The sequence below is a fragment of the Anomalospiza imberbis genome, unplaced genomic scaffold (assembly GCF_031753505.1).
Source record: "Anomalospiza imberbis isolate Cuckoo-Finch-1a 21T00152 unplaced genomic scaffold, ASM3175350v1 scaffold_62, whole genome shotgun sequence".
NCBI classification, from domain to species: domain Eukaryota; kingdom Metazoa; phylum Chordata; class Aves; order Passeriformes; family Viduidae; genus Anomalospiza; species Anomalospiza imberbis.
Window position 1 is genome coordinate 42,774 of NW_027100233.1, and position 282,339 is coordinate 325,112.

The window sequence follows — 282,339 nt, forward strand, 5'->3', positions numbered from 1 at the left end:
ATCTGGAAGCTCCCCATGGACAGGGAGTCCCCAGCTGCGCTCCTTGCACAAGCTCCAGGAGCCCAGGGCTGCCATCTCAAGTCCCTGCTGGCCCTGGGGGCTCCCAGGTGCCTCAGGCTGCTGTGACACCGCTGCACAAGGGAGGCAAGAGTGGCAGGGGCTGTGCTGAAAGTCAGCTCCACGTGCTGCTGCTGCTGCTGGGGGTCATTTGTCCAGCCCTGCCCAGGAGTCAGGGATCAGATCCAGGCCCTGCTGCTGCTCCCTCGGGATCAGCCCCACTTTGGGTGTTGCTGTCAGGGCCAGCAGAAGCAGTGGCTGGAGCAGCGGGTGCTGACGGTGCCCCAAGCCCCGGGGCTGGAGGGGTCCCTGGGCTGGGGCTGGCAGGGAGCTGCTCCAGCCCGGAGTGCACTGCTGAGTGCTGTGCTCTGGGGCTGGGGCTCCCCGCACAGGGGACTGGACTGGTGAGCCACAGGAGACAGAGAAGCTGCAGCTTCAGCCTAACTGAGGTGGGTGCGTGGGCTGGGAAGAGTGGGGAGGCTCAAGGGGATTCACTGAGCTCATCCTCCTGCAAGGACGAGGAAAAGGGAGTGGGAACTCAGCAGTGAGGAGAGCTGAGGGCTGGAGAGCAGCTCTGAATGACACTAAAATCCCACTGGAGCTCTGAGACATTGCTGCTCCTCAGCCAGTGACAGGATGAGTCCCTAAGCCTGGGGCTCGGCCTTCCTCATGGTGAGGGGCACCAAGGAAGGCAACAGTGTGATGGAGACTGCCATGGGCTGGGAACTCACTGGGGGACAAGAGGGAGCAGTTGGGAAGTACAAGGCAGGTGGGGGAGAGAACAGTTCAGAGAAGGGCTGAGCTACAGCTTGAGCAAGTTGCAGAATATCATTTGGGGCCATCCCAGATTGATTTCATTTCAGAAGTTATTGAACAAGTTTAATTTTTGGGTGGTGTCATGTTTGCCCTTGGAGGTGTACACTCTGCACACTTGAGCTGTGTTGCTGAAATGCTCCAGCAGGTCTGTGCTGCAGGTCACCCCATTTCTTCTTTGGCTGATTGCGGCCCGGTGCTGAGCTCCAGCAGAGCCCTGGCAGAGCCCAGAGCAACCTCAGCACCCGCAGAGCCCGGCTGCAAGGAGAGAAACCAGAAAGCGCCCGTCAGCTGAAGGCTCCTGTCCCCTTGTCCCAGCCGCCCGCGGTGCCCAGGCCATGCTGGCCGTGCCCAGAGCTGTGCCCAGAGCTGCCCATCCCTGCTGCCTTTGGGAGCAGAGCAGGAGGGCAGGACATGTGCCCAGCCTGCAGCCAGCCGCGGCACATCCAGCCCTCAGCAGCTGCCCAGAGCAGGATGCTCCTGTGCTCGCTGCCATCTCCCCAAAGCTCTGATCCCACCATGCCAAGCAGACAAGACCCACATCACGCTGGAAGAAAAGCTGGTCCCAAACGATGTCCTCAGCCTTCTCCAAGGGCACGGCCCATCCACGCCACAGCTGCTCCCAAGCACTTCCCCATCCAGACTGGACCCCACCTGGAAAGCTTCCTCTAGAAAAACACACAACAAATGATTGAAAATAGATTACAGACAAAAAGGGGAACAAGAAAAAAGGTCAAAAATCTTATCTCTGTCAGGGGCTTGAGGAAGGCCCAACCCCTGCATGCCAGGGAAAAACCCACCCACAGGTGAGGGAAGCCCAGGCTTGCTCCCTTCCCCCCTGCACTGCCCCCCAAAATAACGGTGATCCCAAGCAAACAGGGGCAGTGGAGCAGCCCAAGCCCTTCCTTGCCTGCAAAGCAAAGCAGCCCCTGCACAGGTTCTGGAGTCCCACCTCTGCTCCCACCATGGGGGTTTGTTTGTGTCGGGCTGGCTGCCCCAGCCCCAGCCCGGGGCACGGTGGGTGCTGGGGCTGTTGGCAGGGCCAGGAGCCCACTCCCATTTCATCAGCACCCCAGCCCATCCCCGCAGCCCTGCCAAAAGCAGCCTGGCAGCCGACTGAAGGATCAGCTGCATCTGCCCCAGCAAAGGGGGGAACCTTTGGTTCCCGGCCAGGCTGTGCAATGCCCAAATCTGGGAGCATCCCCCTGCGTGTGGACTCATCTGCACATTCCCTGTGCAGCCTGGCTTTGGAGAAGGTGCCAGAATCAAAGTCCATCATCCTCAGCTGCCGGTGACCAGGTGGAGGAAGAGGTTGTCATCCTTGATGTCATCCTCCGTGTCCCCAGCAGCAGCAGCCCCACCTGGTACAGCTTCTCCAGGGGCTCCTTCTCCTTCCCTGGGGTGAGCCCAGGCTGTCAGGGTTCTGCCCAGGGCCCCAGCTGTCAGGGAACCAGGACAAGCAAAACCAGCTCGGATGGTGGCCACCAGTGCTAGGCAGAGCAGCTGAGCTCCAGCACAAGGGCTGCGTGTTCCCATCTGATGACCCCTGGGCAGTGACACAGGCAGGACAAAATGTCTGGGTTCCTTTGCTTCTCATTGCCAAGGCATGTGTGGAGCTGTACCTTACCAGGGCCTTGCATCAAAGCGTGCCTGTGGCTCTCTCCCTTCTTCTAGGGCAGATCAATATCCTGCAGCCAGGGATCACAGAACAGCTCTTCTAAAGAGGGCCTGTCCAAGTCCAGCATGGATAAACACCGCCTGATCAGATCTTGGCACTCTGGGCAGAGAAACCAGAAACCGCCGGTCAGTTGGAGAAGGCTCCTGTTGGCTTTGCCCCACTATTCCCGTGCCCAGGCCATGCTGGATGTGCTCAGAGCTGGGCCTAAACGTCCCCATCAATTCCCTGTTTTGGAGGAGAGCAGGAGAGCAGGACATGTGCCATCTCCTCAGCAGCTGCCAGAGCGGGGTGCTCCCAAGCTGCTGCTGTCTTCCAGCACTGGTATTGCCCCCGTGGCCAGAGATGAGGATCCACCTTGAGAGAGCCGTTGTGGCAGCGAGAGTTGATGGTCCCAGCTGATGTTCTGGCTCCTCCTGAAAGGGTGCTCCCCGCAGACCATCTGGTGCAGCAGGATGCCCAGGGACCAGATGGTAGCTGGCTTGCCGTAGTACCAGCCAAATTGGGTCCATTCTGGTGGGCTGTATGACCGTGTTCCTATGGAATACAGATGGGGTTCATCAGGGGGACGCTGCTGCTCCCTGAGCCTGGCCCCAGCATCCCTGGGTGTGTGGGGGCTGCCCCAGTGGCACACGGGGTGACCGCTGCCCTCTCGCCAGCACCTGGGACTTGTGTACAGACTCGGGGATGGAAAAGAAGCCACTGGTGCTGGAAGAGGGCAGCAGAAGTCCTGTCAAGGCCCGACCATGACAGGAAAAAACCCACTCATTGCTTGGGAAAACCATGCCCTCATCCTCCCTGCCTGCACTGCCCCAAAAACATTATGAATCCAAACCAAACCAGGTGAGTGGAGCAGTCCAAGCCCTTTGTCACCTGCACACCAAACCGGCTGGGACACAGGTTCCGGCCCCCCTCTCTGCTACCCCCACCCACGGGTGTTTTGTCAGGCTGGCTGCCCCAGCCCCAGCCCCAGTCCTGGGCAGAGTGGTGGGCAAAGGCTGCCAGCAGGGCTGGAAGCTGGCTCCCCACCCAGCCCTGCTCAAAAGCAACTCAGCTGAAATCTCAGTGCCATGAAGGGCAGCAAAAGGGAGAATCCCCGCTGCCACACCCAGCTTGGGCTGTGAGGTGTTGGGCCATGAGATGACGGGACTGAGAGCACACCCCTGCGTGGGCTCACCTGCAAAACGAGTGTAGGCTGTGTCTTGCAGGTAGGTGCCGCAGCCAAAGTCAATCAGTTTGGCCTGCCCGGTGGCCAGGTCAACCAGGATGTTCTCTGGTTTGATGTCTCTGTGCAGGACCCCGCAGCTGGTGCAGTGCCGCACGGCCTCCAGCACCTGGCGGAACAGCTCCCGCGCCAACTCCTCAGACAGGAACCCCCGTTCCTGAATGAAATGGTGCAGGTCCTGGCAGCTCTCCGGGCGTTCCAGCACCATCAAGACGTCACTGGGGAGCTCCTTCCACTCCAGCAGCTGGACGACACCGGGGAAGCCAGTGGACACCTTGGCCAGCAGCACGACCTCCAGGGGTGCGCTGGTGCCGTCGGGCTGCAGGAGGAGCGCGATGCCGTCAGTGGGGCTGATGCCGTGCCGGGGGTCGGGAACCCCTCACCCGGCCCGGGATGCTCTGCGCCTTGCGCTGGCCCCACGCCTGCTCTCCCTCGAGGCGTCCTGGTGGCTTCCAGCCTGCCGGGCCTCGGCTCATCCCCGCCCAGCTTCTGCCGCTGGCCCCGCTCACTCACCAGCTCGCCCCAGTGCCGGACGCGGTTCCTTGGCACCCTTTTGATGGCCACCTGCAAGCCAAGAGCAGCAGCGGGCTGAGCTCGCCACCTGCCCTGCCCAGCACCATCCTCCCCCTCCTTCCCTCCTCCTCCACCTCCTCCTCCTCCTTCTTCCCCTCCTACCCCTCCTCCTCCTCCTCCTTTCCTTCCTCCTTCTCCTCCTCCTCCCCCTCCTTCCCTTCCTCCTCCTCCTCCACCTCCTCCTCCTTCTCCGCCCCCTCCTCCTGTGCCCGCCGCCGGCCCCGCCGCTCACCGGGGCGCCGTCCGAGAGCCGCGTGGCTGCGAAGACGCTGCCGAAGCCGCCTCTGCCCAGCAGCGAACCCAGCCGGTACCCGCTCCTTCAGGCCCTGCTGCGACTTCCCTGCGGGCGGGACGCGGCTGTCAGCGCTCGGCCCGGGGCCAGGAGCGGCCCCCGAGCACCCCCCGAGCACCCCGGGCCGGCCCCCCTGAGGCGTTCTGTCCCTGGAACGGGACAGCGGCAGCTCGGGGCCGGCGGCCGCGCTGCCGAGCGGCGGAGCTCGGGCCGGGGAAGCCGCAGCGGGGGCGGCGGGAGCGGCCGCGCCGCGTGTGTCCTCCGCGGGGCCCGGGAGGAGCCGGGGCCGGGGCCGGGACTGGAGCCCACGTCGGGGCCGGGGCCGGGCTCGGGCCAGGCGGAGCCAGAGGGCGGCGATGCCGCCCCAGCCCCAGGCACTGATGCCCGCCCAGCAGCGCCACCGCCATCACGCCCAGAGCCGGGCGGAGGCGAGACCCCGGCGCGACGGCCGGGGACGGGGACGGGAACCGGGGCGAGGACGGGGCCGGTGACGGGCTGGGGACATGGCCCAGGCCAGCAGGGGAGAGGGAGACTGGGAGAGGAGGGGACACCGTGAAAGGGAGAGCAGGAGAGGGTGCGGGACAGCAGGAGAGGGAGAGGAGTGCGAGGGGGTCGATAGACTATCTGCTTTCGCTGCTGCCGCTGCTGCCGCTACTGCTGCTGCTGCTGCCGCTGCAACTGAAGCTCCGGGGCCATTTGTCCCCGTGTCCGTTTTTCCGTTGCCCGCTCGCTCCCGCGCCCAGCCCATGGGAAACCTCCCAAAAATGGGGGAGGGAAACCCCTATGGCACCCCCTCCCCAGAAAGCCCCCTCCCCCGGTTCAGGAATAGCCAAACTCAAGAAAATGTAAACCAGGCTTGACTTTCCAGAAATTATTTTTGGCCGGGTTTAGCTGCATCCTCCAGGCTCAGGATCACCGGTGTATTTGCAGGTTTTGCTCTGCATCATCAGCCTGCCCAGACTCTGCTTGGTGTTTCACAAATGGAGAAGACAATGGATATTGTGCCAAGCTTCCTTGCAAACAGCAACACCTGCATCAGCATGACAGAAAAGAAGGAAAAAAAAAAAGAAAATATTCACCGGTTAGAACAGAGCCAGTGTCCCACCATCTTCCCCTCCACTGTTATTATAGAGGCAAACCTGGGCCTAAAGCTTCCACCTCTCAGTTCCTGATGCTGTTTGACTTCAGCCTTGACTCCCCCTGATCTACCTGACTGCTGTCCAAGTGGGGCTGGGGATGCTCAGCCTGGAAAGAGGAGACACTGGGGAGGCCTCACTGCAGCTCTGCAGGACTGGAAGGGTCCCACAGGAAAGACGGGGACAGTGTTCAGCCGGGCCCGTGGCAACAGGACAAGGGGGGATGGCTTTCAACTGCAGGAGGCTGATTGAAGTTGGATCTGAGGAAGCTGCTCTTTTACACTGAGGCTGCTGAGGCACTGGCCCAGGCTGTGGATGCCCCATCCTTGGCAACAGGGCTGTGAGCAGCATGGGCTGGGGAAGATTGCTCAGCTTGGAACAAGATGCTCTTTAGATCCATTGTGATGTCACAGATGTGATGTTCCAGCAGGAACTTCCAGCGTCCAGCAAAGAGCACAACACAACCACTGGCCCTTGTGTCAGCCCACCCTGTGCCAGCCCTTGTGTCAGCTCACCCTTCACCATGCTCCCTGTCACCCTTCTTGTCACCTGCGCCCTGATGCTCCCATCAGTCCTGAAAGCTCTCTGTTGCCTGGATTTTGTCATCCGTCCCTGCAGGATGCTCACATTTGTCCTGAGGAAGGTACGGTGCCATTCCATGGAGGTGGACACCCCCCAGCTGCCCGGCTGGGCTGGAGTTCTGTGGGGATGGGGTGGGACAGGGACCCCACTCTGATGTGTTGCTATCTCTGCAGGCTGTCACAGACAGAGAGGACGAGATGGAGGTGGACATGCAGGCTGATAGAGAGGAGGACATGGAAGTGGATGGGGAAGAGAGTGGAGACAAAGAGATGGAGGTGGACATGGAGATTGATACCGAGGAGGAGATGGAAGTGGATGGGGAAGAGAGTGGAGACGAAGAGATGGAGGTGGACATTCAGATTGATACCGAGGAGGAGATGGAAGTGGATGGAGAATAGAGTGGTGAAGAAGAGATGGAGGTAGATGTGGAAGAGGAGATGGACGTGGAAATGGAAGAGTACCTTGAGGACATGGACATTGATGAGAAAGATGAGGAAGAGGCCATGATCTTGGGATGAAGACCAATACCAGCAGCAGGACAGGCATGTGGTCCCCACAGGCAGAGCGGGTCCCCTGCTGCCAGGCTGGGACTGGGCTGGGTGGTCCCTGCTCAGGGATGTGGGACCCGGTGCATTGGGTTCTGGTGGCCATCCCCAGCCTGTGCTGCGCTTGCTGGGCCAGCCTGGGGGCACATGGAAGAGCCCTCTCTGCCTGATTGGAGTGACTGTGCCTCTTGCTTTTCCTCAAGGATGAAGGAGATCCCGGACAGAGATGCCACCCTTTTGTACATACGTTGTGGAGTTTGTTGTTGTCTTTAGGCTATAGGTTTTGGGGCTTCTTTTTGGCTTCTGTAAATACGTTTCATAGACTTTTGTTAGATATGTTCTTGGGTATATACGTTCCATAGATAGTTGTTGTTACAAATATTCTTACAATGTAAATGTGTTCTGTGTTTTCTTTGCTGTTTTTCTGAAAATAAACAAGCTTTATTTTTCACACCCCAGTTCTCTTTCCATTTGCTTCAGGCACAGGTAGCATTTGCAAAGTTGTGGTTTCCGCTTGCTCCAGGTTCCCAGGGCTGGAGGTCGTTGGGGGAGCTGGCACAGCCACAACCATGTGCTGCTACCCAAACCAGGGTAAGCTGGACCACATGGTGTCGCTTAACGAGGTTTCTAGAGCAGCACACAAAAATTAGGTTCCTCAAGAACTGTTATTCCCTTTTCCTCTCGATGCCCTCGGGCTGCAGGTTGGGCACCAAAATCTGTCTTGGTTTGAAAAGACAGGTGTCTGCTAAGGAAGGCAGGAGCCTTCCTGGAAATGGAAAATGTAAACCCCCTCCCTCCAAATTATTATAATTTTGAAAGTAAAAGGCTCTCAGGCAAAGATATGGGAATAGGAATAACAGTTCTTTACTAGAAAAACTTAAAAATAACTGCAATAATACAAACAAACAAAAAAACCAAACTGCTGACAGAGTCAGAACACGACCTGACCCGCTGTGGGTCAGGGTGTTGGTAGCAGCACCCCAAACCCAGCTGGGGGAGCGGAGGTTTGGGGGGAACAATTGGAAGGGGGTGGGAGAGGGGGCACAGGGGGAGGTGGGACCCACTGAGGCTCCCCCAGGTCACCCCAGGACCCCCAGGCCCCGTCCCAGCCCCCCCAGTTCCCTCCGCAGCCCCGGCTGAGGGGGGCTCAGCCCAGGAGCCGCCGTCGTTCGGGGCTCCCCCGAGGGCAGCCAACGGGAGAGCTCCCGGCTCAGAGAGGCCCCAGCAGAGGAGGGGATCTTGTCCCTCCTCGAGGGCCCTGAAGGGTCTTCAGGCCCCTCTGAAGAGGAGTTTTTCTCTTTTTAAGGATTTTTGGGGGGACCTCACCATTTCAAGGGTGTTTTTTCCTCCCCATTTTCAGGTGTTTGTGGGGCCACAGCCCCACAAGCCCCTTTTCAGGGGTGATCATGACGGCTTTAAGTGACATTTTTCTGGGGGACTCACTCCAAGCCGCTGTAGGGGATGTTTTGCCCCCCAGGGTGGATTTTTGGGGTTTAAGGGCCCCCGCTCTGGTCGGGTCCCACTCTAACTCCCCTGAAGAGGCGAACACCACTCCTGTTGATTCCGGCAGCGGAGCCCGGGGAGGGTTGGGAGTCCTGGGAGGATTTAGGGGTACCTGGGAGGGTTTGGGGGTCCCAGGAGGGTTTGGGAGTCCCGAGAGGATCTGGGGGTACCCGGGTGATGCCAATGATGGTGATGGGGACCCCGTGCTGAGTATAAACTTCCCTGAAGAATTCCTGGGGGGGTTTTGTCTATCTCCAGGGTTTTTTGGGGCCTGGTGGATTTTGGGGGGATTCCCAGGGGGGTTTTAGGGATTCCCAAAGGGGGGGATTGGGCAATCCCAGGGCGAACCCAAGGCTGGTTTGGGGTACCTGCTGGTGACAGAGATGGGGAACCCCTGCCAGGACCGAACCTTCTCAGGGGGGTCTGGGGCGTGCTGGGAGGTCTTGTGGGAATTCTGATGTCCTGGGAGGGTTTGGGGGGTGTCTGTGTGGGGTTTTTGCGGTCCTGGGGAGTTTTTGGACGGCCCAGAAATGGTTTTGGGGTCCCGGGGAGGTCGAGGTGTCCCGGGGGGTTTGGGGGTCCCAGGAGGGTTTGGGGGTTCCTGGGCGATGCCGGTGACTGAGCTGGGACCCCGTGCCGGGTATGAACCTTCTCACTGCGCACGGGCAGTGTCAGCGTGTTCAGGGAGATCCTGGGGGGCCCGGGGGTCACCCCAAAACCCAGGGGACCCCAAATGCTCAGGGACCCACCCAAACTCCCCTCCCCGCTGGATCTGCTGCAGGCAGGGGGGCACCAGCACTCGGCCCCTACCCCCACCATCACAGGGGGCTGTGGAAGAAATCTGGGGGTGCACGGACAGGTCAGGGGGACCCCCAAAGTCCTGGGAAAGGGTAAAAACAGGGGAACTCCCAGGAATCCCCACTGGGGGCTTAGGGGAGATCCAGGAGGAGTTTGGGCGAGCTTAATTGTGTCACTATCGTCAGCAAAGGGGACTGCAAGGTCCCCGGTGTCCCCATTCCCAGCAAAAGGTGGGAAAACCCAGGCTGGCTGGGAATAGGGGTCTCAGATGTCCTCGGTGTTGAGGAAAGGAGGGGCTGGGCGCTAGGAAAGGCAGGAATAGGGGTCCAGGGGGTCTCTGGGTGAAGGAAAAGGGGGCTCTGGGTGCCTGGAGGGCCGGCATGGCCAGGAAAGGGGTGCAGGGCTCCCGGGGCCGCCAGGGGCTGCTCCCAGCAGGAGCCCAGTTGCTGCCAGTCACTCCCCATTATGATACAATTTGCCCCCAGCGCTGTCCCCGTTGTTCCCAGTGCCATCCAGTGTTTTCCCAGTTCTCCCAGTTGCCCCTAAATTAGTCCCAGTCACTCCCAGTACGATCCCTGTATGAGTCCTGTATGATCCCAGTCTCTCCCAGCAGGGCCCCAGTCACTCACCCTTGTCCCCAGTTGCCCCCAGCGTGGTCCCAGTTACCCCCAGCACATTTCCAGTGGCTCCCAGTGTGTCCCAGTCCTAGTGCTTGTTCTGGTGCTTTCCATGAACTGACTGAACTCTTGATTTATGAACCAATGCACTAGATGTGGAATCCTCTACACTGAACTCAGAAACAAATGCCCTCTGTCAGAGCATTTTCATCTTCTAGATCACTTTCAAGATGCCCATGGGGATGTTGCAATGATTATCACACAGCTCTCCATTTCTGGCTGCAGGCTCTGCAGATTCTTTCTCTGCATTCAGTCCGGCTTGCATTCCCTGACAATTCCTGGTAGCCCCTCATGGTTTCTTAGGGTAAAACAGTAACAATGAAAACCTTACCAATGGCACAACTGCCCAGCCCACAAGGAAAAGAAAGAACAAGCTGTCAAATCCTTCAAACATTTGCCCTGCTATGCTGCAAGAGTTGAGCTGCACACACGTTGTGGAAAGCCATGAGAAAGTGCGGCTGGTGGCACATCTTGTGACAGAAGCTGCACCTCGTTCTCCAGGAAAGGTTCTTGGAAAGAGCAAACAGGAGTGTGAAGAAGATTCTGGGAAAACTGAAACAGCTTTTAAGAAATGAAATGAAAATGGCAAGAAACAACTGAAGATGTTTTTCTCTGTTTTTTTTATGCTCCTCCTTTCCATCTTGAACTACTGCTCCATCCCCTTAATCCAAATAGATCTCATCTCTAAGATTCATTACTTGGCGAATTTTAGACCCTGTAAAATACCATGAGCTACACACAGTTTCACAGTTTGCCTTCCCCATTTTCGTTTTGGTTTTTTTGGGGTTTTTTTGGAGGTTTTTTTTTTTTTTGGGTTTTTTTGTTTTCTTTTGGTTTTTTTTGGTTTTTTTTTTGTTTTTTTAATCATTGCTGGAGAGGTAAGTGCAGTGCCTGGGTAAGGTACAAATTCTGCATTCAGGGAATGTGCTCCGATAGGGTTTGATCCTCAGCGGGGACAAGGCACAGCAGCGCTCAAGGGGATACCTATGCCCCCGTGCAGGAGTCCAGACTCTGGGTCTGGGCTGAACAGGGCAAAGTTCCCGTGTTTGGACAGGCTCAGGGGCTGCCCCTGGGGAGCGGGGGGCTGGGCGCGGGGGCGAGCGGGCAACGGAAAAACGGACACGGGGACAAACGGCCCTGGAGCTTCAGTTGCAGCGGCAGCAGCAGCGGCAGTAGCAGCGGCAGCAGCGGCAGCAGCGAAAGCAGATAGTCTATCGACCCCCTCGCACTCCTCTCCCTCTCCCGCTGTCCCGCACCCTCTCCTGCTCTCCCTTTCACGGTGTCCCCTCCTCTCCCAGTCTCCCTCTCCCCTGCTGGCCTGGGCCATGTCCCCAGCCCGTCACCGGCCCCGTCCCCGCCCCGGTTCCCGTCCCCGTCCCCGGCCGTCCCGCCGGGGTCTCGCCTTCGCCCGGCTCTGGCCGTGCTGACGGTGGCGCTGCTGGGCGGGCATCAGTGCCAGGGGCTGGGGCGGCATCGCCGCCCTCTGGCTCCGCCTGGCCCGAGCCCGGCCCCGGCCCCGACGTGGGCTCCAGTCCCGGCCCCGGCCCCGGCTCCTCCCGGGCCCCGCGGAGGACACATGCGGCGCGGCCGCTCCCCGCCGCCCCCGCTGCGGCTTCCCCGGCCCGAGCTCCGCCGCTCGGCACCGCGGCCGCCAGCCCCGAGCCGCCGCTGTCCCGTTCCAGGGACAGAACGCCTCGGGTGGGCCGGCCCGGTGCGCTCGGGGGGTGATCGGGGGCCGCTCCTGGCCCCGGGCCGAGCGCTGACAGCCGCGTCCCGCCCGCAGGGAAGGCGCAGCAGGGCCTGAAGGAGCGGTACCGGCTGGGTTCGCTGCTGGGCAGAGGCGGCTTCGGCAGCGTCTTCGCAGCCACGCGGCTCTCGGACGGCGCCCCGGTGAGCGGCGGGGGCGGCGGCGTGCACAGGAGGAGGGGGCGGAGGAGGAGGAGGAGGAGGTGGAGGAGGAAGGGAAGGAGGGGGAGGAGGAGGAGAAGGAGGAAGGAAAGGAGGAGGAGGAGGAGGGGTAGGAGGGGAAGAAGGAGGAGGAGGAGGTGGAGGAGGAGGGAAGGAGGGGGAGCATGGGGCTGGGCAGGGCAGGTGGCGAGCTCAGCCCGCTGCTGCTCTTGGCTTGCAGGTGGCCATCAAAAGGGTGCCAAGGAACCGCGTCCGGCACTGGAGCGAGCTGGTGAGTGAGCGGGGCCAGCGGCAGAAGCTGGGCGGGGATGAGCCGAGGCCCGGCAGGCTGGAAGCCACCAGGACACCTCGAGGGAGAGCAGGCGTGGGGCCAGCGCAAGGCGCAGAGCATCCCGGGCCGGGTGAGGGGTTCCCGACCCCCGGAACGGCATCAGCCCCACTGACGGCATCGCGCTCCTCCTGCAGCCCGACGGCACCAGCGCACCCCTGGAGGTCGTGCTGCTGGCCAAGGTGTCCACTGGCTTCCCCGGTGTCGTCCAGCTGCTGGAGTGGAAGGAGCTCCCCAGTGACGTCTTGATGGTGCTGGAACGCCCGGAGAGGTGCCAGGACCTGCACCATTTCATTCAGGAACGGGGGTTCCTGTCTGAGGAGTTGGCGCGGGAGCTGTTCCGCCAGGTGCTGGAGGCCGTGCGGCACTGCACCAGCTGCGGGGTCCTGCACAGAGACATCAAACCAGAGAACATCCTGGTTGACCTGGCCACCGGGCAGGCCAAACTGATTGACTTTGGCTGCGGCACCTACCTGCAAGACACAGCCTACACTCGTTTTGCAGGTGAGCCCACGCAGGGGTGTGCTCTCAGTCCCGTCATCTCATGGCCCAACACCTCACAGCCCAAGATGGGTGTGGCAGCGGGGATTCTCCCTTTTGCTGCCCTTCATGGCACTGAGATTTCAGCTGCGTTGCTTTTGAGCAGGGCTGGGTGGGGAGCCAGCTTCCAGCCCTGCTGGCAGCCTTTGCCCACCACTCTGCCCAGGACTGGGGCTGGGGCTGGGGCAGCCAGCCTGACAAAACACCCGTGGGTGGGGGGTAGCAGAGAGGGGGGCCGGAACCTGTGTCCCAGCCGGTTTGGTGTGCAGGTGACAAAGGGCTTGGACTGCTCCACTCACCTGGTTTGGTTTGGATTCATAATGTTTTTGGGGCAGTGCAGGCAGGGAGGATGAGGGCATGGTTTTCCCAAGCAATGAGTGGGTTTTTTCCTGTCATGGTCGGGCCTTGACAGGACTTCTGCTGCCCTCTTCCAGCACCAGTGGCTTCTTTTCCATCCCCGAGTCTGTACACAAGTCCCAGGTGCTGGCGAGAGGGCAGCGGTCACCCCGTGTGCCACTGGGGCAGCCCCCACACACCAGGGATGCTGGGGCCAGGCTCAGGGAGCAGCAGCGTCCCCCTGATGAACCCCATCTGTATTCCATAGGAACACGGTCATACAGCCCACCAGAATGGACCCAATTTGGCTGGTACTACGGCAAGCCAGCTACCATCTGGTCCCTGGGCATCCTGCTGCACCAGATGGTCTGCGGGGAGCACCCTTTCAGGAGGAGCCAGAACATCAGCTGGGACCATCAACTCTCGCTGCCACAACGGCTCTCTCAAGGTGGATCCTCATCTCTGGCCACGGGGGCAATACCAGTGCTGGGAGACAGCAGCAGCTCGTCAGCATCCCGCTCTGGCAGCTGCTGAGGAGGTGGCACATGTCCTGCTCTCCTGCTCTCCTCCAAAACAGGGAATTGATGGGGACGTTTAGGCCCAGCTCTGAGCACATCCAGCATGGCCTGGGCACGGGAATAGTGGGGCAAAGCCAACAGGAGCCTTCTCCAGCTGACCGGCGGTTTCTGGTTTCTCTGCCCAGAGTGCCAAGATCTGATCAGGCGGTGTTTATCCATGCTGGACTTGGACAGGCCCTCTTTAGAAGAGCTGTTCTGTGATCCCTGGCTGCAGGATATTGATCTGCCCTAGAAGAAGGGAGAGAGCCACAGGCACGCTTTGATGCAAGGCCCTGGTAAGTTACAGCTCCACACATGCCTTGGCAATGAGAAGCAAAGGAACCCAGACATTTTGTCCTGCCTGTGTCACTGCCCAGGGGTCATCAGATGGGAACACGCAGCCCTTGTACTGGAGCTCAGCTGCTCTGCCTAGCACTGGTGGCCACCATCCGAGCTGGTTTTGCTTGTCCTGGTTCCCTGACAGCTGGGGCCCTGGGCAGAACCCTGACAGCCTGGGCTCACCCCAGGGAAGGAGAAGGAGCCCCTGGAGAAGCTGTACCAGGTGGGGCTGCTGCTGCTGGGGACACGGAGGATGACATCAAGGATGACAACCTCTTCCTCCACCTGGTCACCGGCAGCTGAGGATGATGGACTTTGATTCTGGCACCTTCTCCAAAGCCAGGCTGCACAGGGAATGTGCAGATCAGTCCACACGCAGGGGGATGCTCCCAGATTTGGGCATTGCACAGCCTGGCCAGGAACCAAAGGTTCCCCCCTTTGCTGGGGCGGATGCAGCTGATCCTTCAGTCGGCTGCCAGGCTGCTTTGGGCAGGGCTGGGGGGATGGGCTGGGGTGCTGATGAAATGGGAGTGGGCTCCTGGCCCTGCCAACAGCCCCAGCACCCACCCTGCCCCGGGCTGGGGCTGGGGCAGCCAGCCCGACACAAACAAACCCCCATGGTGGGAGCAGAGGTGGGACTCCAGAACCTGTGCAGGGGCTGCTTTGCTTTGCAGGCAAGGAAGGGCTTGGGCTGCTCCACTGCCCCTGTTTGCTTGGGATCACCGTTATTTTGGGGGGCAGTGCAGGGGGGGAAGGGAGCAAGCCTGGGCTTCCCTCACCTGTGGGTGGGTTTTTCCCTGGCATGCAGGGGTTGGGCCTTCCTCAAGCCCCTGACAGAGATAAGATTTTTGACCTTTTTTCTTGTTCCCCTTTTTGTCTGTAATCTATTTTCAATCATTTGTTGTGTGTTTTTCTAGAGGAAGCTTTCCAGGTGGGGTCCAGTCTGGATGGGGAAGTGCTTGGGAGCAGCTGTGGCGTGGATGGGCCGTGCCCTTGGAGAAGGCTGAGGACATCGTTTGGGACCAGCTTTTCTTCCAGCGTGATGTGGGTCTTGTCTGCTTGGCATGATGGGATCAGAGCTTTGGGGAGATGGCAGCGAGCACAGGAGCATCCTGCTCTGGGCAGCTGCTGAGGGCTGGATGTGCCGTGGCCGGCTGCAGGCTGGGCACATGTCCTGCCCTCCTGCTCTGCTCCCAAAGGCAGCAGGGATGGGCAGCTCTGGGCACAGCTCTGGGCACGGCCAGCATGGCCTGGGCACCGCGGGCGGCTGGGACAAGGGGACAGGAGCCTTCAGCTGACGGGCGCTTTCTGGTTTCTCTCCTTGCAGCCGGGCTCTGCGGGTGCTGAGGCTGCTCTGGGCTCTGCCAGGGCTCTGCTGGAGCTCAGCACCGGGCCGCAATCAGCCAAAGAAGAAATGGGGTGACCTGCAGCACAGACCTGCTGGAGCATTTCAGCAACGCAGCTCAAGTGTGCAGAGTGTACACCTCCAAGGACAAACATGACACCACCCAAAAATTAAACTTGTTCAATAACTGCTGAAATGAAATCAATCTGGGATGACCCCAAATGACATTTTGCAGCTTGCTCAAGCTGTAGCTCAGCCCTTCTCTGAACTGTTCTCTCCCCCACCTGCCTTTTACTTCCCAACTGCTCCCTCTTGTCCCCCAGTGAGTTCCCAGCCCATGGCAGTCTCCATCACACTGTCGCCTTCCTTGGTGCCCCTCACCATGAGGAAGGCCGAGCCCCAGGCTTAGGGACTCATCCTGTCACTGGCTGAGGAGCAGCAATGTCTCAGAGCTCCAGTGGGATTTTAGTGTCATTCAGAGCTGCTCTCCAGCCCTCAGCTCTCCTCACTGCTGAGTTCCCACTCCCTTTTCCTCGTCCTTGCAGGAGGATGAGCTCAGTGAATCCCCTTGAGCCTCCCCACTCTTCCCAGCCCACGCACCCACCTCAGTTATGCTGAAGCTGCAGCTTCTCTGTCTCCTGTGGCACACCAGTCCAGTCCCCTGTGCGGGGAGCCCCAGCCCCAGAGCACAGCACTCAGCAGTGCACTCCGGGCTGGAGCAGCTCCCTGCCAGCCCCAGCCCAGGGACCCCTCCAGCCCCGGGGCTTGGGGCACCGTCAGCACCCACTGCTCCAGCCACCGCTTCTGCTGGCCCTGACAGCAACACCCAAAGTGGGGCTGATCCCGAGGGAGCAGCAGCAGGGCCTGGATCTGATCCCTGGATCTTCGGCTCGTCTTTGGAGCCCTGCCAGCTCCAAACATCCCCCCAAAAAATCCCAAACTCAGGCACCCCCCAGGATATTTGGGCCGAGCTCCCCCTCCCCGGGCACCTGCGGGATGGGGGCGATGCTCCCGGGGTGCTGCGAGCTCAGGCAGCGCCAGGGCCATGCGATTCCTTCCCTCCTCTCCTCCGGCTGCTCCCTGCTGCCGCTGCGCCTCTTCCTCCCTCCCTCCTCCTCCTCCCCCGCTCCCAGATCCTGAACCATGAGGGGAAAGGAGCGAGGAAAGGGCAGAACCGTGAGGGGAAAGGAGCGAGGAAAGGGCGGAACCGTGAAGGGAAAGGGCCGGGGCCAAGGGGACGCACTGTCCTAAAAAAGCCCGGTTTGACCCAAAATCACCCAAAAGGGCATCAAATGCAGCCTACATCCACATGGTTTGGCCTGACATCAACCAAATGGGATTAAAAGTATCCAAAGGGCTCTAAAATCCAACCCAAGGGGCTTAAAACTGCCCCAGGTGTTTTATAACCCTCAAGAAATGGCTTAACATCACCCGTAAATCTTTCAAATGTGACTAAAATCCACCCTGAAAGTATCTGGTCCAGCCTAAAATCATCCAAAGGTATCTAAAATCACCAAAATGTCCCTGACACCAACACAAGAAGACCTAAAATCACCCTAAAAAGGCTTGGTTCAAACTAAAATTGCCCAAAGAAGCAAAAAACCCTACTTAAACGGGCCCAAAACACCCAAAAAAGGGACCTAAAATCACCCACACAGGATTAGGATTCACCCATATGGGCCCAGTTTTTCCTAAACTCACCCAAATGGGCCCCAGCCCCACCCCCATGGGCCTAAAATCATCCAAAGGGGTCTGAAATCCCCCCTAAACCCCACCAGATTCGGCCTCAACTCAGCCACAGGGGCTGAAAATCCACCCGAAAAGGCTCGGGATCCCCGCAAGGGATCTGAAGCCCACCCTAAACCTGCCCGGTTCGGCCCAAAATCCCCCAAAGGGGCCGAGCCCGAGGCCGAGCCCGGGATCGGCTCCGGGGTCGCTCCGGGACCTCCGCTCTCGCTCCGGGCAGTTTTGGCCGCGGCCCCGGACAGGCCTGGGCGGGACCGGGAGGGACCAGGGAGGGCTCGGGAGGGGTTTGGGCATTTGGGGCTTTTTTGGGCTTTGGGGAATTGTGTTGGGAGTTTACAGGGAATTGTTGGGGTTTTTGGGGAGAGTTATTGGGTTTGGAGGCAGTTGGGGGATTTTGGGGAGTTTGGATTTTGAGGGGCTTTATTGGTGCTTTGAGTGGGAAGTTGTTTTCCTGGGGGTATTTGGGGGTTAATTGAAATTTTTTGTGTTTTCTTTTGAATTTTGGAAGGTTTTACTGGGATTTTGTGGGGATTTTGTGGGATCCTCTGGAATTATTTCTGGGGTTTATTGGGATTTTTAGGGGATTTGGAGGCATTTTATTGGAATTGTGGGGGCATTTAGTGGGATTCTTTGGGGATTTGGGTTTGTTAGGAATTTTAGTGGGGATTTGGATGGGGTTTGTGGGTTTTTTTGGGTGTTGCCAAGATTTCTTTGGGTCTCGTGAGGATTTTGTGGGGCTTCTTGTGGTTTTGGAGACATTTTTGGGGGGGGATTTGTGGGGTTTAATTGGGATTTTGTGAGCTTTTATTGGGATTCGAGGGGGTTCTAATGGGAATTTGTGAAATTTAATTGCAATTTCACGGGGTTTATTGGGATTTTGGTGCCTCTCAGCCCTTCCCCACACCCTGGGACAACTCCAAAGCCCCCCAGAATTCCTCTAAAACCCTCCCAAAATCCCCCAAAAATCCGAATATAAAACTCCTAAACACCAAAGAATCCCACAAAATCCCAGTGGAACACACCAAAATTAAAAAAAAAAAAAAAAAAAACACTCCCAAAAATTTCAATAAACCCCCCAAGAAATAACCACCCCAAAACCCTAAAAAAATCCCCAAAATCCAAAATCATCAAATCCCACAAAACCCCCATAACCCCACAAACCCAGTAATTCTCTCCAAAATCCAATATTTCCCCCTAATCTCCCAACAAAATCCCCCAAAGCCCATAAATGCCGCCAAAATCCCCCCAGAATCCCCCCTGAGCCCCCCAGACTCACCGGGGGCCGTCCTGGATCAGGGGGCACCAGCCGGTGGAACAGGAGCCGCTTCAGGGGGCCCGCGGAGCTTTTTGGGGAGGGGGCACCACGGGAGACCCCCCAAAAACGGGGGAGGGGAACCCCTGTGGTACCCCCTCCCCAGAAAGCCCCCTCCCCCGGTTCAGGAATAGCCAAACTCAAGAAAATGTAAACCAGGCTTGACTTTCCAGAAATTATTTTTGGCCGGGTTTAGCTGCATCCTCCAGGCTCAGGATCACCGGTGTATTTGCAGGTTTTGCTCTGCATCATCAGCGTGCCCAGACTCTGCTCGGTGTTTCACAAATGGAGAAGACAATGGACATTGTGCCAAGCTTCCTTGCAAACAGCAACACCTGCATCAGCATGACAGAAAAGAAGGAAAAAAAAAAAAAAAAGAAAATATTCACCGGTTAGAACAGAGCCAGTGTCCCACCATCTTCCCCTCCACTGTTATTACAGAGGCAAACCTGGGCCTAAAGCTTCCACCTCTCAGTTCCTGATGCTGTTTGACTTCAGCCTTGACTCCCCCTGATCTACCTGACTGCCGTCCAAGTGGGGCTGGGGATGCTCAGCCTGGAAAGAGGAGACACTGGGGAGGCCTCACTGCAGCTCTGCAGGACTGGAAGGGTCCCACAGGAAAGACGGGGACAGTGTTCAGCCGGGCCCGTGGCAACAGGACAAGGGGGGATGGCTTTCAACTGCAGGAGGCTGATTGAAGTTGGATCTGAGGAAGCTGCTCTTTTACACTGAGGCTGCTGAGGCACTGGCCCAGGCTGTGGATGCCCCATCCTTGGCAACAGGGCTGTGAGCAGCATGGGCTGGGGAAGATTGCTCAGCTCGGAACAAGATGCTCTTTAGATCCACTGTGATGTCACAGATGTGATGTTCCAGCAGGAACCTCCAGCGTCCAGCAAAGAGCACAACACAACCACTGGCCCTTGTGTCAGCCCACCCTGTGCCAGCCCTTGTGTCAGCTCACCCTTCACCATGCTCCCTGTCACCCTTCTCGTCACCTGCGCCCTGATGCTCCCATCAGTCCTGAAAGCTCTCTGTTGCCTGGATTTTGTCATCCGTCCCTGCAGGATGCTCACATTTGTCCTGAGGAAGGTACGGTGCCATTCCATGGAGGTGGACCCCCCCCAGCTGCCCGGCTGGGCTGGAGTTCTGTGGGGATGGGGTGGGACAGGGACCCCACTCTGAGGTGTTGCTATCTCTGCAGGCTGTCACAGACAGAGAGGACGAGATGGAGGTGGACATGCAGGCTGATAGAGAGGAGGAGATGGAAGTGGATGGGGAAGAGAGTGGAGACGAAGAGATGGAGGTGGACATGGAGATTGATACTGAGGAGGAGATGGAAGTGGATGGAGAAGAGAGTGGAGAGGAAGAGATGGAGGTGGACATGCAGATGGATACAGAGGAGGAGATGGAAGTGGATGGAGAAGAGAGTGGTGAAGAAGAGATGGAGGTAGATGTGGAAGAGGAGATGGACGTGGAAATGGAAGAGTACCTTGAGGACATGGACATTGATGAGAAAGATGAGGAAGAGGCCATGATCTTGGGATGAAGACCAATACCAGCAGCAGGACAGGCATGTGGTCCCCACAGGCAGAGTGGGTCCCCTGCTGCCAGGCTGGGACTGGGCTGGGTGGTCCCTGCTCAGGGATGTGGGACCCGGTGCATTGGGTTCTGGTGGCCATCCCCAGCCTGTGCTGCGCTTGCTGGGCCAGCCTGGGGGCACATGGAAGAGCCCTCTCTGCCTGATTGGAGTGACTGTGCCTCTTGCTTTTCCTCAAGGACCGATGGAGATCCCGGACAGAGATGCCACCCTTTTGTACATACGTTGTAGAGTTTGTTGTTGTCTTTAGGCTATAGGTTTTAGGGCTTCTTTTTGGCTTCTGTAAATACGTTTCATAGACTTTTGTTAGATATGTTCTTGGGTATATACGTTCCATAGATAGTTGTTGTTACAAATATTCTTACAATGTAAATGTGTTCTGTGTTTTCTTTGCTGTTTTTCTGAAAATAAACAAGCTTTATTTTTCACACCCCAGTTCTCTTTCCATTTGCTAAAGGCACAGGTAGCATTTGCAAAGTTGTGGTTTCCGCTTGCTCCAGGTTCCCAGGGCTGGAGGTCGGTGGGGGCGCTGGCACAGCCACAACCATGTGCTGCTACCCAAACCAGGGTAAGCTGGACCACATGGTGTCGCTTAACGAGGTTTCTATAGCAGCACACAAAAATTAGGTTCCTCAAGAACTGTTATTCCCTTTTCCTCTCGATGCCCTCGGGCTGCAGGTTGGGCACCAAAATCTCTCCTGGTTTGAAAAGGCAGGTGTCTGCTAAGGAAGCCAGGAGCCTTCCTGGAAATGGAAAATGTAAACCCCCTCCCTCCAAATTATTATAATTTTGAAAGTAAAAGGCTCTCAGGCAAAGATATGGGAATAGGAATAACAGTTCTTTACTAGAAAAACTTAAAAGATAACTGCAATAATACAAACAAACAAAAAAACCAAACTGCTGACAGAGTCAGAACACGACCTGACCCGCTGTGGGTCAGGGTGTTGGTAGCAGCACCCCAAACCCAGCTGGGGGAGCGGAGGTTTGGGGGGAACAATTGGAAGGGGGTGGGAGAGGGGGCACAGGGGGAGGTGGGACCCACTGAGGCTCCCCCAGGTCACCCCAGGACCCCCAGGCCCCGTCCCAGCCCCCCCAGTTCCCTCCGCAGCCCCGGCTGAGGGGGGCTCAGCCCAGGAGCCGCCGTTGTTCGGGGCTCCCCCGAGGGCAGCCAACGGGAGAGCTCCCGGCTCAGAGAGGCCCCAGCAGAGGAGGGGATCTTGTCCCTCCTCGAGGGCCCTGAAGGGTCTTCAGGCCCCTCTGAAGAGGAGTTTTTCTCTTTTTAAGGATTTTTGGGGGGACCTCACCATTTCAAGGGTGTTTTTTCCTCCCCATTTTCAGGTGTTTGTGGGGCCACAGCCCCACAAGCCCCTTTTCAGGGGTGATCATGACGGCTTTAAGTGACATTTTTCTGGGGGACTCACTCCAAGCCGCTGTAGGGGATGTTTTGCCCCCCAGGGTGGATTTTTGGGGTTTAAGGGCCCCCGCTCTGGTCGGGTCCCACTCTAACTCCCCTGAAGAGGCCAACACCACTCCTGCTGATTCCGGCAGCGGAGCCCGGGGAGGGTTGGGAGTCCTGGGAGGATTTAGGGGTACCTGGGAGGGTTTGGGGGTCCCAGGAGGGTTTGGGAGTCCCGAGAGGATCTGGGGGTACCCGGGTGATGCCAATGATGGTGATGGGGACCCCGTGCTGAGTATAAACTTCCCTGAAGAATTCCTGGGGGGGTTTTGTCTATCTCCAGGGTTTTCGGGTCCTGGTGGATTTTGGGGGGATTCCCAGGGGGGTTTTAGGGATTCCCAAAGGGGGGGATTGGGCAATCCCAGGGCGAACCCAAGGCTGGTTTGGGGTACCTGCTGGTGACAGAGATGGGGAACCCCTGCCAGGACTGAACCTTCTCAGGGGGGTCTGGGGCATGCTGGGAGGTCTTGTGGGAATTTTGATGTCCTGGGAGGGTTTGGGGGGTGTCTGTGTGGGGTTTTTGCAGTCTTGGGGAGTTTTTAGACGGCCCAGGGATGGTTTTGGGGTCCCGGGGAGGTCGAGGTGTCCCGGGGGGTTTGGGGGTCCCAGGAGGGTTTGGGGGTTCCTGGGCGATGCCGGTGACTGAGCTGGGACCCCGTGCCGGGTATGAACCTTCTCACTGCGCACGGGCAGTGTCAGCGTGTTCAGGGAGATCCTGGGGGGCCCGGGGGTCACCCCAAAACCCAGGGGACCCCAAATGCTCAGGGACCCCCCCAAACTCCCCTCACCGTTGGATCTGCTGCAGGCAGGGGGGCACCAGCACTCGGCCCCCACCCCCACCATCACAGGGGGCTGTGGAAGAAATCTGGGGGTGCACGGACAGGTCGGGGGGACCCCCAAAGTCCTGGGAAAGGGTAAACACAGGGGAACTCCCAGGAATCCCCACTGGGGGCTTAGGGGAGATCCAGGAGGAGTTTGGGCGAGCTGAATTGTGTCACTATCGTCAGCAAAGAGGACTGCAAGGGTCCCCGGTGTCCCCATTCCCAGCAAAAGGTGGGAAAACCCAGGCTGGCTGGGAATAGGGGTCCCGGATGTCCTCGGTGTTGAGGAAAGGAGGGGCTGGGCGCTAGGAAAGGCAGGAATAGGGGTCCAGGGGGTCTCTGGGTGAAGGAAAAGGGGGCTCTGGGGCCTGGAGGGCCGGCATGGCCAGGAAAGGGGTGCAGGGCTCCCGGGGCCGCCAGGGGCTGCTCCCAGCAGGAGCCCAGTTGCTGCCAGTCACTCCCCATTATGATACAATTTGCCCCCAGCGCTGTCCCCGTTGTTCCCAGTGCCATCCAGTGTTTTCCCAGTTCTCCCAGTTGCCCCTAAATTAGTCCCAGTCACTCCCAGTACGATCCCTGTATGAGTCCTGTATGATCCCAGTCTCTCCCAGCAGGGCCCCAGTCACTCACCCTTGTCCCCAGCTGCCCCCAGCGTGGTCCCAGTTACCCCCAGCACATTTCCAGTGGCTCCCAGTGTGTCCCAGTCCTAGTGCTTGTTCTGGTGCTTTCCATGAACTGACTGAACTCTTGATTTATGAACCAATGCACTAGATGTGGAATCCTCTACACTGAACTCAGAAACAAATGCCCTCTGTCAGAGCATTTTCATCTTCTAGATCACTTTCAAGATGCCCATGGGGATGTTGCAATGATTATCACACAGCTCTCCATTTCTGGCTGCAGGCTCTGCAGATTCTTTCTCTGCATTCAGTCCGGCTTGCATTCCCTGACAATTCCTGGTAGCCCCTCATGGTTTCTTAGGGTAAAACAGTAACAATGAAAACCTTACCAATGGCACAACTGCCCAGCCCACAAGGAAAAGAAAGAACAAGCTGTCAAATCCTTCAAACATTTGCCCTGCTATGCTGCAAGAGTTGAGCTGCACACACGTTGTGGAAAGCCATGAGAAAGTGCGGCTGGTGGCACATCTTGTGACAGAAGCTGCACCTCGTTCTCCAGGAAAGGTTCTTGGAAAGAGCAAACAGGAGTGTGGAGAAGATTCTGGGAAAACTGAAACAGCTTTTAAGGAATGAAATGAAAATGGCAAGAAACAACTGAAGATGTTTTTCTCTGGTTTTTTATGCTCCTCTTTTCCATCTTGAACTACTGCTCCATCCCCTTAATCCAAATAGATCTCATCTCTAAGATTCATTACTTGGCAAATTTTAGACCCTGTAAAATACCATGAGCTACACACAGTTTCACAGTTTGCCTTCCCCATTTTCGTTTTGCTTTTTTTGGTTTTTTTTAGTTTTTTTGGGTTTTTTGTTTTTTTTTTTTTTTGTTTTGTTTTCTTTTGGGGTTTTTTTTTTGTTTTTTTGTTTTTTTAATCATTGCTGGAGAGGTAAGTGCAGTGCCTGGGTAAGGTACAAATTCTGCATTCAGGGAATGTGCTCCGATAGAGTTTGATCCTCAGCGGGGACAAGGCACAGCAGCGCTCAAGGGGATACCTATGCCCCTGTGCAGGAGTCCAGACTCTGGGTCTGGGCTGGACAGGGCAAAGTTCCCGTGTTTGGACAGGCTCAGGGGCTGCCCCTGGGGAGCGGGGGGCTGGGCGCGGGGCCGAGCGGGCAACGGAAAAACGGACACGGGGACAAACGGCCCCGGAGCTTCAGTTGCAGCGGCAGCAGCAGCGGCAGCGGCAGCAGCGGCAGCAGCGGCAGCAGCGAAAGCAGATAGTCTATCGACCCCCTCGCACTCCTCTCCCTCTCCCGCTGTCCCGCACCCTCTCCTGCTCTCCCTTTCACGGTGTCCCCTCCTCTCCCAGTCTCCCTCTCCCCTGCTGGCCTGGGCCATGTCCCCAGCCCGTCACCGGCCCCGTCCCCGCCCCGGTTCCCGTCCCCGTCCCCGGCCGTCCCGCCGGGGTCTCGCCTCCGCCCGGCTCTGGGCGTGCTGGCGGTGGCGCTGCTGGGCGGGCATCAGTGCCTGGGGCTGGGGCAGCATCGCCGCCCTCTGGCTCCGCCTGGCCCGAGCCCGGCCCCGGCCCCGACGTGGGCTCCAGTCCCGGCCCCGGCCCCGGCTCCTCCCGGGCCCCGCGGAGGACACACGCGGCGCGGCCGCTCCCGCCTCCCCCGCTGCGGCTTCCCCGGCCGGAGCTCCGCCGCTCGGCACCGCGGCCGCCGGCCCCGAGCCGCCGCTGTCCCGTTCCAGGGACAGAACGCCTCGGGGGGGCCGGCCCGGGGCGCTCGGGGGGTGCTCGGGGGCCGCTCCTGGCCCCGGGCCGAGCGCTGACAGCCGCGTCCCGCCCGCAGGGAAGGCGCAGCAGGGCCTGAAGGAGCGGTACCGGCTGGGTTCGCTGCTGGGCAGAGGCGGCTTCGGCAGCGTCTTCGCAGCCACGCGGCTCTCGGACGGCGCCCCGGTGAGCGGCGGGGCCGGCGGCGGGCACAGGAGGAGGGGGTGGAGGAGGAGGAGGAGGAGGAGGTGGAGGAGGAAGGGAAGGAGGGGGAGGAGGAGGAGAAGGAGGGGAAGAAGGAGGAGGAGGAGGTGGAGGAGGAGGGAAGGAGGGGGAGGATGGTGCTGGGCAGGGCAGGTGGCGAGCTCAGCCCGCTGCTGCTCTTGGCTTGCAGGTGGCCATCAAAAGGGTGCCAAGGAACCGCGTCCGGCACTGGGGCGAGCTGGTGAGTGAGCGGGGCCAGCGGCAGAAGCTGGGCGGGGATGAGCCGAGGCCCGGCAGGCTGGAAGCCACCAGGACACCTCGAGGGAGAGCAGGCTCGGGGCCAGCGCAAGGCGCAGAGCATCCCGGGCCGGGTGAGGGGTTCCCGACCCCCGGCACGGCATCAGCCCCACTGACGGCATCGCGCTCCTCCTGCAGCCCGACGGCACCAGCGCACCCCTGGAGGTCGTGCTGCTGGCCAAGGTGTCCACTGGCTTCCCCGGTGTCGTCCAGCTGCTGGAGTGGAAGGAGCTCCCCAGTGACGTCTTGATGGTGCTGGAACGCCCGGAGAGCTGCCAGGACCTGCACCATTTCATTCAGGAACGGGGGTTCCTGTCTGAGGAGTTGGCGCGGGAGCTGTTCCGCCAGGTGCTGGAGGCCGTGCGGCACTGCAACAGCTGCGGGGTCCTGCACAGAGACATCAAACCAGAGAACATCCTGGTTGACCTGGCCACCGGGCAGGCCAAACTGATTGACTTTGGCTGTGGCACCTACCTGCAAGACACAGCCTACACTCGTTTTGCAGGTGAGCCCACGCAGGGGTGTGCTCTCAGTCCCGTCATCTCATGGCCCAACACCTCACAGCCCAAGATGGGTGTGGCAGCGGGGATTCTCCCTTTTGCTGCCCTTCATGGCACTGAGATTTCAGCTGCGTTGCTTTTGAGCAGGGCTGGGTGGGGAGCCAGCTTCCAGCCCTGCTGGCAGCCTTTGCCCACCACTCTGCCCAGGACTGGGGCTGGGGCTGGGGCAGCCAGCCTGACAAAACACCCGTGGGTGGGGGTAGCAGAGAGGGGGGCCGGAACCTGTGTCCCAGCCGGTTTGGTGTGCAGGTGACAAAGGGCTTGGACTGCTCCACTCACCTGGTTTGGTTTGGATTCATAATGTTTTTGGGGCAGTGCAGGCAGGGAGGATGAGGGCATGGTTTTCCCAAGCAATGAGTGGGTTTTTTCCTGTCATGGTCGGGCCTTGACAGGACTTCTGCTGCCCTCTTCCAGCACCAGTGGCTTCTTTTCCATCCCCGAGTCTGTACACAAGTCCCAGGTGCTGGCGAGAGGGCAGCGGTCACCCCGTGTGCCACTGGGGCAGCCCCCACACACCCAGGGATGCTGGGGCCAGGCTCAGGGAGCAGCAGCGTCCCCCTGATGAACCCCATCTGTATTCCATAGGAACACGGTCATACAGCCCACCAGAATGGACCCAATTTGGCTGGTACTACGGCAAGCCAGCTACCATCTGGTCCCTGGGCATCCTGCTGCACCAGATGGTCTGCGGGGAGCACCCTTTCAGGAGGAGCCAGAACATCAGCTGGGACCATCAACTCTCGCTGCCACAACGGCTCTCTCAAGGTGGATCCTCATCTCTGGCCACGGGGGCAATACCAGTGCTGGGAGACAGCAGCAGCTCGTCAGCATCCCGCTCTGGCAGCTGCTGAGGAGGTGGCACATGTCCTGCTCTCCTGCTCTCCTCCAAAACAGGGAATTGATGGGGACGTTTAGGCCCAGCTCTGAGCACATCCAGCATGGCCTGGGCACGGGAATAGTGGGGCAAAGCCAACAGGAGCCTTCTCCAACTGACCGGCGGTTTCTGGTTTCTCTGCCCAGAGTGCCAAGATCTGATCAGGCGGTGTTTATCCATGCTGGACTTGGACAGGCCCTCTTTAGAAGAGCTGTTCTGTGATCCCTGGCTGCAGGATATTGATCTGCCCTAGAAGAAGGGAGAGAGCCACAGGCACGCTTTGATGCAAGGCCCTGGTAAGTTACAGCTCCACACATGCCTTGGCAATGAGAAGCAAAGGAACCCAGACATTTTGTCCTGCCTGTGTCACTGCCCAGGGGTCATCAGATGGGAACACGCAGCCCTTGTGCTGGAGCTCAGCTGCTCTGCCTAGCACTGGTGGCCACCATCCGAGCTGGTTTTGCTTGTCCTGGTTCCCTGACAGCTGGGGCCCTGGGCAGAACCCTGACAGCCTGGGCTCACCCCAGGGAAGGAGAAGGAGCCCCTGGAGAAGCTGTACCCGGTGGGGCTGCTGCTGCTGGGGACACGGAGGATGACATCAAGGATGACAACCTCTTCCTCCACCTGGTCACCGGCAGCTGAGGATGATGGACTTTGATTCTGGCACCTTCTCCAAAGCCAGGCTGCACGGGGAATGTGCAGGTGAGTCCACACGCAGGGGGATGCTCCCAGATTTGGGCATTGCACAGCCTGGCCAGGAACCAAAGGTTCCCCCCTTTGCTGGGGCGGATGCAGCTGATCCTTCAGTCGGCTGCCAGGCTGCTTTTGGCAGGGCTGGGGGGATGGGCTGGGGTGCTGATGAAATGGGAGTGGGCTCCTGGCCCTGCCAACAGCCCCAGCACCCACCCTGCCCCAGGCTGGGGCTGGGGCAGCCAGCCCGACACAAACAAACGCCCATGGTGGGAGCAGAGGTGGGACTCCAGAACCTGTGCAGGGGCTGCTTTGCTTTGCAGGCAAGGAAGGGCTTGGGCTGCTCCACTGCCCCTGTTTGCTTGGGATCACCGTTATTTTGGGGGGCAGTGCAGGGGGGAAGGGAGCAAGCCTGGGCTTCCCTCACCTGTGGGTGGGTTTTTCCCTGGCATGCAGGGGTTGGGCCTTCCTCAAGCCCCTGACAGAGATAAGATTTTTGACCTTTTTTCTTGTTCCCCTTTTTGTCTGTAATCTATTTTCAATCATTTGTTGTGTGTTTTTCTAGAGGAAGCTTTCCAGGTGGGGTCCAGTCTGGATGGGGAAGTGCTTGGGAGCAGCTGTGGCGTGGATGGGCCGTGCCCTTGGAGAAGGCTGAGGACATCGTTTGGGACCAGCTTTTCTTCCAGCGTGATGTGGGTCTTGTCTGCTTGGCATGGTGGGATCAGAGCTTTGGGGAGATGGCAGCGAGCACAGGAGCATCCTGCTCTGGGCAGCTGCTGAGGGCTGGATGTGCCGCGGCTGGCTGCAGGCTGGGCACATGTCCTGCCCTCCTGCTCTGCTCCCAAAGGCAGCAGGGATGGGCAGCTCTGGGCACAGCTCTGGGCACGGCCAGCATGGCCTGGGCACCGCGGGCGGCTGGGACAAGGGGACAGGAGCCTTCAGCTGACGGGCGCTTTCTGGTTTCTCTCCTTGCAGCCGGGCTCTGCGGGTGCTGAGGCTGCTCTGGGCTCTGCCAGGGCTCTGCTGGAGCTCAGCACCGGGCTGCAATCAGCCAAAGAAGAAATGGGGTGACCTGCAGCATAGACCTGCTGGAGCATTTCAGCAACACAGCTCAAGTGTGCAGAGTGTACACCTCCAAGGGCAAACATGACACCACCCAAAAATTAAACTTGTTCAATAACTTCTGAAATGAAATCAATCTGGGATGACCCCAAATGACATTTTGCAGCTTGCTCAAGCTGTAGCTCAGCCCTTCCCTGAACTGTTCTCTCCCCCACCTGCCTTTTACTTCCCAACTGCCCCCTCTTGTCCCCCAGTGAGTTCCCAGCCCATGGCAGTCTCCATCACACTGTCGCCTTCCTTGGTGCCCCTCACCATGAGGAAGGCCGAGCCCCAGGCTTAGGGACTCATCCTGTCACTGGCTGAGGAGCAGCAATGTCTCAGAGCTCCAGTGGGATTTTAGTGTCATTCAGAGCTGCTCTCCAGCCCTCAGCTCTCCTCACTGCTGAGTTCCCACTCCCTTTTCCTCGTCCTTGCAGGAGGATGAGCTCAGTGAATCCCCTTGAGCCTCCCCACTCTTCCCAGCCCACGCACCCACCTCAGTTATGCTGAAGCTGCAGCTTCTCTGTCTCCTGTGGCACACCAGTCCAGTCCCCTGTGCGGGGAGCCCCAGCCCCAGAGCACAGCACTCAGCAGTGCACTCCGGGCTGGAGCAGCTCCCTGCCAGCCCCAGCCCAGGGACCCCTCCAGCCCCGGGGCTTGGGGCACCGTCAGCACCCGCTGCTCCAGCCACCGCTTCTGCTGGCCCTGACAGCAACACCCAAAGTGGGGCTGATCCCGAGGGAGCAGCAGCAGGGCCTGGATCTGATCCCTGGATCTTCGGCTCGTCTTTGGAGCCCTGCCAGCTCCAAACATCCCCCCAAAAAATCCCAAACTCAGGCACCCCCCAGGATATTTGGGCCGAGCTCCCCCTCCCCGGGCACCTGCGGGATGGGGGCGATGCTCCCGGGGTGCTGCGAGCTCAGGCAGCGCCAGGGCCATGCGATTCCTTCCCTCCTCTCCTCCGGCTGCTCCCTGCTGCCGCTGCGCCTCTTCCTCCCTCCCTCCTCCTCCTCCCCCGCTCCCAGATCCTGAACCGTGAGGGGAAAGGAGCGAGGAAAGGGCGGAACCGTGAGGGGAAAGGAGCGAGGAAAGGGCGGAACCGTGAGGGGAAAGGGCCGGGGCCAAGGGGACGCACTGTCCTAAAAAAGCCCGGTTTGACCCAAAATCACCCAAAAGGGCATCAAATGCAGCCTACATCCACATGGTTTGGCCTGACATCAACCAAATGGGATTAAAAGTATCCAAAGGGCTCTAAAATCCAACCAAAGGGGCTTAAAACTGCCCCAGGTGTTTTATAACCCTCAAGAAATGGCTTAACATCACCCGTAAATCTTTCAAATGTGACTAAAATCCACCCTGAAAGTATCTGGTCCAGCCTAAAATCATCCAAAGGTATCTAAAATCACCAAAATGTCCTTGACACCAACACAAGAAGACCTAAAATCACCCTAAAAAGGCTTGGTTCAAACTAAAATTGCCCAAAGAAGCAAAAAACCCTACTTAAACGGGCCCAAAACACCCAAAAAAGGGACCTAAAATCACCCACACAGGATTAGGATTCACCCATATGGGCCCAGTTTTTCCTAAACTCACCCAAATGGGCCCCAGCCCCACCCCCATGGGCCTAAAATCATCCAAAGGGGTCTGAAATCCCCCCTAAACCCCACCAGATTCGGCCTCAACTCAGCCACAGGGGCTGAAAATCCACCCGAAAAGGCTCGGGATCCCCGCAAGGGATCTGAAGCCCACCCTAAACCTGCCCGGTTCGGCCCAAAATCCCCCAAAGGGGCCGAGCCCGAGGCCGAGCCCGGGATCGGCTCCGGGGTCGCTCCGGGACCTCCGCTCTCGCTCCGGGCAGTTTTGGCCGCGGCCCTGGACAGGCCTGGGCGGGACCGGGAGGGACCAGGGAGGGCTCGGGAGGGGTTTGGGCATTTGGGGCTTTTTTGGGCTTTGGGGAATTGTGTTGGGAGTTTACAGGGAATTGTTGGGGTTTTTGGGGAGAGTTATTGGGTTTGGAGGCAGTTGGGGGATTTTGGGGAGTTTGGATTTTGAGGGGCTTTATTGGTGCTTTGAGTGGGAAGTTGTTTTCCTGGGGGTATTTGGGGGTTAATTGAAATTTTTTGTGTTTTCTTTTGAATTTTGGAAGGTTTTACTGGGATTTTGTGGGGATTTTGTGGGATCCTCTGGAATTATTTCTGGGGTTTATTGGGATTTTTAGGGGATTTGGAGGCATTTTATTGGAATTGTGGGGGCATTTAGTGGGATTCTTTGGGGATTTGGGTTTGTTAGGAATTTTAGTGGGGATTTGGATGGGGTTTGTGGGTTTTTTTGGGTGTTGCCAAGATTTCTTTGGGTCTCGTGAGGATTTTGTGGGGCTTCTTGTGGTTTTGGAGACATTTTAGGGGGGGGATTTGTGGGGTTTAATTGGGATTTTGTGAGCTTTTATTGGGATTCGAGGGTGTTCTAATGGGAATTTGTGAAATTTAATTGCAATTTCACGGGGTTTATTGGGATTTTGGTGCCTCTCAGCCCTTCCCCACACCCTGGGACAACTCCAAAGCTCCCCAGAATTCCTCTAAAACCCTCCCAAAATCCCCCAAAATCTGAATATAAAACTCCTAAACACCAAAGAATCCCACAAAATCCCAGTGGAACACACCAAAATTAAAAATAAAAAAAAAAAAAACCTCCCAAAAATTTCAATAAACCCCCCAAGAAATAAACACCCCAAAACACTAAAAAAATCCCCAAAATCCAAAATCATCAAATCCCACAAAACCCCCATAACCCCACAAACCCAGTAATTCTCTCCAAAATCCAGTAATTCCCCCTAATCTCCCAACAAAATCCCCCAAAGCCCATAAATGCCGCCAAAATCCCCCCAAAATCCCCCCTGAGCCCCCCAGACTCACCGGGGGCCGTCCTGGATCAGGGGGCACCAGCCGGTGGAACAGGAGCCGCTTCAGGGGGCCCGCGGAGCTTTTTGGGGAGGGGGCACCATGGGAGACCCCCCAAAAACGGGGGAGGGGAACCCCTGTGGTACCCCCTCCCCAGAAAGCCCCCTCCCCCGGTTCAGGAATAGCCAAACTCAAGAAAATGTAAACCAGGCTTGACTTTCCAGAAATTATTTTTGGCCGGGTTTAGCTGCATCCTCCAGGCTCAGGATCACCGGTGTATTTGCAGGTTTTGCTCTGCATCATCAGCCTGCCCAGACTCTGCTCGGTGTTTCACAAATGGAGAAGACAATGGACATTGTGCCAAGCTTCCTTGCAAACAGCAACACCTGCATCAGCATGACAGAAAAGAAGGAAAAAAAAAAAAAAAAGAAAATATTCACCGGTTAGAACAGAGCCAGTGTCCCACCATCTTCCCCTCCACTGTTATTATAGAGGCAAACCTGGGCCTAAAGCTTCCACCTCTCAGTTCCTGATGCTGTTTGACTTCAGCCTTGACTCCCCCTGATCTACCTGACTGCTGTCCAAGTGGGGCTGGGGATGCTCAGCCTGGAAAGAGGAGACACTGGGGAGGCCTCACTGCAGCTCTGCAGGACTGGAAGGGTCCCACAGGAAAGACGGGGACAGTGTTCAGCCGGGCCCGTGGCAACAGGACAAGGGGGGATGGCTTTCAACTGCAGGAGGCTGATTGAAGTTGGATCTGAGGAAGCTGCTCCTTTACACTGAGGCTGCTGAGGCACTGGCCCAGGCTGTGGATGCCCCATCCTTGGCAACAGGGCTGTGAGCAGCATGGGCTGGGAAAGATTGCTCAGCTCGGAACAAGATGCTCTTTAGATCCACTGTGATGTCACAGATGTGATGTTCCAGCAGGAACCTCCAGCGTCCAGCAAAGAGCACAACACAACCACTGGCCCTTGTGTCAGCCCACCCTGTGCCAGCCCTTGTGTCAGCTCACCCTTCACCATGCTCCCTGTCACCCTTCTCGTCACCTGCGCCCTGATGCTCCCATCAGTCCTGAAAGCTCTCTGTTGCCTGGATTTTGTCATCCGTCCCTGCAGGATGCTCACATTTGTCCTGAGGAAGGTACGGTGCCATTCCATGGAGGTGGACACCCCCCAGCTGCCCGGCTGGGCTGGAGTTCTGTGGGGATGGGGTGGGACAGGGACCCCACTCTGAGGTGTTGCTACCTCTGCAGGCTGTCACAGACAGAGAGGACGAGATGGAGGTGGACATGCAGGCTGATAGAGAGGAGGACATGGAAGTGGATGGAGAAGAGAGTGGAGACGAAGAGATGGAGGTGGACATGGAGATTGATACCGAGGAGGAGATGGAAGTGGATGGAGAAGAGAGTGGAGACGAAGAGATGGAGGTGGACATGGAGATTGATACCGAGGAGGAGATGGAAGTGGATGGGGAAGAGAGTGGAGACGAAGAGATGGAGGTGGACATGGAGATTGATACCGAGGAGGAGATGGAAGTGGATGGAGAAGAGACTGGAGACGAAGAGATGGAGGTGGACATGCAGATGGATACAGAGGAGGAGATGGAAGTGGATGGAGAAGAGACTGGAGAGGAAGAGATGGAGGTGGACATGCAGATGGATACAGAGGAGGAGATGGAAGTGGATGGAGAAGAGAGTGGTGAAGAAGAGATGGAGGTAGATGTGGAAGAGGAGATGGACGTGGAAATGGAAGAGTACCTTGAGGACATGGACATTGATGAGAAAGATGAGGAAGAGGCCATGATCTTGGGATGAAGACCAATACCAGCAGCAGGACAGGCATGTGGTCCCCACAGGCAGAGCGGGTCCCCTGCTGCCAGGCTGGGACTGGGCTGGGTGGTCCCTGCTCAGGGATGTGGGACCCGGTGCATTGGGTTCTGGTGGCCATCCCCAGCCTGTGCTGCGCTTGCTGGGCCAGCCTGGGGGCACATGGAAGAGCCCTCTCTGCCTGATTGGAGTGACTGTGCCTCTTGCTTTTCCTCAAGGACCGATGGAGATCCCGGACAGAGATGCCACCCTTTTGTACATACGTTGTAGAGTTTGTTGTTGTCTTTAGGCTATAGGTTTTAGGGCTTCTTTTTGGCTTCTGTAAATACGTTTCATAGACTTTTGTTAGATATGTTCTTGGGTATATACGTTCCATAGATAGTTGTTGTTACAAATATTCTTACAATGTAAATGTGTTCTGTGTTTTCTTTGCTGTTTTTCTGAAAATAAACAAGCTTTATTTTTCACACCCCAGTTCTCTTTCCATTTGCTAAAGGCACAGGTAGCATTTGCAAAGTTGTGGTTTCCGCTTGCTCCAGGTTCCCAGGGCTGGAGGTCGGTGGGGGCGCTGGCACAGCCACAACCATGTGCTGCTACCCAAACCAGGGTAAGCTGGACCACATGGTGTCGCTTAACGAGGTTTCTATAGCAGCACACAAAAATTAGGTTCCTCAAGAACTGTTATTCCCTTTTCCTCTCGATGCCCTCGGGCTGCAAGTTGGGCACCAAAATCTGTCTTGGTTTGAAAAGACAGGTGTCTGCTAAGGAAGGCAGGAGCCTTCCTGGAAATGGAAAATGTAAACCCCCTCCCTCCAAATTATTATAATTTTGAAAGTAAAAGGCTCTCAGGCAAAGATATGGGAATAGGAATAACAGTTCTTTACTAGAAAAACTTAAAAGATAACTGCAATAATACAAACAAACAAAAAAACCAAACTGCTGACAGAGTCAGAACACGACCTGACACGCTGTGGGTCAGGGTGTTGGTAGCAGCACCCCAAACCCAGCTGGGGGAGCGGAGGTTTGGGGGGAACAATTGGAAGGGGGTGGGAGAGGGGGCACAGGGGGAGGTGGGACCCACTGAGGCTCCCCCAGGTCACCCCAGGACCCCCAGGCCCCGTCCCAGCCCCCCCAGTTCCCTCCGCAGCCCCGGCTGAGGGGGGCTCAGCCCAGGAGCCGCCGTCGTTCGGGGCTCCCCCGAGGGCAGCCAACAGGAGAGCTCCCGGCTCAGAGAGGCCCCAGCAGAGGAGGGGACCTTGTCCCTCCTCGAGGGCCCTGAAGGGTCTTCAGGCCCCTCTGAAGAGGAGTTTTTCTCTTTTTAAGGATTTTTGGGGGGACCTCACCATTTCAAGGGTGTTTTTTCCTCCCCATTTTCAGGTGTTTGTGGGGCCACAGCCCCACAAGCCCCTTTTCAGGGGTGATCATGACGGCTTTAAGTGACATTTTTCTGGGGGACTCACTCCAAGCCGCTGTAGGGGATGTTTTGCCCCCCAGGGTGGATTTTTGGGGTTTAAGGGCGCCCGCTCTGGTCGGGTCCCACTCTAACTCCCCTGAAGAGGCGAACACCACTCCTGCTGATTCTGGCAGCGGAGCCCGGGGAGGGTTGGGAGTCCTGGGAGGATTTAGGGGTACCTGGGAGGGTTTGGGGGTCCCAGGAGGGTTTGGGAGTCCCGAGAGGATCTGGGGGTACCCGGGTGATGCCAATGATGGTGATGGGGGCCCCGTGCTGAGTATAAACTTCCCTGAAGAATTCCTGGGGGGGTTTTGTCTATCTCCAGGGTTTTCGGGTCCTGGTGGATTTTGGGGGGATTCCCAGGGGGGTTTTAGGGATTCCCAAAGGGGGGGATTGGGCAATCCCAGGGCGAACCCAAGGCTGGTTTGGGGTACCTGCTGGTGACAGAGATGGGGAACCCCTGCCAGGACCAAACCTTTTTAGGGGGGTCTGGGGCATGCTGGGAGGTCTTGTGGGAATTTTGATGTCCTGGGAGGGTTTGGGGGGTGTCTGTGTGGGGTTTTTGCAGTCTTGGGGAGTTTTTGGACGGCCCAGGGATGGTTTTGGGGTCCCGGGGAGGTCGAGGTGTCCCGGGGGGTTTGGGGGTCCCAGGAGGGTTTGGGGGTTCCTGGGCGATGCCGGTGACTGAGCTGGGACCCCGTGCCGGGTATGAACCTTCTCACTGCGCACGGGCAGTGTCAGCGTGTTCAGGGAGATCCTGGGGGGCCCGGGGGTCACCCCAAAACCCAGGGGACCCCAAATGCTCAGGGACCCCCCCAAACTCCCCTCACCGTTGGATCTGCTGCAGGCAGGGGGGCACCAGCACTCGGCTCCCACCCCCACCATCACAGGGGGCTGTGGAAGAAATCTGGGGGTGCACGGACAGGTCGGGGGGACCCCCAAAGTCCTGGGAAAGGGTAAACACAGGGGAACTCCCAGGAATCCCCACTGGGGGCTTAGGGGAGATCCAGGAGGAGTTTGGGCGAGCTGAATTGTGTCACTATCGTCAGCAAAGGGGACTGCAAGGGTCCCCGGTGTCCCCATTCCCAGCAAAAGGTGGGAAAACCCAGGCTGGCTGGGAATAGGGGTCCCGGATGTCCTCGGTGTTGAGGAAAGGAGGGGCTGGGCGCTAGGAAAAGCAGGAATAGGGGTCCAGGGGGTCTCTGGGTGAAGGAAAAGGGGGCTTTTGGGCCTGGAGGGCCGGCATGGCCAGGAAAGGGGTGCAGGGCTCCCGGGGCCGCCAGGGGCTGCTCCCAGCAGGAGCCCAGTTGCTGCCAGTCACTCCCCATTATGATACAATTTGCCCCCCAGCGCTGTCCCCGTTGTTCCCAGTGCCATCCAGTGTTTTCCCAGTTCTCCCAGTTGCCCCTAAATTAGTCCCAGTCACTCCCAGTACGATCCCTGTATGAGTCCTGTATGATCCCAGTCTCTCCCAGCAGGGCCCCAGTCACTCACCCTTGTCCCCAGCTGCCCCCAGCGTGGTCCCAGTTACCCCCAGCACATTTCCAGTGGCTCCCAGTGTGTCCCAGTCCTAGTGCTTGTTCTGGTGCTTTCCATGAACTGACTGAACTCTTGATTTATGAACCAATGCACTAGATGTGGAATCCTCTACACTGAACTCAGAAACAAATGCCCTCTGTCAGAGCATTTTCATCTTCTAGATCACTTTCAAGATGCCCATGGGGATGTTGCAATGATTATCACACAGCTCTCCATTTCTGGCTGCAGGCTCTGCAGATTCTTTCTCTGCATTCAGTCCGGCTTGCATTCCCTGACAATTCCTGGTAGCCCCTCATGGTTTCTTAGGGTAAAACAGTAACAATGAAAACCTTACCAATGGCACAACTGCCCAGCCCACAAGGAAAAGAAAGAACAAGCTGTCAAATCCTTCAAACATTTGCCCTGCAATGCTGCAAGAGTTGAGCTGCACACACGTTGTGGAAAGCCATGAGAAAGTGCGGCTGGTGGCACATCTTGTGACAGAAGCTGCACCTCGTTCTCCAGGAAAGGTTCTTGGAAAGAGCAAACAGGAGTGTGGAGAAGATTCTGGGAAAACTGAAACAGCTTTTAAGGAATGAAATGAAAATGGCAAGAAACAACTGAAGATGTTTTTCTCTGGTTTTTTTATGCTCCTCTTTTCCATCTTGAACTACTGCTCCATCCCCTTAATCCAAATAGATCTCATCTCTAAGATTCATTACTTGGCGAATTTTAGACCCTGTAAAATACCATGAGCTACACACAGTTTCACAGTTTGCCTTCCCCATTTTTGTTTTGTTTTTTTTGGGTTTTCTTTGGGTTTTTTTTGTTTTTTTGTTTTTTTTTTTTGTTTTGTTTTCTTTTGGGTTTTTTTTGTTTTTTTTGATTTTTTAATCATTGCTGGAGAGGTAAGTGCAGTGCCTGGGTAAGGTACAAATTCTGCATTCAGGGAATGTGCTCCGATAGGGTTTGATCCTCAGCAGGGACAAGGCACAGAAGCGCTCAAGGGGATACCTATGCCCCTGTGCAGGAGTCCAGACTCTGGGTCTGGGCTGAACAGGGCAAAGTTCCCGTGTTTGGACAGGCTCAGGGGCTGCCCCTGGGGAGCAGGGGGCTGGGCGCGGGGGCGAGCGGGCAACGGAAAAACGGACACGGGGACAAACGGCCCTGGAGCTTCAGTTGCAGCGGCAGCAGCAGCGGCAGCAGCAGCGGCAGCAGCGGCAGCAGCGAAAGCAGATAGTCTATCGACCCCCTCGCATCTCCTCTCCCTCTCCCGCTGTCCCGCACCCTCTCCTGCTCTCCCTTTCACGGTGTCCCCTCCTCTCCCAGTCTCCCTCTCCCCTGCTGGCCTGGGCCATGTCCCCAGCCCGTCACCGGCCCCGTCCCCGCCCTGGTTCCCGTCCCCGTCCCCGTCCCCGGCCGTCCCGCCGGGGTCTCGCCTCCGCCCGGCTCTGGGCGTGCTGGCGGTGGCGCTGCTGGGCGGGCATCAGTGCCTGGGGCTGGGGCAGCATCGCCGCCCTCTGGCTCCGCCTGGCCCGAGCCCGGCCCCGGCCCCGACGTGGGCTCCAGTCCCGGCCCCGGCCCCGGCTCCTCCCGGGCCCCGCGGAGGACACACGCGGCGCAGCCGCTCCCGCCGCCCCCGCTGCGGCTTCCCCGGCCCGAGCTCCGCCGCTCGGCACCGCAGCCGCCGGCCCCGAGCCGCCGCTGTCCCGTTCCAGGGACAGAACGCCTCGGGGGGGCCGGCCCGGGGCGCTCGGGGGGTGATCGGGGGCCGCTCCTGGCCCCGGGCCGAGCGCTGACAGCCGCGTCCCGCCCGCAGGGAAGGCGCAGCAGGGCCTGAAGGAGCGGTACCGGCTGGGTTCGCTGCTGGGCAGAGGCGGCTTCGGCAGCGTCTTCGCAGCCACGCGGCTCTCGGACGGCGCCCCGGTGAGCGGCGGGGCCGGCGGCGGGCACAGGAGGAGGGGGCGGAGGAGGAGGAGGAGGAGGAGGTGGAGGAGGAAGGGAAGGAGGGGGAGGAGGAAGGGAAGGAGGGGGAGGAGGAGGAGGAGGAGGTGGAGGAGGAGGGAAGGAGGGGGAGGATGGTGCTGGGCAGGGCAGGTGGCGAGCTCAGCCCGCTGCTGCTCTTGGCTTGCAGGTGGCCATCAAAAGGGTGCCAAGGAACCGCGTCCGGCACTGGGGCGAGCTGGTGAGTGAGCGGGGCCAGCGGCAGAAGCTGGGCGGGGATGAGCCGAGGCCCGGCAGGCTGGAAGCCACCAGGACACCTCGAGGGAGAGCAGGCTCGGGGCCAGCGCAAGGCGCAGAGCATCCCGGGCCGGGTGAGGGGTTCCCGACCCCCGGCACGGCATCAGCCCCACTGACGGCATCGCGCTCCTCCTGCAGCCCGACGGCACCAGCGCACCCCTGGAGGTCGTGCTGCTGGCCAAGGTGTCCACTGGCTTCCCCGGTGTCGTCCAGCTGCTGGAGTGGAAGGAGCTCCCCAGTGACGTCTTGATGGTGCTGGAACGCCCGGAGAGGTGCCAGGACCTGCACCATTTCATTCAGGAACGGGGGTTCCTGTCTGAGGAGTTGGCGCGGGAGCTGTTCCGCCAGGTGCTGGAGGCCGTGCGGCACTGCACCAGCTGCGGGGTCCTGCACAGAGACATCAAACCAGAGAACATCCTGGTTGACCTGGCCACCGGGCAGGCCAAACTGATTGACTTTGGCTGCGGCACCTACCTGCAAGACACAGCCTACACTCATTTTGCAGGTGAGCCCACGCAGGGGTGTGCTCTCAGTCCCGTCATCTCATGGCCCAACACCTCACAGCCCAAGATGGGTGTGGCAGCGGGGATTCTCCCTTTTGCTGCCCTTCATGGCACTGAGATTTCAGCTGCGTTGCTTTTGAGCAGGGCTGGGTGGGGAGCCAGCTTCCAGCCCTGCTGGCAGCCTTTGCCCACCACTCTGCCCAGGACTGGGGCTGGGGCTGGGGCAGCCAGCCTGACAAAACACCCGTGGGTGGGGGTAGCAGAGAGGGGGGCCGGAACCTGTGTCCCAGCCGGTTTGGTGTGCAGGTGACAAAGGGCTTGGACTGCTCCACTCACCTGGTTTGGTTTGGATTCATAATGTTTTTGGGGCAGTGCAGGCAGGGAGGATGAGGGCATGGTTTTCCCAAGCAATGAGTGGGTTTTTTCCTGTCATGGTCGGGCCTTGACAGGACTTCTGCTGCCCTCTTCCAGCACCAGTGGCTTCTTTTCCATCCCCGAGTCTGTACACAAGTCCCAGGTGCTGGCGAGAGGGCAGCGGTCACCCCGTGTGCCACTGGGGCAGCCCCCACACACCCAGGGATGCTGGGGCCAGGCTCAGGGAGCAGCAGCGTCCCCCTGATGAACCCCATCTGTATTCCATAGGAACACGGTCATACAGCCCACCAGAATGGACCCAATTTGGCTGGTACTACGGCAAGCCAGCTACCATCTGGTCCCTGGGCATCCTGCTGCACCAGATGGTCTGCGGGGAGCACCCTTTCAGGAGGAGCCAGAACATCAGCTGGGACCATCAACTCTCGCTGCCACAACGGCTCCCTCAAGGTGGATCCTCATCTCTGGCCACGGGGGCAATACCAGTGCTGGGAGACAGCAGCAGCTCGTCAGCATCCCGCTCTGGCAGCTGCTGAGGAGGTGGCACATGTCCTGCTCTCCTGCTCTCCTCCAAAACAGGGAATTGATGGGGACGTTTAGGCCCAGCTCTGAGCACATCCAGCATGGCCTGGGCACGGGAATAGTGGGGCAAAGCCAACAGGAGCCTTCTCCAACTGACCGGCGGTTTCTGGTTTCTCTGCCCAGAGTGCCAAGATCTGATCAGGCGGTGTTTATCCATGCTGGACTTGGACAGGCCCTCTTTAGAAGAGCTGTTCTGTGATCCCTGGCTGCAGGATATTGATCTGCCCTAGAAGAAGGGAGAGAGCCACAGGCACGCTTTGATGCAAGGCCCTGGTAAGTTACAGCTCCACACATGCCTTGGCAATGAGAAGCAAAGGAACCCAGACATTTTGTCCTGCCTGTGTCACTGCCCAGGGGTCATCAGATGGGAACACGCAGCCCTTGTACTGGAGCTCAGCTGCTCTGCCTAGCACTGGTGGCCACCATCCGAGCTGGTTTTGCTTGTCCTGGTTCCCTGACAGCTGGGGCCCTGGGCAGAACCCTGACAGCCTGGGCTCACCCCAGGGAAGGAGAAGGAGCCCCTGGAGAAGCTGTACCAGGTGGGGCTGCTGCTGCTGGGGACACGGAGGATGACATCAAGGATGACAACCTCTTCCTCCACCTGGTCACCGGCAGCTGAGGATGATGGACTTTGATTCTGGCACCTTCTCCAAAGCCAGGCTGCACGGGGAATGTGCAGGTGAGTCCACACGCAGGGGGATGCTCCCAGATTTGGGCATTGCACAGCCTGGCCAGGAACCAAAGGTTCCCCCCTTTGCTGGGGCAGATGCAGCTGATCCTTCAGTCGGCTGCCAGGCTGCTTTTGGCAGGGCTGGGGGGATGGGCTGGGGTGCTGATGAAATGGGAGTGGGCTCCTGGCCCTGCCAACAGCCCCAGCACCCACCGTGCCCCGGGCTGGGGCTGGGGCAGCCAGCCCGACACAAACAAACGCCCATGGTGGGAGCAGAGGTGGGACTCCAGAACCTGTGCAGGGGCTGCTTTGCTTTGCAGGCAAGGAAGGGCTTGGGCTGCTCCACTGCCCCTGTTTGCTTGGGATCACCGTTATTTTGGGGGGCAGTGCAGGGGGGAAGGGAGCAAGCCTGGGCTTCCCTCACCTGTGGGTGGGTTTTTCCCTGGCATGCAGGGGTTGGGCCTTCCTCAAGCCCCTGACAGAGATAAGATTTTTGACCTTTTTTCTTGTTCCCCTTTTTGTCTGTAATCTATTTTCAATCATTTGTTGTGTGTTTTTCTAGAGGAAGCTTTCCAGGTGGGGTCCAGTCTGGATGGGGAAGTGCTTGGGAGCAGCTGTGGCGTGGATGGGCCGTGCCCTTGGAGAAGGCTGAGGACATCGTTTGGGACCAGCTTTTCTTCCAGCGTGATGTGGGTCTTGTCTGCTTGGCATGGTGGGATCAGAGCTTTGGGGAGATGGCAGCGAGCACAGGAGCATCCTGCTCTGGGCAGCTGCTGAGGGCTGGATGTGCCGCGGCTGGCTGCAGGCTGGGCACATGTCCTGCCCTCCTGCTCTGCTCCCAAAGGCAGCAGGGATGGGCAGCTCTGGGCACAGCTCTGGGCACGGCCAGCATGGCCTGGGCACCGCGGGCGGCTGGGACAAGGGGACAGGAGCCTTCAGCTGACGGGCGCTTTCTGGTTTCTCTCCTTGCAGCCGGGCTCTGCGGGTGCTGAGGCTGCTCTGGGCTCTGCCAGGGCTCTGCTGGAGCTCAGCACCGGGCTGCAATCAGCCAAAGAAGAAATGGGGTGACCTGCAGCATAGACCTGCTGGAGCATTTCAGCAACACAGCTCAAGTGTGCAGAGTGTACACCTCCAAGGGCAAACATGACACCACCCAAAAATTAAACTTGTTCAATAACTTCTGAAATGAAATCAATCTGGGATGACCCCAAATGACATTTTGCAGCTTGCTCAAGCTGTAGCTCAGCCCTTCCCTGAACTGTTCTCTCCCCCACCTGCCTTTTACTTCCCAACTGCCCCCTCTTGTCCCCCAGTGAGTTCCCAGCCCATGGCAGTCTCCATCACACTGTCGCCTTCCTTGGTGCCCCTCACCATGAGGAAGGCCGAGCCCCAGGCTTAGGGACTCATCCTGTCACTGGCTGAGGAGCAGCAATGTCTCAGAGCTCCAGTGGGATTTTAGTGTCATTCAGAGCTGCTCTCCAGCCCTCAGCTCTCCTCACTGCTGAGTTCCCACTCCCTTTTCCTCGTCCTTGCAGGAGGATGACCTCAGTGAATCCCCTTGAGCCTCCCCACTCTTCCCAGCCCACGCACCCACCTCAGTTATGCTGAAGCTGCAGCTTCTCTGTCTCCTGTGGCACACCAGTCCAGTCCCCTGTGCGGGGAGCCCCAGCCCCAGAGCACAGCACTCAGCAGTGCACTCCGGGCTGGAGCAGCTCCCTGCCAGCCCCAGCCCAGGGACCCCTCCAGCCCCGGGGCTTGGGGCACCGTCAGCACCCGCTGCTCCAGCCACCGCTTCTGCTGGCCCTGACAGCAACACCCAAAGTGGGGCTGATCCCGAGGGAGCAGCAGCAGGGCTTGGATCTGATCCCTGGATCTTCGGCTCGTCTTTGGAGCCCTGCCAGCTCCAAACATCCCCCCAAAAAAATCCCAAACTCAGGCACCCCCCAGGATATTTGGGCCGAGCTCCCCCTCCCCGGGCACCTGCGGGATGGGGGCGATGCTCCCGGGGTGCTGCGAGCTCAGGCAGCGCCAGGGCCACGCGATTCCTTCCCTCCTCTCCTCCGGCTGCTCCCTGCTGCCCCTGCGCCTCTTCCTCCCTCCCTCCTCCTCCTCCCCCGCTCCCAGATCCTGAACCGTGAGGGGAAAGGAGCGAGGAAAGGGCGGAACCGTGAGGGGAAAGGAGCGAGGAAAGGGCGGAACCGTGAGGGGAAAGGAGCGAGGAAAGGGCGGAACCGTGAGGGGAAAGGGCCGGGGCCAAGGGGACGCACTGTCCTAAAAAAGCCCGGTTTGACCCAAAATCACCCAAAAGGGCATCAAATGCAGCCTACATCCACATGGTTTGGCCTGACATCAACCAAATGGGATTAAAAGTATCCAAAGGGCTCTAAAATCCAACCAAAGGGGCTTAAAACTGCCCCAGGTGTTTTATAACCCTCAAGAAATGGCTTAACATCACCCGTAAATCTTTCAAATATGACTAAAATCCACCCTGAAAGTATCTGGTCCAGCCTAAAATCATCCAAAGGTATCTAAAATCACCAAAATGTCCTTGACACCAACACAAGAAGACCTAAAATCACCCTAAAAAGGCTTGGTTCAAACTAAAATTGCCCAAAGAAGCAAAAAACCCTACTTAAACGGGCCCAAAACACCCAAAAAAGGGACCTAAAATCACCCACACAGGATTAGGATTCACCCATATGGGCCCAGTTTTTCCTAAGCTCACCCAAATGGGCCCCAGCCCCACCCCCATGGGCCTAAAATCATCCAAAGGGGTCTGAAATCCCCCCTAAACCCCACCAGATTCGGCCTCAAATCAGCCACAGGGGCTGAAAATCCACCCGAAAAGGCTCGGGATCCCCGCAAGGGATCTGAAGCCCACCCTAACCCTGCCCGGTTCGGCCCAAAATCCCCCAAAGGGGCCGAGCCCGAGGCCGAGCCCGGGATCGGCTCCGGGGTCGCTCCGGGACCTCCGCTCTCGCTCCGGGCAGTTTTGGCCGCGGCCCCGGACGGGCCTGGGCGGGATCGGGAGGGACCAGGCAGGGCTCGGGAGGGGTTTGGGCATTTGGGGCTTTTTTGGGCTTTGGGGAATTGTGTTGGGAGTTTACAGGGAATTGTTGGGGTTTTTGGGGAGAGTTATTGGGTTTGGAGGCAGTTGGGGGATTTGGGGAGTTTGGATTTTGAGGGGCTTTATTGGTGCTTTGAGTGGGAAGTTGTTTTCCTGGGGGTATTTGGGGGTTAATTGAAATTTTTTGTGTTTTCTTTTGAAGTTCGGAAGGTTTTACTGGGATTTTGTGGGGATTTTGTGGGATCCTCTGGAATTATTTCTGGGGTTTATTGGGATTTTTAGGGGATTTGGAGGCATTTTATTGGAATTGTGGGGGCATTTAGTGGGATTCTTTGGGGATTTGGGTTTGTTAGGAATTTTAGTGGGGATTTGGATGGGGTTTGTGGGTTTTTTTGGGTGTTGCCAAGATTTCTTTGGGTCTCGTGAGGATTTTGTGGGGCTTCTTGTGGTTTTGGAGACATTTTTGGGGGGGGATTTGTGGGGTTTAATTGGGATTTTGTGAGCTTTTATTGGGATTCGAGGGTGTTCTAATGGGAATTTGTGAAATTTAATTGCAATTTCACGGGGTTTATTGGGATTTTGGTGCCTCTCAGCCCTTCCCCACACCCTGGGACAACTCCAAAGCCCCCCAGAATTCCTCTAAAACCCTCCCAAAATCCCCCAAAATCTGAATATAAAACTCCTAAACACCAAAGAATCCCACAAAATCCCAGTGGAACACACCAAAATTAAAAAAAAAAAAAAAAAAAAAAAAAAAAAAAACACTCCCAAAAATTTCAATAAACCCCCCAAGAAATAACCACCCCAAAACCCTAAAAAAATCCCCAAAATCCAAAATCATCAAATCCCACAAAACCCCCATAACCCCACAAACCCAGTAATTCTCTCCAAAATCCAATAATTCCCCCTAATCTCCCAACAAAATCCCCCAAAGCCCATAAATGCCGCCAAAATCCCCCCAAAATCCCCCCTGAGCCCCCCAGACTCACCGGGGGCCGTCCTGGATCAGGGGGCACCAGCCGGTGGAACAGGAGCCGCTTCAGGGGGCCCGCGGAGCTTTTTGGGGAGGGGGCACCATGGGAGACCCCCCAAAAACGGGGGAGGGGAACCCCTGTGGTACCCCCTCCCCAGAAAGCCCCCTCCCCCGGTTCAGGAATAGCCAAACTCAAGAAAATGTAAACCAGGCTTGACTTTCCAGAAATTATTTTTGGCCGGGTTTAGCTGCATCCTCCAGGCTCAGGATCACCGGTGTATTTGCAGGTTTTGCTCTGCATCATCAGCCTGCCCAGACTCTGCTCGGTGTTTCACAAATGGAGAAGACAATGGACATTGTGCCAAGCTTCCTTGCAAACAGCAACACCTGCATCAGCATGACAGAAAAGAAGGAAAAAAAAAAAAAAAAGAAAATATTCACCGGTTAGAACAGAGCCAGTGTCCCACCATCTTCCCCTCCACTGTTATTATAGAGGCAAACCTGGGCCTAAAGCTTCCACCTCTCAGTTCCTGATGCTGTTTGACTTCAGCCTTGACTCCCCCTGATCTACCTGACTGCTGTCCAAGTGGGGCTGGGGATGCTCAGCCTGGAAAGAGGAGACACTGGGGAGGCCTCACTGCAGCTCTGCAGGACTGGAAGGGTCCCACAGGAAAGACGGGGACAGTGTTCAGCCGGGCCCGTGGCAACAGGACAAGGGGGGATGGCTTTCAACTGCAGGAGGCTGATTGAAGTTGGATCTGAGGAAGCTGCTCTTTTACACTGAGGCTGCTGAGGCACTGGCCCAGGCTGTGGATGCCCCATCCTTGGCAACAGGGCTGTGAGCAGCATGGGCTGGGGAAGATTGCTCAGCTCGGAACAAGATGCTCTTTAGATCCACTGTGATGTCACAGATGTGATGTTCCAGCAGGAACCTCCAGCGTCCAGCAAAGAGCACAACACAACCACTGGCCCTTGTGTCAGCCCACCCTGTGCCAGCCCTTGTGTCAGCTCACCCTTCACCATGCTCCCTGTCACCCTTCTCGTCACCTGCGCCCTGATGCTCCCATCAGTCCTGAAAGCTCTCTGTTGCCTGGATTTTGTCATCCGTCCCTGCAGGATGCTCACATTTGTCCTGAGGAAGGTACGGTGCCATTCCATGGAGGTGGACACCCCCCAGCTGCCCGGCTGGGCTGGAGTTCTGTGGGGATGGGGTGGGACAGGGACCCCACTCTGAGGTGTTGCTACCTCTGCAGGCTGTCACAGACAGAGAGGACGAGATGGAGGTGGACATGCAGGCTGATAGAGAGGAGAAGATGGAAGTGGATGGGGAAGAGACTGGAGACGAAGAGATGGAGGTGGACATGGAGATTGATACCGAGGAGGAGATGGAAGTGGATGGAGAAGAGAGTGGAGACGAAGAGATGGAGGTGGACATGGAGATTGATACCGAGGAGGAGATGGAAGTGGATGGGGAAGAGAGTGGAGACGAAGAGATGGAGGTGGACATGGAGATTGATACCGAGGAGGAGATGGAAGTGGATGGAGAAGAGACTGGAGAGGAAGAGATGGAGGTGGACATGCAGATGGATACAGAGGAGGAGATGGAAGTGGATGGAGAAGAGAGTGGTGAAGAAGAGATGGAGGTAGATGTGGAAGAGGAGATGGACGTGGAAATGGAAGAGTACCTTGAGGACATGGACATTGATGAGAAAGATGAGGAAGAGGCCATGATCTTGGGATGAAGACCAATACCAGCAGCAGGACAGGCATGTGGTCCCCACAGGCAGAGCGGGTCCCCTGCTGCCAGGCTGGGACTGGGCTGGGTGGTCCCTGCTCAGGGATGTGGGACCCGGTGCATTGGGTTCTGGTGGCCATCCCCAGCCTGTGCTGCGCTTGCTGGGCCAGCCTGGGGGCACATGGAAGAGCCCTCTCTGCCTGATTGGAGTGACTGTGCCTCTTGCTTTTCCTCAAGGACCGATGGAGATCCCGGACAGAGATGCCACCCTTTTGTACATACGTTGTAGAGTTTGTTGTTGTCTTTAGGCTATAGGTTTTAGGGCTTCTTTTTGGCTTCTGTAAATACGTTTCATAGACTTTTGTTAGATATGTTCTTGGGTATATACGTTCCATAGATAGTTGTTGTTACAAATATTCTTACAATGTAAATGTGTTCTGTGTTTTCTTTGCTGTTTTTCTGAAAATAAACAAGCTTTATTTTTCACACCCCAGTTCTCTTTCCATTTGCTTCAGGCACAGGTAGCATTTGCAAAGTTGTGGTTTCCGCTTGCTCCAGGTTCCCAGGGCTGGAGGTCGGTGGGGGCGCTGGCACAGCCACAACCATGTGCTGCTACCCAAACCAGGGTAAGCTGGACCACATGGTGTCGCTTAACGAGGTTTCTAGAGCAGCACACAAAAATTAGGTTCCTCAAGAACTGTTATTCCCTTTTCCTCTCGATGCCCTCGTGCTGCAGGTTGGGCACCAAAATCTCTCCTGGTTTGAAAAGACAGGTGTCTGCTAAGGAAGGCAGGAGCCTTCCTGGAAATGGAAAATGTAAACCCCCTCCCTCCAAATTATTATAATTTTGAAAGTAAAAGGCTCTCAGGCAAAGATATGGGAATAGGAATAACAGTTCTTTACTAGAAAAACTTAAAAGATAACTGCAATAATACAAACAAACAAAAAAACCAAACTGCTGACAGAGTCAGAACACGACCTGACACGCTGTGGGTCAGGGTGTTGGTATCAGCACCCCAAACCCAGCTGGGGGAGCGGAGGTTTGGGGGGAACAATTGGAAGGGGGTGGGAGAGGGGGCACAGGGGGAGGTGGGACCCACTGAGGCTCCCCCAGGTCACCCCAGGACCCCCAGGCCCCGTCCCAGCCCCCCCAGTTCCCTCCGCAGCCCCGGCTGAGGGGGGCTCAGCCCAGGAGCCGCCGTCGTTCGGGGCTCCCCCGAGGGCAGCCAACGGGAGAGCTCCCGGCTCAGAGAGGCCCCAGCAGAGGAGGGGATCTTGTCCCTCCTCGAGGGCCCTGAAGGGTCTTCAGGCCCCTCTGAAGAGGAGTTTTTCTCTTTTTAAGGATTTTTGGGGGGACCTCACCATTTCAAGGGTGTTTTTTCCTCCCCATTTTCAGGTGTTTGTGGGGCCACAGCCCCACAAGCCCCTTTTCAGGGGTGATCATGACGGCTTTAAGTGACATTTTTCTGGGGGACTCACTCCAAGCCGCTGTAGGGGATGTTTTGCCCCCCAGGGTGGATTTTTGGGGTTTAAGGGCGCCCGCTCTGGTCGGGTCCCACTCTAACTCCCCTGAAGAGGAGAACACCACTCCTGCTGATTCTGGCAGCGGAGCCCGGGGAGGGTTGGGAGTCCTGGGAGGATTTAGGGGTACCTGGGAGGGTTTGGGGGTCCCAGGAGGGTTTGGGAGTCCCGAGAGGATCTGGGGGTTCCCGGGTGATGCCAATGATGGTGATGGGGACCCCGTGCTGAGTATAAACTTCCCTGAAGAATTCCTGGGGGGGTTTTGTCTATCTCCAGGGTTTTCGGGTCCTGGTGGATTTTGGGGGGGATTCCCAGGGGGGTTTTAGGGATTCCCAAAGGGGGGGATTGGGCAATCCCAGGGCGAACCCAAGGCTGGTTTGGGGTACCTGCTGGTGACAGAGATGGGGAACCCCTGCCAGGACCAAACCTTCTCAGGGGGGTCTGGGGCATGCTGGGAGGTCTTGTGGGAATTTTGATGTCCTGGGAGGGTTTGGGGGGTGTCTGTGTGGGGTTTTTGCAGTCTTGGGGAGTTTTTGGACGGCCCAGGGATGGTTTTGGGGTCCCGGGGAGGTCGAGGTGTCCCGGGGGGTTTGGGGGTCCCAGGAGGGTTTGGGGGTTCCTGGGCGATGCCGGTGACTGAGCTGGGACCCCGTGCCGGGTATGAACCTTCTCACTGCGCACGGGCAGTGTCAGCGTGTTCAGGGAGATCCTGGGGGGCCCGGGGGTCACCCCAAAACCCAGGGGACCCCAAATGCTCAGGGACCCCCCCAAACTCCCCTCACCGTTGGATCTGCTGCAGGCAGGGGGGCACCAGCACTCGGCTCCCACCCCCACCATCACAGGGGGCTGTGGAAGAAATCTGGGGGTGCACGGACAGGTCGGGGGGACCCCCAAAGTCCTGGGAAAGGGTAAACACAGGGGAACTCCCAGGAATCCCCACTGGGGGCTTAGGGGAGATCCAGGAGGAGTTTGGGCGAGCTGAATTGTGTCACTATCGTCAGCAAAGAGGACTGCAAGGGTCCCCGGTGTCCCCATTCCCAGCAAAAGGTGGGAAAACCCAGGCTGGCTGGGAATAGGGGTCCCGGATGTCCTCGGTGTTGAGGAAAGGAGGGGCTGGGCGCTAGGAAAGGCAGGAATAGGGGTCCAGGGGGTCTCTGGGTGAAGGAAAAGGGGGCTCTTGGGCCTGGAGGGCCGGCATGGCCAGGAAAGGGGTGCAGGGCTCCCGGGGCCGCCAGGGGCTGCTCCCAGCAGGAGCCCAGTTGCTGCCAGTCACTCCCCATTATGATACAATTTGCCCCCAGCGCTGTCCCCGTTGTTCCCAGTGCCATCCAGTGTTTTCCCAGTTCTCCCAGTTGCCCCTAAATTAGTCCCAGTCACTCCCAGTACGATCCCTGTATGAGTCCTGTATGATCCCAGTCTCTCCCAGCAGGGCCCCAGTCACTCACCCTTGTCCCCAGCTGCCCCCAGCGTGGTCCCAGTTACCCCCAGCACATTTCCAGTGGCTCCCAGTGTGTCCCAGTCCTAGTGCTTGTTCTGGTGCTTTCCATGAACTGACTGAACTCTTGATTTATGAACCAATGCACTAGATGTGGAATCCTCTACACTGAACTCAGAAACAAATGCCCTCTGTCAGAGCATTTTCATCTTCTAGATCACTTTCAAGATGCCCATGGGGATGTTGCAATGATTATCACACAGCTCTCCATTTCTGGCTGCAGGCTCTGCAGATTCTTTCTCTGCATTCAGTCCGGCTTGCATTCCCTGACAATTCCTGGTAGCCCCTCATGGTTTCTTAGGGTAAAACAGTAACAATGAAAACCTTACCAATGGCACAACTGCCCAGCCCACAAGGAAAAGAAAGAACAAGCTGTCAAATCCTTCAAACATTTGCCCTGCTATGCTGCAAGAGTTGAGCTGCACACACGTTGTGGAAAGCCATGAGAAAGTGCGGCTGGTGGCACATCTTGTGACAGAAGCTGCACCTCGTTCTCCAGGAAAGGTTCTTGGAAAGAGCAAACAGGAGTGTGGAGAAGATTCTGGGAAAACTGAAACAGCTTTTAAGGAATGAAATGAAAATGGCAAGAAACAACTGAAGATGTTTTTCTCTGTTTTTTTTATGCTCCTCTTTTCCATCTTGAACTACTGCTCCATCCCCTTAATCCAAATAGATCTCATCTCTAAGATTCATTACTTGGCGAATTTTAGACCCTGTAAAATACCATGAGCTACACACAGTTTCACAGTTTGCCTTCCCCATTTTTGTTTTGGTTTTTTTGGGTTTTCTTTGGGTTGTTTTTTTTGTTTTTTTTTGTTTTTTTGTTTTTTTTTTTGTTTTGTTTTCTTTTGGGTTTTTTTTTTTTTTTTTTGATTTTTTAATCATTGCTGGAGAGGTAAGTGCAGTGCCTGGGTAAGGTACAAATTCTGCATTCAGGGAATGTGCTCCGATAGGGTTTGATCCTCAGCAGGGACAAGGCACAGAAGCGCTCAAGGGGATACCTATGCCCCTGTGCAGGAGTCCAGACTCTGGGTCTGGGCTGAACAGGGCAAAGTTCCCGTGTTTGGACAGGCTCAGGGGCTGCCCCTGGGGAGCGGGGGGCTGGGCGCAGGGGCGAGCGGGCAACGGAAAAACGGACACGGGGACAAACGGCCCTGGAGCTTCAGTTGCAGCGGCAGCAGCATCGGCAGCAGCAGCGGCAGCAGCGGCAGCAGCGAAAGCAGATAGTCTATCGACCCCCTCGCACTCCTCTCCCTCTCCCGCTGTCCCGCACCCTCTCCTGCTCTCCCTTTCACGGTGTCCCCTCCTCTCCCAGTCTCCCTCTCCCCTGCTGGCCTGGGCCATGTCCCCAGCCCGTCACCGGCCCCGTCCCCGCCCCGGTTCCCGTCCCCGTCCCCGTCCCCGGCCGTCCCGCCGGGGTCTCGCTTCTGCCCGGCTCTGGGCGTGCTGGCGGTGGCGCTGCTGGGCGGGCATCAGTGCCTGGGGCTGGGGCGGCATCGCCGCCCTCTGGCTCCGCCTGGCCCGAGCCCGGCCCCGGCCCCGACGTACGCTCCAGTCCCGGCCCCGGCCCCGGCTCCTCCCGGGCCCCGCGGAGGGCACACGCGGCGCGGCCGCTCCCGCCGCCCCCGCTGCAGCTTCCCCGGCCGGAGCTCCGCCGCTCAGCACCGCAGCCGCCGGCCCCGAGCCGCCGCTGTCCCGTTCCAGGGACAGAACGCCTCGGGGGGGCCGGCCCGGGGCGCTCGGGGGTGCTCGGGGGCCGCTCCTGGCCCCGGGCCGAGCGCTGACAGCCGCGTCCCGCCCGCAGGGAAGGCGCAGCAGGGCCTGAAGGAGCGGTACCGGCTGGGTTCGCTGCTGGGCAGAGGCGGCTTCAGCAGCGTCTTCGCAGCCACGCGGCTCTCGGACGGTGCCCCAGTGAGCGGCGGGGCCGGCGGCGGGCACAGGAGGAGGGGGCGGAGGAGGAGGAGGAGGAGGTGGAGGAGGAAGGGAAGGAGGGGGAGGAGGAGGAGAAGGAGGGGAAGAAGGAGGAGGAGGAGGTGGAGGAGGAGGGAAGGAGGGCGAGGATGGTGCTGGGCAGGGCAGGTGGCGAGCTCAGCCCGCTGCTGCTCTTGGCTTGCAGGTGGCCATCAAAAGGGTGCCAAGGAACCGCGTCCGGCACTGGGGCGAGCTGGTGAGTGAGCGGGGCCAGCGGCAGAAGCTGGGCGGGGATGAGCCGAGGCCCGGCAGGCTGGAAGCCACCAGGACACCTCGAGGGAGAGCAGGCGTGGGGCCAGCGCAAGGCGCAGAGCATCCCGGGCCGGGTGAGGGGTTCCCGACCCCCGGCACGGCATCAGCCCCACTGACGGCATCGCGCTCCTCCTGCAGCCCGACGGCACCAGCGCACCCCTGGAGGTCGTGCTGCTGGCCAAGGTGTCCACTGGCTTCCCCGGTGTCGTCCAGCTGCTGGAGTGGAAGGAGCTCCCCAGTGACGTCTTGATGGTGCTGGAACACCCGGAGAGCTGCCAGGACCTGCACCATTTCATTCAGGAACGGGGGTTCCTGTCTGAGGAGTTGGCGCGGGAGCTGTTCCGCCAGGTGCTGGAGGCCGTGTGGCACTGCACCAACTGCGGGGTCCTGCACAGAGACATCAAACCAGAGAACATCCTGGTTGACCTGGCCACCGGGCAGGCCAAACTGATTGACTTTGGCTGCGGCACCTACCTGCAAGACACAGCCTACACTCGTTTTGCAGGTGAGCCCACGCAGGGGTGTGCTCTCAGTCCCGTCATCTCATGGCCCAACACCTCACAGCCCAAGCTGGGTGTGGCAGCGGAGATTCTCCCTTTTGCTGCCCTTCATGGCACTGAGATTTCAGCTGCGTTGCTTTTGAGCAGGGCTGGGTGGGGAGCCAGCTTCCAGCCCTGCTGGCAGCCTTTGCCCACCACTCTACCCAGGACTGGGGCTGGGGCTGGGGCAGCCAGCCTGACAAAACACCCGTGGGTGGGGGTAGCAGAGAGGGGGGCCGGAACCTGTGTCCCAGCCTGTTTGGTGTGCAGGTGACAAAGGGCTTGGACTGCTCCACTCACCTGGTTTGGTTTGGATTCATAATGTTTTTGGGGCAGTGCAGGCAGGGAGGATGAGGGCATGGTTTTCCCAAGCAATGAGTGGGTTTTTTCCTGTCATGGTCGGGCCTTGACAGGACTTCTGCTGCCCTCTTCCAGCACCAGTGGCTTCTTTTCCATCCCCGAGTCTGTACACAAGTCCCAGGTGCTGGCGAGAGGGCAGCGGTCACCCCGTGTGCCACTGGGGCAGCCCCCACACACCCAGGGATGCTGGGGCCAGGCTCAGGGAGCAGCAGCGTCCCCCTGATGAACCCCATCTGTATTCCATAGGAACACGGTCATACAGCCCACCAGAATGGACCCAATTTGGCTGGTACTACGGCAAGCCAGCTACCATCTGGTCCCTGGGCATCCTGCTGCACCAGATGGTCTGCGGGGAGCACCCTTTCAGGAGGAGCCAGAACATCAGCTGGGACCATCAACTCTCGCTGCCACAACGGCTCTCTCAAGGTGGATCCTCATCTCTGGCCACGGGGGCAATACCAGTGCTGGGAGACAGCAGCAGCTCGTCAGCATCCCGCTCTGGCAGCTGCTGAGGAGGTGGCACATGTCCTGCTCTCCTGCTCTCCTCCAAAACAGGGAATTGATGGGGACGTTTAGGCCCAGCTCTGAGCACATCCAGCATGGCCTGGGCACGGGAATAGTGGGGCAAAGCCAACAGGAGCCTTCTCCAGCTGACCGGCGGTTTCTGGTTTCTCTGCCCAGAGTGCCAAGATCTGATCAGGCGGTGTTTATCCATGCTGGACTTGGACAGGCCCTCTTTAGAAGAGCTGTTCTGTGATCCCTGGCTGCAGGATATTGATCTGCCCTAGAAGAAGGGAGAGAGCCACAGGCACGCTTTGATGCAAGGCCCTGGTAAGTTACAGCTCCACACATGCCTTGGCAATGAGAAGCAAAGGAACCCAGACATTTTGTCCTGCCTGTGTCACTGCCCAGGGGTCATCAGATGGGAACACGCAGCCCTTGTGCTGGAGCTCAGCTGCTCTGCCTAGCACTGGTGGCCACCATCCGAGCTGGTTTTGCTTGTCCTGGTTCCCTGACAGCTGGGGCCCTGGGCAGAACCCTGACAGCCTGGGCTCACCCCAGGGAAGGAGAAGGAGCCCCTGGAGAAGCTGTACCAGGTGGGGCTGCTGCTGCTGGGGACACGGAGGATGACATCAAGGATGACAACCTCTTCCTCCACCTGGTCACCGGCAGCTGAGGATGATGGACTTTGATTCTGGCACCTTCTCCAAAGCCAGGCTGCACGGGGAATGTGCAGGTGAGTCCACACGCAGGGGGATGCTCCCAGATTTGGGCATTGCACAGCCTGGCCAGGAACCAAAGGTTCCCCCCTTTGCTGGGGCGGATGCAGCTGATCCTTCAGTCGGCTGCCAGGCTGCTTTTGGCAGGGCTGGGGGGATGGGCTGGGGTGCTGATGAAATGGGAGTGGGCTCCTGGCCCTGCCAACAGCCCCAGCACCCACCCTGCCCCAGGCTGGGGCTGGGGCAGCCAGCCCGACACAAACAAACCCCCATGGTGGGAGCAGAGGTGGGACTCCAGAACCTGTGCAGGGGCTGCTTTGCTTTGCAGGCAAGGAAGGGCTTGGGCTGCTCCACTGCCCCTGTTTGCTTGGGATCACCGTTATTTTGGGGGGCAGTGCGGGGGGAAGGGAGCAAGCCTGGGCTTCCCTCACCTGTGGGTGGGTTTTTCCCTGGCATGCAGGGGTTGGGCCTTCCTCAAGCCCCTGACAGAGATAAGATTTTTGACCTTTTTTCTTGTTCCCCTTTTTGTCTGTAATCTATTTTCAATCATTTGTTGTGTGTTTTTCTAGAGGAAGCTTTCCAGGTGGGGTCCAGTCTGGATGGGGAAGTGCTTGGGAGCAGCTGTGGCGTGGATGGGCCGTGCCCTTGGAGAAGGCTGAGGACATCGTTTGGGACCAGCTTTTCTTCCAGCGTGATGTGGGTCTTGTCTGCTTGGCATGGTGGGATCAGAGCTTTGGGGAGATGGCAGCGAGCACAGGAGCATCCTGCTCTGGGCAGCTGCTGAGGGCTGGATGTGCCGCGGCTGGCTGCAGGCTGGGCACATGTCCTGCCCTCCTGCTCTGCTCCCAAAGGCAGCAGGGATGGGCAGCTCTGGGCACAGCTCTGGGCACGGCCAGCATGGCCTGGGCACCGCGGGCGGCTGGGACAAGGGGACAGGAGCCTTCAGCTGACGGGCGCTTTCTGGTTTCTCTCCTTGCAGCCGGGCTCTGCGGGTGCTGAGGCTGCTCTGGGCTCTGCCAGGGCTCTGCTGGAGCTCAGCACCGGGCCGCAATCAGCCAAAGAAGAAATGGGGTGACCTGCAGCACAGACCTGCTGGAGCATTTCAGCAACACAGCTCAAGTGTGCAGAGTGTACACCTCCAAGGGCAAACATGACACCACCCAAAAATTAAACTTGTTCAATAACTTCTGAAATGAAATCAATCTGGGATGACCCCAAATGACATTTTGCAGCTTGCTCAAGCTGTAGCTCAGCCCTTCTCTGAACTGTTCTCTCCCCCACCTGCCTTTTACTTCCCAACTGCTCCCTCTTGTCCCCCAGTGAGTTCCCAGCCCATGGCAGTCTCCATCACACTGTCGCCTTCCTTGGTGCCCCTCACCATGAGGAAGGCCGAGCCCCAGGCTTAGGGACTCATCCTGTCACTGGCTGAGGAGCAGCAATGTCTCAGAGCTCCAGTGGGATTTTAGTGTCATTCAGAGCTGCTCTCCAGCCCTCAGCTCTCCTCACTGCTGAGTTCCCACTCCCTTTTCCTCGTCCTTGCAGGAGGATGAGCTCAGTGAATCCCCTTGAGCCTCCCCACTCTTCCCAGCCCACGCACCCACCTCAGTTAGGCTGAAGCTGCAGCTTCTCTGTCTCCTGTGGCACACCAGTCCAGTCCCCTGTGCGGGGAGCCCCAGCCCCAGAGCACAGCACTCAGCAGTGCACTCCGGGCTGGAGCAGCTCCCTGCCAGCCCCAGCCCAGGGACCCCTCCAGCCCCGGGGCTTGGGGCACCGTCAGCACCCGCTGCTCCAGCCACCACTTCTGCTGGCCCTGACAGCAACACCCAAAGTGGGGCTGATCCCGAGGGAGCAGCAGCAGGGCCTGGATCTGATCCCTGGATCTTCGGCTCGTCTTTGGAGCCCTGCCAGCTCCAAACATCCCCCCAAAAAAATCCCAAACTCAGGCACCCCCCAGGATATTTGGGCCGAGCTCCCCCTCCCCGGGCACCTGCGGGATGGGGGCGATGCTCCCGGGGTGCTGCGAGCTCAGGCAGCGCCAGGGCCACGCGATTCCTTCCCTCCTCTCCTCCGGCTGCTCCCTGCTGCCGCTGCGCCTCTTCCTCCCTCCCTCCTCCTCCTCCCCCGCTCCCAGATCCTGAACCGTGAGGGGAAAGGAGCGAGGAAAGGGCGGAACCGTGAGGGGAAAGGAGCGAGGAAAGGGCGGAACCGTGAGGGGAAAGGGCCGGGGCCAAGGGGACGCACTGTCCTAAAAAAGCCCGGTTTGACCCAAAATCACCCAAAAGGGCATCAAATGCAGCCTACATCCACATGGTTCGGCCTGACATCAACCAAATGGGATTAAAAGTATCCAAAGGGCTCTAAAATCCAACCAAAAGGGCTTAAAACTGCCCCAGGTGTTTTATAACCCTCAAGAAATGGCTTAACATCACCCGTAAATCTTTCAAATGTGACTAAAATCCACCCTGAAAGTATCTGGTCCAGCCTAAAATCATCCAAAGGTATCTAAAATCACCAAAATGTCCCTGACACCAATACAAGAAGACCTAAAATCACCCTAAAAAGGCTTGGTTCAAACTAAAATTGCCCAAAGAAGCAAAAAACCCTACTTAAACGGGCCCAAAACACCCAAAAAAGGGACCTAAAATCACCCACACAGGATTAGGATTCACCCATATGGGCCCAGTTTTTCCTAAACTCACCCAAATGGGCCCCAGCCCCACCCCCATGGGCCTAAAATCATCCAAAGGGGTCTGAAATCCCCCCTAAACCCCACCAGATTCGGCCTCAAATCAGCCACAGGGGCTGAAAATCCACCCGAAAAGGCTCGGGATCCCCGCAAGGGATCTGAAGCCCACCCTAACCCTGCCCGGTTCGGCCCAAAATCCCCCAAAGGGGCCGAGCCCGAGGCCGAGCCCGGGATCGGCTCCGGGGTCGCTCCGGGACCTCCGCTCTCGCTCCGGGCAGTTTTGGCCGCGGCCCCGGACAGGCCTGGGCGGGATCGGGAGGGACCAGGCAGGGCTCGGGAGGGGTTTGGGCATTTGGGGCTTTTTTGGGCTTTGGGGAATCGTGTTGGGAGTTTACAGGGAATTGTTGGGGTTTTTGGGGAGAGTTATTGGGTTTGGAGGCAGTTGGGGGATTTTGGGGAGTTTGGATTTTGAGGGGTTTTATTGGTGCTTTGAGTGAGAAGTTGTTTTCCTGGGGGTATTTGGGGGTTAATTGAAATTTTTTGTGTTTTCTTTAGAATTTTGGAAGGTTTTACTGGGATTTTTTGGGGATTTTGTGGGATTCTCTGGAATTATTTCTGGGTTTTATTGGGATTTTTAGGGGATTTGGAGACAATTTATTGGATTTGTGGGGGCATTTAGTGGGATTCTTTGGGGATTTGGGTTTGTTAGGAATTTTAGTGGGGATTTGGATTGGGTTTGTGGGTTTTTTTTGGGTGTTGCCAAGATTTCTTTGGGTCTCGTGAGGATTTTGTGGGGCTTCTTGTGGTTTTGGAGACATTTTTGGGGGGGGATTTGTGGGGTTTAATTGGGATTTTGTGAGCTTTTATTGGGATTCGAGGGTGTTCTAATGGGAATTTGTGAAATTTAATTGCGATTTCATGGGGTTTATTGGGACTTTCAGGGGTTTAAAGCAGATTTTGGCGCCTCTCGGCCCTTCCCCACACCCTGGGACAACTCCAAAGCCCCCCAGAATTCCTCTAAAACCCCCCCAAAATCCCCCAAAAATCCCAATAAAAAACTCCTAAACACCAAAGAATTTCACAAAATCCCAGTGGAACACACCAAAATTAAAAAAAAAAAAAAAAAAAACCTCCCAAAAATTTCAATAAACCCCCCAAGAAATAACCACCCCAAAACCCTAAAAAAATCCCCAAAATCCAAAATCATCAAATCCCACAAAACCCCCATAACCCCACAAACCCAGTAATTCTCTCCAAAATCCAATAATTCCCCCTAATCTCCCAACAAAATCCCCAAAGCCCATAAATGCTGCCAAAATCCCCCCAAAATCCCCCTGAGCCCCCAGACTCACCGGGGGCCGTCCTGGATCAGGGGGCACCAGCCGGTGGAACAGGAGCCACTTCAGGGGGCCCGCGGAGCTTTTTGGGGAGGGGGGCACCATGGGAGACCCCCCAAAAACGGGGGAGGGGAACCCCTGTGGTACCCCCCTCCCCAGAAAGCCCCCTCCCCCGGTTCAGGAATAGCCAAACTCAAGAAAATGTAAACCAGGCTTGACTTTCCAGAAATTATTTTTGGCCGGGTTTAGCTGCATCCTCCAGGCTCAGGATCACCGGTGTATTTGCAGGTTTTGCTCTGCATCATCAGCCTGCCCAGACTCTGCTCGGTGTTTCACAAATGGAGAAGACAATGGACATTGTGCCAAGCTTCCTTGCAAACAGCAACACCTGCATCAGCATGACAGAAAAGAAGGGAAAAAAAAAAAAAAGAAAATATTCACCGGTGTTAGAACAGAGCCAGTGTCCCACCATCTTCCCCTCCACTGTTATTATAGAGGCAAACCTGGGCCTAAAGCTTCCACCTCTCAGTTCCTGATGCTGTTTGACTTCAGCCTTGACTCCCCCTGATCTACCTGACTGCCGTCCAAGTGGGGCTGGGGATGCTCAGCCTGGAAAGAGGAGACACTGGGGAGGCCTCACTGCAGCTCTGCAGGACTGGAAGGGTCCCACAGGAAAGACGGGGACAGTGTTCAGCCGGGCCCGTGGCAACAGGACAAGGGGGGATGGCTTTCAACTGCAGGAGGCTGATTGAAGTTGGATCTGAGGAAGCTGCTCTTTTACACTGAGGCTGCTGAGGCACTGGCCCAGGCTGTGGATGCCCCATCCTTGGCAACAGGGCTGTGAGCAGCATGGGCTGGGGAAGATTGCTCAGCTGGGAACAAGATGCTCTTTAGATCCACTGTGATGTCACAGATGTGATGTTCCAGCAGGAACCTCCAGCGTCCAGCAAAGAGCACAACACAACCACTGGCCCTTGTGTCAGCCCACCCTGTGCCAGCCCTCGTGTCAGCTCACCCTTCACCATGCTCCCTGTCACTCTTCTCGTCACCTGCGCCCTGATGCTCCCATCAGTCCTGAAAGCTCTCTGTTGCCTGGATTTTGTCATCCGTCCCTGCAGGATGCTCACATTTGTCCTGAGGAAGGTACGGTGCCATTCCATGGAGGTGGACACCCCCCAGCTGCCCGGCTGGGCTGGAGTTCTGTGGGGATGGGGTGGGACAGGGACCCCACTCTGAGGTGTTGCTATCTCTGCAGGCTGTCACAGACAAAGAGGACGAGATGGAGGTGGACATGCAGGCTGATAGAGAGGAGGAGATGGAAGTGGATGGGGAAGAGAGTGGAGACGAAGAGATGGAGGTGGACATGGAGATTGATACCGAGGAGGAGATGGAAGTGGATGGGGAAGAGAGTGGAGACGAAGAGATGGAGGTGGACATGGAGATTGATACTGAGGAGGAGATGGAAGTGGATGGAGAAGAGAGTGGAGAGGAAGAGATGGAGGTGGACATGCAGATGGATACTGAGGAGGAGATGGAAGTGGATGGAGAAGAGAGTGGTGAAGAAGAGATGGAGGTAGATGTGGAAGAGGAGATGGACGTGGAAATGGAAGAGTACCTTGAGGACATGGACATTGATGAGAAAGATGAGGAAGAGGCCATGATCTTGGGATGAAGACCAATACCAGCAGCAGGACAGCATGTGGTCCCCACAGGCAGAGTGGGTCCCCTGCTGCCAGGCTGGGACTGGGCTGGGTGGTCCCTGCTCAGGGATGTGGGACCCGGTGCATTGGGTTCTGGTGGCCATCCCCAGCCTGTGCTGCGCTTGCTGGGCCAGCCTGGGGGGCACATGGAAGAGCCCTCTCTGCCTGATTGGAGTGACTGTGCCTCTTGCTTTTCCTCAAGGATGAAGGAGATCCCGGACAGAGATGCCACCCTTTTGTACATACGTTGTGGAGTTTGTTGTTGTCTTTAGGCTATAGGTTTTAGGGCTTCTTTTTGGCTTCTGTAAATACGTTTCATAGACTTTTGTTAGATATGTTCTTGGGTATATACGTTCCATAGATAGTTGTTGTTACAAATATTCTTACAATGTAAATGTGTTCTGTGTTTTCTTTGCTGTTTTTCTGAAAATAAACAAGCTTTATTTTTCACACCCCAGTTCTCTTTCCATTTGCTAAAGGCACAGGTAGCATTTGCAAAGTTGTGGTTTCCGCTTGCTCCAGGTTCCCAGGGCTGGAGGTCGGTGGGGGCGCTGGCACAGCCACAACCATGTGCTGCTACCCCAAACCAGGGTAAGCTGGACCACATGGTGTCGCTTAACGAGGTTTCTATAGCAGCACACAAAAATTAGGTTCCTCAAGAACTGTTATTCCTTTTCCTCTCGATGCCCTCGTGCTGCAGGTTGGGCACCAAAATCTCTCCTGGTTTGAAAAGACAGGTGTCTGCTAAGGAAGGCAGGAGCCTTCCTGGAAATGGAAAATGTAAACCCCCTCCCTCCAAATTATTATAATTTTGAAAGTAAAAGGCTCTCAGGCAAAGATATGGGAATAGGAATAACAGTTCTTTACTAGAAAAACTTAAAAGATAACTGCAATAATACAAACAAACAAAAAAACCAAACTGCTGACAGAGTACGAACACAACCTGACACGCTGTGGGTCAGGGTGTTGGTAGCAGCACCCCAAACCCAGCTGGGGAGCGGAGGTTTGGGGGGAACAATTGGAAGGGGGTGGGAGAGGGGGCACAGGGGGAGGTGGGACCCACTGAGGCTCCCCCAGGTCACCCCAGGACCCCCAGGCCCCGTCCCAGCCCCCCCCAGTTCCCTCCGCAGCCCCGGCTGAGGGGGGCTCAGCCCAGGAGCCGCCATCGTTCAGGGCTCCCCCGAGGGCAGCCAACGGGAGAGCTCCCGGCTCAGAGAGGTCCCAGCAGAGGAGGGGATCTTGTCCCTCCTCGAGGGCCCTGAAGGGTCTTCAGGCCCCTCTGAAGAGGAGTTTTTCTCTTTTTAAGGATTTTTGGGGGGACCTCACCACTCCAAGGGTGTTTTTTCCTCCCCATTTTCAGGTGTTTGTGGGGCCACAGCCCCACAAGCCCCTTTTCAGGGATGATCATGACGGCTTTAAGTGACATTTTTCTGGGGGACTCACTCCAAGCCGCTGTAGGGGATGTTTTGCCCCCCAGGGTGGATTTTTGGGGTTTAAGGGCCCCCGCTCTGGTCGGGTCCCACTCTAACTCCCCTGAAGAGGCCAACACCACTCCTGCTGATTCCGGCAGCGGAGCCCGGGGAGGGTTGGGAGTCCTGGGAGGATTTAGGGGTACCTGGGAGGGTTTGGGGGTCCCAGGAGGGTTTGGGAGTCCCGAGAGGATCTGGGGATACCCGGGTGATGCCGATGATGGTGATGGGGACCCCGTGCTGAGTATAAACTTCCCTGAAGAATTCCTGGGGGGGTTTTGTCTATCTCCAGGGTTTTTTGGGGCCTGGTGGATTATGGGGGGATTCCCAGGGGGGTTATAGGGATTCCCAAAGGGGGGGATTGGGCAATCCCAGGGCGAACCCAAGGCTGGTTTGGGGTACCTGCTGGTGACAGAGATGGGGAACCCCTGCCAGGACCAAACCTTCTCAGGGGGGTCTGGGGCATGCTGGGAGGTCTTGTGGGAATTTTGATGTCCTGGGAGGGTTTGGGGGGTGTCTGTGTGGGGTTTTTGCAGTCTTGGGGAGTTTTTGGACGGCCCAGGGATGGTTTTGGGGTCCCGGGGAGGTCGAGGTGTCCTGGGGGGTTTGGGGGTCCCAGGAGGGTTTGGGGGTTCCTGGGCGATGCCGGTGACTGAGCTGGGACCCCGTGCCGGGTATGAACCTTCTCACTGCGCACGGGCAGCGTCAGCGTGTTCAGGGAGATCCTGGGGGGCCCGGGGGTCACCCCAAAACCCAGGGGACCCCAAATGCTCAGGGACCCCCCCAAACTCCCCTCACCGTTGGATCTGCTGCAGGCAGGGGGGCACCAGCACTCGGCTCCCACCCCCACCATCACAGGGGGCTGTGGAAGAAATCTGGGGGTGCACGGACAGGTCGGGGGGACCCCCAAAGTCCTGGGAAAGGGTAAACACAGGGGAACTCCCAGGAATCCCCACTGGGGGCTTAGGGGAGATCCAGGAGGAGTTTGGGCGAGCTGAATTGTGTCACTATCGTCAGCAAAGAGGACTGCAAGGGTCCCCGGTGTCCCCATTCCCAGCAAAAGGTGGGAAAACCCAGGCTGGCTGGGAATAGGGGTCCCGGATGTCCTCGGTGTTGAGGAAAGGAGGGGCTGGGCGCTAGGAAAGGCAGGAATAGGGGTCCAGGGGGTCTCTGGGTGAAGGAAAAGGGGGCTCTGGGTGCCTGGAGGGCCGGCATGGCCAGGAAAGGGGTGCAGGGCTCCCGGGGCCGCCAGGGGCTGCTCCCAGCAGGAGCCCAGTTGCTGCCAGTCACTCCCCATTATGATACAATTTGCCCCCAGCGCTGTCCCCGTTGTTCCCAGTGCCATCCAGTGTTTTCCCAGTTCTCCCAGTTGCCCCTAAATTAGTCCCAGTCACTCCCAGTACGATCCCTGTATGAGTCCTGTATGATCCCAGTCTCTCCCAGCAGGGCCCCAGTCACTCACCCTTGTCCCCAGTTGCCCCCAGCGTGGTCCCAGTTACCCCCAGCACATTTCCAGTGGCTCCCAGTGTGTCCCAGTCCTAGTGCTTGTTCTGGTGCTTTCCATGAACTGACTGAACTCTTGATTTATGAACCAATGCACTAGATGTGGAATCCTCTACACTGAACTCAGAAACAAATGCCCTCTGTCAGAGCATTTTCATCTTCTAGATCACTTTCAAGATGTCCATGGGGATGTTGCAATGATTATCACACAGCTCTCCATTTCTGGCTGCAGGCTCTGCAGATTCTTTCTCTGCATTCAGTCCGGCTTGCATTCCCTGACAATTCCTGGTACCCCCTCATGGTTTCTTAGGGTAAAACAGTAACAATGAAAACCTTACCAATGGCACAACTGCCCAGCCCACAAGGAAAAGAAAGAACAAGCTGTCAAATCCTTCAAACATTTGCCCTGCTATGCTGCAAGAGTTGAGCTGCACACACGTTGTGGAAAGCCAAGAGAAAGTGCAGCTGGTGGCACATCTTGTGACAGAAGCTGCACCTCGTTCTCCAGGAAAGGTTCTTGGAAAGAGCAAACAGGAGTGTGGAGAAGATTCTGGGAAAACTGAAACAGCTTTTAAGAAATGAAATGAAAATGGCAAGAAACAACTGAAGATGTTTTTCTCTGTTTTTTTTTTGCTCCTCTTTTCCATCTTGAACTACTGCTCCATCCCCTTAATCCAAATAGATCTCATCTCTAAGATTCATTACTTGGCGAATTTTAGACCCTGTAAAATACCATGAGCTACACACAGTTTCACAGTTTGCCTTCCCCATTTTCGTTTTGGTTTTTTTTGGTTTTTTTGGGTTTTTTTTTTTTTTTGGTGGTTTTTTTTTAATGTTTTCTTTTGGGTTTTTTTTGGTTTTTTTTTGTTTTTTTAATCATTGCTGGAGAGGTAAGTGCAGTGCCTGGGTAAGGTACAAATTCTGCATTCAGGGAATGTGCTCCGATAGGGTTTGATCCTCAGCGGGGACAAGGCACAGCAGCGCTCAAGGGGATACCTATGCCCCTGTGCAGGAGTCCAGACTCTGGGTCTGGGCTGAACAGGGCAAAGTTCCCGTGTTTGGACAGGCTCAGGGGCTGCCCCTGGGGAGCGGGGGGCTGGGCGCGGGGGCGAGCGGGCAACGGAAAAACGGACACGGGGACAAACGGCCCCGGAGCTTCAGTTGCAGCGGCAGCAGCAGCGGCAGCAGCGGCACCCTCTCCTGCTCTCCCTTTCACGGTGTCCCCTCCTCTCCCAGTCTCCCTCTCCCCTGCTGGCCTGGGCCATGTCCCCAGCCCGTCACCGGCCCCGTCCCCGCCCCGGTTCCCGTCCCCGTCCCCGGCCATCCCGCCGGGGTCTCGCCTCTGCCCGGCTCTGGCCGTGCTGGCGGTGGCGCTGCTGGGCGGGCATCAGTGCCTGGGGCTGGGGCGGCATCGCCGCCCTCTGGCTCCGCCTGGCCCGAGCCCGGCCCCGGCCCCGACGTGGGCTCCAGTCCCGGCCCCGGCCCCGGCTCCTCCCGGGCCCCGCGGAGGACACACACGGCGCGGGCGCTCCCGCCGCCCCCGCTGCAGCTTCCCCGGCCCGAGCTCCGCCGCTCGGCACCGCAGCCGCTGGCCCCGAGCCACCGCTGTCCCGTTCCAGGGACAGAACGCCTCGGGGGGGCCGGCCCGGGGCGCTCGGGGGGTGCTCGGGGGCTGCTCCTGGCCCCGGGCCGAGCGCTGACAGCCGCGTCCCGCCCGCAGGGAAGGCGCAGCAGGGCCTGAAGAAGCGGTACCGGCTGGGTTCGCTGCTGGGCAGAGGCGGCTTCGGCAGCGTTTTCGCAGCCACGCGGCTCTCGGACGGCGCCCCGGTGAGCGGCGGGGCTGGCGGCGGGCACAGGAGGAGGGGGCGGAGGAGGAGGAGGAGGAGGAGGTGGAGGAGGAAGGGAAGGAGGGGGAGGAGGAGGAGAAGGAGGGGAAGAAGGAGGAGGAGGAGGTGGAGGAGGAGGGAAGGAGGGGGAGCATGGGGCTGGGCAGGGCAGGTGGCGAGCTCAGCCCGCTGCTGCTCTTGGCTTGCAGGTGGCCATCAAAAGGGTGCCAAGGAACCGCGTCCGGCACTGGGGCGAGCTGGTGAGTGAGCGGGGCCAGCGGCAGAAGCTGGGCGGGGATGAGCTGAGGCCCAGCAGGGTGGAAGCCACCAGGACACCTCGAGGGAGAGCAGGCGTGGAGCCAGCGCAAGGCGCAGAGCATCCCGGGCCGGGTGAGGGGTTCCCGACCCCTGGCACGGCATCAGCCCCACTGACGGCATCGTGCTCCTCCTGCAGCCCGACGGCACCAGCGCACCCCTGGAGGTCGTGCTGCTGGCCAAGGTGTCCACTGGCTTCCCCGGTGTCGTCCAGCTGCTGGAGTGGAAGGAGCTCCCCAGTGACGTCTTGATGGTGCTGGAACGCCCGGAGAGGTGCCAGGACCTGCACCATTTCATTCAGGAACGGGGGCTCCTGTCTGAGGAGTTGGCGCGGGAGCTGTTCCGCCAGGTGCTGGAGGCCGTGTGGCACTGCACCAACTGCGGGGTCCTGCACAGAGACATCAAACCAGAGAACATCCTGGTTGACCTGGCCACCGGGCAGGCCAAACTGATTGACTTTGGCTGCGGCACCTACCTGCAAGACACAGCCTACACTCGTTTTGCAGGTGAGCCCACGCAGGGGTGTGCTCTCAGTCCCGTCATCTCATGGCCCAACACCTCACAGCCCAAGCTGGGTGTGGCAGCGGAGATTCTCCCTTTTGCTGCCCTTCATGGCACTGAGATTTCAGCTGCGTTGCTTTTGAGCAGGGCTGGGTGGGGAGCCAGCTTCCAGCCCTGCTGGCAGCCTTTGCCCACCACTCTACCCAGGACTGGGGCTGGGGCTGGGGCAGCCAGCCTGACAAAACACCCGTGGGTGGGGGTAGCAGAGAGGGGGGCCGGAACCTGTGTCCCAGCCGGTTTGGTGTGCAGGTGACAAAGGGCTTGGACTGCTCCACTCACCTGGTTTGGTTTGGATTCATAATGTTTTTGGGGCAGTGCAGGCAGGGAGGATGAGGGCATGGTTTTCCCAAGCAATGAGTGGGTTTTTTCCTGTCATGGTCGGGCCTTGACAGGACTTCTGCTGCCCTCTTCCAGCACCAGTGGCTTCTTTTCCATCCCCGAGTCTGTACACAAGTCCCAGGTGCTGGCGAGAGGGCAGCGGTCACCCCGTGTGCCACTGGGGCAGCCCCCACACACCCAGGGATGCTGGGGCCAGGCTCAGGGAGCAGCAGCGTCCCCCTGATGAACCCCATCTGTATTCCATAGGAACACGGTCATACAGCCCACCAGAATGGACCCAATTTGGCTGGTACTACGGCAAGCCAGCTACCATCTGGTCCCTGGGCATCCTGCTGCACCAGATGGTCTGCGGGGAGCACCCTTTCAGGAGGAGCCAGAACATCAGCTGGGACCATCAACTCTCGCTGCCACAACGGCTCTCTCAAGGTGGATCCTCATCTCTGGCCACGGGGGCAATACCAGTGCTGGGAGACAGCAGCAGCTCGTCAGCATCCCGCTCTGGCAGCTGCTGAGGAGGTGGCACATGTCCTGCTCTCCTGCTCTCCTCCAAAACAGGGAATTGATGGGGACGTTTAGGCCCAGCTCTGAGCACATCCAGCATGGCCTGGGCACGGGAATAGTGGGGCAAAGCCAACAGGAGCCTTCTCCAGCTGACCGGCGGTTTCTGGTTTCTCTGCCCAGAGTGCCAAGATCTGATCAGGCGGTGTTTATCCATGCTGGACTTGGACAGGCCCTCTTTAGAAGAGCTGTTCTGTGATCCCTGGCTGCAGGATATTGATCTGCCCTAGAAGAAGGGAGAGAGCCACAGGCACGCTTTGATGCAAGGCCCTGGTAAGTTACAGCTCCACACATGCCTTGGCAATGAGAAGCAAAGGAACCCAGACATTTTGTCCTGCCTGTGTCACTGCCCAGGGGTCATCAGATGGGAACACGCAGCCCTTGTGCTGGAGCTCAGCTGCTCTGCCTAGCACTGGTGGCCACCATCCGAGCTGGTTTTGCTTGTCCTGGTTCCCTGACAGCTGGGGCCCTGGGCAGAACCCTGACAGCCTGGGCTCACCCCAGGGAAGGAGAAGGAGCCCCTGGAGAAGCTGTACCAGGTGGGGCTGCTGCTGCTGGGGACACGGAGGATGACATCAAGGATGACAACCTCTTCCTCCACCTGGTCACCGGCAGCTGAGGATGATGGACTTTGATTCTGGCACCTTCTCCAAAGCCAGGCTGCACGGGGAATGTGCAGGTGAGTCCACACGCAGGGGGATGCTCCCAGATTTGGGCATTGCACAGCCTGGCCAGGAACCAAAGGTTCCCCCCTTTGCTGGGGCGGATGCAGCTGATCCTTCAGTCGGCTGCCAGGCTGCTTTTGGCAGGGCTGGGGGGATGGGCTGGGGTGCTGATGAAATGGGAGTGGGCTCCTGGCCCTGCCAACAGCCCCAGCACCCACCCTGCCCCAGGCTGGGGCTGGGGCAGCCAGCCCGACACAAACAAACCCCCATGGTGGGAGCAGAGGTGGGACTCCAGAACCTGTGCAGGGGCTGCTTTGCTTTGCAGGCAAGGAAGGGCTTGGGCTGCTCCACTGCCCCTGTTTGCTTGGGATCACCGTTATTTTGGGGGGCAGTGCAGGGGGGAAGGGAGCAAGCCTGGGCTTCCCTCACCTGTGGGTGGGTTTTTCCCTGGCATGCAGGGGTTGGGCCTTCCTCAAGCCCCTGACAGAGATAAGATTTTTGACCTTTTTTCTTGTTCCCCTTTTTGTCTGTAATCTATTTTCAATCATTTGTTGTGTGTTTTTCTAGAGGAAGCTTTCCAGGTGGGGTCCAGTCTGGATGGGGAAGTGCTTGGGAGCAGCTGTGGCGTGGATGGGCCGTGCCCTTGGAGAAGGCTGAGGACATCGTTTGGGACCAGCTTTTCTTCCAGCGTGATGTGGGTCTTGTCTGCTTGGCATGGTGGGATCAGAGCTTTGGGGAGATGGCAGCGAGCACAGGAGCATCCTGCTCTGGGCAGCTGCTGAGGGCTGGATGTGCCGTGGCTGGCTGCAGGCTGGGCACATGTCCTGCCCTCCTGCTCTGCTCCCAAAGGCAGCAGGGATGGGCAGCTCTGGGCACAGCTCTGGGCACGGCCAGCATGGCCTGGGCACCGCGGGCGGCTGGGACAAGGGGACAGGAGCCTTCAGCTGACGGGCGCTTTCTGGTTTCTCTCCTTGCAGCCGGGCTCTGCGGGTGCTGAGGCTGCTCTGGGCTCTGCCAGGGCTCTGCTGGAGCTCAGCACCGGGCCGCAATCAGCCAAAGAAGAAATGGGGTGACCTGCAGCACAGACCTGCTGGAGCATTTCAGCAACACAGCTCAAGTGTGCAGAGTGTACACCTCCAAGGGCAAACATGACACCACCCAAAAATTAAACTTGTTCAATAACTTCTGAAATGAAATCAATCTGGGATGACCCCAAATGACATTTTGCAGCTTGCTCAAGCTGTAGCTCAGCCCTTCTCTGAACTGTTCTCTCCCCCACCTGCCTTTTACTTCCCAACTGCTCCCTCTTGTCCCCCAGTGAGTTCCCAGCCCATGGCAGTCTCCATCACACTGTCGCCTTCCTTGGTGCCCCTCACCATGAGGAAGGCCGAGCCCCAGGCTTAGGGACTCATCCTGTCACTGGCTGAGGAGCAGCAATGTCTCAGAGCTCCAGTGGGATTTTAGTGTCATTCAGAGCTGCTCTCCAGCCCTCAGCTCTCCTCACTGCTGAGTTCCCACTCCCTTTTCCTCGTCCTTGCAGGAGGATGAGCTCAGTGAATCCCCTTGAGCCTCCCCACTCTTCCCAGCCCACGCACCCACCTCAGTTAGGCTGAAGCTGCAGCTTCTCTGTCTCCTGTGGCACACCAGTCCAGTCCCCTGTGCGGGGAGCCCCAGCCCCAGAGCACAGCACTCAGCAGTGCACTCCGGGCTGGAGCAGCTCCCTGCCAGCCCCAGCCCAGGGACCCCTCCAGCCCCGGGGCTTGGGGCACCGTCAGCACCCGCTGCTCCAGCCACCGCTTCTGCTGGCCCTGACAGCAACACCCAAAGTGGGGCTGATCCCGAGGGAGCAGCAGCAGGGCCTGGATCTGATCCCTGGATCTTCGGCTCGGTTTTGGAGCCCTGCCAGCTCCAAACATCCCCCCAAAAAAATCCCAAACTCAGGCACCCCCCAGGATATTTGGGCCGAGCTCCCCCTCCCCGGGCACCTGCGGGATGGGGGCGATGCTCCCGGGGTGCTGCGAGCTCAGGCAGCGCCAGGGCCACGCGATTCCTTCCCTCCTTCCCTCCTCTGGCTGCTCCCTGCTGCCGCTGCGCCTCTTCCTCCCTCCCTCCTCCTCCTCCCCCGCTCCCAGATCCTGAACCGTGAGGGGAAAGGAGCGAGGAAAGGGCGGAACCGTGAGGGGAAAGGAGCGAGGAAAGGGCGGAACCGTGAAGGGAAAGAGCCGGGGCCAAGGGGACGCGCTGTCCTAAAAAAGCCCGGTTTGACCCAAAATCACCCAAAAGGGCATCAAATGCAGCCTACATCCACATGGTTCGGCCTGACATCAGCCAAATGGGATTAAAAGTATCCAAAGGGCTCTAAAATCCAACCAAAGGGGCTTAAAACTGCCCCAGGTGTTTTATAACCCTCAAGAAATGGCTTAACATCACCCGTAAATCTTTCAAATGTGACTAAAATCCACCCTGAAAGTATCTGGTCCAGCCTAAAATCATCCAAAGGTATCTAAAATCACCAAAATGTCCCTGACACCAACACAAGAAGACCTAAAATCACCCTAAAAAGGCTTGGTTCAAACTAAAATTGCCCAAAGAAGCAAAAAACCCTACTTAAACGGGCCCAAAACACCCAAAAAAGGGACCTAAAATCACCCACACAGGATTAGGATTCACCCATATGGGCCCAGTTTTTCCTAAACTCACCCAAATGGGCCCCAGCCCCACCCCCATGGGCCTAAAATCATCCAAAGGGGTCTGAAATCCCCCCTAAACCCCACCAGATTCGGCCTCAAATCAGCCACAGGGGCTGAAAATCCACCCGAAAAGGCTCGGGATCCCCGCAAGGGATCTGAAGCCCACCCTAAACCTGCCCGGTTCGGCCCAAAATCCCCCAAAGGGGCCGAGCCCGAGGCCGAGCCCGGGATCGGCTCCGGGGTCGCTCCGGGACCTCCGCTCTCGCTCCGGGCAGTTTTGGCCGCGGCCCCGGACGGGCCTGGGCGGGACCAGGAGGGACCAGGGAGGGCTCGGGAGGGGTTTGGGCATTTGGGGCTTTTTTGGGCTTTGGGGAATTGTGTTGGGAGTTTACAGGGAATTGTTGGGGTTTTTGGGGAGAATTATTGGGTTTGGAGGCAGTTGGGGGATTTTGGGGAGTTTGGATTTTGAGGGGCTTTATTGGTGCTTTGAGTGGGAAGTTGTTTTCCTGGGGGTATTTGGGGGTTAATTGAAATTTTTTGTGTTTTCTTTTGAAGTTCGGAAGGTTTTACTGGGATTTTGTGGGGATTTTGTGGGATCCTCTGGAATTATTTCTGGGGTTTATTGGGATTTTTAGGGGATTTGGAGGCATTTTATTGGAATTGTGGGGGCATTTAGTGGGATTCTTTGGGGATTTGGGTTTTTTAGGAATTTTAGTGGGGATTTGGGGGGGGTTTGTGGGTTTTTTTGGGTGTTGCCAAGATTTCTTTGGGTCTCGTGAGGATTTTGTGGGGCTTCTTGTGGTTTTGGAGACATTTTTGGGGGGGGATTTGTGGGGTTTAATTGGGATTTTGTGAGCTTTTATTGGGATTCGAGGGTGTTCTAATGGGAATTTGTGAAATTTAATTGCGATTTCATGGGGTTTATTGGGACTTTCAGGGGTTTAAAGCAGATTTTGGTGCCTCTCGGCCCTTCCCCAAACCCTGGGACAACTCCAAAGCCCCCCAGAATTCCTCTGAACCCCCCCCAAAATCCCCCAAAAATCCCAATTAAAAACTCTTAAACACCAAAGAATCCCACAAAATCCCAGTGGAACACACCAAAATTAAAAAAAAAAAAAAAAAAAAACCTCCCAAAAATTTCAATAAACCCCCCAAGAAATAACCACCCCAAAACCCTAAAAAAATCCCCAAAATCCAAAATCATCAAATCCCACAAAACCCCCATAACCCCACAAACCCAGTAATTCTCTCCAAAATCCAATATTTCCCCCTAATCTCCCAACAAAATCCCCCAAAGCCCATAAATGCCGCCAAAATCCCCCCAGAATCCCCCCTGAGCCCCCCAGACTCACCGGGGGCCATCCTGGATCAGGGGGCACCAGCCAGTGGAACAGGAGCCGCTTCAGGGGGCCCGCGGAGCTTTTTGGGGAGGGGGCACCACGGGAGACCCCCCAAAAACGGGGGAGGGGAACCCCTGTGGTACCCCCTCCCCAGAAAGCCCCCTCCCCCGGTTCAGGAATAGCCAAACTCAAGAAAATGTAAACCAGGCTTGACTTTCCAGAAATTATTTTTGGCCGGGTTTAGCTGCATCCTCCAGGCTCAGGATCACCGGTGTATTTGCAGGTTTTGCTCTGCATCATCAGCGTGCCCAGACTCTGCTCGGTGTTTCACAAATGGAGAAGACAATGGACATTGTGCCAAGCTTCCTTGCAAAAGGCAACACCTGCATCAGCATGACAGAAAAGAAGGAAAAAAAAAAAAAAAGAAAATATTCACCGGTTAGAACAGAGCCAGTGTCCCACCATCTTCCCCTCCACTGTTATTATAGAGGAAAACCTGGGCCTAAAGCTTCCACCTCTCAGTTCCTGATGCTGTTTGACTTCAGCCTTGCCTCCCCCTGATCTACCTGACTGCCGTCCAAGTGGGGCTGGGGATGCTCAGCCTGGAAAGAGGAGACACTGGGGAGGCCTCACTGCAGCTCTGCAGGACTGGAAGGGTCCCACAGGAAAGACGGGGACAGTGTTCAGCCGGGCCCGTGGCAACAGGACAAGGGGGGATGGCTTTCAACTGCAGGAGGCTGACTGAAGTTGGATCTGAGGAAGCTGCTCTTTTACACTGAGGCTGCTGAGGCACTGGCCCAGGCTGTGGATGCCCCATCCTTGGCAACAGGGCTGTGAGCAGCATGGGCTGGGGAAGATTGCTCAGCTCGGAACAAGATGCTCTTTAGATCCACTGTGATGTCACAGATGTGATGTTCCAGATGGAACCTCCAGCGTCCAGCAAAGAGCACAACACAACCACTGGCCCTTGTGTCAGCCCACCCTGTGCCAGCCCTCGTGCCAGCTCACCCTTCACCATGCTCCCTGTCACCCTTCTCGTCACCTGCGCCCTGATGCTCCCATCAGTCCTGAAAGCTCTCTGTTGCCTGGATTTTGTCATCCGTCCCTGCAGGATGCTCACATTTGTCCTGAGGAAGGTACGGTGCCATTCCATGGAGGTGGACACCCCCCAGCTGCCCGGCTGGGCAGGAGTTCTGTGGGGATGGGGTGGGACAGGGACCCCACTCTGAGGTGTTGCTACCTCTGCAGGCTGTCACAGACAGAGAGGACGAGATGGAGGTGGACATGCAGGCTGATAGAGAGGAGGAGATGGAAGTGGATGGAGAAGAGAGTGGAGATGAAGAGATGGAGGTGGACATGGAGATTGATACCGAGGAGGAGATGGAAGTGGATGGAGAAGAGAGTGGAGACGAAGAGATGGAGGTGGACATGGAGATAGATACCGAGGAGGAGATGGAAGTGGATGGGGAAGAGACTGGAGACGAAGAGATGGGGGTGGACATGGAGATGGATACAGAGGAGGAGATGGAAGTGGATGGAGAAGAGACTGGTGAAGAAGAGATGGAGGTGGATGTGGAAGAGGAGATGGACTTGGAAATGGAAGAGTAACTTGAGGACATGGACATTGATGAGAAAGATGAGGAAGAGGCCATGATCTTGGGATGAAGACCAATACCAGCAGCAGGACAGGCATGTGGTCCCCACAGCCAGAGCGGGTCCCCTGCTGCCAGGCTGGGACTGGGCTGGGTTGTCCCTGCTCAGGGATGTGGGACCCGGTGCATTGGGTTCTGGTGGCCATCCCCAGCCTGTGCTGCGCTTGCTGGGCCAGCCTGGGGGCACATGGAAGAGCCCTCTCTGCCTGATTGGAGTGATTGTGCCTCTTGCTTTTCCTCAAGGACCGATGGAGATCCCGGACAGAGACGCCACCCTTTTGTACATACGTTGTAGAGTTTGTTGTTGTCTTTAGGCTATAGGTTTTAGGGCTTCTTTTTGGCTTCTGTAAATACGTTTCATAGACTTTTGTTAGATATGTTCTTGGGTATATACGTTCCATAGATAGTTGTTGTTACAAATATTCTTACAATGTAAATGTGTTCTGTGTTTTCTTTGCTGTTTTTCTGAAAATAAACAAGCTTTATTTTTCACACCCCAGTTCTCTTTCCATTTGCTAAAGGCACAGGTAGCATTTGCAAAGTTGTGGTTTCACCTTGCTCCAGGTTCCCAGGGCTGGAGGTCGGTGGGGGCGCTGGCACAGCCACAACCATGTGCTGCTACCCAAACCAGGGTAAGCTGGACCACATGGTGTCGCTTAACGAGGTTTCTATAGCAGCACACAAAAATTAGGTTCCTCAAGAACTGTTATTCCCTTTTCCTCTCGATGCCCTCGGGCTGCAGGTTGGGCACCAAAATCTGTCTTGGTTTGAAAAGACAGGTGTCTGCTAAGGAAGGCAGGAGCCTTCCTGGAAATGGAAAATTTAACCACCCTCCCTCCAAATTATTATAACTTTGAAATTAAAAGGCTCTCAGGCAAAGATATGGGAATAGGAATAACAGATCTTTACTAGGAAAATTTAAAAGATAACTGCAATAATACAATCAAACAAATAAACCAAACTGCTGACAGAGTCAGAACACGACCTGACATGCTGTGGGTCAGGGTGTTGGTAGCAGCACCCCAAACCCAGCTGGGGGAGCGGAGGTTTGGGGGGAACAATGGGAAGGGGGTGGGAGAGGGGGCACAGGGGGAGGTGGGACCCACTGAGGCTCCCCCAGGTCACCCCAGGACCCCCAGGCCCCGTCCCAGCCCCCCCAGTTCCCTCCGCAGCCCCGGCTGAGGGGGGCTCAGCCCAGGAGCCGCCGTCGTTCGGGGCTCCCCCGAGGGCAGCCAACGGGAGAGCTCCCGGCTCAAAGAGGCCCCTGCAGAGGAGGGGTCTTGTCCCTCCTCGTGGGCCCTGAAGGGTCTTCAGGCCCCTCTGAAGAGGAGTTTTTCTCTTTTTATGGATGTTGGGGGGGACCTCACCACTCCAAGGGTGTTTTTCCTCCCCATTTTCAGGTGTTTGTGGGGCCACAGCCCCACAAGCCCCTTTCCAGGGGCGATCATGACGGCTTTAAGTGACATTTTTCTGGGGGACTCACTCCAAGCCGCTGTAGGGGATGTTTTGCCCCCCAGGGTGGATTTTTGGGGTTTAAGGGCCCCCGCTCTGGTCGGGTCCCACTCTAACTCCCCTGAAGAGGCCAACACCACTCCTGCTGATTCTGGCAGCGGAGCCCGGGGAGGGTTGGGAGTCCTGGGAGGATTTAGGGGTACCTGGGAGGGTTTGGGGGTCCCAGGAGGGTTTGGGAGACCCGAGAGGATCTGGGGGTACCCGGGTGATGCCGATGATGGTGATGGGGACCCCGTGCTGAGTATAAACTTCCCTGAAGAATTCCTGGGGGGGTTTTGTCTATCTCCAGGGTTTTTCGGGTCCTGGTGGATTTTTGGGGGTTCCCAGGGGGTTTTTCAGGATTCCCAAATGGGGGGATTGGGCAATCCCAGGGCGAACCCAAGGCTGGTTTGGGGTACCGGCCGGTGACAGAGATGGGGACCCCCTGCCAGGACCGAACCTTCTCAGGGGGGTCTGGGGCGTGCTGGGAGGCCTTGTGGGAATTTTGATGTCCTGGGAGGGTTTGGGGGGTGTCTGTGTGGGGTTTTTGCGGTCTTGGGGAGTTTTTGGATGGCCCAGGGATAGTTTTGGGGTCCCGGGGAGGTCGAGGTGTCCCGGGGGGTTTGGGGGTCCCAGGAGGGTTTGGGGGTTCCTGGGCGATGCCGGTGACTGAGCTGGGACCCCGTGCCGGGTATGAACCTTCTCACTGCGCACGGGCAGTGTCAGCGTGTTCAGGGAGATCCTGGGGGGCCCGGGGGTCACCCCAAAACCCAGGGGACCCCAAATGCTCAGGGACCCCCCCAAACTCCCCTCACCGTTGGATCTGCTGCAGGCAAGGGGGCACCAGCACTCGGCCCCCACCCCCACCATCACAGGGGGCTGTGGAAGAAATCTGGGGGTGCACGGACAGGTCGGGGGGACCCCCAAAGTCCTGGGAAAGGGTAAACACAGGGGAACTCCCAGGAATCCCCACTGGGGGCTTAGGGGAGATCCAGGAGGCGTTTGGCGAGCTTAATTGTGTCACTATCGTCAGGAAACGGGACTCCAAGGGTCCCTGGTGACCCCATTCCCTGCAAAAGGTGGGAAAACCCGGGCTGGCTGGGAATAGGGGTCCCGGGTGTCCTCGGTGTTGAGGAAAGGAGGGTCTGGGCACTGGGAAAGGCAGGAATAGGGGTCCAGGGGGTCTCTGGGTGAAGGAAAAGGGGGCTCTGGGTGCTGGGTGAGGCGGCATGGCCGGGAAAGGGTTGCGGGGGTTGCCAGTGCCAGATAAGGGTTGCGGGGTGGAACCCAAGCCGGGAATGGGGGTGCGGGGGGATGGCGGCGCCCGGGAATGGGGGTTCAGGGGCCCCTCGGTGCTCCGGAATGGGCGACCAAAGAGTCCCGGTGCCGGGGGTCCCCCTCACCTCTCGCTGCCCCCCCCCGGGGCCCCAGGAGCGCCCCCAGCCCCAGCGCTGGAGCCATTGCGCTGCTCCTCCTCACTCCCAGTACGATCCCAGTATGATCCCAGTAGAACTCGGTCACCCAGGAGCCGCTCCCAGTATGATCCCAGGACAGCCCAGGCACTGCCACTCCTGGCATCCGCCCCAGCCCTCTCTGCGTTCCGACCTATCCCGGCTCCATCCCCGCCCCTCCCGCGGCTGCGGGGGCTTCGGGAGCGGAGGAGGAGGAGGAGGGAGGGAGGAAGAGGCGCAGCGGCAGCAGGGAGCAGCCGGAGGAGAGGAGAGAAGGAATCGCGTGGCCCTGGCGCTGCCTGAGCTCGCAGCACCCCGGGAGCATCGCCCCCATCCCGCAGGTGCCCGGGGAGGGGGAGCTCGGCCCAAATATCCCGGGGCTCCCTGGGTTTGGGGTTTTCGGGGGGATGTTTGGAGCTGGCAGGGCTCCAAAGCCAAGCCGCAGCTGGTCCTCGGGGGAACATCGGGGGGTCCCCGGGAGGTGTTTTTCGGGGGTCCCGGTGGGCGGTGAGGGTAGCAGAGCCCCGGCGGGGGGACACCGGTTTTGGGGAGCCCCAGGAGAGCCGCGGCTGCCCTGAGCGGGAGCCCAGAGAGAGAAGAGCCCCAGAAGCCCCAGCGGGGACCCCGAGAGGGGGGGACCCCTGGCAGTGCCGGCACCCCGGCAATGGGGGGTGCTGGGGCTGGAGGGGCGGCATGGCCGGGAAAGGGGTGCGGGGCTCCCGGGGCCGCCAGGGGCTGCTCCCAGCAGGAGCCCAGTTGCTGCCAGTCACTCCCCGTTATGATACAATTTGCACGAGCACAGTCCCTGTTGCTCCCACTTTCATCCAGTGTGTTCCCAGTTGCTCCCAGTCACACCCAGTATGGGGGATGATGTGCCTGGTGTGTTCCCAGTCAGTCTCAGACACTCCCAGTATTAGTCCAGTCCTTCTCAGTATGGGCTAGAGATGAGCCCAGTGTGCTCCCAGTCACTGCCAGTATGAACCAGTTGTACCCCACATGGTTCCAGTTGCTCCCTTTCACCCTCACTTTTGTTCCAGTCACTCCCAGTCTCTCCCAGTGTACCCCAGTTCCTTCCAGCATACTCCCAGTCACTCCCAGTTCCTTCCAGCATGATCCCATTTGTTCACAACCACTCCCACTCAGCCTCAGTGTCGTTGCACTCACTGCCAATATGATCCCTGTCACCTCCAGCATGATCCCAGTTGATCCCAGTAGAAGCCCAGTTGTTTCCAGTCACCCCCAGCATGCACCCAGTGACTCCCAGGTCCTCCCACTTGCTCATAGCATGATCCCGGTTGCTCACAGTTGCTCCCAGTCAAACTCAGAATGATCCCAGTCACTCCCAGTGTATCCTATTTGCGCCAGCATGGTCTCAATTGCCCGCTGCAGGCTCCTACTCTGTCCCAGTGTGATCCCAGTATGATCCCAATATGATCCCAGTCTCCCTCGGTGTGACCGCAGTCTGGCCCCGCATGGGCCCAGCTGCTCCCAGTATGATCCCAGTAAGATCCCAGTATAAAAAAGTCACTCCCAGTGCTGCCATTCCTGGGATCCCCCAGCCCTCTCTGCATTCCCCCCTCCCGGATCTCCCGAGAGGAGCCCCAAGGGCTGGCAGTCCCCTGGCAGGGTCCCCAGCAAGGCCCAGTTTGGATGCGCAGCCCCCAGTTTTCCCAGTTTGCCTCTCCTTTTGCCCGGGCCGGGTTCCCCCCGCCCCCAGCAGGTGGGAGCAGCCGAGAGCCCGGCGCTGCCCATCCCGACCTGTCCCGGCTCCATCCCCGCTCCTGCCGCGGGCTGCCAGGGCTGCGGGAACGGGGCACCGAGGGTGTTGCTGCTCCTGGGGGAGGAGGAGGAGGGAGGGAAGAGGAGGCATGGGAGGAAGAGGAAGAGAAGGGACAAAGGAGGATCAGGGAAAGAAAAAGGAATCATGAGGTCGAGCCCTCCCTGAATTCGCAGCCCCCCTGGGACCATCACCCCCCATCCCATGGGTGACCAGGGATGGGGAGCTCGGCCCAGATATCCTGTGGGGGTCCCTGGGTTGGGTTTTTGGGGGGGATGTTTGGAGAATGAAGAACTGCAAAGCTGAGTGGAAAAGGCCCCTTGGGGGGACACTGGGGGGTCCCGGTGGCAGCTGCCGGCAGAGGCAGCCTGGAGGAGCAGAGCCCTGTGTCCCCCAGGAGCCCAAAGTGGGGAGCCCAGAGAGGGGGGAGCACCGTCATTGGCGGGACCCTCAACAGCCTGGAGAGGGGCAGGGGGGACTCCTTGGAGCCCCTGCAGCCCAAAGCAGAGAAGGAGGGGAGAAGGGACCCCGGGAGCCCAAAAAGCCCTGGCATCCTGTGCCAGGAAGGTGGACAGAGCTTCAGCCAGAGCTCGGAGCTGGTGGGCCATGAGCAGGTTCACCATGGGGAGAAGCCCTACAAGTGCTTGGAGTGTGGGAAGAGCTTCAGGCAGAGCTCCCACCTGATCCAGCACCAGATGATCCACACCGGGGAATGGCCCTACGAGTGTGGGGAGTGTGGCAAGGGCTTCAGCTGCAGCTCCCACCTCGTCACCCACCAAGGCATGCACACTGGGGAGAGGCCCTACGAGTGTCCCCAGTGTGGGAAGAGGTTTCAGACCAGCTCCAGTCTCCTCAGGCACCAGCGGATTCACACGGAAGAGAGGCCTTTCCGCTGCCCTAACTGTGGGAAGGGCTTCAAACAAAAGTCCCACCTTGTCACCCACCGGCGCATCCACACCTGGGAGAGGCCCTACGAGTGTGGGGAATGTGGGATGAGCTTCAGCTGCAGATCCCACTTGATCTGCCACCAGAGGATCCACACTGGGGAACAGCCCTATGAGTGTGGGGAATGTGGGAAGAGCTTCAGCCAGAGGTCCCCCTTGATCAGCCACCAGAGGATCCACACTGGGGAAGACAATACAAGTGTGGGGAATGTGGGATGACCTTCAGCCAAAAGTCCCAGCTGATCATCCACCAAATGATCCACACTGGGGAGCGGCCCTATGAGTGTGCCCAGTGTCAGAAGAGGTTTCAGACCAGCTCCCATCTCCTTGTACATCAGCGGATTCACACGAGGAGAGGCCCTTCTGCTGCCCCAGCTGTGGGAAGGCCTTCAAACAAAAGTCCCACCTCGTCACCCACCAGCGCGTCCACACTGGGGAGAGGCCCTACGAGTGTCCCCAGTGTGGGAAGAGCTTCTCCAGGAGCTCTACCTTGACCCAACACCAACGGAGGCACCGGTAAGGGAAATCCTGCAAATGCCTCAGCTGTGGGAAGAGCTTCGTGCCCTGCTCCAACTCCATCCCCCATGGGAGGACCCACTTTGGTCAGAGCCCTGGTGACCCACATTCCCAGTGATCCCTGCTAAGAAGACACCTGGAAGGTGGTCTCCACGTCCTCCTGGTTCCCCATAGGCACCTGGATGAACACAGGGGCAGGAACATCCATCAGGACTCTGATCTAAACTGGAAATTCACTGGCAGAAATTGATTTCTTGACTTTACACCCCAAATAAATCTCACCCGCTCTGTCCAGTTATTTCTTCTGGTGGCATCAAGCAGTGCTGCATGATCTTGGAGGTCTTTTCCATTTCAATAATTTCTTTCTTCACCCTGTCTAAACAACCAGAACTGGGTGAAAATAAAGAAATTGAGCAAAGAGATCTAAAGCTGCACCATCTACCTGGATTTGGGGGTGAATTTGGGGTTGGTTCAATAGAATATTAGGGAGGATTTGGGTGTTCTGAAGCTATCAAAGTCAGGGGACATGTCCACAATCTCATAGGTGTGCCGGCAAAAGGTGTCCACCTGAGCCCGCCTGTTCTCCAAGAATTCTAATTGTCTGTCCCAGTCCCTGGCCTGGGTCTCCCTATCCGGGATGTTCCCCCAAAGTGCCCAAATCACTGCTGAAGTGCCCGAGCTGATCCTGGCTGTAAATGTTCCTGTCCACCAAGCTCTCCTGGTCAGTGCCATGGGAGGTGGGAGTTTAGGGGCTCCTGGGGGGACTGGGAAGGGCTTCTGTCAATCCTGTGGGCATTTGTGGTGCTGGGAGGGGGCTTGGCAGGGTCTATGAGGGAGATTTGGGTCCCTGACAGGGCTGTGTGGCTTGCAGAGAATTTGGGTGGGTCCTGGGGAAGATGGAAACGGGTTTTGGTGGTTCTTGGGGTCATTTATCTTGCAGGGAGTAGTTGGGGGGGGAGGGTCCTGGCTGGGAGCTGTGGGGTGGTTTGAGGAGTCTGGGAGTGGCTGTGGGGCTGGGAGGGCATTTTTGGGTGGTTGTGACTCCCCCAGACTCCCAAAGCTTCCACCAGACCCCACCCTCAAGATACTGCCAGAGGTCAGTGGCTCCATGTTGGGGTTCATCGTCCTGGCTCTGCAGAAGATATGGGGGGGTCCCCGGTGCCGTGTGTGTCCCCCCAGAGCGTGTGTGAAACCCCCCTATCCCATCGTTTCCTTGGTGTGCCTGAAGTGTCCAGTCAGGAGCAGAGTGACTCTTGCCAAGGAACTTTGTGGTGCTGTTGCTCAATATTAAATCGGGTTTTTGCTGCTCCCTTGCCGGGGATTTTTTCAGCGCTCTCAAGCCCTCGTTGGTAACAGGGTGAAGGAGCCCTGGGCCAGGCTCTGGCCCTGGGGGACACGGGGACGCTGCCGGGGGTCCCTGTCCCCTGTCCCACCCCCCATGGCCCTGTGTCAGGCTCTGGGCTCGATCTCGTGGAACATCCTCTGGGGGAGGCTGTGGCGCCGGGGGTGGGGGGACCCGGGGGGACAGGGGACCCCGCTGTGCACGAGCAGCGTTGGACTTCTCTGGGGGAACTGGGAGGGGGGGCTGGGGCAGAGTCACCTCCCCAGTGATCTCAGACAGCCCCTGTGATGTCACACAGCCCCTGTGATGTCATACAACCTCCTGTGATGTCACACAGCCCCTGCGATGTCACAGAGACAACTCTGAGATGTCGCCCTGTGATGTCAGACAGCTGCTCGGTGATGTCACAGAAGACTCTGAGATGTCACCCTGCAATGTCACTGTTTGTTCTTTGATGTGTTGGTACAAAGGCAAAGAGAATAAATGCTTCCAAACTACCATGAATCTCTACTATGTATGGCAAGAAGTAAATCATATTTTGTTTAGCTGCATCTCACCATGGATAAAGCTGTGCATGGAAAGTGTCTCTCACTGCTAGACAATATTATATAGGCCTGGTGGAAAAGGTTATATTAATAGACCAGCAGGGCCTCTCCGAAAGGACACAAATAACCAGGAATAGAGAAAAAAGAAAAACAGAAAAATTACTTTCTACTGTCACAATTTTGTGCCAAAACCTTGGTTATGAGAAGACAAAAAAAGATGTATTGAACCACATGTTTTGCAGTTAGGGACTTCTCTGACTTCAACTCTTCAGACTGAGTTGTTCCCCAGGAGCGTATAGAAGTGACTGTGTGAAGAAAACTTTTCCAAATATTCCTAAAAATTCAGGAGTACTCTGCTGCAAAATTTCAGGCACTTCAGGGCATTTTCACTTCAAGCTTCAAGCATTTCTATGGAAATTCTTGAGAGACAGCATACTTCATATATCCAACATCTCTGTTTGCAAAAAGTTTTTATTTCACATAGGGGTATAGGAAGGACATTCTCTAAATACAGAGGGTTAAATTCAAAGAATGACACATTTCAGGCAATTTGAGAAACTTATTTTCTTTTATTAATTTCTCAAACATAGATATTCAAATATTATTTAAAAGCAGACAAGCAACTACAGTAGGGTATTTCTCTACACTAACGGTAACTTTGCAGAATAGTTATACACTGACAAGACTAAAGGGCATCTGGAAGGAATGCTAAGAAACTAGTCTAATTAAAGGTAGAGCTCATTAAATGACTACACTAAGTCCCTAACAGACTAGGTTGCTGTCATCGAGATATTTCAAGCAACCTCCATCAACTTCACAGTTCTTCCGTGAGGATGTGCAGGTGGAGTCAGTTTCTGCCTCATAGACTTTGGCAACAGCACCGTCGTAACTGGAAGGTGAAGGGCAAGGCCACTCAGAGATGTGTCTGCACAACAAATCCATGTGCTGCAGCATCTTCCTTCCGCAGGAGCAGGAAAGCAGCTTCAGGATTGCCAGTGACAAATGCAACAATTACGCAGCGTTCACGTGGCTGCCATCGGGTGTGACCCCCCCAGCACAGCTCTGTGCAGGGAACTCCTCTCAGTGGCTGGAGAGCAGCGTCCGGAGGCGAAATCGCAGCCGACCATAAGCTTTCAGTGCCTCTAGGTGGGCAGCAGGATCTCGGGCCAGGTGCTCAAAGAGGTTGAGTGGCTGAAGCCTTCGCATTGCTGGCGGCAAGCTGATCTCTGCAGGAAGCCTCCCGTTGCCTAGCACAAAGTGCTCCAGGTGTTTCAAGTGCAGGCAGCGGCGCAGGTACGCCATGACGTCCCACAGCCGCTGTGCAAATTCCCTCCTGCGCCACCGGGACAGCGGTACGGTGGTCAGCACGTGCATGACCACAGTCTTCCAGGTAGAGCTGGAAAAACCTGTGCCCCTCAGGATGCAGGTGAAGACCTGCAGGCATTTCAGGTGCAGGCTCTCGCACGGCATCTGCCTGGCGATGTGCTGCAAGAATTTTGCCTCTGCCACAGCATATGTCTCAGGCCACGCTGTGCTTGCGATGATGTTGGCCTCGGCAGGCTGACTGCTCACAAAGATGCTGGAGTTGCCTTTCTGGGCCTCTGTGGGATGGCTGACCACAAAGATGTCAGAGTCCCCTTGGCGCACCCCAAAGAGCATCTCCACCGTCAGGCTCTTCTTGCCTTTGCTCAGCTGGAATTGGCAGGACCGGCTGCAGGGCTGAAACACCAAGTGCCATGAGTATGACTGAGGCACGTGCAGCCACGAGCATCTCACCAACTGGTAGAACCAGCGGGAGGTTTTCTCCACATCCAGGTAGGAGCCGGTGCAGAGTGTCTCTAGGAGGCTGCGCTTCTGCTCCCGCCACAGCTCCTCCTGCAAGTGGTGCAGGAAGCACAACAGCTTCTCGCCCGGCCGCTCCCTCTCGCACAAGCACGCAAGCTCCACACGGACGCTGAAGGTCCTTGTTGCCATCTGCCCTGCACTGTTCAGCTCTAGGTGGAAGACGTGCCCTGGTGGGGGATTCAGTGGGACCAGCACGTGGTACACACCATCCCACCCACGGGGACTCCAGCCCTCAAAGGCACTGCCCACCCCGATGGCTTCTTGAGGCACCGGGTAGAAGCTATTGCTCACGCTGTCCACAAAGACACGCGTGAAGCTCTCCATCAGCTCAGCTACCACTGAGCAACCTCTCTCCAGGTCCTCCACAGGCCACTGTATGCCATCCACTAAAAGGATGCCTTGCTCATTCCCAGCATCCTGAGTGTCTTCTCTGTCTTCGGGTCCACCATTGCCGCTCTCTTCCTTGCCACCATCACTGCCAACTTTTTCACTGGCAGCCACGTTACCTTGTTTGTCTTCTTTTCTATCCTTGTTCTTGTTTCCCTCCACGTTCACATCACCCTGTTCTTCAACCTTGTTTCTATCATTGCCATCTTCTTCTGTAACATCCTTATTTTCTTTCTCAGGTCCAGCAAAACCATTATGGGCACTTTCATTCCCGCATTTACTGCTATCTTCCTGCTCAGTCACATCTCTGCTTCTCTGTTCACTGGCATCACTGCTTTCCTGCACCTTCACATCCATGTATTTTTCCTGTCCATCTATGTTGTCTTCACCTTCATTTATGTCATTGTTGTCGCCCACCTTTATAGTCACACTATTGTTTTTTTCTTCATTTCCATCTCCTTCTTCTTCCTTTCCAGTGTCCTTGTCTTGCTCCACCCGCACATCCTTGTGTTCTCCTTCATTTGCTTCATCTAGGTCTTCTTTATTTCCAACAACATGGCCAGGTTCTTCTTCATTTTCGTCACCACGCCTGTCTCCTGGCACATCCCCATCACTCCGTCCCTCATCTTTCTTTAAATCATGTCCATTGTCTCTGTGAACATCGCTGTCTTCCTTCACCTTCACATCGTCATTGCCTTCAATGGCATCATCACTGTCTCCTTCATCTACAGCCACAGGACTGCCTCCTCTGTCATTTTCAGTGCTGCTGTCATCTGCCTCCACAGTCACGTCAGTGTTTTCTCCACCTTCCTCTGGATCAGTGCTGTTTTCTTTCTGTTCTGTTCCTTTCTCATCTCCCAAGGTCTTGCAGGAGCTCTGGTCCTTGCTGCTGCTGCTGGTGTCACAGCTCCTTCTCCTGCAGCTAAACCACAGGCCCAAGAAGAGCAGGACGCCAGCAAGAACCCAGACCGGCCACTGCTGCAGGGCACCAAAGAGCACGGCTCCCCAGCCCTCGTCCTGCTGCTCCAGGGGCCCCCGCTCCAGCTCCTGCAGCAGCTGAGCCATCTCACGGTCCAGCAGCTCCTGACGCTCCTTCATTCGCTGGTGCGTGGCCTCATCCAGCCCATCCCCAGCTGGCTGGGGGTACTGGATCAGGCTTTGCACGAGCACGAAGAGCAGTGACAGTAAAGCCATGGTCTGCAGGAGGACACACAGAAGGGGTCCAGTGGGGCCAGAATGGAGACGGACAATGAGGGGCAGGAGCAGCAGGGATGTGGCGGCAGGAAGGAGAGGGCCCCCGGCAGCTGGCAAGGCCTGCACCGCTGCCCCAGCAAGCAGCGCGCCCTCAGCGAGGCGCTCCCGCCGGGGCTGGGCCCTGGATGCGGGGGCAGCCCCAGGTACCTGCGCTTCTCCCCCAGCCCTCCTCCAGCCCCCAGCCCCGTCTCCTCACTGCTGTGCACTCACCGCTTGCCCAGGCTCTACTGGGGCAGCGGCACCCGCTGGGGCCTTTTCTAGCTGCCCCCATTGTGACACGGCGCCTGCGATGTCACAGAACCCAGAGCGCGGCACAGGCCAGCCCCGCCCGCCGTCCCCAGCCCGGTCAGGGAACTCATCGTGGCCCTGGGCACCCCGAGCCCCAACAGACACCAAGTGCAGATCCATCCCTCGGGAACCTGGGAACACCAGAGCTTCCCTTGACAGAGCAGGCACAAGCACCCTCACACACAACCCTTGTCAAATTCAAATCTGGGTGACATGACCCATGGATGTTCTCAGTGTACAAGTGTAGGCTTTTATTTAATACTGGTGGGGGACATTTTTTATTAGTAGTATTTATACTTATTACTTTGGGGTAGGATGTCATGTAAGCTAATGCTCTGTTACAGATTTAGTGAGATTTCTTTCTTTCTGGAAGAAATCCAGGCTGCTTGGATGATGCACAGGAAGAGTTAATACCATCCTAAAAAGGCCAAATAATTTAATTACAAAATTTTGATGCCTTCAATAACCTCTTAGCTCTCAAACTCTGTGGTTCAACACTGTGCAAAATTCTGGTATAGCCAGGATTTTGTTCAGAAAGTAGAATGTCTGTGTTTTCAAATTTCTGCAAAGATGTACCTCTGTCACTCCCACCATCTTCAAAATTGTCTCCCTTAAACAGTCTTAGCCAATCTCTTTGACTGATAAAGTAACTTCTGTCTCTTTCTGCTATCTCTTTGTGTACTTATCTCCAAAGGACTGTGAGTACAGGAGAGATTATACTCCTCGACCTTTCTTTGGGGAACTCATCTCTAAATGGAACTGCAGAAATGGGGAGGGAGGAAAGGGAAGCAGGATGTGACTTGAGTACCTGCATCGTGACCACAGATGGCCACTGCTAGACAGACACTGACGTCAGGCTGATCACGCTCACCCCTTGGTGTGTAGCAGAATAATGTTGGGATGGCTAAAACTTCTCTGAATTGGATTTGCTTAACAGATGTCATTAGTAACAGTATTCCAATAAAGAGTTTTAAACTCTCTTCCGAGCTGATGCTACTTATCATGTATCTTCCCTGCATTCTTCTAGGGAAGCTGTTTTTGATGTTGTCCCTTCCTTCTTTTTACAAGGGAGCAAAAATTATTTGCCAAGTATCACTCTTCCAGATTTGTTTCCTCTCATTTTCCAAGATTTAATAAAGTGAACACTCAGCAGAATAGTTCCGTATTTTTTGAACACAATTCTTCCTTTACCCAACTGAGGCCCTTCTGTGACCATGAAAACACAAAAACTGTTGTGAGCTACAGTTTACACTTAAGAGGTTGATATGGGTCAGTTCTCCCAGGTTATTCTTAGTTCACCTGCTAAGTAAACTGTTGATGTCAGTGACTGGAAGCTGCTCTCCAGGACATTATATATGTACATATATATGATAATTATATGACAAAAAATGCAACATATAGTTGGATCTGACCTTCAAGTTCACTAGCTTAAAAAAAGAAAAAAAAAGTCTGTAAGAAATTTGCTGGTTTTTCTATTTATAAATGCCTTCACATTTATATTTAGTTTATGCACATACAAGAGCCTTTCCTTGCATGGACAGCAGTGCCCATCCATCATCAGTCTCAGGTATATTATAAGTCTCAATGATAACTGCCTCCAGAAAGCATTTTTGAGACAAAACAGGCAAATTCTTTTGCGTAACTATACAATCTTCCAGTAGTAGGATCTTCACTCTCACATAAACACTTCATGCTTTTCTGCAAAGGAATCTGAGATAGATTTTTCTGAGAGATAACAAACCACCAAAAATTAATTAAATAACAAACAAGAGGAAAACACCATTTCTTCACTCAACACACTTTCCTTGTTTTTCATAAGCATTCAGATTTACAGCTGCTGATGCTACCACAGGAGCAGGGCTTTGTCTGGTTTTGCTTCCTCTTCCAGCAGAGCAAGCACAGCTGCAAAATGCAAATTTTTTTTTTTTCCTGAGACGGCAATCAATCTTCTGGTTTGGCTATAGTCTACTTTTCCCTATAAAATAGAACCTAGAGATACACTCAGAAAATATGTATGGAAGTACCTCTCAATTAATTAAAAAATATTATTACTCAGAAGATAGAGACACGACTGTCTACACTGTATGAATTGAACTTATATGAATTAGGACACAGACTCTTCCATTCTTTAGTAACAAAACTGATGCTGTCCTGAAAATGACATTAATGAATGAGACTGGTATATGAAAACCTTCTGCATCTGCTCTAGACGTTGGAATGAGCATGTTAAATGATGCAGCAGACAAGGAGGATGCACTTCTTAGGGAAGCTGAATGTCACTTCTGTGCTTAAGGAGTTCTGCAGTTTGGATGAAGGTCACAGGCTATGTCTAGGTGCACGAAAATGAATGATAAATACACACAGTTCTCTTAGACTGAAAGCAGAGCTAGACAAAGAGTATGAAAATCAGGAATAATTCATCCCCTGGTGTTCTAAATATGTCAATCTTCTATTAGAAGACAGTTTGTGAGCTCCTCCATGTATTAAAGCTATAACATAATAATAGAAGCACCTCAAAGTTGTAGAAGTATCTAAGATGCATAGATTAAGTAAGGTCTATGCAGAGCGAGCACCCTAAAAACATCATAAGAGCAAGCAGTGACAATTTCTGGGATAGTAATTACATGAATCAGTATCTAAAAGTTAAGTATAAGTGAAGAAGAGAATTTTTCAACTAATGGATCAGGGAAAATGTGGGAACAAAGGATATGTGATTAAAGATCACAGTGTATTATATAAACAGAGGTGGAGAATATATGACTTTGATTCTGTATTACAACATATTTCAATTGAGTTGTGTGTAGCTTTAGTTTTATACATGCACAATTTTTTAGAACACATTTTTAGAGTAGGGCATGCAATAAAGGAAATGCATTGTATTGCATTGATCCCCACATGACTCCCTGGAATATTTTAACATTTCCAGCACAGATTCCCACTTCTGAAGATGAAAACCCAGAGAAGATGAAAACCTGTAACTGCCATTAAGAGAAGGTCTAAAATTTTAATTGCTGTCTGAACACAAAGGAGCTGTGACATGCTGTGGTTTCTTGAAGCATTCCTGCAGTTACAGACACATCTTTAACTACCCCACCCTCTCCCTCTTCCCCATCCACCATTGACTGATGCAGCTGGGAGATTCAGTAACTGTGGAGCAAAATCTTGCTTACTTTCAGCTCTCCTGCCCCAGCAAATGCTCAGCTCTTCTGGGAAGATGGACCTATGCCATAAACACACTGCACCTGGAAGAGAATGAAAACTTCCCTTCAAACACACACATGTGACCAGGTTTCTGGAACTGCCTGATGTTGCCAGTTTTCGTCTGTTTTCCACAAAGAAGGGAAAGAACCTTGTATTCTCCTCCTCATGATATTTCAAGTCTTAATTCCAAAAAACAGAGATGCCAGGACTTGTCAGTGACATGACTAACAATCTTATGCGAACTGGCAAGACAGCTCATTTCTCCTACATCTTACAGAAACCTTGGAATTATTTTGTCTGAAACACTTGGGGGAAGCAAGATGGACTTAATTCTGACAACTTTATTAAATATTCAGCACATCTGACATCCTGATATCAACAACAAAAATATGGTTTAATTATGATAAGCCATACTGGTATCATTTACAATACGTAAGTGTGAAAAAACTGCAATGAATTTTTTCTTGATCCATGTGGAAAAATACACACCTTCCACCCCCCCAAGAAAAGTAAGACAAGGCACAATAAATTCTCGTAATTCTCTTTCTTCTGGCTTTTCAGTTCCATCACAGCTCTCCAAATTAAGATTTATGTGCTATTTTGCATCTGTATCTGTTGTTGCTTTCCCCCCTACAGGGATATAGGTGCATAAGTTTGGACAGGAAACGGTATCCCTCAAGCCAAACTGAAAGGTTTATAAAGTTGCTAATAAAAGTTTGGGTCAGGGCCTAAATATCAATCATCTGCTCATTGTCTTTTTAAACGAGCTCAGGCATTTTCCCAACCACTCCCAGCAGGTCTCTGCCACTATTCTAAACTAAGATTTCAGACATTTCTTTTTTTCCTGTGTTGACCTCAATATTTTTTTTCTCCCCCTCTCTACCTGCCAGATGCATCCATCAGGATTTTGCCAAAGGCTATCTGCTTTTGAAGTTGAGAGGAATTCACTAATCGTGAGTGTCAAATCCACAATAAATGCCATTGCCTTATGGTATGTGCTGCTTTTGGGAATTATCTCAAAAGGCCTAGCTGTGAGAAGGCTGGCTGTATGTTAGGAGGGTTTTACTGCTAACTTTCATAACTCATGTCAGGTTTTCAGTTTCGGTATTCATTGGCTTCAGTGAGTGCAACTGTTTCCTGAATTTATGAAAATGTTGTCAAGATCCCTTGATCTTTCTTCCTTCGTCTCTCTCACAAAAACACATCCAAACACATCTCTACACAGTGGAATAGCATGCACAGTGGCATGCAAATCTAGCAAAAGAGAAGCTTGTAAATAAATAGCATGTCATTCTGCTTACTCAATAAATTCACCTGGGTGCTAAACTCATGACAAATGTATCATAAGCCCCGATGAAGGGTTTACAGCCTGTCCCATCACACCATCCTGAGTGCAATTCTGCCATGCATAGGAAGACATAAGTTTGAAAAACAGAGCAGAAATAGCTCCCGTAAGGGCAGGGTGCTGACATAGATGAAATCTAACTAACTGGAGAGCATTTGTTGTAGCTAAAGAAGACAGCATCAGTGTCACATCTCTGTGCCTGTGGAGGTGTAATCTACATTCAAAGCAACAAGAAATCTATCTCCTTTAAAAAATTGTCCATTAATACATAAATGTGTCTGTGTTGAAACTCCTCAGATACCATTCCCAACAAGAACTACACACAAGACTAAGAAATTCCACAGAGAAACACGATTTGGTGATCCAAAGAGGCAAGGAGAAAGAAAACCACATATGTGGAGTTTAACATACCAACGTAGTGATAGAAAAAGAATTACAAAAATAAATGTCAGTCCCCTTGAAACACTTGAGGCAGCGCTCTCAACCTTCTCTGATGCTCTAGGAAGATGTGAATGTCCTCCATGTCTCACATCATCCCCACCAGCCACATGGAAATATCTCCAATGCTGCTCGGAGTGTTTCAAGTATAACTCCCCTCGAATTTATGTAGTCTGTTAACATCCTCTTGGAGCAAACAGAAATAATAGTTTAAAAAGACAGCTCTATTTCAGAAACATGTGCCTCTACACGACAAAAAAACCCCAGAATTTAATACCGTCCCTAGGCAGAATTCATCCATCTTTAAGGCTTCTATTTTGTATGTCTGTTTTGTTTTCCTGGTAAGTAATACAAATGAACTGCTGGCAACATCACATCAAAACAAAAGCAGCAGAATCAGAAAAAAACACTGAAAAGTTTACCTTTGTAGGAAAGCTTCAGTCTTGGGATATTTTGTTTTGACATTCCAGTGACTGGAAGGAACAGCATCACTAAAGACAGCAGGCTGCAGGCATGTGGCATTTGCAAAGTTCTCATCCTGCTCTCTTCTTCTGCATCTTCTTTTGCACTATCTCCCCACTTTTCAAACAACCCAAGTTTTATCTGGAAGAAAAAAAGGAAAACATCTGTAGACCTGCATTACTGCATAAATAATAATTCTGTAAGCAAGCCAGACCTACCTTTAAAGAGCAGCTCATTTAATTTCTTTGCTACAAAAGTATTTTTTTCCCCAGTATAAGTAAAAATGTTTTGTTTCTTTAATACTAAATTTACACATTTTGACATTGGAAAAATATGTAAACTTTTCAACACCAGTGTCTAGCATAGCTGAAGTTCAAGCACAAATTAAATTAATACAGTATCCACACAAAGAATATTTGCCATTCAAAAGATACCACACAACTTGTTAGTTCATACCAGTCGACTGGATATCTTAATGTTTTATAACTTTTTATCTCAGTGCAAAAGCTATTTTATGTTTATGCTATGACTAGAATGAGCTGTGATGTCTCAGATGCCATGGGGGTACAAGCAGCGTTAACAATGAGTACATACCCATCAAAACTTTCATAAATAAACTAAGAAAACTGGACAGAACAAGCAGTTGTGTTTAGTTTTAATAGAAAAAAAGTCAGTGCAGATGATGGATTTAAAAGTGCTTTCAGTATGATATTTCCAGCAGAATAACTGCAACTCATCCACCAAAACGTCCTATAAACTTTAATGAGTGTTTCAGGCTGGGGTCAATAGGCTGGTATGAGATTTTGTTAGCACAGTGTGCAACTAAGCCAGCTTTGCAGCACTTTTCACTTAATAAGTGTCATTCATAGTCCATAAATCTTGAAGTGTTTTACAAATGAAAGCAATTATCACTGTCCTTATTTTCCCTATGCAAAAGCAGAACCATAAAGCTGCAGTGAACCTATTTCCTCAAGGTCACACAGCACAGTAGTTGAAAAGAAAACAGCAACAGCAATCCTGGTGTCCTTTGTACCCAGCTATCAAGGATCTCTTTTGCCCAATAACTCCACTTTTGCACATAAAATTATTTTAAATGGCGTCTTGAGTTCTGAAGGCAAAACTTGATGGTTAATAAATCACAGAGATCAGAGTATGAAAATACTTGTAAGACCAGATTCTTCCTCCTGCAAGTGCATGATGCTAGAGGTCAAGGGAGACAGCTGGTGAAATTAAAAATATCAGTGTTTGAGTAATGCTGTAAAACCAAGGAGTAAAGAAATGTTATGCTTAGTCGAGAGATTAATGGCTCATGACTTGCCATGAAAATTATTTTCTGAAAGGTACTGGAACTGCCTGATTAAAAGAGCAATCCTAGCGCCCACGTCGGCCAGCACTTGCACAGACATCAAAGGAGAGGCTCCTTACAAGCCCATGAGGGATGCAGCACAGCTCGTGGCCCCTGGTCTAGCATTCGAGCTCCTGCAGCCCTGGGTCAGGCAACTCTGAGCTACAGCAGCACCCAGAACCATGGCATGAAAGCATGGAAACAGTTTTCTCCAACAGAGGAAATCTCTCTCAGATGAAACTTGGGCTTTCTGAGCCTCCAGAACTTCTGTTAATAGTAAAAGACAGAGAAGTGTGCAAGAAGAGCACGGTGGTGAAAGAGAAAGAGGGAAATAATTTGTAAAATGCCCAAAGCGTAGCTCCTATTGCAGAACACTGAGCTTCATTCTTCTCAGTCCCCTCTTCAACACTGACATTCAGTGTCTGAATGTACTACTCTTGGCCAAGGGGAGTGCATGTTCATGAGATGACATGGCGAGAAAACAGACAAACATGAAATGCCTGTTTCATCTTTCCCTTCCCTTTATTACAGAATGAGATCTGAAGAGAAGGCCCTTACTTCTTCTGTGCCAACACATCTATTTGAGGGTGCACCACAAAAGACTGATGTGGATTGGACTATCGTAGGGTTAAACTGCCTTTAAAAAATCTATTTAGGGGGAAGAAGGGGAACAGAGGGGAGGGGAGGAGGGGGAAGAATATATGAAAGTGAGACACCAGCCCTGTCCATCTTCAGCAGGATGATAGTGACAAACCATACTTCAAAAAGAAGCAATTAAGTGGGAGCCAGTCTCACTGCCAGCATGTTGAGATGTCATGGCCTGAAGGTCTGGGCCTCAGACAACAGGGAATTCACCAAAGGATTTGGGGTTCATTTTCTTGAGGCAAATTACTGTGAAGAATTAAGACTAAATTTGACTAAAAAACCAATTTTGTCGATGCACTGTCATTTGCTGAATTGATTGAGAATCAGCACCAAACTCAGGCCTTCGGCCATAGCTCACAACCTCACTTTTTCATTTAGGCATTTTTTGCTAATGGGAACCTTCAGGTTTTTTTGGTTGGTTTTTTTTTTTCCTCTTTTCCCTTTTATTTGAATAATGTCTCTGAAAAACCATTTGCCTTCACAAGGCGGTTGATTAGTTTACACTGGAGGCAGCTGCTCTGTGAGCTCGAGTCAACCCTGCCCTGTCTTCAGATTCATTGCAATCTGGCCAGATTGTCACATATATTTTTAGTTTATGATGATCCTCTAATACAATTCCAGTTTCCACACAGAGTCCTTCCAACAGTCTGGCTCAGGTTAATGAACTTCAGGCCAACTAACTTGCCATTTATCTTCAGGAAATATCCTTCCTCTCTGTAACATAAGCAATGTCAATCAGTGTCCTGTGCTGAAAAGACCCACAGCCACACTGATCAGAAGCAAACAGTCCCATGAGCAGAAATAAAACATAAATCCTAAAAGCAAATTCTACTACCCCGTTCCTTCCTCCCCTCAAAAGTAAGAAGAATTTGGTCAGACAAGAAAAAATTACTGGTTTGTTCAGTTCTTTGATACTTGAGCTAAGGACCAACACCTTCTAAAACTTCCTCACCGTGAACAGATCCAAAATAAAAGAGGAAAAAGAGTCTGAAAAGAAAAATGCTGAGGCTAAAGATGCTTCCCCACCTTGGCTTCAGCTAGGAAATAGCACTGCACTGTGTTAATTATCACCTGCAAGACCGACCAGGGAAGGAAGCCATGCACACACCTCGCGGAAACGGGGGCATTTCCAGCGGAATAAAGGAGCTTTTATTTGCCCCATGTAGGGCGGGAGGCACAAGGCTGAGAGGGGCTGAGCAGCCTGGCTCCATCCTGCTTGAACCTCCCAGCGGGGCCCATAAATTCGGACTGGGCTGTGGGTAACACTGCCAGAAGACAGAAAGTGGAGCTGCGGGTGGGTTGCCATCCTGACAGAGAGAGGGGCCAGACCTGACTGGCACATGTGCCATGGCACGTCCCAAAACGAGGTGTCACCTCCCCGCAATTGGTCACATCTAGTGGAGCCTATAAAACAGATTGCTCCGAAGCTACTGTCTGAAACAAGAAAACCTGGGGCCAATTTACTAAACATAATTTATTCCAGGCCCTTTGTGGCAATAAACAGAGCTCTTCAGTCTTCTCAAACACACAGACAGTAAGGAGCTCTGTGCTTATGGGAGCTTTTTCAGATCGTTCAGCCCAAACCTATCTAAATGCAAAATCTTGCATTCACAAATACTGTGTAGTTTCCGACTTCTCCTGGCGTCAAGACGTCCAGAGCTGAAACGACTGTGACCCACCTGCAAACACACACTTTTTAAACTGTATTCAGGAAACTCTCAGTTAATTCTGTGAAAAAAACCTTTATGAAATTGGAGGATAATTTAAAACCTGTTTCCAGCACTATTTTTCCAAGGTCATTTTAAAATTCAGAATTTTATTTTCCAATAAAGAGTTGTGGCTCAGTTTTAGTGAATCTAATAGCAATGCTGCAAACTGTGACAACTGAAAATCTAGAGCTATAAGCTCTAGATAAAATCTAGTCACTCTAAGCTTATAAATCTAGCCACTATAGCTTATAAAATCTAGTCACTATAAGCTTATAAATGAATTATAAACCTAATGAGTAAGGTGCCTAAGCCACGTAGCTTCAATACGTAATTTTCTATCACTGATGCAGGAGTTTTTCTTTCTTCTCCTCATCTATCCTTGTTTGACATCTTGTGGTTTTATTTTATTTTGGTCAATGGAGTCAGAAGAGAGCAAAAAATGTCCCTTCCAGACATCAACAAAATAGCATGAGTGGCCTTTCAGACAAATATATTGCTTTAAAAGATTTAAAACTAACCAGCTACAATAGAAACAAAAATTACCCCACCTACGATTCATATTTATTGAAAGGTACATTATCTCTTTATCATCTCTTTATTAAGAGATAAATATCCGTTTATTTAGGTAGATTATTTTCTACTATTACAAGTAGAAAATCTATATGCACACAAATTTGAAGCACGTTATTTTAACTACAAGTATACAGATATGTGTGTCCAATGCATTATGCAGATATCTCACCTTGAAATTATCATACAAATTCCAAAAGAAAAATTACTGTGGTTGCCTACTGTGTGGTTCAAAACTGTACTATAATCATGAACTGGATATTGAATTGCCTTTGTTAGTAAGAGGGAAAACTGTAAGCATACATGGCTTAGATTAGTAACTTAGAAAGTCAAATAGACTAAAAATAAAATTACATCTTCAGACTTACTTAACAATCTTAACTTAGTTCTGCAATAACAAAGATGACATTGATCCAGAGCATAATGAAACTATGTTCTTGTACCCCTTAGATAGATGGTCTGTTTATTATTTGGCAGAAGATGCTTTTCTCTTCATTGTGAAATCTCAGTTAAAGCTAACTCCATCCAAGAACTGGTAAACAGTATTATTCATCACTATTCTCCTACTTATTAAGTAGGTCTTGTGCTGTTTTTAGTCCAGAAAATGTTCTCTTTCAGGATTCAGAAAAATACTGCTTTTTACACAAACCCCAGATCAGCATTACCTCACTTCCCAACACCAGGAGAAATTAATGAATAAAAATACAATGGTACAATCAAAAAGCATTATGTGAGCCTGCAGTAAGTGATTTGTTTTTCATTTTATGTTGCATAAATCACTGGTTTTAGTCTACCTGGTTTAGATGAGGTTTTGCCATGCAGCAGTCTTCGCTATTGTTAAATACCCAAACAATTAGCAGAGACTCCTAAGAAGCATAACCCAGCTTACACTGAGTTTTGCAAAACTATAAAGGCTTTAACTTTTACTGAGCTCCTCACAGGATTTACACACCATCCATTCAACACCAGTAACTTGGCAAGAAAAATCACTGCTCTGACTCCCACTTGAGAAAAACCAAATCGAGCAAAGAAAAATGAAGGGTCTGAGAGACAATGAGGACACAATTGAGGGAACAGAGTCAGCAAAAAAATCTTATTGCAGAGAACCATCTGATAATAAATAAAGCTCTCCAATAGAGAGAGAAAATACATTTGAGGATTACACTGGATTTTTTGTTGAGATGAACTCAAGCTCAAGTAAAAAATGGTGACTAAGGAAGTGAAATGAGAGAAGAAGGAGGAAGGAACTCCCTTATTTTGTTCACTCTTTCATACTTTTCAGCATCTTTCTGAAGGGAATCTGCTGGTGGAAGCATTTCCAACAGGCATGTAGTCTGTTTGGAGATAAACACTGGTTGAAATGGTAGAAACCTTTCAGAATGGTCTGTGTCACATTGCTCTGAAGAGCTCATCTGACCATGAAATTTACTGTTGGGCACCTAAAATTATACACATAGGAAACGAGCACTTCATCCTCAAAAGATATCAGGATCTTTTTCAGGTCAGTGTCAGTGAGGTGAGGATTGCACTCAAAAATTTCACACAGACACAGAAGTAATCTTTTCAGAAAGTGACAGATAGACAGCCATGCACACAGACATGTTATGTATCATTACAAACGGTGATTCCGAGAAATTTTATCTGTGGCATTCTATATTTTGGACATGTAACACATAAATCCAAGACTGATGATAAAGCAAATGCTATTCTCTAACCCTAATTATTTGTATATTGTGTCTCCTCAAAAACAAACAAACAAAAAACAAAAAGCCCCACCCAAAAAAACCCCAAAAAACAACCAGACTCACTGCTTTCTACATTCTGTAGGCTGTTTCTCAAACACAGTATCTATTGTTCAAGAAAAAAGATAGGATGGAAAGCAATTTGTCATCTGAAAATTGTATTTCCAAGAGGAGGTAGGGACATAAATAAAATGTCCCACCAGTCAGATGTGAAGCTGGGATCTTTGCACAGAAATATCAACATGCCTTTCACTCTATAGTTAGATGCATATGTATCTCTTATGGATTCTTTTTCCTCATTTCCTCTTGTTTCCTTTGGGGAAGGAACTATGACTTCAGGTACTACGTCCATTATAACAGCTTTCTATCCGCTCTTTATTTAGAAAGACATGAGAATGCCCTACAAGTCTGATCATTAAAAAAAAAAAACAAAAAAAAAACAAACAAAAAAAAAAACCCAAACAACAAAACCCGAACACAAGCCAAAGAAGAAAGCAGTGTAAGGCACGATTCAGCAACACATAAGAATCAAAAGGAGCCCTAAGCCAAACCTCAGTGTTACATTATTTTAAGTACAGCATGTTTCCCCAGCAGACCAAAAAAACCACTAATGCTATGAAAAGTGATTCTAAGATGAGTTTTGTAATTCTGGTATCCAAGAAAAGAAAAAAAGCAGTAGCATGAAAATTCCTAGAGACATTAATGAAAACGTAGACTAGATGGAAAACCACGTACTTTGACGTCTGAAGGGTTTCAAAGAGAGACAGAGAATTTTCCTCTGAAATGTCTGTCACCACCTGCAGCACTTGGGGTGGTTTGGCTCAGCTCTGAGTGAAGGAGACAACACTTGCAGGAAGCTCTGCCTGTGGAACAGCCTTGGCCTGCTCTTGAGAAAATACTGGAAAGCCAGAAAAATGTCACAATGGCCATCAGAGAAAACAAATGCTCATTTTAGGGAGATCTGCCTGAGCATTTAAAATCTAGCAGATGGCATTTGTCCTGCTGCAGCCTGAATTACCCTCAGGCAGCACTGTCAAGCCACCTAAACCACTGACCCTGCAACCACCATTCTTCTGCTGGAAGAAACATAAACCTACCTTGGCCAACACAAAGGAAGGATTACAATCTCATTTTCGCCTCCAGGAATTCTTGCCAGTGTTTTGCTATGGAAAAACCATTCTCTGCTATTTCCTTTCATAGGAGACCTTCCAAAATATGCAGGAGTGAAGCATCGGTCCTCTAGCAGGGACCAGAAGTCTGAACTGGCTGATATTTTTGGGCATTACCAGTAACTAGTGGCAATGGGGTATTCTACAGATTAGTTACTTGAACTTGCCCTATCATGACTTTTGTACATTTGTGAAAAACCCAGCTTGAAGGGACAGTAGTGCAGCACTCTGGTGAAATCTGTGATATATCAAATCCAGACTTACAGCTCTGCAGGACACAGCAGCAAGGTGGATAGCAGTGCATACTCTGAAAGGGAACAGCCTGTGAGTTTCTGCATGGATACATCTACAGATGCAAGTAGGTGGGGCTCTCCTGTCCTTGATCCAAGCAATCCAGACCTCAGCCAGATCCTAGTGCTGTATGGCTCCATTAATTGCACACTATACAGCAATAGATTACACATTTCAGCCATACACACATCTGAGGCACCACCAGACAGCCAACTCTGTGTGCAGGCACAACCTGCAGATCATGCACACAGTCACAACTCAGCAGACCCTACTAAATCAAAAACTCAACCAAAACAACCCTAAAACAAACCCTGCCCAAAGCAGAAAGAAATAAAGGAACAAAGATTTACATTTACATAACTATTTAAAAGGTAAATTTCATTTCACAGCTAATGCTTTATTGTACTAAAATTTGTAGCTATATTATCTCATGTAAGCATTAATGTATTGCCCAACAGTTTGTAATTTTGTGTAAATGCTTGCAGGCACTCACAGCTGTATCTAAAGTCTGTGAGACTCTCCGATAAAAACAAAATGTTACAAATGTTAAGTAGAGGCAACTGCATGTTGTAGTTGGCATCTTAATATAATAAAACATTTTTTTATTTTTTCTATTTTACAAATCCTGAAAGCATGTTTCCTTAACTGCCAGTACTATTTAGTTTATTGTCAGCTGTGTAGAAGTCAAATCATAACTTTCAAAATATTCAGGCTAAGGCAGTTTAGCAATGGTTAAAAAATGTGCACTTCATATGGCAGCTGGGCTTTGATCAAATCTGTTTGCTGTATGTCCAATGGCATATTTTACTAAAATTCCTTTCATCAACGTATGGCCTCATTATTTGATGCACTGTCAGTGAACTCTGTGCAGCACAGTCTGCAGGATTTCATGTATAAACTACACTATAGGGAAAGACATGCCAGAAAGATTTTAATTTCCACTTCCAACAAATTGATTTAATAATTCATTACTATATTCTTGAAGTCTACTGGAGAAGGGTTTTTTTAATGCATTGTCCACCTAATTTTGGATCAACATTTTGTGCAGCTAAAATGTAAAGTGATACACATATGAACATGTACACTGCAGAACAGTGATTATCTGTTGGCCCAATAACCCAGTTATTTTATTGTTAGACTGAACACATTTGCTTTCTTCCTGTTTTTTTTAAACATTTGATTTCATTTAAATTTGGAGTATATGTGACAGAGAATCAGCAGAGCCTCGATAAAAAATCCCACTTGTGGAATCTTAGGATTCCAAGGTCAGTCTTTTGTCTACAGCGCGGGTTTGCTATCAGAGTCTGGGTGGGATTATAAAATCACCAGGAGAAAAGAGCATGAACAAGTTCTGCTTTGGCAGTACCTCAGGGCTTTGAGGGAGAGGGTTTGTGGTGCTTACTTGCTCACAGGGACACACAGAAATAGTTGAAATGATAAAAATAGTCCAAACACTTTCGATATTGGAAGGAAAACATGAGTCACTGGCAGCTAGCACCTCAGAAATGTGCAGCTTTTGCTCCTATCTTCCACCTGAGAGCTTCCTAGGTGGGGGCGATTCTTCCAATTGCATCAGCGTGGCCATGGCTGGAAAGAGCAGTGAGCAGATGGATTTAGCTTCTCCTGCCAGCCCCTGAAATGCCAGTTGTCATTTGTGCGCGCTGAGGATTCTGCTTCAGACTCTGAACTTGTGCAGCTGCTCCTCGGGCGCTGCTCGCGCGCAGGCGCAGCGGTGCTGCAGCAGCTGTCCCGCACACAGGGAGGGCTCTGGAGCCTCCCCAGAGCCACCAAGGAGCGGAGGAGGGAACGTGCCTGGGATCTGCTGCAGGACCGTGAGGCTGCGGGGGATCCTTCGGTCTCTTTGATGGGCGAGGGAACGGGGCAAATGGAATCAAGGTGAGACAGGGATCAGACAGCCCCACGCCAGGCAGCGTTTTCTCCCACCTGGGCTCCTCTGAGTTGAGCAAGCTCGTGAAGCTTGCGGAGCAAATGAGACCTGGGAGTGAAGGAAAAGGCTGTCTGGGAAGGAGTCAGATAAACCCGTGTGGGCATTTCTCTTTCCAAGGGGCTCCTGGGGAGACAAAGGAGACCAGAAGGGTGTCCCATCTCACGACATTTCCTGGGATATGCTTCCGTGGTGGCCTTGGCAGTGTCAGTGGTCTCAGGTTGTTGGGAGGACTCTACGATCTTAAAGGTCTTTTCCAATGGAAACGGTTCTGCAATTTTAAACCTCCATTCCTGCTTTTGAACAATACAGTCCCAAATAGACCCCCATTTGTGTTTTTAAGGAATTTAGCATCTGCCTTTTCTTGAAAGTAATAGAAATCAGGCTTTAAATGCTCTCAAAATACTTTAATTCCTTGCTGTTAAGCTGTGTATTTGAGCTGAGGCGCTTTTGTGCAGAAAGGTTTGAGCATGGGATGAATGCAGGAAATTCAGCTGCAATGGCACTTGTTTCATCTGCTTTTCTTCTTCCTTTCCCCATGGGTGGCCGATTTGGCAGTATTTGTCTTGTACTTTGAGTTCCAGCTCAGACTTGCTGATGGATGTGCTGTAAAATCTTAACTACCCCTATCTACTGAAAAATGCTTGCAGACTGGTGAGAATTGCTAGAGACAAGGCTTACAAACCAATCTCCTCTATGATTAGCCCAGTGTCCCTGCTTAAATCCAGGTATGCTTGTACTAGAAAGGAGTGAACTATTCTAACTCACTTGCCCACTCCCCCTCCCACTTTAGTGGGGTTTTTTTGGGTTTTTTTGTGGTTTTTGGTGGGTTTTCTTTTTTTTTTTTTTTGTAGCTCTTGGGGCGAGTCCTGTATGCCATTCCAATTCTTTCTTATCAAAAGTGTGTAGGCAGGATGCTGCTGTAGCAGCAGCCTGAATTCAGTGGGAACATGTCCAAAGCACTGGGTCTCACAGCAGTGGGTATGGTGAGCGACTTGCCTTTGCTGCCATGGCCATCCAGCCATGGGGAGAGCAGCTGCTGGGGCTTCCCCCATTCTGCCAACAGCAGTCTGCCTCCAGCATGTGGACTGTATGGCCATGATTTTGGCAGAATGTGGAAAATGCATCGTTTGAATGTATTTTGATGGTGTCTGACATCACCTGACTGGAGCAGTTTGGTAGGCAGGACGCCCTGTGGGCAGGGCCATGGCAGGGATCGGTGGCTGGCACTGTCACTGGCAGTGTTATTTTTCCAGACAGGCTCCTGGTACAGCTGTGGGGAAGGGCACCAGCAGCTGTGTCAGCCCAGCAAGCAGCAGCACATGGAGGAGACCCTCATCTGCAAAGAGCCCGTCACCCTCTTTGCTGCCCCCATGGCAGCACAAGATGATTCTGCCGCAGGTGAAGGGCTGCAGCATGACTGGAGACTCCTTCAGCCAGGACTTGTTGCAATCTCGTTGCTGCAGCTGTGCCTGGAGGATGTTGGCCTGCAGCGGTGCTGCCGATGCCCAGGAATGCTGCTCGGCCCAGAGAGGCAGAGTGTGTACAAAAGCTGCGTTCAAAGTGCGGATCGCGAGACTCCGGAGCCGCTGGCAAGTGCAGCAGCTCTTCTTCATTCCATGCAGGTGAGAGCCCAGCCTTGGAGCCTTTCCCTAGGGACAGGGAAACGCTCTGAGTATAGTTCTGAATTTTCAGGGACAGTCCAAATGAGAATTGTTTTGAGGCAGAGTTGTAATGTTGGGTTGGGGTGTGTCTGCAGGAAAGAAAGTGGGGCTAAACCCCTGCCACAACGAAGGAGAACTTTGCATGGCCAATTTACACCCTACAGATCCACTGATCATACTGGCCCACTGAATACTGGGGGCATCTAATGCAGAGTGCAAAGCTTCTTTGAATAGATAGGAGAGATGAGACTTGAAGAAATGATTTTGCGGATGCAAAAAAAAAAAGGATCAGACCCATGGGTCCCATGGCTCAGGCTTAGTTGTGCCAAATCAAGCATGATTAGTTTTATCCGCTCTGTTGGAGAGTATTCAGAATGACCTGCCTATTGTGCTATTTCCATGAAGAAAATTTTGAATTGTCAGGAACTGCCAAGATCAAAAATGTTTTGAGGCAGATCATGTTTATGTTGGGTTTGGGTGTCTCTGCAATAAAGAAAGCAGGGAATAAAGCCCTGGAACAATGAAGCAGAGCAAAAGTGGAACGTTTGGATGGTCAATTTGTTCCCTACAGCTATCGGCCAGCTGAATTGTGGGGTCATCTACTGGGGAGTGCAAAGCTTCTTTTACTTCCACCGCCTGGTGCCATTGTTTGTATCCCACCACTTTGTTTGATGTGAAGAGAAATAAACAACATCCCACACCAACAAGCTGCAACCCAGAACTGAGTGGGAATTACAGAAAAAAAGGCCTTGAAAAGGAGCTTTGGAAAGGGTCTACTTCCTAGACAGTGTGAAGCCCCCAGGCCTGGCCTGGCTGGGCTTAAGGCTGCCTGCTGTGGAGTAGGGAAGGGAAAGGGATGGAGTTGGGGTGGGGTTTTTCAGCCATGGAAACCAGAGAACCACTGGCAAACGTGTCACAAAGGGGCAGCCCCACGCTGGGGTTGTGAAGGTTTTGGTTGACATGACCACAGCGGCAGGAGACGCGTCTGGCTCTGCCTCTCTGTGCCGACCGCTGGCGATTGGAGTCACCCGACCTTGTTCTAAGGCTGGGCACCAAGCTCCCGTCACTGTCTACTCTGAGAGCCTTCCCAGATTCAAACCCAGGTACTTCTGCGAGGCAGAAGCACGGGTTCAAACATGGATTTGACCAGAAAAGGAAAGACCACTGAAGGAAAAGGTGAGGATAGAAAGAAGCTGAATGGCCGGAGTCAAATGGAAAAAAATCCCACCAGATTTCAGGGAAAACTGGTCCATGGGGGTCAGTGCTGGCTCTGTGTCAGAGTAGGTGGCTGACAGATAGAAAGGATCCTGCAGGGACGCCCATGAAATCACAATATTCTATCATGAGTTTACTCTGCTTTCCCCTTTTGACAGTAGCCAAATCATTCGTACTGTCAGCCAGGACAGGGACTGTGGCCAAAGCTGACCACAGATTGGATGTGGTCAGGAGATGCAAGTCCTGTTGCTTTCATTGCCATTAATGTTGGGTCTCACTACAGATAAATTTCCCATTCTTCCTCTGCTTGCTGATCGGGGCCAACCCTGAGGATGGTATTACGGTGCTACAGAAACACCACTAAGGCCTGCCTGCTTGCTGACAGGTCTTTGTGGTTTGCAGAGCTAGCACTCACAGCTGTGTGGGTTTTTCCAATGGATTCACAAGCCGGTCTAAAGAAGGAATCTTTTTTCGGCTCTTATCATTGGAGCCTTCAACCTTTCCCTTCAGACTTGCTAACTCAATACTGCTCAGAGGAATTAAATGCAGGCTAGTTCCATGAATAACAAAACCAAAGAAATTGTCTCAATAACTAACAATTATTCCCCTTGAGTGCCACACCCATTAGATGTGCTGATGATAAAGGTGGGAGTTCACCTAAGTCACTTCTTCCCTTGTGAGCATGGCTCAGGCTCACACAGAGGTGAGGGGGGAGCTGGGCCCATCTCTGGTGGGAGGAAGGGTCTTGTGGCAGCCCAGAGAGCCTGTGCACATTGCCAGGGAACAGCTGTGCCCTGCGTGTGCCCCCTGCATGGAGCTGTGCTCTCCCAGTGCCCCGTGTAGCTGTAGGGCTGCTCAGCTGTGGGGCAGGGAGAGGAGCAGGAGGGTGCATGTGCAGCTGAGCCATTCCTGGAAAGCACAGGCCTCTGGGCTCCCTGCTGTCCCAGGGCAGCCCAGAGGCCAGGCTGTTCCTGTGGTAGCTCTGTGGAAGTGGGTCAGGGTTTTCCCCTGGCCTGCCTCCAGTGTCTGCCAGCAGGAGCATGTTTCCCTGGGCAGCTGTTTAGAAGTTGGCAGGAAATGCGTCCCCTGAAATACGGAGCTTCAGATGCTTTAGGTTTGCATTGCGGCCTCTGTTATATTTTGTGTCTCCACTTTGCAGGCCTGACTGGCTACCCTCTTGCCAAGAGGTTTTCCCTGGCCAGTCCCTCTATGCTCCTTCCCTCCAAGCCATTGCCTCCCATCCAGAAGAGCTCTCCTTCTACCATGCCAGGCCAGATATGCAGCGGAGAGCAGGAAAATGGGAAAAATGGCAGCAGCTATGATGAGGACCATAGAAAAAAACAGGAGCTGAGTTCAGAGGGAACAGGATGTAAGGTAAGAAGGCCAAGCTAAGGCCAGTGTGGAAAATTTTCAGTATGTGTGCAGTCAGCAGAGCTCTGAGAGCTTTTTCCTGACAGGAACTGACCCCTTCACTGAAGGTAGAACAGGTTCTGCTCTGGCTCTTCAGCTGGACCAGAAATGGGATGGGATATGAAGGAAGGGTGTGCATTTGCCCCTACTGCCTCCAGCCCCATTCCTGGCCATGGCATGGGGGCCCTGGAGGAACTTGGGCAGGCAGAGACCTTCCAGAGAGCAGCAGGGCAGGGAGCTCTGCTGAATTTCCTAAATGCCAGTGAGCCTGAGATGATGGATGTGTGGGGGCTGGAGGGCAGTGAGCATCCTGAGAGCTCAGCAGCATCTGGGCTCAAAGGCTGCTGAGGAACTGCAGGAGGGAAGGGCAGCAGCAGGAGAAACAAGGGGCTTGAGAAAAGCAGGTTTGGACATCCTGCAGAATGGCTTTGTGGGGACTTGGCTGGAGATCAGCACTGGCTGTTAGGTACCTTAGGGGCGGGGAGAGAATAGTGATCTAAAGCCACCCCCATGCCATCCAAAAGGCCAGTGGCACCTCAGAAACATCTTGATGTCAAACATGGGAATGCCAGCTGGGCATGTAGCAACTCTTGGAGAAAACTGGGCAGAAGGGGAGAGGTGGCAAATATGTGACAGGGGCTGTCCCTCACCACTTCCCTTTCCTAGGTCACTTTTCCCCATCCTAGGCCAAACTGCTCCATCAGTTTGACTTCTCCTGCCAGGTCCCAATTAAATGCATGGCTAAATGTCTTGAGGCATGAGTGGAGGCAAGGCTGGAGGCTTGATCTGAGCACTGTGTTCTACTCTTTCCAGACATCCTCGCCCTTTTTCACTGAAGGGGTCATGAAGAAGGGCTCATTGGGACCACCCTTGACCCCCCCCATTCGCAAGGCAATAAGTCCCCCTCTCGGCAGTGCTGCCGGATCTCCGCAAAGCTCTCTGCAGCTGGCATTCCAGGAGTCCCAGGAGATGAGGTAAGCCAAGGAGTCTGCTGCTGCAGTGTGCTGATCACCTCTCTCTTCCCATCTCGTGTGGTAATTTTGCACAGTCAGGTGTCCCATGTATTTAGGCAAACCTCTGTGTAATCCCCATTATGCCCATCTATGATGATCCAACACAATAAAAAGGCAACACCGATGTCCCAAGAGCAGAGGTGGGGGTGAGGAAGAGGAAGCAGGGCTTCAAAGCACCTCAAGATGGGTCCTCTGCTGGACTTGGCTGTTGATTCCCTCTGTAATGGTTGTGGTGTCATTTGCCAACTGAATTGCATGGGTCTGGATCCTGCAGATCTTTGCATTCTCTGATCCTTGTCTGTCAGCTTTTGCACCCCTGAGGATATGTATGGGCAAATAGAGTCTACTGGAGAGGTGTCTGCAAATTTGAATGCTGCTTCTGTAATCATCAGGTGTAACTTCATTGTGCCTGGGCCTGCACTGTGAAATGAGATCCCAGATAAGTTTCAGGGATGTATAATGCAATCAACATTTAATATTTTGATCTGCGCTTAAGATCAAAAAGAGCAAGGTGCTAGAGAAGAGTTATAGGACTGTACCTGATGGAAAGATATTGGCTTGGATATGCCTTAGAAAATGTAGCTGTCAAACATATCCGAGTGATAAAAATAAAGAAATAGACACAGAAGTAAAATTTATGTAGAAAATCTTTGGTAGGGTTTTTCAAGTGCAATCCGAATATCCTCCCCTAGCAGCTGAGTTGGAAAAAGGCTTTTTGTTCTTGAAAGAGTCAGGAGGTGTAATATCATTCTCAGGAGACAGCAGGGCTCTGACCACATGCAGCATGAGACTGTCGCCAGGGTAAGGCACGAGCAGGCAAAGTCAAGCTTTGGCAGTTGTATAAAAGTACCTGCCCTCCACTCAGACTGGTGTCCGCTCAGCAGCTCTTGCTGCTTCAGAGAGGCTGTAGGAGCCACTTGGCTCCAAAAGGAGAGACAGCAGAATTGGGGAGTTATGATGCAAGTTGAAGAATGACTGCTGGTGGTGGGCAAGAAGAGGCAGGGATTCAAAGCAGCTCAAGATGGGTCCTCTGCTGGACTTGGCTATTGTTTCACACCGAGCCTGGCCAGCTCTGTGTGACTCCAGCAATGGAAAGCTTAAGGACAATGAATTAGCTCTGCATCCTCTTAGGTTTATGTGTTGCATTTCCTCCTTCATCAGAGTGACCATGCTGAGAAGGTTTGCCTCCTTTCATGATACACCCATTCCCTCCATTCTCTTTCTACCTCCTCATATGTTTTTTTGGCCTCTGTCTTCTCCAGGCCAACATCCAGCAGCAGAAGCAAGGAGGAGAACTGTGAACATGCAGGTAGGTACAGGGCATGTCTGTCCTAAAATGACCATTGTACTCTTGACTCAGAGGTGACATTTGGAAAGCTTGGTTGAAACCCATTCTTTTTAAAATTTCTTTAAATTCATTTCAATTCCTTGATGGGCTCAGTGGACTCTCCCAGAGCCCAGGCACTGGGAGTGTTCGCTGGTGGTGCTGTGGAAATTCCTCCAGTGTGAAGTGTTGAGTGGCAGGAGCTGGATTGGTACCTTGGGGCCCTGGAAATGCAGTGCAGGAAAAGGAGACATTGCTCTCCATCCTGCACATGCTTTTTATCTCCCTGCAGCCTTTCTGGCGTCACAATTAATAAGGAAAAAGAAGGCATTTTGCATGAAATGGGAAATGTTCCCACTCCATCCTCCTGCTTTTGAAGCCAAAAACATTTCCTTGGGGCAATTTCTGAGCTGAACCCTTTGAGATCTGAAGGAGATTCATTGACATTGCCTGGTTTTGTATTGGCAGAAATAGGAAAACCTCCTCTGACAGAATGTCCTTCTCAATTTTCCAGTTAGAGAGAAAGGGCCTTCCAAATGGCTGCAGACTGTGCAAGGTCTGAGTTTGTCATCCTCTGAGAGCACAAGCCCAAAGCCACCTATGGCAGGTTCATGATGACAAATCTCTTCCCAGGCTCTCTCTGCCTGTGTCAGTGTTGCAGGCTGAGGCTGGGGGAGGAAATGCCTTCTGCCTTGTCCTCCTTCCCTGCCTTGCCTGATCCCTGACAAGTGGAATAGTGCCAGACAAAATGCGGTCTCTGGTGCATCTGGGTCAGCCAGTGCTTTCAAGTTGAAAGCCTCAATCAAAGTCTGTTGTTGTTCCTTTGCCATCTCTGGGTGTGTAATGATAGGAGAGATGAGACTTGAAGAAATAATTCTGCTGATGCAGAAAAAGGGATCAGATCCCCTGGTCCCTTTGCTCAGGGTTAGTTCTGCCAAATCCTGGGTACGAGCCCTTTGGAATGACTCCTTAATTGCTGATATGCAGCTGGAATGCTTAGTGCAGTTAGGGAGAAGTATTGCTCAGTAAGTAAGGTGACATTTTTTTCTGGGTTAGTTCTGACTAGATATGCTGCATCTCATTAAACCTTACCTTTCTCCCTTTTATTACTGATCCGAGCATTCTACAGAGTGAAGGAATCCAGTTTTAAGACAGGTATTCCTCTCAGGCATGCTTGGCTGCCATATGAATTTATCCTCTGTGAAGCTATGTAAAGAATTACTTCTTAGTTCAAACAACTCTGTTGGAGAGTATTTCAGAATGACCTGCCCCCTGCTACTTCTCTTAAGGGAATTTTGAATTTTCAGTATTAGCCAAGATAGAAATATTTTGAGGCAGATCATGTTTACTTTGGGTTTGCGTGTCTCTGCTGAAAAGCAAGCAGAGAATAAACCCCTTGAACAAGTAAGGAGAGCAAAAGTGGAACTTTTTGAGGACCGCTGTGTTCCCTACAAATACAGGCTCACAGTATCCTGGGCAGATCTGATGGAGAAAGAAGAGCTTCTTTTGTGTCACACACCCGGTGCCATTGTTTGTGTCCCAGCACTTCTTTGTTGCAAAGAGTAGCATAAAAATCCCAAAAGTGCAAAACCCAACCTAGAATTGAGTGGGACATACAGAAACAAAGGCCTTGAAAACTACTTTTGAAAACAATTACTTCCTTGACAGTGTCAGATTCTAGAGACCACTGTGAATTTCCAATTGTTTGGAAGAAAAGGGCTCCTGTAGTAGTTGGGAGGCAACGGGCAACACATGAAGTAGTAGAACCCTCCTCTCCTGGCTTGCCAGCTCCATATTGTTCAGAGAAATTAAACTGATGCTAGTTTCATGAAAAATAAAAAAACAACCAATCTTTTTGGGATTCAAATACACTTTGAATCCTTACCCATTAGATGGGTTGATGGTAAAGGGATGAGTTCAATGAATTCACTTCTTCTCTTGTACCTGAATTACAGCTTCTTCTGAGTCTACAACAAAAACGCAGAGGAAGAAGGGAAAGAGCTCATGCTGTAAGATAGGAGCTGGGATGCCTCTGCTCTCAAGAAAACTCGCTGACCTGTTCAGCTTGGAGACTCATGTGCCGAACCCCGGCCTTGGCAATGGAGGCCTCGGCCCCCGGCCGACTCAGGGGGACTTGGCCCAGGAGCCCCAGCAGAGTCAGCGGAGCAGCGCTGGCCCCAGGGCCACTGCCAGGGAGGACAAGGTGAAGGCTGAGCATGGCTCAGGCTCACACAGAGGTGAGGGGGGAGCTGGGCCCATCTCTGGTGGGAGGAAGGGTCTTGTGGCAGCCCAGAGAGCCTGTGCACATTGCCAGGGAACAGCTGTGCCCTGCGTGTGCCCCCTGCATGGAGCTGTGCTCTCCCAGTGCCCCGTGTAGCTGTAGGGCTGCTCAGCTGTGGGGCAGGGAGAGGAGCAGGAGGGTGCATGTGCAGCTGAGCCATTCCTGGAAAGCACAGGCCTCTGGGCTCCCTGCTGTCCCAGGGCAGCCCAGAGGCCAGGCTGTTCCTGTGGTAGCTCTGTGGAAGTGGGTCAGGGTTTTCCCCTGGCCTGCCTCCAGTGTCTGCCAGCAGGAGCATGTTTCCCTGGGCAGCTGTTTAGAAGTTGGCAGGAAATGCGTCCCCTGAAATACGGAGCTTCAGATGCTTTAGGTTTGCATTGCGGCCTCTGTTATATTTTGTGTCTCCACTTTGCAGGCCTGACTGGCTACCCTCTTGCCAAGAGGTTTTCCCTGGCCAGTCCCTCTATGCTCCTTCCCTCGAAGCCATTGCCTCCCATCCAGAAGAGCTCTCTTTCCTCCAAACTCAGGAGGAAGCTGCCACCTGTCTGCAGAGTGTTTGAAGAATAGGATTTATGTGTTAGGCTTCATAGTTATAGATGTACATATGTTCTGATCTTTAGATGTAGTTTTGAATAAATGTGTTTTGATTGTATCTTTAAATTTTGATGACATATTTTTAATTGCATATATTTTATTTTGATGACTAAAAAAAGGTAAATAAATAAATAAAATTTAAATAAACCAAGAGGAGAGTGTGAGACCAGGACCTGCTAGCCTAGTGATTTTGGCAGTGCAGCTCACTCCATGAGCCATTGTTTCACCACATCCTTTCCTCATTGGGCCTCTCCTCTTCCTCTTTTGCCATGTTTTCTTTGTGTCATTTGTGCTGCTCTTTGTTACTTGGCATTACAGCGGGGCCACCTGTTGACCACTTTGGGGGACAATGGATCCAAAAGATCTTGTATAGTCCAAAGTTTTCTACCTAGATGTGTTCTGTGCTCACAAAAGGCCCGAGCAAGGAAACAAAGAGAAGTGTGCCCAAATCCCAAAGCTTTGCCCCTTTGCAATCTCACACAGATCTGGCTCACAGGGGTCTTCAATCACAATTTCATAGGTAAGAAGAGGTCATGTATTTCACTGGGAAAAGATGCACTGCTTTGGAAAAGTCATCTGTAGGTATATTTACCTGGAACAGCAGTCCAACTGTGTTGTTTGCACCCTATTTGCAGAAGGATGAATGCACTGTGAGGCCAGTAACAAGTGCCAAGGGTTCCTCAAATCTATACCGCAGCCTGAGTGCCATTCAGCCCAGAGCCAGGGAGTCATTTGTTCCCATGGACCAGTGCTTGCCAGTGTCATGAATTTCTGCAGATCTGGAAGAAGCAATTCTGGATTCAGCTCCCGCTGTTGGTGGGCTGCATGATCACTGACAGAAATTATTCGGCAGTTCCTTTCATAGTCACTTGAAGCTTTTAAACTTCGCATTTCAATTTGCTTTGCCTTAGTGAAAACCACTTCTGGGCCCAGTGCAAACTGTAACCTTTGACAGCAAAGTCCTCATGCTTGCCAGCTTCTGATGTCACAGAAGAAAAGGCATGTGAATGTGTTCAGACAATTAGGTTGTCTGAAAGCAAAACTTGATGTCACCTGCTGCATGTGCTTGCTTAGCTCTGGGTCTAGTCCTGGCCTAGTAAAGCCCAGGCAGAGTGGCATGTTGCAGGGAAAACTAGTCCGTGAGCTTATGGGGTTGCCATCACCAGAGGAGTGAATGTGTCTTTTGGAGATTTCTCTGGAGACAAAATCATTGCTTGGATGTGCAGGGCTTGGAAGGGGGAAATGCTGGGGTGGGAGTAGGGACAGAGACTGATTGATTGTCAGCCATGAAGGGTCTCGATGTTCCTATCGATTCCAACTGAATGAGGAAGTACTTGGATTCAGTGTCACTTGGAGATTGCACATAGCCATGTATTAACAGGAAGAAAAAACCTAAACAGGACTAACACATGTTTTCTCACTGTCTTTTTAAAGATGATATATTCAGTTTGAATACACTTCAAGCCTCTGAAGCAGGAACATACTGGGGATGACTGGGATATACTGAGAGAGACTGGGAATCACAGGGATCATACTGGAGGCTCCTGGGGTCATGCTGGCATTGACAGGGAGCAACTGGAATCACACGGGGGGCCACTGGCATCATACTGGGAGTGACTGGGAGCAACTGGAGTTAGACCACAACTGACTGGCATCATACTTGGAGTGACTGGGATCATACCAAAAGTAGCTACAATTGTACTGGGATTGCAGTGGCTGTCAGTGGACCCTGACTGGGGTTACTGGGAGGTACCAGGCGCATGCTGGGAGCCAACTGCGCACACACTGGGAGGAACTGGGAGCAACTGGGAATGACAGGATTCATGCTGCAGCACCTGCAGTTCCCCGGTGCCGGCGCTGCTCGTTGTGCCGGCTCTGGCGGTGCCGAGATCCTGGCTCGGCTCCAGCCGCCACCCCCGGCAGCTGCAGCTCTGCCCGGCCCCGCTGGAAGGGGATCCCATCCAAGGACCCCATGGAGACGAACAGGGGGAACCCCAGGCCGGGCTCCAACAGCGCCACGGGCAGGGAACGCGGCGACAGGAGAACTGGGGGGACAAGGAGATTAGAGGGCTGGCGGGGCACGGGGAAGAGAATAGGGGAACAGGAGAGCTGAGGACGGGGTTTAGGGGTTCAAGGACTGAGAAAAGGGGAGGCTGGGGTGGGTAGAGGTGGGACAGGCGGGGTTAAGGGGGTTCCTGTATCCAGGAAAGGGAGGTCCACGGGTCCCCAGTGTCCACATTCCCTGCAAAAGGTGGGAAAACCCGGGCTGGCTGGGAATAGGGGTCCCGGGTGTCCTCGGTGTTGAGGAAAGGAGGGTCTGGGCGCTGGGAAAGGCAGGAATAGGGGTCCAGGGGGTCTCTGGGTGAAGGAAAACGGGGCTCTGGGGCTGGGAGAGGCGGCATGGCCGGGAAAGGGGTGCGGGGGTTGCCGGTGCCGGATAAGGGGGTGCGGGGTGCAACCCAGGCTGGGAATGGGGGTGCGGGGGGATGGCGGCGCCCGGGAATGGGGGTTCAGGGGCCCCTCGGTGCTCCGGAATGGGCGACCAAAGAGTCCCGGTGCCGGGGGTCCCCCTCACCTCTCGCTGCCCCCCCGGGGCCCCAGGAGCGCCCCCAGCCCCAGCGCTGGAGCCATCGCGCTGCTCCTCCTCACTCCCAGTACGATCCCAGTATGATCCCAGTAGAACTCGGTCACCCAGGAGCCGCTCCCAGTATGATCCCAGGACAGCCCAGGCACTGCCACTCCTGGCATCCCCCCCAGCCCTCTCTGCGTTCCGACCTGTCCCGGCTCCATCCCCGCCCCTCCCGCGGCTGCGGGGGCTTCGGGAGCGGGGGAGGAGGAAGAGGGAGGGAGGAAGAGGCGCAGCGACAGCAGGGAGCAGCCGGAGGAGAGGAGAGAAGGAATCGCGTGGCCCTGACGCTGCCTGAGCTCGCAGCACCCCGGGAGCATCGCCCCCATCCCGCAGGTGCCCAGGGAGGGGGAGCTCGGCCCAAATATCCCGGGGCTCCCTGAGTTTGGGATTTTTTTGGGGAGGATGTTTGGAGCTGGCAGGGCTCCAAAGCCGAGCCGCAGCTGGCCCTCGGGGGGACATCGGGGGGTCCCCGGGAGGTGTTTTTCGGGGGTCCCGGTGGGCGGTGAGGGTAGCAGAGCCCCGGCGGGGGGACACCGGTTTTGGGGAGCCCCAGGAGAGCCGCGGCTGCCCTGAGCGGGAGCCCAGAGAGAGAAGAGCCCCAGAAGCCCCAGCGGGGACTCTGAGAGGGGGGGACCCCTGGCAGTGCCGGCACCCCGGCAATGGGGGGTGCTGGGGCTGGAGGGGCGGCATGGCCGGGAAAGGGGTGCGGGGCTCCCAGGGCCGCCAGGGGCTGCTCCCAGCAGGAGCCCAGTTGCTGCCAGTCACTCCCCGTTATGATACAATTTGCACGAGCACAGTCCCTGTTGCTCCCACTACCATCCAGTGTGTTCCCAGGTGCTCCCAGTCACACCCAGTATGGGGGATGATGTGCCTGGTGTGTTCCCAGTCACTCTCAGACACTCCCAATATTAGTCCAGTCCTTCCCAGTATGGTCCAGAGATGAGCCCAGTGTGCTCCCAGTCACTGCCAGTATGAACCAGTTGTGCCCCACATGGTTCCAGTTGCTCCCTTTCACCCTCACTTTTGTTCCAGTCACTCCCAGTCTCTCCCAGTGTACCCCAGTTCCTTCCAGCATACTCCCAGTCACTCCCAGTTCCTTCCAGCATGATCCCATTTGTTCACCACCACTCCCAGTCAGCCTCAGTGTAGTTGCACTCACTGCCAATATGATCCCTGTCACATCCAGCATGATCCCAGTTGATCCCAGTAAAAGCCCAGTTGTTTCCAGTCACCCCCAGCATGCACCCAGTGACCCCCAGTTCCTCCCAGTTGCTCATAGCATGATCCCAGTTGCTCACAGTTGCTCCCAGTCAAACTCAGAATGATCCCAGTCACTCCCAGTGTATCCTATTTGCGCCAGCAAGGTCTCAATTGCCCGCTGCAGGCTCCTACTCTGTCCCAGTGTGATCCCAGTATGATCCAAATATGATCCCAGTCTCCCTCAGTGTGACCGCAGTCTGCCCCAGCATGGGCCCAGCTGCTCCCAGTATGATCCCAGTAGGATCCCAGTATAAAAAAGTCACTCCCAGTGCTGCCATTCCTGGGATCCCCCAGCCCTCTCTGCGTTCCCCCCTCCCGGATCTCCCGAGAGAAGCCCCAAGGGCTGGCAGTCCCCTGGCAGGGTCCCCAGCAAGACCCAGTTTGGATGTGCAGCCCCCAGTTTTCCCAGTTTGCCTCTCCTTTTGCCTGGGCCGGGTTCCCCCCGCCCCCAGCGGGTGGGAGCAGCCGTGAGCCCCGCGCTGCCCATCCCGACCTGTCCCGGCTCCATCCCCGCTCCTGCTGCAGGCTGTCAGGGCTGCGGGAACGGGGCACCAAGGGTGTCAGTGCTTCTGGGGGAGGAGGAGGAGGGAGGGAAGAACAGGGATGGAGGAGGAGAGCCAGAAGGGATGGAAGTAGGAGAAGGAGGTGGGCTTAGGGAGGAGGAGGAGGGATGGAAGAGGAGGAATGGGACGAAGAGGAAGAGGAGGGACAATGGAGGATCAGGAAAAGAAAAAGGAACCACGAGGTCGAGCCCTTCCTGAATTCACAGCCCTGCTGGGACCATCAGCCCCCATCCCATGGGTGACCAGGGATGGGGAGCTCGGCCCAGATATCCTGGGGGGGTCCCTGGGTTGGGTTTTTTGGGGGGATGTTTGGAGAATGAAGAACTGCAAAGCTGAGTGGAAAAGGCCCCTTGGGGGGACACTGGGGGGTCCCAGTGGCAGCTGACAGCAGAGGCAGCCTGGAGGAGCAGAGCCCTGTGTCCCCCAGGAGCCCAAAGTGGGGAGCCCAGAGAGGGGGGAGCGATACCATTGTCGGGACCCTCAACAGCCTGGAGAGGGGCAGGGGGGACTCCTTGGAGCCCCTGCAGCCCAAAGCAGAGAAGGAGGGGAGAAGGGACCCCGGGAGCCCAAAAAGCCCTGGCATCCTGTGCCAGGAAGGTGGACAGAGCTTCAGCCAGAGCTCGGAGCTGGTGGGCCATGAGCAGGTTCACCATGGGGAGAAGCCCTACAAGTGCTTGGAGTGTGGGAAGAGCTTCAGGCAGAGCTCCCACCTGATCCAGCACCAGATGATCCACACCGGGGAATGGCCCTAGGAGTGTGGGGAGTGTGGGAAGGGCTTCAGCTGCAGCTCCCACCTCGTCACCCACCAAGGCATGCACACTGGGGAGAGGCCCTACGAGTGTCCCCAGTGTCAGAAGAGGTTTCAGACCAGCTCCAGTCTCCTCAGGTACCAGCGGATTCACACGGAGGAGAGGCCTTTCCGCTGCCCCAACTGTGGGAAGGGCTTCAAACAAAAGTCCCACCTCGTCACCCACCAGCGCATCCACACTGGGGAGAGGCCCTACGAGTGTCCCCAGTGTGGGAAGAGTTTCTCCAGGAGCTCTACCTTGACCCAACACCAACGGAGGCACCGGTAAGGGAAATCCTGCAAATGCCTCAGCTGTGGGAAGAGCTTCGTGCCCTGCTCCAACTCCATCCCCCATGGGAGGACCCACTTTGGTCAGAGCCCTGGTGACCCACATTCCCAGTGATCCCTGCTGAGAAGACACCTGGAAGGTGGTCTCCACATCTTCCTGGATCCCCATAGGCACCTGGATGAACACAAGGGCAGGAACATCCATCAGGACTCTGATCTAAACTGGAAATTCACTGGCAGAAAGCGATTTGTTGACTTTACACCCCAAAAAAATCTCACCCGCTCTGTCCAGTTATTTCTTCTGGTGGCATCAAGCAGTGCTGCATGATCTTGGAGGTCTTTTCCATTTCAGAAATTTCTTTCCTCACACTGTCTAAACAACAAAAACTGGGGTGAAAATAAAGAGATTGAGCAAAGAGATCTAAAGCTGCACCATTTACCTGGATTTGGGGGTGAATTTGGGGTTGGTTCAATAGAATATTAGGGAGGATTTGGGTGTTCTGAAGCTACCAAAGGCAGGGGACATGTCCACAATCTCATAGGTGTGCCGGCAAAAGGTGTCCACCTGAGCCCGCCTGTTCTCCAAGAATTCTAATTGTCTGTCCCAGTCCCTGGCCTGGCTCTCCCTATCCGGGATGTTCTCCCAAAGTGCCCAAATCACTGCTGAAGCGCCCGAGCTGATCCTGGCTGTAAATGTTCCTGTCCACCAAGCTCTCCTGGTCAGTGCCATGGGAGGTGGGAGTTTAGGGGCTCCTGGGGGGACTGGGAAGGGCTTCTGTCAATCCTGTGGGCATTTGTGGTGCTGGGAGGGGGCTTGGCAGGGTCTATGAGGGAGATTTGGGTCCCTGACAGGGCTGTGTGGCTTGCAGAGAATTTGGGTGGGTCCTGGGGGAGATGGAAACGGGTTTTGGTGGTTCTTGGGGTCATTTATCTTGCAGGGAGTAGTTGGGGGGGGGGTCCTGGCTGGGAGCTGTGGGGTGGTTTGAGGAGTCTGGGAGTGGCTGTGGGGCTGGGAGGGCGTTTTTGGGTGGTTGTGACTCCCCCAGACTCCCAAAGCTGCCACCAGACCCCACCCTGAAGATACTGCCAGAGGTCAGTGGCTCCATGGTGGGGTTCATCGTCCTGGCTCTGCAGAAGATATGGGGGGGTCCCCGGGGCCGTGCGTGTCCCCCCAGAGCGTGTGTGACACCCCCCATCCCATTGTCACCCCCTTGTCCCTCCCCACAGGGCTCCAGCCCCAGCTCCGTCTCCCCCAGAGGGAATTTGGGGAGGGGGCAGGGGGGTGTGCAGCCCCCGCCGGGGGATGGCCCCGGCCCAGCCCCTTTGTTCAGCACCAAGCTGGGCTCGGGGCCGCAGGAGGAAGAGGCCGGTGGGAAGCAGATCCTGCAGCTGGGACAGTGCTGGGGGTCAGGGCAAGGGCCTGCCCTGCACACCTGGCTCAGGAGTGACCCTGCCCCGGCAAGGGAGCGGGACATTCCCATCCCCAGGGATCAGGGCTGGGAGCAGCACTTGGGGCACGGACATGGAAATACTGGGAGCGACTGGGAGCACACTGAGGGCGTGAATTATTCCCCCGCCTCCACCTTCTCCGGCCGCCCTGCCAGCTGAGAAATGCTCGCTGGGCCTCGGCCTTGGCCAACAGCCCCTGGGCTCAGCTCCTTGGAGCTCATCACAAACACTGTCTGCTCCAGGCACTGCTGCTGCCCAACCAGCTCCTGGCTGCTTTAGGAGCAGCCCCGGGAAGTGTTTTTGTTCCCTCGGTGGCACAACAGCCCTGTTCTCACCCTGCCAAAGAAAGCTGTGGATGCCAAGTGCGGCCAGGATGAAACATTGCTGGCACTGAAGCCCCTCTCTTGGGGCCCTACAGACAGCGCTCCAAAAGGAGCCCCTTGGAGCTCTCCTGGGCCAGCGACTCCCTCGGAGTGGGGCCTCTCCGAGCCGGGAACTCTCCCGTTTGCTGCACTCGGGGATCCCCAACAACGAGGGAGCCTGGGCCGATCCCCCCACTCCTCCAGGCTCAACCCTTCCCCCGCTGGGGAGATGCCAAAGCATCGGCAGGGAGCATTTCCCTGCCCTCAGGGGAATTTCTCACAGATGCCTTGCACTGACTCTTTCTGTCTGTGTGCACACAGGAGTGCCTGTGCTCCGGAAATGTGGCAGAAATGCTGCTCTCTGAGGGGTCTGAGTGCCTTGGATAGCTGAGCCAGTCAGGCCTGTCAGTAGGGTTAAATCACAAGGTCTAAACTAAGTTAAATTGTGCTAAGAGTTGTTCTTTGCTAAATTGTTAGGTTTAAAATATAAGCCAAGTTGAATATTGTTAAATGTTATTTCGCAGTTAAATTGCAAAGTCATAGGTTATAAGTTCGGTTTAATACTGTAAAGTGCTGTTCTTTTGCTAAATTGTGAAGTTGAAGGTGGAAGTTAAGGTCAGGTATAAGTTAAGTCCTGTTAAGTTTGAGCTCTGTAAGCTCTTGGGCAGAATCTGCTCTATGGCCTCATACCCGACTCTATGATGTCACAGTCCACTCTCTGATGTCACAAACCCTCCCTGTGATGTCATACTGCCACTCTGTGATGTCACAGCACACACTTTGACCTCACTGCCCGCTCTATGATGCCATACAGCCATGCCATGATGTCACAGCCTGCTCTGTGATGTCACACAGTCCCCTCTATCACGCCTTAGCTGCTTGATGACCTCACACAACAAACTCTGTGATGCCATAGCCCAATCTGTGACAGCAGCACCTCTGTGGCTGTGTCATGGAGGCACAGAGCAGCTGTGATGTCAGAGAGGGGCTGTGTGACAGCACAGCGTGGGTTGTGTGAGGTCACAGATTGGGCTATGACATCACAGAGTTTGTTGCATGAGGTCATCCTCACGAGGGGATCCTGCGGCCCGAGCATAGCATTCCTTTGCACTGCGCTGGCCGCCAAACGAGCCCACTTGGCCTCAAAAACCTCAAACTGCACAGAGTCAAAAAGAGCACGTGCCACAGAACGGATGTCGGAAGGTGTCAGCATCTCAGCAAGGAGCATTCCGATCGTCTGCATAACTTCAGCAGACCCGACACCATGCTGGGCAACGGTGTCACGGATTTCTTTCACCATATTAAACGATAAAGGCTGATGGGTGCTGTGAGCAACGCCCCGAAGCACAGGGAAAGCCTGGGGACCCCCTGGCAAGGTCGCATCACCTGCCGTGTCCCGTCCCGTGGGCTCCACAGGGACAGCAGCAGCCGCCTGACTGCGAGGCAGTGCAGCATCACTTGACACCACGCTCCCCGCAGCATCAGCAGAGCCAGAGGAGCCTCCTCCGCGATCCTGCAGGCGCTGCGAGGAGGCAGAGTCGCACATCTCCTCAGCCTTACCCAGGACCTCCTGCCAAAACCGCCCGCGGACCCTGGGACGCACGGTCACCTGGCAGGCGGGGAGGGTCCACAAAGCCGACGGGGAGGGTCCGCGGCCACGGGAACCCACCGGTCTCCCGCCGGCCGCGTCAGCAGCCGCGCTCAAGGTAAACAGCCCCGCGCCCCGCCGCAGCCTCAGCCCCCGCGGCAGGCGGGGGAGCGGGGCCGAAGCAGCCGGCAGCTCGGCGGTGCCGCCCGCCGCAGCGCTGGCAGAGGGCACCGCGGCGGACACAGGCGCCGGCGCGGAACGCAGACCCGGCGCGGCGCCCCCCGCCCCCGGCGCGGGGCAGGGATGGGGCGCAGAGAGAGACGCGGTGTGCGGAGCCGCGGCACCGCGGGCCGACACGAGGGAGCCCGGCACGGCCCAAGGAGCGGCGGAGCCGTGCCGCGGAGCCGCGCAGCGGGCACCGCCCCCGCCGGGCGGAGCGGGGCGGGCTGCCCGCCTGCTGGGCCGGGGCCCGACGGAACAGCGGCCAGCGCCCCGGCTCCGGCGGCTCCCACTGCCGCCGCACGCCCAGCAGGCTGCGCAGGCTCGGGAACGGGAGACGCCGCTGCCCCGCAGGACGAGCCCGGGGTCGGAGCGGGCGAGCCCGCTCCCGCCGCCCCCAGGGCTATGTCGTGGAAACATTGACATGACAGCTTTTACTGAGGATAGCTCTGTGGAAAATCAGAAGGGTGGCAGCTTCACCATTTGTTAACTAGACCAGAAACTCAAGGGGAGAATGACTTGCAAGAGAAACTGTTTTGAAGGCCCAAATAGCTGTTTTTTCACCACTCTGACCCCTTCCCCTGCTGAGCAGATTGATAGCCGAGATCCCAAGGTGCACTATTTCCACTCAAGCAGAGCCTCCTGAAGGTGTTAATGGCTGACAACGTTTTCGTGTGGAGCAAGGAGATGTCTCCTCCCTGTTAATTGCAATCGATGTACGATGTTTCTCTATCAAGCACTGAAATGCTTTAAAGAGAAGTGTTTGATTCCTGGTTTAAAGAACTGTTTCAGCCATGACCTGGGAGGCAGAAGGTGTCTCAAGGAATGCTCTGGAGTGCTTTATGTAGGAGTCAGATAACGGGATTGCAGTGGCCCCGCTCAGGGAGGAGGTAGGGTGGATGTTTGCTGCTGTTTTAAAGGTGTGAACAGGCGATAAGGAGCGGCAGAAACACGGGTTTTACAGATCCATTGATTATGCGATCACTCCATTCAGCCAAGTAAAGGTTTTTGTGATTTAGACAATTAACTTTTGAAAGGAAAAAAAAAAAAAATAAAGGTTGAAGTAGATACAGATGGGCACAAACACAGGAGAGGGGCACTGATTTTAGGGTATGGGGAGAAGCAGAAGAAGGCAGTTTGAAGGAAGATGAGGGAAGCTCTCAGGGTGTCAAGAGGCCCTTGAAAGGGACCCATCTGTCTGCAATTTCCTGCCCTCTCAGGTGGAAGGAGTGATTAATGACCAGGAAGGGATATGAGGGATGTGTAGACAGCTGAGGGTCTTTTGCAGAAGTTTGTGAAGCTTTAAGTAGTCTGCTGAGTTTCTTGCAGCAGAGAAGCTGAGCCTTGGTTGTTGGTAAGCTTTGAGAAGCTGATGTTGAGCTATCTCAATTGAAAGAAAATCTACTGTGGTCTGAAATGCTTTCTACCACTGAAGAACCAGTACTGGGGTAGAAATGTGTTCTAACCAGGTAGGAAGCTTTTCTCTTTGTGGGGCAATGTGAAGTGCAGAATGAGAGAAGACCTAGTAAAACTGGGAGGGGATAAGGCTGGAAAACTGTGTGCTGAGATGTTGATTGGAAAATACAGGGATGGGGCAGCAAATGGAAGTTGCTGTTGGAGAAGACTATTATGATTGTGTTAGAAAGCTAAGTTTTTGGGACATGGCCTAGAGACATGAAAGAGCAGGCAGAGGGAAATGTGGGAGAAGGTAAGGTTTGTGCATTGGGGCAGTACAATCCAAATAATAGGTTTTAATAGTGGTTTAAGATCCAGGACTGGCTCAAAAGTCACTCTAGAAGAAAAAGAACATTTCACTCTTTTAGATGCAAATAGCTGGATTGATTTCATGCAAAGAGAGAAACATGATCTTTTTGAGAAAGAGTGTTGGTTTTGTTCTATTGGGGATTTTGGACTTACCTGATGTAGAAGCACTGGCTGGTAACAAGAGATGCAGACAGAGGATCAGAGCCAGGATAGAAGTAAAACAGCCTGATTATGTCTTGGTAAAAGAGCTTGGTGGAGATGATAAGGAAACACATTGGCAGATATTACCACTGTTAATTAACATTCAGCCTTCATCTGCATGAAGAGCTATCTCACAGTATAATTTGGTAGTGGCAATGGAGATGAAGAATAGATGCAAGATTGGATGCAGCTGGCAAAGAGCACCCTAGATCCTCAGGATGAAGGATAGTCTGCTGGCTGTGATGCAAGGCATCAAGGGGGAGAGGAGCTGTAATAGGAGGGATCTGGCACTTGAATTAAGAGAATCAGTCAGTGGTTGGTAACTGGCCATGGTAGACATCTGGCAGCATGACTGTACAGCTGTGATCCTTGCATCTGGAGACAGTTACATGGGTTTGTGTCCTAAGCAGGAGTTTCAACAGGAATCTGAACTCAAGTGCAAAGTCATTCCTCACTGATTGATGTGTGTGCAGTAAGTCAAGGGTGCACCAGAGCAAAGCTCCCCCCTGGCTTCCTGTTCTGGCAGTTTTAGGATCATGTTGGCCAAGGGAGCAAGCCTGAGGGTGCCATCACGCTGGGGATATATCTGGCATGGTGGAGGTGGATTCAACTCCAGACCTGTCACCTGTCCCCACTCCTTGGTGATGAGCAGTGACACAGCCATGGCTTTGCCTGTGGATTTGTGACTTTCCAACCTTCCTTTGCTTGTCCTTAGAAGAAAGACAAGAGATGATTCTTGTTCTAAAATTAAATAGCTTTGTTCCATTGCCAGTGAAGAAAAAAGCAAGAGTTCATTTTTTTCATCTGCCTTAAAGGATGCCAAACATGGACTGAATTCCTCAGGGCATCTGTAGCACTGCCACTCTGTCTTCTTGTTACTCTGACCATCTTCATCACCACATTTGATGTGCAAATTTGGAAAGCAAGGCTTGGGTTTATAATGGCTAATTGCTGATTCTTTTTAACTGCTCTGCTCTATTGGAAAAGGGAAAACATGTTGGCGAGTTGTTCTTTTTTTTCCTTCCTGAGCTGCTCACAAAGTGGAGTGAGACAGATACCTCCTGGTCATACACCTCACAGAATGGTTGAGCAAATGTAAAAAGAGCTGTACATACTGACTAGGGCAAAGAAAATCAGCTCAAGCTGCTTCTTGGGACTGTCCTTATTAGTTTGAGGGTTGTCTGGACTCTGATGCTAATGGTGCACAATGTTTTGGGAAGCGTTTAGGCCAGCTGGATTAAGATACATTAGTGTTCCCAACCAATGACAGGACCAGTCTTGCTGGCACTTGCTCATCAGTTATTTCTGATTCAGTGAGATGAAAAAAAATCAGGTGATAGGGAAACCTGTAGGTTAGCTTTTGTCTTAACTAGTATTAATTATTACTGATCAAAAGAAAGATGATGTAACAAACCCATTTTGCACCATAGTATACCAATTAACAACCCATTTTGTATCATCCATGTGAATGTAAGTGCTAAAAATGAAACTAGCCACAGCCCCAGGGGCATAGGTCTGAAAAAAATTAATCTTTAACAACAAATTGGAGAAGAAGTAAGCATGGAAATGAATTTTTTGAGAAGGATTTGCTAGCATCAATATGTTATAGACACAGCTCTGGCAGAAGCACAGCTGTCCAGCTTTCAAGGTCTGCCTGCTGCAGCACCAGGCAGAGGGACCTGCAGGGAATGTGCCCTTTGTAGCAAGGGACTCAAATTACACTACTTATTCCTGTTTCTTGAAAGGGCTAATTAGCTCAAGAGTTGTGCAGAAGGGCTACCTGCCTTCCAGGGGCCTCCTCAGGCCCCTTGGTTTCACCTGAGGCCATTTGGACATAATGGCTAATTGAAGCAGAGTGGGTTCAGATACCTGTGTATCATGGAGCTTTGCCCCTAGCAATTGTCAGCTTTCAGGAAAAGAACAAACAACGAGTAATTGGCTTCACTTTTTTACAGACTGATTGTTCTAAGGGGCCTAAGCAGAGCGGTTTCTTTAAATTCAGGATGGACAGGTGCATCTGCCAGTTACTTCTCCCCTAGGAGAAGTATCCAGCAAGCACTTGTCTTTGCTCATATTGCATATTTTTGAGTAATTAATTTGGCATTAAATTTTTGGTGGTTGTGTTCTGCATACTGGTATGTGTTTTCTTGGGAAAAGCAAAACCCATATTGCCTGTTTAGGTAGTCAAATCAGAAAGTTTAACTGTGTGGCTGAGGAAGAATTGCTGTGGTGGACTCTTCCTCGTGGATAACTCTTCTTGAGTCTGCTGCCATTGCTGTCTGCATCCTTACCATGTCACGACATTGCAGTTTGATAATGCATGTGATTGTGAAAGTGGAAAAATGTGACCTTGAGAAGGATGCAGTAGGATAGGGAAAGAAATGTGGAGTTGAGGGGACAATAAAGAATTGTGAGTAAATATCAATCTTCAAAACGACACAATTTCTGCCTTGAGATTTTGTATGCATGTGCACCGTCCATGTACATCTAGCTGGTCTTTTTTTGGTTTTGGTTTTGTTTTTTTGGGGGGTATTTTTTTGGTGTTGTTTTATGGTTTTTTGGGTGGGTTTTTTTTGTTTTGTTTTGGTTTTTTTTTTTTTTTCTGTCTTATGGGCTTCAGATAGTGATTCTCAAGAGAAATAACACTGGTTGGAAACAAAATTGGTGGTCTTTGAGCTCCAGGACTGATGAGTAGTGAATAGTTATTTCATTCCATATTTTTTGTTACATTATTTTTAATCTCTTAAAACCTTACTTTGTGCTTTAAATGACAGGGGAAAAAATCAGTTATTTGGGCTGATGTTTTCCTGTAGCTTCTGATTTGGTGTATTAACCAGAGGCAAAAATGTTATGTTGTGCAAAACACTAAAAAAACAAAAAAGATGAACCTATTTCTTATGTGTAGTTGAATTAGGACAAATACAAATATTTTGATGAATGGAAACAGTGAAGAGCTCAGTCCTTTGAAAAAGATATGCTGATTTGAAACTTTTACATTTCTGATATTAAAAATATGTGGAATTGTAGAAAAGTAGAGCTGGAACACATCATGAGAGCTTATACTGCTGATTTCTTCCCTGTGGCAAGAGCAACTCAACCTGAACTATTTGGGACAGAAATGTATCCAGCCTATGCTTCAGAAGGTCTGGGCTACTGAGAACAGAAAATTTCAGGAACCTGTTCTCACACATCATTGCTATTGCTGTCAGGAACTTTTCTCTTAATACTCAGTTTGCATTTTCTTTGTAGGGACTGCAGGTTTTGATTCCTCTCCTGCCCATGACAAACCTGAAAAGAAATTTGTTCCCTTTTTGAAACAGCCCTGCTCAAACCCGTCCTAGATGGGATTAGGATAATATATTAGAATGATTTAAAGCATTTGAAACAATTCTAAATTCCTTTTTTCTTTGCAGGCTGAATACTCAGCTTTAAGAAGATGCAGTGTGGGAAAGGACAGAGAAGCACCAAGAACTGAGCAGGCTTATACAGCTCAACAAAGCCAAAAGCAGAGAAGAGCCTTCTTAACTCCAGATTTGATTCCTGGTTTGTTACACAGACCATCTTCCTTACCTAAGAAGTACTGAGCTTCTCACCAGGGACACTTGTCATTTAAAGCAGCATAATTTAGAGACATTGGTCAGTTTTGAATCCAGCTGCTCGTGGTTCCGTGTGAGCCGGTTTCCGTGAGATTGGATCAAGACTCTTTGCAGTGTCTCTGGTAGATGGGATATGCACAGGGCCACATGGTTTATATATGGTGAAGAGAAGCACTGAAAAGAGATGCTGCGAAAACCCTGAAAGCTGTCTCTGAAATTCCATCATTTTTTACTGCATAATTAAGCACTTTTGCTGACACATCCTCCCTTATGATTCCCTTTAAGTTGGAGCATCTGGCCGGGTGTTGCACAAGAGCCCAGTTTTCTTCTCCCTATACAACGGAGTTTTGATTAATTAATCATGGCTTCTGTTTGAATAATACATTCAAGAGGCACTTGAATGTTCTAGGACAAAAGTAAAATACAAAAAAGAATGCACACAAAGGGAAATACTGCTCTGTCTTGTGAAATGACACGTTCTCTTCAAATGGCAGGACTGTTCTAAATGTGTTGCTGGTCAGGCTGTATTTCTTTTCCTGCTTGTTTCTTTTCATCTCCATTTCACATGGTGATAGTCACTTGCCTCAGCAGGCTTTTAAGTCACCAAAATATTGAATTTTAACATGATATGGAAGAATGCTACAGTTAGGACAAATATGCTTTTTGAGACAATGCTTTGCTATATTAAAAAGTAAGGAATTATGAAGCTTTCATATTGTTGGCTGCTGTCCATTTTTATTCATGACTTCACAAGAGCAGCTTCGTGCTGATATGACCAGAGCAAGTTGAGTAGTTGTACTTCTACAAATTTCACTATGGTTTCAGCTCTTGGTCTGAGATTTTTTTTTTAAATACTGAGGGTTGGACTAAGCTTGCCTTCATGTAATTTGAGCTTTTTGGAGTTGCTCAGTGTTTCCTGTGCATGCTGCTGAAGCAGCATGCTGATGTTGGATCATGCATATTCAGTGTGTCTGGTAAATAGAGCTCTTTGCAATCCTGTTCTATTGACACTTTTTAAAGAGGTCTTAGTAGCAGTGACAGAAGAGATAAGGTGGTGCTGTGTGTTGAAGTGAGAGCGAGGGCCTGGCTAGCTCTTACTGCTCAAGAGCTGGCGTGTGAGAGGAGACCACTGCTGAAATCCTGGCTGTGCAAAGCTAAGGCAGCTTCTGTCCCTGGCCTAAAGAGACAAAGTGCTGCCTTTTCCCCAAATGAAGGACCATGGGGAAATCAAGGTTTCATGCAATTGTTTCTGTGTCTCTCAAGTGGTGATAGCACTAAAGCACAGGGTGCACCTGCAGCCTCATTTGGGTCTGCCTTCCTAGGTGACTGAGCACGAGAGCTTTCCAGTCTTTATATGCTGTCAGATGTGACACTTGGCCAAAAGCCCCTACTCTGAAAATGCAACAAACTGAAGCCCATATGACTGCTGAGATCTCACTAGATGGAGCAGGGAAGCACTGCTGGATGTTATCCATGGAGGCTCTTTCAAGAGCTTTTCTCCCCTTCTGCCCCCTTTAATCCATTTTCAAGCCTAGCAATGCCTCATGTTTACCCAGCAGGCCCACATGAAAAGGTCACTTCTATTTCTTTGACCTTTTTCAGCTCAGTAAACATCGGCAGCTGGAAATCCTTTCTGTAGACATGTCAGCTGCAGTGAAATGGTGCTGCAGGTAGCGACATGCATACAGAGCATCTCTGACCTCTGATGTTGTTTTCCCATCAACACAGAAGTTTTCCCAACATGTTAGTCCTTGTGACACCAATTGCTCTCAGGAGCTTGTGGAAGGGTTTTCTTTCCCTTTTCCCTTGGCATTGTTTGGGTGCTCTCCTTATTTTGAAATGAGATAGTAAATATTTGCAATCTTGAATTTGTAGATGTGCTGGTTGTCACTAATGTGTGGTCATGGGTTTTATATCCCTCAGGTGTTAGTACCAGTTTGTTGGGATAGGAGGAAAATTTTTTCCTGACAGTTTCTTTCCTAAATTTTTCTCTGAACTGGGAGACCATGTCTAAGACCTGGATGAACTAGTTTTGGTGAGGATGAAGGGGAAGGAGAACAGCAACCTACGGGCTGAATCTTGAATTGTGACCTTCTACCCAACATCCACCAGAACCAACTGCTGAAATTAATGCCCCTGCTGTGGAAACACAGACACAGTGTGTGCACCATGAGTCGAGCTTTGTCCTGCTTTGGTTTAAGAAGTTAGGTTCTAGTAGCTCTAGTCCAGCTTTGGATGTTCTTTCTAAAACAGAAGTTAAACTACAACGTGTCTCTCCAATGCCAGCCTTAAGCCATGGCCAGGTATTGCCATCAGTCTCTGCTGCAAATCCTGGAGAGTCTCATCAGCCAGAAGGCTCGTGGGAAGTGATGAAAAGCAAGTTGTCACATTGTGTTCAAATTATAAGTGTTTTTGGGTGGAGCGTTAGCTACACAATTCCCATGAGGCAGGTGATGTTTTTCTGCACATCCTGTGCAAAGCTGAACCTCATTTAATACCTTTGATTTCTGATGAACATGACTGTCTTTACTGACTGAATTATATCCAGCATTCCATCTGCAGGGTGTTTTTCATCTTCTGGAATATAGTAAAGAATTTGTTTTCATAAATTTGGAAAAAATTTTGACAAATTGTACAGCTGGATTAGTGCCGCTCAAAAACTAGGACTGTTTTTGGGAAGTTTCTGCTCTGTGTCAAATTAATGATCTGTTACAAAATTTCAAAAAGCACAATAACTGTAAAAATAATTTCTGGGTAATGATAGGAACACCACTGGGTACGCTCTAAATCCTTTTGTCCATTGTTAATACCTCATTTTGATTGTTGCATTTTGAATACTTGGATTAGGACAGTGACATGTTCTGATAATTTCTGTTGAATGCATGAACATCTGGATTAGTTGTTTTTTAGTGTAGTTTGCTGTTGGCTAGGGATGAAAGAAGAGATCAGATGGTTTGAAGATGACGTTTTTTTGTTTTTCAAAGTTGCCTTTGTTCATAGGCAGCAATCCAGGAGCTGAGCAATGGTTCTAATTGTGAGTGACAAGCCATGATGGAAGGAGGAAAATGGGAGTGGTGATCTATTGACTGTGCTAGCTCAGCAGTGAGAGAAAAAATCTGAAAATTGCTCCTTAAAATTGTCCATGCTTTGCCTAAAGGAGAGATGAGGTTGCAAAAAGAAGGTACTTTATTATGCATCGAGCAGTCTTGAGTATGCCATGTGCAGATTCGAGACCTGCTGCTTGCCCAGAAAATAAGAAGTATTTGGCACCTGCAGCCTGGTGACCCACGAAGGAGGGCATGGTCTCTCTGACCTGTGCCAGCTTAAAGGGGTAAAAAGTGAACCCCCTGTGCCCATGGATTATTGGAACCTGAGCAGAAGCCAACGCCCCATGAACAGGCCACAGTTAATAGGTTTACCCCCTTGTCCCTTCCCTCTGTTTTGAATATTTTGGGATTTCATACAGTAACTTGATGGCTATCACCTTGTGCCATTAAACAGTAATGTCAAGGAAAGGATGTTCCATGGGGTTTATTTAATGACAGGAATATTGTTTCATGCAGTGTGCTGCATGCAGCTGGCTGAGCGTTCCTTTGAATAGTTCCCACATCTCTCATGTTTGTTGGAGGGACTGTGCTGCCAGCTCTGAAGAATGGAGAGATTAATCTCTGCTACACTTGCTCTGGACAAATACCTTTTTAAATTAAAACACCTCTTCTGTGTTAAAAGTTAGAGAAGAAAAAACATCTGTACTGTAAAAACTAGTGCCTGAGCTCCTGCTAGGAGGTGATGCAACTTGCAAAGGGTGAGCCAGGAAATGTCTTGAATGTTTCTTTAAAGACCTTTCCCTCTAGGAGTGCCTCACCAATTTCCTGGTCATGTCCACATGACCAGGTTTCATTCCTGAAGTTTAGCTTAATTTCCAAGAGGTGAATTCCACCTTAGTGAATAACAACCTTCCTGTACATAAAATAATTGCAATTAAAAATGAGGCTGAAGGAGGGAAGATGCAAGTGTACCATCTCCCTGAATCTTGAAGCTGGGGTTTGGTGCCAGAGTCCTGGATGGTGCAGTGTGGTGTCTGCACACTCAAGTGCCACTCACTCCTCACCAAGGATTTGTCTTCTGTACTCTCTCTGGTAAAAGTCACATTGGTCTCAGGCTTGGGTTTTTTTCCTTCTTGTGCTTGGGGAGATTCGAACTTAACATTGACTAATGTGTGTTTGCTTCAGCTTACTCAGGAAATTCTTAGCACCTGGAGGATATTCAGTCTAGTGTTGACAAAAGCCCTCTTTCCACTCTGCATGTGGCATTGCACCATCCCCTGCTGAAATGACACAGGGTAATGCTGCTGCTAAAAGAGACAGGAGTGCACCATGTTCCCAATGCAGCAAGCAGAGAACCTGGGGGAAGAACAGAATAAACATGCTGGTGCTGTTACATAGGGATGATTTTTGTCTGCTTAGGCCCTGTTGAAACAAAGGGAGGAATTTGCAGAGGTAAATAGTTATTATCTCGGTGGGAATATGGCCAGGGCATCAGGATTACCATTAATAAAAAAATGCAGTAGGAGTGATCTTTAATGCTTCTTGGGATTAGGGCATTGGCTTGGCTTCACATCTGATCTGAAAGGTAACAATTCCTGAAGCACAGCACAAGATGGCTTGGTTCAGCACTGGATGAAAAAAATGATGCTGTTATTTTGTAAATAAAAATTAAAAAATTCTGCTGGCTGTCTTTACACTGCAGGGTACTGGAAGGAAACACCAAGTGAAGTACTGCCATGCCTTTTTGGACGTGTTCCATCCCAGCTGGCAGCTGGACATGCACGGTGCCTTTGCTCTGTCCTGCTCTTGCAGTTGCACTGTGTTCTTAGGGACATGTTTCTAAATACCACAACGTGTCTGAAGCTGGTCACCCTTGTCCTTGCAGGTGTGCCCAGTGGCTGTAGTGACTCTCCTGTCATTATTGTAAACACAAATTTGCTCCTCCCATCCGTGGGTTAGAGATGTACCAGTTCCATGATACTGGAATCATGCTGTTCAAAGTTTGCCACCCTCTCTGGGGAAAACCAAACTTGCTGAGCAGTTCATTTTCACACAGGGAGGTTCCCAGTTATTATCCCTAAGGAAACGTTTAGAAGAGCCTCAGCATCTCGGAGTATTGGGCTGCAAAACCTCAAACCTCGTCCATTGAAAGCTTCCTTGGACCTGATCAATTCATTTGTAGCCACTCTAACCATGAATATAAATGTTGCTCACCTGATTAGCCTGTTTTATAGCACTTCAAAAGCCTTGATAAGACGGGTCAATGGAATAAATACCTAATGAGTGCTGAGACTCCTTCCTTGCAAATAAATAAATAAAGAATAGCACAAACTCTAGGTAATGCTTTCAATCAATCAGCAGAAATCCTTCTTTGGCTGCAAAGATGAAGCCTGAGATGATAAAATGGAGTTGCTTTGGATGTGCTACATTGAATATGTTATTTTTTTCTCCCTCACAGTAATAAGGACAAACACAAGTCTTTTCTCTTCCAGCTTAAATGCAGTTTGCTGGTAGTTTCACATCCTCTTCTAGTCTGTAGTACTTGCAGCATTGCTATTTTAATATTTTACAGGAGTGTGGCCTGCTGGTACTGAGTTTACTGGTTTCTATTGCTTTTAACAGGTACAGTCAGTGGTGGGTAGGTTGGGACTGCAGAATGGAAAGCTTTTCTTTTTGGGTGGTTCTGTTGCCATTCCTTAACTCTCACGCCCCCACAGCCACTCACATGGAGATCTTGTTGGTACTAGCAGTTTGGTTTTGGAATGCAGATTTAGAGCCATAATAAAACATGGCAGCAGAGGATGCTGTCTTGATAATTGCTGTAGGAAAAGACTTGAGAGAATGCTGGAACTCCTAAAGAAGGGGGCACTTTAATGTTCATCCCTCTGATCTCTTCTTATTGTGGCTAAGAAAGACCAACATGGTGCAGGTACTCTAGAAGCAAAAAAAGTGTTCTCAGCACGGTTCATGATGGCTGATGGTCCACACTGCCTTTGGTCCCTCGTTTTGACCTTTCCTGGGCACTGCACTGTGCATTGACACATTTGGTTCTTTCTCGGCAGCTCAGGTTTACGGATGATCTACTGAAATCCTGTGCGTGTTACGATGAAACCACACAAGAAGTGGCTGTGCCCATTCCTGCTGGGGGTCTGAAAGATCTGCTGAATTGATCTAGGACTCTAACAGTGAGGATAAAAGCACTTGCTTTTAAGCAGAGTGATTTATATCCCATGCTTGATTTGATTCTGTTTCTCTAAACCCTTATTTCAGTAGCACAGTTAACACGCTGGCTGGGTCCATTTGGAACAATAACAAAACTGGGGAAGATTTTAAACAGATCTCAGGTCAGAGTGCAGCCTCAGCCTGTTCCCCTGTAGCCACCTGTGTACTCAGAGTGGCAAAGGCAGCAGTGAAAACACTGCACTTCCACTGAATGTGATTCAATCAGATCTTTGTGAAATCCCTGGATTTTTTTGCTGCCTAATAATGACTGTGAACCGCTTGTTCTTCATAAGCACAGAGTTTGGCCCTTTTCTCTCATCTTCAGATCTTACTGAAAATTCACTTTCAACATCCTTCTTCTTTGGCTAGGTTTGGCATAAATTAACAATCTTTTTTTCCTCCTTTTTCAGGTATAGGAGCCTTTTAAAGGTAGCAGGTATTGTCTCGAGTTTTCCTCAGCATCATAATATATGGATATGAATGTCAGGTTCTTCAAATCTTAGAACTTATGTGTAACTTCAGATGTAAAATTGCAAATCTTTTTATGACACCTTTTAGGTAATTCCATGAGTAATCCAACCTTCTGCAATATGACTAATTAAAGAATGAAGCAGCAGACTTCCAAGCTGGAAGAAAGTATTCATATTTTCCTGGCTTTTTCTAACAAGAATAGTTTTTGTCTGGCAACTCCCATGGTTTCTCAAGTTAATTAAGGTTTCGACAAATTGTTCTAAATCTCTCCACACCAGAAAAACAAAAAAGTTTTATCTTTAAAACTACAAAAAAAATTATCACTGCAGTGCTGGCAGGGAAATGAATTGTTTCAGATGGGAAAATTATTTTTTTTTCCATGAACATGGAAAGGAGGAATGTCAGTGGGGTTTGCATTGATTTAACAAGTCTTTTTTCACACACAAGTATAGATTTATATAAATGTTTTTGCATGCATGTACACATGTGCACAAGTGTCTAGACAAGTCAGCAATTGCAGGTCAAGAGTGAAGCATATCTGTCTCTAGGAAAAATATTAATGTATAGGTTGGCTTGGGTTATTCACTGCACTGAAACTAGTAGTAGGAAAAATATTCTTTTTTTGAAAAAAAAGTGTTGTTTGTTTGTATGTGTCTTTTGCCCTTTTCCTGGGAAACCATCCTGGTTAATAGCCTGCCTTTAGATGGGATGAAACCTAAGCACAGCAATGTTCTTTGGCTAACAGAGAATGTAAAGGGAAAACAAAACCCTGTCACATTGGTTGTAATCTAATGCTGAAGTTGATTCTGTTTCCAGTGCAACAGCTGCTCTCTCTTCTGGCAGAAGCTGTACCTTTAGGCAGCCTTTCCTCTGACTGGGACAATCTGCTTGTCTGGGTGCAAAGACTGTCACTGTTTGTCCTGACTGTTCTGATGCTATCCTTAACAGGCTTTGAAATGACCATGCCAATCTATAAGACAGCAGCAGAGACCGAAAACTTAGTTTCTAAAGAATTTCTTTTCATGCACTGGTGTCTTTTTTGTTTAGTTTTGTCCCAAAATGGTTTATCCGAATCCTCTGGCATGGGTTCAGGGATGTTTACAGATATTTATTTCTAGTAAATAAGCAGGTCACCAGAAGATGTTGTGGTCTGCCCTTGCCAGCTGATACCCAGCAGCTCAGCGTGGGCAACTGATCTGACAACAGCAAAGCAGGGTTGCTCCTACAGTAGTTAGGAACTAAAATGCTAGTAAACACCTGGGAATAATTTGCATCAAAAGTCTGAAGAATTGAACATCTTGGGGGCAGAATAAGTAAGGAAAAGGCCAACTTGATTAAAGCCTCCCTGATGTGACTCAGTCTGATGTCTGACAGTAGGCAGACCTGCACTGGGACACCTACTGAAAGGGTTAATGAACTGTGGGATTTCTGGCTGGAGGGTGAATTGATAGCTTAAGGACTTGTGTACCTGTGATGCCCACGCTAATAAATCAGGTTTGAGCTGCCCTTGCAGTTTTCTCTGCTGTTCTTGGAAGAGACTGTCATACAGATGCTTGGGAGGGAGCATAATGTTTTATGACTACACCACCTGCAGTCTTCTCGTGGAAGGAGTCCCCAGGAGATCCTAACCCTACAAAGCTAATGTTACTGAGCCACTGATAATATCAAGCTGCCAAGCTGAGTTACATGGATTGCTGTGGCAAGTGCCTGGCTGATTAATTTTAATTTAATGTAAACAGAAATGGTGTCAAGGATATATTATGTAACCAAGGGATGTCTTTACACAGGAAGGCATTAGTGGTGGACTGATGAGCTGAGATAGTGTGACCACCACATCCCTTGGTCTCATCTGACACAATTGCTGAGGTAAGGAAATGGAAAGTAGTGATAAAAGGATGTGAGGTGGGGCTCCTGAGGCTGATGGAAAAAGCTTGGTGGCAGAGTCAGCACAGCAGGCTCTGACTTCTTCTAGTGATTCTGGAGAGCACTGTGGGCTTTTTTTATTCCACCCAGCCCTATAAAAAATTTTAGTGCCCTCCACTTTAACCCATGAAGGAGTTGAGATGGGCTGAAGGGAAGTTGAGACTGTGAAGGGAACAGGGTGGCAAGCATGGTATGAAACCAGGTGATCCTTAAAGTCCCTTCCAACCCAACTGTTCTTTGTGTTTATGGGAGTTAATTCTCCTGAATTAACCCATCAGCTAACTTATTTCCTTTAAGCCCAGGGTGCAGAGAGAAACAATTAGGTGCAGGTTTATACTGCTGATGAAATCAGCTAACAAAGTGCTTCTATTGCTGTGGTAAGGAAACTGGGCTTATTTATGATGTACCCTGTCCCTCCCTCTGCCCCCCTGAAAAGCAAGAAATCTGAATATATATGTAAATTAGATGAATCTCTTAAGCTTCTGTCAGGTTGCCAGTTCAAACCTCCTTACTGCAGGCAGATCTCTCTTTATCATCAGAACCTGGTTGCTCTCTTTGGACCCAGTCCACAAACTTTGGTTTTTGCCTTTTAGGCTGTGCATACACAGTTAATCACCTTACAGCCAATACATGACTCCAAGGTGCAGTAGGTCATTAGATATAGATTTTTTTAAGTAGGTCGTTCCTCTTTTTTTCTTTCTCCAGAGCATTCTGAGGGGGAAACTCTGCTGGGAATATTCATGAGAATACTTAAAGTAGGCAAGTGAGGAGATGGACATATTAGTTATATTTGAGGAAGAAACTGTAGCCTTGCTTTCATCATATTGACCTCTGGTAATTTGCCTACTGGACTGAAAGAATTTAGTTAGGTGGGTTATAGGATGAAAAGGATGGCTGCTGGCTAGGGTTATGGGCGCTCTGTTCTGTGCCATACACCTTGTTTGACCTGGGCAAATCATTCTCCTTTAGTTTTCCCACTTGTGCTAAATGGGGGTAGTAATTACCCACTTCACTGAGGAGGGCATGTGGCTGAAATTAATTAATGTTTATAATGTACTTGGTTTTCCCGATGAGGTTTGTAGCCGTGTTGCTGAGTACAGTCATTTCTGGGTTTTGGCTTGTGTGTGTGCATGTGGGGTGCAAAGATTGGCTCCAGCAGAAAGGGTAGTAAAATACAGTCTTAAGAATAAAATTTCTTGGCACTTACATAAATGCAATTAATTCCTAAAGATTTTAAAGCATGAATACAGCTGGTGCTGGCTTTCCTACTGCAATGTCACTGCTCTGTGGAAAGCAAGAAGGTAAATAACAAGGCAGAAGGCTTCTGGTATTTTTTAATGGGAGCCAGAAAAATACTGGACCTCAAGGATAGCCCTTGGAGAAAAGAATTCTTTAGGACACTGAACATAGCTCGCCTGAAATCTTGTGGGCTTGTGAAAAATAAAATCACTGTAACTTCTGGGAAGAAACTGAAATCCTGATCGAGCCTTAATTGCTTATTTTACAGTATGGTAGTAAGTGGAAGATGTTATCAATCATATCAATAGATAGAGAATAAATACTTAACACAGGGCAGACAGAGAAATACTCCCGGTGTCCTGGGTTTCCACATCATCCCTTCCTCCTTTATTCATGATACACAATTCACAAAGTTCAATTGTGACATTTGGGTCTTGGCCAGTCCTTTTCTGTAGGGTATTTAGTGTTACACTGAGCAGCCAAAGCTGACATATTAGCATTGTCAGCCTTATTTCACAGTATCAATTTTTAATTCTATCTGAAAAATGTATAATCATGTTGTATTTTTTATATAACTGTTATTAATGACAATAATAATAAGAATATTATATTTCACTTGCACAAATGAACCTGAGCCCAAGATTTAAACCTTCCTCTGTCCCTCCATGTGGGAGCATTCCAAAACCAATTCTTCCTTCTGTTGGTGCTGTTTCCAATGTGCCATTAAGAAAATTCTCCCTCATCTTCCCAAACCCACAAGTTCTTTTCCTTCTTCCATATGCAATTTTGGGATGCATTTGAAGACATCCAGGGGTTCAGCCTCTATTAACCGAGTGCCCCACTGCTCACAGGGTGCTCTGACCTCAGCCCACTCCACAGGCAGGGAACTCCAGGGAAGGGCTTCCCATCTGAGAATTTCTGATGGGACTGATTCCTCACATTTACATTTAAAAAGTGACATTTTGTTGTGATCTGGCCAGACTGTGCCAGTTTTGTTTCCCCAGTGGGCAGGGTCAGCACCAAAGACACAGACACCAACTGAAGGACTCAGTGTCATTGACTGTAGCTCAAAGCAGCAAAGAATCACAAAAGGAGCAGCTCAGCAATGCACCCAGCCATCAGCACCAGAGATTGCAGCAGTGATTAAGAAAGATCCAGCCCCAGTTACCCTCAGGCTTTACCATGCCCCAGATCCACACAGCAGCTGGGGAAGCTGTCACAGCCAAGGGCTGCAGAGCCACTCCTGGACACTGGGAATTCCTGCAGGTGCCTCCAGCCACAGGTGAGGCTCCAGCCTCGCTGGGAGAGGGCCCAGCTCTGACAGCGCTGAATGAACAAACTGACAGCGCTGCTGGTGCGGGAACATCTGGTTTCATCCTCCTCCTGGGTTCCTCCCAAAGCCTGGCCAGGGCCCAAGAGGAACCAAGGGAGGCGACTTTGACCATTCAGCCCCAGACAAGGCCAGATGTCAGATTTCATGGCCTTGTCTGGCTTCTAAACACAGAAAGGTCAATCCATGTTTCACTAACGAGTGGATACATCGATCACAGCGCTAATGACCATGCATATTTCATTAGTGAGCAGATACAAAGAGAACCTTTGGTTGGAAGGTTCATCCAGAGGCCACCTTTGGCTCAGGGCCTCACTCAGGGCTGTTGTCCAGGCCTTGGCACTTCAGGGACGTGGTTTAGTGCTGGGCTCGACACTGCTGGGTGACCGGCTGGACTGGATGAGCTCAGAGGTCTTTTCCAACAGAAAGGATTCTGTGATTCCATGATTCCATCTGCTGCATTCAGCCAGGTCCATGTTAGCAGCATTCATTTGCTCACAAAGTCTCCTCAGGCCCAGCTCTTGTGGCCTGAGGCTTCAGCTCCTTCAGCTCCTGGTGCTCAGCCGCTCGTGCTGAACGAGACACTCGGAGAGAAGAGCACAGTCCATCCAATTCCTCCTCGGACACGGAGAGGGGAGGCTGTGGAAACAGGAGCAGTGTTTGGTGTGGCCTCCTCTCTGCCCTGCACGCCTTTCAGCGCTTTGAACCAGCCAAGAGCTTTCTCCAAGAGTGCAATGGAGCAGCTGTTCCTGCTGCCGGGTCTGGCTCTCTCCAGTCTCTGACCTTGCCTGCTTTTGTCCCTCTTGCTGTGCCCTCTGCTCCCCCAGGGCTCGGTGGCTGCTGCCCAGGACTGTGGGACTGGCACAGATCCCGTGGTCGAGACCCTCCTTTCTCTGCCCTTGGAGCTGCCTGGGCACAGCAGCCTTTTCCATCTGGAAGCTCCCCATGGACAGGGAGTCCCCAGCTCCGTTCCTTGCACAAGCTCCAGGAGCCCAGGGCTGCCATCTCAAGTCCCTGCTGGCCCTGGGGGCTCCCAGGTGCCTCAGGCTGCTGTGACACCGCTGCACACGGGAGGCAAGAGTGGCAAGGGCTGTGCTGAAAGTCAGCTCCACGTGCTGCTGCTGCTGCTTCTGGGGGTCATTTGTCCAGCCCTGCCCAGGAGTCAGGGATCAGATCCAGGCCCTGCTGCTGCTCCCTCGGGATCAGCCCCACTTTGGCTGTTGCTGTCAGGGCCAGCAGAAGCGGTGGCTGGAGCAGCGGGTGCTGACGGTGCCCCAAGCCCCGGGGCTGGAGGGGTCCCTGGGCTGGGGCTGGCAGGGAGCTGCTCCAGCCCGGAGTGCACTGCTGAGTGCTGTGCTCTGGGGCTGGGGCTCCCCGCACAGGGGACTGGACTGGTGTGCCACAGGAGACAGAGAAGCTGCAGCTTCAGCATAACTGAGGTGGGTGCGTGGGCTGGGAAGAGTGGGGAGGCTCAAGGGGATTCACTGAGCTCATCCTCCTGCAAGGACGAGGAAAAGGGAGTGGGAACTCAGCAGTGAGGAGAGCTGAGGGCTGGAGAGCAGCTCTGAATGACACTAAAATCCCACTGGAGCTCTGAGACATTGCTGCTCCTCAGCCAGTGACAGGATGAGTCCCTAAGCCTGGGGCTCGGCCTTCCTCATGGTGAGGGGCACCAAGGAAGGCGACAGTGTGATGGAGACTGCCGTGGGCTGGGAACTCACTGGGGGACAAGAGGGAGCAGTTGGGAAGTAAAAGGCAGGTGGGGGAGAGAACAGTTCAGAGAAGGGCTGAGCTACAGCTTGAGCAAGCTGCAAAATGTCATTTGGGGTCATCCCAGATTGATTTCATTTCAGAAGTTATTGAACAAGTTTAATTTTTGGGTGGTGTCATGTTTGCCCTTGGAGGTGTACACTCTGCACACTTGAGCTGTGTTGCTGAAATGCTCCAGCAGGTCTGTGCTGCAGGTCACCCCATTTCTTCTTTGGCTGATTGCGGCCCGGTGCTGAGCTCCAGCAGAGCCCTGGCAGAGCCCAGAGCAGCCTCAGCACCCGCAGAGCCCGGCTGCAAGGAGAGAAACCAGAAAGCGCCCGTCAGCTGAAGGCTCCTGTCCCCTTGTCCCAGCCGCCCGCGGTGCCCAGGCCATGCTGGCCGTGCCCAGAGCTGTGCCCAGAGCTGCCCATCCCTGCTGCCTTTGGGAGCAGAGCAGGAGGGCAGGATATGTGCCCAGCCTGCAGCCAGCCACGGCACATCCAGCCCTCAGCAGCTGCCCAGAGCAGGATGCTCCTGTGCTCGCTGCCATCTCCCCAAAGCTCTGATCCCACCATGCCAAGCAGACAAGACCCACATCACGCTGGAAGAAAAGCTGGTCCCAAACGATGTCCTCAGCCTTCTCCAAGGGCACGGCCCATCCACGCCACAGCTGCTCCCAAGCACTTCCCCATCCAGACTGGACCCCACCTGGACAGCTTCCTCTAGAAAAACACACAACAAATGATTGAAAATAGATTACAGACAAAAAGGGGAACAAGAAAAAAGGTCAAAAATCTTATCTCTGTCAGGGGCTTGAGGAAGGCCCAACCCCTGCATGCCAGGGAAAAACCCACCCACAGGTGAGGGAAGCCCAGGCTCTCTCCCTTCCCCCCTGCACTGCCCCCCAAAATAACAGTGATCCCAAAGCAAACAGGGGCAGTGGAGCAGCCCAAGCCCTTCCTTGCCTGCAAAGCAAAGCAGCCCCTGCACAGGTTCTGGAGTCCCACCTCTGCTCCCACCATGGGGGTTTGTTTGTGTCGGGCTGGCTGCCCCAGCCCCAGCCCGGGGCAGGGTGGGTGCTGGGGCTGTTGGCAGGGCCAGGAGCCCACTCCCATTTCATCAGCACCCCAGCCCATCCCCCCAGCCCTGCCAAAAGCAGCCTGGCAGCCGACTGAAGGATCAGCTGCATCCGCCCCAGCAAAGGGGGGAACCTTTGGTTCCTGGCCAGGCTGTGCAATGCCCAAATCTGGGAGCATCCCCCTGCGTGTGGACTCATCTGCACATTCCCTGTGCAGCCTGGCTTTGGAGAAGGTGCCAGAATCAAAGTCCATCATCCTCAGCTGCCGGTGACCAGGTGGAGGAAGAGGTTGTCATCCTTGATGTCATCCTCCGTGTCCCCAGCAGCAGCAGCCCCACCTGGTACAGCTTCTCCAGGGGCTCCTTCTCCTTCCCTGGGGTGAGCCCAGGCTGTCAGGGTTCTGCCCAGGGCCCCAGCTGTCAGGGAACCAGGACAAGCAAAACCAGCTCGGATGGTGGCCACCAGTGCTAGGCAGAGCAGCTGAGCTCCAGCACAAGGGCTGCGTGTTCCCATCTGATGACCCCTGGGCAGTGACACAGGCAGGACAAAATGTCTGGGTTCCTTTGCTTCTCATTGCCAAGGCATGTGTGGAGCTGTAACTTACCAGGGCCTTGCATCAAAGCGTGCCTGTGGCTCTCTCCCTTCTTCTAGGGCAGATCAATATCCTGCAGCCAGGGATAACAGAACAGCTCTTCTAAAGAGGGCCTGTCCAAGTCCAGCATGGATAAACACCGCCTGATCAGATCTTGGCACTCTGGGCAGAGAAACCAGAAACCGCCGGTCAGTTGGAGAAGGCTCCTGTTGGCTTTGCCCCACTATTCCCGTGCCCAGGCCATGCTGGATGTGCTCAGAGCTGGGCCTAAACGTCCCCATCAATTCCCTGTTTTGGAGGAGAGCAGGAGAGCAGGACATGTGCCACCTCCTCAGCAGCTGCCAGAGCGGGATGCTGACGAGCTGCTGCTGTCTCCCAGCACTGGTATTTCCCCCGTGGCCAGAGATGAGGATCCACCTTGAGAGAGCCGTTGTGGCAGCGAGAGTTGATGGTCCCAGCTGATGTTCTGGCTCCTCCTGAAAGGGTGCTCCCCGCAGACCATCTGGTGCAGCAGGATGCCCAGGGACCAGATGGTACCTGGCTTGCCGTAGTACCAGCCAAATTGGGTCCATTCTGGTGGGCTGTATGACCGTGTTCCTATGGAGTACAGATGGGGTTCATCAGGGGGACGCTGCTGCTCCCTGAGCCTGGCCCCAGCATCCCTGGGTGTGTGGGGGCTGCCCCAGTGGCACACGGGGTGACTGCTGCCCTCTCGCCAGCACCTGGGACTTGTGTACAGACTCGGGGATGGAAAAGAAGCCACTGGTGCTGGAAGAGGGCAGCAGAAGTCCTGTCAAGGCCCGACCATGATGGGAAAAAACCCACTCATTGCTTGGGAAAACCATGCCCTCATCCTCCCTGCCTGCACTGCCCCAAAAACATTATGAATCCAAAACAAACCAGGTGAGTGGAGCAGTCCAAGCCCTTTGTCACCTGCACACCAAACCGGCTGGGACACAGGTTCCGGCCCCCCTCTCTGCTACCCCCACCCACGGGTGTTTTGTCAGGCTGGCTGCCCCAGCCCCAGCCCCAGTCCTGGGCAGAGTGGTGGGCAAAGGCTGCCAGCAGGGCTGGAAGCTGGCTCCCCACCCAGCCCTGCTCAAAAGCAACTCAGCTGAAATCTCAGTGCCATGAAGGGCAGCAAAAGGGAGAATCCCCGCTGCCACACCCAGCTTGGGCTGTGAGGTGTTGGGCCATGAGATGACGGGACTGAGAGCACACCCCTGCGTGGGCTCACCTGCAAAACGAGTGTAGGCTGTGTCTTGCAGGTAGGTGCCGCAGCCAAAGTCAATCAGTTTGGCCTGCCCGGTGGCCAGGTCAACCAGGATGTTCTCTGGTTTGATGTCTCTGTGCAGGACCCCGCAGCTGGTGCAGTGCCGCACGGCCTCCAGCACCTGGCGGAACAGCTCCCGCGCCAACTCCTCAGACAGGAACCCCCGTTCCTGAATGAAATGGTGCAGGTCCTGGCACCTCTCCGGGCGTTCCAGCACCATCAAGACGTCACTGGGGAGCTCCTTCCACTCCAGCAGCTGGACGACACCGGGGAAGCCAGTGGACACCTTGGCCAGCAGCACGACCTCCAGGGGTGCGCTGGTGCCGTCGGGCTGCAGGAGGAGCATGATGCCGTCCGTGGGGCTGATGCCGTGCCGGGGGTCGGGAACCCCTCACCCGGCCCGGGATGCTCTGCGCCTTGCGCTGGCCCCACGCCTGCTCTCCCTCGAGGTGTCCTGGTGGCTTCCACCCTGCCGGGCCTCGGCTCATCCCCGCCCAGCTTCTGCCGCTGGCCCCGCTCACTCACCAGCTCGCCCCAGTGCCGGACGCGGTTCCTTGGCACCCTTTTGATGGCCACCTGCAAGCCAAGAGCAGCAGCGGGCTGAGCTCGCCACCTGCCCTGCCCAGCCCCATCCTCCCCCTCCTTCCCTCCTCCTCCACCTCCTCCTCCTCCTTCTTCCCCTCCTACCCCTACTCCTCCCCCTCCTTTCCTTCCTCCTCCACCTCCTCCTCCTCCTCCTCTCCCCCCTCCTCCTGTGGCTGCCGCCAGCCCCGCCGCTCACCGGGGCGCCGTCCGAGAGCCGCGTGGCTGCGAAGACGCTGCCGAAGCCGCCTCTGCCCAGCAGCGAACCCAGCCGGTACCGCTCCTTCAGGCCCTGCTGCGCCTTCCCTGCGGGCGGGACGCGGCTGTCAGCGCTCGGCCCGGGGCCAGGAGCGGCCCCCGAGCACCCCCCGAGCGCCCCGGGCCGGCCCCCCCGAGGCGTTCTGTCCCTGGAACGGGACAGCGGCGGCTCGGGGCCGGCGGCCGCGGTGCCGAGCGGCGGAGCTCGGGCCGGGGAAGCCGCAGCGGGGGCGGCGGGAGCGGCCGCGCTGCGTGTGTCCTCCGCGGGGCCCGGGAGGAGCCGGGGCCGGGGCCGGGACTGGAGCCCACGTCGGGGCCGGGGCCAGGCTCGGGCCAGGCGGAGCCAGAGGGCGGCGATGCCGCCCCAGCCCCAGGCACTGATGCCCGCCCAGCAGCGCCACCGCCAGCACGCCCAGAGCCGGGCGGAGGTGAGACCCCAGCGGGACGGCCGGGGACGGGGACGGGGACGGGAACCGGGGTGGGGACGGGGCCGGTGACGGGCTGGGGACATGGCCCAGGCCATCAGGGGAGAGGGAGACTGGGAGAGGAGGGGACACCGTGAAAGGGAGAGCAGGAGAGGGTGCGGGACAGCAGGAGAGGGAGAGGAGTGCGAGGGGGTCGATAGACTATCTGCTTTCGCTGCTGCCGCTGCTGCCGCTGCTGCTGCCGCTGCAGCTGAAGCTCCGGGGCCGTTTGTCCCGGTGTCCGTTTTTCTGTTGCCCGCTCGCCCCCGCGCCCAGCCCCCCGCTCCCCAGGGGCAGCCCCTGAGCCTGTCCAAACACGGGAACTTTGCCCTGTCCAGCCCAGACCCAGAGTCTGGACTCCTGCACAGGGGCATAGGTATCCCCTTGAGCGCTGCTGTGCCTTGTTCCCGCTGATGATCAAACCCTATCGGAGCACATTCCCTGAATGCAGAATTTGTACCTTACCCAGGCACTGCACTTACCTCTCCAGCAATGATTAAAAAAACAAACAAAAAAAAACCAAAAAAAAAAAACAAACCAAAAAAACCAAAAAAAAACCAAAACAAAAAAAAACCAAAAAAAAAAACCCAAAAAAAACTCAAAAAAACAAAACAAAAATGGGGAAGGCAAACTGTGAAACTGTGTGTAGGTCATGGTATTTTACAGGGTCTAAAATTCGCCAAGTAATGAATCTTAGAGATGAGATCTATTTGGATTAAGGGGATGGAGCAGTAGTTCAAGATGGAAAAGAGGAGCATAAAAAAAACAGAGAAAAACATCTTCAGTTGTTTCTTGCCATTTTCATTTCATTCCTTAAAAGCTGTTTCAGTTTTCCCAGAATCTTCTCCACACTCCTGTTTGCTCTTTCCAAGAACCTTTCCTGGAGAACGAGGTGCAGCTTCTGTCACAAGATGTGCCACCAGCTGCACTTTCTCTTGGCTTTCCACAACGTGTGTGCAGCTCAACTCTTGCAGCATAGCAGGGCAAATGTTTGAAGGATTTGACAGCTTGTTCTTTCTTTTCCTTGTGGGCTGGGCAGTTGTGCCATTGGTAAGGTTTTCATTGTTACTGTTTTACCCTAAGAAACCATGAGGGGGTACCAGGAATTGTCAGGGAATGCAAGCCGGACTGAATGCAGAGAAAGAATCTGCAGAGCCTGCAGCCAGAAATGGAGAGCTGTGTGATAATCATTGCAACATCCCCATGGGCATCTTGAAAGTGATCTAGAAGATGAAAATGCTCTGACAGAGGGCATTTGTTTCTGAGTTCAGTGTAGAGGATTCCACATCTAGTGCATTGGTTCATAAATCAAGAGTTCAGTCAGTTCATGGAAAGCACCAGAACAAGCACTAGGACTGGGACACACTGGGAGCCACTGGAAATGTGCTGGGGGTAACTGGGACCACGCTGGGGGCAACTGGGGACAAGGGTGAGTGACTGGGGCCCTGCTGGGAGAGACTGGGATCATACAGGACTCATACAGGGATCGTACTGGGAGTGACTGGGACTAATTTAGGGGCAACTGGGAGAACTGGGAAAACACTGGATGGCACTGGGAACAACGGGGACAGCGCTGGGGGCAAATTGTATCATAATGGGGAGTGACTGGCAGCAACTGGGCTCCTGCTGGGAGCAGCCCCTGGCGGCCCCGGGAGCCCTGCACCCCTTTCCCGGCCATGCCAGCCCTCCAGGCCCCAGAGCCCCCTTTTCCTTCACCCAGAGACCCCCTGGACCCCTATTCCTGCCTTTCCTAGCGCCCAGCCCCTCCTTTCCTCAACACCGAGGGCATCGGAGACCCCTATTCCCAGCCAGCCTGGGTTTTCCCACCTTTTGCTGGGAATGGGGACACCGGGGACCCTTGCAGTCCCCTTTCCTGACGATAGTGACACAATTAAGCTCACCCAAACTCCTCCTGGATCTCCCCTAAGCCTTCAGTGGGGATTCCTGGGAGTTCCCCTGTGTTCCCCCTTTCCCAGGACTTTGGGGGTCCCCCCGACCTGTCCGTGCACCCCCAGATTTCTTCCACAGACCCCTGTGATGGTGGGGGTGGGAGCCGAGTGCTGGTGCCCCCCTACCTGCAGCAGATCCAGCGGAGAGGGGAGTTTGGGGGGGTCCCTGAGCATTTGGGGTCCCCTGGGTTTTGGGGTGACCCCCGGGCCCCCCAGGATCTCCCTGAACACGCTGACACTGCCCGTGCGCAGTGAGAAGGTTCATACCCCGCACGGGGTCCCAGCTCAGTCACCAGCATCGCCCAGGAACCCCCAAACCCTCCTGGGACCCCCAAACCCCCGGGGACACCCCGACCTCCCCGGGACCCCAAAACCATCCCTGGGTCCTCCAAAAACTCCCCAAGACCGCAAAAACCCCACACAGACACCCCCCAAACCCTCCCAGGACATCAAAATTCCCACAAGACCTCCCAGCACGCCCCAGACCCCCCTGAGAAGGTTCGGTCCTGGCAGGGGTTCCCCATCTCTGTCACCAGCAGGTACCCCAAACCAGCCTTGGGTTTGCCCTGGGATTGCCCAATCCCCCCCTTTGGGAATCCCTAAAACCCCCCTGGGAATCCCCCCAAAATCCACCAGGACCCGAAAAACCCTGGAGATAGACAAAACCCCCCCAGGAATTCTTCAGGGAAGTTTATACTCAGCACGAGGTCCCCATCACCATCATTGGCATCACCCGGGTACCCCCAGATCCTCTCGGGACTCCCAAACCCTCCTGGGACCCCCAAACCCTCCCAGGTACCCCTAAATCCTCCCAGGACTCCCAACCCTCCCCGGGCTCCGCTGCCGGAATCAGCAGGAGTGGTGTTCTCCTCTTCAGGGGAGTTAGAGTGGGACCCGACCAGAGCGGGGGCCCTTAAACCCCAAAAATCCACCCTGGGGGGCAAAACATCCCCTACAGCGGCTTGGAGTGAGTCCCCCAGAAAAATGTCACTTAAAGCCGTCATGATCACCCCTGAAAAGGGGCTTGTGGGGCTGTGGCCCCACAAACACCTGAAAATGGGGAGGAAAAAACACCCTTGGAGTGGTGAGGTCCCCCCAAAAATCCTTAAAAAGAGAAAAACTCCTCTTCAGAGGGGCCTGAAGACCCTTCAGGGCCCTCGAGGAGGGACAAGATCCCCTCCTCTGCTGGGGCCTCTCTGAGCCGGGAGCTCTCCCGTTGGCTGCCCTCGGGGGAGCCCCGAACGACGGCGGCTCCTGGGCTGAGCCCCCCTCAGCCGGGGCTGCGGAGGGAACTGGGGGGCCTGGGACGGGGCCTGGGGGTCCTGGGGTGACCTGGGGGAGCCTCAGTGGGTCCCACCTCCCCCTCGTGCCCCCTCTCCCACCCCCTTCCAATTGTTCCCCCCAAACCTCCGCTCCCCCAGCTGGGTTTGGGGTGCTGCTACCAACACCCTGACCCACAGCATGTCAGGTCGTGTTCTGACTCTGTCAGCAGTTTGGTTGTTTTGTTTGTTTGTATTATTGCAGTTATCTTTTAAGTTTTTCTAGTAAAGAACTGTTATTCCTATTCCCATATCTTTTCCTGAGAGCCTTTTACTTTCAAAATTATAATAATTTGGAGGGAGGGGGTTTACATTTTCCATTTCCAGGAAGGCTCCTGCCTTCCTTAGCAGACACCTGTCTTTTCAAACCAAGACAGATTTTGGTGCCCAACCTGCAGCCCGAGGGCATCAAGAGGAAAAGGGAATAACAGTTCTTGAGGAACCTAATTTTTGTGTGCTGCTCTAGAAACCTCGTTAAGCGACACCATGTGGTCCAGCTTACCCTGGTTTGGGTAGCAGCACATGGTTGTGGCTGTGCCAGCGCCCCCACCGACCTCCAGCCCTGGGAACCTGGAGCAAGCGGAAACCACAACTTTGCAAATGCTACCTGTGCCTTTAGCAAATGGAAAGAGAACTGGGGTGTGAAAAATAAAGCTTGTTTATTTTCAGAAAAACAGCAAAGAAAACACAGAACACATTTACATTGTAAGAATATTTGTAACAACAACTATCTATGGAACGTATATACCCAAGAACATATCTAACAAAAGTCTATGAAACGTATTTACAGAAGCCAAAAAGAAGCCCTAAAACCTATAGCCTAAAGACAACAACAAACTCCACAACGTATGTACAAAAGGGTGGCATCTCTGTCCGAGATCTCCATCATCCTTGAGGAAAAGCAAGAGGCACAGTCACTCCAATCAGGCAGAGAGGGCTCTTCCATGTGCCCCCAGGCTGGCCCAGCAAGCGCAGCACAGGCTGGGGATGGCCACCAGAACCCAATGCACCGGGTCCCACATCCCTGAGCAGGGACCACCCAGCCCAGTCCCAGCCTGGCAGCAGGGGACCCGCTCTGCCTGTGGGGACCACATGCCTGTCCTGCTGCTGGTATTGGTCTTCATCCCAAGATCATGGCCTCTTCCTCATCTTTCTCATCAATGTCCATGTCCTCAAGGTACTCTTCCATTTCCACGTCCATCTCCTCTTCCACATCTACCTCCATCTCTTCTTCACCACTCTCTTCTCCATCCACTTCCATCTCCTCCTCAGTATCCATCTCCATGTCCACCTCCATCTCTTCCTCTCCAGTCTCTTCTCCATCCACTTCCATCTCCTCCTCTGTATCAATCTCCATGTCCACCTCCATCTCTTCGTCTCCACTCTCTTCCCCATCCACTTCCATCTTCTCCTCGGTATCAATCTCCATGTCCACCTCCATCTCTTCGTCTCCACTCTCTTCTCCATCCACTTCCATGTCCTCCTCTCTATCAGCCTGCATGTCCACCTCCATCTCGTCCTCTCTGTCTGTGACAGCCTGCAGAGATAGCAACACCTCAGAGTGGGGTCCCTGTCCCACCCCATCCCCACAGAACTCCAGCCCAGCCGGGCAGCTGGGGGGTGTCCACCTCCATGGAATGGCACCGTACCTTCCTCAGGACAAATGTGAGCATCCTGCAGGGACGGATGACAAAATCCAGGCAACAGAGAGCTTTCAGGACTGATGGGAGCATCAGGGCGCAGGTGACGAGAAGGGTGACAGGGAGCATGGTGAAGGGTGAGCTGACACAAGGGCTGGCACAGGGTGGGCTGACACAAGGGCCAGTGGTTGTGTTGTGCTCTTTGCTGGACGCTGGAGGTTCCTGCTGGAACATCACATCTGTGACATCACAGTGGATCTAAAGAGCATCTTGTTCCGAGCTGAGCAATCTTCCCCAGCCCATGCTGCTCACAGCCCTGTTGCCAAGGATGGGGCATCCACAGCCTGGGCCAGTGCCTCAGCAGCCTCAGTGTAAAAGAGCAGCTTCCTCAGATCCAACTTCAGTCAGCCTCCTGCAGTTGAAAGCCATCCCCCCTTGTCCTGTTGCCACGGGCCCGGCTGAACACTGTCCCCGTCTTTCCTGTGGGACCCTTCCAGTCCTGCAGAGCTGCAGTGAGGCCTCCCCAGTGTCTCCTCTTTCCAGGCTGAGCATCCCCAGCCCCACTTGGACAGCAGTCAGGTAGATCAGGGGGAGTCAAGGCTGAAGTCAAACAGCATCAGGAACTGAGAGGTGGAAGCTTTAGGCCCAGGTTTGCCTCTATAATAACAGTGGAGGGGAAGATGGTGGGACACTGGCTCTGTTCTAACCGGTGAATATTTTCTTTTTTTTTTTTTTTTTCCTTCTTTTCTGTCATGCTGATGCAGGTGTTGCTGTTTGCAAGGAAGCTTGGCACAATGTCCATTGTCTTCTCCATTTGTGAAACACCGAGCAGAGTCTGGGCAGGCTGATGATGCAGAGCAAAACCTGCAAATACACCGGTGATCCTGAGCCTGGAGGATGCAGCTAAACCCGGCCAAAAATAATTTCTGGAAAGTCAAGCCTGGTTTACATTTTCTTGAGTTTGGCTATTCCTGAACCGGGGGAGGGGGCTTTCTGGGGAGGGGGTACCACAGGGGTTCCCCTCCCCCGTTTTTGGGGGGTCTCCCATGGTGCCCCCTCCCCAAAAAGCTCCGCGGGCCCCCTGAAGTGGCTCCTGTTCCACCGGCTGGTGCCCCCTGATCCAGGGCGGCCCCCGGTGAGTCTGGGGGGCTCAGGGGGGATTTTGGGGGGATTTTGGCGGCATTTATGGGCTTTGGGGGATTTTGTTGGGAGATTAGGGGGAATTACTGGATTTTGGAGAGAATTACTGGGTTTGTGGGGTTATGGGGGTTTTGTGGGATTTGATGATTTTGGATTTTGGGGATTTTTTTAGGGTTTTGGGGTGGTTATTTCTTGGGGCGTTTATTGAAATTTTTGGGAGTTTTTTTTTTTTTTTTTTTTTTAATTTTGGTGTGTTCCACTGGGATTTTGTGGGATTCTTTGGTGTTTAGGAGTTTTTTATTGGGATTTTTGGGGGGATTTTGGGGGGGTTTTAGAGGAATTCTGCGGGGCTTTGGAGTTGTCCCAGGGTGTGGGGAAGGGCCGAGAGGCACCAAAATCTGCTTTAAACCCCTGAAAGTCCCAATAAACCCCATGAAATCGCAATTAAATTTCACAAATTCCCATTAGAACACCCTCGAATCCCAATAAAAGCTCACAAAATCCCAATTAAACCCCACAAATCCCCCCCCAAAAATGTCTCCAAAACCACAAGAAGCCCCACAAAATCCTCACGAGACCCAAAGAAATCTTGGCAACACCCAAAAAAACCCACAAACCCGCCCCAAATCCCCACTAAAATTCCTAAAAAACCCAAATCCCCAAAGAATCCCACTAAATGCCCCCACAATTCCAATAAAATGCCTCCAAATCCCCTAAAAATCCCAAAAAACCCCAGAAATAATTCCAGAGGATCCCACAAAATCCCCACAAAATCCCAGTAAAACCTTCCAAAATTCTAAAGAAAACACAAAAAATTTCAATTAACCCCCAAATACCCCCAGGAAAACAACTTCCCACTCAAAGCACCAATAAAGCCCCTCAAAATCCAAACTCCCCAAAATCCCCCAACTGCCTCCAAACCCAATAACTCTCCCCAAAAACCCCAACAATTCCCTGTAAACTCCCAACACAATTCCCCAAAGCCCAAAAAAGCCCCAAATGCCCAAACCCCTCCCGAGCCCTCCCTGGTCCCTCCCGGTCCCGCCCAGGCCCGTCCGGGGCCGCGGCCAAAACTGCCCGGAGCGAGAGCGGAGGTCCCGGAGCGACCCCGGAGCCGATCCCGGGCTCGGCCTCGGGCTCGGCCCCTTTGGGGGATTTTGGGCCGAACCGGGCAGGTTTAGGGTGGGCTTCAGATCCCTTGCGGGGATCCCGAGCCTTTTCGGGTGGATTTTCAGCCCCTGTGGCTGATTTGAGGCCGAATCTGGTGGGGTTTAGGGGGGATTTCAGACCCCTTTGGATGATTTTAGGCCCATGGGGGTGGGGCTGGGGCCCATTTGGGTGAGTTTAGGAAAAACTGGGCCCATATGGGTGAATCCTAATCCTGTGTGGGTGATTTTAGGTCCCTTTTTTGGGTGTTTTGGGCCTGTTTAAGTAGGGTTTTTTGCTTCTTTGGGCAATTTTAGTTTGAACCAAGCCTTTTTAGGGTGATTTTAGGTCTTCTTGTGTTGGTGTCAGGGACATTTTGGTGATTTTAGATACCTTTGGATGATTTTAGGCTGGACCAGATACTTTCAGGGTGGATTTTAGTCACATTTGAAAGATTTACAGGTGATGTTAAGCCATTTCTTGAGGGCTATAAAACACCTGGGGCAGTTTTAAGCCCCTTGGGTTGGATTTTAGAGCCCTTTGGATACTTTTAATCCCATTTGGTTGATGTCAGGCCGAACCATGTGGATGTAGGCTGCATTTGATGCCCTTTTGGGTGATTTTGGGTCAAACCGGGCTTTTTTAGGACAGTGCGTCCCCTTGGCCCCGGCCCTTTCCCCTCACGGTTCCGCCCTTTCCTCGCTCCTTTCCCCTCACGGTTCAGGATCTGGGAGCGGGGGAGGAGGAGGAGGGAGGGAGGAAGAGGCGCAGCGGCAGCAGGGAGCAGCCGGAGGAGAGGAGGGAAGGAATCGCGTGGCCCTGGCGCTGCCTGAGCTCGCAGCACCCCGGGAGCATCGCCCCCATCCCGCAGGTGCCCGGGGAGGGGGAGCTCGGCCCAAATATCCTGGGGGGTGCCTGAGTTTGGGATTTTTTTGGGGGGATGTTTGGAGCTGGCAGGGCTCCAAAGCCGAGCCGAAGATCCAGGGATAAGATCCAGGCCCTGCTGCTGCTCCCTCGGGATCAGCCCCACTTTGGGTGTTGCTGTCAGGGCCAGCAGAAGCGGTGGCTGGAGCAGCGGGTGCTGACGGTGCCCCAAGCCCCGGGGCTGGAGGGGTCCCTGGGCTGGGGCTGGCAGGGAGCTGCTCCAGCCCGGAGTGCACTGCTGAGTGCTGTGCTCTGGGGCTGGGGCTCCCCGCACAGGGGACTGGACTGGTGTGCCACAGGAGACAGAGAAGCTGCAGCTTCAGCATAACTGAGGTGGGTGCGTGGGCTGGGAAGAGTGGGGAGGCTCAAGGGGATTCACTGAGCTCATCCTCCTGCAAGGACGAGGAAAAGGGAGTGGGAACTCAGCAGTGAGGAGAGCTGAGGGCTGGAGAGCAGCTCTGAATGACACTAAAATCCCACTGGAGCTCTGAGACATTGCTGCTCCTCAGCCAGTGACAGGATGAGTCCCTAAGCCTGGGGCTCGGCCTTCCTCATGGTGAGGGGCACCAAGGAAGGCGACAGTGTGATGGAGACTGCCATGGGCTGGGAACTCACTGGGGGACAAGAGGGAGCAGTTGGGAAGTAAAAGGCAGGTGGGGGAGAGAACAGTTCAGAGAAGGGCTGAGCTACAGCTTGAGCAAGCTGCAAAATGTCATTTGGGGTCATCCCAGATTGATTTCATTTCAGAAGTTATTGAACAAGTTTAATTTTTGGGTGGTGTCATGTTTGTCCTTGGAGGTGTACACTCTGCACACTTGAGCTGTGTTGCTGAAATGCTCCAGCAGGTCTGTGCTGCAGGTCACCCCATTTCTTCTCTGGCTGATTGTGGCCCGGTGCTGAGCTCCAGCAGAGCCCTGGCAGAGCCCAGAGCAGCCTCAGCACCCGCAGAGCCCGGCTGCAAGGAGAGAAACCAGAAAGCGCCCGTCAGCTGAAGGCTCCTGTCCCCTTGTCCCAGCCGCCCGCGGTGCCCAGGCCATGCTGGCCGTGCCCAGAGCTGTGCCCAGAGCTGCCCATCCCTGCTGCCTTTGGGAGCAGAGCAGGAGGGCAGGACATGTGCCCAGCCTGCAGCCAGCCACGGCACATCCAGCCCTCAGCAGCTGCCCAGAGCAGGATGCTCCTGTGCTCGCTGCCATCTCCCCAAAGCTCTGATCCCACCATGCCAAGCAGACAAGACCCACATCACGCTGGAAGAAAAGCTGGTCCCAAACGATGTCCTCAGCCTTCTCCAAGGGCACGGCCCATCCACGCCACAGCTGCTCCCAAGCACTTCCCCATCCAGACTGGACCCCAACTGGAAAGCTTCCTCTAGAAAAACACACAACAAATTATTGAAAATAGATTACAGACAAAAAGGGGAACAAGAAAAAAGGTCAAAAATCTTATCTCTGTCAGGGGCTTGAGGAAGGCCCAACCCCTGCATGCCAGGGAAAAACCCACCCACAGGTAGGGAAGCCCAGGCCTTTCTCCCTTCCCCCCTGCACTGCCCCCCAAAATAACGGTGATCCCAAGCAAACAGGGGCAGTGGAGCAGCCCAAGCCCTTCCTTGCCTGCAAAGCAAAGCAGCCCCTGCACAGGTTCTGGAGTCCCACCTCTGCTCCCACCATGGGGGTTTGTTTGTGTCGGGCTGGCTGCCCCAGCCCCAGCCCGGGGCAGGGTGGGTGCTGGGGCTGTTGGCAGGGCCAGGAGCCCACTCCCATTTCATCAGCACCCCAGCCCATCCCCCCAGCCCTGCCAAAAGCAGCCTGGCAGCCGACTGAAGGATCAGCTGCATCCGCCCCAGCAAAAGGGGGGAACCTTTGGTTCCTGGCCAGGCTGTGCAATGCCCAAATCTGGGAGCATCCCCCTGCGTGTGGACTCATCTGCACATTCCCTGTGCAGCCTGGCTTTGGAGAAGGTGCCAGAATCAAAGTCCATCATCCTCAGCTGCCGGTGACCAGGTGGAGGAAGAGGTTGTCATCCTTGATGTCATCCTCCGTGTCCCCAGCAGCAGCAGCCCCACCTGGTACAGCTTCTCCAGGGGCTCCTTCTCCTTCCCTGGGGTGAGCCCAGGCTGTCAGGGTTCTGCCCAGGGCCCCAGCTGTCAGGGAACCAGGACAAGCAAAACCAGCTCGGATGGTGGCCACCAGTGCTAGGCAGAGCAGCTGAGCTCCAGCACAAGGGCTGCGTGTTCCCATCTGATGACCCCTGGGCAGTGACACAGGCAGGACAAAATGTCTGGGTTCCTTTGCTTCCCATTGCCAAGGCATGTGTGGAGCTGTAACTTACCAGGGCCTTGCATCAAAGCGTGCCTGTGGCTCTCTCCCTTCTTCTAGGGCAGATCAATATCCTGCAGCCAGGGATCACAGAACAGCTCTTCTAAAGAGGGCCTGTCCAAGTCCAGCATGGATAAGCACCGCCTGATCAGATCTTGGCACTCTGGGCAGAGAAACCAGAAACCGCCGGTCAGTTGGAGAAGGCTCCTGTTGGCTTTGCCCCACTATTCCCGTGCCCAGGCCATGCTGGATGTGCTCAGAGCTGGGCCTAAACGTCCCCATCAATTCCCTGTTTTGGAGGAGAGCAGGAGAGCAGGACATGTGCCACCTCCTCAGCAGCTGCCAGAGCGGGATGCTGACGAGCTGCTGCTGTCTCCCAGCACTGGTATTGCCCCCGTGGCCAGAGATGAGGATCCACCTTGAGAGAGCCGTTGTGGCAGCGAGAGTTGATGGTCCCAGCTGATGTTCTGGCTCCTCCTGAAAGGGTGCTCCCCGCAGACCATCTGGTGCAGCAGGATGCCCAGGGACCAGATGGTAGCTGGCTTGCCGTAGTACCAGCCAAATTGGGTCCATTCTGGTGGGCTGTATGACCGTGTTCCTATGGAATACAGATGGGGTTCATCAGGGGGACGCTGCTGCTCCCTGAGCCTGGCCCCAGCATCCCTGGGTGTGTGGGGGCTGCCCCAGTGGCACACGGGGTGACCGCTGCCCTCTCACCAGCACCTGGGACTTGTGTACAGACTCGGGGATGGAAAAGAAGCCACTGGTGCTGGAAGAGGGCAGCAGAAGTCCTGTCAAGGCCCGACCATGACGGGAAAAAACCCACTCATTGCTTGGGAAAACCATGCCCTCATCCTCCCTGCCTGCACTTCCCCAAAAACATTATGAATCCAAACCAAACCAGGTGAGTGGAGCAGTCCAAGCCCTTTGTCACCTGCACACCAAACCGGCTGGGACACAGGTTCCGGCCCCCCCTCTCTGCTACCCCCACCCACGGGTGTTTTGTCAGGCTGGCTGCCCCAGCCCCAGCCCCAGTCCTGGGCAGAGTGGTGGGCAAAGGCTGCCAGCAGGGCTGGAAGCTGGCTCCCCACCCAGCCCTGCTCAAAAGCAACGCAGCTGAAATCTCAGTGCCATGAAGGGCAGCAAAAGGGAGAATCCCCGCTGCCACACCCAGCTTGGGCTGTGAGGTGTTGGGCCATGAGATGACGGGACTGAGAGCACACCCCTGCGTGGGCTCACCTGCAAAACGAGTGTAGGCTGTGTCTTGCAGGTAGGTGCCGCAGCCAAAGTCAATCAGTTTGGCCTGCCCGGTGGCCAGGTCAACCAGGATGTTCTCTGGTTTGATGTCTCTGTGCAGGACCCCGCAGCTGGTGCAGTGCCGCACGGCCTCCAGCACCTGGCGGAACAGCTCCCGCGCCAACTCCTCAGACAGGAACCCCCGTTCCTGAATGAAATGGTGCAGGTCCTGGCAGCTCTCCGGGCGTTCCAGCACCATCAAGACGTCACTGGGGAGCTCCTTCCACTCCAGCAGCTGGACGACACCGGGGAAGCCAGTGGACACCTTGGCCAGCAGCACGACCTCCAGGGGTGCGCTGGTGCCGTCGGGCTGCAGGAGGAGCGCGATGCCGTCAGTGGGGCTGATGCCGTGCCGGGGGTCGGGAACCCCTCACCCGGCCCGGGATGCTCTGCGCCTTGCGCTGGCCCCACGCCTGCTCTCCCTCGAGGCGTCCTGGTGGCTTCCACCCTGCCGGGCCTCGGCTCATCCCCGCCCAGCTTCTGCCGCTGGCCCCGCTCACTCACCAGCTCGCCCCAGTGCCGGACGCGGTTCCTTGGCACCCTTTTGATGGCCACCTGCAAGCCAAGAGCAGCAGCGGGCTGAGCGCGCCACCTGCCCTGCCCAGCGCCATCCTCCCCCTCCTTCCCTCCTCCTCCACCTCCTCCTCCTCCTTCTTCCCCTCCTACCCCTCCTCCTCCTCCTCCTTTCCTTCCTCCTTCTCCTCCTCCTCCCCCTCCTTCCCTTCCTCCTCCACCTCCTCCTCCTCCTCCTCCGCCCCCTCCTCCTGTGCGCGCCGCCGGCCCCGCCGCTCACCGGGGCGCCGTCCGAGAGCCGCGTGGCTGCGAAGACGCTGCCGAAGCCGCCTCTGCCCAGCAGCGAACCCAGCCGGTACCGCTCCTTCAGGCCCTGCTGCGCCTTCCCTGCGGGCGGGACGCGGCTGTCAGCGCTCGGCCCGGGGCCAGGAGCGGCCCCCGAGCACCCCCCGAGTGCCCCGGGCCGGCCCCCCCGAGGCGTTCTGTCCCTGGAACGGGACAGCGGCGGCTCGGGGCCGGCGGCCGCGCTGCCGAGCGGCGGAGCTCGGGCCGGGGAAGCCGCAGCGGGGGCGGCGGGAGCGGCCGCGCCGCGTGTGTCCTCCGCGGGGCCCGGGAGGAGCCGGGGCCGGGGCCGGGACTGGAGCCCACGTCGGGGCCGGGGCCGGGCTCGGGCCAGGCGGAGCCAGAGGGCGGCGATGCTGCCCCCGCCCCAGGCACTGATGCCCGCCCAGCAGCGCCACCGCCAGCACGCCCAGAGCCGGGCGGAGGCGAGACCCCGGCGGGACGGCCGGGGACGGGGACGGGAACCGGGGCAGGGACGGGGCCGGTGACGGGCTGGGGACATGGCCCAGGCCAGCAGGGGAGAGGGAGACTGGGAGAGGAGGGGACACCGTGAAAGGGAGAGCAGGAGAGGGTGCGGGACAGCGGGAGAGGGAGAGGAGTGCGAGGGGGTCGATAGACTATCTGCTTTCGCTGCTGCCGCTGCTGCCGCTGCTGCTGCCGCTGCAACTGAAGCTCCGGGGCCGTTTGTCCCCGTGTCCGTTTTTCCGTTGCCCGCTCGCCCCCGCGCCCAGCCCCCCGCTCCCCAGGGGCAGCCCCTGAGCCTGTCCAAACACGGGAACTTTGCCCTGTTCAGCCCAGACCCAGAGTCTGGACTCCTGCACAGGGGCATAGGTATCCCCTTGAGCGCTGCTGTGCCTTGTCCCCGCTGAGGATCAAACCCTATCGGAGCACATTCCCTGAATGCAGAATTTGTACCTTACCCAGGCACTGCACTTACCTCTCCAGCAATGATTAAAAAAACCAAAAAAAAAAAAAGAAAAAAAAGAAAACAAAAAAAAAAAACCAAAAAAAACCAAAAAAAACCCCAAAAAAACCAAAACGAAAATGGGGAAGGCAAACTGTGAAACTGTGTGTAGCTCATGGTATTTTACAGGGTCTAAAATTCGCCAAGTAATGAATCTTAGAGATGAGATCTATTTGGATTAAGGGGATGGAGCAGTAGTTCAAGATGGAAAAGAGGAGCATAAAAAAAACAGAGAAAAACATCTTCAGTTGTTTCTTGCCATTTTCATTTCATTCCTTAAAAGCTGTTTCAGTTTTCCCAGAATCTTCTCCACACTCCTGTTTGCTCTTTCCAAGAACCTTTCCTGGAGAACGAGGTGCAGCTTCTGTCACAAGATGTGCCACCAGCTGCAGTTTCTCTTGGCTTTCCACAACGTGTGTGCAGCTCAACTCTTGCAGCATAGCAGGGCAAATGTTTGAAGGATTTGACAGCTTGTTCTTTCTTTTCCTTGTGGGCTGGGCAGTTGTGCCATTGGTAAGGTTTTCATTGTTACTGTTTTACCCTAAGAAACCATGAGGGGGTACCAGGAATTGTCAGGGAATGCAAGCCGGACTGAATGCAGAGAAAGAATCTGCAGAGCCTGCAGCCAGAAATGGAGAGCTGTGTGATAATCATTGCAACATCCCCATGGGCATCTTGAAAGTGATCTAGAAGATGAAAATGCTCTGACAGAGGGCATTTGTTTCTGAGTTCAGTGTAGAGGATTCCACATCGAGTGCATTGGTTCATAAATCAAGAGTTCAGTCAGTTCATGGAAAGCACCAGAACAAGCACTAGGACTGGGACACACTGGGAGCCACTGGAAATGTGCTGGGGGTAACTGGGACCACGCTGGGGGCAACTGGGGACAAGGGTGAGTGACTGGGGCCCTGCTGGGAGAGACTGGGATCATACAGGACTCATACAGGGATCGTACTGGGAGTGACTGGGACTAATTTAGGGGCAACTGGGAGAACTGGGAAAACACTGGATGGCACTGGGAACAACGGGGACAGCGCTGGGGGCAAATTGTATCATAATGGGGAGTGACTGGCAGCAACTGGGCTCCTGCTGGGAGCAGCCCCTGGCGGCCCCGGGAGCCCTGCACCCCTTTCCTGGCCATGCCGGCCCTCCAGGCCCAAGAGCCCCCTTTTCCTTCACCCAGAGACCCCCTGGACCCCTATTCCTGCCTTTCCTAGCGCCCAGCCCCTCCTTTCCTCAACACCGAGGGCATCGGAGACCCCTATTCCCAGCCAGCCTGGGTTTTCCCACCTTTTGCTGGGAATGGGGACACCGGGGACCCTTGCAGTCCTCTTTGCTGACGATAGTGACACAATTAAGCTCGCCCAAACTCCTCCTGGATCTCCCCTAAGCCCCCAGTGGGGATTCCTGGGAGTTCCCCTGTGTTTACCCTTTCCCAGGACTTTGGGGGTCCCCCCGACCTGTCCGTGCACCCCCAGATTTCTTCCACAGCCCCCTGTGATGGTGGGGGTGGGAGCCGAGTGCTGGTGCCCCCCTGCCTGCAGCAGATCCAACGGTGAGGGGAATTTGGGGGGGGTCCCTGAGCATTTGGGGTCCCCTGGGTTTTGGGGTGACCCCCGGGCCCCCCAGGATCTCCCTGAACACGCTGACACTGCCCGTGTGCAGTGAGAAGGTTCATACCCGGCACAGGGTCCCAGCTCAGTCACCGGCATCGCCCAGGAACCCCCAAACCCTCCTGGGACCCCCAAACCCCCCGGGACATCTCGACCTCCCCGGGACCCCAAAACCATCCCTGGGCCGTCCAAAAACTCCCCAAGACCGCAAAAACCCCACAGAGACACCCCCCAAACCCTCCCAGGACATCAAAACTCCCACAAGACCTCCCAGCACGCCCCAGACCCCCCTGAGAAGGTTTGGTCCTGGCAGGGGTTCCCCATCTCTGTCACCAGCAGGTACCCCAAACCAGCCTTGGGTTCGCCCTGGGATTGCCCAATCCCCACCTTTGGGAATCCCTAAAACCCCCCTGGGAATCCCCCCAAAATCCACCAGGACCCAAAAAACCCTGGAGATAGACAAACCCCCCCCCAGGAATTCTTCAGAGAAGTTTATACTCAGCACGGGGTCCCCATCACCATCATCGGCATCACCCAGGTACCCCCAGATCCTCTAGGGACTCCCATACCCTCCTGGGACCCCCAAACCCTCCCAGGTACCCCTAAATCCTCCCAGGACTCCCAACCCTCCCCGGGCTCCGCTGCCGGAATCAGCAGGAGTAGTGTATGCCTCTTCAGGGGAGTTAGAGTGGGACCCGACCAGAGCGGGGGCCCTTAAACCCCAAAAATCCACCCTGGGGGGCAAAACATCCCCTACAGCGGCTTGGAGTGAGTCCCCCAGAAAAATGTCACTTAAAGCCGTCATGATCACCCCTGAAAAGGGGCTTGTGGGGCTGTGGCCCCACAAACACCTGAAAATGGGGAGGAAAAAACACCCTTGAAATGGTGAGGTCCCCCCAAAAATCCTTAAAAAGAGAAAAACTCCTCTTCAGAGGGGCCTGAAGATCCTTCAGGGCCCTCGAGGAGGGACAAGATCCCCTCCTCTGCTGGGGCCTCTCTGAGCCGGGAGCTCTCCCGTTGGCTGCCCTCGGGGGAGCCCCGAACGACGGCGGCTCCTGGGCTGAGCCCCCCTCAGCCGGGGCTGCGGAGGGAACTGGGGGGCCTGGGATGGGGCCTGGGGGTCCTGGGGTGACCTGGGGGAGCCTCAGTGGGTCCCACCTCCCCCTGTGCCCCCTCTCCCACCCCCTTCCAATTGTTCCCCCCAAACCTCCGCTCCCCCAGCTGGGTTTGGGGTGCTGCTACCAACACCCTGACCCACAGGGTGTCAGGTCGTGTTCTGACTCTGTCAGCAGTTTGGTTTTTTTGTTTGTTTGTATTATTGCAGTTATCTTTTAAGTTTTTCTAGTAAAGAACTGTTATTCCTATTCCCATATCTTTGCCTGAGAGCCTTTTAATTTCAAAATTATAATAATGTGGAGGGAGGGGGTTTACATTTTCCATTTCCAGGAAGGCTCCTGCCTTCCTTAGCAGACACCTGTCTTTTCAAACCAAGACAGATTTTGGTGCCCAACCTGCAGCCCGAGGGCATCAAGAGGAAAAGGGAATAACAGTTCTTGAGGAACCTAATTTTTGTGTGCTGCTCTAGAAACCTCGTTAAGCGACACCATGTGGTCCAGCTTACCCTGGTTTGGGTAGCAGCACATGGTTGTGGCTGTGCCAGCGCCCCCACCGACCTCCAGCCCTGGGAACCTGGAGCAAGCGGAAACCACAACTTTGCAAATGCTACCTGTGCCTTTAGCAAATTGAAAGAGAACTGGGGTGTGAAAAATAAAGCTTGTTTATTTTCAGAAAAACAGCAAAGAAAACACAGAACACATTTACATTGTAAGAATATTTGTAACAACAACTATCTATGGAACGTATATACCCAAGAACATATCTAACAAAAGTCTATGAAACGTATTTACAGAAGCCAAAAAGAAGCCCTAAAACCTATAGCCTAAAGACAACAACAAACTCCACAACGTATGTACAAAAGGGTGGCATCTCTGTCCGGGATCTCCTTCATCCTTGAGGAAAAGCAAGAGGCACAGTCACTCCAATCAGGCAGAGAGGGCTCTTCCATGTGCCCCCAGGCTGGCCCAGCAAGCGCAGCACAGGCTGGGGATGGCCACCAGAACCCAATGCACCGGGTCCCACATCCCTGAGCAGGGACCACCCAGCCCAGTCCCAGCCTGGCAGCAGGGGACCCGCTCTGCCTGTGGGGACCACATGCCTGTCCTGCTGCTGGTATTGGTCTTCATCCCAAGATCATGGCCTCTTCCTCATCTTTCTCATCAATGTCCATGTCCTTAAGGTACTCTTCCATTTCCACGTCCATCTCCTCTTCCACATCTACCTCCATCTCTTCTTCACCACTCTCTTCTCCATCCACTTCCATCTCCTCCTCTGTATCCATCTGCATGTCCACCTCCATCTCTTCCTCTCCACTCTCTTCCCCATCCACTTCCATCTTCTCCTCTGTATCAATCTCCATGTCCACCTCCATCTCTTCGTCTCCAGTCTCTTCCCCATCCACTTCCATCTTCTCCTCTCTATCAGCCTGCATGTCCACCTCCATCTCGTCCTCTCTGTCTGTGACAGCCTGCAGAGGTAGCAACACCTCAGAGTGGGGTCCCTATCCCACCCCATCCCCACAGAACTCCAGCCCAGCCGGGCAGCCGGGGGGTGTCCACCTCCATGGAATGGCACCGTACCTTCCTCAGGACAAATGTGAGCATCCTGCAGGGACGGATGACAAAATCCAGGCAACAGAGAGCTTTCAGGACTGATGGGAGCATCAGGGCGCAGGTGACGAGAAGGGTGACAGGGAGCATGGTGAAGGGTGAGCTGACACAAAGGCTGGCACAGGGTGGGCTGACACAAGGGCCAGTGGTTGTGTTGTGCTCTTTGCTGGACGCTGGAGGTTCCATCTGGAACATCACATCTGTGACATCACAGTGGATCTAAAGATCATCTTGTTCCGAGCTGAGCAATCTTCCCCAGCCCATGCTGCTCACAGCCCTGTTGCCAAGGATGGGGCATCCATAGCCTGGGCCAGTGCCTCAGCAGCCTCAGTGTAAAGGAGCAGCTTCCTCAGATCCAACTTCAGTCAGCCTCCTGCAGTTGAAAGCCATCCCCCCTTGTCCTGTTGCCACGGGCCCGGCTGAACACTGTCCCCGTCTTTCCTGTGGGACCCTTCCAGTCCTGCAGAGCTGCAGTGAGGCCTCCCCAGTGTCTCCTCTTTCCAGGCTGAGCATCCCCAGCCCCACTTGGACGGCAGTCAGGTAGATCAGGGGGAGTCAAGGCTGAAGTCAAACAGCATCAGGAACTGAGAGGTGGAAGCTTTAGGCCCAGGTTTGCCTCTATAATAACAGTGGAGGGGAAGATGGTGGGACACTGGCTCTGTTCTAACCGGTGAATATTTTCTTTTTTTTTTTTTTTTCCTTCTTTTCTGTCATGCTGATGCAGGTGTTGCTGTTTGCAAGGAAGCTTGGCACAATGTCCATTGTCTTCTCCATTTGTGAAACACCGAGCAGAGTCTGGGCACGCTGATGATGCAGAGCAAAACCTGCAAATACACCGGTGATCCTGAGCCTGGAGGATGCAGCTAAACCCGGCCAAAAATAATTTCTGGAAAGTCAAGCCTGGTTTACATTTTCTTGAGTTTGGCTATTCCTGAACCGGGGGAGGGGGCATTCTGGGGAGGGGGTACCACAGGGGTTCCCCTCCCCTGTTTTTGGGGGGTCTCCCATGGTGCCCCCTCCCCAAAAAGCTCCGCGGGCCCCCTGAAGCGGCTCCTGTTCCACCGGCTGGTGCTCCCTGATCCAGGATGGCCCCCGGTGAGTCTGGGGGGCTCAGGGGGGATTTTGGGGGGATTTTGGAGGCATGTATGGGCTTTGGGGGATTTTGTTGGGAGATTAGGGGGAATTATTGGATTTTGGAGAGAATTACTGGGTTTGTGGGGTTATGGGGGTTTTGTGGGATTTGATGATTTTGGATTTTGGGGATTTTTTTAGGGTTTTGGGGTGGTTATTTCTTGGGGGGTTTATTGAAATTTTTGGGAGTTTTTTTTTTTTTTTTTTTTTTTAATTTTGGTGTGTTCCACTGGGATTTTGTGGGATTCTTTGGTGTTTAGGAGTTTTTTATTGGGATTTTTGGGGGATTTTGGGGGGGTTTTAGAGGAATTCTGGGGGGCTTTGGAGTTGTCCCAGGGTGTGGGGAAGGGCCGAGAGGCACCAAAATCTGCTTTAAACCCCTGAAAGTCCCAATAAACCCCATGAAATCGCAATTAAATTTCACAAATTCCCATTAGAACACCCTCGAATCCCAATAAAAGCTCACAAAATCCCAATTAAACCCCACAAATCCCCCCCAAAAAATGTCTCCAAAACCACAAGAAGCCCCACAAAATCCTCACGAGACCCTAAGAAATCTTGGCAACACCCAAAAAAACCCACAACCCCCCCCCAAATCCCCACTAAAATTCCTAAAAAACCCAAATCCCCAAAGAATCCCACTAAATGCCCCCACAATTCCAATAAAATGCCTCCAAATCCCCTAAAAATCCCAATAAACCCCAGAAATAATTCCAGAGGATCCCACAAAATCCCCACAAAATCCCAGTAAAACCTTCCGAACTTCAAAAGAAAACACAAAAAATTTCAATTAACCCCCAAATACCCCCAGGAAAACAACTTCCCACTCAAAGCACCAATAAAGCCCCTCAAAATCCAAACTCCCCAAAATCCCCCAACTGCCTCCAAACCCAATAACTCTCCCCAAAAACCCCAACAATTCCCTGTAAACTCCCAACACAATTCCCCAAAGCCCAAAAAAGCCCCAAATGCCCAAACCCCTCCCGAGCCCTCCCTGGTCCCTCCCAGTCCCGCCCAGGCCCGTCCGGGGCCGCGGCCAAAACTGCCCGGAGCGAGAGCGGAGGTCCCGGAGCGACCCCGGAGCCGATCCCGGGCTCGGCCTCGGGCTCGGCCCCTTTGGGGGATTTTGGGCCGAACCGGGCAGGTTTAGGGTGGGCTTCAGATCCCTTGCGGGGATCCCGAGCCTTTTCGGGTGGATTTTCAGCCCCTGTGGCTGAGTTGAGGCCGAATCTGGTGGGGTTTAGGGGGGATTTCAGACCCCTTTGGATGATTTTAGGCCCATGGGGGTGGGGCTGGGGCCCATTTGGGTGAGTTTAGGAAAAACTGGGCCCATATGGGTGAATCCTAATCCTGTGTGGGTGATTTTAGGTCCCTTTTTTGGGTGTTTTGGGCCCGTTTAAGTAGGGTTTTTTGCTTCTTTGGGCAATTTTAGTTTGAACCAAGCCTTTTTAGGGTGATTTTAGGTCTTCTTGTGTTGGTGTCAGGGACATTTTGGTGATTTTAGATACCTTTGGATGATTTTAGGCTGGACCAGATACTTTCAGGGTGGATTTTAGTCACATTTGAAAGATTTACGGGTGATGTTAAGCCATTTCTTGAGGGTTATAAAACACCTGGGGCAGTTTTAAGCCCTTTGGGTTGGATTTTAGAGCCCTTTGGATACTTTTAATCCCATTTGGTTGATGTCAGGCCGAACCATGTGGATGTAGGCTGCATTTGATGCCCTTTTGGGTGATTTTGGGTCAAACCGGGCTTTTTTAGGACAGTGCGTCCCCTTGGCCCCGGCCCTTTCCCCTCACGGTTCCGCCCTTTCCTCGCTCCTTTCCCCTCACGGTTCAGGATCTGGGAGCGGGGGAGGAGGAGGAGGGAGGGAGGAAGAGGCGCAGCGGCAGCAGGGAGCAGCCGGAGGAGAGGAGGGAAGGAATCGCGTGGCCCTGGCGCTGCCTGAGCTCGCAGCACCCCGGGAGCATCGCCCCCATCCCGCAGGTGCCCGGGGAGGGGGAGCTCGGCCCAAATATCCTGGGGGGTGCCTGAGTTTGGGATTTTTTTGGGGGGATGTTTGGAGCTGGCAGGGCTCCAAAGCCGAGCCGAAGATCCAGGGATCAGATCCAGGCCCTGCTGCTGCTCCCTCGGGATCAGCCCCACTTTGGGTGTTGCTGTCAGGGCCAGCAGAAGCGGTGGCTGGAGCAGCGGGTGCTGACGGTGCCCCAAGCCCCGGGGCTGGAGGGGTCCCTGGGCTGGGGCTGGCAGGGAGCTGCTCCAGCCCGGAGTGCACTGCTGAGTGCTGTGCTCTGGGGCTGGGGCTCCCCGCACAGGGGACTGGACTGGTGTGCCACAGGAGACAGAGAAGCTGCAGCTTCAGCATAACTGAGGTGGGTGCGTGGGCTGGGAAGAGTGGGGAGGCTCAAGGGGATTCACTGAGCTCATCCTCCTGCAAGGACGAGGAAAAGGGAGTGGGAACTCAGCAGTGAGGAGAGCTGAGGGCTGGAGAGCAGCTCTGAATGACACTAAAATCCCACTGGAGCTCTGAGACATTGCTGCTCCTCAGCCAGTGACAGGATGAGTCCCTAAGCCTGGGGCTCGGCCTTCCTCATGGTGAGGGGCACCAAGGAAGGCGACAGTGTGATGGAGACTGCCATGGGCTGGGAACTCACTGGGGGACAAGAGGGAGCAGTTGGGAAGTAAAAGGCAGGTGGGGGAGAGAACAGTTCAGAGAAGGGCTGAGCTACAGCTTGAGCAAGCTGCAAAATGTCATTTGGGGTCATCCCAGATTGATTTCATTTCAGAAGTTATTGAACAAGTTTAATTTTTGGGTGGTGTCATGTTTGCCCTTGGAGGTGTACACTCTGCACACTTGAGCTGTGTTGCTGAAATGCTCCAGCAGGTCTGTGCTGCAGGTCACCCCATTTCTTCTTTGGCTGATTGCGGCCCGGTGCTGAGCTCCAGCAGAGCCCTGGCAGAGCCCAGAGCAGCCTCAGCACCCGCAGAGCCCGGCTGCAAGGAGAGAAACCAGAAAGCGCCCGTCAGCTGAAGGCTCCTGTCCCCTTGTCCCAGCCGCCTGCGGTGCCCAGGCCATGCTGGCCGTGCCCAGAGCTGTGCCCAGAGCTGCCCATCCCTGCTGCCTTTGGGAGCAGAGCAGGAGGGCAGGACATGTGCCCAGCCTGCAGCCAGCCACGGCACATCCAGCCCTCAGCAGCTGCCCAGAGCAGGATGCTCCTGTGCTCTCTGCCATCTCCCCAAAGCTCTGATCCCACCATGCCAAGCAGACAAGACCCACATCACGCTGGAAGAAAAGCTGGTCCCAAACGATGTCCTCAGCCTTCTCCAAGGGCACGGCCCATCCACGCCACAGCTGCTCCCAAGCACTTCCCCATCCAGACTGGACCCCACCTGGACAGCTTCCTCTAGAAAAACACACAACAAATGATTGAAAATAGATTACAGACAAAAAGGGGAACAAGAAAAAAGGTCAAAAATCTTATCTCTGTCAGGGGCTTGAGGAAGGCCCAACCCCTGCATGCCAGGGAAAAACCCACCCACAGGTGAGGGAAGCCCAGGCCTTTCTCCCTTCCCCCCTGCACTGCCCCCCAAAATAACGGTGATCCCAAGCAAACAGGGGCAGTGGAGCAGCCCAAGCCCTTCCTTGCCTGCAAAGCAAAGCAGCCCCTGCACAGGTTCTGGAGTCCCACCTCTGCTCCCACCATGAGGGTTTGTTTGTGTCGGGCTGGCTGCCCCAGCCCCAGCCCGGGGCACGGTGGGTGCTGGGGCTGTTGGCAGGGCCAGGAGCCCACTCCCATTTCATCAGCACCCCAGCCCATCCCCCCAGCCCTGCCAAAAGCAGCCTGGCAGCCGACTGAAGGATCAGCTGCATCCGCCCCAGCAAAGGGGGGAACCTTTGGTTCCTGGCCAGGCTGTGCAATGCCCAAATCTGGGAGCATCCCCCTGCGTGTGGACTCATCTGCACATTCCCTGTGCAGCCTGGCTTTGGAGAAGGTGCCAGAATCAAAGTCCATCATCCTCAGCTGCCGGTGACCAGGTGGAGGAAGAGGTTGTCATCCTTGATGTCATCCTCCGTGTCCCCAGCAGCAGCAGCCCCACCTGGTACAGCTTCTCCAGGGGCTCCTTCTCCTTCCCTGGGGTGAGCCCAGGCTGTCAGGGTTCTGCCCAGGGCCCCAGCTGTCAGGGAACCAGGACAAGCAAAACCAGCTCGGATGGTGGCCACCAGTGCTAGGCAGCTGAGCTCCAGCACAAGGGCTGCGTGTTCCCATCTGATGACCCCTGGGCAGTGACACAGGCAGGACAAAATGTCTGGGTTCCTTTGCTTCTCATTGCCAAGGCATGTGTGGAGCTGTAACTTACCAGGGCCTTGCATCAAAGCGTGCCTGTGGCTCTCTCCCTTCTTCTAGGGCAGATCAATATCCTGCAGCCAGGGATAACAGAACAGCTCTTCTAAAGAGGGCCTGTCCAAGTCCAGCATGGATAAACACCGCCTGATCAGATCTTGGCACTCTGGGCAGAGAAACCAGAAACCGCCGGTCAGTTGGAGAAGGCTCCTGTTGGCTTTGCCCCACTATTCCCGTGCCCAGGCCATGCTGGATGTGCTCAGAGCTGGGCCTAAACGTCCCCATCAATTCCCTGTTTTGGAGGAGAGCAGGAGAGCAGGACATGTGCCACCTCCTCAGCAGCTGCCAGAGCGGGATGCTGACGAGCTGCTGCTGTCTCCCAGCACTGGTATTGCCCCCGTGGCCAGAGATGAGGATCCACCTTGAGAGAGCCGTTGTGGCAGCGAGAGTTGATGGTCCCAGCTGATGTTCTGGCTCCTCCTGAAAGGGTGCTCCCCGCAGACCATCTGGTGCAGCAGGATGCCCAGGGACCAGATGGTAGCTGGCTTGCCGTAGTACCAGCCAAATTGGGTCCATTCTGGTGGGCTGTATGACCGTGTTCCTATGGAGTACAGATGGGGTTCATCAGGGGGACGCTGCTGCTCCCTGAGCCTGGCCCCAGCATCCCTGGGTGTGTGGGGGCTGCCCCAGTGGCACACGGGGTGACCGCTGCCCTCTCGCCAGCACCTGGGACTTGTGTACAGACTCGGGGATGGAAAAGAAGCCACTGGTGCTGGAAGAGGGCAGCAGAAGTCCTGTCAAGGCCCGACCATGACAGAAAAAAACCCACTCATTGCTTGGGAAAACCATGCCCTCATCCTCCCTGCCTGCACTGCCCCAAAAACATTATGAATCCAAAACAAACCAGGTGAGTGGAGCAGTCCAAGCCCTTTGTCACCTGCACACCAAACCAGCTGGGACACAGGTTCCGGCCCCGCTCTCTGCTACCCCCACCCACGGGTGTTTTGTCAGGCTGGCTGCCCCAGCCCCAGCCCCAGTCCTGGGCAGAGTGGTGGGCAAAGGCTGCCAGCAGGGCTGGAAGCTGGCTCCCCACCCAGCCCTGCTCAAAAGCAACTCAGCTGAAATCTCAGTGCTATGAAGGGCAGCAAAAGGGAGAATCCCCGCTGCCACACCCAGCTTGGGCTGTGAGGTGTTGGGCCATGAGATGACGGGACTGAGAGCACACCCCTGCGTGGGCTCACCTGCAAAACGAGTGTAGGCTGTGTCTTGCAGGTAGGTGCCGCAGCCAAAGTCAATCAGTTTGGCCTGCCCGGTGGCCAGGTCAACCAGGATGTTCTCTGGTTTGATGTCTCTGTGCAGGACCCCGCAGCTGGTGCAGTGCCGCACGGCCTCCAGCACCTGGCGGAACAGCTCCCGCGCCAACTCCTCAGACAGGAACCCCCGTTCCTGAATGAAATGGTGCAGGTCCTGGCAGCTCTCCGGGCGTTCCAGCACCATCAAGACGTCACTGGGGAGCTCCTTCCACTCCAGCAGCTGGACGACACCGGAGAAGCCAGTGGACACCTTGGCCAGCAGCACGACCTCCAGGGGTGCGCTGGTGCCGTCGGGCTGCAGGAGGAGCGCGATGCCGTCAGTGGGGCTGATGCCATGCCGGGGGTTGGGAACCCCTCACCCGGCCCGGGATGCTCTGCGCCTTGCGCTGGCCCCACGCCTGCTCTCCCTCGAGGTGTCCTGGTGGCTTCCACCCTGCCGGGCCTCGGCTCATCCCCGCCCAGCTTCTGCCGCTGGCCCCGCTCACTCACCAGCTCGCCCCAGTGCCGGACGCAGTTCCTTGGCACCCTTTTGATGGCCACCTGCAAGCCAAGAGCAGCAGCGGGCTGAGCTCGCCACCTGCCCTGCCCAGCGCCATCCTCCCCCTCCTTCCCTCCTCCTCCACCTCCTCCTCCTCCTTCTTCCCCTCCTACCCCTCCTCCTCCTCCTCCTTTCCTTCCTCCTTCTCCTCCTCCTCCCCCTCCTTCCCTTCCTCCTCCACCTCCTCCTCCTCCTCCTCCTCCGCCCCCTCCTCCTGTGCGCGCCGCCGGCCCCGCCGCTCACCGGGGCGCCGTCCGAGAGCCGCGTGGCTGCGAAGACGCTGCCGAAGCCGCCTCTGCCCAGCAGCGAACCCAGCCGGTACCGCTCCTTCAGGCCCTGCTGCGCCTTCCCTGCGGGCGGGACGCGGCTGTCAGCGCTCGGCCCGGGGCCAGGAGCGGCCCCCGAGCACCCCCCGAGCGCCCCGGGCCGGCCCCCCCGAGGCGTTCTGTCCCTGGAACGGGACAGTGGCGGCTCGGGGGCCGGCGGCCGCGGTGCCGAGCGGCGGAGCTCGGGCCGGGGAAGCCGCAGCGGGGGCGGCGGGAGCGGCCGCGCCGCGTGTGTCCTCCGCGGGGCCCGGGAGGAGCCGGGGCCGGGGCCGGGACTGGAGCCCACGTCGGGGCCGGGGCCGGGCTCGGGCCAGGCGGAGCCAGAGGGCGGTGATGCCGCCCCAGCCCCAGGCACTGATGCCCGCCCAGCAGCGCCACCGCCAGCACGCCCAGAGCCGGGCGGAGGCGAGACCCCAGCGGGACGGCCGGGGACGGGGACGGGGACGGGAACCGGGGCGGGGACGGGGACGGTGACGGGCTGGGGACATGGCCCAGGTCAGCAGGGGAGAGGGAGACTGGGAGAGGAGGGGACACCGTGAAAGGGAGAGCAGGAGAGGGTGCGGGACAGCGGGAGAGGGAGAGGAGTGCGAGGGGGTCGATAGACTATCTGCTTTCGCTGCTGCCGCTGCTGCCGCTGCTGCTGCCGCTGCTGCTGCCGCTGCTGCTGCCGCTGCAACTGAAGCTCCGGGGCCGTTTGTCCCCGTGTCCGTTTTTTCCGTTGCCCGCTCGCCCCCGCGACCAGCCCCCCGCTCCCCAGGGGCAGCCCCTGAGCCTGTCCAAACACGGGAACTTTGCCCTGTTCAGCCCAGACCCAGAGTCTGGACTCCTGCACAGGGGCATAGGTATCCCCTTGAGCGCTGCTGTGCCTTGTCCCTGCTGAGGATCAAACCCTATCGGTGCACATTCCCTGAATGCAGAATTTGTACCTTACCTAGGCACTGCACTTACCTCTCCAGCAATGATTAAAAAAACCAAAAAAAAAACCCAAAAAAAAACCAAAAGAAAAAAAAAAAAAACCAAAAAAAACCCCCAAAAAAACCCAAAAAAACCCCAAAAAAAACAAAACGAAAATGGGGAAGGCAAACTGGGAAACTGTTTGTAGCTCATGGTATTTTACAGGGTCTAAAATTCGCCAAGTAATGAATCTTAGAGATGAGATCTATTTGGATTAAGGGGATGGAGCAGTAGTTCAAGATGGAAAAGAGGAGCATAAAAAAAACAGAGAAAAACATCTTCAGTTGTTTCTTGCCATTTTCATTTCATTTCTTAAAAGCTGTTTCAGTTTTCCCAGAATCTTCTCCACACTCCTGTTTGCTCTTTCCAAGAACCTTTCCTGGAGAACGAGGTGCAGCTTCTGTCACAAGATGTGCCACCAGCTGCACTTTCTCTTGGCTTTCCACAACGTGTGTGCAGCTCAACTCTTGCAGCATAGCAGGGCAAATGTTTGAAGGATTTGACAGCTTGTTCTTTCTTTTCCTTGTGGGCTGGGCAGTTGTGCCATTGGTAAGGTTTTCATTGTTACTGTTTTACCCTAAGAAACCATGAGGGGGTACCAGGAATTGTCAGGGAATGCAAGCCGGACTGAATGCAGAGAAAGAATCTGCAGAGCCTGCAGCCAGAAATGGAGAGCTGTGTGATAATCATTGCAACATCCCCATGGGCATCTTGAAAGTGATCTAGAAGATGAAAATGCTCTGACAGAGGGCATTTGTTTCTGAGTTCAGTGTAGAGGATTCCACATCGAGTGCATTGGTTCATAAATCAAGAGTTCAGTCAGTTCATGGAAAGCACCAGAACAAGCACTAGGACTGGGACACACTGGGAGCCACTGGAAATGTGCTGGGGGTAACTGGGACCACGCTGGGGGCAACTGGGGACAAGGGTGAGTGACTGGGGCCCTGCTGGGAGAGACTGGGATCATACAGGACTCATACAGGGATCGTACTGGGAGTGACTGGGACTAATTTAGGGGCAACTGGGAGAACTGGGAAAACACTGGATGGCACTGGGAACAACGGGGACAGCGCTGGGGGCAAATTGTATCATAATGGGGAGTGACTGGCAGCAACTGGGTTCCTGCTGGGAGCAGCCCCTGGCGGCCCCGGGAGCCCTGCACCCCTTTCCTGGCCATGCCGGCCCTCCAGGCCCCAGAGCCCCCCTTTTCCTTCACCCAGAGACCCCCTGGACCCCTATTCCTGCCTTTCCTAGCGCCCAGCCCCTCCTTTCCTCAACACCGAGGACATCCGGGACCCCTATTCCCAGCCAGCCTGGGTTTTCCCACCTTTTGCTGGGAATGGGGACACCGGGGACCCTTGCAGTCCCCTTTGCTGACGATAGTGACACAATTCAGCTCACCCAAACTCCTCCTGGATCTCCCCTAAGCCCCCAGTGGGGATTCCTGGGAGTTCCCCTGTGTTCCCCCTTTCCCAGGACTTTGGGGGTCCCCCTGACCTGTCCGTGCACCCCCAGATTTCTTCCACAGCCCCCTGTGATGGTGGGGGTGGGAGCCGAGTGCTGGTGCCCCCCTGCCTGCAGCAGATCCAGCGGTGAGGGGAGTTTGGAGGGTCCCCTGAGCATTTGGGGTCCCCTGGGTTTTGGGGTGACCCCCGGGCCCCCCAGGATCTCCCTGAACACGCTGACACTGCCCGTGCGCAGTGAGAAGGTTCATACCCGGCACGGGGTCCCAGCTCAGTCACCGGCATTGCCCAGGAACCCCCAAACTCTCCCGGGAACCCCAAACCCCAATACCCCGACCTCCCCGGGACCCCAAAACCATTTCTGGGCCCTCCAAAAACTCCCCAAGACTGCAAAAACCCCACACAGACACCCCCCAAACCCTCCCAGGACATCAAAATTCCCACAAGACCTCCCAGCACCCCCCAGACCCCCCTGAGAAGGTTCATACCTGTCAGGGGGTCCCCATCTCTGTCACTGGAAGGTACCCCAAACCAGCCTTGGGTTCGCCCTGGGATTGCCCAATCCCCCCCTTTGGGAATCCCTAAAACCCCCCTGGGATCCCCCCAAAAGTCCACCGGGACCCGAAAAACCCTGGAGATAGACAAAACCCCCCAGGAATTCATAATGAAATTTATACCCAACACGGGGTCCCCATCACCATCATCGGCATCACCCGGGTACCCCCAGATCCTCTCGGGACTCCCAAACCCTCCTGGGACCCCCAAACCCTCCCAGGTATCCCTAAATCCTCCCAGGACTCCCAACCCTCCCCGGGCTCCGCTGCCAGAATCAGCAGGGGTGGTGCTGGCCTCTTCAGGGGAGTTAGAGTGGGACCCGACCAGAGCGGGGGCCCTTAAACCCCAAAAATCCACCCTGGGGGGCAAAACATCCCCTACAGCGGCTTGGAGTGAGTCCCCCAGAAAAATGTCACTTAAAGCCGTCATGATCACCCCTGAAAAGGGGCTTGTGGGGCTGTGGCCCCACAAACACCTGAAAATGGGGAGGAAAAAACACCCTTGAAATGGTGAGGTCCCCCCAAAAATCCTTAAAAAGAGAAAAACTCCTCTTCAGAGGGGCCTGAAGACCCTTCAGGGCCCTCGAGGAGGGACAAGATCCCCTCCTCTGCTGGGGCCTCTCTGAGCCGGGAGCTCTCCCGTTGGCTGCCCTCGGGGGAGCCCCGAACGACGGCGGCTCCTGGGCTGAGCCCCCCTCAGCTGGGGCTGCGGAGGGAACTGGGGGGGCTGGGACGGGGCCTGGGGGTCCTGGGGTGACCTGGGGGAGCCTCAGTGGGTCCCACCTCCCCCTGTGCCCCCCTCTCCCACCCCCTTCCAATTGTTCCCCCCCAAACCTCCGCTCTCCCAGCTGGGTTTGGGGGGTGCTGCTCCCAACACCCTGACCCACAGGGTGTCAGGTCGTGTTCTGACTCTGTCAGCAGTTTGGGGTTTTTTGTTTGTTTGTATTATTGCAGTTATCTTTTAAATTTTCCTAGCAAAGAGCTGTTATTCCTATTCCCATATCTTTGCCTGAGAGCCTTTTAATTTCAAAATTATAATAATTTGGAGGGAGGGGGTTTACATTTTCCATTTCCAGGAAGGCTCCTTCCTTCCTTAGCAGACACCTGACTTTTCAAACCAAGACAGATTTTGGTGCCCAACCTGCAGCACGAGGGCATCGAGAGGAAAAGGGAATAACAGTTCTTGAGGAACCTAATTTTTGTGTGCTGCTCTAGAAACCTCGTTAAGCGACACCATGTGGTCCAACTTACCCTGGTTTGGGTAGCAGCACATGGTTGTGGCTGTGCCAGCTCCCCACCGACCTCCAGCCCTGGGAACCTGGAGCAAGCGGAAACCACAACTTTGCAAATGCTACCTGTGCCTTTAGCAAATGGAAAGAGAACTGGGGTGTGAAAAATAAAGCTTGTTTATTTTCAGAAAAACAGCAAAGAAAACACAGAACACATTTACATTGTAAGAATATTTGTAACAACAACTATCTATGGAACGTATATACCCAAGAACATATCTAACAAAAGTCTATGAAACGTATTTACAGAAGCCAAAAAGAAGCCCTAAAACCTATAGCCTAAAGACAACAACAAACTCCACAACGTATGTACAAAAGGGTGGCATCTCTGTCCGGGATCTCCTTCATCCTTGAGGAAAAGCAAGAGGCACAGTCACTCCAATCAGGCAGAGAGGGCTCTTCCATGTGCCCCCAGGCTGGCCCAGCAAGCGCAGCACAGGCTGGGGATGGCCACCAGAACCCAATGCACCGGGTCCCACATCCCTGAGCAGGGACCACCCAGCCCAGTCCCAGCCTGGCAGCAGGGGACCCGCTCTGCCTGTGGGGACCACATGCCTGTCCTGCTGCTGGTATTGGTCTTCATCCCAAGATCATGGCCTCTTCCTCATCTTTCTCATCAATGTCCATGTCCTCAAGGTACTCTTCCATTTCCACGTCCATCTCCTCTTCCACATCTACCTCCATCTCTTCCTCTCCAGTCTCTTCTTCCTCCACTTCCATATCCTCCTCCGTATCCATCTGCATGTCCACCTCCATCTCTTCCTCTCCACTCTCTTCTCCATCCACTTCCATCTTCTCCTCTGTATCAATCTCCATGTCCACTTCCATTGCATCGTCTCCACTCTCTTCTCCATCCACTTCCATCTTCTCCTCTCTATCAGCCTGCATGTCCACCTCCATCTCGTCCTCTCTCTCTGTGACAGCCTGCAGAGATAGCAACACCTCAGAGTGGGGTCCCTGTCCCACCCCATCCCCACAGAACTCCAGCCCAGCCGGGCAGCCGGGGGGTGTCCACCTCCATGGAATGGCACCGTACCTTCCTCAGGACAAATGTGAGCATCCTGCAGGGACGGATGACAAAATCCAGGCAACAGAGAGCTTTCAGGACTGATGGGAGTATCAGGGCGCAGGTGACGAGAAGGGTGACAGGGAGCATGGTGAAGGGTGAGCTGGCACGAGGGCTGGCACAGGGTGGGCTGACACAAGGGCCAGTGGTTGTGTTGTGCTCTTTGCTGGACGCTGGAAGTTCCTGCTGGAACATCACATCTGTGACATCACAGTGGATCTAAAGAGCATCTTGCTCCAAGCTGAGCAATCTTCCCCAGACCATGCTGCTCACAGCCCTGTTGCCAAGGATGGGGCATCCACAGCCTGGGCCAGTGCCTCAGCAGCCTCAGTGTAAAAGAGCAGCTTCCTCAGATCCAACTTCAATCAGCCTCCTGCAGTTGAAAGCCATCCCCCCTTGTCCTGTTGCCACGGGCCCGGCTGAACACTGTCCCCGTCTTTCCTGTGGGACCCTTCCAGTCCTGCAGAGCTGCAGTGAGGCCTCCCCAGTGTCTCCCCTTTCCAGCCTGAGCATCCCCAGCCCCACTTGGACAGCAGTCAGGTAGATCAGGGGGAGTCAAGGCTGAAGTCAAACAGCATCAGGAACTGAGAGGTGGAAGCTTTAGGCCCAGGTTTGCCTCTATAATAACAGTGGAGGGGAAGATGGTGGGACACTGGCTCTGTTCTAACCGGCGAATATTTTCTTTTTTTTTTTTTTTTTTCCTTCTTTTCTGTCATGCTGATGCAGGTGTTGCTGTTTGCAAGGAAGCTTGGCACAATATCCATTGTCTTCTCCATTTGTGAAACACCGAGCAGAGTCTGGGCAGGCTGATGATGCAGAGCAAAACCTGCAAATACACCGGTGATCCTGAGCCTGGAGGATGCAGCTAAACCCGGCCAAAAATAATTTCTGGAAAGTCAAGCCTGGTTTACATTTTCTTGAGTTTGGCTATGCCAACTTCACCAGTCATTCATAAAAAAGCAAACATAAAGCTCAAACCAAAATGGACAAAAACCCAAACAAACAAACCCACGCAAACCAATCAAACAAATAGATAAAAAAAAACCTAATAAAACCAAAGAGAAATAGGAGTTAGTATTAGTTGTGAGGATATCACAGCAGGCAAATGGCTGCTTCCCACAGGATCACCATGAAAAGCCACATATAACAGCTGCTCCAAGATATAGCCAACAGGAGAACTGTAAAAGTGATACATGGCCACTTTGGGGGCAGCTCCACATTAAGGTGAAGGATGAGCACACAGTGGTACAGATCCAGCATTCCCCACCCTCCAGGCTGCTGTGTGCTCCTGATGATGCAACTGAGAGCTTGGATAGCAGCAATGACAAACCTGCCTCTGGAATCAAAGTAGCCCCTCCTTTCTCCCCTGAACAATCAGCAAATTCTTGGTTCACTGATGCCTCTGCAAAACGAGAGGGGAAGGTGTGGAGATACAGGGCAGCAGCCCCCCACATTTCCTCTGGTGAACTAGTTATTACTGGGGGAGAAAGCAGTGCTCAGGCTGAGGAGCTGATAGCACTTTGGAGTGTTTCCCAGCGTGAGGCACAGAATACCTCTCTTGTCTGTATCTACTCTGACTCCTCTGCTGTGCACCAAATGATCCCAACAATCCAGCACATTACCCTGGCCAACCTGTGCTGCTGGACCTCCCTTACTCTAGGGCTAGTACCACTTGTGCTAACACATGTCAAGCCTGGTTTACATTTTCTTGAGTTTGGCTATTCCTGAACCGGGGGAGGGGGCTTTCTGGGGAGGGGGTACCACAGGGGTTCCCCTCCCCCATTTTTGGGAGGTTTCCCATGGTGCCCCCCTCCCCAAAAACTCCGCGGGCCCCCCTGAAGTGGCTCCTGTTCCACCAGCTGGTGCCCCCTGATCCAGGACGGCCCCCGGTGAGTCTGGGGGGCTCAGGGGGGATTTTGGGGGGATTTTGGCGGCATGTATGGGCTTTGGGGGATTTTGTTGGGAGATTAGGGGGAATTATTGGATTTTGGAGAGAATTACTGGGTTTGTGGGGTTATGGGGGTTTTGTGGGTTGTGGGTTTTGAGGATTTTGGATTTTAGGGATTTTTTTAGGGTTTTGCGGTGGTTATTTTTTGGGGGGTTTATTGAAATTTTTGGGCGGTTTTTTTTCGGTTTTTTTTTTTTTTTTTTTGGTGGGTTCCACTGGGATTTTGTGGGATTCTTTGGTGTTTAGGAGTTTTTAATTGGGATTTTTGGGGGATTTTGGGGGGTTTTAGTGGAATTTTGGGGGGCTTTGGAGTTGTCCCAGGGTGTGGGGAAGGGCTGAGAGGCACCAAAATCTGCTTTAAACCCCTGAAAGTCCCAATAAACCCCATGAAATCACAATTAAATTTCACAAATTCCCATTAGAACACCCTCGAATCCCAATAAAAGCCCACAAAATCCCAATTAAACCCCACAAATCCCCGCCAGAAATGTCTCCAAAACCACAAGAAGCCCCACAAAATACTCATGAGACCAAAGAAATTCCGTCAACAACCTAAAAAAAAACCTACAAAACCCCCCCAAATCCCCACTAAAATTCCTAAAAAACCCAAATCCCCAAAGAATCCCACTAAATGCCCCCACAATTCCAATAAATTGCCTCCAAATCCCCTAAAAATCCCAATAAAACCCAGAAATAATTCCTGAGGATCCTACAAAATCCCCACAAAATCCCAGTAAAACCTTCCAAAATTCAAAAGAAAACACAAAAAATTTCAATTAACCCCCAAATACCCCCAGGAAAACAACTTCCCACTCAAAGCACCAATAAAGCCCCTCAAAATGCAAACTCCCCAAAATCCCCCAACTGCCTCCAAACCCAATAACTCTCCCCAAAAACCCCAACAATTCCCCATAAACTCCCAACACAATTCCCCAAAGCCCAAAAAAGCCCCAAATGCCCAAACCCCTCCCGAGCCCTCCCTGGTCCCTCCCGGTCCCGCCCAGGCCCGTCCGGGGCCGCAGCCAAAACTGCCCGGAGCGAGACCGGCGGTTTCGGAGCGACCCCGGAGCCGATCCCGGGCTCGGCCTTGGGCTCGGCCCCTTTGGAGGATTTTGGGCCGAACCGGGCAGGTTTAGGGTGGGCTTCAGATCCCTTGCGGGGATCCCGAGCCTTTTCGGGTGGATTTTCAGCCCCTGTGGCTGATTTGAGGCCGAATCTGGTGGGGTTTAGGGGGGATTTCAGACCCCTTTGGATGATTTTAGGCCCATGGGGGTGGGGCTGGGGCCCATTTGGGTGAGTTTAGGAAAAACTGGGCCCATATGGGTGAATCCTAATCCTGTGTGGGTGATTTTAGGACCCTTTTTTGGGTGTTTTGGGCCCATTTAAGTACGGTTTTTTGCTTCTTTGGGCAATTTTAGCTTGAACCAAGCCTTTTTAGGGTGATTTTAGGTCTTCTTGTGTTGGTGTCAGGGACATTTTGGTGATTTTAGATACCTTTGGATGATTTTAGGCTGGACCAGATACTTTCAGGGTGGATTTTAGTCACATTTGAAAGATTTACGGGTGATGTTAAGCCATTTCTGGTGGGCTATAAAACACTTGGGGCAGTTTTAAGCCCCTTTGGTTGGATTTTAGAGCCCCTTGGATACTTTTAATCCCATTTGGTTGATGTCAGGCCGAACCATGTGGATGTAGACTACATTTGATGCCCTTTTGGGTGATTTTGGGTCAAACCGGGCATTTTTAGGACAGCGCGTCCCCTTGGCCCCGCTCCTTTCCCCTCACGGTTCCGTCCTTTCCTCGCCCCCTTTCCCCTCACGGTTCAGGATCCCGGAGTGGGGGAGGAGGAGGAGGGAGGGAGGAAGAGGCGCAGCGGCAGCAGGGAGCAGCCGGAGGAGAGGAGAGAAGGAATCGCGTGGCCCTGGCGCTGCCTGAGCTCGCAGCACCCCGGGAGCATCGCCCCCATCCCGCAGGTGCCCGGGGAGGGGGAGCTCGGCCCTAATATCCCGGGGCTCCCTGGGTTTGGGGTTTTTTTTGGGTGGGATGTTTGGAGCTGGCAGGGCTCCAAAGCCGAGCCGCAGCTGGCCCTCGGGGGGACATCGGTGGATCCCCGGGAGGTGTTTTCCGGGGGTCCCGGTGGGCAGTGAGGGCAGCAGAGCCCCGGTGGGGGGACACCGGTTTTGGGGAGCCCCAGGAGAGCCGCGGCTGCCCTGAGCGGGAGCCCAGAGAGAGGAGAGCCCCAGAAGCCCCAGCGGGGACCCCGAGAGGGGGGGACCCCTGGCAGTGCCGGCACCCCGGCAATGGGCGGTGCTGGGGCTGGAGGGACGGCATGGCCGGGAAAGGGGTGCGGGGCTCCCGGGGCCGCCAGGGGCTGCTCCCAGCAGGAGCCCAGTTGCTCCCAGTCATTCCCCGTTATGATACAATTTGCACAAGCACTGTTCCCATTGTTCCCAGTGCCATCCAGTGTTTTCCCAGTTCTCCCAGCTGCCCCTAGAATAGTCCCAGTCACTCCCAGTAAGATCCCAGTATGAGTCCAGTATGATCCCAGTCTCTCCCAGCAGGGCCCCAGTCACTCACCCTTGTCCCCAGTTGCCCCCAGCGTGGTCCCAGTTGCCCCCAGCACATTCCCAGTGGCTCCATATGTGTCCCAGTCCTAGTGCAATGATGGGGAATACCAAATGCACTTGAGGTATCACGTATGGTTAACACAAAAGCTGTGGCTATGTTTGTGATGGGGTCATAGGTAACGTTCACTAGGTTCCACCGGGATTGGAATTCCTTTTCAAAATCAGCGGCACTGTCCCAAATTATTTTCCGAATCTCAGTAGGAAAAGTGCCTTCTTCACCTTCTCTTATAATCGAGGCAGCAACCGACTGCATCCATAATTGAGCCTGGATACAGCTGAGAGCTAAAGAAAGGTTCTTTTGTGTGGCACCGAGTGCATCAATTACCAATTTGTGATCATTTACGCTCGCTTCCTCCTAACTTGGTAATATGTTTGATAGCAAGCACTGATCTCTTCCCAAGGCCAGTAAGGACGACAGCAGTGGTTGTTGGAATTTGGTCAAATCTCTGGTGGTGGCAGCCAATGTGTTCATTAATACTTCTGAATCAATGCTATTTAGAATTCCCAATCCTGTTCCCACAGCACTGGTTATGTCTCTAAGCATCCGTCTTTTAGAAGGGTTCCGCTGTTGCAACCAGGTCGTCCAATCCTGAAAAGAAGTTTACAGAAAAGGTGAACAAGCTGGCTGAATTTCTGAGACATTTTTTTGCATCAGCAATTTGACTTGTTTGAGAGACCACGCTGGATTAAAGAATATTTGTTGTTGACCTGTTTTCCTGATTATGTATGGTCCAATTCCAAAAATTTTCAGGCCAAGCGTAACTGGTGGTTGGGTGGTAGGTGTCACAACATTAACATCAAGTTCTCCCCAGGATTTAAATCAATACTTTAAACTTAAAAAAAAAAAAAAAAAGCCATTCAGTATTTTTAGACCAAAGCCAAAATTCTTCTAGAGTTTGTGTTAATGTGAAATTGTGCCAGTCCTGTACGCTTGGGTGCGTACAAATCTTTTTGCGCTTCAAAAGATCCTTTTACTTTTTTTCTGCATGCTACCACAATTATTTCAGACCACTCAGCTGGTTTCTGGCCATGGGGTTGTGGCAGGATGCAGAAAACTATCACCAGTTTTATCATGGTTTAGGTGTTCTTCATGTCCCTCGGAGTTCTTCTGTAAAAGTAAACACAACAGAATCCTGCCCCCGAGAGGCAGACAACTTAGAATGATGGAATTATCCAGCATGTATTGATGCGATGCTCTTTCCCTAGAGCACCAGAGGCTTCCCATGCATATTTATTCAGAGGGGGTGTTAGCACAAGTGGTACTAGCCCTAGAGTAAGGGAGGTCCAGCAGCACAGGTTGGCCAGGGTAATGTGCTGGATTGTTGGGATCATTTGGTGCACAGCAGAGGAGTCAGAGTAGATACAGACAAGAGAGGTATTCTGTGCCTCACGCTGGGAAACACTCCAAAGTGCTATCAGCTCCCCAGCCTGAGCACTGCTTTCTCCCCCAGTAATAACTAGTTCACCAGAGGAAATGTGGGGGGCTGCTGCCCTGTATCTCCACACCTTCCCCTCTCGTTTTGCAGAGGCATCAGTGAACCAAGAATTTGCTGATTGTTCAGGGGAGAAAGGAGGGGCTACTTTGATTCCAGAGGCAGGTTTGTCATTGCCGCTATCCAAGCTCTCAGTTGCATCATCAGGAGCACACAGCAGCCTGGAGGGTGAGGAATGCTGGATCTGTACCACTGTGTGCTCATCCTTCACCTTAATGTGGAGCTGCCCCCAAAGTGGCCATGTATCACTTTTACAGTTCTCCTGTTGGCTATATCTTGGAGCAGCTGTTATATGTGGCTTTTCATGGTGATCCTGTGGGAAGCAGCCATTTGCCTGCTGTGATATCCTCACAACTAATACTAACTCCTATTTCTCTTTGGTTTTATTAGGTTTTTTTTTATCTATTTGTTTGATTGGTTTGCGTGGGTTTGTTTGTTTGGGTTTTTGTCCATTTTGGTTTGAGCTTTATGTTTGCTTTTTTATGAATGACTGGTGAAGTTGGCATAGCCAAACTCAAGAAAATGTAAACCAGGCTTGACTTTCCAGAAATTATTTTTGGCCGGGTTTAGCTGCATCCTCCAGTCTCAGGATCACCGGTGTATTTGCAGGTTTTGCTCTGCATCATCAGCGTGCCCAGACTCTGCTCGGTGTTTCACAAATGGAGAAGACAATGGATATTGTGCCAAGCTTCCTTGCAAACAGCAACACCTGCATCAGCATGACAGAAAAGAAGGAAAAAAAAAAAAAAAAAGAAAATATTCACCGGTTAGAACAGAGCCAGTGTCCCACCATCTTCCCCTCCACTGTTATTATAGAGGCAAACCTGGGCCTAAAGCTTCCACCTCTCAGTTCCTGATGCTGTTTGACTTCAGCCTTGACTCCCCCTGATCTACCTGACTGCCGTCCAAGTGGGGCTGGGGATGCTCAGCCTGGAAAGAGGAGACACTGGGGAGGCCTCACTGCAGCTCTGCAGGACTGGAAGGGTCCCAAAGGAAAGACGGGGACAGTGTTCAGCCGGGCCCGTGGCAACAGGACAAGGGGGGATGGCTTTCAACTGCAGGAGGCTGATTGAAGTTGGATCTGAGGGAGCTGCTCTTTTACACGGAGGGTGCTGAGGCACTGGCCCAGGCTGTGGATGCCCCATCCTTGGCAACAGGGCTGTGAGCAGCATGGGCTGGGGAAGATTGCTCAGCTTGGAGCAAGATGCTCTTTAGATCCACTGTGATGTCACAGATGTGATGTTCCAGCAGGAACTTCCAGCGTCCAGCAAAGAGCACAACACAACCACTGGCCCTTGTGTCAGCCCACCCTGTGCCAGCCCTCGTGCCAGCTCACCCTTCACCATGCTCCCTGTCACCCTTCTCGTCACCTGCGCCCTGATACTCCCATCAGTCCTGAAAGCTCTCTGTTGCCTGGATTTTGTCATCCGTCCCTGCAGGATGCTCACATTTGTCCTGAGGAAGGTACGGTGCCATTCCATGGAGGTGGACACCCCCCAGCTGCCCGGCTGGGCTGGAGTTCTGTGGGGATGGGATGGGACAGGGACCCCACTCTGAGGTGTTGCTATCTCTGCAGGCTGTCACAGAGAGAGAGGACGAGATGGAGGTGGACATGCAGGCTGATAGAGAGGAGAAGATGGAAGTGGATGGAGAAGAGAGTGGAGACGATGCAATGGAAGTGGACATGGAGATTGATACAGAGGAGAAGATGGAAGTGGATGGAGAAGAGAGTGGAGACGATGCAATGGAAGTGGACATGGAGATTGATACAGAGGAGAAGATGGAAGTGGATGGAGAAGAGAGTGGAGAGGAAGAGATGGAGGTGGACATGCAGATGGATACGGAGGAGGATATGGAAGTGGAGGAAGAAGAGACTGGAGAGGAAGAGATGGAGGTAGATGTGGAAGAGGAGATGGACGTGGAAATGGAAGAGTACCTTGAGGACATGGACATTGATGAGAAAGATGAGGAAGAGGCCATGATCTTGGGATGAAGACCAATACCAGCAGCAGGACAGGCATGTGGTCCCCACAGGCAGAGCGGGTCCCCTGCTGCCAGGCTGGGACTGGGCTGGGTGGTCCCTGCTCAGGGATGTGGGACCCGGTGCATTGGGTTCTGGTGGCCATCCCCAGCCTGTGCTGCGCTTGCTGGGCCAGCCTGGGGGCACATGGAAGAGCCCTCTCTGCCTGATTGGAGTGACTGTGCCTCTTGCTTTTCCTCAAGGACCGATGGAGATCCCGGACAGAGACGCCACTCTTTTGTACATACGTTGTAGAGTTTGTTGTTGTCTTTAGGCCATAGGTTTTAGGGCTTCTTTTTGTCTTCTGTAAATATGTTTCATTGACTTTTGTTGGATATGCTGTTGTGGTTTGACATGGAAGTGAATTCTTTCAGGAAGTTGGGTCAAACCAATCAGTAGTCAAGTTTGGATATTGGCACCTTAAGTGGCCACTAAAGGTGTGGATACGCCTCTGAGAACACAGGGGGTTAAAAGCAGGAACTCCCAAGAGCTCGCTCTCTTTGGTTCCGGTCAGGGTGCAGTACAGACCTCCCCTGCCCAGCCATGGGGCTGGGTGGGGGAGGGGAAACCATGCGGACTGGTCGAGGTGAGCCGAGGGGGCTGAAGGACTGGAACCGAGCCAGCTCCTGTGGACAGAAGGGTGGAGAGAAGCAGAGATGCCTTTGTCGTTCCCCCTGCCAAGAGGGAAGAGACAGAGAGTCCAGACTGCACCTGTTACTTTGCCGGCGCGGAGGAGAAGGAGAGGGGGGAGATTGCACCCAGCCTTGGCCTTGGGAATCGGCTGCTGGGCAGAGATATCAGCCATCCAGGGAGTCTGAGCTTTTAACCCTTTCCTGAGAAATGAAGGCTTTGTAAAATATTACTCCTCCTTGATTTGAAGTAGAAGAGAGACAGTCTGGGATCCGAGATGATGGAAGAAGAAATTCTTGAGTTGGAAGGAGATGATGGAGTGGCTTGTGGCTGGACTTTTCTTGTTAGCCATAGACTGAACCAAATTCTCCTGACAGAAGCTGCACTTAGGGGGGTGGTTTGGTGAGCCAAGAGACTTGTATTAGTGATTACCAGCAGAGGATTAGAGAGAACAGAGGAGAGTTGGAGGAGAAAGTGTGGAGAAGCCCTCTATCTTCAAGGAAGAATAAGAGGAGAAGAAGACCTCTGTTCTTGGACCCTCAGCCCCAGGGGAAAATGGGGGGGACTGTAGTCCCGCAATGAGAAACTGAACTGTTGTCTCTTTTGGTCCATGGCAAAGCATCCTTAAAGGAGCCCTATGAGCAGTCTGTCCATGCACGGTGGTGAGAGCACTGTGACATGGAGAGGAGAGTGTCACCATGGCAGATTTTCTCCGGGCAGTTGCCATGTGTGACATGGAAACACAAGGGTGGCAATTGTGTTTCCTGGGGGGTCTGTGGCACAGGGGAGACTCCTGTCTCCCTTGAAAGATTGAGTATTTGAATATCTGAAGGGTGGCAACTTGATCAGGATCCCGGGTGGTGTCTCACTGTGGTTCCATTTGGAAATTAGGTGGGAATTAGTTGGGAGGAGGAAGAGTGTTTTGGAAGGTCTTCGTCCAGGATTGAGTGTCTGTGTTTTTATAGTAGTAGTAGTTTAATAAAGTTCTTTTCTTTGTTATTAAGCTTGAGCCTGCTCTGCTCTGTTCCTGATCACATCTCACAGCAATTATTTTAAAAAGTGCATTTTCATGGGAGCGCTGGCATCGCGCCAGCGTCAAACCATAACATATGTGCTTAGGTATATACGTTCTATAGATTGTTGTTACAAATATTCTTACAATGTAAATGTGTTCTGTGTTTTCATTGCTGTTTTTCTGAAAATAAACAAGCTTTATTTTTCACACCCCAGTTCTCTTTCCATTTGCATCAGGCACAGGATCCCGAGAGGATCTGGGGGTACCCGGGTGATGCCGATGATGGTGATGGGGATCCCATGCTGGGTATAAATTTCATGATGAATTCCTGACGGGGGTTTTGTCTATATCAAGGGTTTTGGGGTCCCGGTGGATTTTTGGGGGTTCCCAGGGGGGTGTTCAGGATTCCCAAAGAGGGGGATTGGGCAATCCCAGGGGGAACCCAAGGCTGGTTTGGGGTACCTGCCGGTGACAGAGATAAGGACCCTCTGCCATGTAAGAACCTTCTCAGGGGTGTCTGGGGGTGCTGGGAGGTCTTGTGGGAATTTTGATGTCCTGGGATGGTTTGGGGGGTGTCTGTGTGGGGTTTTTGTGGTCTTGGGGAGTTTTTGGAGGGCCCAGGGATGATTTTGGGGTCCCGGGGAGGTCTGGGTGTCCCGGGGGATTTGGGGGTTCCCGGGAGGGTTTGGGGGTTCATGGGCAATGCTGATGACAGAGCTGGGACCCCGTGCCGGGTATGAACCTTCCCACTGCGCACGGGCAGCGTCAGCGTGTTCAGGGAGATCCTGGGAGGCCCGGGGGTCACCCCAAAACCCAGGGGACCCCAAATGCTCAGGGACCCCCCCCAAACTCCCCTCCCCGCTGGATCTGCTGCAGGCAGGGGGGGCGCCAGCACTCGGCCCCCACCCCCACCATCACAGGGGGCTGTGGAAGAAATCTGGGGGTGCACGGACAGGTCAGGGGGACCCCCAAAGTCCTGGGAAAGGGGGAACACAGGGGAACTCCCAGGAATCCCCACTGGGGGCTTAGGGGAGATCCAGGAGGCGTTTGGGCGAGCCTAATTGTGTCACTATCGTCAGGAAAGGGGACTCCAAGGGTCCCCGGTGTCCCCATTCCCAGCAAAAGGTGGGAAAACCCAGGCTGGCTGGAAATAGGGGTCCCGGGTGTCCTCGGTATTGAGGAAAGGAGGGGCTGGGAACTGGGAAAGGCAGGAATAGGGGTCCAGGGGGTCTCTGGGTGAAGGAAAAGGGGGCTCGGGGTGCTGGGAGAGGCGGCATGGCCGGGAAAGGGGAGCGGGGGTTGCCGGTGCCGGATAAGGGGGTGCGGGGTGGAACCCAGGCCAGGAATGGGGGTGCGGGGGGATGGCGGCGCCCGGGAATGGGGGTTCAGGGGCCCCTCGGTGCTCCGGAATGGGCGACCAAAGAGTCCCGGAGCCGGGGGTCCCCCTCACCTCTCGCTGCCCCACCGGGGCCCCAGGAGCGCCCCCAGCCCCAGCGCTGGAGTCATTGCGCTGCTCCTCCTCACTCCCAGTACGATCCCAGTATGATCCCAGTAGAACTCGGTCACCCAGGAGCCGCTCCCAGTATGATCCCAGGACAGCCCAGGCACTGCCACTCCTGGCATCCCCCCCAGCCCTCTCTGCGTTCCGACCTGTCCCGGCTCCATCCCCGCCCCTCCCGCGGCTGCGGGGGCTTCGGGAGCGGGGGAGGAGGAGGAGGGAGGGAGGAAGAGGCGCAGCGGCAGCAGGGAGCAGCTGGAGGAGAGGAGAGAAGGAATCGCGTGGCCCTGGCGCTGCCTGAGCTCGCAGCACCCCGGGAGCATCGCCCCCATCCTGCAGGTGCCCGGGGAGGGGGAGCTCGGCCCAAATATCCCGGGGCTCCCTGAGTTTGGGATTTTTTTGGGGGGATGTTTGGAGCTGGCAGGGCTCCAAAGCCGAGCCGCAGCTTGTCCTCGGGGGGACATCGGGGGGTCCCCGGGAGGTGTTTTTCGGGGATCCCGGTGGGCGGTGAGGGCAGCAGAGCCCCGGCAGGGGGACACCGGTTTTGGGGAGCCCCAGGAGAGCCGCGGCTGCCCTGAGCGGGAGCCCCGAGAGAGGGGAGCCCCAGAAGCCCCAGCGGGGACCCCGAGAGGGGGGGACCCCTGGCAGTGCCGGCACCCCGGCAATGGGGGGTGCTGGGGCTTGAGGGGCGGCATGGCCGGGAAAGGGGTGCGGGGCTCCCGGGGCCGCCAGGGGCTGCTCCCAGCAGGAGCCCAGTTGCTGCCAGTCACTCCCCGTTATGATACAATTTGCCCCCAGCATAGTCCCTGTTGCTCCCACTTTCATCCAGTGTGTTCCCAGTTGCTCCCAGTCACACCCAGTATGGGGGATGATGTGCCTGGTGTTTTCCCAGTCAGTCTCAGACACTCCCAATATTAGTCCAGTCCTTCTCAGTATGGTCCAGAGATGAGCCCAGTCTACTCGCAGTCACTCCCAGTATGAACCAGTTGTGCCCCACATGGTTCCAGTTGCTCCCTTTAACCCTCACTTTTGTTCCAGTCACTCCCAGTCTCTCCCAGTGTACCCCAGTTCCTTCCAGCATACTCCCAGTCACTCCCAGTTCCTTCCAGCATGATCCCATTTGTTCACAACCACTCCCAGTCAGCCTCAGTGTAGTTGCACTCACTGCCAATATGATCCCTGTCACCTCCAGCATGATCCCAGCTGATCCCAGTAAAAGCCCAGTTGTTTCCAGTCACCCCCAGCATGCACCCAGTGACTCCCAGTTCCTCCCACTTGCTCATAGCATGATCCCAGTTGCTCACAGTTGCTCCCAGTCAAACTCACAATGATCCCAGTCACTCCCAGTGTATCCTATTTGCGCCAGCATGGTCTCAATTGCCCGCTGCAGGCTCCCACTCTGTCCCAGTGTGATCCCAGTATGATCCAAATATGATCCCAGTCTCCCTCAGTGTGACCGCAGTCTGCCCCAGCATGGGCCCAGCTGCTCCCAGTATGATCCCAGTACGATCCCAGTATAACAAAGTGACTCCCAGTGCTGCCATTCCTGGGATCTCCCAGCCCTCTCTGCATTTCCCCCTTCCCGGATCTCCTGAGAGGAGCCCCAAGGGCTGGCAGTCCCCTGGCAGGGTCCCCAGCAAGGCCCAGTTTGGATGCGCAGCCCCCAGTTTTCCCAGTTTGCCTCTCCTTTTGCCCGGGCCGGGTTCCCCCCGCCCCCAGCGGGTGGGAGCAGCCGTGAGCCCCGCGCTGCCCATCCCGACCCGTCCCGCCTCCATCCCCGCTCCTGCCACAGGCTGTCAGGGCTGCGGGAACAGGGCACCAAGGGTGTCACTGCTCCTGGGGGAGGAGGAGGAGGGAGGGAAGAAGAGGGATGGAGGAGGAGAGCCAGAAGGGATGGAAGTAGGAGAAGGAGGTGGGCTTAGGGAGGAGGAGGAGGGATGGAAGAGGAGGAGTGGGACGAAGAGGAAGAGGAGGGACAAAGGAGGATCAGGAAAAGAAAAAGGAACCACGAGGTCGAGCCCTTCCTGAATTCACAGCCCTGCTGGGACCATCAGCCCCCATCCCATGGGTGACCAGGGATGGGGAGCTTGGCCCAGATATCCTGGGGGGGTCCCTGGGTTGGGTTTTTTGGGGGGATGTTTGGAGAATGAAGAACTGCAAAGCTGAGTGGAAAAGGCCCCTTGGGGGGACACTGGGGGGTCCCGGTGGCAGCTGCCGGCAGAGGCAGCCTGGAGGAGCAGAGCCCTGTGTCCCCCAGGAGCCCAAAGTGGGGAGCCCAGAGAGGGGGGAGCGCCGTCATTGTCGGGACCCTCAACAGCCTGGAGAGGGGCAGGGGGGACTCCTTGGAGCCCCTGCAGCCCAAAGCAGAGAAGGAGGGGAGAAGGGACCCCGGGAGCCCAAAAAGCCCTGGCATCCTGTGCCAGGAAGGCGGACAGAGCTTCAGCCAGAGCTCGGAGCTGGTGGGCCATGAGCAGGTTCACCATGGGGAGAAGCCCTACAAGTGCTTGGAGTGTGGGAAGAGCTTCAGGCAGAGCTCCCAGCTGATCCAGCTCCAGATGATCCACACCGGGGAATGGCCCTACGAGTGTGGGGAGTGTGGGAAGGGCTTCAGCTGCAGCTCCCACCTCGTCAACCACCAACGCATGCACACTGGGGAGAGGCCCTACGAGTGTGCCCAGTGCAGAAGAGGTTTCAGACCAGCTCCCATCTCCTTGTACATCAGCGGATTCACATGAAGGAGAGGCCTTTCCGCTGCCCCAACTGCGGGAAGGTCTTCAAACAAAAGTCCCACCTCGTCACCCACCAGCGCATCCACACTGGGGAGAGGCCCTACGAGTGTCCCCAGTGTGGGAAGAGCTCCAGAAGCTCTACCTTGACCCAACACCAACGGAGGCACCGGTAAGGGAAGCCCTGCAAATGCCTCAGCTGTGGGAAGAGCTTCGTGCCCTGCTCCAACTCCATCCCCCATGGGAGGACCCACTTTGGTCAGAGCCCTGGTGACCCACATTCCCAGTGATCCCTGCTGAGAAGACACCTGGAAGGTGGTCTCCACGTCCTCCTGGATCCCCATAGGCACCTGGATGAACACAAGGGCAGGAACATCCATCAGGACTCTGATCTAAACTGGAAATTCACTGGCAGAAAGTGATTTGTTGACTTTACACCCCAAAAAATCTCACCCGCTCTGTCCAGTTATTTCTTCTGGTGGCATCAAGCAGTGCTGCATGATCTTGGAGGTCTTTTCCATTTCAATAATTTCTTTCTTCACCCTGGCTAAACAACCAAAACTGGGGTGAAAATAAAAAATTGAGCAAAGAGATCTAAAGCTGCACCATTTACCTGGATTTGGGGGTGAATTTAGGGTTGGTTCAATAGAATATTTGGGAGGATTTGGGTGTTCTGAAGCTATCAAAGGCAGGGGACATGTCCACAATCTCATAGGTGTGCCGGCAAAAGGTGTCCACCTGAGCCCGCTTGTTCTCTAAGAATTCTAATTGTCTGTCCCAGTCCCTGGCCTGGGTCTCCCTATCCGGGATGTTCCCCCAAAGTGCCCAAATCACTGCTGAAGCGCCCGAGCTGATCCTGGCTGTAAATGTTCCTGTCCACCAAGCTCTCCTGGTCAGTGCCATGGGAGGTGGGAGTTTAGGGGCTCCTGGGGGGACTGGGAAGGGCTTCTGTCAATCCTGTGGGCATTTGTGGTGCTGGGAGGGGGCTTGGCAGGGTCTATGAGGGAGATTTGGGTCCCTGACAGGGCTGTGTGGCTTGCAGAGAATTTGGGTGGGTCCTGGGGGAGATGGAAACGGGTTTTGGTGGTTCTTGGGGTCATTTATCTTGCAGGGAGTAGTTGGGGGGGGATCCTGGCTGGGAGCTGTGGGGTGGTTTGAGGAGTCTGGGAGTGGCTGTGGGGCTGGGAGGGCGTTTTTGGGTGGTTGTGACTCCCCCAGACTCCCAAAGCTGCCACCAGACCCCACCCTCAAGATACTGCCAGAGGGCAGTGGCTCCATGTTGGGGTTCATCGTCCTGGCTCTGCAGAAGATATGGGGGGGTCCCCGGGGGCGTGTGTGTTCCCCCAGAGCGTGTGTGACAGCCCCCATCCCATTGTCACCCCCTTGTCCCTCCCCACAGGGCTCCAGCCCCAGCTCCTGCTCCCCCAGAGGGAATTTGGGGAGGGGGCAGGGGGGTGTGCAGCCCCCGCCGGGGGATGGCCCCGGCCCAGCCCCTTTGTTCAGCACCAAGCTGGGCTCGGGGCCGCAGGAGGAAGAGGCCGGTGGGAAGCAGATCCTGCAGCTGGGACAGTGCTGGGGGTCAGGGCAAGGGCCTGCCCTGCACACCTGGCTCAGGTGTGACCCTGCCCCGGCAAGGGAGCGGGACATTCCCATCCCCAGGGATCAGGGCTGGGAGCAGCACTTGGGGCACGGACATGGAAACACTGGGAGCGACTGGGAGCACACTGAGGGCGTGAATTATTCCCCCGCCTCCACCTTCTCCGGCCGCCCTGCCAGCTGAGAAATGCTCGCTGGGCCTCGGCCTTGGCCAACAGCCCCTGGGCTCAGCTCCTTGGAGCTCATCACAAACACTGTCTGCTCCAGGCACTGCTGCTGCCCAACCAGCTCCTGGCGGCTTTAGGAGCAGCCCCGGGAAGTGTTTTTGTTCCCTCGGTGGCACAACAGCCCTGTTCTCACCCTGCCAAAGAAAGCTGTGGATGCCAAGTGCGGCCAGGATGAAACATTGCTGGCACTGAAGCCCCTCTCTTGGGGCCCTACAGACAGCGCTCCAAAAGGAGCCCCTTGGAGCTCTCCTGGGCCAGCGACTCCCTCGGAGTGGGGCCTCTCCGAGCCGGGAACTCTCCCGTTTGCTGCACTCGGGGATCCCCAACAACGAGGGAGCCTGGGCCGATCCCCCCACTCCTCCAGGCTCAGCCCTTCCCCCGCTGGGGAGATGCCAAAGCATCGGCAGGGAGCATTTCCCTGCCCTCAGGGGAATTTCTCACAGGTGCCTTGCACTGACTCTTTGTGTCTGTGTGCACACAGGAGTGCCTGTGCTTGGGAAATGTGGCAGAAATGCTGCTCTCTGAGGGGTCTGAGTGCCTTGGAGAGCTGAGCCAGTCAGGCCTGTCAGTAGGGTTAAATCACAAGGTCTAAGCTAAGTTAATTTGTGCTAAGAGTTGTTCTTTGCTAAGTTGTTAGGTTTAAAATATAAGCCAAGTTGAATATTGTTAAATGTTATTTCTCAGTGAAATTGCAAAGTCATAGGTTATAAGTTAGGTTAAATACTGTAAAGTGCTGTTCTTTTGCTAAATTGTGAAGTTGAAGGTGGAAGTTAAGGTTAAGGTATAAGTTAAGTCCTGTTAAGTTTGAGCTCTGTAAGCTCTTGGGCCTGTATTCCTTTTATCCTTGCCCTCATTTCCTTGTGTCTCACACTCACACAGGGACAGTTCTTGGTTCATTTCTGGTTTGATTGCCTGGATTCTGTTTGGTTTTGTTGTTGCTTTGTTTCCTTGGTGTGCCTGAAGTGTCCAGTCAGGAGCAGAGTGACTCTTGCCAAGGAACTTTGTGGTGCTGTTGCTCAATATTAAATCTGGTATTTGCTGCTCCCTTGCCGGGGATTTTTTCAGCGCTCTCAAGCCCTCGTTGGTAACAGGGTGAAGGAGCCCTGGGCCAGGCTGTGGCCCTGGGGAATACGAGCACGCTGCCGGGGGTCCCTGTCCCCTGTCCCGCCCCCCATGGCCCTGTGTCAGGCTCTGGGCTCGATCTCGTGGAACATCCTCTGGGGGAGGCTGCGGCGCCAGGGGCGGGGGGACCCGGGGGGACAGGGGACCCCGCTGTGCACGAGCAGCGTTGGACTTCTCTGGGGGAACTGGGAGGGGGGGCTGGGGCAGAGTCACCTCCCCAGTGACCTCACACAGCCCCTGTGATGTCACACAGACCCTGTGATGTCACAGAGACAACTCTGAGATGTCACCCTGTGATGTCAGACAGCTGCTCTGTGATGTCACAGAAGACTCTGAGATGTCAACCTGCAATGCCACTATTTGTTCTTTGATTTGTTGGTACAAAGGCAAAGAGAATAATTGCTTCCAAACTACCATGAATCTCTACTATGTATGGCAAGAAGTAAATCATATTTTGTTTAGCTGCATCTCACCATGGGTAAAGCTGTGCATGGAAAGTGGCTCTCACTGCTAGACAATATTATATAGGCCTGGTGGAAAAGGTTATATTAATAGACCAGCAGGGCCTCTCCGAAAGGACACAGATAACCAGGAATAGAGAAATGAGAAAAACAGAAAAATTACTTTCTACTGTCACAATTTTGTGCCAAAACCTTGGTTATGAGAAGACAAAAAAAGATGTATTGAACCACATGTTTTGCAGTTAGGGACTTCTCTGACTTCAACTCTTAGGACTGAATCGTTCCCCAGGAGCGTATAGAAGTGACTGTGTGAAGAAAACTTTTCCAAATATTCCTAAAAATTCAGGAGTACTCTGCTGCAAAATTTCAGTCACTTCAGGGCATTTTCACTTCAAGCTTCAAGCGTTTCTATGGAAATGCTTGAGAGACAGCATACTTCATATATCCAACATCTCTGTTTGAAAAAAGTTTTTATTTCAGATAGGGGTATAGGAAGGACATTCTCTAAATACAGAGGGTTAAATGCAAAAAATGATACATTTCAGGCAATTTGAGAAACTTATTTTCTTTTATTAATTTCTCAAACATAGATATTCAAATATTATTTAAAAGCAGACAAGCAACTACAGTAGGGTATTTCTCTACACTAAGGGTAACTTTGCAGAATAGTTATACACTGACAAGACTAAAGGGCATCTGGAAGGAATGCTAAGAAACTAGTCTAATTAAAGCTACAGCTCATTAAATGACTACACTAAGTCCCTAACAGACTAGGTTGCTGTCTTCGAGATATTTCAAGCAACCTCCATCAACTGCACTGTTCTTCTGTGAGGATGTGCAGGTGGAGCCAGTTTCTGCCTCATAGACTTAGGCAACAGCACCGTCGTAACTGGAAGGTGAAGGGCAAGGCCACTCAGAGATGTGTCTGCACAACGAATCCATGTGCTGCAGCATCTTCCTTCCGCAGGAGCAGGAGAGCAGCTTCAGGATTGCCAGTGACAAATGCAACAATTATGCAGCGTTCACGTGGCTGCCATCGGGTGTGACCCCCCCAGCACAGCTCTGTGCAGGGAACTCCTCTCAGTGGCTGGAGAGCAGCGTCCGGAGGCGAAATCGCAGCCGACCATAAGCTTGCAGCGCCTCTAGGTGGGCAGCAGGATCTTGGGCCAGGTGCTCAAAGAGGTTGAGTGGCTGAAGCCTTCGCATTGCTGGCGGCAAGCTGATCTCTGCAGGAAGCCTCCCGTTGCCTAGCACAAAGTGCTCCAGGTGTTTCAAGTGCAGGCAGCGGCGCAGGTACGCCATGATGTCCCACAGCCGCTGTGCAAATTCCCTCCTGCGCCACCGGGACAGCGGTACGGTGGTCAGCACGTGCATGACCACAGTCTTCCAGGTAGAGCTGGAAAAACCTGTGCCCCTCAGGATGCAGGTGAAGACCTGCAGGCATTTCAGGTGCAAGCTCTGGCACGGCATCTGCCTGGCGATGTGCTGCAAGAATTTTGCCTCTGCCACAGCATATGTCTCAGGCCACGCTGTGCTTGCGATGATGTTGGCCTCGGCGGGCTGACTGCTCACAAAGATGCTGGAGTTGCCTTTCTGGGCCTCTGTGGGATGGCTGACCACAAAGATATCAGAGTCCCCTTGGCGCACCCCAAAGAGCATCTCCACCGTCAGGCTCTTCTTGCCTTTGCTCAGCTGGAATTGGCAGGACCGGCTGCAGGGCTGAAACACCAAGTGCCATGAGTATGACTGAGGCACGTGCAGCCATGAGCATCTCACCAACTGGTAGAACCAGCGGGAGGTTTTCTCCACATCCAGGTAGGAGCCGGTGCAGAGTGTCTCTAGGAGGCTGCGCTTCTGCTCCCGCCACAGCTCCTCCTGCGAGTGGTGCAGGAAGCACAACAGCTTCTCGCCCAGCCGCTCCCTCTCGCACAAGCACGCAAGCTCCACACGGATGCTGAAGGTCCTTGTTGCCATCTGCCCTGCACTGTTCAGCTCTAGGTGGAAGACGTGCCCTGGCGGGGGATTCAGTGGGACCAGCACGTGGTACACACCATCCCACCCACGGGGACTCCAGCCCTCAAAGGCACTGCCCACCCCGATGGCTTCTTGAGGCACCGGGTAGAAGCTATTGCTCACGCTGTCCACAAAGACACGCGTGAAGCTCTCCATCAGCTCAGCTACCACTGAGCAACCTCTCTCCAGGTCCTCCACAGGCCACTGTATGCCATCCACTAAAAGGATGCCTTGCTCATTCCCAGCATCCTGAGTGTCTTCTCTGTCTTCGGGTCCACCATTGCCGCTCTCTTCCTTGCCACCATCACTGCCAACTTTTTCACTGGCAGCCACGTTACCTTGTTTGTCTTCTTTTCTATCCTTGTTCTTGTTCCCCTCCACGTTCACATCACCCTGTTCTTCAACCTTGTTTCTATCATTGCCATCTTCTTCTGTAACATCCTTATTTTCTTTCTCAGGTCCAGCAAAACCATTAAGGGCACTTTCATTCCCGCATTTACTGCTATCTTCCTGCTCAGTCACATCTCTGCTTCTCTGTTCACTGGCATCACTGCTTTCCTGCACCTTCACATCCATGTATTTTTCCTGTCCATCTATGTTGTCTTCACCTTCATTTATGTCATTGTTGTCGCCCACCTTTATAGTCACACTATTGTTTTTTTCTTCATTTCCATCTCCTTCTTCTTCCTTTCCAGTGTCCTTGTCTTGCTCCACCCGCAAATCCTTGTGTTCTCCTTCATCTGCTTCATCTAGGTCTTCTTTATTTCCAACAACATGGCCAGGTTCTTCTTCATTTTCGTCACCACGACTGTCTCCTGGCACATCCCCATCACTCCGTCCCTCATCTTTCTTTAAATCATGTCCATTGTCTCTGTGAACATCACTGTCTTCCTTCACCTTCACATCGTCATTGCCTTCAATGGCATCATCACTGTCTCCTTCATCTACAGCCACAGGACTGCCTCCTCTGTCATTTTCAGTGCTGCTGTCATCTGCCTCCACAGTCACATCAGTGTTTTCTCCACCTTCCTCTGGATCAGTGCTGTTTTCTTTCTGTTCTGTTCCTTTCTCATCTCCCAAGGTCTTGCAGGAGCTCTGGTCCTTGCTGCTGCTGCTTCTGGTGTCACAGCTCCTTCTCCTGCAGCTAAACCACAGGCCCAAGAAGAGCAGGACGCCAGCAAGAACCCAGACCGGCCACTGCTGCAGGGCACCAAAGAGCACGGCTCCCCAGCCCTCGTCCTGCTGCTCCAGGGGCCCCCGCTCCAGCTCCTGCAGCAGCTGAGCCATCTCACGGTCCAGCAGCTCCTGACGCTCCTTCATTCGCTGGTGCGTGGCCTCATCCAGCCCATCCCCAGCCGGCTGGGGGTACTGGATCAGGCTTTGCACGAGCACAAAGAGCAGTGACAGTAAGGCCATGGTCTGCAGGAGGACACACAGAAGGGGTTCAGTGGGGCCGGAATGGAGATGGACAATGAGGGGCAGGAGCAGCAGGGATGTGGCGGCAGGAAGGAGAGGGCCCCCGGCAGCTGGCAAGGCCTGCACCGCTGCCCCAGCAAGCAGCGCGCCCTCAGCGAGGCGCTCCCGCCGGGGCTGGGCCCTGGATGCGGGGGCAGCCCCAGGTACCGGCGCTTCTCCCCCAGCCCTCCTCCAGCCCCCAGCCCCGTCTCCTCACTGCTGTGCACTCACCGCTTGCCCAGGCTCTACTGGGGCAGCGGCACCCGCTGGGGCCTTTTCTAGCTGCCCCCATTGTGACACGGCGCCTGCGATGTCACAGAACCCAGAGCGCGGCACAGGCCAGCCCCGCCCGCCGTCCCCAGCCCGGTCAGGGAACTCATCGTGGCCCTGGGCACCCCGAGCCCCAACAGACACCAAGTGCAGATCCATCACTCGGGAACCTGGGAACACCAGAGCTTCCCTTGACAGAGCAGGCACAAGCACCCTCACACACAACCCTTGTCAAATTCAAATCTGGGTGACATGACCCATGGATGTTCTCAGTGTACAAGTGTAGGCTTTTATTTAATACTGGTGGGGGACATTTTTTATTAGTAGTATTTATACTTATTACTTTGGGGTAGGATGTCATGTAAGCTAATGCTCTGTTACAGATTTAGTGAGATTTCTTTCTTTCTGGAAGAAATCCAGGCTGCTTGGATGATGCACAGGAAGAGTTAATACCATCCTAAAAAGGCCAAATAATTTAATTACAAAATTTTGATGCCTTCAATAACCTCTTAGCTCTCAAACTCTGTGGTTCAACACTGTGCAAAATTCTGGTATAGCCAGGATTTTGTTCAGAAAGTAGAATGTCTGTGTTTTCAAATTTGTGCAAAGATGTACCTCTGTCACTCCCACCATCTTCAAAATTGTCTCCCTTAAACAGTCTTAGCCAATCTCTTTGACTGATAAAGGAACTTCTGTCTCTTTCTGCTATCTCTTTGTGTATTTATCTCCAAAGGACTGTGAGTACAGGAGAGATTATACTCCTCGACCTTTCTTTGGGGAACTCATCTCTAAATGGAACTGCAGAAGTGGGGAGGGAGGAAAGGGAAGCAGGATGTGACTGAGTACCTGCATCGTGACCACAGATGGCCACTGCCAGACAGACACTGACCTCAGGCTGATCACGCTCGCCCATTGGTGTGTAGCAGAATAATGTTGGGATGGCTAAAACTGCTCTGAATTGGATTTGCTTAACAGATGTCATTAGTAACAGTATTCCAATAAAGAGTTTTAAACTCTCTTCCGAGCTGATGCTACTTATCATGTATCTTCCCTGCATTCTTCTAGGGAAGCTGTTTTTGATGTTGTCCCTTCCTTCTTTTTACAAGGGAGCAAAAATTATTTGCCAAGTATCACTCTTCCAGATTTGTTTCCTCTCATTTTCCAAGATTTAATAAAGTGAACACTCAGCAGAATAGTTCTGTGTTTTTTGAATACAATTCTTCCTTTACCCAACTGAGGCCCTTCTGTGACCATGAAAACACAAAAACTGTTGTGAGCTACAGTTTACACTTAAGAGGTTGATATGGGTCAGTTCTCCCAGGTTATTCTTAGTTCATCTGCTATGTAAACTGTTGATGTCAGTGACTGGAAGCTGCTCTCCAGGACATTATATATGCACATATATATGATAATTATATGACAGAAAATGCAACATATAGTTGGATCTGACCTTCAAGTTCACTAGCTTAAAAAAAGAAAAAAAAAAGTCTGTAAGAAATGTGCTGGTTTTTCTATTTATAAATGCCTTCACATTTATATTTAGTTTATGCACATACAAGAGCCTTTCCTTTCATGGACAGTAGTGCCCATCCATCATCAACTCAGGTATATTATAAGTCTCAATGATAACTGCCTCCAGAAAGCATTTTTGAGACAAAACAGGCAAATTCTTTTGCGTAACTATACAATCTTCCAGTAGTAGGATCTTCACTCTCACATAAACACTTCATGTTTTTCCGCAAAGGAATCTGAGATAGATTTTTCTGAGAGATAACAAACCACCAAAAATTAATTAAATAACAAACAAGAGGAAAACACCATTTCTTCACTCAACACACTTTCCTTGTTTTTCATAAGCATTCAGATTTACAGCTGCTGATGCTACCACAGGAGCAGGGCTTTGTCTGGTTTTGCTTCCTTCTTCCAGCAGATCAAGCACAGCTGCAAAATGCAAATGTTTTTTTTTCCTGAGACAGCAATCAATCTTCTGGTTTGGCTATAGTCTACTTTTCCCTATAAAGTAGAACCTAGAGATACACTCAGAAAATATGTATGGAAGTACCTCTCAATTAATTAAAAAATATTATTACCCAGAAGATAGAGACACAACTGTCTACACTGTATGAATTGAACATATATGAATTAGGACACAGAGTCTTCCATTCTTTAGTAACAAAACTGATGCTGTCCTGAAAATGACATTAATGAATGAGACTGGTATATGAAAACCTTCTGCATCTGCTCTAGACGTTGGAATGAGCATGTTAAATGATGCAGCAGACAAGGAGGATGCACTTCTTAGGGAAGCTGAATGTCACTTCTGTGCTTAAGGAGCTCTGCAGTTTGGATGAAGGTCACAGGCTATGTCCAGGTGCACGAAAATGAATGATAAATACACACAGTTCTCTTAGACTGAAAGCAGAGCTAGACAAAGAGTATGAAAATAAGGAATAATTCATCCCCTGGTTTTCTAAAGATGTCAATCTTCTATTAGAAGACAGTTTGTTAGCTCCTTCATGTATTAAAGCTGTAACATAATAATAGAAGCACCTCAAACTTGTAGAAGTATCTAAGATGCATAGATTAAGTAAAGTCTATGCAGAGCGAGCACCCTAAAAACATCACAAGAGCAAGCAGTGACAATTTCTGGGATAGTAATGACATGAATCAGTATCTAAAAGTTAAGTATAAGTGAAGAAGAGAATTTTTCAACTAATGGATCAGGGAAAATGTGGGAACAAAGGATATGTGATTAAAGATCACAGTGTATTATATAAACAGAGGTGGAGAATATATGACTTTGATTCTGTATTACAACATATTTCAATTGAGTTGTGTGTAGCTTTAGTTTTATACATGCACAATTTTTTAGAACACATTTTTAGAGTATGGCATGCAATAAAGGAAATGCATTGTATTGCATTGATCCCCACATGACTCGCTGGAATATCTTAACATTTCCAGCACAGATTCCCACTTCTGAAGATGAAAACCCAGAGAAGATGAAAACCTGTAACTGCCATTAAGAGAAGGTCTGAAATTTTAATTGCTATCTGAACACAAAGGAGCTGTGACATGCTGTGGTTTCTTGAAGCACTCCTGCAGTTACAGACACATCTTTAACTACCCCACCCTCTCCCTCTTCCCCATCCACCACTGACTGATGCAGCTGGGAGATTCAGTAACTGTGGAGCAAAATCTTGCTTACTTTCAGCTCTCCTGCCCCAGCAAATGCTCAGCTCTTCTGGGAAGATGGACCTATGCCATAAACACACTGCACCTGGAAGAGAATGAAAACTTCCCTTCAAACACACACATGTGACCAGGTTTCTGGAACTGCCTGATGTTGCCAGTTTTCGTCTGTTTCCCACAAAGAAGGGAAAGAACCTTGTATTTTCCTCCTCATGATATTTCAAGTCTTAATTCCAAAGAACAGAGATGCCAGGGCTTGTCAGTGACATGACTAACAATCTTATGAGAACTGGCAAGACAGCTCATTTCTCCTACATCTTACAGAAACCTTGGAATTATTTTGTCTGAAACACTTGGGGGAAGGAAGATGGACTTAATTCTGACAACTTTATTAAATATTCAGTACATCTGACATCCTGATATCAACAACAAAAATATGGTTTAATTATGATAAGCCATACTGGTATCATTTACAATACGTAAGTGTGAAAAAACTGCAATGAATTTTTTCTTGATCCATGTGGAAAAATACACACCTTCCACCCCCCGAAAAGGGTAAGACAAGGCACAATAAATTCTCGTAATTCTCTTTCTTCTGGCTTTTCAGTTCCATCACAGCTCTCCAAATTAAGATTTATGTGCAATTTTGCATCTGTATCTGTTGTTGCTTTCCCCCCTACAGGGATATAGGTGGATAAGTTTGGACAGGAAACGGTATCCCTCAAGCCAAACTGAAAGGTTTATAAAGTTGCTAATAAAAGTTTGGGTCAGGGCCTAAATATCAATCATCTGCTCATTGTCTTTTTAAACGAGCTCAGGCATTTTCCCAAACACTCCCAGCAGGTCTCTGCCACTATTCTAAACCAAGATTTCAGACATTTCTTTTTTTCCTGTGTTGACCTCAGTATTTTTTTTCTCCCCCTCTCTACCTGCCAGGTGCATCCATCAGGATTTTGCCAAAGGCTATCTGCTTTTGAAGTTGAGAGGAATTCACTAATCGTGAGTGTCAAATCCACAATAAATGCCATTGCCATATGGTATGTGCTGCTTTTGGGAATTATCTCAAAAGGCCTAGCTGTGAGAAGGCTGGCTGTATGTTAGGAGGGTTTTACTGCTAACTTTCATAACTCATGTCAGGTTTTCAGTTTCTGTATTCATTGGCTTCAGTGAGTGCAACTGTTTCCTGAATTTATGAAAATGTTGTCAAGATCCCTTCATCTTGCTTCCTCCGTCTCTCTCACACAAACACATCCAAACACATCTCTACACAGTGGAATAGCATGCACAGTGGCATGCAAATCTAGCAAAAGAGAAGCTTGTAAATAAATAGCATGTCATTCTGCTTACTCAATAAATTCATCTGGGTGCTAAACTCATGACAAACGTATCATAAGCCCCGATGAAGGGTTTACAGCCTGTCCCATCACACCATCCTGAGTGCAATTCTGCCATGCATAGGAAGACATAAGTTTGAAAAACAGAGCAGAAATAGCTCCCGTAAGGGCAGGGTGCTGACATAGATGAAACGTAACTAACTGGAGAGCATTTGTTGTAGCTGAAGAAGACAGCATCAGTGTCACATCTCTGTGCCTGTGGAGGTGTAATCTACATTCAAAGCAACAAGAAATCTATCTCCTTTAAGAAATTGTCCATTAGTACATAAATGTGTCTGTGTTGAAACTCCTCAGATACCATTCCCAACAAGAACTACACACAAGACTAAGAAATTCCACAGAGAAACACGATTTGGTGATCCAAAGAGGCGAGGAGAAAGAAAACCACATATGTGGAGTTTAACATACCAACGTAGTGATAGAAAAAGAATTACAAAAATAAATGTCAGTCCCCTTGAAACACATGAGGCAGCGCTCTCAACCTTCTCTGATGCTCTGGGAAGATATGAATGTCCTCCATGTCTCACATCATCCCCACCAGCCACATGGAAATATCTCCAATGCAGCTCGGAGTGTTTCAAGTATAACTCCCCTCGAATTTATGTAGTCTGTTAACATCCTCTTGGAGCAAACAGAAATAATAGTTTAAAAAGACAGCTGTATTTCAGAAACATGTGCCTCTACACGACAAAAAAAACCCCAGAATTTAATACCGTCCCTAAGCACCGAGACCCCGTGACCCCCCAGACCCCCACCGAGGGCCGAAGACCTCTGCGGGCCGTCAAAGAACCCGCCCAAAAGCGGCCGGCCGCTTGCCGCCGGTGGTGCGGCGGGGCAGGGCGGGCCGAGTCGCATCGGGGGCCGGCGGCTGCTGCTGATTTCTGCCGCTGCACGTACGTGCTTCTCTTCCCCGCTGGCCCCGCTGAGATGCTGTTTTGCAGGGGAGGGTTTGTAGGGTCCTGGGCGAGGGGCGGTGGGGAGGCCGTTTCGACAGTTTGGCGTGCCAGCAGGCCGAGCACAGGGCACGGGCTGCCCGTCAGCTCGGTCTGGGAGTGCTCTGGATACTAAAGGAAACGAAATAAAATTTGCCAAGAAAATTTCTTTTCCGGACAAGTTTCTTGTTCCAAGTAAATAGAAGAGCCATTCCTTCAAGAGAAGTGAAAAGAAAAAGTGGGGGGAATAAAACCCAAAAACCCAAAACCAAACCAAACCAAAGTACAAAATCAAAACAAAATGAAAAAAATAACCCAAAGCAAAAACAAAAAACCCAAACCAAAACCTGTGGGGATCTGTGATATGTAGATGCTCCCAAGATTGTAGAAAGTCTCTGTCTTTCAGCCCCGCTGCCAAAGAAGGAGTCGTAATTCTTCTGTGCTGGTTTTCAAGGTTGTTTATTTCTTCTTCTCTAAAATATTTCCCTTCTGACCTGCAGCAGGTCTGTCTTGCAGGACAGTGTGTGGGGCTCTGCCCCTCAGTGGGATGTTACAAACATTATATACCAAAAACTACGTGTGCTATATTTACAATAATGAGCCAATACCTATCACCCATGTTGAACAGTGTGTCCCCAGCCTAAACCCACAGAAAAATGCCAACACCACAGTGAAGTATGGAGGGTATGAAGAAGAAGAAAAAGGACAAGGCACGCCCAGTTTCCTCCATCTTGCCCCCTTTGAAACCCTTATCTAGAATCCTAAAATTCTACTTTTGCACCCGTGCCACACTAATTACTATTTAAATCAAACAGTCAGAGCTTGTAATTCATCCTGAAAGATTGAAAAATCGTTTGCATGGACAGAGAACAGAGACAGTGTCTCTTGGGGCTCTGTACAGGGGGGTTCCTGACCCCCTGCCAGGGTCCCAGACCTTCCAGGGCAGCCAGAGGGATGCCCTGGATTCCCACATCTCCCCCTCCTTCTTGAACCAAGAACACTTCTTTGACAGCTCTGTCCGTGGTCTGCCGCATGCGCTAAAGCATGCACGGCACAAGCATCAGAAGAATTACAATACCCTGTAAAGATATACAACTGTTTTCAAAATTTCCTTCTACAACTGTGAAAGGTTAAACAAATTGAACACAGCATCCATCTAAGATTTAGTTTCCCTCCAGGTGTGTTTTCTCTCATGATACCTCTTCACATTTATCACTCTGGTGTCCATGTGCCCGCAATAGATGTTCAATTGCTGCTTTGTTCTCATTTCACACTCCTAGCTAACAAATCATTCAATGCAAAAGAAACGGCATGGGCATCTTTACTCTGCCCACAACCTCTTTTGATCCAGCTGTGCCAAGGCTCTTTTTGATGCCACCTGCTGTGAAAGCAGAACCATCCCAGTTTTCCGAGCCTTTTTTCCATGTGTTAACATTATCATTGTCACAATCTGGATCTCTTCACTCATTCGATTTTTTCCTTCTTGCTCTTTTATCAAAGTCATGCTGCGTGTTAACAAAAGATTTGCCAATGCTGCATGGACTGTCCCTGATATCTGTAGGGATAGCAAATCAAACTGTCTTACAAATGAAAAAGATCTCTCGTGGCAATTATTTTGAAACCTGGTTGGATGGTTTGTTCGACATCTTAGTGTAGATACACCAAGATGATGCTTCTTTGCAAATTCAGTGGTTTGGAGTGACTTCTATGATTTTATCTTTGTTTTGTGCCACTCCGAAAAGCCAAAATATTATATAAAAATTCATTTTTGCCACAACTTTCCAGTTCTCAAGGCTCATAAGGAGCTGCAGCAAGAAACCCCATCCAAACACCACCTCCATTCTCCAAATTGCAAAACTGTTGGAGGGATATCTTTTGGAATCAGCCATTTGTTCCCTGGCAAATTCAAACATGTTGAAAAGGGCTTTTCTGGCCTTGAGTGTTTCAGACTGATAGTGTCAACCCTGATGTGTTGCCCCGAGTTTTCCAAACATTTCCCTTGGTTGAAACATGAACAAAACCACCCCATTGCCCAAGGCAATCAGTGAGAAGATGAGGCACAAGTATAACACTTGATCAAACTGCAGGCCTCATTCCCCGTGGGAATCTGGAATGCAACACCATCATCTCCCTTTCCTGAAATGGAAAGACAACAACTCAAGTCCCAAAAGAAACCCAAGTCCCAGAGTCCTCTTTTTGCATGTAGAACGAAGAGATGTCCACTGTCTTGACACCTGCTCACGTCTGCGTGCTGACTTCTCTGCTTCTGGAGTCAGGATCTGCTCTCCTCTGAACTCAACAAGATCTCACGCATACTTTCAACCCCTGTGAAAACACAAACACAATTCTTTCCCAAAGTTAATAATTTGAGTGGTTTTTTCAATTTGATGTGTCCAGTGTCTGGGACTCTCCTCACGTTTCACTCGATGATCAGTGAAGTGCGCTTTACAAAAGAATTATTTCAAAAGATTAAAATACACAACATCTCCAACCTCATTCCAGCCTTATTTCAGGCACTTCTTCACCTTTCTCTCCTCCTTTTTTTTTTTTTTTTTTTTTTTTTTTTAAACAGGAAGGTTGAAAAATACAAAACATAATATAAAATAAGACAAAATACCTCAATGATAAAATGCATAAAACTTATCAAAACTGACAAAAAAATCAAGAAGATTCAAAAGAAAGAGATTCTAAATAACATATATAAAATTGATCAAAGCATAATCATTAGAAACATTGTGCCAGCACTTCAGAGTCTGCAAACAGCTGCAACATTTGTTTGCAGTGAAAATCCTCGGCATCCTTTCCCGGGCAAGGCTGACAAGTTTCACCTCAAAGCTGCCTCAGCTGTTCCATCTGTAGGATCGAATTGGTAGTTCAAAATGACCTGCATATTACTCATTTTTTTGTGCAGAAACCTCTGGATTTTGCTGGCAAACTCATCTGTCCAAGTTAAAATCAGAGCCTGGCCAGGGCCCAAACTTTAAACTGGAGTGATGTCCCCTAACATATTATCTAAAACCAAGCTTGTACCAACAATACATATATGATACTTAAAACATAACAACCTATCATAACATTGTCACATAAAATAAACACTTGAAGTTCAAGAGGGTAAATCAATCAGATGACAAAAAGATTCATTTTCCTTGAAACTTCTTTGAGGGAAAAAGGATGTCAATTGGACGAAATCATAAGATCAACAGTTGACAAAAGGCTGACAAAATGTTTCAGACATCTCCCTTTGAGATCTTCTGAAAAACATTTGAGAATGATAAAAAATAGAAATGCAATTATTCCACTCACAAGAGATATAAAAACAAACCAGAAGGTCCACCTAGAAAAATGCACAATACAGTTAGAAACCAAAATGAGACTTCAAAATGGCATGCAACCTGGATAAGATTGCATAAAGGACATTAAAACATATGAAAATTTGCTATGAAAGAACAAAGCACAAGGCTTCAGCTAGTAATAAGATAAAATTTCTTAACACTAATATTTATAAAACACTTAAATAGTTAAAAAATAAAAGAAAGGATTTGAAAACAACAAACACCCTTTGTATCATTATATAAAGAAATAACAGACTATAAAAACTGACTATTAAATGATGAAATCAATCTCAGAAAACCCAAAACAAATTCCTTTAAGACTCTTATATATTGATAAACTTATAATAAAACACAGAAGACTGAAACAAAACCAAGGATTCAACAAACTGTGTCTCCTCTTTAAATCAATGTTCATCAATGTCTCATGACTTCCTTTTCAGTTGAAATCCTCCCATCATTAAAGAAAAACAACTAAACTTTGTTAGCTAAGTAAACTTGATCTTTGAAAAAACTTAAAATAATTTTTGAATCAAACAGTACTGAAACTCAATATAAAAATATCTTGGTAAAAAATTCCTAAATTATATTAACTTTATAAAATCCAGATGTATCAAATTAATAATATATAAATTCATTATCAATTAAACTTTTATAAAACTTAACTTCTTCAGGGCCCAAACCTAAAATAAAACTTCAAGTGATATACTCTAATTAAACAATACTTAAACTCAAACCAAACTATATAAAAATCAAGCCCATCATCAATAAAATATTAAAATACGACCTAACTTAAACCTTAATATAATAAATTACTAAAAATTTATGCTATTTAATTTTCTATTTCAATTTTCATTATGATAAGATGTCCCTTTCTCACAGTGTGTATCCCACACAATGATAACCTGTCCCACAACAAAGAAACAAGTAATTGTGATTCTTTCTTCTGGTCCTCTTCCACAATCTTCATGTGTCATCTGTAAAGTTGTTTCGTTGAAACAGTAATTGAAGTGCTCTGAGAAATCTTCCATCCCGAACTTGGAGGATCCTTTGAAGTTGCTCTCCCCAGATGTTTGCCTGAATGGATGCAGTGTGTTGAGGTGTATCATTCCTGCTGCAGGCCCTCACCATTTCTTCCAACGAGGGTTGACCAGGCAGCGTGTTGATGATTTGTCTGCATTTTGTGTTGGCATTTGCAAAAGCAAGACCCCAAATCAGGAGTGGTTTTGCTGTTTCTTCATTCACTTGCCTGTTCACTGCTTGTGTGAGACGCTCAAGGAATGAAGTAAAAGGTTCTGAAGGTCCTCACCTGATCCCTGTGTAAATGTTTTCAGGTGTTCCTGCTGATGGAGTTTGTAAAATTGCATTGCATGCTGCATTCTTGATGTCAATCAACACATCCCGTGGTAGCTCTTTAATCTGTTGTCCTGTATTATCATTTGGTCCCAGGGGTTCCACAGTGGTTTGAGTGTCATTACTCCGGCCGGCTCTCCGTGGGACCCTCTTCATACTGGCACCACGAACAGGGACACCTTTGCTTAAATGCGGATTGCTTAAATGCAGAAGACTCTGAAGCATCAGGCAAGCACCTGATTTGGGAGCCAGAGAGCTGGAGGCAGGAGAGGCCTGGTGAAGAAGGAGACTAGAGTCCAGAGCTTAAGCGGCTGATCAAGTCCCTGCTGAGGTAAGACCACGATGGAATTAGACACGGCAATTAAATTACTGACAACTATCTTCTCTAAGAGAGGTGAGGACACCAAAGAAGCAGATGTCATAGCCCTAATAAAATGGGCACATAAAAAAGGAAAGTTTCTGACCCTGCTGTGCTGTTTAGTGAATCTGAGTGGCAAGAGGTAGGAAACTACCTCAGGGGCATTATGATAGAAGGTGGAAAAAATGGAAAAGAAGCCAGAGAGTTAGGAGTTACTTGGAAATCCATCATCAAAACTTTAGAGACCATGAAAGCTGAGAAAAAGGTGGCTGCCACAGCCATTGAGGCTTTGGGAAGCGATGTAAAACCAGTTCCTTCCAAACTGTCACGTCTTGCTAACTTTTTTGGAGTTGGAAATGTCCCCATGAAAGGAATCTCTGCCCCTGTTTGCTCTAATTTGCAACAGTTGCTAAATAATCCATCACAAAAAGAGGAGGCTGCCCCATCAGAGTCTGCTGCAGCTGATCCAAAATTAGAAAAAGTAACCGATCCCCCTTCAGGAGAAGCAATAGATATGGAAGCAGTGCCTGACGCAAAAGAAATAGAAGAATTTCCTCAGGTGGAGGGCGATTCAAGGCTGAAAAAGGGAGTTTCAGCTTGTGGGCAGAAAGGAAAAAGAAAAGAATGCCGCCCTTCCCTGTACCCTCCTTTGCCTCACACAGCGTCAGATGAATCTATGCCGTCGGCTGAGTCCGAGGGAGAGGAAAAAGATACAGTTAGAAGGTCAAAATGCTCTGAATCTAAGACCAAAGTTAAAAAAATCAAATTCTAATGACTCCATTCAAGAAGTCTTAAAGAAATTAGCAGAATTATCCATACCGCAGGAACAGTTAGAAAAACAGAGACTGTGCCAGTGCTAAAAACTATTCCTACACCCCTTTCTGTCCCAGTCCCAGTGACACCCCCTGTGGAGCCTACTGCTCCACCGATGCCCAGATGCCTTGCAATACCCCTGCAGGCACCAAGGCCAGAAAAAATCCAATTCAACAACGATGATCGGGTGTGATTCGAGATGCTGTCATAGAAAGTGAGTGGCAGGCTGCCAGTTCTCTTGCTTGCTCTGTAATAATCAGTAATAATCAAGCAAATTGGGAACCTCATGATTGGAAAATACTGCAACAAGCAAAACAAACAGTTACTACCCATGGTATTCGATCAGAAGCTGCCCGACAAATTACTCAGTTGATTTTTACAGCAGATGTCCTTGCCCCTGCTGACTATGCAAGAGTTGCTTCCCTTCTCCTCACTCGGTCTCAGTATTTGTTGTTTGAAAGAGAATGGAAAAGATTAGCAGTTGAAGAAGCAAATAAACATTTAATAGTAGGAGACCCTCTGTATGGTATACAAGCAGATATGCTAACTGGGCAAGGACCCTATTCTAACACACAAGTTCAGCTACAATATCCTATTCAAATGCACCAAATTGCACAGACTTTAGCCCACCGAGCTCTTTTGTCTGTACCTGATAAGAAGAAAACTGCACCCTATACCACTGTCCGTCAGGGAAGCACAGAGCCCTATGGACAATTCCTAGACCGTTTGTCAGCAGCAATAAAAGAAAATGCAGATTTGCCACCTGAACTCCAGGAACATATGTTCCACACTCTGGCTTTTGAAGGAGCAAATCCTAGAACAAGAGCAATCCTGGCAACATTACCACAAGGGAGCCCAGTTGACGAAATGCTTATGAGAGCCACTCGGGCAGAACAGAATAATCAGACAGCCGCCTCCACGGCAGCGATGAAAGAAACATTAAAGGAACAAGGTCATGTAATTGCAGCTGCTCTGTCTGGAAGCGGAGGCAAGCAAACTAAAATAAAAGGTCAAAGTAACAAAAAGATTGAAACTGGTACCCGCTTCTGATGCGCTGAATTTGGTCATATGCGGCGAACCTGTTCCAAAACTGTTTGGTGTTGTGTGTGTAACTCTAATGCTCGTGCTACTGCTGCCTGTACTCGCAGACCATGGGGAAACACGCAGAGCAGCGTGAGGGGTCTCCGTGTGAAGACACAAGTACAGACCCCTTTGACCCAGCACACCCCTTTGACACAGATGAAAAATACGGTTTCCTATACCAGCGCGTCCCAGCCACCCGAGGGAGTCTCGGAGTGGACGTGGCAACCACAGTAGAGGCAACCCTGAGCAACAAAGAGGTAACATTGATTCCAGCTGAAGTAAAAGGCCCTGTGCTCAGTGCTGAGTCTCGAGTCGGAGGACTTTTACTTCCCAGGTCATCAACAAGTAAAAAGGAGTAATTGTATTACCCGGTGTGACAGATGCAGAGTTCATAGGGCAAGTACAAATCACAGCCTATGCTTTACAACCACCTGTAACAATTCCCAGAGGCAGCAAGATTGCACAAATACTTCCCTATGAAAACTTTCTTACACATTGAGAGTATTATGAAAAACTCAAAAAACAAGGCCAAATTGCTAAAATAAGGGGAAATGAGGTTCAGCTTTGCACAGGATGTGCAGAAAAACATCACCTGCCTCATGGGAATTGTGTAGCTAATGCTCCACCCAAAAGCACTTATAATTTGAACACAACATGACAACTTGCTTTTCATCACTTCCCACAAGCCTTCTGGCTGATGAGACTCTCCAGGATTTGCAGCAGAGACTGATGGCAATACCTGGCCACGGCTTAAGGCTGGCATTGGAGAGACACGTTGTAGTTTAACTTCTGTTTTAGAAAGAACATCCAAAGCTGGACTAGAGCTACTAGAACCTAACTTCTTAAACCAAAGCAGGACAAAGCTCTACTCATGGTGCACACACTGTGTCTGTGTTTCCACAGCAGGGACATTAATTTCAGCAGTTGGTTCTGGTGGATGTTGGGTATAAGGTCACAATTCAAGATTCAGCCTGTAGGTTGCTGTTCTCCTTCCCCTTCATCCTCACCAAAACTAGTTCATCCAGGTCTTAGACATGGTCTCCCAGTTCACAGAAAAATTTAGGAAATAAACTGTCAGGAAAAGATTTTCCTCCCATCCCAACAAACTGGTACTAACACCTGAGGGATATAAAACCCATGACCACACATTAGTGATAACCGGCACATCTACAAATTCAAGATTGCAAATATTTACTATCTCATTTCAAAATAAGGAGAGCACCCAAACAATGCCAAGGGAAAAGGGAAAGAAAACCCTTCCACAAGCTCCTGAGAGCAATTGGTGTCACAAGGACTAAAATGTTGGGAAAACAACATCAGAGATCAGAGATGCTCTGTATGCATGTCACTACCTGCAGCACCATTTCACTGCAGCTGACATGTCTACAGAAAGGATTTCCAGCTGCCAATGTTTACTGAGCTGAAAAAGGTCAAAGAAATAGAAGTGACCTTTTCATGTGGGCCTGCTGGGTAAACATGAGGCATTGCTAGGCTTGAAAATGGATTAAAGGGGGCAGAAAGGGAGAAAAGCTCTTGAAAGAGCCTCCATGGATAACATCCAGCAGTGCTTCCCTGCTCCATCTAGTGAGATCTCAGCAGTCATATGGGCTTCACTTTGTTACATTTTCAGAGTAGGGGCTTTTGGCCAAGTGTCACATCTGACAGCATATAAAGACTGGAAAGCTCTCCTGCTCAGTCACCTAGGAAGGCAGACCCAAATGAGGCTGCAGGTGCACCCTGTGCTTTACTGCTATCACCACTTGAGAGACACAGAAACAATTACATGAAATCTTGATTTCCCCATGGTCCTTCATCTAGGGAAAAGGCAGCACTATGTCTCTTTAGGCCAGGGACAGAAGCTGCCTTAGCTTTGCACAGCCAGGATTTCAGCAGTGGTCTCCTCTCACACCCCAGCTCTTCAGCAGTAAGAGCTAGCCAGGCCCTCGCTCTCACTTCAACACACAGCACCACCTTATCTCTTCTGTCACTGCTACTAAGACCTCTTTTAAAAGTGTCAATAGAACAGGATTGCAAAGAGCTCTATTTACCAGACACACTGAAGATGCATGATCCAACATCAGCATGCTGCTTCAGCAGCATGCACAGGAAACACTGAGCAACTCCAAAAAGCTCAAATTACATGAAGGCAAGCTTAGTCCAACCCTCAGTATTTTTTTAAAAAATCTCAGACCAAGAGCTGACATCCAGTTTTCAAGAAACAAGTATTCACAATGTTAAAGACTGCATGCAGAATGAGAGCAACTGCAGGGCTTTGTCCTCCTTTGGAGATCCTGACAGCAGTGAGATACTGGGGAAAAGCACAGCACCAGGACAGCCTGGCTTTTGGATACAAGACAGTGTTCCTCTGTGGTTTCAGATCTTGTCTCACTGCTTCCAGACTGTGGAGGACATGCACAGAGTAGAACTAAGGTCCTTACAGAAACCCAAAAACAGCAATAACTCCTGTGAAGGGGCAGGTTCAGCGCTGAGCAAACACAAACCCTGCACTTTTGAAACCATAGTGAAATTTGTAGAAGTACAACTACTCAACTTGCTCTGGTCATATCAGCACGAAGCTGCTCTTGTGAAGTCATGAATAAAAATGGACAGCAGCCAACAACATGAAAGCTTCATAATTCCTTGGTTTTTAATATAGCAAAGCATTGTCTCAAAAAGCATATTTGTCCTAACTGTAGCATTCTTCCATATCATGTTAAAATTCAACATTTTGGTGACTTAAAAGCCTGCTGAGGCAAGTGACTATCACCATGTGAAATGGACATGAAAAGAAACAAGCAGGAAAAGAAATACAGCCTGACCAGTAACACATTTAGAACAGTCCTGCCATTTGAAGAGAACGTGTCATTTCACAAGCCAGAGCAGTATTTCCCTTTGTGTGCATTCTTTTTTTTAATTTTACTTTTGTCCTAGAACATTCAAGTGCATCTTTAATGTATTATTCAAACAGAAGCAATGATTAATTAATCAAAACCCCGTTGTATAGGGAGAAGAAAACTGGGCTCTTGTGCAACACCCGGCCAGATGCTCCACCTTAAAGGGAATCATAAGGGAGGATGTGTCAGCAAAAGTGCTTAATTATGCAGTAAAAAATGATGGAATTTCAGAGACAGCTTTTAGGGTTTTCGCAGCATCTCTTTTCAGTGCTTCTCTTCACCATATATAAACCATGTGCCCCTTTGCATATCCCATCTACCAGAGACACTGCAAAGAGTCTTGATCCAATCTCACGGAAACCGGCTCACACGGAACCACGAGCAGCTGGATTCAAAACTGACCAATGTCTCTAAATTATGCTGCTTTAAATGACAAGTGTCCCTTGTGAGAAGCTCAGTACTTCTTAGGTAAGGAAGATGGTCTGTGTAACAAACCAGGAATCAAATCTGGAGTTAAGAAGGCTCTTCTCTGCTTTTGGCTTTGTTGAGCTGTATAAGCCTGCTCAGTTCTTGGTGCTTCTCTTTCCTTTCCCACACTGCATCTTCTTAAAGCTGAGTATTCAGCCCACAAAGAAAAAAGGAATTTAGAATTGTTTCAAATGCTTTAAATCATCCTAATATATTATCCTAATCCCATCTAGGACGGGTTTGAGCAGGGCTGTTTCAAAAAGGGAACAAATTTCTTTTCAGGTTTGTCATGGGCAGGAGAGGAATCAAAACCTGCAGTACCTACAAAGAAAATGCAAACTGAGTATTAAGAGAAAAGTTCCTAACAGCAATAACAATGATGTGTGAGAACAGGTTCCTGAAATTTTCTATTCTCAGTAGCCCAGACCTTCTGAAGCATAGGCTGGATACATTTCTGTCCCAAATAGTTCAGGTTGAGTTGCTCTTGCCACAGGGAAGAAATCAGCAGTATAAGCTCTCATGATGTCTTCCAGCTCTACTTTTCTACAATTCCACATTTTTTTAATATCAGAAATTTAAAAGTTTCAAATCAGCATATCTTTTTCAAAGGACTGAGCTCTTCACTGTTTCCATTCATCAAAATATTTGTATTTGTCCTAATTCAACTACACATAAGAAATAGGTTCATCTTTTTTGTTTTTTTAGTGTTTTGCAAAACATAACATTTTTGCCTGTGGTTAATACACCAAATCAGAAGCTACAGGAAAACATCAGCCCAAATAACTGATTTTTTCCCCTGTCATTTAAAGCACAAAGTAAGGTTTTAAGAGATTATAAATAATGTAACAAAAACATGGAATGAAACAACTATTCACTACTCATCAGTCCTGGAGCTCAAAGACATCCAATTTTGTTTCCAACCAGTGTTATTTCTCTTGAGAATCACTATCTGAAGCCCATAAGACAAAAAAAAAAAAAAAAAAAAAAAAAAAAAAAAACCAAAACAAAAAAAAACCCACCCAAAAAAACATAAAACAACACAAAAAAAATACCCCCAAAAAAACCAAAACCAAAAAAAGACCAGCTAGATGTACATGGACGGCGCACATGCATACAAAATCTCAAGGCAGAAAATGTGTCGTTTTGAAGATTCATATTTACTCACAATTCTTTATTGTCCCCTCAACTCCATATTTCTTTCCCTATCCTACTGCACCCTTCTCAAGGTCACACTTTTCCACTTTCACAATCACATGCATTATCAAACTGCAATGTCATGACATGGTAAGGATGCAGACAGCAATGGCAGCAGACTCAAGAAGAGTTATCCACGAGGAAGAGTCCACCACAGCAATTCTTCCTCAGCCACACAGTTAAACTTTCTGATTTAACTACCTAAACAGGCAATATGGGTTTTGCTTTTCCCAAGAAAACATATACCAGTATGCAGAACACAACCACCAAAAATTTAATGCAAAATTAATTACTCAAAAATATGCAATATGAGCAAAGACAAGTGCTTGCTGGATACTTCTCCTAGGTGAGAAGTAACTGGCAGATGCACCTGTCCATCCTGAATTTAAAGAAACCGCTCTGCTTAGGCCCCTTAGAACAATCAGTCTGTAAAAAAGTGAAGCCAATTACTCGTTGTTTGTTCTTTTTCTGAAAGCTGACAATTGCTAGGGGCAAAGCTCCATGATACACAGGTATCTGAACCCACTCTGCTTCAATTAGCCATTATGTCCAAATGGCCTCAGGTGAAACCAAGGGGCCTGAGGAGGCCCCTGGAAGGCAGGTAGCCCTTCTGCACAACTCTTGAGCTAATTAGCCCTTTCAAAAAACAGCAATAATTAGTGTAATTTGAGTCCCTTGCTACAAAGAGCACATTCCCTGCAGGTCCCTCTGCCTGGTGCTGCAGCAGGCAGACCTTGAAAGCTGGACAGCTGTGCTTCTGCCAGAGCTGTGTCTATAACATATTGATGCTAGCAAATCCTTCTCAAAAAATTGATTTCCATGCTTACTTCTACTTCTTCTCCATTTTGTTGTTAAAGATTAATTTTTTTCAGACCTATGTCCCTGGGGCTGTGGCTAGTTTCATTTTTAGCACTTACATTCACATGGATGATACAAAATGGGTTGTTAATGGGTATACTATAGTGCAAAATTGGTTTGTTACATCATCTTTCTTTTGATCAGTAATAGTTAATACTAGTTATGACAAAAGATAACCTACAGGTTTCCCTATCACCTGATTTTTTTTCATCTCACTGAATCAGAAATAACTGGGGAGCAAGTGCCAGCAAGACTGGTCCTTTCATTGGTTGGGAACACTAATGTATCTTAATCCAGCTGGCCTAAACGCTTCCCAAAACATTGTGCACCATTAGCATCAGAGTCCAGACAACCCTCAAACTAATAAGGACAGACCCAAGAAGCAGCTTGAGCTGATTTTCTTTGCCTAGTCAGTATGTACAGCTCTTTTTACATTTGCTCAACCATTCTGTGAGGTGTATGACCAGGAGGTATCTGTCTCACTCAACTTTGTGAGCAGCTCAGGAAGGAAAAAAAAGAACAACTCACACACTTGTTCTCCCTTTTCCAATAGAGCAGAGTAGTTAAAAAGAATCAGCAATTAGCCATTATAAACCCAAGCCTTGCTTTCCACATTTGCACATCAAATGTGGTGATGAAGATGGTCAGAGTAACAAGAAGACAGAGTGGCAGTGCTACATATGCCCTGAGGAATTCAGTCCATGTTTGGCATCCTTTAAGGGAGATGAAAAAAATGAACTCTTGCTTTTTTCTTCACTGGCAATGGAACAAAGCTATTTAATTTTAGAACAAGAATCATCTCATGTCTTTCTTCTAAGGACAAGCAAAGGAAGGTTGGAAAGCCACAAATCCACAGGCAAAGCCATGGCTGTGTCACTGCTCATCACCAAGGAGTGGGGACAGGTGACAGGTCTGGAGTTGAATCCACCTCCACCATGCCAGATATATCCCCACCGTGATGGCACCCTCAGGCTTGCTCCCTTGGCCAACATGATCCTAAAACTGCCAGAACAGGCAGCCAGGGGGGAGCTTTGCTCTGGTGCACCCTTGACTTACTGCACACACATCAGTCAGTGAGGAATGACTTTGCACTTGAGTTCAGATTCCTGTTGAAACTCCTGCTTTGGACACAAACCCATGTAACTGTCTCCAGATGCAAGGGTCACAGCTGTACAGTCATGCTGCCAGATGTCTACCATGGCCAGTTACCAACCACTGATTGATTCTCTTCATTCAAGTGCCAGATCCCTCCTATTACAGCTCCTCTCCCCCTTGATGCCTTGCATCACAGCCAGCAGACTATCCTTCATCCTGAGGATCTAGGGTGCTCTTTGCCAGCTGCATCCAATCTTGCATCTATTCTTCATCTCCATTGCCACTACCAAATTATACTGTGACATAGCTCTTCATGCAGATGAAGGCTAAATGTTAATTAATAGTGTTAATATCTGCCAATGTGTTTCCTTATCATCTCCACCAAGCCCTTTTACCAAGACATAATCAGGCTGTTTTACTTCTATCCTGGCTCTGATCCTCTGTCTGCATCTCTTGTTACCAGCCAGTGCTTCTACATCAGGTAAGTCCAAAATCCCCAATAGAACAAAACCAACATTCTTTCTCAAAAAGGTCATGTTTCTCTCTTTGCATGAAATCAATCCAGCTATCTGCATCTAAAAGAGTGAAATGTTCTTTTTCTTCTAGAGTGACTTTTTAGCCAGTCCTGGATCTTAAACCACTATTAAAACCTATTATTTGGATTGTACTGCCCCAATGCACAAACCTCACCTTCTCCCACATTTCCCCCTGCCTGCTCTTTCATTTCTCTAGGCCATGTCCCAAAAACTTAGCTTTCTAACACAATCATATTATTCTTCTCCAACAGCAACTTCCATTTGCTGCCCCATCCCTGTATTTTCCAATCAACATCTCAGCACACAGTTTTCCAGCCTTATCCCCTCCCAGTTTTACTAGGTCTTCTCTCATTCTCCACTTCACATTGCCCCACAAAGAGAAAAGCTTCCTACCTGGTTAGAACACATTTCTACCCCAGTACTGGTTCTTCAGTGGTAGAAAACATTTCAGACCACAGTAGATTTTCTTTCAATTGAGATAGCTCAACATCAGCTTCTCAAAGCTTACCAACAACCAAGGCTCAGCTTCTCTGCTGCAAGAAACTCAGCAGACTACTTAAAGCTTCACAAACTTCTACAAAAGACCCTCAGCTGTCTACACATCCCTCATATCCTTTCCTGGTCATTAATCACTCCTTCCACCTGAGAGGGCAGGAAATTGCAGACAGATGGGTCCCTTTCAAGGGCCTCTTGACACCCTGAGAGCTTCCCTCATCTTCCTTCAAATTGCCTTCTTCTGCTTCTCCCCATACCCTAAAATCAATGCTCATCTCCTGTGTTTGTGCCCATCTGTATCTTCTTCATCCTTTTTTTCTTCCTTTCAAAGGTTAATTGTCTAAATCACAAAAAACCTTTACTTGGCTGAATGGAGTGATCACATAATCAATGGATCTGTAAACCCCGTGTTTCTGCTGCTCCTTATCGCCTGTTCACACCTTTAAAACAGCAGCAAACATCCACCCTACCTCCTCCCTGAGCGGGGCCACTGCAATCCCGTTATCTGACTCCTACATAAAGCACTCCAGAGCATTCCTGGAGACACCTTCTGCCTCCCAGGTCATGGCTGAAACAGTTCTTTAAACCAGGAATCAAACACTTCTCTTTAAAGCATTTCAGTGCTTGATAGAGAAACATCGTACATCGATTGCAATTAACAGGGAGGAGACATCTCCTTGCTCCACACGAAAACGTTGTCAGCCATTAACACCTTCAGGAGGCTCTGCTTGAGTGGAAATAGTGCACCTTGGGATCTGGGCTATCAATCTGCTCAGCAGGGGAAGGGGTCAGAGTGATGAAAAAACAGCTATGTGGGCCTTCAAAACAGTTTCTCTTGCAAGTCATTCTCCCCTTGAGTTTCTGGTCTAGTTAACAAATGGTGAAGCTGCCACACTTCTGATTTTCCACAGAGCTATCCTCAGTAAAAGCTGTCACGTCAATGTTTCCACGACATAGCCCTGGGGGCGGCGGGAGCGGGCTCGCCCGCTCCGACCTCGGGCTCGTCCTGCGGGGCAGCGGCGTCTCCCGTTCCCGAGCCTGCGCAGCCTGCTGGGCGTGCGGCGGCAGTGGGAGCCGCCGGAGCCGGGGCGCTGGCCGCTGTTCCGTCGGGCCCCGGCCCAGCAGGCGGGCAGCCCGCCCCGCTCCGCCCGGCGGGGGCGGTGCCCGCTGCGCGGCTCCGCGGCACGGCTCCGCCGCTCCTTGGGCCGTGCCGGGCTCCCTCGTGTCGGCCCGCGGTGCCGCGGCTCCGCACACCGCGTCTCTCTCTGCGCCCCATCCCTGCCCCGCGCCGGGGGCGGGGGGCGCCGCGCCGGGTCTGCGTTCCGCGCCGGCGCCTGTGTCCGCCGCGGTGCCCTCTGCCAGCGCTGCGGCGGGCGGCACCGCCGAGCTGCCGGCTGCTTCGGCCCCGCTCCCCCGCCTGCCGCGGGGGCTGAGGCTGCGGCGGGGCGCGGGGCTGTTTACCTTGAGCGCGGCTGCTGACGCGGCCGGCGGGAGACCGGTGGGTTCCCGTGGCCGCGGACCCTCCCCGTCGGCTCTGTGGACCCTCCCCGCCTTCCAGGTGACCGTGCGTCCCAGGGACCGCGGGCGGTTTTGGCAGGAGGTCCTGGATAAGGCTGAGGAGATGTGCGACTCTGCCTCCTCGCAGCGCCTGCAGGATCGCGGAGGAGGCTCCTCTGGCTCTGCTGATGCTGCGGGGAGCGTGGTGTCAAGTGATGCTGCACTGCCTCGCAGTCAGGCGGCTGCTGCTGTCCCTGTGGAGCCCACGGGACGGGACACGGCAGGTGATGCGACCTTGCCAGGGGGTCCCCAGGCTTTCCCTGTGCTTAGGGGCATTACTCGCAGCACCCATCAGCCTTTATCGTTTAAGATGGTGAAAGAAATCCGTGACACCGTTGCCCAGCCTGGTGTCGGGTCTGCTGAAGTTATGCGGACGATCGGAATGCTCCTTGCTGAGATGCTGACACCTTCCGACATCCGTTCTGTGGCACGTGCTCTTTTTGACTCTGTGCAGTTTGAGGTTTTTGAGGCCAAGTGGGCTCGTTTGGCGGCCAGCGCAGTGCAAAGGAATGCTATGCTCGGGCCGCAGGATCCCCTCGTGAGGATGACCTCATGCAACAAACTCTGTGATGTCACAGCCCAATCTGTGACCTCACACAACCCACGCTGTGGTGTCACACAGCCCCTCTCTGACATCACAGCTGCTCTGTGCTTCCATGACACAGCCACAGAGGTGCTGCTGTCACAAATTGGGCTATGGCATCACAGAGTTTGTTGTGTGAGGTCATCAAGCAGCTAAGGCGTGATAGAGGGGACTGTGTGACATCACAGAGCAGGCTGTGACATCATGGCATGGCTGTATGGCATCATAGAGCGGGCAGTGAGGTCAAAGTGTGTGCTGTGACATCACAGAGTGGCAGTATGACATCACAGGGAGGGTTTTGTGACATCAGAGAGTGGACTGTGACATCACAGAGTCGGGTATGAGGCCATAGAGCAGATTCTGCCCAAGAGCTTACAGAGCTCAAACTTAACAGGACTTAACTTATACCTTAACCTTAACTTCCACCTTCAACTTCACAATTTAGCAAAAGAACAGCACTTTACAGTATTAAACCGAACTTATAACCTATGACTTTGCAATTTAACTGCGAAATAACATTTAACAATATTCAACTTGGCTTATATTTTAAACCTAACAACTTAGCAAAGAACAACTCTTAGCACAATTTAACTTAGCTTAGACCTTGTGATTTAACCTTACTGACAGGCCTGACTGGCTCAGCTATCCAAGGCACTCAGACCCCTCAGAGAGCAGCATTTCTGCCACATTTCCCAAGCACAGGCACTCCTGTGTGCACACAGACACAAAGAGTCAGTGCAAGGCCCCTGTGAGAAATTCCCCTGAGGGCAGGGAAATGCTCCCTGCCGATGCTTTGGCATCTCCCCAGCGGGGGAAGGGCTGAGCCTGGAGGAGTGGGGGGATCGGCCCAGGCTCCCTCGTTGTTGGGGATCCCCGAGTGCAGCAAACGGGAGAGTTCCCGGCTCGGAGAGGCCCCACTCCGAGGGAGTCGCTGGCCCAGGAGAGCTCCAAGGGGCTCCTTTTGGAGCGCTGTCTGTAGGGCCCCAAGAGAGGGGCTTCAGTGCCAGCAATGTTTCATCCTGGCCACACTTGGCATCCACAGCTTTCTTTGGCAGGGTGAGAACAGGAATGTTGTGCCACTGAGGGAACAAAAACACTTCCCGGGGCTGCTCCTAAAGCCGCCAGGAGCTGGTTGGGCAGCAGCAGTGCCTGGAGCAGACAGTGTTTGTGATGAGCTCCAAGGAGCTGAGCCCAGGGGCTGTTGGCCAAGGCAGAGGCCCAGCGAGCATTTCTCAGCTGGCAGGGCGGCCGGAGAAGGTGGAGGCGGGGGAATAATTCACGCCCTCAGTGTGCTCCCAGTTGCTCCCAGTGTTTCCATGTCCGTGCCGCAAGTGCTGCTCCCAGCCCTGATCCCTGGGGATGGGAATGTCCCGCTCCCTTGCCAGGGCAGGGTCACACCTGAGCCAGGTGTGCAGGGCAGGCCCTTGCCCTGACCCCCAGCACTGTCCCAGCTGCAGGATCTGCTTCCCACCGGCCTCTTCCTCCTGCGGCCCCGAGCCCAGCTTGGTGCTGAACAAAGGGGCTGTGCCGGGGCCATCCCCCGGCGGGGGCTGCACACCCCCCTGCCCCCTCCCCAGATTCCCTCTGGGGGAGCAGGAGCTGGGGCTGGAGCCCTGTGGGGAGGGACAAGGGGGTGACAATGGGATGGGGGGTGTCACACACGCTCTGGGGGGACACACACGGCCCCGGGGACCCCCCCATATCTTCTGCAGAGCCAGGGCGATGAACCCCAACATGGAGCCACTGACCTCTGGCAGTATCTTGAGGGTGGGGTCTGGTGGCAGCTTTGGGAGTCTGGGGGAGTCACAACCACCCAAAAACGCCCTCCCAGCCCCACAGCCACTCCCAGACTCCTCCAACCACCCCACAGCTCCCAGCCAGGACCCCCCCCAACTACTCCCTGCAAGATAAATGACCCCAAGAACCACCAAAACCCGTTTCCATCTCCCCCAGGACCCACCCAGATTCTCTGCAAGACACACAGCCTTGTCGGGGACCCAAATCTCCCTCATAGACCCTGCCAAGCGCCCTCCCAGCACCACAAATGCCCACAGGATTGACAGAAGCCCTTCCCAGTCCGCCCAGGAGCCCCTAAACTCCCACCTCCCATGGCACTGACCAGGAGAGGTTGGTGGACAGGAACATTTACAGCCAGGATCAGCTCGGGCGCTTCAGCAGTGATTTGGGCACTTTGGGAGAACATCCCGGATAGGAAGAGCCAGGCCAGGGACTGGGACAGACAATTAGAATTCTTGGAGAACAGGCGGGCTCAGGTGGACACCTTTTGCCGGCACACCTATGAGATTGTGGACATTTCCCCTGCCTTTGGTAGCTTCAGAACACCCAAATCCTCCCAAATATTCTATTGAACCAACCCCAAATTCACCCCCAAATCCTGGTAAATGGTGCAGCTTTAGATCTCTTTGCTCTATTTCTTTATTTTCACCCCAGTTTTGGTTGTTTAGACAGGGTGAAGAAAAAAATTATTGAAATGGAAAAGACCTCCAAGATCATGCAGCACTGCTTGATGCCACCAGAAGAAATAACTGGACAGAGCGGGTGAGATTTCTTTGGGGTGTAAAGTCAACAAATTGCTTTCTGCCAGTGAATTTCCAGTATAGATCAGAGTCCTGATGGATGTTCCTGCCTCTGTGTTCATACAGGTGCCTATGGGGATCCAGGAAGATGTGGAGACCACCTTCCAGGTGTCTTCTCAGCAGGGATCACTGGGAATGTGGGTCACCAGGGCTCTGACCAAAGTGGGTCCTCCCATGGGGGATGGAGTTGGAGCAGGGCACGAAGCTCTTCCCACAGCTGAGGCATTTGCAGGGCTTCCCTTACCGGTGCCTCTGTTGGTGTTGGGTCAAGGTAGAGCTTCTGGAGAAGCTCTTCCCACACTGGGGACACTCGTAGGGCCTCTCCCCAGTGTGGATGCGCCGGTGGGTGACAAGGTGGGACTTTTGTTTGAAGCCCTTCCTGCAGTTGGGGCAGCGGAAGGGCCTCTCCTCCGTGTGAATCCGCTGGTACCTGAGGAGACTGGAGCTGGTCTGAAACCTCTTCTGACACTCGGGAAACTCGTAGAGCCTCTCCCCAGTGTGCATGCCTTGGTGGGTGACGAGGTGGGAGCTGCAGCTGAAGCCCTTCCCACACTCCCCACACTCCTAGGGCCATTCCCCAGTGTGGATCATCTGGTGGTGGATCAGGTGGGAGCTCTGCCTGAAGCTCTGCCCACACTCCAAGCACTTGTAGGGCTTCTCCCCATGGTGAACCTGCTCATGGCCCACCAGCTTCGAGCTCTGGCTGAAGCTCTGTCCACCTTCCTGGCACAGGATGCCAGGGCTTTTTGGGCTCCCAGGGTCCCTTCTCCCCTCCTTCTCTGCTTTGGGCTGCAGGGGCTCCAAGGAGTCCCCCGTGCCCCTCTCCAGGCTGTTGAGGGTCCCGCCAATGACGGCGCTCCCCCCTCTCTGGGCTCCCCACTTTGGGCTCCTGGGGGACACAGGGCTCTGCTCCTCCAGGCTGCCTCGCTGTCAGCCGCCACTTGGAACCCCCATTTTCCCCCAAGGGGCCTTTTCCGCTCAGCTTTGCAGTTCTTCATTCTCCAAACATCCCCCCAAAAAGCCCAACCCAGGTACCCCCCAGGATATCTGGGCCGAGCTCCCCATCCCTGGTCACCCATGGGATGGGGGCTGATGGTCCCAGCAGGGCTGTGAATTCAGGAAGGGCTCGACCTCGTGGTTCCTTTTTCTTTTCCTGATCCTCCATTGTCCCTCCTCTTCCTCTTCGTCCCTCTCCTCCTCTTCCATCCCTCCTCCTCCTCCCTAAGCCCACCTCCTTCTCCTACTTCCATCCCTTCTGGCTCTCCTCTTCCATCCCTCTTCTTCCCTCCCTCCTCCTCCTCCCCAAAGAGCAACGACACCCTTGGTGCCCCGTTCCCGCAGCCCTGACAGCCTGCGGCAGGAGCAGGGATGGAGCCGGGACAGGTCGGGATGGGCAGCGCGGGGCTCATGGCTGCTCCCACCCGCTGGGGGCGAGGGGAACCCGGCCCGGGCAAAAGGAGAGGCAAACTGGGAAAACTGGGGGCTGCACATCCAAACTGGGCCTTGCTGGGGACCCTGCCAGGGGACTGCCAGCCCTTGGGGCTCCTCTCGGGAGATCCGGGAGGGGGGAACGCAGAGAGGGCTGGGGGATCCCAGGAATGGCAGCACAGCGAGTGACTTTTTTATACTGGGATCGTACTGGGATCATACTGGGAGCAGCTGGGCCCATGCTGGGGCAGACTGCGGTCACACTGAGGGAGACTGGGATCATATTGGGATCATACTGGGATCACACTGGGACAGAGTAGGAGCCTGCAGCGGGCAACTGAGACCATGCTGGCGCAAATAGGATACACTGGGAGTGACTGGGATCATACTGAGTTTGACTGGGAGCAACTGTGAGCAACTGGGATCATGCTATGAGCAAGTGGGAGGAACTGGGGGTCACTGGGTGCATGCTGGGGGTGACTGGAAACAACTGGGCTTTTACTGGGATCAACTGGGATCATGCTGGAGGTGACAGGGATCATATTGGCAGTGAGTGCAACTACACTGAGGCTGAGTGGGAGTGGTGGTGAACAAATGGGATCATGCTGGAAGGAACTGGGAGTGACTGGGAGTATGCTGGAAGGAACTGGGGTACACTGGAGAGACTGGGAGTGACTGGAACAAAAGAGAGGGTGAAAGGGAGCAACTGGAACCATGTGGGGCACAACTGGTTCATACTGGCAGTGACTGGGAGCACACTGGGCTCATCTCTGGACCATACTGGGAAGGACTGGACTAATATTGGGAGTGTCTGAGACTGACTGGGAAAACACCAGGCACATCATCCCCCATACTGGGTGTGACTGGGAGCAACTGGGAACACACTGGATGAAAGTGGGAGCAACAGGGACTATGCTGGGGGCAAATTGTATCATAACGGGGAATGACTGGCAGCAACTGGGCTCCTGCTGGGAGCAGCCCCTGGCGGCCCCGGGAGCCCCGCACCCCTTTCCGGCCGTGCCGCCCCTTCAGCCCCAGCACCCCCCATTGCCGGGGTGCCGGCACTGCCAGGGGTCCCCCCCTCTCGGGGTCCCCGCTGGGGCTTCTGGGGCTCTCCTCTCTCTGAGCTCCCGCTCAGGGCAGCCGCGGCTCTCCCAGGGCTCCCCAAAACCGGTGTGCCCCCGCCGGGGCTCTGCTACCCTCACCGCCCACCGGGACCCCCGAAAAACACCTCCCGGGGACCCCCCGATGTCCCCCCGAGGGCCAGCTGCGGCTCGGCTTTGGAGCCCTGCCAGCTCCAAACATCCCCCCAAAAAAATCCCAAACCCAGGGAGCCCCGGGATATTTGGGCCGAGCTCCCCCTCCCCGAGCACCTGCGGGATGGGGGCGATGCTCCCGGGGTGCTGCGAGCTCAGGCAGCGCCAGGGCCACACGATTCCTTCTCTCCTCTCCTCCGGCTGCTCCCTGCTGCCACTGCGCCTCTTCCTCCCTCCCTCCTCCTCCTCCTGCGCTCCCGAAGCCCCCGCAGCCGCGGGAGGGGCGGGGATGGAGCCAGGACAGGTCGGAACGCAGAGAGGGCTGGGGGGGATGCTAGGAGTGGCAGTGACTGGGCTGTCCTGGGATCATACTGGGAGCGGCTCCTGGGTGACCGACTTCTACTGGGATCATACTGGGATCGTACTGGGAGTGAGGAGGAGCAGCGCGATGGCTCCAGCGCTGGGGCTGGGGGCGCTCCTGGGGCCCCGGGGGGGCAGCGAGAGGTGAGGGGGACCCCCAGCACCGGGACTCCTTGGTCGCCCATTCTGGAGCACCGAGGGGCCCCTGAACCCCCATTCCCGGGTGCCGCCATCCCCCCGCACCCCCATTCCCGGCCTGGGTTCCACGCCGCACCCCCTTATCCGGCACCGGCAACCCCCGCTCCCCTCTCCCGGCCATGCCGCCTCTCCCAGCCCTCCGAGCCCCCTTTTCCTTCACCCCTAGACCCCCTGGACCCCTATTCCTGACTTTCCCAGTGCCCAGCCCCTCCTTTCCTCAACACCGAGGACACCCGGGACCCCTAATCCCAGCCAGCCTGGGTTTTTCCGCCTTTTGCAGGGAATGGGGACACCGGGAACCCTTGGAGTCCCCTTTCCTGACGATAGTGACACAATTAGGATCGCCCAAACGCCTCCTGGATCTCCCCTAAGCCCCCAGTAGGGATTCCTGGGAGCTCCCCTGTGTTCCCCCTTTCCCAGGACTTTGGGGGACCCCCGACCTGTCCGTGCACCGCCAGATTTCTTCCACAGCCCCCTGTGATGGTGGGGGTGGGGGCCGAGTGCTGGCGCCCCCCAGCCCAATCCCCCCCTTTGGGAATCCTGAAAACCCCCCTGGGAACCCCCAAAAATCCACCGGGACCCCAAAAACCCTGGAGATAGACAAACCCCCCCCCAGGAATTCATCATGAAATTTATACCCAGCACGTGATCCCCATCACCATCATCGGCATCACCCGGGTACCCCCAGATCCTCTCGGGATCCTGTGCCTGATGCAAATGGAAAGAGAACTGGGGTGTGAAAAATAAAGCTTGTTTATTTTCAGACAAACAGCAATGAAAACACAGAACACATTTACATTGTAAGAATATTTGTAACAACAACAATATATAGAATGTATATACCTAAGCACATATGTTATGGTTTGACGCTGGCGCGATGCCAGCACTCCCATGAAAATGCACTTTTTAAAATAATTGCTGTGAGATGTGATCAGGAACAGAGCGGAGCAGGCTCAAGCTTAATAACAAAGAAAAGAACTTTATTAAACTACTACTACTATAAAAACACAGACACTCAATCCTGGACAAAGACCTTCGAAAACACTCTTCCTCCTCCCAACTAATTCCCACCTAATTTCCAAATGGAACCACAGTGAGACACAACCCGGGATCCTGATCAAGTTGCCACCCTTCAGATATTCAAATACTCAATCTTTCAAGGGAGGCAGGAGTCTCTCCTGTGCCACAGACCCCCCAGGAAACACAATTGCCACCCTTGTGTTTCCATGTCACACATGGCAACTGCCCAGAGAAAATCTGCCGTGGTGACACTCTCCTTTCCATGTCACAGTGCTCTCACCACCGTGCATGGACAGACTGCTCATAGGGCTCCTTTAAGGATGCTTTGCCATGGACCAAAAGAGACAACAGTTCAGTTTCTCATTGCGGGACTACAGTCCCCCCCATTTTCCCCTGGGGCTGAGGGTCCAAGAACAGAGGTCTTCTTCTCCTCTTCTTCTTCCTTGAAGATAGAGGGCTTCTCCACACTTTCTCCAACTCTCCTCTGTTCTCTCTACTCCTCTGCTGGTAATCACTAATACAAGTCTCTTGGCTCACCAAACCACCCCCCTAAGTGCAGCTTCTGTCAGGAGAATTTGGTTCAGTCTATGGCTAACAAGAAAAGTCCAGCCACAAGCCACTCCATCATCTCCTTCCAACTCAAGAATTTCTTCTTCCATCATCTCGGATTCCCAGACTGTCTCTCTTCTACTTCAAATCAAGGAGGAGTAATATTTTACAAAGCCTTCATTTCTCAGGAAAGGGTTAAAAGCTCAGACTCCCTGGACGGCTGATATCTCTGCCCAGCACCCGATTCCCAAGGCCAAGGCTGGGTGCATTCCCCCCCTCTCCTTCTCCTCCGCGCCAGCAAAGTTAGAGGTGCCGTCTGGACTCTCTGTCTCTTCCCTCTTGGCGGGGGGAACGACAAAGGCATCTCTGCTTCTCTCCACCCTTCTGTCCACAGGAGCTGGCTCGGTTCCAGTCCTTCAGCCCCCTCGGCTCACCTCGACCAGACCGCATGGCTTCCCCTCCCCCACCCAGCCCCATGGCTGGGCAGGGGAGATTCTGCACTGCACCCTGACCGGAACCAAAGAGAGCGAGCTCTTGGGAGTTCCTGCTTTTAACCCCCTGTGTTCTCAGAGGCGTATCCACACCTTTAGTGGCCACTTAAGGTGCCAATATCCAAACTTGACTACTGATTGGTTTGACCCAACTTCCTGAAAGAATTCACTTCCATGTCAAACCACAACAGCATATCCAACAAAAGTCAATGAAACGTATTTACAGAAGACAAAAAGAAGCCCTGAAACCTATGGCCTAAAGACAACAACAAACTCTACAACGTATGTACAAAAGGGTGGCGTCTCTGTCCGGGATCTCCATCGGTCCCTGAGGAAAAGCAAGAGGCACAGTCACTCCAATCAGGCAGAGAGGGCTCTTCCATGTGCCCCCAGGCTGGCCCAGCAAGCGCAGCACAGGCTGGGGATGGCCACCAGAACCCAATGCACCGGGTCCCACATCCCTGAGCAGGGACCACCCAGCCCAGTCCCAGCCTGGCAGCAGGGGACCCGCTCTGCCTGTGGGGACCACATGCCTGTCCTGCTGCTGGTATTGCTCTTCATCCCAAGATCATGGCCTCTTCCTCATCTTTCTCATCAATGTCCATGTCCTCAAGGTACTCTTCCATTTCCACGTCCATCTCCTCTTCCACATCTACCTCCATCTCTTCCTCTCCAGTCTCTTCTTCATCCACTTCCATATCCTCCTCTGTATCCATCTGCATGTCCACCTCCATCTCTTCCTCTCCACTCTCTTCTCCATCCACTTCCATCTTCTCCTCTGTATCAATCTCCATGTCCACTTCCATTGCATCGTCTCCACTCTCTTCTCCATCCACTTCCATCTTCTCCTCTCTATCAGCCTGCATGTCCACCTCCATCTCGTCCTCTCTCTCTGTGACAGCCTGCAGAGATAGCAACACCTCAGAGTGGGGTCCCTGTCCCACCCCATCCCCACAGAACTCCAGCCCAGCCGGGCAGCTAGGGGGTGTCCACCTCCATGGAATGGCACCGTACCTTCCTCAGGACAAATGTGAGCATCCTGCAGGGACGGATGACAAAATCCAGGCAACAGAGAGCTTTCAGGACTGATGGGAGTATCAGGGCGCAGGTGACGAGAAGGGTGACAGGGAGCATGGTGAAGGGTGAGCTGGCACGAGGGCTGGCACAGGGTGGGCTGACACAAGGGCCAGTGGTTGTGTTGTGCTCTTTGCTGGACGCTGGAAGTTCCTGCTGGAACATCACATCTGTGACATCACAGTGGATCTAAAGAGCTTCTTGTTCCGAGCTGAGCAATCTTTCCCAGCCCATGCTGCTCACAGCCCTGTTGCCAAGGATGGGGCATCCACAGCCTGGGCCAGTGCCTCAGCAGCCTCAGTGTAAAAGAGCAGCTTCCTCAGATCCAACTTCAATCAGCCTCCTGCAGTTGAAAGCCCTCCCTCCTTGTCCTGTTGCCACGGGCCCGGCTGAACACTGTCCCTGTCTTTCCTGTGGGACCCTTCCAGTCCTGCAGAGCTGCAGTGAGGCCTCCCCAGTGTCTCCTCTTTCCAGGCTGAGCATCCCCAGCCCCACTTGGACGGCAGTCAGGTAGATCAGGGGGAGTCAAGGCTGAAGTCAAACAGCATCAGGAACTGGGAGGTGGAAGCTTTAGGCCCAGGTTTGCCTCTGTAATAACAGTGGAGGGGAAGATGGTGGGACACTGGCTCTGTTCTAACCGGTGAATATTTTCTTTTTTTTTTTTTTTTTCCTTCTTTTCTGTCATGCTGATGCAGGTGTTGCTGTTTGCAAGGAAGCTTGGCACAATATCCATTGTCTTCTCCATTTGTGAAACACCGAGCAGAGTCTGGGCACGCTGATGATGCAGAGCAAAACCTGCAAATACACCGGTGATCCTGAGCCTGGAGGATGCAGCTAAACCCGGCCAAAAATAATTTCTGGAAAGTCAAGCCTGGTTTACATTTTCTTGGGTTTGGCTATGCCAACTTCACCAGTCATTCATAAAAAAGCAAACATAAAGCTCAAACCAAAACAGACAAAAACCCAAACAAACAAACCCACGCAAACCAATCAAACAAATAGATAAAAAAACCTAATAAAACCAAAGAGAATGAGGAGTTAGTATTAGTTGTGAGGATATCACAGCAGGCAAATGGCTGCTTCCCCCAGGATCACCATGGAAAGCCACATATAACAGCTGCTCCAAGATATAGCCAACAGGAGAACTGTAAAAGTGATACATGGCCACTTTGGGGGCAGCTCCACATTAAGGTGAAGGATGAGCACACAGTGGTACAGATCCAGCATTCCCCACCCTCCAGGCTGCTGTGTGCTCCTGATGATGCAACTGAGAGCTTGGATAGCAGCAATGACAAACCTGCCTCTGGAATCAAAGTAGCCCCTCCTTTCTCCCCTGAACAATCAGCAAATTCTTGGTTCACTGATGCCTCTGCCAAACGAGAGGGGAAGGTGTGGAGATACAGGGCAGCAGCCCCCCACTTTTCCTCTGGTGAACTAGTTATTACTGGGGGAGAAAGCAGTGCTCAGGCTGGGGAGCTGATAGCAGTTTGGAGTGTTTCCCAGCGTGAGGCACAGAATACCTCTCTTGTCTGTATCTACTCTGACTCCTCTGCTGTGCACCAAATGATCCCAACAATCCAGCACATTACCCTGGCCAACCTGTTCTGCTGGACCTCTCTTACTCTAGGGCTAGTACCACTTGTGCTAACACCCCCTCTGAATAAATATGCATGGGAAGCCTCTGGTGCTCTAGGGAAAGAGCATCGCATCAATACATGCTGGATAATTCCATCATTCTAACTTTTCTGCCTCTCGGGGGCAGGATTCTGTTGTGTTTACTTTTACAGAAGAACTCCGAGGGACATGAAGACCACCTAAACCATGATAAAACTGGTGATAGTTTTCTGCATCCTGCCACAACCCCATGGCCAGAAACCAGCTGAGTGGTCTGAAATAATTGTGGTAGCATGCAGAAAAAAAGTGAAAGGATCTTTTGAAGCACAAAAAGGTTTGTACGCACCCAAGCGTACAGGACTGGCACAATTTCACATTAACACAAACTCTAGAAGAATTTTGGCTTTGGTCTAAAAATACTGAACGGCTTTTTTTTTTTTTTTTAAGTTTAAAGTATTGATTTAAATCCTGGGGAGAACTTGATGTTAATGTTGTGACACCTACCACCCAACCACCAGTTACGCTTGGCCTGAAAATTTTTGAAAGTGGACCATACATAATCAGGAAAACAGGTCAACAACAAATATTCTTTAATCCAGCATGGTCTCTCAAACAAGTCAAATTGCTGATGCAAAAAAATGTCTCAGAAATTCAGCCAGCTTGTTCACCTTTTTTGTAAACTTCTTTTCAGGATTGGACGACCTGGTTGCGACAGCGGAACCCTTCTAAAAGACGGATGCTAAGAGACATAACCGGTGCTGTGGGAACAGGATTGGGAATTCTAAATAGCATTGATTCAGAAGTATTAATGAACACATTGGCTGCCACCACTAGAGATTTGACCAAATTCCAACAACCACTGCAGTCATCCTTACTGGCCTTGGGAAGACATCAGTGCTTGCTATCAAACATATTACCAAGTTGGGAGGAAGCGAGCGTAAATGATCACAAATTGGTAATTGATGCACTCGGTGCAGCACAAAAGAACCTTTCTTTAGCTCTCAGCTGTATCCAGGCTCAATTATTGATGCACTCGGTTGCTGCCTCGATTATAAGAGAAGGTGAAGAAGGCACTTTTCCTACTGAGATTCGGAAAATAGTTTGGGACAGTGCTGCTGATTTTGAAAAGGAATTCCAATCCCGGTGGAACCTAGTGAACTTTACCTATGACCCCATCACAAACATAGCCACAGCTTTTGTGTTAACCGTACGTGATGCCTCAAGTGCATTTGGTATTCCCCATCATTGCACTAGGACTGGGACACATATGGAGCCACTGGGAATGTGCTGGGGGCAACTGGGACCACGCTGGGGGCAACTGGGGACAAGGGTGAGTGACTGGGGCCCTGCTGGGAGAGACTGGGATCATACTGGACTCATACTAGGATCATACTGGGAGTGACTGGGACTATTCTAGGGGCAGCTGGGAGAACTGGGAAAACACTGGATGGCACTGGGAACAACGGGAACAGTGCTGGGGGCAAATTGTATCATAATGGGGAATGACTGGCAGCAACTGGGCTCCTGCTGGGAGCAGCCCCTGGCGGCCCCGGGAGCCCCGCACCCCTTTCCTGGCCATGCCGCCCCTCCAGCCCCAGCGTCCCCCATTGCCGGGGTGCCGGCACTGCCAGGGGTCCCCCCCTCTCGGGGTCCCCGCTGGGGCTTCTGGGGCTCTCCTCTCTCTGGGCTCCCGCTCAGGGCAGCCGCGGCTCTCCTGGGGCTCCCCAAAACCGGTGTCTCCCCGCCGGGGCTCTGCTGCCCTCACCGCCCACCGGGACCCCCGGAAAACACCTCCCGGGGATCCACCGATGTCCCCCCGAGGGCCAGCTGCGGCTCGGCTTTGGAGCCCTACCAGCTCCAAACATCCCCCCCAAAAAAAACCCAAACCCAGGGAGCCCCGGGATATTTGGGCCGAGCTCCCCCTCCCCAGGCACCTGCAGGATGGGGGCGATGCTCCTGGGGTGCTGCGAGCTCAGGCAGCGCCAGGGCCACGCGATTCCTTCTCTCCTCTCCTCCGGCTGCTCCCTGCTGCCGCTGCGCCTCTTCCTCCCTCCCTCCTCCTCCTCCCCCGCTCCGGGATCCTGAACCGTGAGGGGAAAGGGGGCGAGGAAAGGACGGAACCGTGACGGGAAAGGAGTGAGGAAAGGGCGGAACCGTGAAGGGAAAGGAGCGAGGAAAGGGCGGAACCGTGAGGGGAAAGGAGCGAGGAAAGGGCGGAACCGTGAGGGGAAAGGGCCGGGGCCAAGGGGACGCGCTGTCCTAAAAAAGCCCGGTTTGACCCAAAATCACCCAAAAGGGCATCAAATGCAGCCTACATCCACATGGTTCGGCCTGACATCAGCCAAATGGGATTAAAAGTATCCAAAGGGCTCTAAAATCCAACCAAAGGGGCTTAAAACTGCCCCAAGTGTTTTATAACCCTCAAGAAATGGCTTAACATCACCCGTAAATCTTTCAAATGTGACTAAAATCCACCCTGAAAATATCTGGTCCAGCCTAAAATCATCCAAAGGTATCTAAAATCACCAAAATGTCCCTGGCACCAACACAAGAAGACCTAAAATCACCCTAAAAAGGCTTGGTTCAAGCTAAAATTGCCCAAAGAAGCAAAAAACCCTACTTAAATGGGCCCAAAACACCCAAAAAAGGGACCTAAAATCACCCACACAGGATTAGGATTCACCCATATGGGCCCAGTTTTTCCTAAACTCACCCAAATGGGCCCCAGCCCCACCCCCATGGGCCTAAAATCATCCAAAGGGGTCTGAAATCCCCCCTAAACCCCACCAGATTCGGCCTCAAATCAGCCACAGGGGCTGAAAATCCACCCGAAAAGGCTCGGGATCCCCGCAAGGGATCTGAAGCCCACCCTAAACCTGCCCAGTTCGGCCCAAAATCCTCCAAAGGGGCCGAGCCCGAGGCCGAGCCCGGGATCGGCTCCGGGGTCGCTCCGGGACCTCCGCGTCCGCTCCGGGCAGTTTTGGCCACGGCCCCGGACGGGCCTGGGCGGGACCAGGAGAGACCAGGGAGGGCTCGGGAGGGGTTTGGGCATCTGGGGCTTTTTTGGGCTTTGGGGAATTGTGTTGGGGGTTTACGGGGAATTGTTGGGGTTTTTGGGGAGAATTATTGGGTTTGGAGGCAGTTGGGGGATTTTGGGGAGTTTGGATTTTGAGGGGCTTTATTGGTGCTTTGAGTGGGAAGTTGTTTTCCTGGGGGTATTTGGGGGTTAATTGAAATTTTTTGTGTTTTCTTTTGAAGTTCGGAAGGTTTTACTGGGATTTTGTGGGGATTTTGTGGGATCCTCTGGAATTATTTCTGGGTTTTATTGGGATTTTTAGGGGATTTGGAGGCAATTTATTGGAATTGTGGGGGCATTTAGTGAGATTCTTTGGGGAATTGGGTTTTTTAGGAATTTTAGTGGGGATTTGGGGGGGTTTTGTAGGTTTTTTTTAGGTTGTTGTCGAGATTTCTTTGGTCTCGTGAGTATTTTGTGGGGCTTCTTGTGGTTTTGGAGACATTTTTGCGGGGATATGTGGGGTTTAATTGGGATTTTGTGAGCTTTTATTGGGATTCGAGGGTGTTCTAATGTGAATTTGTGAAATTTAATTGCGATTTCATGGGGTTTATTGGGACTTTCAGGGGTTTAAAGGAGACTTTGGTGCCTCTCAGCTCTTCCCCACACCCTGGGACAACTCCAAAGCCCCCCAAAATTCCACTAAAACCCCCCAAAATCCCCCAAAAATCCCAATAAAAAACTCCTAAACACCAAAGAATCCCACAAAATCCCAATGGAACCCACCAAAAAAAAAAAAAAAAAACCAAAAACAAACAAAAAAAAATCCGCCCAAAAATTTCAATAAACCCCCCAAAAAATAACCACCCCAAAACCCTAAAAAAATCCCTAAAATCCAAAATCCTCAAAACCCACAAAACCCCCATAACCCCACAAACCCAGTAATTCTCTCCAAAATCCAATAATTCCCCCTAATCTCCCAACAAAATCCCCCAAAGCCCATACATGCCTCCAAAATCCCCCCAAAATCACCCCAGAAGCCCCCAGACTCACCGGGGGCCGTCCTGGATCAGGGGGCACCAGCCGGTGGAACAGGAGCCACTTCAGGGGGCCCGCGGAGCTTTTTGGGCAGGGGGCACCATGGGAAACCTCCCAAAAATGGGGGAGGGGAACCCCTGTGGTACCCCCTCCCCAGAAAGCCTCCTCCCCCGGTTCAGGAATAGCCAAATTCAAGAAAATGTAAACCAGGCTTGACTTTCCAGAAATTATTTTTGGCCGGGTTTAGCTGCATCCTCCAGGCTCAGGATCACCGGTGTATTTGCAGGTTTTGCTCTGCATCATCAGCCTGCCCAGACTCTGCTCGGTGTTTCACAAATGGAGAAGACAATGGATATTGTGCCAAGCTTCCTTGCAAACAGCAACACCTGCATCAGCATGACAGAAAAGAAGGAAAAAAAAAAAAAAAAAGAAAATATTCACCGGTTAGAACAGAGCCAGTGTCCCACCATCTTCCCCTCCACTGTTATTATAGAGGCAAACCTGGGCCTAAAGCTTCCACCTCCCAGTTCCTGATGCTGTTTGACTTCAGCCTTGACTCCCCCTGATCTACCTGACTGCCGTCCAAGTGGGGCTGGGGATGCTCAGCCTGGAAAGAGGAGACACTGGGGAGGCCTCCCTGCAGCTCTGCAGGACTGGAAGGGTCCCACAGGAAAGACGGGGACAGTGTTCAGCCGGGCCCGTGGCAACAGGACAAGGGGGGATGGCTTTCAACTGCAGGAGGCTGATTGAAGTTGGATCTGAGGAAGCTGCTCTTTTACACTGAGGCTGCTGAGGCACTGGCCCAGGCTGTGGATGCCCCATCCTTGGCAACAGGGCTGTGAGCAGCATGGGCTGGGGAAGATTGCTCAGCTCGGAACAAGATGCTCTTTAGATCCACTGTGATGTCACAGATGTGATGTTCCAGATGGAACTTCCAGCGTCCAGCAAAGAGCACAACACAACCACTGGCCCTTGTGTCAGCCCACCCTGTGCCAGCCCTCGTGCCAGCTCACCCTTCACCATGCTCCCTGTCACCCTTCTTGTCACCTGCGCCCTGATGCTCCCATCAGTCCTGAAAGCTCTCTGTTGCCTGGATTTTGTCATCCGTCCCTGCAGGATGCTCACATTTGTCCTGAGGAAGGTACGGTGCCATTCCATGGAGGTGGACACCCCCCGGCTGCCCGGCTGGGCTGGAGTTCTGTGGGGATGGGGTGGGACAGGGACCCCACTCTGAGGTGTTGCTACCTCTGCAGGCTGTCACAGACAGAGAGGACGAGATGGAGGTGGACATGCAGGCTGATAGAGAGGAGAAGATGGAAGTGGATAGAGAAGAGAGTGGAGACGATGCAATGGAAGTGGACATGGAGATTGATACAGAGGAGAAGATGGAAGTGGATGGAGAAGAGAGTGGAGAGGAAGAGATGGAGGTGGACATGCAGATGGATACAGAGGAGGATATGGAAGTGGATGAAGAAGAGACTGGAGAGGAAGAGATGGAGGTAGATGTGGAAGAGGAGATGGACGTGGAAATGGAAGAGTACCTTGAGGACATGGACATTGATGAAAAAGATGAGGAAGAGGCCATGATCTTGGGATGAAGAGCAATACCAGCAGCAGGACAGGCATGTGGTCCCCACAGGCAGAGTGGGTCCCCTGCTTCCAGGCTGGGACTGGGCTGGGTGGTCCCTGCTCAGGGATGTGGGACCCGGTGCATTGGGTTCTGGTGGCCATCCCCAGCCTGTGCTGCGCTTGCTGGGCCAGCCTGGGGGCACATGGAAGAGCCCTCTCTGCCTGATTGGAGTGACTGTGCCTCTTGCTTTTCCTCAGGGACCGATGGAGATCCCGGACAGAGGTCATAGGTTTCAGGGCTTCTTTTTGTCTTCTGTAAATATGTTTCATTGACTTTTGTTGGATATGCTGTTGTGGTTTGACATGGAAGTGAATTCTTTCAGGAAGTTGGGTCAAACCAATCAGTAGTCAAGTTTGGATATTGGCACCTAAAGTGGCCACTAAAGGTGTGGATACGCCTCTGAGAACACAGGGGGTTAAAAGCAGGAACTCCCAAGAGCTCGCTCTCTTTGGTTCTGGTCAGGGTGCAGTGCAGATCTCCCCTGCCCAGCCATGGGGCTGGGTGGGGGAGGGGAAGCCATGTGGCCTGGTCGAGGTGAGCTGAGGGGGCTGAAGGACTGGAACTGAGCCAGCTCCTGTGGACAGAAGGGTGGAGAGAAGTGGAGATGTCTTTGTCGTTCCCCCCGCCAAGTGGGAAGAGACAGAGTCCAGACGGCACCTGTAACTTTGCCGGCGCAGAGGAGAAGGGGTGGGGGAAGGTGCCCAGCCTTGGCCTTGGGAATCGGCTGCTGGGCAGAGATATCAGCCGTCCAGGGAGTCTGAGCTTTTAACCCTTTCCTGAGAAATGAAGGCTTTGTAAAATATTACTCCTCCTTGATTTGAAGTAGAAGAGAGACAGTCTGGGATCCGAGATGATGGAAGAAGAAATTCTTGAGTTGGAAGGAGATGATGGAGTGGCTTGTGGCTGGACTTTTCTTGTTAGCCATAGACTGAACCAAATTCTCCTGACAGAAGCTGCACTTAGGGGGGTGCGTTAGTGAGCCAAGAGACTTGTATTAGTGATTACCAGCAGAGGAGTAGAGAGAACAGAGGAGAGTTGGAGGAGAATGTGTGGAGAAGCCCTCTATCTTCAAGGAAGAAGAAGAGGAGAAGAAGACCTCTGTTCTTGGACCCTCAGCCCCAGGGGAAAATGGGGGGGACTGTAGTCCCGCAATGAGAAACTGAACTGTTGTCTCTTTTGGTCCATGGCAAAGCATCCCTAAAGGAACCCTATGAGCAGTCTGTCCATGCACGGTGGTGAGAGCACTGTGACATGGAGAGGAGAGTTTCACCACGGCAGATTTTCTCTGGGCAGTTGCCGTGTGTGACATGGAAACACAAGGGTGGCAATTGTGTTTCCTGGGGAGTCTGTGGCACAGGAGAGACTCCTGTCTCCCTTGAAAGATTGAGTATTTGAATATCTGAAGGGTGGCAACTTGATCAGGATCCAGGGTGGTGTCTCACTGTGGTTCCATTTGGAAATTAGGTGGGAATTAGTTGGGAGGAGGAAGAGTGTTTTGGAAGGTCTTCGTCCAGGATTGAGTGTCTGTGTTTTTATAGTAGTAGTAGTTTAATAAAGTTCTTTTCTTTGTTATTAAGCTTGAGCCTGCTCTGCTCTGTTCCTGATCACATCTCACAGCAATTATTTTAAAAAGTGCATTTTCATGGGAGTGCTGGCATCGTGCCAGCGTCAAACCATAACATATGTTCTTAGGTATATACATTCTATATATTGTTGTTGTTACAAATATTCTTACAATGTAAATGTGTTCTGTGTTTTCATTGCGGTTTTTCTGAAAAGAAACAAGCTTTATTTTTCACACCCCAGTTCTCTTTCCATTTGCATCAGGCACAGGATCCCGAGAGGATCTGGGGGTACCCGGGTGATGCCGATGATGGTGATGGGGATCCCGTGCTGGGTATAAATTTCATGATGAATTCCTGGGGGGGGTTTTGTCGATATCCAGGGTTTTTGGGGTCCCGGTGGATTTTTGGGGGTTCTCAGGGGGGTTTTCAGGATTCCCAAAGGGGGGGATCGGGCGATCCCAGGGGGAACCCAAGGCTGGTTTGGGGTACCTGCCGGTGACAGAGATGGGGACCCTCTGCCATGTAAGAACCTTCTCAGGGGCATCTGGGGGTGCTGGGAGCTCTTGTGGGAATTTTGATGTCCTGGGATGGTTTGGGGGGTGTCTGTGTGGGGTTTTTGTGGTCCTGGGGAGTTTTTGGAGGGCCCAGGGATGATTTTGGGGTCCCGGGGATGTTGGGGTGTCCCGAGGGATTTGGGGGTTCCCGGGAGGGTTTGGGGGTTCATGGGCAATGCTGATGACAGAGCTGGGACCCCGTGCCGGGTATGAACCTTCCCACTGCACACGGGCAGCGTCAGCGTGTTCAGGGAGATCCTGGGGGGCCCGGGGGTCACACCAAAACCCAGGGGACCCCAAATGCTCAGGGATCCCCCCCAAACTCCCCTCCCCGCTGGATCTGCTGCAGGCAGGGGGGGGCCAGCACTCGGCTCCCACCCCCACCATCACAGGGGGCTGTGGAAGAAATCTGGAGGTGCACGGACAGGTCGGGGGGACCCCCAAAGTCCTGGGAAAGGGGGAACACAGGGGAACTCCCAGGAATCCCCACTGGGGGCTTAGGGGAGATCAAGGACGAGTTTGGGTGAGCTTAATTGTGTCACTATCGTCAGGAAAGGGGACTCCAAGGGTCCCCGGTGTCCCCATTCCCTGCAAAAGGTGGGAAAACCTGGGCTGGCTGGGAATAGGGGTCCCAGGTGTCCTCGGTGTTGAGGAAAGGAGGGTCTGGGCGCTGGGAAAGGCAGGAATAGGGGTCCAGGGGGTCTCTGGGGGAAAGAAAAGGGGGCTCTGGGTGCTGGGAGAGGCGGCATGGCCGGGAAAGGGGTGCGGGGGTTGCCGGTGCCGGATAAGGGCGTGCGGGGTGGAATCCCGGCTGGGAATGGGGGTGAGTGGGGGGATGGTGGTGCCCGGGAATGGGGGTTCAGGGGCCCCTCGGTGCTCCAGAATGTGCGACCAAGGAGTCCCGGTGCTGGGGGTCCCCCTCACCTCTCGCTGCCCCCCCGGGGCCCCAGGAGCGCCCCCAGCCCCAGCGCTGGAGCCATCGCGCTGCTCCTTCTCACTCCCAGTACGATCCCAGTATGATCCCAGTAGAACTCGGTCACCCAGGAGCCGCTCCCAGTATGATCCCAGGACAGCCCAGTCACTGCCACTCCTGGCAACCCCCTCAGCCCTCTCTGCGTTCCGACCTGTCCCAGCTCCATCCCCGCCCCTACCGCGGCTGTGGGGGCTTCGGGAGCGGGGGAGGAGGAGGAGGGAGGGAGGAAGAGGCGCAGCGGCAGCAGGGAGCAGCCGGAGGAGAGGAGAGGAGAGAAGGAATCGTGTGGCCCTGGCGCTGCCTGAGCTCGCAGCACCCCGGGAGCATCGCCCCCATCCCGCAAGTGCCCGGGGAGGGGGACCTCGGCCCAAATATCCCGGGGCTCCCTGGGTTTGGGTTTTTTTGGGGGGGATGTTTGGAGCTGGTAGGGCTCCAAAGCCGAGCCGCAGCTGGCCCTCGGGGGGACATCGGTGGATCCCTGGGAGGTGTTTTCCGGGGGACCCGATGGGCGGTGAGGGCAGCAGAGCCCCGGCGGGGGGACACCGGTTTTGGGGAGCCCCAGGAGAGCCGCGGCTGCCCTGAGCGGGAGCCCAGAGAGAGAAGAGCCCCAGAAGCCCCAGCGGGGACCCCGAGACGGGGGGACCCCTGGCAGTGCCGGCACCCGGGCAATGGGGGGTGCTGGGGCTGGAGGGGCGGCATGGCCGGGAAAGGGGTGCGGGGCTCCCGGGGCCGCCAGGGGCTGCTCCCAGCAGGAGCCCAGTTGCTGCCAGTCATTCCCCATTATGATACAATTTTTCCTCAGCACAGTCCCTGTTGCTCCCACTTTCATCCAGTGTGTTCCCAGTTTCTCCCAGTCACACCCAGTATGGGGAATGATGTGCCTGGTGTGTTCCCAGTCACTCTCAGACACTCCCAATATTAGTCCAGTCCTTCCCAGTATGGTCCAGAGATGAGCCCAGTGTACTCGCAGTCACTGCCAGTATGAACCAGTTGTGCCCCACATGGTTCCAGTTGCTCCCTTTCACCCTCTCTTTTGTTCCAGTCACTCCCAGTCTCTCCCAGTGTACCCCAGTTCCTTCCAGCATACTCCCAGTCACTCCCAGTTCCTTCCAGCATGATCCCATTTGTTCACAACCACTCCCACTCAGCCTCAGTGTAGTTGCACTCACTGCCAATATGATCCCTGTCACCTCCAGCATGATCCCAGTTGATCCCAGTAAAAGCCCAGTTGTTTCCAGTCACCCCCAGCATGCACCCAGTGACTCCCAGTTCCTCCCACTTGCTCATAGCATGATCCCAGTTGCTCACAGTTGCTCCCAGTCAAACTCAGAATGATCCCAGTCACTCCCAGTGTATCCTATTTGCGCCAGCATGGTCTCAATTGCCCGCTGCAGGCTCCTACTCTGTCCCAGTGTGATCCCAGTATGATCCCAATATGATCCCAGTCTCCCTCAGTGTGACCGCAGTCTGCCCCAGCATGGGCCCAGCTGCTCCCAGTATGATCCCAGTACGATCCCAGTATAACAAAGTGACTCCCAGTGCTGCCATTCCTGGGATCCCCCAGCCCTCTCTGCGTTTCCCCCTTTCCGGATCTCCTGAGAGGAGCCCCAAGGGCTGGCAGTCCCCTGGCAGGGTCCCCAGCAAGGCCCAGTTTGGATGCACAGCCCCCAGTTTTCCCAGTTTGCCTCTCCTTTTGCCCGGGCCGGGTTCCCCCCGCCCCCAGCGGGTGGGAGCAGCCGTGAGCCCCGCGCTGCCCATCCCGACCTGTCCCGGCTCCATCCCCACTCCTGCCGCAGGCTGTCAGGGCTGGGGGAACAGGGCACCAAGGGTGTCACTGCTCCTGGGGGAGGAGGAGGAGGGAGGGAAGAAGAGGGATGGAGGAGGAGAGCCAGAAGGGATGGAAGTAGGAGAAGGAGGTAGGCTTAGGGAGGAGGAGGAGGGATGGAAGAGGAGGAGTGGGACGAAGAGGAAGAGGAGGGACAAAGGAGGATCAGGAAAAGAAAAAGGAACCACGAGGTCGAGCCCTTCCTGAATTCACAGCCCTGCTGGGACCATCAGCCCCCATCCCATGGGTGACCAGGGATGGGGAGCTCGGCCCAGATATCCTGGGGGGGTCCCTGGGTTGGGCTTTTTGGGGGGATGTTTGGAGAATGAAGAACTGCAAAGCTGAGCGGAAAAGTCCCCTTGGGGGAAAATGGGGGGTCCAAGTGGCGGCTGACAGCGAGGCAGCCTGGAGGAGCAGAGCCCTGTGTCCCCCAGGAGCCCAAAGTGGGGAGCCCAGAGAGGGGGGAGCACCGTCATTGGCGGGACCCTCAACAGCCTGGAGAGGGGCAGGGGGGACTCCTTGGAGCCCCTGCAGCCCAAAGCAGAGAAGGAGGGGAGAAGGGACCCCGGGAGCCCAAAAAGCCCTGGCATCCTGTGCCAGGAAGGTGGACAGAGCTTCAGCCAGAGCTCGGAGCTGGTGGGCCATGAGCAGGTTCACCATGGGGAGAAGCCCTACAAGTGCTTGGAGTGTGGGAAGAGCTTCAGGCAGAGCTCCCACCTGATCCAGCTCCAGATGATCCACACCGGGGAATGGCCCTAGGAGTGTGGGGAGTGTGGGAAGGGCTTCAGCTGCAGCTCCCACCTCGTCACCCACCAAGGCATGCACACTGGGGAGAGGCTCTACGAGTGTCCCCAGTGTCAGAAGAGGTTTCAGACCAGCTCCAGTCTCCTCAGGTACCAGCGGATTCACACGGAGGAGAGGCCTTTCCGCTGCCCCAACTGCGGGAAGGGCTTCAAACAAAAGTCCCACCTTGTCACCCACCGGCGCATCCACACTGGGGAGAGGCCCTACGAGTGTCCCCAGTGTGGGAAGAGCTCCAGAAGCTCTACCTTGACCCAACACCAACAGAGGCACCGGTAAGGGAAGCCCTGCAAATGCCTCAGCTGTGGGAAGAGCTTCGTGCCCTGCTCCAACTCCATCCCCCATGGGAGGACCCACTTTGGTCAGAGCCCTGGTGACCCACATTCCCAGTGATTCCTGCTGAGAAGACACCTGGAAGGTGGTCTCCACATCTTCCTGGATCCCCATAGGCACCTGGATGAACACAGAGGCAGGAACATCCATCAGGACTCTGATCTATACTGGAAATTCACTGGCAGAAAGCGATTTGTTGACTTTACACCCCAAAGAAATTTCACCCGCTCTGTCCAGTTATTTCTTCTGGTGGCATCAAGCAGTGCTGCATGATCTTGGAGGTCTTTTCCATTTCAGTAATTTCTTTCCTCACACTGTCTAAACAACAAAAACTGGGGTGAAAATAAAGAGATTGAGCAAAGAGATCTAAAGCTGCACCATCTACCTGGATTTGGGGGTGAATTTGGGGTTGGTTCAATAGAATATTTGGGAGGATTTGGGAGGATTTGGGTGTTCTGAAGCTATCAAAGGCAGGGGAAATGTCCACAATCTCATAGGTGTGCCGGCAAAAGGTGTCCACCTGAGCCTGCCTGTTCTCCAAGAATTCTAATTGTCTGTCCCAGTCCCTGGCCTGGCTCTCCCTATCCGGGATGTTCCCCCAAAGTGCCCAAATCACTGCTGAAGTGCCCGAGCTGATCCTGGCTGTAAATGTTCCTGTCCACCAAGCTCTCCTGGTCAGTGCCATGGGAGGTGGGAGTTTAGGGGCTCCTGGGGGGACTGGGAAGGGCTTCTGTCAATCCTGTGGGCATTTGTGGTGCTGGGAGGGGGCTTGGCAGGGTCTATGAGGGAGATTTGGGTCCCTGAAAGGGCTGTGTGTCTTGCAGAGAATCTGGGTGGGTCCTGGGGGAGATGGAAATGGGTTTTGGTGGTTCTTGGGGTCATTTATCTTGCAGGGAGTAGTTGGGGGGGGGGGGTCCTGGCTGCGAGCTGTGGGGTGGTTGGAGGAGTCTGGGAGTGGCTGTGGGGCTGGGAGGTCGTTTTTGGGTGGTTGTGACTCCCCCAGACTCCCAAAGCTGCCACCAGACCCCACCCTCAAGATACTGCCAGAGCTCAGTGGCTCCATGTTGGGGTTCATCGTCCTGGCTCTGCAGAAGATATGGGGGGGTCCCCGGGGCCGTGCGTGTCCCCCCAGAGCGTGTGTGACACCCCCCATCCCATTGTCACCCCCTTGTCCCTCCCCACAGGGCTCCAGCCCCAGCTCCGTCTCCCCCAGAGGGAATTTGGGGAGGGGGCAGGGGGGTGTGCAGCCCCCGCCGGGGGATGGCCCCGGCCCAGCCCCTTTGTTCAGCACCAAGCTGGGCTCGGGGCCGCAGGAGGAAGAGGCCGGTGGGAAGCAGATCCTGCAGCTGGGACAGTGCTGGGGGTCAGGGCAAGGGCCTGCCCTGCACACCTGGCTCAGGTGTGACCCTGCCCCGGCAAGGGAGCGGGACATTCCCATCCCCAGGGATCAGGGCTGGGAGCAGCACTTGCGGCACGGACATGGAAATACTGGGAGCGACTGGGAGCACACTGAGGGCGTGAATTATTCCCCCGCCTCCACCTTCTCCGGCCGCCCTGCCAGCTGAGAAATGCTCGCTGGGCCTCGGCCTTGGCCAACAGCCCCTGGGCTCAGCTCCTTGGAGCTCATCACAAACACTGTCTGCTCCAGGCACTGCTGCTGCCCAACCAGCTCCTGGCTGCTTTAGGAGCAGCCCCGGGAAGTGTTTTTGTTCCCTCAGTGGCACAACATTCCTGTTCTCACCCTGCCAAAGAAAGTTGTGGATGCCAAGTGCGGCCAGGATGAAACATTGCTGGCACTGAAGCCCCTCTCTTGGGGCCCTACAGACAGCACTCCAAAAGGAGCCCCTTGGAGCTCTCCTGGGCCAGCGACTCCCTCGGAGTGGGGCCTCTCCGAGCCGGGAACTCTCCCGTTTGCTGCACTCGGGGATCCCCAACAACGAGGGAGCCTGGGCCGATCCCCCCACTCCTCCAGGCTCAGCCCTTCCCCCGCTGGGGAGATGCCAAAGCATCGGCAGGGAGCATTTCCCTGCCCTCAGGGGAATTTTTCACAGGTGCCTTGCACTGACTCTTTGTGTCTGTGTGCACACAGGAGTGCCTGTGCTCGGGAAATGTGGCAGAAATGCTGCTCTCTGAGAGGTCTGAGTGCCTTGGATAGCTGAGCCAGTCAGGCCTGTCAGTAGGGTTAAATCACAAGGTCTAAGCTAAGTTAATTTGTGCTAAGAGTTGTTCTTTGCTAAGTTGTTAGACCCACCGGCCTCCCGCCGGCCGCGTCAGCAGCCGCGCTCAAGGTAAACAGCCCCGCGCCCCGCCGCAGCCTCAGCCCCCGCGGCAGGCGGGGGAGCGGGGCCGAAGCAGCCGGCAGCTCGGCGGTGCCGCCCGCCGCAGCGCTGGCAGAGGGCACCGCGGCGGACACAGGCGCCGGCGCGGAACGCAGACCCGGCGCGGCGCCCCCCGCCCCCGGCGCGGGGCAGGGATGGGGCGCAGAGAGAGACGCGGTGTGCGGAGCCGCGGCACCGCGGGCCGACACGAGGGAGCCCGGCACGGCCCAAGGAGCGGCGGAGCCGTGCCGCGGAGCCGCGCAGCGGGCACCGCCCCCGCCGGGCGGAGCGGGGCGGGCTGCCCGCCTGCTGGGCCGGGGCCCGACGGAACAGCGGCCAGCGCCCCGGCTCCGGCGGCTCCCACTGCCGCCGCACGCCCAGCAGGCTGCGCAGGCTCGGGAACGGGAGACGCCGCTGCCCCGCAGGACGAGCCCGAGGTCGGAGCGGGCGAGCCCGCTCCCGCCGCCCCCAGGGCTATGTCGTGGAAACATTGACATGACAGCTTTTACTGAGGATAGCTCTGTGGAAAATCAGAAGTGTGGCAGCTTCACCATTTGTTAACTAGACCAGAAACTCAAGGGGAGAATGACTTGCAAGTTAAACTGTTTTGAAGGCCCAAATAGCTGTTTTTTCACCACTCTGACCCCTTCCCCTGCTGAGCAGATTGATAGCCGAGATCCCAAGGTGCACTATTTCCACTCAAGCAGAGCCTCCTGAAGGTGTTAATGGCTGACAACGTTTTCGTGTGGAGCAAGGAGATGTCTCCTCCCTGTTAATTGCAATCGATGTACGATGTTTCTCTATCAAGCACTGAAATGCTTTAAAGAGAAGTGTTTGATTCCTGGTTTAAAGAACTGTTTCAGCCATGACCTGGGAGGCAGAAGGTGTCTCAAGGAATGCTGTGGAGTGCTTTATGTAGGAGTCAGATAACGGGATTGCAGTGGCCCCGCTCAGGGAGGAGGTAGGGTGGATGTTTGCTGCTGTTTTAAAGGTGTGAACAGGCGATAAGGAGCAGCAGAAACACGGGGTTTACAGATCCATTGATTATGTGATCACTCCATTCAGCCAAGTAAAGGTTTTTGTGATTTAGACAATTTACCTTTGAAAGGAAGAAAAAAAAATAAAGGTTGAAGAAGATACAGATGGGCACAAACACAGGAGATGAGCACTGATTTTAGGGTATGGGGAGAAGCAGAAGAAGGCAGTTTGAAGGAAGATGAGGGAAGCTCTCAGGGTGTCAAGAGGCCCTTGAAAGGGACCCATCTGTCTGCAATTTCCTGCCCTCTCAGGTGGAAGGAGTGATTAATGACCAGGAAAGGATATGAGGGATGTGTAGAGAGCTGAGGGTCTTTTGCAGAAGTTTGTGAAGCTTTAAGTAGTCTGCTGAGTTTCTTGCAGCAGAGAAGCTGAGCCTTGGTTGTTGGTAAGCTTTGAGAAGCTGATGTTGAGCTATCTCAATTGAAAGAAAATCTGCTGTGGTCTGAAATGTTTTCTACCACTGAAGAACCAGTACTGGGGTAGAAATGTGTTCTAACCAGGTAAGAAGCTTTTCTCTTTGTGGGGCAATGTGAAGTGCAGAATGAGAGAAGACCTAGTAAAACTGGAAGGGGATAAGGCTGGAAAACTGTGTGCTGAGATGTTGATTGGAAAATACAGGGATGGGGCAGCAAATGGAAGTTGCTGTTGGAGAAGAATAATATGATTGTGTTAGAAAGCTAAGTTTTTGGGACATGGCCTAGAGAAATGAAAGAGCAGGCAGGGGGAAATGTGGGAGAAGGTGAGGTTTGTGCATTGGGGCAGTACAATCCAAATAATAGGTTTTAATAGTGGTTTAAGATCCAGGACTGGCTAAAAAGTCACTCTAGAAGGAAAAGAACATTTCACTCTTTTAGATGTAAATAGCTGGATAGATTTCATGCAAAGAGAGAAACATGATCTTTTTGAGAAAGAGTGTTGGTTTTGTTCTATTGGGGATTTTGGACTTACCTGATGTAGAAGCACTGGCTGGTAACAAGAGATGCAGACAGAGGATCAGAGCCAGGATAGAAGTAAAACAGGCTGATTATGTCTTGGTAAAAGGGCTTGGTGGAGATGATAAGGAAACACATTGGCAGATATTAACACTGTTAATTAACTTTCAGCCTTCATCTGCATGAAGAGCTATCTCACAGTAATTTGGTAGTGGCAATGGAGATGAAGAATAGATGCAAGATTGGATGCAGCTGGCAAAGAGCACCCTAGATCTTCAGGATGAAGGATAGTCTGCTGGCTGTGATGCAAGGCATCAAGGGGGAGAGGAGCTGTAATAGGAGGGATCTGGCACTTGAATGAAGAGAATCAATCAGTGGTTGGTAACTGGCCATGGTAGACATCTGGCAGCATGACTGTACAGCTGTGACCCTTGCATCTGGAGACAGTTACATGGGTTTGTGTCCAAAGCAGGAGTTTCAACAGGAATCTGAACTCGAGTGCAAAGTCATTCCTCACTGACTGATGTGTGTGCAGTAAGTCAAGGGTGAACCAGAGCAAAGCTCCCCCCTGGCTGCCTGTTCTGGCAGTTTTAGGATCATGTTGGCCAAGGGAGCAAGCCTGAGGGTGCCATCACACTGGGGATATATCTGGCATGGTGGAGGTGGATTCAGCTCCAGACCTGTCACCTGTCCCCACTCCTTGGTGATGAGCAGTGACACAGCCATGGCTTTGCCTGTGGATTTGTGGCTTTCCAACCTTCCTTTGCTTGTCCTTAGAAGAAAGACATGAGATGGCTTTGTTCTAAAATTAAATAGCTTTGTTCCATTGCCAGTGAAGAAAAAAGCAAGAGTTCATTTTTTTCATCTCCCTTAAAGGATGCCAAACATGGACTGAATTCCTCAGGGCATCTGTAGCACTGCCACTCTGTCTTCTTGTTACTCTGACCATCTTCATCTCTGCAGAGAGCGCGGGACTCCAGGACGGTTTGGATGGATGAGAGTTCTCTGAAGTCAGGTCTTGGAAGATGTGGTTTATTAAAAGGGGTGAAAGGCCCTGCTTGGAGTTGCCAGGCCCAACTCGTGGCAGGCCCAGGGAGAGAGGGAGAGGGAGAGAGCGAGGGTTCCAGGTGAGGGTCCCAGGGGAAGGTCCAAGAGAGAGTCTGGTCCCTCGGGCACACCTTATCAGGGGGCTTCAAGGTGGGCTGGAGCAGGTCTTGGGCCAATGGGGTCACAGATATCTGATACTTCAGGGGAGGATCACAGGTGTGGGATGAACCATACATTGGGGGTGAGACAGAGCATTCCATTTGACCTTTGGACCTATCTGCAGGTGAAGGGCGTTGTTTAATCAGAAGGGGGGATTGCTTTCAGCCTGGCTATACTATTGTTTTCTAGTTATTCAGTAGTCAAGGTTTGTTATTTCAAATCTAGTTCTCATCTCAATGTCTGTGTTTTCCAAATCTTTTGCCAGGCAATCATATTTATAAGGTTTTCCTATTTCATCTTCCCCAACAAGTGACCCCAAAACCTGAGGGACTGAGGGGACTTGTGGGATTTCAGAGAGGTTTTATGGGATTTTAGTGAGAACTTAAGGGATTTCAATGGGATCTTATGGGATTTTAATGAGGTTTGATGGTATTTTTTGGGGGATCTGATGGGATTTTAATGGGATTTAAGGGATTGGAATTAGGGACCAATTCCCGTCAGAGCCCTTGAGTCCAGACATATGGGAATTTATGGGCGGAATATTTATGGGAGGTTTTCACTGGAATTTTTGGGAGGGTTTATTGGGGATTGTGAGGAGGATTTTGGAGGATTTTTGCAGGAATTTTTTTGAGTGATCTTTGTGGGATTTTTGGGGTGGATTTTGTGAGATTTTGTTGGGGTTTGGTGGGATTTTGAGGGAAGTTTTTGTAGGGATTTTTTGGTTGGATTTTCTCAGACTTTGGGTGGGATTTGAAGGGACTTGGGAGCATTTTTGGGGGATTTGAGAGGGGTTTGGTGGGATTTTGGTGCAGATTTTTTGAGTGGATTTTTGGTGGAGTTTGGGGGGTTTCTGGGGAAATTTTTGTGGGATATTTTGGGTGATTTGGAGGGATGTTATGTGTGGATTTTGTGTGCTTTGGAGATTTTTGGGGGGATTTTTGTGCAGATTTTTCTGTGTGGATTCTGTGGGATTTTCACGGGGATTTAGTGGGACTTTTTGAGAGATTTTTCTGTGGGATTTAGGGGGGATTTGGGTCTGATTTTCGTTGGGATTTTAAAGGATTTGTGTGGGCTTTGGGGCGATTCTTGTGGGGATTTTTAGTGGGAGGATTCTATGGGGGATTTTGGGGCACTTTTGTGGAATTTTGGTGGGGCTTTACCTGGAATTTTGGGTGGATTTTGTGGCATTTTTGAGGATTCTTTGTGAAAGTTTTGCGGGCATTTGAGGGGATTTTTGTGGAATTTTGTTGTGAATTTTTTAGTGGGATTTTTGATGGGATTTTTGGTGAGGATTTTGAGGAGATTTTTATTGGATTGAGGTGGGGTTTCTGTGGGGTTTGGGAAAGACTTTTGTGGGATTTTGGGGTGATTTTTGTGGTTTTTTTTGGGATTTTGGGCGATTTTTGTGGGTGTTTTTTTTAGGATTTTGGGGGATTTTGGACAGATTTTTTTGGTGTGTATCCAGAGTGACTTTGGGCAGATTTTGGGCCTGATTGGGGCAGCTTTGGGGCTGATTTTGGGGTTTTTCTCCCGTTTCCCCCAGCTGTGGGAAGCCCCGAAGCACATCCTGTTCCTGCCCGAGCTCCCTGAGCAGCCCCAGGAGCTGATGCTCTCCATGCTCCTCAGCCAGTGAGGTCTGGGGCAGTCCCGGCATTCCGGGGATTCCGGGGATTCCGGCCGGGCTTTGGGGCACTTGGGGATTTTGGGGCTCGGGGGGGAGAGAGGATGAGGGGGGCTTGGGGCTGGATGTTTTGGGAAAATATCGGGATTTTTGGGGGGAATATCTGGTTTTTAGAGGGGAATTTCTGGATTTTGGCGGGAAAACACCAGATTTGGGCGGGGAGGGGGGGAATAACTGGGTTCTTAGGGGGGAATTTCTGGATTTTGGGGGGAAAATACCAGATTTGAGGGGGGGGAGGAAATACTGGACTTCTTAGGGGGGAATTTCTAATGTTTTGGGGGGGAGTTACTAGTTTTTGGGGAGGTATTTCTAGATTTTTTTGAGGGGGAATTTCTGGATTTTTTTGGGAATGTTTCTGGATGGGGAACGGGGTTTGGTTTGGATTTTTTTGGGGGGGAATATTTCTCGATTTTCTGGAGGATTTTCCTAGTTTGTTGGGAATGTTCCAGGATTTTTTGGAGGATCATTTCTGGATTTCTTTGGGGAAAATTTCTGAATATCTGGGCGAATATTTCAGGAATTTTTTTTTTTTTTTTTTTTTTTTTTTTTTTTTTTTTTTTTGAGAGCATTTCTGGATTTGTGGGGAACATTCCCGGGTGTCTGGGGGAAGGTTCCCAGCTGTCTGGGGGAAGGTTCCCGGGTGTTTTCGGGCTCTCCTGACCCCGTTCCCATCCCAGGTTCCCGGGTTCACGAGCTGCGCTGATGCCCGGGCGCCGCGACATCGCCTTGATGCAGTTGGACACCGGGGTGCAGGCGGGCCCCCGCCCGCGAGGCCCTGCAGGGCTTCAGCATCACCCAGAGCAACGCCATGGAGATCTTCACCACAAAAGTTACCCAAAATGCCCAAACCCCTCAAAAATAACCCCAAACTAAAAAAAAAAAAGGGCCTGAAATACCCAAAAATCCCAAAAAAAACACATCAAACCCACCCCTAAATAGCCAAAAACCGCCCCAAGCACCCCAAATCCCACCAAACCACCCCCAAATCCCATAGAAATGTCCTGAAATCCCACCAAACCACCCCAAAACCCCTCAAAACTGCCCCTGGATACCCTAAAGCTGCCCCAAATCCTTCAAGCTGCCCCAAAATCCCATAGAAACACCCTAAAGACCCTCCAGACCAGCCCAAAATCCCATAGAAATACCCTGAAATCCCTCAAAACCACCCCAAATCCTTCCCTGTCCACCCCAAATCCCCTTTTCCCACCCAGGATCTTTCCCCATCCTGAATCCCCCAATTCCCAACCCAATCCCCCTTTTTTCCCCAGCGTTGGACCCAGGGTCTCTCTGCAGACATTGCACCTGGAGCTGCACCAAACAAACACCAAATAAACCCAACAAACTCTAAACAAACCCCAAACAACCCAAACAAACCCCAAATCACCCCAAATAAACCCCAAATAACCCCAAACAAACCCCAAATAAACACCAACAAACCCCAAATAAAGCCAAACAAACCCCAAATAAACCCCAAATAACCCCAAACAAACCTGAAATAATCCAAACAGACCCCAAATAAACCCAAAAAAACCCCAAATAAACCCAAACAAACTCCAAATAAACCCAAATAAACCCAAACAGTCCCCAAATAAACCCAAACCCCACTGTGCCCCGCAGGCTGGAGTGGGTTTTGGGGGGGGTGGGGGATTGGGGACTGGGGGGGTCATGACCCCAAACTTTGGGGATTGGGGGTGTTTGATCCTAAAATTTGGAGTTTGGGGGGGGTTTGACACCAGGGTTTGGGATTTGGGGTTTTTGACCCCAGGATTTGGGGATCAGGGGGTTTGACCCCCAAACTTTGGGATCAGGGCGGTTGGGCACCCCAGATGTTTCAAACCCCAGGATTTGGGGTCGGGGGGATTTAACCCCATCGTTTGGGAATTGGGGAGTGTTTGACACCCCAGGATCTGGGATTTGGAGGGTTTGATCCTAAAATTTGGGGTTCGGGGCTGGGGGGGTGGGGTAGGGCTTGACATCCCAGAGTTTGGGTTTGAGGGTGTTTGAACCCCCAGGATTTGGGGTCGGGGGGAGTTGACCCCAGGATCTGGGGTGTTTGACCCGCTGGGTTTGGGGTCGGGGTTGAGAGCAGAGCCATTTCCTGGAAACAGCGGCGGGACCGGGACTGGGAACAGGATCGGGATCGGGAATGGGAGTGGGATCGGGGTCGGGAATGAGATCGGGAACGGGAACAGAAATGGGAATGGGATTGGGATCGGGAACAGGATCAGGAACGGGATTGGGCTCGGGAAGGGGAGAAACCTTGACCCAATAATGGACCCCTCCCCCAGGGAGCGACCCTACCCCAATCCCGGGATGGACCAATCCCCTCAATCCCAGACCCCTCCCCAATTCCCAAACCCTCCCCAATGCCAGCCCCTCCCCCAGTGCCAGACCCCCTCCCCAGTCGCTGAACGGACCCTCCCTCAATCCCAGCCCGCCCCGATCCGGATCGGAGCCATCCCCGGAGCCTCCCCCATTCCCGGACCGGACCCTTCAATCCCTTTTTGGGGCGGCTCCTGCCGCTTCCAGCCCATTTTTGGGGGATCCAAACGGCTCCGGGGACCCTCCCCACTTTGGGGGTGTTGGGGTGGCCCCAGGGCCGCCCCGAGGGCCGAGGGGGGATGGAAACCCCCAAAGCCGGGGGGCTCCGGGGGGTCCCCAGTTCCTCCCGTCCCCACCCCAAAACAGCTCCTGGCCAATCAGAGCGCGCGGCGCTGATGACAACTCAGTTGCCGGGCCGGCGATTTTTAGCCAATCAGCGCCCGGGTAGCTCTGACTCATCGGTTGCCAGGCAGATCACAGCGCTTCTCAATGCGCTAGCCAATCAGAGACTGCGCGGGGCCATTTCCAGCCAATCAGAGCGCTTGTTCTCGATGACTCCTCAGTCGCCAGGCGGACCCGCAGCGCCCAGCGCTCCCCGGGAGCGGAATTTGGGGAGGGGGGAGGTGACCCCGGGGATGGGGATGGGGCGTGCGGGGGCAGCTGGGGCCGGACTGGTGGCACTGGTGGTGCTGAGAGCCCCCCCGGCCGCGGGGGGTCGCGGTGAGAAGGGGTCGGGGGCCCCAAATTAAACCAAAGAGGGATCGGGACCCCCCCACGGAGCAGGAGGGGCCTGGAACCCCCAAAACCAAACACGGGGGAGGGGAGCGGGGATTGGGGGAACGATGGGGAAGGCGGGGGAAAGAGGGGGATGGGACACCCAAAAAGGATCAAGACAACTTGAGGTGGCCACCTTTATATGTGGATGGTAGCCAATGGTAGCCAATGCTTTTTCCCAGTCCATGGGATCCCAGTCTGTGCAATCCCAGTCGATGTGGTCCCAGTCCATATAATCTCAACCCAGTTTATCCCAGTGTGTACCGTCCTGATCCCTATGGTCCCATTCCATATGGTCCCAGTCCATAGGATCTCAGTCCAGGTGATCCCAGCCCATGTTTGATCCCAGTCTGTGTGGTTCTGCACACACTGCCAGGGTCTGAAATTCCAGTCACCAGCCAGGAAAAAATGTTCCTACCCTTGAATGTCCTTGCTGTCCTCTCAACGAGTTATAATAAAACTAAAAATCAATAAATTTTAATTTAAATAAAATAGAATAAAAATGAAATTAAAAAATTTCAACTCTTACTTACAGTACTCCAATAATGATTTAACCCAAAACCACCTTTTGCTGGGAATGGAGACACCGGGGACCCTTGGAGTCCCCTTTGCTGACGATAGTGACACAATTAAGCTCGCCCAAACTCCTCCTGGATCTCCCCTAAGCCCCCAGTGGGGATTCCTGGGAGTTCCCCTGTGTTCCCCCTTTCCCAGGACTTTGGGGGTCCCCTCGACCTGTCCGTGCACCCCCAGATTTCTTCCACAGCCCCCTGTGATGGTGGGGGTGGGGGCCGAATGCTGGTGCCCCCCTGCCTGCAGCAGATCCAGCGGTGAGGGGAGTTTGGGGGGGTCCCTGAGCATTTGGGGTCCCCTGGGTTTTGGGGTGACCCCCCGGCCCCCCAGGATCTCCCTGAACACGCTGACACTGCCCGTGCGCAGTGAGAAGGTTCATACCCGGCACAGGGTCCCAGCTCTGTCACCGGCATCGCCCAGGAACCCCCAAACCCTCCCGGGAACCCCCAAATCCCCCGGGACACCCCGACCTCCCCGGGACCCCAAAACCATTTCTGGGCCCTCCAAAAACTCCCCAGGACCATAAAAACTCCACACAGACACCCCCCAAACCCTCCCAGGATATCAAAATTCCCACAAGACCTCCCAGCACCCCCCAGCACCCCTGAGAAGGTTCATACCTGTCAGGGGGTCCCCATCTCTGTCACTGGCAGGTACCCCAAACCAGCCTTGGGTTCGCCCAGGGATTGCCCAATCCCCCCCATTTGGGAATCCTGAAAACCCCCCTGGGATCCTCCCAAAAATTCACCGGGACCCCAAAAACCCTGGAGATAGACAACCCCCCCCCAGGAATTCATCATGAAATTTATACCCAACACGGGGTCCCCATCACCATCATCGGCATCACCCGGGTACCCCCAGATCCTCTCGGGACTCCCAAACCCTCCTGGGACCCCCAAACCCTCCCAGGTACCCCTAAATCCTCCCAGGACTCCCAACCCTCCCCGGGCTCCGCTGCCGGAATCAGCAGGAGTGGTGTTCGCCTCTTCAGGGGAGTTAGAGTGGGACCCGACCAGAGCGGGGGCCCTTAAACCCCAAAAATCCACCCTGGGGGGCAAAACATCCCCTACAGCGGCTTGGAGTGAGTCCCCCAGAAAAATGTCACTTAAAGCCGTCATGATCACCCCTGAAAGGAGCTTGTGGGGCTGTGGCCCCACAAACACCTGAAAATGGGGAGGAAAAAGCACCTTGGAGTGGTGAGGTCCCCCCATAAACGCCTAAAAAGAGAAAAACTCCTCTTCAGAGGGGCCTGAAGACCCTTCAGGGCCCTCGAGGAGGGACAAGATCCCCTCCTCTGCTGGGGCCTCTCTGAACCGGGAGCTCTCCCGTTGGCTGCCCTCGGGGGAGCCCCGAACGACGGCGGCTCCTGGGCTGAGCCCCCCTCAGCCGGGGCTGCGGAGGGAACTGGGGGGCTGGGACGGGGCCTGGGGGTCCTGGGGTGACCTGGGGGAGCCTCAGTGGGTCCCACCTCCCCCTGTGCCCCCTCTCCCACCCCCTTCCAATTGTTCCCCCCAAACCTCCGCTCTCCCAGCTGGGTTTGGGGGTGCTGCTCCCAACACCCTGACCCACAGCGTGTCAGGTCGTGTTCTGACTCTGTCAGCAGTTTGGGGTTTTTTGTTTGTTTGTATTATTGCAGTTATCTTTTAAATTTTCCTAGCAAAGAGCTGTTATTCCTATTCCCATATCTTTGCCTGAGAGCCTTTTAATTTCAAAATTATAATAATTTGGAGGGAGGGGGTTTACATTTTCCATTTCCAGGAAGGCTCCTGCCTTCATTAGCGGACACCTGTCTTTTCAAACCAAGACAGATTTTGGTGCCCAACCTGCAGCCCGAGGGCATCGAGAGGAAAAGGGAATAACAGTTCTTGAGGAACCTAATTTTTGCGTGCTGCTCTAGAAGCCTCGTTAAGCGACACCATGTGGTCCAGCTTACCCTGGTTTGGGTAGCAGCACATGGTTGTTGCTGTGCCAGCTCCCCACCGACCTCCAGCCCTGGGAACCTGGAGCAAGCGGAAACCACAACTTTGCAAATGCTACCTGTGCCTGAAGCAAATGGAAAGAGAACTGGGGTGTGAAAAATAAAGCTTGTTTCTTTTCAGAAAAACAGCAATGAAAACACAGAACACATTTACATTGTAAGAATATTTGTAACAACACAATCTATAGAACGTATATACCTAAGAACATATGTTATGGTTTGACGCTGGCGCGATGCCAGCACTCCCATGAAAATGCACTTTTTAAAATAATTGCTGTGAGATGTGATCAGGGACAGAGCAGAGCAGGCTCAAGCTTAATAACAAAGAAAAGAACTTTATTAAACTACTACTACTATAAAAACACAGACACTCAATCCTGGACGAAGACCTTCCAAAACACTCTTCCTCCTCCCAACTAATTCCCACCTAATTTCCAAATGGAACCACAGTGAGACACCACCCGGGATCCTGATCAAGTTGCCACCCTTCAGATATTCAAATACTCAATCTTTCAAGAGAGACAGGAGTCTCCCCTGTGCCACAGACCCCCCAGGAAACACAATTTCCACCCTTGTGTTTCCATGTCACACATGGCAACTGCCCAGAGAAAATCTGCCGTGGTGAAACTCTCCTCTCCATGTCACAGTGCTCTCACCACCGTGTATGGACAGACTGCTCATAGGGCTCCTTTAAGGATGCTTTGCCATGGACCAAAAGAGACAACAGTTCAGTTTCTCATTGCGGGACTACAGTCCCCCCCATTTTCCCCTGGGGCTGAGGGTCCAAGAACAGAGGTCTTCTTCTCCTCTTCTTCTTCCTTGAAGATAGAGGGCTTCTCCACACTTTCTCCTCCAACTCTCCTCTGTTCCCTCTAATCCTCTGCTGGTAATCACTAATACAAGTCTCTTGGCTCACCAAACCACCCCCCTAAGTGCAGCTTCTGTCAGGAGAATTTGGTTCAGTCTATGGCTAACAAGAAAAGTCCAGCCACAAGCCACTCCATCATCTCCTTCCAACTCAAGAATTTCTTCTTCCATCATCTCGGATCCCAGACTGTCTCTCTTCTACTTCAAATCAAGGAGGAGTAATATTTTACAAAGCCTTCATTTCTCAGGAAAGGGTTAAAAGCTCAGACTCCCTGGACGGCTGATATCTCTGCCCAGCACCCGATTCCCAAGGCCAAGGCTGGGCGCATTCCCCCCCCTCTCCTTCTCCTCCGCGCCAGCAAAGTTAGAGGTGCCGTCTGGACTCTCTGTCTCTTCCCTCTTGGCGGGGGGAACGACAAAGGCATCTCTGCTTCTCTCCACCCTTCTGTCCACAGGAGCTGGCTCGGTTCCAGTCCTTCAGCCCCCTCGGCTCACCTCGACCAGGCCACATGGCTTCCCCTCCCCCACCCAGCCCCATGGCTGGGCAGGGGAGATTCTGCACTGCACCCTGACCGGAACCAAAGAGAGCGAGCTCTTGGGAGTTCCTGCTTTTAACCCCCTGTGTTCTCAGAGGCGTATCCACACCTTTAGTGGCCACTTAAGGTGCCAATATCCAAACTTGACTACTGATTGGTTTGACCCAACTTCCTGAAAGAATTCACTTCCATGTCAAACCACAACAGCATATCCAACAAAAGTCAATGAAACGTATTTACAGAAGACAAAAAGAAGCCCTGAAACCTATGGCCTAAAGACAACAACAAACTCTACAACGTATGTACAAAAGGGTGGCGTCTCTGTCCGGGATCTCCATCGGTCCCTGAGGAAAAGCAAGAGGCACAGTCACTCCAATCAGGCAGAGAGGGCTCTTCCATGTGCCCCCAGGCTGGCCCAGCAAGCGCAGCACAGGCTGGGGATGGCCACCAGAACCCAATGCACCGGGTCCCACATCCCTGAGCAGGGACCACCCAGCCCAGTCCCAGCCTGGCAGCAGGGGACCCGCTCTGCCTGTGGGGACCACATGCCTGTCCTGCTGCTGGTATTGGTCTTCATCCCAAGATCATGGCCTCTTCCTCATCTTTCTCATCAATGTCCATGTCCTCAAGGTACTCTTCCATTTCCACGTCCATCTCCTCTTCCACATCTACCTCCATCTCTTCCTCTCCAGTCTCTTCTTCATCCACTTCCATCTCCTCCTCTGCATCCATCTGCATGTCAACCTCCATCTCTTCCTCTCCACTCTCTTCTCCATCCACTTCCATCTCCTCTTCTGTATCAATCTCCATGTCCACTTCCATTGCATCGTCTCCAGTCTCTTCCCCATCCACTTCTATCTTCTCCTCTCTATCAGCCTGCATGTCCACCTCCATCTCGTCCTCTCTGTCTGGGACAGCCTGCAGAGGTAGCAACACCTCAGAGTGGGGTCCCTGTCCCACCCCATCCCCACAGAACTCCAGCCCAGCCGGGCAGCCGGGGGGTGTCCACCTCCATGGAATGGCACCGTACCTTCCTCAGGACAAATGTGAGCATCCTGCAGGGACGGATGACAAAATCCAGGCAACAGAGAGCTTTCAGGACTGATGGGAGCATCAGGGCGCAGGTGACGAGAAGGGTGACAGGGAGCATGGTGAATGATGAGCTGGCACGAGGGCTGGCACAGGGTGGGCTGACACAAGGGCCAGTGGTTGTGTTGTGCTCTTTGCTGGACGCTGGAGGTTCCTGCTGGAACATCACATCTGTGACATCACAGTGGATCTAAAGAGCTTCTTGTTCCGAGCTGAGCAATCTTCCCCAGCCCATGCTGCTCACAGCCCTGTTGCCAAGGATGGGGCATCCACAGCCTGGGCCAGTGCCTCAGCAGCCTCCGTGTAAAAGAGCAGCTTCCTCAGATCCAACTTCAATCAGCCTCCTGCAGTTGAAAGCCATCCCCCCTTGTCCTGTTGCCACGGGCCCGGCTGAACACTGTCCCCGTCTTTCCTGTGGGACCCTTCCAGTCCTGCAGAGCTGCAGTGAGGCCTCCCCAGTGTCTCCTGTTTCCAGGCTGAGCATCCCCAGCCCCACTTGGACGGCAGTCAGGTAGATCAGGGGGAGTCAAGGCTGAAGTCAAATAGCATCAGGAACTGAGAGGTGGAAGCTTTAGGCCCAGGTTTGCCTCTATAATAACAGTGGAGGGGAAGATGGTGGGACACTGGCTCTGTTCTAACTGGTGAATATTTTATTTTTTTCCTTCTTTTCTGTCATGCTGATGCAGGTGTTGCTGTTTGCAAGGAAGCTTGGCACAATGTCCATTGTCTTCTCCATTTGTGAAACACCGAGCAGAGTCTGGCCAGGCTGATGATGCAGAGCAAAACCTGCAAATACACCGGTGATCCTGAGCCTGGAGGATGCAGCTAAACCCGGCCAAAAATAAGGCAATTTGAAGGAAGATGAGGGAAGCTCTCAGGGTGTCAAGAGGCCCTTGAAAGGGACCCATCTGTCTGCAATTTCCTGCCCTCTCAGGTGGAAGGAGTGATTAATGACCAGGAAGGGATATGAGGGATGTGTAGAGAGCTGAGGGTCTTTTGCAGAAGTTTGTGAAGCTTTAAGTAGTCTGCTGAGTTTCTTGCAGCAGAGAAGCTGAGCCTTGGTTGTTGGTAAGCTTTGAGAAGCTGATGTTGAGCTATCTCAATTGAAAGAAAATCTGCTGTGGTCTGAAATGTTTTCTACCACTGAAGAACCAGTACTGGGGTAGAAATGTGTTCTAACCAGGTAGGAAGCTTTTCTCTTTGTGGGGCAATGTGAAGTGCAGAATGAGAGAAGACCTAGTAAAACTGGAAGGGGATAAGGCTGGAAAACTGTGTGCTGAGATGTTGATTGGAAAATACAGGGATGGGGCAGCAAATGGAAGTTGCTATTGGAGAAGAATAATATGATTGTGTTAGAAAGCTAAGTTTTTGGGACATGGCCTAGAGAAATGAAAGAGCAGGCAGGGGGAAATGTGGGAGAAGGTGAGGTTTGTGCATTGGGGCAGTACAATCCAAATAATAGGTTTTAATAGTGGTTTAAGATCCAGGACTGGCTAAAAAGTCACTCTAGAAGAAAAAGAACATTTCACTCTTTTAGATGCAAATAGCTGGATAGATTTCATGCAAAGAGAGAAACATGATCTTTTTGAGAAAGAGTGTTGGTTTTGTTCTATTGGGGATTTTGGACTTACCTGATGTAGAAGCACTGGCTGGTAACAAGAGATGCAGACAGAGGATCAGAGCCAGGATAGAAGTAAAACAGCCTGATTATGTCTTGGTAAAAGAGCTTGGTGGAGATGATAAGGAAACACCTTGGCAGATATTAACACTATTAATTAACATTCAGCCTTCATCTGCATGAAGAGCTATCTCACAGTAATTTGGTAGTGGCAATGGAGATGAAGAATAGATGCAAGATTGGATGCAGCTGGCAAAGAGCACCCTAGATCCTCAGGATGAAGGATAGTCTGCTGGCTGTGATGCAAGGCATCAAGGGGGAGAGGAGCTGTAATAGGAGGGATCTGGCACTTGAATGAAGAGAATCAATCAGTGGTTGGTAACTGGCCATGGTAGACATCTGGCAGCATGACTGTACAGCTGTGACCCTTGCATCTGGAGACAGTTACATGGGTTTGTGTCCAAAGCAGGAGTTTCAACAGGAATCTGAACTCAAGTGCAAAGTCATTCCTCACTGATTGATGTGTGTGCAGTAAGTCAAGGGTGCACTAGAGCAAAGCTCCCCCCTGGCTGCCTGTTCTGGCAGTTTTAGGATCATGTTGGCCAAGGGAGCAAGCCTGAGGGTGCCATCACGGTGGGGATATATCTGGCATGGTGGAGGTGGATTCAACTCCAGACCTGTCACCTGTCCCCACTCCTTGGTGATGAGCAGTGACACAGCCATGGCTTTGCCTGTGGATTTGTGGCTTTCCAACCTTCCTTTGCTTGTCCTTAGAAGAAAGACGTGAGATGATTCTTGTTCTAAAATTAAATAGTTTTTCCATTGCCAGTGAAGAAAAAAGCAAGAGTTCATTTTTTTCATCTGCCTTAAAGGATGCCAAACATGGACTGAATTCCTCAGGGCATCTGTAGCACTGCCACTCTGTCTTCTTGTTACTCTGACAATCTTCATCACCACATTTGATGTGCAACTGTGGAAAGCAAGGCTTGGGTTTATAATGGCTAATTGCTGATTCTTTTTGACTGCTCTGCTCTATTGGAAAAGGGAAAACAAGTGTGTGAGTTGGTCTTTTTTTTCCTTCTTGAGCTGCTCACAAAGTGGAGTGAGACAGATACCTCCTGGTCATACACCTCACAGAATGGTTGAGCAAATGTAAAAAGAGGTGTACATACTGACTAGGGCAAAGAAAATCAGCTCAAGCTGCTTCTTGGGACTGTCCTTATTAGTTTGAGGGTTGTCTGGACTCTGATGCTAATGGTGCACAATGTTTTGGGAAGCGTTTAGGCCAGCTGGATTAAGATACATTAGTGTTCCCAACCAATGAAAGGACCAGTCTTGCTGGCACTTGCTCCCCAGTTATTTCTGATTCAGTGAGATGAAAAAAAATCAGGTGATAGGGAAACCTGTAGGTTAGCTTTTGTCATAACTAGTATTAACTATTATTGATCAAAAGGAAGATGATGTAACAAACCCATTTTGCACCATAGTATACCCATTAACAACCCATTTTGATCATCCATGTGAATGTAAGTGCTAAAAATGAAACTAGCCACAGCCCCAGGGACATAGGTCTGAAAAAAATTAATCTTTAACAACAAAATGGAGAAGAAGTAGAAGTAAGCATGGAAATCAATTTTTTGAGAAGGATTTGCTAGCATCAATATGTTATAGACACAGCTCTGGCAGAAGCACAGCTGTCCAGCTTTCAAGGTCTGCCTGCTGCAGCACCAGGCAGAGGGACCTGCAGGGAATGTGCCCTTTGTAGCAAGGGACTCAAATTACACTAATTATTCCTGTTTCTTGAAAGGGCTAATTAGCTCAAGAGTTGTGCAGAAGGGCTACCTGCCTTCCAGGGGCCTCCTCAGGCCCCTTGGTTTCACCTGAGGCCATTTGGACACAATGGCTAATTGAAGCAGAGTGGGTTCAGATACCTGTGTATCATGGAGCTTTGCCCCTAGCAATTGTCAGCTTTCAGAAAAAGAACAAACAACGAGTAATTGGCTTCACTTTTTTACAGACTGATTGTTCTAAGGGGCCTAAGCAGAGTGGTTTCTTTAAATTCAGGATGGACAGGTGCATCTGCCAGTTACTTCTCACCTAGGAGAAGTATCCAGCAAGCACTTGTCTTTGCTCATATTGCATATTTGTGAGTAATTAATTTTGCATTAAATTTTTGGTGGTTGTGTTCTGCATACTGGTATATGTTTTCTTGGGAAAAGCAAAACCCATATTGCCTGTTTAGGTAGTCAAATCAGAAAGTTTGACTGTGTGGCTGAGGAAGAATTGCTGTGGTGGACTCTTCCTCGTGGATAACTCTTCTTGAGTCTGCTGCCATTGCTGTCTGCATCCTTACCATGTCATGACATTGCAGTTTGATAATGCATGTGATTGTGAAAGTGGAAAAGTGTGACCTTGAGAAGGATGCAGTAGGATAGGGAAAGAAATACGGAGTTGAGGGGACAATAAAGAATTGTGAGTAAATATGAATCTTCAAAATGACACATTTTCTGCCTTGAGATTATGTATGCATGTGCACCGTCCATGTACATCTAGCTGGTCTTGTTTTGGTTTTGTTTTTTTGGGGGGTATTTTTTTGGTGTTGTTTTATGGTTTTTTGGGTGGGGTTTTTTTTTTTTTTTTTTTTGGTTTTTTTTTCTGTCTTATGGGCTTCAGATAGTGATTCTCAAGAGAAATAACACAGTTGGAAACAAAATTGGTGGTCTTTGAGCTCCAGGACTGATGAGTAGTGAATAGTTGTTTCATTCCATGTTTTTGTTACATTATTTTTAATCTCTTAAAACCTTACTTTGTGCTTTAAATGACAGGGGAAAAAATCAGTTATTTGGGCTGATGTTTTCCTGTAGCTTCTGATTTGGTGTATTAACCAGAGGCAAAAATGTTATGTTGTGCAAAACACTAAAAAAACAAAAAAGATGAAGCTATTTCTTCTGTATAGTTGAATTAGGACAAATACAAATATTTTGATGAACGGAAACAGTGAAGAGCTCAGTTCTTTGGAAAAGATATGCTGATTTGAAACTTTTAAATTTCTGATATTAAAAAAAATGTGGAATTATAGAAAAGTAGAGCTGGAAGACATCATGAGAGATTATATTGCTGATTTCTTCCCTGTGGCAAGAGCAACTCAACCTGAACTATTTGGGACAGAAATGTATCCAGCCTATGCTTCAGAAGGTCTGGACTACTGAGAATAGAAAATTTCAGGAACCTGTTCTCACACATCATTGCTATTGCTGTCAGGAACTTTTCTCTTAATACTCAGTTTGCATTTTCTTTGTAGGGACTGCAGGTTTTGATTCCTCTCCTGCCCATGACAAACCTGAAAAGAAATTTGTTCCCTTTTTGAAACAGCCCTGCTCAAACCCGTCCTAGATGGGATTAGGATAATATATTAGGATGATTTAAAGCATTTGAAACAATTCTAAATTCCTTTTTTCTTTGCGGGCTGAATACTCAGCTTTAAGAAGATGCAGTGTGGGAAAGGAAAGAGAAGCACCAAGAACTGAGCAGGCTTATGCAGCTCAACAAAGCCAAAAGCAGAGAAGAGCCTTCTTAACTCCAGATTTGATTCCTGGTTTGTTACACAGACCATCTTCCTTACCTAAGAAGTACTGAGCTTCTCACCAGGGACACTTGTCATTTAAAGCAGCATAATTTAGAGACATTGGTCAGTTTTGAATCCAGCTGCTCGTGGTTCCGTGTGAGCCGCTTTCCGTGAGATTGGATCAAGACTCTTTGCAGTGTCTCTGGTAGATGGGATATGCAAAGGGGCACATGGTTTATATATGGTGAAGAGAAGCACTGAAAAGAGATGCTGCGAAAACCCTAAAAGCTGTCTCTGAAATTCCATCGTTTTTTACTGCATAATTAAGCACTTTTGCTGACACATCCTCCCTTATGATTCCCTTTAAGTTGGAGCATCTGGCCGGGTGTTGCACAAGAGCCCAGTTTTCTTCTCCCTATACAACGGAGTTTTGATTAATTAATCATTGCTGCTGTTTGAATAATACATTAAAGAGGCACTTGAATGTTCTAGGACAAAAGTAAAATTAAAAAAGAATGCACACAAAGGGAAATACTGCTCTGGATTGTGAAATGACACATTCTCTTCAAATGGCAGGACTGTTCTAAATGTGTTACTGGTCAGACTGTATATCTTTTCCGGCTTGTTTCTTTTCATGTCCATTTCACATGGTGATAGTCACTTGCCTCAGCAGGCTTTTAAGTCACCAAAATGTTGAATTTCAACATGATATGGAAGAATGCTACAGTTAGGACAAATATGCTTTTTGAGACAATGCTTTGCTATATTAAAAACCAAGGAATTATGAAGCTTTCATGTTGTTGGCTGCTGTCCATTTTTATTCATGTCTTCACAAGAGCAGCTTCGTGCTGATATGACCAGAGCAAGTTGAGTAGTTGTACTTCTACAAATTTCACTATGGTTTCAAAAGTGCAGGGTTTGTGTTTGCTCAGCGCTGAACCTGCCCCTTCACAGGAGTTATTGCTGTTTCTGGGTTTCTATACGGACCTTAGTTCTACTCTGTGCATGTCCTCCACAGTCTGGAAGCAGTGAGACAAGATCTGAAACCACAGAGGAACACTGTCTTGTATCCAAAAGCCAGGCTGTCCTGTCCTGGTGCTGTGCTTTTCCCCAGTATCTCACTGCTGTCAGGATCTCCAAAGGAGGACAAAGCCCTGCAGTTGCTGTCATCCTGCATGCAGTCTTTAACATTGTGAATACTTGTTTCTTGAAAACTGGATGTCAGCTCTTGGTCTGAGATTTTTTTAAAAAATACTGAGGGTTGGACTAAGCTTGCCTTCATGTAATTTGAGCTTTTTGGAGTTGCTCAGTGTTTCCTGTGCATGCTGCTGAAGCAGCATGCTGATGTTGGATCATGCATCTTCAGTGTGTCTGGTAAATAGAGCTCTTTGCAATCCTGTTCTATTGACACTTTTTAAAGAGGTCTTAGTAGCAGTGACAGAAGAGATAAGGTGGTGCTGTGTGTTGAAGTGAGAGCGAGGGCCTGGCTAGCTCTTACTGCTGAAGAGCTGGGGTGTGAGAGGAGATCACTGCTGAAATCCTGGCTGTGCAAAGCTAAGGCAGCTTCTTTCCCTGGCCTAAAGAGACAAAGTGCTGCCTTTTCCCTAGATGAAGGACCATGGGGAAATCAAGGTTTCATGCAATTGTTTCTGTGTCTCTCAAGTGGTGATAGCAGTAAAGCACAGGGTGCACCTGCAGCCTCATTTGGGTCTGCCTTCCTAGGTGACTGAGCAGGAGAGCTTTCCAGTCTTTATATGCTGTCAGATGTGACACTTGGCCAAAAGCCCCTACTCTGAAAATGCAACAAACTGAAGCCCATATGACTGCTGAGATCTCACTAGATGGAGCAGGGAAGCACTGCTGGATGTTATCCATGGAGGCTCTTTCAAGAGCTTTTCTCCCCTTCTGCCCCCTTTAATCCATTTTCAAGCCTAGCAATGCCTCATGTTTACCCAGCAGGCCCACATGAAAAGGTCACTTCTATTTCTTTGACCTTTTTCAGCTCAGTAAACATTGGCAGCTGGAAATCCTTTCTGTTGACATGTCAGCTGCAGTGAAATGGTGCTGCAGGTAGTGACATGCATACAGAGCATCTCTGACCTCTGATGTTGTTTTCCCAACATTTTAGTCCTTGTGACACCAACTGCTCTCAGGAGCTTGTGGAAGGGTTTTCTTTCCCTTTTCCCTTGGCATTGTTTGGGTGCTCTCCTTATTTTGAAATGAGATAGTAAATATTTGCAATCTTGAATTTGTAGATGTGCCGGTTATCACTAATGTGTGGTCATGGGTTTTATATCCCTCAGGTGTTAGTACCAGTTTGTTGGGATAGGAGGAAATTTTTTTCCTGACAGTTTCTTTCCTAAATTTTTCTCTGAACTGGGAGACCATGTCTAAGACCTGGATGAACTAGTTTTGGTGAGGATGAAGGGGAAGGAGAACAGCAACCTATGGGCTGAATCTTGAATTGTGACCTTCTACCCAACATCCACCAGAACCAACTGCTGAAATTAATGCCCCTGCTGTGGAAACACAGACACAGTGTGAGCACCATGAGTACAGCTTTGTCCTGCTTTGGTTTAAGAAGTTAGGTTCTAGTAGCTCTAGTCCAGCTTTGGATGTTCTTTCTAAAACAGAAGTTAAACTACAACGTGTCTCTCCAATGCCAACCTTAAGCCATGGCCAGGTATTGCCATCAGTCTCTGCTGCAAATCCTGGAGAGTCTCATCAGCCAGAAGGCTCGTGGGAAGTGATGAAAAGCAAGTTGTCATGTTGTGTTCAAATTATAAGTGTTTTTGGGTGGAGCGTTAGCTACACAATTCCCATGAGGCAGGTGATGTTTTTCTGCACATCCTGTGCAAAGCTGAACCTCATTTCCCCTTATTTTAGCAATTTGGCCTTGTTTTTTGAGTTTTTCATAATACTCTCAATGTGTAAGAAAGTTTTCATAGGGAAGTATTTGTGCAATCTTGCTGCCTCTGGGAATTGTTACAGGTGGTTGTAAAGCATAGGCCGTGATTTGTACTTGCCCTATGAACTCTGCATCTATCACACCGGGTAATACAATTACTCCTTTTTACTTGTTGACGACCTGCCACGTAAAAGTCCTCCGACTCGAGACTCAGCACTGAGCACAGGGCCTTTTACTTCAGCTGGAATCAATGTTACCTCTTTGTTGCTCAGGGTTGCCTCTACTGTGGTTGCCACGTCCACTCCGAGACTCCCTCGGGTGGCTGGGATGCGCTGGTATAGGAAACCGTATTTTTCATCTGTGTCAAAGGGGTGTGCTGGGTCAAAGGGGTCTGTACTTGTGTCTTCACACAGAGACCCCTCGTGCTGCTCTGCGTGTTTCCCCATGGTCTGCGAGTACAGGCAGCAGTAGCACGAGCATCAGAGTTACACACACGACACCAAACAGTTTTGGAACAGGTTCGCCGCCTGTGACCAAATTCAGCACATCAGAAGCGGGTACCAGTTTCAATCTTTTTGTTACTTTGACCTTTTATTTTAGTTTGCTTGCCTCCGCTTCCAGACAGAGCAGCTGCAATTACATGACCTTGTTCCTTTAATGTTTCTTTCATCGCTGCCGTGGAGGCGGCTGTCTGATTATTCTGTTCTGCCCGAGTGGCTCTCATAAGCATTTAGTCAACTGGGCTCCCTTGTGGTAATGTTGCCAGGATTGCTCTTGTTCTAGGATTTGCTCCTTCAAAAGCCAGAGTGTGGAACATATGTTCCTGGAGTTCAGGTGGCAAATCTGCATTGTCTTTTATTGCTGCTGACAAACGGTCTGGGAATTGTCCACAGGGCTCTGTGCTTCCCTGACGGACAGTGGTATAGGGTGCAGTTTTCTTCTTATCAGGTACAGACAAAAGAGCTCGGTGGGCTAAAGTCTGTACAATTTGGTGCATTTGAATAGGATATTGTAGCTGAACTTGTGTGTTAGAATAGGGTCCTTGCCCAGTTAGCATATCTGCTTGTATACCATACAGAGGGTCTCCTACTATTAAATGTTTATTTGCTTCTTCAACTGCTAATCTTTTCCATTCTCTTTCAAACAACAAATACTGAGACGGAGTGAGGAGAAGGGAAGCAACTCTTACACAGTCAGCAGGGGCAAGGACATCTGCTGTAAAAATCAACTGAGTAATTTGTCGGGCAGCTTCTGATCGAATACCATGGGTAGTAACTGTTTGTTTTGCTTGTTGCAGTATTTTCCAATCATGAGGTTCCCAATTTGCTTGATTATTACTGATTATTACAGGGCAAGCAAGAGAACTGGCAGCCTGCCACTCACTTTCTATGACAGCATCTCGAATCACACCCGACCATCGTTGTTGAATTGGATTTTTTCTGGCCTTGGTGCCTGCAGGGGTATTGCAAGGCATCTGGGCATTGGTGGAGCAGTAGGCTCCACAGGGGGTGTCACTGGGATTGGGACAGAAAGGGGTGTAGGAATAGATTTTAGCACTGGCACAGTCTCTGTTTTTCTAACTGTTCCTGCGGTATGGATAATTCTGCTAATTTCTTTAAGACTTCTTGAATGGAGTCATTAGAATTTGATTTTTTAAGTTTGTTCTTAGATTCAGAGCATTTTGACCTTCTAACTGTATCTTTTTCCTCTCCCTCGGACTCAGCAGACGGCATAGATTCATCTGACGCTGTGTGAGGCAAAGGAGGGTACAGGGAAGGGCGGCATTCTTTTCTTTTTCCTTTCTGCCCACAAGCTGAAACTCCCTTTTTCAGCCTTGAATCGCCCTCCACCTGAGGAAATTCTTCTATTTCTTTTGCTTCAGGCACTGCTTCCATATCTATTGCTTCTCCTGAAGGGGGATCGGTTACTTTTTCTAATTTTGGATCAGCTGCAGCAGACTCTGATGGGGCAGCCTCCTCTTTTTGTGATGGATTATTTAGCAACTGTTGCAAATTAGAGCAAACAGGGGCAGAGATTCCTTTCATGGGGACATTTCCAACTCCAAAAAAGTTAGCAAGACGTGACAGTTTGGAAGGAACTGGTTTTACATCGCCTCCCAAAGCCTCAATGGCTGTGGCAGCCACCTTTTTCTCAGCTTTCATAGTCTCTAAAGTTTTGATGATGGATTTCCAAGTAACTCCTAACTCTCTGGCTTCTTTTCCATTTTTTCCACCTTCTATCATAATGCCCCTGAGGTAGTTTCCTACCTCTTGCCACTCAGATTCACTAAACAGCACAGCAGGGTCAGAAACTTTCCTTTTTTATGTGCCCATTTTATTAGGGCTATGACATCTTCTTCTTTGGTGTCCTCACCTCTCTTAGAGAGGATAGTTGTCAGTAATTTAATTGCCGTGTCTAATTCCATCGTGGTCTTACCTCAGCAGGGACTTGATCAGCCGCTTAAGCTCTGGACTCTGGTCTCCTTCTTCACCAGGCCTCTCCTACCTCCAGCTCTCTGGCTCCCAAATCAGGTGCTTGCCTGATGCTTCAGAGTCTTCTGCATTTAAGCAATCTGCATTTAAGCAAAGGTGTCCCTGTTCATGGCACCAGTATGAAGAGGGTCCCACGGAGAGCCGGCCGGAGTAATGACACTCAAACCACTGTGGAACCCCTGGGACCAAATGATAATACAGGACAACAGATTAAAGAGCTACCACGGGATGTGTTGATTGACATCAAGAATGCAGCATGCAATGCAATTTTACAAACTCCATCAGCAGGAACACCTGAAAACATCTACACAGGGATCAGGCGAGGACCTTCAGAACCTTTTACTTCATTCCTTGAGTGCCTCATTCAAGCAGGAACAGGCAAGTGAATGACAGCAAAACCACTCCTGATTTGGGGTCTTGCATTTGCAAATGCCAACACAAAATGCAGACAAATCATCAACACGCTGCCTGGTCAACCCTCGTTGGAAGAAATGGTGAGGGCCTGCAGCAAAAATGATACACCTCAACACACTGCATCCATTCAGGCAAACATCTGGGGAGAGCAACTTCAAAGGATCCTCCAAGTTCGGGATGGAAGATTTCTCAGAGCACTTCAATTACTGTTTCAACGAAACAACTTTACAGATGACACATGAAGATTGTGGAAGAGGACCAGAAGAAAGAATCACAATTACTTGTTTCTTTGTTGTGGGACAGGTTATCATTGTGTGGGATACACACTGTGAGAAAGGGACATCTTATCATAATGAAAATTGAAATAGAAAATTAAATAGCATAAATTTTTAGTAATTTATTATATTAAGGTTTAAGTTAGGTCGTATTTTAACATTTTATTGATGATGGGCTTGATTTTTATATAGTTTGGTTTGAGTTTAAGTATTGTTTAATTAGAGTATATCACTTGAAGTTTTATTTTAGGTTTGGGCCCTGAAGAAGTTAAGTTTTATGAAAGTTTAATTGATAATGAATTTATATATTATTAATTTGATACATCTGGATTTTATAAAGTTAATATAATTTAGGAATTTTTTACCAAGATATTTTTTATATTGAGTTTCAGTACTGTTTGATTCAAAAATTATTTTAAGTTTTTTCAAAGATCAAGTTTACTTAGCTAACAAAGTTTAGTTGTTTTTCTTTAATGATGGGAGGATTTCAACTGAAAAGGAAGTCATGAAACATTGATGAACATTGATTTAAGGAGGAGACAGAGTTTGTTGAATCCTTGGTTTTGTTTCAGTCTTCTGTGTTTTATTAGAAGTTTATCAATATATAAGAGTCTTAAAGGAATTTGTTTTGAGTTTTCTGAGATTGATTTCATCATTTAATAGTCAGTTTTTATAGTCTGTTATTTCTTTATATAATGATACAAAGGGTGTTTGTTGTTTTCAAATCCTTTCTTTTATTTTTTAACTATTTCAGTGTTTTATAAATATTAGTGTTAAGAAATTTTATCTTATTACTAGCTGAAGCCTTGTGCTTTGTTCTTTCATAGCAAATTTCCATATGTTTTAATGTCCTTTATGCAATCTTATCCAGGTTGCATGCCATTTTGAAGTCTCATTTTGGTTTCTAACTGTATTGTGCATTTTTCTAGGTGGACCTTCTGGTTTGTTTTTATATCTCTTGTGAGTGGAATCATTGCATTTCTATTTTTTATCATTCTCAAATGTTTTTCAGAAGATCTCAAAGGGAGATGTCTGAAACATTTTGTCAGCCTTTTGTCAACTGTTGATCTTATGATTTTGTCCAATTGACATCCTTTTTCCCTCAAAGAAGTTTCAAGGAAAATGAATCTTTTTGTCATCTGATCGATTTACCCTCTTGAACTTCAAGTGTTTATTTTATGTGACAATGTTATGATAGGTTGTTATGTTTTAAGTATCATATATGTGTTGTTGGTGCAAGCTTGGTTTTAGATAATATGTTAGGGGACATCACTCCAGTTTAAAGTTTGGGCCCTGGCCAGGCTCTGATTTTAACTTGGACAGATGAGTTTGCCAGCAAAATCCAGAGGTTTCTGCACAAAAAATGAATAATATGCAGGTCATTTTGACCTACCAATTCGATCCTACAGATGGAACAGCTGAGGCAGCTTTGAGGTGAAACTTGTCAGCCTTGCCCGGGAAAGGATGCCGAGGATTTTCACTGGAAACAAATGCTGCAGCTGTTTGCAGACTCTGAAGTGCTGGCACAATGTTTCTAATGATTATGCTTTGTTCAATTTTATATATGTTATTTAGAATCTCTTTTTTTTGAATCTTCTTGATTTTTTGTCAGTTTTGATAAGTTTTATGCATTTTATCATTGAGGTATTTTGTCTTATTTTATATTATGTTTTATATTTTTCAACCTTCCTGTTTAAAAAAAAAAAAAAAAGGAGGAGAGAAAGGTGAAGAAGTGCCTGAAATAAGGCTGGAATGAGGTTGGAGATGTTGTGTATTTTAATCTTTTGAAATAATTCTTTTGTAAAGCGCACTTCACTGATCATCGAGTGAAACGTGAGGAGAGTCCCAGACACTGGACACATCAAATTGAAAAAACCACTCAAATTAATAACTTTGGGAAAGAATTGTGTTTGTGTTTTCACAGGGGTTGAAAGTACGCGTGAGATCTTGTTGAGTTCAGAGGAGAGCAGATCCTGACTCCAGAAGCAGAGAAGTCAGCACGCAGACGTGAGCAGGTGTCAAGACAGCGGACATCTCTTCGTTCTACATGCAAAAAGTGGACTCTGGGACTTGGGTTTCTTTTGGGACTTGAGTTGTCATCTTTCCATTTCAGGAAAGGGAGATGATGGTGTTGCATTCCAGATTCCCATGGGGAATGAGGCCTGCAGTTTAATCAAGTGTTATACTTGTGCCTCATCTTCTCACTGATTGCCTTGGGCAATGGGGTGGTTTTGTTCATGTTTCAACCAAGGGAAATGTTTGGAAAACTCGGGGCAACACATCAGGGTTGACACTATCAGTCTGAAACACTCAAGGCCAGAATAGCCCTTTTCAACATGTTTGAATTTGCCAGGGAACAAATGGCTGATTCCAAAAGATATCCCTCCAACAATTTTGCAATTTGGAGAATGGAGGTGGTGTTTGGATGGGGTTTCTTTCTGCAGCTCCTTATGAGCCTTGAGAACTGGAAAGTTGTGGCAAAAATTATTTTTTATATAACATTTTGGCTTTTCGGAGTGGCACAAAACAAAGATAAAACCATAGAAGTCACTCCAAACCACTGAATTTGCAAAGAAGCATCATCTTGGTGTATCTACACTAAGATGTCGAACAAACCATCCAACCAGGTTTCAAAATAATTGCCACGAGAGATCTTTTTCATTTGTAAGAAGACAGTTTGATTTGCTATCCCTACGGATATCAGGGACAGTCCATGCAGCATTGGCAAATCTTTTGTCAACACGCAGCATGACTTTGATAAAAGAGCAAGAAGGAAAAAATCGAATGAGTGAAGTGATCCAGATTGTGACAATGATAATGTTAACACATGGAAAAAAGGCTCGGAAAACTGGGATGGTTCTGCTTTCACAGCAGGTGGCATCAAAAAGAGCCTTGGCACAGCTGGATCAAAAGAGGTTGTGGGCAGAGTAAAGATGCCCATGCCGTTTCTTTTGCATTGAATGATTTGTTAGCTAGGAGTGTGAAATGAGAACAAAGCAGCAATTGAACATCTCTTGTGGGCACATGGACACAAGAGTGATAAATGTGAAGAGGTATCATGAGAGAAAACACACCTGGAGGGAAACTAAATCTTAGATGGATGCTGTGTTCAATTTGTTTAACCTTTCACAGTTGTAGAAGGAAATTTTGAAAACAGTTGTATATCTTTACAGGGTATTGTAATTCTTCTGATGCTTGTGCCGTGCATGCTTTAGCGCATGCGGCAGACACGGACAGAGCTGTCAAGGAAGTGTTCTTGGTTCAAGAAGGAGGGGGAGATGTGGGAATCCAGGGCATCCCTCTGGCTGCCCTGGAAGGTCTGGGACCCTGGCAGGGGGTCAGGAACCCCCCTGTACAGAGCCCCAAGAGACACTGTCTCTGTTCTCTGTCCATGCAAACAATTTTTCAATCTTTCAGGATGAATTACAAGCTCTGACTGTTTGATTTAAGTAGTAATTAGTGTGGCACGGGTGCAAAAGTAGAATTTTAACATTCTAGATAAGGGGTTCAAAGGGGGCAAGGGGGCAAGATGGAGGAAACTGGGCGTGCCTTGTCCTTTTTCTTCTTCTTCATGCCCTCCATGTTTCACTGTGGTGTTGGCATTTTTCTATGGGTTTAGGCTGGGGACACACTGTTCAACATGGGTGATAGGTATTGGCACGTTATTGTAAATATAGCACACGTAGTTTTTGGTATATAATGTTTGTAACATCCCACTGAGGGGCAGAGCCCCACACACTGTCCTGCAAGACAGACCTGCTGCAGGTCAGAAAGAAAATATTTTAGATAAGAAGAAATAAACAACCTTAAAAACCAGCACAGAAGAATTACGACTCCTTCTTTGGCAGCGGGGCTGAAAGACAGAGACTTTCTACAATCTTGGGAGCATCTACATATCACAGATCCCCACAGGTTTTGGTTCGGGTTTTTTGTTTTTGCTTTGGGTTTTTTTTTTTCATTTTGTTTTGATTTTGTGCTTTGGTTTGATTTGGTTTGGTTTTGGGTTTTTGGGTTTTATTCCCCCCCCTTTTTCTTTTCACTTCTCTTGAAGGAATGGCTCTTCTATTTGCTTGGAACAAGAAACTTGTCCGGAAAAGAAATTTTCTTGGCAAATTTTATTTCGTTTCCTTTAGTATCCAGAGCACTCCCAGACCGAGCTGACGGGCAGCCCGTGCCCTGTGCTCGGCCTGCTGGCACGCCAAACTGTCGAAACGGCCTCCCCACCGCCCCTCGCTCAGGACCCTACAAACCCTCCCCTGCAAAACAGCATCTCAGCGGGGCCAGCGGGGAAGAGAAGCACGTACGTGCAGCGGCAGAAATCAGCAGCAGCCGCTGGCCCCCGATGCAACTCGGCCCGCCCTGCCCCGCCGCACCGCCGGCGGCAAGCGGCCGGCCGCTTTTGGGCGGGTTCTTTGACGGCCCGCAGAGGTCTTCGGCCCTCGGTGGGGGTCTGGGGGGTCACAGGGTCTCGGTGCTGAGGGACGGTATTAAATTCTGGGGTTTTTTTTGTCGTGTAGAGGCACATGTTTCTGAAATAGAGCTGTCTTTTTAAACTATTATTTCTGTTTGCTCCAAGAGGATGTTAACAGACTACATAAATTCGAGGGGAGTTATACTTGAAACACTCCGAGCAGCATTGGAGATATTTCCATGCGGCTGGTGGGGATGATGTGAGACATGGAGGACATTCACATCTTCCTAGAGCATCAGAGAAGGTTGAGAGCGCTGCCTCAAGTGTTTCAAGGGGACTGACATTTATTTTTGTAATTATTTTTCTATCACTACGTTGGTATGTTAAACTCCACATATGTGGTTTTCTTTCTCCTTGCCTCTTTGGATCACCAAATCGTGTTTCTCTGTGGAATTTCTTAGTCTTGTGTGTAGTTCTTGTTGGGAATGGTATCTGAGGAGTTTCAACACAGACACATTTATGTATTAATGGACAATTTTTTAAAGGAGATAGATTTCTTGTTGCTTTGAATGTAGATTACACCTCCACAGGCACAGAGATGAGACACTGATGCTGTCTTCTTCAGCTAAAACAAATGCTCTCCAGTTAGTTACGTTTCATCTATGTCAGCACCCTGCCCTTACAGGAGCTATTTCTGCTCTGTTTTTCAAACTTATGTCTTCCTATGCATGGCAGAATTGCACTCAGGATGGTGTGATGGGACAGGCTGTAAACCCTTCATCAGGGCTTATGATACGTTTGTCATGAGTTTAACACCCAGATGAATTTAATGAGTAAGCAGAATGTCATGCTATTTATTTACAAGCTTCTCTTTTGCTAGATTTGCATGCAACTGTGCATGCTATTCCACTGTGTAGAGATGTGTTTGGATGTGTTTGTGTGAGAGAGACGGAGGAAGCAAGATGAAGGGATCTTGACAACATTTTCATAAATTCAGGAAACAGATGCACTCACTGAAGCCAATGAATACCGAAACTGAAAACCTGACATGAGTTATGACAGTTAGCAGTAAAACCCTCCTAACATACAGCCAGCCTTCTCACAGCTAGGCCTTTTGAGATAATTCCCAAAAGCAGCACATACCATATGGCAATGGCATTTATTGTGGATTTGACACTCACGATTAGTGAATTCCTCTCAACTTCAAAAGCAGATAGCCTTTGGCAAAATCCTGATGGATGCATCTGGCAGGTAGAGAGGGGGAGAAAAAAAATACTGAGGTCAACACAGGAAAAAAAGAAATGTCTGAAATCTTAGTTTAGAATAGTGGCAGAGACCTGCTGGGAGTGGTTGGGAAAATGCCTGAGCTCGTTTAAAAAGACAATGAGCAGATGATTGATATTTAGGCCCTGACCCAAACTTTTATTAGCAACTTTAAAAAACCTTTCAGTTTGGCTTGAGGGATACCGTTTCCTGTCCAAACTTATCCACCTATATCCCTGTAGGGGGGAAAGATACAACAGATACAGATGCAAAATAGCACATAAATCTTAATTTGGAGAGCTGTGATGGAACTCAAAAACCAGAAGAAAGAGAATTACGAGAATTTATTGTGCCTTGTCTTACCCTTTTGGGGGGGTGGAAGGTGTGTATTTTTCCACATGGATCAAGAAGAAATTCATTGCAGTTTTTTCACACTTAGGTATTGTAAATGATACCAGTATGGCTTATCATAATTAAACCATATTTTTGTTGTTGATATCGGGATGTCAGATGTACTGAATATTCAATAAAGTTGTCAGAATTAAGTCCATCTTCCTTCCCCCAAGTGTTTCAGACAAAATAATTCCAAGGTTTCTGTAAGATGTAGGAGAAATGAGCTGTCTTGCCAGTTCTCATAAGATTGTTAGTCATGTCACTGACAAGTCCTGGCATCTCTGTTCTTTGGAATTAAGACTTGAAATATCATGAGGAGGAAAATACAAGGTTCTTTCCCTTCTTTGTGGGAAACAGACGAAAACTGGCAACATCAGCCAGTTCCGGAAACCTGGTCACATGTGTGTTTTTGAAGGGAAGTTTTCATTCTCTTCCAGGTGCAGTGTGTTTATGGCATAGGTCCATCTTCCCAGAAGAGCTGAGCATTTGCTGGGGCAGGAGAGCTGAAAGTAAGCAAGATTTTGCTCCACAGTTACTGAATCTCCCATCTGCATCAGTCAATGGTGGATGGGGAAGAGGGAGAGGGTGGGGTAGTTAAAGATGTGTCTGTAACTGCAGGAGTTCTTCAAGAAACCACAGCATGTCACAGCTCCTTTGTGTTCAGACAGCAATTAAAATTTCAGACCTTCTCTTAATGGCAGTTACAGGTTTTCATCTTCTCTGGGTTTTCATCTTCAGAAGTGGGAATCTGAGCTGGAAATGTTAAGATATTCCAGGGAGTCATGTGGGGATCAATGCAATACAATGCATTTCCTTTATTGCATGCCCTACTCTAAAAATGTGTTCTAAAAAATTGTGCATGTATAAAACTAAAGCTACACACAACTCAATTGAAATATGTTGTAATACAGAATCAAAGTCATATATTCTCCACCTCTGTTTATATAATACACTGTGATCTTTAATCACATATCCTTTGTTCCCACATTTTCCCTGATCCATTAGTTGAAAAATTCTCTTCTTCACTTATACTTAACTTTTAGATACTGATTCATGTCATTACTATCCCAGAAATTGTCACTGCTTGCTCTTGTGATGTTTTTAGGGTGCTCGCTCTGCATAGACCTTACTTAATCTATGCATCTTAGATACTTCCACAAGTTTGAGGTGCTTCTATTATTATGTTATAGCTTTAATACATGGAGGAGCTAACAAACTGTCTTCTAATAGAAGATTGACATCTTTAGAAAACCAGGGGATGAATTATTTTTCATACTCTTTGTCTAGCTCTGCTTTCAGTCTAAGAGAACTGTGTGTATTTATCATTCGTTTTCGTGCACCTGGACATAGCCTGTGACCTTCATCCAAACTGCAGAACTCCTTAAGCACAGAAGTGACATTCAGCTTCCCTAAGAAGTGCATCCTCCTTGTCTGCTGCATCATTTAACATGCTCATTCCAACGTCTAGAGCAGATGCAGAAGGTTTTCATATACCAGTCTCATTCATTAATGTCATTTTCAGGACAGCATCAGTTTTGTTACTAAAGAATGGAAGAGTCTGTGTCCTAATTCATATATGTTTAATTCATACAGTGTAGACAGTCGTGTCTCTATCTTCTGGGTAATAATATTTTTTAATTAATTGAGAGGTACTTCCATACATATTTTCTGAGTGTATCTCTAGGTTCTACTTTATAGGGAAAAGTAGACTATAGCCAAACCAGGAGATTGATTGCCGTCTCAGGAAAAAAAAAAACATTTGCATTTTGCAGCTGTGCTTGCTCTGCTGGAAGAGGAAGCAAAACCAGACAAAGCCCTGCTCCTGTGGTAGCATCAGCAGCTGTAAATCTGAATGCTTATGAAAAACAAGGAAAGTGTGTTGAGTGAAGAAATGGTGTTTTCCTCTTGTTTGTTATTTAATTAATTTTTGGTGGTTTGTTATCTGTCAGAAAAATCTATCTCAGATTCCTTTACGGAAAAACATGAAGTGTTTATGTGAGAGTGAAGATCCTACTACTGGAAGACTGTATAGTTACGCAAAAGAATTTGCCTGTTTTGTCTCAAAAGTGCTTTCTGGAGGCAGTTATCATTGAGACTTATAATATACCCGAGATTGATGATGGATGGGCACTGCTGTCCATGCAAGGAAAGGCTCTCGTATGTGCATAAACTAAATATAAATGTGAAGGCATTTATAAATAGAAAAACCAGCAAATTTCTTAAAGACTTTTTTTTCTTTTTTTAAGCTAGTGAACTTGAAGGTCAGATCCAACTATATGTTGCATTTTCTGTCATATAATTATCATATATATAATGTCCTGGAGAGCAGCTTCCAGTCACTGACATCAACAGTTTACATAGCAGATGAACTAAGAATAACCTGGGAGAACTGACCCATATCAACCTCTTAAGTGTAAACTGTAGCTCACAACAGTTTTTGTGTTTTCATGGTCACAGAAGGGCCTCAGTTGGGTAATAGAAGAATTGTGTTCAAAAAATACGGAACTATTCTGCTGAGTTTATTAAATCTTGGAAAATGAGAGGAAACAAATCTGGAAGAGTGATACTTGGCAAATAATTTTTGCTCCCTTGTAAAAAGAAGGAAGGGACAACATCAAAAACAGCTTCCCTAGAAGAATGCGGGGAAGATACATGATAAGTGGCATCAGCTCGGAAGAGAGTTTAAAACTCTTTATTGGAATACTTTTACTAATGACATCTGTTAAGCAAATCCAATTCAGAGCAGTTTTAGCCATCCCAACATTATTCTGCTACACACCAAGGGGAGAGCGTGATCAGCCTGACGTCAGTGTCTGTCTAGCAGTGACCATCTGTGGTCACGATGCAGGTACTCAAGTCACATCCTGTTTCCCTTTCCTCCCTCCCCATTTCTGCAGTTCCATTTAGAGATGAGTTCCCCAAAGAAAGGTCGAGGAGTATAATCTCTCCTGTACTCACAGTCCTTTGGAGATAAATACACAAAGAGATAGCAGAAAGAGACAGAAGTTCCTTTATCAGTCAAAGAGATTGGCTAAGACTGTTTAAGGGAGACAATTTTGAAGATGGTGGGAGTGACAGAGGTACATCTTTGCACAAATTTGAAAACACAGAAATTCTGCTTTCTGAACAAAATCCTGGCTATACCAGAATTTTGCACAGTGTTGAACCACAGAGTTTGAGAGCTAAGAGGTTACTGAAGGCATAACATTTTGTAATTAAATTATTTGGCCTTTTTAGGATGGTATTAACTCTTCCTGTGCATCATCCAAGCAGCCTGGATTTCTTCCAGAAAGAAAGAAATCTCACTAAATCTGTAACAGAGCATTAGCTTACATGACATCCTACCCCAAAGTAATAAGTATAAATACTACTAATAAAAAATGTCCCCCACCAGTATTAAATAAAAGCCTACACTTGTACACTGAGAACATCCATGGGTCATGTCACCCAGATTTGAATTTGACAAGGGTTGTGTGTGAGGGTGCTTGTGCTGCTCTGTCAAGGGAAGCTCTGGTGTTCCCAGGTTCCCGAGTGATGGATCTGCACTTGGTGTCTGTTGGGGCTCGGGGTGCCCAGGGCCACGATGAGTTCCCTGGCCGGGCTGGGGACGGCGGGCGGGGCTGGCCTGTGCCGCGCTCTGGGTTCTGTGACATCGCAGGCGCCGTGTCACAATGGGGGCAGCTAGAAAAGGCCCCAGCGGGTGCCGCTGCCCCAGTAGAGCCTGGGCAAGCGGTGAGTGCACAGCAGTGAGGAGACGGGGCTGGGGGCTGGAGGAGGGCTGGGGGAGAAGCGCCGGTACCTGGGGCTGCCCCCGCATCCAGGGCCCAGCCCCGGCGGGAGCGCCTCGCTGAGGGCGCGCTGCTTGCTGGGGCAGCGGTGCAGGCCTTGCCAGCTGCCGGGGGCCCTCTCCTTCCTGCCGCCACATCCCTGCTGCTCCTGCCCCTCATTGTCCGTCTCCATTCCGGCCCCACTGAACCCCTTCTGTGTGTCCTCCTGCAGACCATGGCTTTACTGTCACTGCTCTTCGTGCTCGTGCAAAGCCTGATCCAGTACCCCCAGCCGGCTGGGGATGGGCTGGATGAGGCCACGCACCAGCGAATGAAGGAGCGTCAGGAGCTGCTGGACCGTGAGATGGCTCAGCTGCTGCAGGAGCTGGAGCGGGGGCCCCTGGAGCAGCAGGACGAGGCCTGGGGAGCCGTGCTCTTTGGTGCCCTGCAGCAGTGGCCGGTCTGGGTTCTTGCTGGCGTCCTGCTCTTCTTGGGCCTGTGGTTTAGCTGCAGGAGAAGGAGCTGTGACAACAGCAGCAGCAGCAAGGACCAGAGCTCCTGCAAGACATTGGGAGATGAGAAAGGAACAGAACAGAAAGAAGACAGCACTGATCCAGAGGAAGGTGGAGAAAACACTGATGTGACTGTGGAGGCAGATGACAGCAGCACTGAAAATGACAGAGGAGGCAGTCCTGTGGCTGTAGATGAAGGAGACAGTGATGATGCCATTGAAGGCAATGACGATGTGAAGGTGAAGGAAGACAGCGATGTTCACAGAGACAATGGACATGATTTAAAGAAAGATGAGGGACGGAGTGATGGGGATGTGCCAGGAGACAGTCGTGGTGACAAAAATGAAGAAGAACCTGGCCATGTTGTTGGAAATAAAGAAGACCTAGATGAAGCAAATGAAGGAGAACACAAGGATGTGTGGGTGGAGCAAGACAAGGACACTGGAAAGGAAGAAGAAGGAGATGGAAATGAAGAAAAAAACAATAGCGTGACTATAAAGGTGGGCGACAACAATGACGTAAATGAAGGTGAAGACAACATAGATGGACAGGAAAAATACATGGATGTGAAGGTGCAGGAAAGCTGTGATACCAGTGAACAGAGAAGCAGAGATGTGACTGAGCAGGAAGATAGTAATAAACGCGGGAATCAAAGTGCCCATAATGGTTTTGCTGGACCTGAGAAAGAAAACAAGGATGTTACAGAAGAAGATGGCAATGATAGAAACAAGGTTGAAGAACAGGGGGATGTGAACGTGGAGGGAAACAAGAACAAGGATAGAAAAGAAGACAAAGAAGGTAACGTGGCTGCCAGTGAAAAAGTTGGCAGTGATGGTGGCAAGGAAGAGAGCGGCAATGGTGGACCCGAAGACAGAGAAGACACTCAGGATGCTGGGAATGAGCAAGGCATCCTTTTAGTGGATGGCATACAGTGGCCTGTGGAGGACCTGGAGAGAGGTTGCTCAGTGGTAGCTGAGCTGATGGAGAGCTTCACGCGTGTCTTTGTGGACAGCGTGAGCAATAGCTTCTACCCGGTGCCTCAAGAAGCCATCGGGGTGGGCAGTGCCTTTGAGGGCTGGAGTCCCCGTGGGTGGGATGGTGTGTACCACGTGCTGGTCCCACTGAATCCCCCACCAGGGCACGTCTTCCACCTAGAGCTGAACAGTGCAGGGCAGATGGCAGCAAGGACCTTCAGCGTCCGTGTGGAGCTTGCGTGCTTGTGCGAGAGGGAGCGGCTGGGCGAGAAGCTGTTGTGCTTCCTGCACCACTCGCAGGAGGAGCTGTGGCGGGAGCAGAAGCGCAGCCTCCTAGACACACTCTGCACCGGCTCCTACCTGGATGTGGAGAAAACCTCCCGCTGGTTCTACCAGTTGGTGAGATGCTCGTGGCTGCACGTGCCTCAGTCATACTCATGGCACTTGGTGTTTCAGCCCTGCAGCCGGTCCTGCCAATTCCAGCTGAGCAAAGGCAAGAAGAGCCTGACGGTGGAGATGCTCTTTGGGGTGCGCCAAGGGGACTCTGACATCTTTGTGGTCAGCCATCCCACAGAGGCCCAGAAAGGCAACTCCAGCATCTTTGTGAGCAGTCAGCCCGCCGAGGCCAACATCATCGCAAGCACAGCGTGGCCTGAGACATATGCTGTGGCAGAGGCAAAATTCTTGCAGCACATCGCCAGGCAGATGCCGTGCCAGAGCTTGCACCTGAAATGCCTGCAGGTCTTCACCTGCATCCTGAGGGGCACAGGTTTTTCCAGCTCTACCTGGAAGACTGTGGTCATGCACGTGCTGACCACCGTACCGCTGTCCCGGTGGCGCAGGAGGGAATTTGCACAGCGGCTGTGGGACGTCATGGCGTACCTGCGCCGCTGCCTGCACTTGAAACACCTGGAGCACTTTGTGCTCGGCAACGGGAGGCTTCCTGCAGAGATCAGCTTGCCGCCAGCAATGCGAAGGCTTCAGCCACTCAACCTCTTTGAGCACCTGGCCCGAGATCCTGCTGCCCACCTAGAGGCGCTGAAAGCTTATGGTCGGCTGCGATTTCGCCTCCGGACGCTGCTCTCCAGCCACTGAGAGGAGTTCCCTGCACAGAGCTGTGCTGGGGGGGTCACACCCGATGGCAGCCACGTGAACGCTGCGTAATTGTTGCATTTGTCACTGGCAATCCTGAAGCTGCTTTCCTGCTCCTGCGGAAGGAAGATGCTGCAGCACATGGATTCGTTGTGCAGACACGTCTCTGAGTGGCCTTGCCCTTCACCTTCCAGTTACGACGGTGCTGTTGCCAAAGTCTATGAGGCAGAAACTGACTCCACCTGCACATCCTCACAGAAGAACTGTGAAGTTGATGGAGGTTGCTTGAAATATCTCGAAGACAGCAACCTAGTCTGTTAGGGACTTAGTGTAGTCATTTAATGAGCTGTAGCTTTAATTAGACTAGTTTCTTAGCATTCCTTCCAGATGCCCTTTAGTCTTGTCAGTGTATAACTATTCTGCAAAGTTACCCTTAGTGTAGAGAAATACCCTACTGTAGTTGCTTGTCTGCTTTTAAATACTATTTGAATATCTATGTTTGAGAAATTAATAAAAGAAAATAAGTTTCTCAAATTGCCTGAAATGTGTCATTCTTTGCATTTAACCCTCTGTATTTAGAGAATGTCCTTCCTATACCCCTATCTGAAATAAAAACTTTTTGCGAACAGAGATGTTGGATATATGAAGTATGCTGTCTCTCAAGCATTTCCATAGAAACGCTTGAAGCTTGAAGTGAAAATGCCCTGAAGTGCCTGAAATTTTGCAGCAGAGTACTCCTGAATTTTTAGCAATATTTGGAAAAGTTTTCTTCACACAGTCACTTTTATACGCTCCTGGGGAACAATTCAGTCTGAAGAGTTGAAGTCAGAGAAGTCCCTAACTGCAAAACATGTGGTTCAATACATCTTTTTTTGTCTTCTCATAACCAAGGTTTTGGCACAAAATTGTGACAGTGGAAAGTAATTTTTCTGTTTTTCTTTTTTCTCTATTCCTGGTTATTTGTGTCCTTTCAGAGAGGCCCTGCTGGTCTATTAATATAACCTTTTCCACCAGGCCTATATAATATTGTCTAGCAGTGAGAGTCACTTTCCATGCACAGCTTTATCCATGGTCAGATGCAGCTAAACAAAATATGATTTACTTCTTGCCATACATAGTAGAGATTCATGGTAGTTTGGAAGCATTTATTCTCTTTGCCTTTGTACCAACACATCAAAGAACAAACAGTGACATTGCAGGGTGACATCTCAGAGTCTTCTGTGACATCACAGAGCAGCTGTCTGACATCACAGGGTGACATCTCAGAGTTGTCTCTGTGACATCACAAGGGCTGTGTGATATCACAGGAGGTTGTATGACATCACAGGGGCTGTCTGGGATCACTGGGGAGGTGACTCTGCCCCAGACCCCCCTCCCAGTTCCCCCAGAGAAGTCCAACGCTGCTCGTGCACAGCGGGGTCCCCTGTCCCCCCGGGTCCCCCCGCCCCCGGCGCCGCAGCCTCCCCCAGAGGATGTTCCACGAGATCGAGCCCAGAGCCTGACACAGGGCCATGGGGGGTGGGACAGGGGACAGGGACCCCCCGGCAGCGTCCCCGTGTCCCCCAGGGCCAGAGCCTGGCCCAGGGCTCCTTCACCCTGTTACCAACGAGGGCTTGAGAGCGCTGAAAAAATCCCCGGCAAGGGAGCAGCAAAAACCAGATTTAATATTGAGCAACAGCACCACAAAGTTCCTTGGCTAGAGTCACTCTGCTCCTGACTGGACACTTCAGGCACACCAAGGAAACGATGGGATGGAGGGGGGGGGGTCACACACGCTCTGGGGGGACACACACGGCCCCGGGGACCCCCCCATATCTTCTGCAGAGCCAGGACGATTAACACCACCATGGAGCCACTGACCTCTGGCAGTATCTTGAGGGTGGGGTCTGGTGGCAGCTTTGGGAGTCTGGGGGAGTCACAACCACCCAAAAACGCCCTCCCAGCCCCACAGCCACTCCCAGACTCCTCAAACCACCCCACAGCTCCCAGCCAGGACCCCCCCCAACAACTCCCTGCAAGATAAATGACCCCAAGAACCACCAAAACCCGTTTCCATCTCCCCCAGGACCCACCCAAATTCTCTGCAAGCCACACAGCCCTGTCAGGGACCCAAATCTCCCTCATAGACCCTGCTAGGCCCCCTCCCAGCACCACAAATGCCCACAGGATTGACAGAAGCCCTTCCCAGTCCCCCCAGGAGCCCCTAAACTCCCACCTCCCATGGCACTGACCAGGAGAGCTTGGTGGACAGGAACATTTACAGCCAGGATCAGCTCGGGCACTTCAGCAGTGATTTGGGCACTTTGGGGGAACATCCCGGATAGGGAGACCCAGGCCAGGCACTGGGACAGACAATTAGAATTCTTAGAGAACAGGCGGGCTCAGGTGGACACCTTTTGCCGGCACACCTATGAGATTGTGGACATGTCCCCTGACTTTGATAGCTTCAGAACACCCAAATCCTCCCAAATATTCTATTGAACCAACCCCAAATTCACCCCCAAATCCAGGTAAATGGTGCAGCTTTAGATCTCTTTGCTCAATTTCTTTATTTTCACCCCAGTTCTGGTTGTTTAGACAGGGTGAAGAAAAAAATTATTGAAATGGAAAAGACCTCCAAGATCATGCAGCACTGCTTGATGCCACCAGAAGAAATAACTGGACAGAGCGGGTGAGATTTTTTTGGGGTGTAAAGTCAACAAATCACTTTCTGCCAGTGAATTTCCAGTTTAGATCAGAGTCCTGATGGGTGTTCCTGCCCCTCTGTTCATCCAGGTGCCTATGAGGATCCAGGAGGACGTGGAGAACACCTTCCAGGTGTCTTCTCAGCAGGGATCACTGGGAATGTGGGTCACCAGGGCTCTGACCAAAGTGGGTCCTCCCATGGGGGATGGAGTTGGAGCAGGGCACGAAGCTCTTCCCACAGCTGAGGCATTTGCAGGATTTCCCTTACCGGTGCCTCCGTTGGTGTTGGGTCAAGGTAGAGCTCCTGGAGAAACTCTTCCCACACTGGGGACACTCATAGGGCCTCTCCCCAGTGTGGACGCGCCGGTGGATGACAAGGTGGGACTTTTGTTTGAAGCCCTTCCCGCAGTTGGGGCAGCGGAAAGGCCTCTCCTCCGTGTGAATCCGCTGGTGCCTGAGGAGTCTGGAGCTGGTCTGAAACCTCTTCTGACACTGGGGACACTCGTAGAGCCTCTCCCCAGTGTGCATGCCTTGGTGGGTGACGAGGTGGGAGCTGCAGCTGAAGCCCTTGCCACACTCCCCACACTCATAGGGCCATTCCCCGGTGTGGATCATCTGGTGCTGGATCAGGTGGGAGCTCTGCCTGAAGCTCTTCCCACACTCCAAGCACTTGTAGGGCTTCTCCCCATGGTGAACCTGCTCATGGCCCACCAGCTCCGAGCTCTGGCTGAAGCTCTGTCCACCTTCCTGGCACAGGATGCCAGGGCTTTTTGGGCTCCCGGGGTCCCTTCTCCCCTCCCTCTCTGCTTTGGGCTGCAGGGGCTCCAAGGAGTCCCCCCTGCCCCTCTCCAGGCTGTTGAGGGTCCCGCCAATGACGGCGCTCCCCCCTCTCTGGGCTCCCCACTTTGGGCTCCTGGGGGACACAGGGCTCTGCTCCTCCAGGCTGCCTCTGCTGTCAGCTGCCACCGGGACCCCCCAGTGTCCCCCCAAGGGGCCTTTTCCACTCAGCTTTGCAGTTCTTCATTCTCCAAACATCCCCCCCAAAAACCCAACCCAGGGACCCCCCCAGGATATCTGGGCCGAGCTCCCCATCCCTGGTCACCCATGGGATGAGGGGGTGATGGTCACAGGGGGGCTGCGAATTCAGGGAGGGCTCGACCTCATGATTCCCTTTTCTTTCCCTGATCCTCCTTTGTCCCTCCTCTTCCTCTTCCTCCCATGCCTCCTCTTCCCTCCCTCCTCCTCCTCCCCCAGGAGCAGCGACATCCTCGGTGCCCCGTTCCCACAGCCCTGGCTGCCTGTGGCAGGAGCGGGGATGGAGCCGGAACAGGTCGGGATGGGCAGCGCGGGGCTCTCCGCTGCTCCCACCCGCTGGGGGCGGGGGGAACCCGGCCCGGGCAAAACGAGATGCACCCTGGGAAAACTGGGGGCTGCACATCCAAACTGGGCCTTGCTGGGGACCCTGCCAGGGGACTGCCAGCCCTTGGGGCTCCTCTCGGGAGATCCGGGAGGGGGGAACGCAGAGAGGGCTGGGGGATCCCAGGAATGGCAGCACTGGGAGTGACTTTTTTATACTGGGATCGTACTGGGATCATACTGGGAGTAGCTGGGCCCATGTGGGGGCAGACTGCGGTCACACTGAGGGAGACTGGGATCATATTGGGATCATACTGGGATCACACTGGGACAGAGTAGGAGCCTGCAGCGGGCAATTGAGACCATGCTGGCGCAAATAGGATACACTGGGAGTGACTGGGATCATTCTGAGTTTGACTGGGAGCAACTGTGAGCAACCGGGATCATGCTATGAGCAAGTGGGAGGAACTGGGAGTCACTGGGTGCATGCTGGGGGTGACTGGAAACAACTGGGCTTCTACTGGGATCAACTGGGATCATGCTGGAGGTGACAGGGATCATATTGGCAGTGAGTGCAACTACACTGAGGCTGAGTGGGAGTGGTGGTGAACAAATGGGATCATGCTGGAAGGAACTGGGAGTGACTGGGAGTATGCTGGAAGGAACTGGGGTACACTGGGAGAGACTGGGAGTGACTGGAACAAAAGTGAGGGTGAAAGGGAGCAACTGGAACCATGTGGGGCACAACTGGTTCATACTGGCAGTGACTGGGAGCACACTGGGCTCATCTCTAGACCATACTGGGAAGGACTGGACTAATATTGGGAGTGTCTGAGACTGACTGGGAACACACCAGGCACATCATCCCCCATACTGGCTGTGACTGGGAGCAACTGGGAACACACTGGATGAAAGTGGGAGCAACAGGGACTGTGCACGTGCAAATTGTATCATAATGGGGAATGACTGGGAGCAACTGGGCTCCTGCTGGGAGCAGCCCCTGGCGCCCCGGGTGCCCTGCACCCCTTTCCCGGCCATGCCGCCCCTCCAGCCCCAGCACCCCCCATTGCCGGGGTGCCGGCACTGCCAGGGATCCCCCCCTCTCGGGGTCCCCGCTGGGGCTTCTGGGGCTCTTCTCTCTCTGGGCTCCTGCTCAGGGCAGCCGTGGCTCTCCCGGGGCTCCCCAAAACCGGTGTCCCCCCGCCGGGGCTCTGCTGCCCTCACCGCCCACCGGGACCCCCCAAAAACACCTCCCGGGGACCCCCCGATGTGCCCCCGAGGACCAGCTGCGGCTCGGCTTTGGAGCCCTGCCAGCTCCAAACATCCCCCCAAAAAAATCCCAAACCCAGGCACCCCCCAGGATATTTGGGCCGAGCTCCCCCTCCCCGGGCACCTGCGGGATGGGGGCGATGCTCCCGGGGTGCTGCGAGCTCAGGCAGCGCCACGGCCACGCGATTCCTTCTCTCCTCTCCTCCAGCTGCTCCCTGCTGCCGCTGCGCCTCTTCCTCCCTCCCTCCTCCTCCTCCCCCGCTCCGGGATCCTGAACCGTGAAGGGAAAGGGGGCGAGGAAAGGGCGGAACCATGAGGGGAAAGGAGCGAGGAAAGGGCGGAACCGTGAGGGGAAAGGGCCGGGGCCAAGGGGACGCGCTGTCCTCAAAAAAGCCCGGTTTGACCCAAAATCACCCAAAAGGGCATCAAATGCAGCCTACATCCACATGGTTTGGCCTGACATCAGCCAAACGGGATTAAAAGTATCCAAAGGGCTCTAAAATCCAACCCAAGGGGCTTAAAACTGCCCCAGGTGTTTTATAACCCTCAAGAAATGGCTTAACATCACCCGTAAATCTTTCAAATGTGACTAAAATCCACCCTGAAAGTATCTGGTCCAGCCTAAAATCATCCAAAGGTATCTAAAATCACCAAAATGTCCCTGACACCAACACAAGAAGACCTAAAATCACCCTAAAAAGGCTTGGTTCAAACTAAAATTGCCCAAAGAAGAAAAAAACCCTACTTAAACGGGCCCAAATATACCCAAAAAAGGGACCTAAAATCACCCACACAGGATTAGGATTCACCCATATGGGCCCAGTTTTTCCTAAACTCACCCAAATGGGCCCCAGCCCCACCCCCATGGGCCTAAAATCATCCAAAGGGGTCTGAAATCCCCCCTAAACCCCACCAGATTCGGCCTCAAATCAGCCACAGGGGCTGAAAATCCACCCGAAAAGGCTCGGGATCCCCGCAAGGGATCTGAAGCCCACCCTAAACCTGCCCGGTTCGGCCCAAAATCCCCCAAAGGGGCCGAGCCCGAGGCCGAGCCCGGGATCGGCTCCGGGGTCGCTCCGGGACCTCCGCTCTCGCTCCGGGCAGTTTTGGCCGCGGCCCCGGACGGGCCTGGGCGGGACCGGGAGGGACCAGGGAGGGCTCGGGAGGGGTTTGGGCATCTGGGGCTTTTTTGGGCTTTGGGGAATTGTGTTAGGAGTTTACAGGGAATTGTTGGGGTTTTTGGGGAGAGTTATTGGGTTTGGAGGCAGTTGGGGGAATTTGGGGAGTTTGGATTTTGAGGGGCTTTATTGGTGCTTTGAGTGGGAAGTTGTTTTCCTGGGGGTATTTGGGGGTTAATTGAAATTTTTT

The 282,339-nt window shown here is 52.5% G+C and overlaps 6 protein-coding genes, 1 long non-coding RNA gene and 2 pseudogenes across 7 annotated transcripts; 5 read left to right on the forward strand and 4 right to left on the reverse strand.

Annotated features, from left to right (window-relative positions):
• The first annotated feature begins 25,194 nt into the window (after positions 1-25,194).
• Positions 25,195-27,130, forward strand: LOC137467424 (serine/threonine-protein kinase pim-1-like). Its single transcript, XM_068178924.1, has 3 exons — positions 25,195-25,559; positions 26,200-26,379; positions 26,635-27,130. Exons 1-3 carry the CDS (start codon positions 25,304-25,306, stop codon positions 26,739-26,741), a joined length of 543 nt encoding a protein of 180 aa, XP_068035025.1. The 5' UTR covers positions 25,195-25,303; the 3' UTR covers positions 26,742-27,130.
• Positions 27,131-38,447: 11,317 nt separating this feature from the next.
• On the forward strand, positions 38,448-40,289 carry LOC137467408 (serine/threonine-protein kinase pim-1-like). Its single transcript, XM_068178912.1, has 3 exons — positions 38,448-38,718; positions 39,359-39,527; positions 40,286-40,289. The coding sequence occupies exons 1-3, from the start codon at positions 38,463-38,465 to the stop codon at positions 40,287-40,289; spliced, it is 429 nt and encodes a 142-aa protein (XP_068035013.1). The 5' UTR covers positions 38,448-38,462.
• Positions 40,290-73,560: 33,271 nt separating this feature from the next.
• On the forward strand, positions 73,561-185,224 carry LOC137467410 (zinc finger protein 420-like; annotated as a pseudogene).
• Positions 81,128-98,456, reverse strand: LOC137467411 (inositol 1,4,5-trisphosphate receptor-interacting protein-like 1). Its single transcript, XM_068178914.1, has 2 exons — positions 98,405-98,456; positions 81,128-83,137 (listed from the first exon to the last, which is right to left on the reverse strand). Exons 1-2 carry the CDS (start codon positions 98,454-98,456, stop codon positions 81,261-81,263), a joined length of 1,929 nt encoding a protein of 642 aa, XP_068035015.1. The 3' UTR covers positions 81,128-81,260.
• On the forward strand, positions 103,949-105,672 carry LOC137467423 (uncharacterized). The gene is made up of 2 exons (XR_010995509.1): positions 103,949-104,079; positions 105,381-105,672. It is a non-coding gene; the product is annotated as an uncharacterized lncRNA (long non-coding RNA).
• Positions 139,634-176,023, reverse strand: LOC137467412 (serine/threonine-protein kinase pim-1-like). Its single transcript, XM_068178915.1, has 5 exons — positions 176,010-176,023; positions 165,701-165,908; positions 165,409-165,459; positions 164,867-165,214; positions 139,634-139,777 (listed from the first exon to the last, which is right to left on the reverse strand). Exons 1-5 carry the CDS (start codon positions 176,021-176,023, stop codon positions 139,634-139,636), a joined length of 765 nt encoding a protein of 254 aa, XP_068035016.1.
• A 4,143-nt stretch (positions 185,225-189,367) lies between the features above and the next one.
• Positions 189,368-198,762, reverse strand: LOC137467413 (inositol 1,4,5-trisphosphate receptor-interacting protein-like 1). Its single transcript, XM_068178916.1, has 2 exons — positions 198,663-198,762; positions 189,368-191,429 (listed from the first exon to the last, which is right to left on the reverse strand). The coding sequence occupies exons 1-2, from the start codon at positions 198,760-198,762 to the stop codon at positions 189,553-189,555; spliced, it is 1,977 nt and encodes a 658-aa protein (XP_068035017.1). The 3' UTR covers positions 189,368-189,552.
• Positions 198,763-217,168: 18,406 nt separating this feature from the next.
• On the reverse strand, positions 217,169-279,078 carry LOC137467422 (zinc finger protein 436-like; annotated as a pseudogene).
• On the forward strand, positions 267,592-275,789 carry LOC137467414 (inositol 1,4,5-trisphosphate receptor-interacting protein-like 1). Its single transcript, XM_068178917.1, has 2 exons — positions 267,592-267,691; positions 273,788-275,789. The coding sequence occupies exons 1-2, from the start codon at positions 267,592-267,594 to the stop codon at positions 275,662-275,664; spliced, it is 1,977 nt and encodes a 658-aa protein (XP_068035018.1). The 3' UTR covers positions 275,665-275,789.
• Positions 279,079-282,339: the final 3,261 nt, after the last annotated feature.

Coding starts and splice junctions, on each gene's coding strand:
- LOC137467411 (XM_068178914.1), bottom strand. CDS start 98,456: ATGGCCACGCTGATGCAATTGGAAGAATCGCCCCCACCTAGGAAGCTC. Junction 83,138..98,404: donor CCCACCTAGGAAGCTCTCAG/GTGGAAGATAGG, acceptor CTGTGGCTGTAG/ATGAAGGAGACAGTGATGAT.
- LOC137467414 (XM_068178917.1), top strand. CDS start 267,592: ATGCAACTCGGCCCGCCCTGCCCCGCCGCACCGCCGGCGGCAAGCGGC. Junction 267,692..273,787: donor GCAGAGGTCTTCGGCCCTCG/GTGGGGGTCTGG, acceptor CTGTGGCTGTAG/ATGAAGGAGACAGTGATGAT.
- LOC137467408 (XM_068178912.1), top strand. CDS start 38,463: ATGGTGCTGGAACGCCCGGAGAGGTGCCAGGACCTGCACCATTTCATT. Junction 38,719..39,358: donor AGCCTACACTCATTTTGCAG/GTGAGCCCACGC, acceptor TGTATTCCATAG/GAACACGGTCATACAGCCCA.
- LOC137467412 (XM_068178915.1), bottom strand. Junction 165,460..165,700: donor GGCTCTCGGACGGCGCCCCG/GTGAGCGGCGGG, acceptor CTTGGCTTGCAG/GTGGCCATCAAAAGGGTGCC. Junction 165,215..165,408: donor TCCGGCACTGGGGCGAGCTG/GTGAGTGAGCGG, acceptor CTCCTCCTGCAG/CCCGACGGCACCAGCGCACC.
- LOC137467413 (XM_068178916.1), bottom strand. CDS start 198,762: ATGCGGCAGACCACGGACAGAGCTGTCAAAGAAGTGTTCTTGGTTCAA. Junction 191,430..198,662: donor CCCTCTGGCTGCCCTGGAAG/GTCTGGGACCCT, acceptor CTGTGGCTGTAG/ATGAAGGAGACAGTGATGAT.
- LOC137467424 (XM_068178924.1), top strand. CDS start 25,304: ATGGTGCTGGAACGCCCGGAGAGCTGCCAGGACCTGCACCATTTCATT. Junction 25,560..26,199: donor AGCCTACACTCGTTTTGCAG/GTGAGCCCACGC, acceptor TGTATTCCATAG/GAACACGGTCATACAGCCCA. Junction 26,380..26,634: donor GCCACAACGGCTCTCTCAAG/GTGGATCCTCAT, acceptor TTCTCTGCCCAG/AGTGCCAAGATCTGATCAGG.